At 42.4% G+C, this 277,144-nt stretch overlaps 4 protein-coding genes and 146 non-coding genes across 150 annotated transcripts; all 150 read left to right on the top strand.

Moving 5' to 3' along the window:
• The first annotated feature begins 26,869 nt into the window (after positions 1-26,869).
• On the top strand, positions 26,870-29,166 carry LOC115539460 (piggyBac transposable element-derived protein 4-like). Its single transcript, XM_030350428.1, has 2 exons — positions 26,870-27,045; positions 27,471-29,166. The coding sequence occupies exons 1-2, from the start codon at positions 26,957-26,959 to the stop codon at positions 28,432-28,434; spliced, it is 1,053 nt and encodes a 350-aa protein (XP_030206288.1). The 5' UTR covers positions 26,870-26,956; the 3' UTR covers positions 28,435-29,166.
• Positions 29,167-127,538: 98,372 nt separating this feature from the next.
• On the top strand, positions 127,539-127,620 carry trnas-cga (transfer RNA serine (anticodon CGA)). Its single transcript has one exon. It is a non-coding gene; the product is annotated as a tRNA-Ser (tRNA).
• Positions 127,621-128,443: 823 nt separating this feature from the next.
• trnas-cga (transfer RNA serine (anticodon CGA)) lies at positions 128,444-128,525 on the top strand. Its single transcript has one exon. It is a non-coding gene; the product is annotated as a tRNA-Ser (tRNA).
• Positions 128,526-129,175: 650 nt separating this feature from the next.
• On the top strand, positions 129,176-129,257 carry trnas-uga (transfer RNA serine (anticodon UGA)). The gene has a single exon. It is a non-coding gene; the product is annotated as a tRNA-Ser (tRNA).
• Positions 129,258-129,583: 326 nt separating this feature from the next.
• trnas-cga (transfer RNA serine (anticodon CGA)) lies at positions 129,584-129,665 on the top strand. The gene has a single exon. It is a non-coding gene; the product is annotated as a tRNA-Ser (tRNA).
• Positions 129,666-130,488: 823 nt separating this feature from the next.
• On the top strand, positions 130,489-130,570 carry trnas-cga (transfer RNA serine (anticodon CGA)). The gene has a single exon. It is a non-coding gene; the product is annotated as a tRNA-Ser (tRNA).
• A 650-nt stretch (positions 130,571-131,220) lies between these two features.
• Positions 131,221-131,302, top strand: trnas-cga (transfer RNA serine (anticodon CGA)). The gene has a single exon. It is a non-coding gene; the product is annotated as a tRNA-Ser (tRNA).
• Positions 131,303-131,628: 326 nt separating this feature from the next.
• Positions 131,629-131,710, top strand: trnas-cga (transfer RNA serine (anticodon CGA)). Its single transcript has one exon. It is a non-coding gene; the product is annotated as a tRNA-Ser (tRNA).
• A 624-nt stretch (positions 131,711-132,334) lies between these two features.
• On the top strand, positions 132,335-132,416 carry trnas-uga (transfer RNA serine (anticodon UGA)). Its single transcript has one exon. It is a non-coding gene; the product is annotated as a tRNA-Ser (tRNA).
• Positions 132,417-132,742: 326 nt separating this feature from the next.
• trnas-cga (transfer RNA serine (anticodon CGA)) lies at positions 132,743-132,824 on the top strand. The gene has a single exon. It is a non-coding gene; the product is annotated as a tRNA-Ser (tRNA).
• A 649-nt stretch (positions 132,825-133,473) lies between these two features.
• trnas-uga (transfer RNA serine (anticodon UGA)) lies at positions 133,474-133,555 on the top strand. Its single transcript has one exon. It is a non-coding gene; the product is annotated as a tRNA-Ser (tRNA).
• Positions 133,556-133,881: 326 nt separating this feature from the next.
• On the top strand, positions 133,882-133,963 carry trnas-cga (transfer RNA serine (anticodon CGA)). The gene has a single exon. It is a non-coding gene; the product is annotated as a tRNA-Ser (tRNA).
• An 823-nt stretch (positions 133,964-134,786) lies between these two features.
• On the top strand, positions 134,787-134,868 carry trnas-cga (transfer RNA serine (anticodon CGA)). The gene has a single exon. It is a non-coding gene; the product is annotated as a tRNA-Ser (tRNA).
• Positions 134,869-135,518: 650 nt separating this feature from the next.
• trnas-cga (transfer RNA serine (anticodon CGA)) lies at positions 135,519-135,600 on the top strand. Its single transcript has one exon. It is a non-coding gene; the product is annotated as a tRNA-Ser (tRNA).
• A 326-nt stretch (positions 135,601-135,926) lies between these two features.
• Positions 135,927-136,008, top strand: trnas-cga (transfer RNA serine (anticodon CGA)). The gene has a single exon. It is a non-coding gene; the product is annotated as a tRNA-Ser (tRNA).
• Positions 136,009-136,632: 624 nt separating this feature from the next.
• On the top strand, positions 136,633-136,714 carry trnas-uga (transfer RNA serine (anticodon UGA)). Its single transcript has one exon. It is a non-coding gene; the product is annotated as a tRNA-Ser (tRNA).
• Positions 136,715-137,040: 326 nt separating this feature from the next.
• trnas-cga (transfer RNA serine (anticodon CGA)) lies at positions 137,041-137,122 on the top strand. The gene has a single exon. It is a non-coding gene; the product is annotated as a tRNA-Ser (tRNA).
• An 823-nt stretch (positions 137,123-137,945) lies between these two features.
• Positions 137,946-138,027, top strand: trnas-cga (transfer RNA serine (anticodon CGA)). Its single transcript has one exon. It is a non-coding gene; the product is annotated as a tRNA-Ser (tRNA).
• Positions 138,028-138,677: 650 nt separating this feature from the next.
• On the top strand, positions 138,678-138,759 carry trnas-cga (transfer RNA serine (anticodon CGA)). The gene has a single exon. It is a non-coding gene; the product is annotated as a tRNA-Ser (tRNA).
• Positions 138,760-139,085: 326 nt separating this feature from the next.
• trnas-cga (transfer RNA serine (anticodon CGA)) lies at positions 139,086-139,167 on the top strand. Its single transcript has one exon. It is a non-coding gene; the product is annotated as a tRNA-Ser (tRNA).
• A 624-nt stretch (positions 139,168-139,791) lies between these two features.
• On the top strand, positions 139,792-139,873 carry trnas-uga (transfer RNA serine (anticodon UGA)). Its single transcript has one exon. It is a non-coding gene; the product is annotated as a tRNA-Ser (tRNA).
• Positions 139,874-140,199: 326 nt separating this feature from the next.
• trnas-cga (transfer RNA serine (anticodon CGA)) lies at positions 140,200-140,281 on the top strand. Its single transcript has one exon. It is a non-coding gene; the product is annotated as a tRNA-Ser (tRNA).
• Positions 140,282-141,104: 823 nt separating this feature from the next.
• On the top strand, positions 141,105-141,186 carry trnas-cga (transfer RNA serine (anticodon CGA)). The gene has a single exon. It is a non-coding gene; the product is annotated as a tRNA-Ser (tRNA).
• A 650-nt stretch (positions 141,187-141,836) lies between these two features.
• Positions 141,837-141,918, top strand: trnas-cga (transfer RNA serine (anticodon CGA)). Its single transcript has one exon. It is a non-coding gene; the product is annotated as a tRNA-Ser (tRNA).
• A 326-nt stretch (positions 141,919-142,244) lies between these two features.
• trnas-cga (transfer RNA serine (anticodon CGA)) lies at positions 142,245-142,326 on the top strand. Its single transcript has one exon. It is a non-coding gene; the product is annotated as a tRNA-Ser (tRNA).
• Positions 142,327-142,950: 624 nt separating this feature from the next.
• Positions 142,951-143,032, top strand: trnas-uga (transfer RNA serine (anticodon UGA)). The gene has a single exon. It is a non-coding gene; the product is annotated as a tRNA-Ser (tRNA).
• Positions 143,033-143,358: 326 nt separating this feature from the next.
• On the top strand, positions 143,359-143,440 carry trnas-cga (transfer RNA serine (anticodon CGA)). Its single transcript has one exon. It is a non-coding gene; the product is annotated as a tRNA-Ser (tRNA).
• Positions 143,441-144,263: 823 nt separating this feature from the next.
• Positions 144,264-144,345, top strand: trnas-cga (transfer RNA serine (anticodon CGA)). The gene has a single exon. It is a non-coding gene; the product is annotated as a tRNA-Ser (tRNA).
• Positions 144,346-144,995: 650 nt separating this feature from the next.
• On the top strand, positions 144,996-145,077 carry trnas-uga (transfer RNA serine (anticodon UGA)). The gene has a single exon. It is a non-coding gene; the product is annotated as a tRNA-Ser (tRNA).
• A 326-nt stretch (positions 145,078-145,403) lies between these two features.
• Positions 145,404-145,485, top strand: trnas-cga (transfer RNA serine (anticodon CGA)). Its single transcript has one exon. It is a non-coding gene; the product is annotated as a tRNA-Ser (tRNA).
• An 823-nt stretch (positions 145,486-146,308) lies between these two features.
• Positions 146,309-146,390, top strand: trnas-cga (transfer RNA serine (anticodon CGA)). The gene has a single exon. It is a non-coding gene; the product is annotated as a tRNA-Ser (tRNA).
• Positions 146,391-147,040: 650 nt separating this feature from the next.
• On the top strand, positions 147,041-147,122 carry trnas-uga (transfer RNA serine (anticodon UGA)). The gene has a single exon. It is a non-coding gene; the product is annotated as a tRNA-Ser (tRNA).
• Positions 147,123-147,489: 367 nt separating this feature from the next.
• On the top strand, positions 147,490-147,571 carry trnas-cga (transfer RNA serine (anticodon CGA)). Its single transcript has one exon. It is a non-coding gene; the product is annotated as a tRNA-Ser (tRNA).
• Positions 147,572-148,221: 650 nt separating this feature from the next.
• trnas-uga (transfer RNA serine (anticodon UGA)) lies at positions 148,222-148,303 on the top strand. Its single transcript has one exon. It is a non-coding gene; the product is annotated as a tRNA-Ser (tRNA).
• Positions 148,304-148,629: 326 nt separating this feature from the next.
• Positions 148,630-148,711, top strand: trnas-cga (transfer RNA serine (anticodon CGA)). The gene has a single exon. It is a non-coding gene; the product is annotated as a tRNA-Ser (tRNA).
• A 650-nt stretch (positions 148,712-149,361) lies between these two features.
• Positions 149,362-149,443, top strand: trnas-uga (transfer RNA serine (anticodon UGA)). Its single transcript has one exon. It is a non-coding gene; the product is annotated as a tRNA-Ser (tRNA).
• A 326-nt stretch (positions 149,444-149,769) lies between these two features.
• Positions 149,770-149,851, top strand: trnas-cga (transfer RNA serine (anticodon CGA)). The gene has a single exon. It is a non-coding gene; the product is annotated as a tRNA-Ser (tRNA).
• An 823-nt stretch (positions 149,852-150,674) lies between these two features.
• On the top strand, positions 150,675-150,756 carry trnas-cga (transfer RNA serine (anticodon CGA)). The gene has a single exon. It is a non-coding gene; the product is annotated as a tRNA-Ser (tRNA).
• A 650-nt stretch (positions 150,757-151,406) lies between these two features.
• Positions 151,407-151,488, top strand: trnas-uga (transfer RNA serine (anticodon UGA)). Its single transcript has one exon. It is a non-coding gene; the product is annotated as a tRNA-Ser (tRNA).
• A 326-nt stretch (positions 151,489-151,814) lies between these two features.
• Positions 151,815-151,896, top strand: trnas-cga (transfer RNA serine (anticodon CGA)). The gene has a single exon. It is a non-coding gene; the product is annotated as a tRNA-Ser (tRNA).
• A 624-nt stretch (positions 151,897-152,520) lies between these two features.
• trnas-uga (transfer RNA serine (anticodon UGA)) lies at positions 152,521-152,602 on the top strand. Its single transcript has one exon. It is a non-coding gene; the product is annotated as a tRNA-Ser (tRNA).
• A 326-nt stretch (positions 152,603-152,928) lies between these two features.
• trnas-cga (transfer RNA serine (anticodon CGA)) lies at positions 152,929-153,010 on the top strand. The gene has a single exon. It is a non-coding gene; the product is annotated as a tRNA-Ser (tRNA).
• Positions 153,011-153,833: 823 nt separating this feature from the next.
• trnas-cga (transfer RNA serine (anticodon CGA)) lies at positions 153,834-153,915 on the top strand. Its single transcript has one exon. It is a non-coding gene; the product is annotated as a tRNA-Ser (tRNA).
• Positions 153,916-154,565: 650 nt separating this feature from the next.
• Positions 154,566-154,647, top strand: trnas-uga (transfer RNA serine (anticodon UGA)). The gene has a single exon. It is a non-coding gene; the product is annotated as a tRNA-Ser (tRNA).
• A 367-nt stretch (positions 154,648-155,014) lies between these two features.
• Positions 155,015-155,096, top strand: trnas-cga (transfer RNA serine (anticodon CGA)). The gene has a single exon. It is a non-coding gene; the product is annotated as a tRNA-Ser (tRNA).
• A 650-nt stretch (positions 155,097-155,746) lies between these two features.
• On the top strand, positions 155,747-155,828 carry trnas-uga (transfer RNA serine (anticodon UGA)). Its single transcript has one exon. It is a non-coding gene; the product is annotated as a tRNA-Ser (tRNA).
• Positions 155,829-156,205: 377 nt separating this feature from the next.
• On the top strand, positions 156,206-156,287 carry trnas-cga (transfer RNA serine (anticodon CGA)). Its single transcript has one exon. It is a non-coding gene; the product is annotated as a tRNA-Ser (tRNA).
• A 650-nt stretch (positions 156,288-156,937) lies between these two features.
• On the top strand, positions 156,938-157,019 carry trnas-uga (transfer RNA serine (anticodon UGA)). The gene has a single exon. It is a non-coding gene; the product is annotated as a tRNA-Ser (tRNA).
• A 326-nt stretch (positions 157,020-157,345) lies between these two features.
• Positions 157,346-157,427, top strand: trnas-cga (transfer RNA serine (anticodon CGA)). Its single transcript has one exon. It is a non-coding gene; the product is annotated as a tRNA-Ser (tRNA).
• Positions 157,428-158,051: 624 nt separating this feature from the next.
• On the top strand, positions 158,052-158,133 carry trnas-uga (transfer RNA serine (anticodon UGA)). Its single transcript has one exon. It is a non-coding gene; the product is annotated as a tRNA-Ser (tRNA).
• Positions 158,134-158,459: 326 nt separating this feature from the next.
• trnas-cga (transfer RNA serine (anticodon CGA)) lies at positions 158,460-158,541 on the top strand. The gene has a single exon. It is a non-coding gene; the product is annotated as a tRNA-Ser (tRNA).
• An 819-nt stretch (positions 158,542-159,360) lies between these two features.
• On the top strand, positions 159,361-159,442 carry trnas-cga (transfer RNA serine (anticodon CGA)). Its single transcript has one exon. It is a non-coding gene; the product is annotated as a tRNA-Ser (tRNA).
• Positions 159,443-160,261: 819 nt separating this feature from the next.
• trnas-cga (transfer RNA serine (anticodon CGA)) lies at positions 160,262-160,343 on the top strand. The gene has a single exon. It is a non-coding gene; the product is annotated as a tRNA-Ser (tRNA).
• An 819-nt stretch (positions 160,344-161,162) lies between these two features.
• On the top strand, positions 161,163-161,244 carry trnas-cga (transfer RNA serine (anticodon CGA)). Its single transcript has one exon. It is a non-coding gene; the product is annotated as a tRNA-Ser (tRNA).
• A 3,281-nt stretch (positions 161,245-164,525) lies between these two features.
• Positions 164,526-166,630, top strand: LOC115545685 (uncharacterized). Its single transcript, XM_030359081.1, has 6 exons — positions 164,526-165,056; positions 165,164-165,377; positions 165,492-165,759; positions 165,876-165,968; positions 166,144-166,345; positions 166,574-166,630. The coding sequence occupies exons 1-6, from the start codon at positions 164,526-164,528 to the stop codon at positions 166,628-166,630; spliced, it is 1,365 nt and encodes a 454-aa protein (XP_030214941.1).
• Positions 166,631-172,768: 6,138 nt separating this feature from the next.
• Positions 172,769-172,850, top strand: trnas-cga (transfer RNA serine (anticodon CGA)). Its single transcript has one exon. It is a non-coding gene; the product is annotated as a tRNA-Ser (tRNA).
• A 650-nt stretch (positions 172,851-173,500) lies between these two features.
• On the top strand, positions 173,501-173,582 carry trnas-uga (transfer RNA serine (anticodon UGA)). Its single transcript has one exon. It is a non-coding gene; the product is annotated as a tRNA-Ser (tRNA).
• A 326-nt stretch (positions 173,583-173,908) lies between these two features.
• On the top strand, positions 173,909-173,990 carry trnas-cga (transfer RNA serine (anticodon CGA)). Its single transcript has one exon. It is a non-coding gene; the product is annotated as a tRNA-Ser (tRNA).
• A 650-nt stretch (positions 173,991-174,640) lies between these two features.
• On the top strand, positions 174,641-174,722 carry trnas-uga (transfer RNA serine (anticodon UGA)). Its single transcript has one exon. It is a non-coding gene; the product is annotated as a tRNA-Ser (tRNA).
• Positions 174,723-175,048: 326 nt separating this feature from the next.
• Positions 175,049-175,130, top strand: trnas-cga (transfer RNA serine (anticodon CGA)). The gene has a single exon. It is a non-coding gene; the product is annotated as a tRNA-Ser (tRNA).
• An 824-nt stretch (positions 175,131-175,954) lies between these two features.
• Positions 175,955-176,036, top strand: trnas-cga (transfer RNA serine (anticodon CGA)). The gene has a single exon. It is a non-coding gene; the product is annotated as a tRNA-Ser (tRNA).
• Positions 176,037-176,860: 824 nt separating this feature from the next.
• Positions 176,861-176,942, top strand: trnas-cga (transfer RNA serine (anticodon CGA)). Its single transcript has one exon. It is a non-coding gene; the product is annotated as a tRNA-Ser (tRNA).
• Positions 176,943-177,592: 650 nt separating this feature from the next.
• On the top strand, positions 177,593-177,674 carry trnas-uga (transfer RNA serine (anticodon UGA)). Its single transcript has one exon. It is a non-coding gene; the product is annotated as a tRNA-Ser (tRNA).
• Positions 177,675-178,051: 377 nt separating this feature from the next.
• trnas-cga (transfer RNA serine (anticodon CGA)) lies at positions 178,052-178,133 on the top strand. Its single transcript has one exon. It is a non-coding gene; the product is annotated as a tRNA-Ser (tRNA).
• Positions 178,134-178,783: 650 nt separating this feature from the next.
• trnas-uga (transfer RNA serine (anticodon UGA)) lies at positions 178,784-178,865 on the top strand. Its single transcript has one exon. It is a non-coding gene; the product is annotated as a tRNA-Ser (tRNA).
• A 326-nt stretch (positions 178,866-179,191) lies between these two features.
• On the top strand, positions 179,192-179,273 carry trnas-cga (transfer RNA serine (anticodon CGA)). The gene has a single exon. It is a non-coding gene; the product is annotated as a tRNA-Ser (tRNA).
• An 824-nt stretch (positions 179,274-180,097) lies between these two features.
• Positions 180,098-180,179, top strand: trnas-cga (transfer RNA serine (anticodon CGA)). The gene has a single exon. It is a non-coding gene; the product is annotated as a tRNA-Ser (tRNA).
• Positions 180,180-180,829: 650 nt separating this feature from the next.
• Positions 180,830-180,911, top strand: trnas-uga (transfer RNA serine (anticodon UGA)). The gene has a single exon. It is a non-coding gene; the product is annotated as a tRNA-Ser (tRNA).
• A 377-nt stretch (positions 180,912-181,288) lies between these two features.
• trnas-cga (transfer RNA serine (anticodon CGA)) lies at positions 181,289-181,370 on the top strand. Its single transcript has one exon. It is a non-coding gene; the product is annotated as a tRNA-Ser (tRNA).
• Positions 181,371-182,020: 650 nt separating this feature from the next.
• Positions 182,021-182,102, top strand: trnas-uga (transfer RNA serine (anticodon UGA)). Its single transcript has one exon. It is a non-coding gene; the product is annotated as a tRNA-Ser (tRNA).
• Positions 182,103-182,479: 377 nt separating this feature from the next.
• trnas-cga (transfer RNA serine (anticodon CGA)) lies at positions 182,480-182,561 on the top strand. Its single transcript has one exon. It is a non-coding gene; the product is annotated as a tRNA-Ser (tRNA).
• An 824-nt stretch (positions 182,562-183,385) lies between these two features.
• On the top strand, positions 183,386-183,467 carry trnas-cga (transfer RNA serine (anticodon CGA)). Its single transcript has one exon. It is a non-coding gene; the product is annotated as a tRNA-Ser (tRNA).
• Positions 183,468-184,117: 650 nt separating this feature from the next.
• On the top strand, positions 184,118-184,199 carry trnas-uga (transfer RNA serine (anticodon UGA)). The gene has a single exon. It is a non-coding gene; the product is annotated as a tRNA-Ser (tRNA).
• Positions 184,200-184,576: 377 nt separating this feature from the next.
• Positions 184,577-184,658, top strand: trnas-cga (transfer RNA serine (anticodon CGA)). The gene has a single exon. It is a non-coding gene; the product is annotated as a tRNA-Ser (tRNA).
• A 650-nt stretch (positions 184,659-185,308) lies between these two features.
• On the top strand, positions 185,309-185,390 carry trnas-uga (transfer RNA serine (anticodon UGA)). Its single transcript has one exon. It is a non-coding gene; the product is annotated as a tRNA-Ser (tRNA).
• Positions 185,391-185,767: 377 nt separating this feature from the next.
• Positions 185,768-185,849, top strand: trnas-cga (transfer RNA serine (anticodon CGA)). Its single transcript has one exon. It is a non-coding gene; the product is annotated as a tRNA-Ser (tRNA).
• A 650-nt stretch (positions 185,850-186,499) lies between these two features.
• trnas-uga (transfer RNA serine (anticodon UGA)) lies at positions 186,500-186,581 on the top strand. The gene has a single exon. It is a non-coding gene; the product is annotated as a tRNA-Ser (tRNA).
• Positions 186,582-186,907: 326 nt separating this feature from the next.
• Positions 186,908-186,989, top strand: trnas-cga (transfer RNA serine (anticodon CGA)). Its single transcript has one exon. It is a non-coding gene; the product is annotated as a tRNA-Ser (tRNA).
• Positions 186,990-187,813: 824 nt separating this feature from the next.
• On the top strand, positions 187,814-187,895 carry trnas-cga (transfer RNA serine (anticodon CGA)). Its single transcript has one exon. It is a non-coding gene; the product is annotated as a tRNA-Ser (tRNA).
• A 650-nt stretch (positions 187,896-188,545) lies between these two features.
• trnas-uga (transfer RNA serine (anticodon UGA)) lies at positions 188,546-188,627 on the top strand. Its single transcript has one exon. It is a non-coding gene; the product is annotated as a tRNA-Ser (tRNA).
• Positions 188,628-189,004: 377 nt separating this feature from the next.
• On the top strand, positions 189,005-189,086 carry trnas-cga (transfer RNA serine (anticodon CGA)). The gene has a single exon. It is a non-coding gene; the product is annotated as a tRNA-Ser (tRNA).
• A 650-nt stretch (positions 189,087-189,736) lies between these two features.
• On the top strand, positions 189,737-189,818 carry trnas-uga (transfer RNA serine (anticodon UGA)). Its single transcript has one exon. It is a non-coding gene; the product is annotated as a tRNA-Ser (tRNA).
• A 377-nt stretch (positions 189,819-190,195) lies between these two features.
• trnas-cga (transfer RNA serine (anticodon CGA)) lies at positions 190,196-190,277 on the top strand. The gene has a single exon. It is a non-coding gene; the product is annotated as a tRNA-Ser (tRNA).
• Positions 190,278-190,927: 650 nt separating this feature from the next.
• trnas-uga (transfer RNA serine (anticodon UGA)) lies at positions 190,928-191,009 on the top strand. The gene has a single exon. It is a non-coding gene; the product is annotated as a tRNA-Ser (tRNA).
• Positions 191,010-191,335: 326 nt separating this feature from the next.
• trnas-cga (transfer RNA serine (anticodon CGA)) lies at positions 191,336-191,417 on the top strand. Its single transcript has one exon. It is a non-coding gene; the product is annotated as a tRNA-Ser (tRNA).
• An 824-nt stretch (positions 191,418-192,241) lies between these two features.
• trnas-cga (transfer RNA serine (anticodon CGA)) lies at positions 192,242-192,323 on the top strand. The gene has a single exon. It is a non-coding gene; the product is annotated as a tRNA-Ser (tRNA).
• Positions 192,324-192,973: 650 nt separating this feature from the next.
• trnas-uga (transfer RNA serine (anticodon UGA)) lies at positions 192,974-193,055 on the top strand. The gene has a single exon. It is a non-coding gene; the product is annotated as a tRNA-Ser (tRNA).
• A 377-nt stretch (positions 193,056-193,432) lies between these two features.
• trnas-cga (transfer RNA serine (anticodon CGA)) lies at positions 193,433-193,514 on the top strand. Its single transcript has one exon. It is a non-coding gene; the product is annotated as a tRNA-Ser (tRNA).
• Positions 193,515-194,164: 650 nt separating this feature from the next.
• On the top strand, positions 194,165-194,246 carry trnas-uga (transfer RNA serine (anticodon UGA)). The gene has a single exon. It is a non-coding gene; the product is annotated as a tRNA-Ser (tRNA).
• A 377-nt stretch (positions 194,247-194,623) lies between these two features.
• trnas-cga (transfer RNA serine (anticodon CGA)) lies at positions 194,624-194,705 on the top strand. Its single transcript has one exon. It is a non-coding gene; the product is annotated as a tRNA-Ser (tRNA).
• Positions 194,706-195,355: 650 nt separating this feature from the next.
• Positions 195,356-195,437, top strand: trnas-uga (transfer RNA serine (anticodon UGA)). The gene has a single exon. It is a non-coding gene; the product is annotated as a tRNA-Ser (tRNA).
• A 377-nt stretch (positions 195,438-195,814) lies between these two features.
• trnas-cga (transfer RNA serine (anticodon CGA)) lies at positions 195,815-195,896 on the top strand. Its single transcript has one exon. It is a non-coding gene; the product is annotated as a tRNA-Ser (tRNA).
• A 650-nt stretch (positions 195,897-196,546) lies between these two features.
• On the top strand, positions 196,547-196,628 carry trnas-uga (transfer RNA serine (anticodon UGA)). Its single transcript has one exon. It is a non-coding gene; the product is annotated as a tRNA-Ser (tRNA).
• A 326-nt stretch (positions 196,629-196,954) lies between these two features.
• Positions 196,955-197,036, top strand: trnas-cga (transfer RNA serine (anticodon CGA)). Its single transcript has one exon. It is a non-coding gene; the product is annotated as a tRNA-Ser (tRNA).
• Positions 197,037-197,860: 824 nt separating this feature from the next.
• Positions 197,861-197,942, top strand: trnas-cga (transfer RNA serine (anticodon CGA)). The gene has a single exon. It is a non-coding gene; the product is annotated as a tRNA-Ser (tRNA).
• A 650-nt stretch (positions 197,943-198,592) lies between these two features.
• trnas-uga (transfer RNA serine (anticodon UGA)) lies at positions 198,593-198,674 on the top strand. The gene has a single exon. It is a non-coding gene; the product is annotated as a tRNA-Ser (tRNA).
• Positions 198,675-199,051: 377 nt separating this feature from the next.
• trnas-cga (transfer RNA serine (anticodon CGA)) lies at positions 199,052-199,133 on the top strand. Its single transcript has one exon. It is a non-coding gene; the product is annotated as a tRNA-Ser (tRNA).
• A 650-nt stretch (positions 199,134-199,783) lies between these two features.
• trnas-uga (transfer RNA serine (anticodon UGA)) lies at positions 199,784-199,865 on the top strand. The gene has a single exon. It is a non-coding gene; the product is annotated as a tRNA-Ser (tRNA).
• A 367-nt stretch (positions 199,866-200,232) lies between these two features.
• On the top strand, positions 200,233-200,314 carry trnas-cga (transfer RNA serine (anticodon CGA)). Its single transcript has one exon. It is a non-coding gene; the product is annotated as a tRNA-Ser (tRNA).
• A 651-nt stretch (positions 200,315-200,965) lies between these two features.
• trnas-uga (transfer RNA serine (anticodon UGA)) lies at positions 200,966-201,047 on the top strand. The gene has a single exon. It is a non-coding gene; the product is annotated as a tRNA-Ser (tRNA).
• Positions 201,048-201,414: 367 nt separating this feature from the next.
• Positions 201,415-201,496, top strand: trnas-cga (transfer RNA serine (anticodon CGA)). Its single transcript has one exon. It is a non-coding gene; the product is annotated as a tRNA-Ser (tRNA).
• Positions 201,497-202,147: 651 nt separating this feature from the next.
• trnas-uga (transfer RNA serine (anticodon UGA)) lies at positions 202,148-202,229 on the top strand. The gene has a single exon. It is a non-coding gene; the product is annotated as a tRNA-Ser (tRNA).
• Positions 202,230-202,606: 377 nt separating this feature from the next.
• On the top strand, positions 202,607-202,688 carry trnas-cga (transfer RNA serine (anticodon CGA)). The gene has a single exon. It is a non-coding gene; the product is annotated as a tRNA-Ser (tRNA).
• A 650-nt stretch (positions 202,689-203,338) lies between these two features.
• On the top strand, positions 203,339-203,420 carry trnas-uga (transfer RNA serine (anticodon UGA)). The gene has a single exon. It is a non-coding gene; the product is annotated as a tRNA-Ser (tRNA).
• Positions 203,421-203,746: 326 nt separating this feature from the next.
• trnas-cga (transfer RNA serine (anticodon CGA)) lies at positions 203,747-203,828 on the top strand. The gene has a single exon. It is a non-coding gene; the product is annotated as a tRNA-Ser (tRNA).
• A 650-nt stretch (positions 203,829-204,478) lies between these two features.
• On the top strand, positions 204,479-204,560 carry trnas-uga (transfer RNA serine (anticodon UGA)). The gene has a single exon. It is a non-coding gene; the product is annotated as a tRNA-Ser (tRNA).
• A 326-nt stretch (positions 204,561-204,886) lies between these two features.
• Positions 204,887-204,968, top strand: trnas-cga (transfer RNA serine (anticodon CGA)). Its single transcript has one exon. It is a non-coding gene; the product is annotated as a tRNA-Ser (tRNA).
• A 649-nt stretch (positions 204,969-205,617) lies between these two features.
• On the top strand, positions 205,618-205,699 carry trnas-uga (transfer RNA serine (anticodon UGA)). Its single transcript has one exon. It is a non-coding gene; the product is annotated as a tRNA-Ser (tRNA).
• A 326-nt stretch (positions 205,700-206,025) lies between these two features.
• On the top strand, positions 206,026-206,107 carry trnas-cga (transfer RNA serine (anticodon CGA)). Its single transcript has one exon. It is a non-coding gene; the product is annotated as a tRNA-Ser (tRNA).
• A 650-nt stretch (positions 206,108-206,757) lies between these two features.
• Positions 206,758-206,839, top strand: trnas-uga (transfer RNA serine (anticodon UGA)). The gene has a single exon. It is a non-coding gene; the product is annotated as a tRNA-Ser (tRNA).
• Positions 206,840-207,165: 326 nt separating this feature from the next.
• Positions 207,166-207,247, top strand: trnas-cga (transfer RNA serine (anticodon CGA)). Its single transcript has one exon. It is a non-coding gene; the product is annotated as a tRNA-Ser (tRNA).
• Positions 207,248-207,896: 649 nt separating this feature from the next.
• Positions 207,897-207,978, top strand: trnas-uga (transfer RNA serine (anticodon UGA)). The gene has a single exon. It is a non-coding gene; the product is annotated as a tRNA-Ser (tRNA).
• A 326-nt stretch (positions 207,979-208,304) lies between these two features.
• trnas-cga (transfer RNA serine (anticodon CGA)) lies at positions 208,305-208,386 on the top strand. Its single transcript has one exon. It is a non-coding gene; the product is annotated as a tRNA-Ser (tRNA).
• A 624-nt stretch (positions 208,387-209,010) lies between these two features.
• On the top strand, positions 209,011-209,092 carry trnas-uga (transfer RNA serine (anticodon UGA)). Its single transcript has one exon. It is a non-coding gene; the product is annotated as a tRNA-Ser (tRNA).
• Positions 209,093-209,418: 326 nt separating this feature from the next.
• trnas-cga (transfer RNA serine (anticodon CGA)) lies at positions 209,419-209,500 on the top strand. Its single transcript has one exon. It is a non-coding gene; the product is annotated as a tRNA-Ser (tRNA).
• Positions 209,501-210,124: 624 nt separating this feature from the next.
• trnas-uga (transfer RNA serine (anticodon UGA)) lies at positions 210,125-210,206 on the top strand. Its single transcript has one exon. It is a non-coding gene; the product is annotated as a tRNA-Ser (tRNA).
• A 333-nt stretch (positions 210,207-210,539) lies between these two features.
• Positions 210,540-210,621, top strand: trnas-cga (transfer RNA serine (anticodon CGA)). The gene has a single exon. It is a non-coding gene; the product is annotated as a tRNA-Ser (tRNA).
• A 12,784-nt stretch (positions 210,622-223,405) lies between these two features.
• trnas-uga (transfer RNA serine (anticodon UGA)) lies at positions 223,406-223,487 on the top strand. The gene has a single exon. It is a non-coding gene; the product is annotated as a tRNA-Ser (tRNA).
• Positions 223,488-223,820: 333 nt separating this feature from the next.
• trnas-cga (transfer RNA serine (anticodon CGA)) lies at positions 223,821-223,902 on the top strand. Its single transcript has one exon. It is a non-coding gene; the product is annotated as a tRNA-Ser (tRNA).
• Positions 223,903-224,552: 650 nt separating this feature from the next.
• trnas-uga (transfer RNA serine (anticodon UGA)) lies at positions 224,553-224,634 on the top strand. The gene has a single exon. It is a non-coding gene; the product is annotated as a tRNA-Ser (tRNA).
• Positions 224,635-224,967: 333 nt separating this feature from the next.
• On the top strand, positions 224,968-225,049 carry trnas-cga (transfer RNA serine (anticodon CGA)). Its single transcript has one exon. It is a non-coding gene; the product is annotated as a tRNA-Ser (tRNA).
• A 650-nt stretch (positions 225,050-225,699) lies between these two features.
• On the top strand, positions 225,700-225,781 carry trnas-uga (transfer RNA serine (anticodon UGA)). Its single transcript has one exon. It is a non-coding gene; the product is annotated as a tRNA-Ser (tRNA).
• A 333-nt stretch (positions 225,782-226,114) lies between these two features.
• On the top strand, positions 226,115-226,196 carry trnas-cga (transfer RNA serine (anticodon CGA)). The gene has a single exon. It is a non-coding gene; the product is annotated as a tRNA-Ser (tRNA).
• Positions 226,197-227,261: 1,065 nt separating this feature from the next.
• Positions 227,262-227,343, top strand: trnas-uga (transfer RNA serine (anticodon UGA)). Its single transcript has one exon. It is a non-coding gene; the product is annotated as a tRNA-Ser (tRNA).
• A 333-nt stretch (positions 227,344-227,676) lies between these two features.
• trnas-cga (transfer RNA serine (anticodon CGA)) lies at positions 227,677-227,758 on the top strand. The gene has a single exon. It is a non-coding gene; the product is annotated as a tRNA-Ser (tRNA).
• Positions 227,759-228,408: 650 nt separating this feature from the next.
• trnas-uga (transfer RNA serine (anticodon UGA)) lies at positions 228,409-228,490 on the top strand. The gene has a single exon. It is a non-coding gene; the product is annotated as a tRNA-Ser (tRNA).
• A 333-nt stretch (positions 228,491-228,823) lies between these two features.
• Positions 228,824-228,905, top strand: trnas-cga (transfer RNA serine (anticodon CGA)). The gene has a single exon. It is a non-coding gene; the product is annotated as a tRNA-Ser (tRNA).
• A 650-nt stretch (positions 228,906-229,555) lies between these two features.
• trnas-uga (transfer RNA serine (anticodon UGA)) lies at positions 229,556-229,637 on the top strand. Its single transcript has one exon. It is a non-coding gene; the product is annotated as a tRNA-Ser (tRNA).
• A 333-nt stretch (positions 229,638-229,970) lies between these two features.
• Positions 229,971-230,052, top strand: trnas-cga (transfer RNA serine (anticodon CGA)). The gene has a single exon. It is a non-coding gene; the product is annotated as a tRNA-Ser (tRNA).
• Positions 230,053-231,117: 1,065 nt separating this feature from the next.
• On the top strand, positions 231,118-231,199 carry trnas-uga (transfer RNA serine (anticodon UGA)). The gene has a single exon. It is a non-coding gene; the product is annotated as a tRNA-Ser (tRNA).
• A 333-nt stretch (positions 231,200-231,532) lies between these two features.
• trnas-cga (transfer RNA serine (anticodon CGA)) lies at positions 231,533-231,614 on the top strand. Its single transcript has one exon. It is a non-coding gene; the product is annotated as a tRNA-Ser (tRNA).
• A 650-nt stretch (positions 231,615-232,264) lies between these two features.
• trnas-uga (transfer RNA serine (anticodon UGA)) lies at positions 232,265-232,346 on the top strand. Its single transcript has one exon. It is a non-coding gene; the product is annotated as a tRNA-Ser (tRNA).
• Positions 232,347-232,679: 333 nt separating this feature from the next.
• On the top strand, positions 232,680-232,759 carry trnas-cga (transfer RNA serine (anticodon CGA)). Its single transcript has one exon. It is a non-coding gene; the product is annotated as a tRNA-Ser (tRNA).
• Positions 232,760-233,409: 650 nt separating this feature from the next.
• trnas-uga (transfer RNA serine (anticodon UGA)) lies at positions 233,410-233,491 on the top strand. The gene has a single exon. It is a non-coding gene; the product is annotated as a tRNA-Ser (tRNA).
• Positions 233,492-235,749: 2,258 nt separating this feature from the next.
• Positions 235,750-235,831, top strand: trnas-cga (transfer RNA serine (anticodon CGA)). Its single transcript has one exon. It is a non-coding gene; the product is annotated as a tRNA-Ser (tRNA).
• Positions 235,832-236,481: 650 nt separating this feature from the next.
• On the top strand, positions 236,482-236,563 carry trnas-uga (transfer RNA serine (anticodon UGA)). The gene has a single exon. It is a non-coding gene; the product is annotated as a tRNA-Ser (tRNA).
• A 333-nt stretch (positions 236,564-236,896) lies between these two features.
• Positions 236,897-236,978, top strand: trnas-cga (transfer RNA serine (anticodon CGA)). The gene has a single exon. It is a non-coding gene; the product is annotated as a tRNA-Ser (tRNA).
• A 650-nt stretch (positions 236,979-237,628) lies between these two features.
• On the top strand, positions 237,629-237,710 carry trnas-uga (transfer RNA serine (anticodon UGA)). The gene has a single exon. It is a non-coding gene; the product is annotated as a tRNA-Ser (tRNA).
• Positions 237,711-238,043: 333 nt separating this feature from the next.
• trnas-cga (transfer RNA serine (anticodon CGA)) lies at positions 238,044-238,125 on the top strand. The gene has a single exon. It is a non-coding gene; the product is annotated as a tRNA-Ser (tRNA).
• A 650-nt stretch (positions 238,126-238,775) lies between these two features.
• trnas-uga (transfer RNA serine (anticodon UGA)) lies at positions 238,776-238,857 on the top strand. Its single transcript has one exon. It is a non-coding gene; the product is annotated as a tRNA-Ser (tRNA).
• Positions 238,858-239,190: 333 nt separating this feature from the next.
• Positions 239,191-239,272, top strand: trnas-cga (transfer RNA serine (anticodon CGA)). Its single transcript has one exon. It is a non-coding gene; the product is annotated as a tRNA-Ser (tRNA).
• A 650-nt stretch (positions 239,273-239,922) lies between these two features.
• Positions 239,923-240,004, top strand: trnas-uga (transfer RNA serine (anticodon UGA)). Its single transcript has one exon. It is a non-coding gene; the product is annotated as a tRNA-Ser (tRNA).
• Positions 240,005-240,337: 333 nt separating this feature from the next.
• Positions 240,338-240,419, top strand: trnas-cga (transfer RNA serine (anticodon CGA)). The gene has a single exon. It is a non-coding gene; the product is annotated as a tRNA-Ser (tRNA).
• Positions 240,420-241,069: 650 nt separating this feature from the next.
• trnas-uga (transfer RNA serine (anticodon UGA)) lies at positions 241,070-241,151 on the top strand. Its single transcript has one exon. It is a non-coding gene; the product is annotated as a tRNA-Ser (tRNA).
• A 333-nt stretch (positions 241,152-241,484) lies between these two features.
• trnas-cga (transfer RNA serine (anticodon CGA)) lies at positions 241,485-241,566 on the top strand. The gene has a single exon. It is a non-coding gene; the product is annotated as a tRNA-Ser (tRNA).
• Positions 241,567-242,216: 650 nt separating this feature from the next.
• trnas-uga (transfer RNA serine (anticodon UGA)) lies at positions 242,217-242,298 on the top strand. Its single transcript has one exon. It is a non-coding gene; the product is annotated as a tRNA-Ser (tRNA).
• Positions 242,299-242,630: 332 nt separating this feature from the next.
• trnas-cga (transfer RNA serine (anticodon CGA)) lies at positions 242,631-242,712 on the top strand. Its single transcript has one exon. It is a non-coding gene; the product is annotated as a tRNA-Ser (tRNA).
• A 1,066-nt stretch (positions 242,713-243,778) lies between these two features.
• On the top strand, positions 243,779-243,860 carry trnas-cga (transfer RNA serine (anticodon CGA)). The gene has a single exon. It is a non-coding gene; the product is annotated as a tRNA-Ser (tRNA).
• Positions 243,861-250,270: 6,410 nt separating this feature from the next.
• Positions 250,271-252,127, top strand: LOC115545526 (uncharacterized). The gene is made up of 2 exons (XM_030358812.1): positions 250,271-251,359; positions 251,505-252,127. Exons 1-2 carry the CDS (start codon positions 251,191-251,193, stop codon positions 252,125-252,127), a joined length of 792 nt encoding a protein of 263 aa, XP_030214672.1. The 5' UTR covers positions 250,271-251,190.
• A 1,217-nt stretch (positions 252,128-253,344) lies between these two features.
• LOC115545514 (uncharacterized) lies at positions 253,345-254,721 on the top strand. Its single transcript, XM_030358785.1, has 4 exons — positions 253,345-253,451; positions 253,722-253,979; positions 254,104-254,387; positions 254,495-254,721. Exons 2-4 carry the CDS (start codon positions 253,729-253,731, stop codon positions 254,719-254,721), a joined length of 762 nt encoding a protein of 253 aa, XP_030214645.1. The 5' UTR covers positions 253,345-253,451; positions 253,722-253,728.
• The last annotated feature ends 22,423 nt before the right edge of the window (positions 254,722-277,144 follow it).

Here is a 277,144-nt window from a genome sequence, read left to right as displayed (position 1 = left end):
ATGACAGCTACCCCCCAAAGAGCGCAATCCGTGCAAGAAAAATTGAGGAGCTGAAATCGGGGTTGAAGGCCCAGCAATCACTTTTCACAAAACCCACTACGCAAAATAAGGCTGCTACTGAAGCATCCCTTCGCATTAGCCACCTGCTAGCAAAACACAAGAAACCTTTTACAGATGGAGATTTAATCAAAGAAGCGATGGCCATCACCGCAGAGACAGTTTTCAACAACTTCAAAAACAAAAACGACATTAGAACTGCACTTCGTGGTGTGCCGCTTGGCCCTGCGACAGTGACAAGGAGGGTCGAATCACTGTCAGAGGACGTGGATCGACAAGTATTGAAAGACTTGTCCCGCTGTGAATATTTTTCACTACAGTTCGATGAATCCCTTGATGTAATGAACACAGCCCAGCTTGTTGTATTCGTCAGAATGGCTTTCCAGGATTCTACAACCAATGAGGACTTCCTTACTCTTTTGCACTTAAAGGAGAGAACGAGAGGTGAGGATATGTACCAGGAGTTCAACAAGTATATTTAAGAAAACGGCATCCCCATCGATAAACTAGTTGCCATTACTACTGATGGGGCCCCGGCAATGCGAGGTGTGCAGGCGGGATTTATAGCGCTGTGCCGTAATGACCCCAAATTTCCCACATTCATGGATTATCACTGTGTTATCCATCAACAGGCCTTGGTTGGGAAAGTCTTGGACTTTTCTCATGTCATGACACTGGTGGTCAAACTGATAAACTCCATTAGAGCAAAAGCGCTTCAGCACCGCTTATTCAAGGCGTTATTGGATGAGCTCGATGCCGCATACGGAGACCTGCTTCTCCACGCTGAAGTCCGGTGGTTGAGTCGCAGCAAAGTGTTGCAGCGATTTGTTGACTTGCTGCCTGAGATAAAGACTTTTTTTGTCAACAAGGAACGAGGAGCACGAGGAACTGTCCGATGATAAGTGGCTACTGGATCTGGGGTTTTTAACAGACCTAACGGCAAAACTAAACACGCTCAACAACGAGCTGCAGGGAAAGGACAGACACCTGCCCCACATGATTAGCGCAGTGAATGGGTTCAAGGCCAAGCTGGGTGTTTGGACCACACACCTAAAGAACAAGAGGCTGACCCACTTCCCCAACCTGGAGAAAATGTCACACACAATCAAAAACAAGGATGTTTTTAACCCAGAGCAGTACTGTGCCCAGCTGGACAAAGTGACAACTGAGTTCAATCGGCGTTTTGTTGAGTTAGACGTCATGGACGTTATTGTTGCATTCCTCTCAAACCCATTTCTGCCCATTGATATAGACCAGGTAGCAGACAGATTCCAGCAGGTATTTGCTTTGCCAAGTGGAGTTGACATGGAGATGGTTGATTTGCAAAATGACATAGAGCTAAAAACCAGATCAAGGGACAGTGACTTTTGGGGACTGGTCAGCAAAGAGAAGTATGCTCTCCTCACTGCATGTGCACTAAGGGTGAGTGCCTACTTTGGATCAACTTATCTTTGTGAAATGGCGTTTTCACAAATGAAAATAATCAAATCCAAGTACAGGAGCCGCCTTACAGACCGACACCTCACTGACTGTCTCAGGCTGGCTGTCTGTAGCTATGAACCAGATTTCAAGGCACTCACTGACAGTATTCAGTCACAGCCATCACACTAATTTGAATAACATGACAGACCTAACGGCTGTCTTTTGCCTTTAGATGGCGTTGTGAGGTGATGCTGCAATGAAAAAAAAAAAAAAATTATTGATACACATTACAGTTCCATTTTCTAAAATGTGAATCATACATTTTTTAACTTACATTAGATTTTTTCCTCTTTGTTGTGTTGTGTTTGCTGTGTTATGTGTGTGTTGTTGCACAGTTGTACAATTTTATAAATGGGAAATAGGGCACATGGCTTTATTTTTTGTTTTCAGTTCGTTTTGATTGATTGCATTAAAAAAAAAAAAGCTGAGCAAAGAATTACATGTAATTCTTACAATTAGACTCAATAAAAGGCCTTTAATTGGAAATGCATTCTGTGCTGTCTGTTTTTTCTCAAGTCTTCAATAGGTAGATCTTGCCTTTCACACAGGTCGAGGTCAGAGATCTTGGGCTTAAAAAGGTTGATCACCACTGATCTACACCATATACTTCCTGATAAAGCTAAATGAGGGGTGGAGTGATGCAAAGCAGTCAGGAAATACTCACAGGAGTTCACATTTGAATTATTAGTATTTTTGTGCCAGATGTGTTTTTTGGTATTTACATAGAATGCTGTATTTTGAAACATTTCAGTTATTCAATTATATTATACAGTTTATAGTCTAGTGTACAGAAGAATATTATCTATATTATTTTATGAGAGTTTATGTAAGTTAAATATGAGGTCAGCGGAATTATATCTTATTGCTACTGGTAATGATTTATTTTTTACTTATGATGATTATTAAGGGGTACTTTTATTAATGATAGCCTATTGCTAATTTAACCTATATGTTTCTTATTGAATGTTTGCCACAGTGCTCACAATTGTTATTTGTTATCTGTTCTTCACGTCCAATATACAGTTTACAGTCCAGTTTACAGAAGATCATAATTTATTATTTTATGAGTAGGGGGCACTAGATGAGAGTTTAAGATGTCAGTGATGCATGATACATTATTCCTACTGGTAATGACTTTATTTTTTACTATGATTTGATATTTGGTGATATGGGGATGGGGTACTTTTAATGATGTTGCTTAATTGTACCTTATACTCCTTGAAAAATGTTTATCACAGTGCGCAGGGTTGTTATTTTTTGGACCAAAAGTTAAATAAAGTTGTTGAGCAAGAAGCCATTGACTGGAGTGGTATACATTTTGGAATTGTATGTTGTAATGAGGCCACTGTCACCGCCATCAGATTACTGTCACCACCGTCAGTTCTAAAGTCACCACCGTCAGAGGGAGTTTTATTTGTTTCAAAATGAATATGCTTACAAATGTTTCTTCACTGCTGTTGACTTATTCAAGTAGTCTCTTTTAAAAAAAATATATGTTAGTTAAATAAAAAAACATTACTTTTTCTGTTTAGACTTAAAGTAAACGCTGTGTGATGTTAGATCTTTTAAAGGAGTACAAGTGAAACTGTATAAAAAATTAACAAAAGTGAACATTCAACATTTAACGCCATATACGTGTACTAAGAATGCCAGATAATGATTTAAAAACTCAAAATAAATTTTAGACCAAATAAATAAGAAATTATTTGCCTTTTATTGTGTCTGACGGTGTAGACCAGGCCAAACTAGCTGCCCGTGGGCCAAATGCGGCCCCTCTTAATTTTTTTCTGGCCCGCAAGAAGTTGAATGCAAAAAATAAATAAAATAAAGGAGAAACATTGCATGCAAATCAGGTTTCTGTGTGTAGCCGGTGATGCTAGCCAGTATCAGTACCCCACAATCAGGAACTGGCATCACTTATTCTGACAATGTAAGGTGCAACCAATTCGTGTGAGTCTAGCTTTTCTCATATGAATGCCAACAGAACAAGGGCACATTGCTCCATGACCTATGAGAAGCTGCATGAGTGTCTCAGGATGAGCCAAACTAGGCAAACAAGGCAGTGCAATCTTTCTCACTGACTCACTGGCTCAAAATATCTCATATGTACAGTAGTTCTGCTTTTGTGATGATTCAAACAACATTGTTATTCCAAATACGTGTCCAAAATACGTGAGAACAAAATCTTTTATAATGATACGATTAAAAGTGAAGAAGGAAGGAATGCGTCCGACAAGTTTTTTCCATGTAGTAGTACTATATATACTTTAAGTAAGTTTTATTTATAGCAATTCATTCACGTAGTTTTACTCCGTGTGGCCCATGAACCCCCAGTGGTTTTCCTTTTCGGCCCACTTGTTAAGGAGGTTGAATAGCCCTGGGGGGTATACCACGAACCTCGCTGAACATACCCAGGCTTTCTTGGAAAAACCTGGCTCGACAGAGCCGCAACTCGCAATCAGAGTTAAATGGTACCACGAAGCTATATATATATATGTGTGGTCCCATGTTTGCTCCTACGAACATGGGGCCAAGTCAAAAATAAATATAAAAATATTATTCAATGTGGTAAATTGTAAGCATCCATTTGAATAATTTCCGGTGAATCTAGCCTATGATTTGGTTTTCCGACTATTGAGGTGATTTTTCTTAACAATTCTCACAGCTATAATATGAATTTGTAGAATAAAAAATGCCTAGGCCTAATTGTGTCACTGACATAGCGGTTATATAAGGGATAATGGACAACACGGCACTTGACTATAGGTTAATTTGAACGTGCGGGGCCACCTTCGAACTTGAAACACAGACACACTGCGCAACACTAGCCGCGTTTACATGGCACATCTGATCCGCATAGATTTCTATGCGGAATAGATCTGTTCCTAAAATGTGATCCCCTACTGTATACATGGCAGTAACAAAAGTGTCCGTTATGTCTCTCGCGCACACCTGACACATCTCTGGACCGGCGGCGACATAATGGACGTCTTATCACTATTTGGCATTGTGAATTTGATTTTAATGAAAGCACAGCAGGAGAGAGCTTTTCTCTGCCTGCTCCTTAAATTAAGAAGGAGGACAGCACAGCTACGTCCGATCTTTATATTTACCCCCACCTCCGCCGCAAACAAGAGGAATTTGAATGCGAGTCCACAGCCAAGACTGGTGGGAGAGAGTGGTCTCTCTAAGTTAAGAAGTATTTTAACGTTCAGCCTGCAAAAGTACTAGTAGTAGCCTACTCATTTACAGTTATCTCGGACGCACGCGGACACTATGATACGCGAACACGTCATTAATAAACTCCCATGTCCCGTCGCTTAGCAACAGGACACGCTTACCGGACTACTTACGAACAAAGACGTGAATCAGGCAATAAATCCACTTTCCTTGACAGCGGTCAAGTTCGGTGTGCATTAAAGTACCAACGGAGCTCAGTGGACCAATTGCGAACTACTGCAGCTGCTCTAAATTAAACCGGAATAAGTGTATACATGTCGATTAAAACAGACTACACCACCTCTTCTATTCGGAATGGAATGATATGCCGAACAGATAATTGTATTCCGAATGAGGCGTATATAAGGTTATAATAATATATATAATATCAGTCTGGCCTTGGTGGCCAAACTGACAGATCAAAGCACCCTGTCCAAGTACACCCAATATATCACTGAAATGGCCCTGTGGTTCAAAGAAAGCTCACTGCAGTTGAACATCAGCAAAACCAAAGAACTGTGTTGCCATCGGAGGAGGGCATCTAACACCCCACATCCACTTTCCTCACCTTTGACCCTGGAAGGACAAGTAGTTGAACAGGTGGTGAAGTTCAAATACCTTGGCACAGAGATCGACCAACGTCTGTCCTTTAGCCAGCATGCAGATGGGGTTTACAAGAAGGGAAAACAACGTATGTATCTCCTGAGGAAACTAGACACCTTCAATGTCAGTAAAGACATTTTGTCAACTGCCTACCAATCTCTGGTGGAATCCATCATCACTTGCAACATTACATCCTGGTACGGCTTCCTCACAAACGCAAGCAAAAGCAGACTTAATAGATTAACTAAGCAAGCAAGCAAGCTAATAGGAATACACCAGAAAGCGCTGGAGGATCTGTATATCCAGGCAGTGGGAAGGAAGACCAACTCCATCCTCTTAGATCCCTCCCACCCACTCCATCCTTGTTTTGATCTACTTCCTTCTGGCAGAAGATTCAGAATGCCTTTGGCCAGGAAAGCTATCTACAAAAAATCATTCATCCCCATAGCTATACACACACAGAACACTCATTCCTCAAAGAATTCACACAAATAACACACACACACACACACACACACACACACACACACACACACACACACACACACACACACACACACACACACACCTCCAAGCCTTCAGTCAAAAGACAATTTTCTAGTATGGCAACATACTAGACAATAAAGCTTTTTGAATCTTGAATCTTGAATATGATCATTTTCTATTCCGCATAGAAATCTATGCGGATCAGATGTGTCCATGGCTGCATCCGAATACTCGTACTTGCATACTATATAGTATGCATTTTGTAGTATGCGAAAAATCTAGCGCGTCCGAATACTGTAGTATGCATTCTGTAGTACGGAATTCATTTCCGAATGCATGCTACCGCCAAAGTGAACCACGGACCACACTACGCTATCCCACAATGCAACCGGAGTCTGGTAACAAACGAAGAAGAGATGGCTGACCCGACACCACCAACAGCGGCTTTTTATTTATGTGTGTGTGTGTGTGTGTTCAATAAAAAAGGAAAAATTAACTTCAATCGTCTTTTTCACGGAGTAACAAATAACTGTAAATGTATTATTATTATTCCAAAAAAATGACTTACCAAATGTCCACATATATACAACATAAACTGCCGGTAAGTCGCTCTACGAGATGACCGACGACGACGCCTTCTAGCAGAGATATCCATTTCAAGAGCCATTCGCGTAGAAAGAGACATTTTTTTATTTAATAGCAACGATAACAAGACGGAAAACAGGTAAATTTTGCCGCCATCAGGGGGGAGATACGTCATCTCCAAACATCCAGTGGAGTTTCGGCCGTGTTCGGAGGCGTTCTACGCATGTCTGTAGACCGTACTACACAGTCAAGTGTAGTATGGTCAAGTAGTAGACACTAGACAGAAATAGTATGTACTAGGTATTCGGATGCAGCCCATGTAAACGCGGCTAGTAAGTGCACGGCTTCTTTGTGTAGCATTGACTACATACGGTCCAACAAGGAAGATCAAATAACGAATACCCTCTGATGAGAATCTGTATCTCTCATAAAGAATATCGTCAGACAATGCCAAGGGATCGGTTCTGTCCCGAAAAACCCTCTGTCTCCGGAGAGACGCCTGTACGATAAGTGCGCCGAGGTCCACGGGAACACCCACAAATGGTGACGCCATTGTCGGAGGAGGGGCTAGGAAGCTGCGCACGGCGATTTAAGTAGCCGATCTCCGGCTAGACTAAGCCGAAAAGCTGCTCCCGACCAGGTTTGGTTGCGAGCATAAGTCACCATGGTGATACAGCGACGCTTAAAGAGATCGACTTTCGTGGTACAGCTAACCCAGGCTTTCAGCTCAACATACCTCGCTAACCCTCTAATCGAGCTTCGTAGTACAGGCCCCTGGGGGGTATACCACGAACCTCGCTGAACATACCCAGGCTTTCTTGGGAAAACCTGGCTCGACAGAGCCGCAACTCGCAATCAGAGTTAAATGGCACCACGAAGCTCACTTTAGATTCAATTAGTTGAACCAGGTTTTCCGCTTTAGGTTCAGTGCGCGTTCACTTGAAAGGGGCGTTTTTTGCGTCATTTTTCTCACCTTTACGATAGATCAAGCAGTCTATATGCGTATAAGTGAAAAGATTCTGCATATTGTCTATAAAATAACTATGCCAAATGCAGAATTGTTCGCCATTAATCCAAATAGAATGATGATGATTTAAAAATGCATAAGCAACGTCCATCCTGCCTTATTCTATAATTTAGGGAATTCACTTTAAATACACCCTATGTAAGAAATGTATCGCATTTTATCAACCGCTGAGAGGTAGCGGCTGTAGCGTAGCGGATTAGTAGACCCGAACGCCAGCGACCGGGGTTCAAATTCGCCGGTCTATCATCATGCATTTTACCCCCATAGATGTGGTGCCAGCACGTTGTCGTGGAAATATCAATCATAACTATAAATATACAATCACATACAAATTATATTAACCTTGTTTATATAATCATTATATTTGAAGGAACTGTATACATTCTCCCTGTAACTTAAGTTAATTCGTATTCAAGTTCCCACTGGAGCCAGTAAGTCTGGTTTTGTGACCAGGCCAACCGACTGACTTCTTTGTTGTGTAAACTCGTTTAGAGCCAAACCTGCAGACATGTCCAATACCCACCCATTGTATTACAAATTTACTTGGCCTAAGGTCACTCCCACTCCCTTCCCACAATGTTAATGTTCCCTATAAGAATCTTGTGAATCTATTGTCTCGTCGAATGTGTTCTCGGTAAACTTTGCTGCCAGTACTTTTCCCATGATCATGCCTTAAGATTAAATCAAATATTTCGCTGTCCGACGTGTCCGTGAGAGAACTTTCTCTTCATCAAATGGCGTTGTCGGCAGGATCCCAATATGAGATCATCAGACTGGTAAGTTATGTTTTTTTTAAATGACTATCTTGCCATTCTGACCCTCTGACGGGATCCGAAATTTGGAAAATAGATAAACACATGTGATTAGGATCTGACCCGGACTTTTGGAGGCGATTAGCACTAAAGCAACTATTCAGCTCACTTCTTAATGGGGACGAATGCAGGGGTGTTGGCGGAGGTTTATAACAACCTTGGACTGCAACGTTTTGAGATTCCTATGAGCAGATGTACAATACTATTGGTAACTCCTTTGTATTGACTCTACTCGCTAAAATACGACTCTTATTAAGGGTAATAATCCCTCCAGAAACTTCGTACATTAAAAAAAAGAAAGAGGGGATAAGTGGACATAGTTGCCTGCCTTTGGTATGATGAATGTAAACTAGTGGTTTATTTTATATAAGGATTAAGATAACGCCCTCGGGAAGATCGATCTAAAAGCATGAGGTTTCATTTAAATTCTTATTTAGGCAGAGGCTCTGTCATTTTTTTTTTGCTAAAATATCCAAGAATTAGGAATCCCTACGAATTGATAATCCGTACTACGTAGGCATCAATGATTGGCCAGTAGTAGACTGTTTGTTACTACGAATGGAAAGCTTGTGCCGTGCGAATCATTAGCAAGATTTCGCTCTGCAGATTAACTCTTGTTATGTGACGAATGCAGGAATGTTGGCGGAGAACGTTTTGATTACTCTCAGTAAGGGTAACAACCCTCCAAAGAACTACGTACATTACAAGAGTTACGTTGGTCGGTTAATGAACTGTGTATCCCAAGTAGAACCCATTCAATAAGTAGCCCAGTAATAAAACAGTTTGGGACCCCACATACGGCCAACCAGTGAATGTATTTGCTTGGACCTCAGATGAATGGGTAATGTACGTCCCTCGGAAATTATGCAATTCTGACCCAGGACCTTTGAACGTTTCTGTACTGACAGACCTTTCACTGGTATGATGAATAGATAAAGATCTATTTCAAATAGGGCTGATAATTGCACCCACGGGAAGAAGTTATTTAATTTTGACCCGGACCTTTGCACCGTTTCTGCACTGACAGAAACGGTTCAAAGGTATGATGAATGGACACTAGAGATCTATTTCAAATAGGGCTGATGATTGCCATAGACATCATATAGGTAGACGCCGCCTCCACTGCGTCAGCCCGTTGCCTAGGCGAAACGCGGCGCCGCCATATTGGTACGGGAGCTCTCTGAAGCCGGAGGTCTGTCAGACGCGTCAAAACAAGCGCAAGTTGCCAGGAGCTGCGGTTTATCTGGATAAAAATCACGATAACCTTTTACATTTCGCAACCAATTTCATGGAGTATTCAAGGGTTTATGCTCTACGTGAAGTGTGTGAAAAAGATTTGCCTCTACGTTACTTTGAATCTCGCTAGTTAAATCGCCAGTCATACATGTGCATGGGTCTATGATAAACGCTCCCTTTTCTTGCACAGCCCGTGCACTTTGAAAATACTGAGATCTATGAACTATCGAAATAGTGCTTCTTTAGTTACTACGTATTGACCATCATTAAGAGAAATATATTATATATATTATAAGAGAATATATATATATATTCTATAGCAGTAAAAATATACACATCTCAATATATACATACACATCTCAATAGTTGAACTGTAATATAAATAACAGCATATATATAATACAATATAATATAATGACTCAGTATAATGTGCAATGGAATAACATATATATGATATATATAATATGTGAAACAATATAATATATTTTAAGTATAGGTATATATTCATATTATATAATATATATATTTGTACATTTGTACAATTTGACATAATATACAATCATGCTCATAACATTTTCACATCTATGCAGTGCAATTGACACAATATATAATTTCACACAATATATTGTGGCGAGCAGCGCGGGAAGGACGAGACGGGAGCCCAGGTTTAAATGGCGGCGCAACTCTCGTGCCTCAATACACCGCACGACCCCGAGAGCTGCCTTTATTCAAACACGCACACATAACAGAAAACACGGCACACCTGACCGACGGACATACATCCAATTCCGGGTAATGGTTGCCGACAACACTACACACAATAAACACACAAACAATAGAGACCCCAAACCCGTTAACCCCACTGAACCTAATAACATAAACAACTTATCTAAAGACAATAAACCCCCTTTTCCCCAAACAACGTTATGAATACCCCATTACCCAGACTCCCCAGGGGTAGGAGTCGCCACAATATGATATTATATAATAATTTAATCTAGGCTAGAACCCTTTAAAAAGTATAGTCTTGCTGAGCTTTTTTCGACTGTTGCCAGTCTGTAATTGCAGCGTGCTCAGTTTTGCAATGTGGTGCAGCCTGATTTTGTGAAATACAGACACAACCAAGGACAACAGTGCAAAGTGGTGGTTTTCAATGCCAAATTGTGTGTCCTGAATGTGCTCCTTGAGGAGAAACACATCATCTGTCCAGATGTCAGCCCGGACAAACTGCTGGATCACAGACACACTGACAGCTTGCCCTGATGCACGCTGGCGAATGAACCGCTCTGCTGACCTGACCACCTTCACTGTCCCCTCTGAAGGAATCATCAGCCCTCCTTTGTTCTTCAGAGTCAGCAGGTGGTAGCTCTCGTCGAAAGATGCGCGTGCAGCATCTGTCACCAGGCTAGCACGGCACTCACCACAGGACAGCTTTCTCAAAACCTGCCGCACCACAAACCCTGCAATGTAGACCAGTGCGTTTTCCACTAGGCCACCAAAGCGGGTTGGCAAGTAGCTGTGGTCCCCAATCAACGCAGACACATTCACGAAGGGCACCTCAAGCTCTTCCGTTTCAGAGGGAGAGGACATCTCTACAGCCGACAGAGACACGGTCTCATCCTGTGGTGCCACATTCCCTGAAGTGCTCGGTGTGACACCACATCGGACCATGAGCCGGCGGAAGATGCCCTGGAACTGGCCTGCGGAGGGATTGTTGTTCCAGCCCCCTAAAAACCAAAAACACACAACACTTAATAGCGATATTTACTCTTTTCAGACGTCAAAGACTTTTTTGGAAAGACAATTTAATTAATTTAGAAACTTCTGAGATCCTTACCTGATGCCCTGATGGAGTTGAAAAGGAGCTCCAAATGATCCTGGCTGAACCGGTAGGTGCAGATATATTGCTGACTCTGAAGCAGCTCAGGACACATCAGCATTAGGGTGTCAATGTTGATGACAAACCCCATGACAGACAGGTACCTTAAAAAGAAAATATTTTGTCAGTTTGAAAGTTGTAGATGGACATTTCATGGACATTTCCACATTCACCTGTATGAACTGAAAAACCGCAGACAGCAAAAAGATCGGAACAATAGAACAGAGCATCATATGCATGCATAAGCAGAGCATGCACATATGGAAGAGTCACTATTTAAAATACCTCTTTGAACGATGAAGGGGAGTTCCATCCTTCATCACCAAACTGATTAAGTACTCCCGGCCTCTGGACAAGAGTTCCACACTCCTTGTCCAATTCAAAGATCCCAGGGGGGCTTTGAATCCTTTGGCACGGGGATTGCGGCTGTTCATAATGTCAAACAGCCTGTCAATCATCTAAAATAAATTGTTTAGGAAATAGAAAGGAAGAAGATGAAGATGAAGAAGATGGCCAGGACCCTTTGATAAGAAAACAATGTTTGAATCTAGTCTTACCTCAATGAATTCGGCTGTCGCTAGAGAGAGGGTGAAGCGTGGATACCCCAGGTCCCTCAGCGTTCGGAGCGCTACTGCCACAGAGCGACTCAGCGTCTGTGCAGCCAGGGACACCTTCATCTTCTGTGAGTCAAACTGAATGTGCTTTTCAGTGACCCTGTTGGCAGCATGCAGTCCATTCTTTGTTTGAATATCGTTCAAACAAACAACGTAGTCCCAGTTGATGAGGCCAGTTCTGCTACAGATTGGGCTGTACGCTTGCAGCATGTTTCTTGCCAGCTTCAACATGTGGCAAGCGTCCATCATGACAAACACCCTCTCGCCAGTCGCAGGATGGGGGAAAAATGTTTTCAAAGGCTCACAAGGGTTGGCCTTTAGCTGGCACCCCAGCTGGTTGCACATGCTTACGTTTGATGCATGCCCATCCATTGTGAGGGACATGACCCGGATGCCACGCTCATGCAGGGCCTCCAGCGCATGTACCAGCAGGACCTTCTGTGTGTCGGGCGTCAGAGACTTGGTCAGGTAGTAGGCAATTGGAGCCTTCCAATGGCCTTGTAGGCCAACCACCATAAAAACCAGAGCCTCAGTGGCAATATCTGTCTCGTTTAGGCCATCCCCCATGTCCACAAATCCGGTCATTTTCTGGGAATGTGGACTGTACTGGACATGTTTCCTGATGGCCATGCCATCCAGCATGAGCGCCACACGTCCATACTTCACTGGATCTTCCTCTCTTTTTCTTCTCAACATGTCCAGCATCATGGTGTTGAGTCCAGGCTTGGAATCCACAGAGATCATCCACCTTTATCAAATGAAAAAGTAGTTATTATTAAGTAGCAATAATACAATACAAATGTATTTGAACCAGTAATTTCCTATCAATAAAGTGCAATTAAATGTAATGGCAAATACCTTTGCAATGTATGTGGATGTGGTAGGTGGAGGTGGAGAGACTCTCTCAGGTAAGAGTAGGCTTTGGGCCCGTGCAGGTGGAGAGTGAGGGCAAACTCCCTCTGCTCTTTAGTGTACTCGTGGCCCTGTTTGGACAGGAGGCCTAATGGAAGATCTGAAATGCAGATAGCACAGAGTAATTAGTAAGTGACTGAAAGAGTATGAATGTCATTATGAAAACACCAATAGGCTAATGTGTTTATTTCCAGGCAAGGCCATATGAATGAAAAATGTAATCTTGTCATGGCTGTAGACCAAAGCCAACAATCATTGACTTAATAGCTCTAGCTTAAAGATGCACAAAAGCCAGGAACCATGACTGATTGCTCTAAACAGGTGCCCATAAACACCTGCCAACAAAGGTACCTGGCTATTGTGTGTCTTGAAGCTAGAGCTATCAGACTATGATTGTTGGCTTTTGTCTGTGCCAGATGCTATTCAAACTATGAATGGGGGCATATTACAGACGTCAGGTATTTGGAGTTTAAGTCTGATATATGAAATTCAGACAAGCCAAGCATTTGAACACATTATTGCAGTTGTATTTCTTTGGTTACAGCCCCAAGATATAATTGACATTCAAAGTTTAATTTCAATGTTACCTGAGTATAAGTCAAGCCTCTCGTGCAGCTCTTCATTTATGAGGTTCTTCCCCCTGAGGTCCTCCAGAAGACAACGCACTGTTTTCTTCGCCCTCCACTCTCGGGCCTTTGAGTTCCTCATCTCTTTCTCAAGACTCTCCACCCTAGCCAGGGCTTCACTGAGTCTAGTCTTGAGAAGAGTGGGAGATGGAGGCAATGCATAAGGGTGTTCCTAGTAAAAAAGGACAAAACAGTAGTGAGTAATGTTTATGATGCCATGATGCTCACTGCTGTTTTGGGGCATAGCTAGTGTTAATACTCACAAGGTAGGTAGGTGAAGGTTCAGTGACTTGTAATGATTGTAAAGAACAGTCAATTACAAGGCTCGCTTCAGCCTTCCTTGAGGCTTGTGTAGTCCTGGCTGGCACTTTCTAAAACCGAAGAACAAAATACTTGAACAGGTGTATCTCATTCTCAATCATTCCAAATGAACACACACACACACACACACACACACACACACACACACACACACACACACACACACACACACACACACACACACACACACACACACACACACACACACACACACAAAAACCATTTTCAACAAGTTTAGTGATGCACTTACTCTTTTGAGATGTGTTGGGAAACTGAACACAGATGGTTTAGTTCCATCCCTGAGCCTGACAATTTGGCCTGTCCGGTCAAAATCCTCCGGCCGAAAGTGCTGGCTACAGAGCATTGACCTCTCATTGGCAGAAAAGTCTTCCCTTTTCACAGCCACTTCCCACTGTCTCCTCAACTGCTTCTCTTTGGGAAACCTTAAAATTGCGAGAAAGGTTAGCTAGCCAGTCAGTCAGATTCATAATACAGATGTATCTTTAAAAAAGAAAAACATTTAAATAGAAATAACGTTTAAAACGTCAATTTCGGCCGGCGACTGACTGCACGTGCATCTCACAGGTGCATGTAGAGTATCGTGACATTTTTTCCGTAGTTTCATTCATTACGTGACACCTTCATATATTGTAGAACCATTACATATACAGTGGCATGTTTTGAGCCTTTTTTTGTTTTAATCTAGTCTCTTTTTTAAATACATCACAGAGAGAAATTAAGGCCAGTCGCTCAGCCGAAACGCAGCTTTCCGTCGCGACCATAAATGCTATATAATTACATTATACATACATTGTAATTACTCACAAGCAAGTAGTGGTAGATTATATATATATATATATATATATATATACTGTATATCCTATATTTCTTGACAATATTATCTCCTGTTGACGAACGATAGAATAAGGCTTTGCTCACCATGTCCATTTCACGTTAGACTAGCTATAGTCTGATTCTGGCGGCAACTTAGCTGTCTCAACAGCTCTTAGCTCTCAACATAACACATGATCTACGTGACATGACTGAATTTTACAATTACAAATAGAAACAATTGTTTAGTCTTACTTGTGAAAGGTAATTCCTTGCGATCTCGTTTGAATCGTCCTGACGGTAGTGCACCCCCAAGCGGCGCATGAAGTAGGCATCTTCACTCCGAAGACGAAATAACTCCCGTACCAAGATGGCGCCGACGATTTATGCCGCCCAAGGCCGAAGGGGGCGTCTACCTATATGATGTCTATGATGATTGCACCCACGGGAAAACCAAGTAGGATGAATTGAGTGGCCTCATGTTGTTTGAACCTGAATGAAATGTACATAAAATAGAAGAGCCTCCCAACCTAAAGACACCAACGACCGCGAAAAATTTGATTTAACCACTGTTCAACTTTTCTTGTCATGTTACTAAACTTATTTTATTTCAGAAAAGTGGACGAGTGGTAAAACTAAATATAATAGAGAAATAACGTCCGGCCTTTACGGACGCAAACAGTGCCAGCAGGTAGGTATGGCACTGAAACAACTGAGGGAATAGGCCCCCCTCGGTTGTGAAAAGAAAAAATATACAAAGAACATCGTTGTGTCTCATCCCAATTGTTATGTTATGTATTTTTCGCGCCGTATTTCTATCCTTTCTTTCCATGCTTTGCTTTCATGTTGTCTACAACCTCTTGTAGACCCTTCTTCTCTCCACAGCGCTGGAGAAGCAGTTTTACGCCGTCCCGAAATTCTAAATGTATTTGAATGCGATTGTAATAGATTTACTGCTGAGTTGTATTAATATGATCTGAGAGATTTTTTCAGATAAATAGCAATGTCCAAGGAACGAATGCCCGAAAAACGTAGCAGTTCAGGACACTGATCCAGAACCAGAGGACAATTCAACTCCACAGAAGTTTATTCTTCAAACAGGTTTGATTGACAAACCACGAGTGAGTACCCTGAAACTAACATAGAAATAAATAAATCGGGCTCCTTTGAGACATTGACTTTACTCTGATTTACATATTTGTACAAAATATATTAATTAGAGCTGTCAGTTAAACGCGTTATTAACGGCGTTAACGCAAACCAAATTTAACGGCGTTAATTTTTTTATCGCGCGATTAACGCAATTATTTTATAAAAAAAAAAAAAAAAAAAAAAAAAATTTTTTTCTTTGGCTCAAAACAAAGAAGCAGTAGCCTGACTGCTATGTTCAAATGACATTTGTTCAAAGCAGTCGTTTAATTGCACTATAGGCTCTTTTTTTGTATCGTCCTGTTTTGATCAGTGTATATGCCAATGTTGTTATCAATAAAAAATCATTTGCACAAGGCAAGCCGATGCACTTCACCATGTTGATAAGAGAATTAAAATGAGAAGAATTATGGGACAAAAAAATTGAGGGATATTTAGCATAGAAAAATAATTTGCGATTAATCGCGATTAATTAGAGTTAACTATGACATTAATGCGATTAATCACGATTAAATATTTTAATCGCTTGACAGCTCTAATATTAATATCATTCAGTTAGGTAACATTTCTTTGTTTCTTTATCAAACAGATCTGTGGTCACCATTTACGTTGAGTCCCACATGTTTTAAAATTATTAAATAACATTAACATAGCCTACTTTTAGCATTAAAGAATTCATGACGTAAAACTATAACCCAAGTGATTGTGTTTTGTTTCGTATATCCCTATCTGTTGTATCAGCTGTGTGTGTATTCCTTTATTCGTATTAATTTGTTTGTGTTTTCTTTCCAAAAGAACGTCTGACTCCCACAGTCATAAAGAGTAAAATGGGCGCCAATTCATAAAAACGGGACGCTAAGGTGACAATAACGGTATCTAAGCAAATTAAAAAACGAGCGGACGTGGTAAGAACTCGCTATGGTAAGAAAAAAAACGATCCTATAGTGCCACCACGATCCCCCGCAGATATAGTTTTGAGGGAAGAAGGCATATACTCGGTCTTTCCATTTACTTATGATGTGTACGAATGGACAGATGGCTGTTGGCCAATAGGTGGTTCTTTTGATTCTTGCAAACTACAAGAATTAAAAGAAACAATAACGTCTGGATCAGATCCGAAATGGGATTTTCATTACACACAGAATTGTTTAGATGCATGGATTCGCACTGCAAAACGTCACCCAATACCAAAACCAGTTAAACAAGAAGTAACTCCAGAAATCGCGTCTAACATTTTCAAAAAAACGATGCAAATCAACCCAGATTGGCCAGAAGTGTATAGAACAGCTCTGTTCAACATAACAGCAACTAGTAATGCAGAACATGTTGATAAATTAATGACTGAAATAGAGTTAACAGCCGCCGAAGTAGACGCTATTAAAACAGCGCAAAACAACAGAAAAGACAAAACCGTCCTCGCTACACTTTGTGTATGGAGCCAACGTCAACTCGTTATAGACCTAAACAGATTGCAGAAACTAGCGCGTAAAGTAGGACTTTCCGTTAACCAAGACTGTACAGGATTGTTTCCCAAACTGCCCACAGATAACGGACTAGACGACACCGAACTCGCCGCAATAGCAATCGCCACCCGAAAATCCATAGAATCGAATCAACTCTGTGCTTCAGGTACAGTGTCTAACGCTGCACCAACAATACCCATTACAACCTCTTCACAGCCGTGTCAAATTGAGCAATTTCCGAAAATAACAATAGGCGACACCGCGATATTGAAACCTTGGTCACCAAGTGAAGCGCAATCAACGGCCAAAGATGCTCCAGATCCCCTTCGCGCGCCAACACCTTTTTTACATTGGTTGAATCAAATGTGTACAATTTACAGTCCATTACCAGGAGACTGTTAATCATTCTAAAATTGGCATATGGTTCAAAATGGCAGTTAGTTCGAGAATTGTTTCATGTCCCTCAAAGAGCCGAATGGGGATCAGAAGAAAGGGGAAACAACATCTCCCTAGACATTTGGTTGGACACAGTCTGTGAAAGAGTGGTAAAAGCCGAAGCATCAAGTCAAGCTGACTTTTCCATTGTTACTCAGACCATACAGAAACCAGATGAAGCCCCCGTAGATTTTTCTCAACGTTTTAGACACATATGGGAGGAAAGCGCTGGAATAACAATGGACTCAAATATGATGTTTACTGTACAAACGTTTATAAACTGCCTTAACCCACAAACTCGCTCTCTTCTCATTCTAACTGATTTGCAATGGCAGGAAAAAACACTAACTCAACTAACCACCCAATTGGCTAATATGGAACGCTTAGGCATGTTTAAAGATAAAAAGAAAACTAACCAAAGTAACCATCAATCAGGAATGTTTGTACAGCACAACTACAAAGAACGGAACAAAAGACAGTTCCAAAAACAGACCCAGGAGTACGGAGAGCGTACTAATGAGAACGACCGAGACCAACACAACTTTAATTCGAAAGAAAGTCACGTTAAAGATTTTAATAAAACAGAAAACCATAACCACAGCGACTGGTATGGAAATGACACACGTGACGAACCCTCCAGATGTTTTTACTGCAAAAAGATAGGTCATCGGGAGAAATATTGCAGAAAGAAACACAGCGACGTGACCAAACCGTCGGCCCCGCCCACGGAACCAGTCTGCGCCCCCCACACCATGAAGAACCCACTACAACGCCCAGGTGAGTATAATCATTACTAGGACCCCTTGGAGAAGGAAACTACGATCCAGGCAACGCTTCTTCAACTGTCTTCCAGCCCCACCGAAAATCCAAAATGCTCCGTGCAGATGGCAAGGACCAATCCAGGTGTTACTGACCACGAGGACTGCAGTCAAACTCCAAGGAAAACCAGAATGGATCCATGCAAGCCGATGCCGACCAGCACCTCCGGAAGAGGAAAGCACCAACACCTCGGATGGACCAGCACCTCCGGAAGAGGAAAGCACCAACACCTCGGATGGACCAGCACCTCCGGAAGAGGAAAGCACCAACGCCTCGAATGGACCACCTTTACCCTGATCAACATAATACTCCTGATGAGCCCAGCAGACCAATGCAACGCAACCACCAATAACAACGACCGACTCCCGACCATAGCGGAACCCCAGCTAACCACATCATCACACAACCAGTTTGCAAGCCTACTTGCTGCAGCTCAAACCCACTTCAACACCACCAAGGTCTGTGGAATCAGACCCCACTCTGTATCATCAGGATTACCCTTGATGGCCGTAGCGCTATCCCCATGTGCTATGGCAGCCGCTTTCTACTCCTACTACAAATCAGGTTTGATTCCATTGAACACTTGGACAAACGATTGGAGTTGGATGAAAACAGAATGCCCTAACATCACACAGTATCCCCTAAGAACATACCCATGTGAAACGGTCATTTCAAAGCCCGGCTCCCTGATCAAGTGCACAAACTGCAAGAAACCCCTATCTGTAAAAATAGATGCAATAATGGGCCCCTTCCCATGGTGTGTCCAAACAACAGAAAAAGAAAACAATAATACCAGATACACTTCAATGGGAGATCTGGACCACCCCTACTGCTCAGAGCTGTATAACATGTTTAATTATACCATACCCATTCAACACAAACACAACGCATTAGAAATAAGAGGATCCCCAAGACTTTCCCAAGTTGCCCTGGTGTTCCTATTAACACAAAACTGTACACTGCCTGCACCTCTGGAAAAACTTGTCATTAGAAGGGTAAAACGATCTGACCCACTTCACACACACACACAAACATCATGGTCCCGCATCCTAGGAGCATTAATCCCCAACTATGGAGTCATGGCAGCCCTAGATCAAGTCCGCGATTTATCTGTATCCGTGGAATCCCTAGCGAATCTCACCACTAACTCTATAACTTTAATAAACACACAACTGTCATCTACAAGACTCATGGTGCTGCAAAACCGTGCTGCATTGGATTATTTGTTAGCTGCTGTTGGAGGAACATGTAAAGTAGTTGGTCCCGAATGTTGCACCGATATCACAGATGTTTCAGCTAACCTCACACAAATGCTAAATTACATGAAAACAACCATCGCTGAAATACATAGTCGTAACAATAATAATGACTCTTGGGACCCTTTAGCACTGTCATTAGGGTCATTTGGTTACACTATTTTACAATATGCATTATACGCCGCCGTTGCAGTAATCATTTTGTTAATAATAATCGCATGTATTAAAGCATTAATTTCAACCTGCTTTAAAACTGCTACAAATATGATGAATAGCATAACACCAGACCTCTCCACCAACATCCCCTTGACTACTCGCATTTCCTTCTCAGAATGGGCCCCTTACTCCAATGAAGAGTTACCAAATGGAAAATGAGTGACCCAACAAGCTAAACATAATTTTTACTATTGTTCATTTTTATGGCCTTATTAATGATTGACACATAGTTAATCTTAAGCTCTCTATTTACAAGCTTTACTAGTGTACATATTTATTTCTTTATTAATGAATTATTTTTACTAATTTCTTTGACTTTCATTTTATTACTTTATTAATGATTACTTTTACTTTTACTAATTTCTTTGAATTTGCAATTTTACTAATGTACATATTGATTACTTTATTAATGATTGATTTTTACTAGAGCTGTCAAGCGATTAAAATATTTAATCGTGATTAATCGCATTAATGTCATAGTTAACTCTAATTAATCGCGATTAATTGCAAATTCTTTTTCTATGCTAAATATCCCTTGATTTTTTTTGTCCCATAATTCTTCTCATTTTAATTCTCTTATCAACATGGTGAAGTGCATCGGCTTGCCTTGTGCAAATGATTTTTTATTGATAACAACATTGGCATATACACTGATCAAAACAGGACGATACAAAAAAAGAGCCTATAGTGCAATTAAACGACTGCTTTGAACAAATGTCATTTTAAACATAGCAGTCAGGCTACTGCTTCTTTGTTTTGAGCCAAAGAAATTTTTTTTTTTTTTTTTTCTGTATAAAATAATTGCGTTAATCGCGCGTTAAAAAAATAAACGCCGTTAAATTTGGTTTGCGTTAACGCCGTTAATAACGCGTTTAACTGACAGCTCTAATTTTTACTAATTTCTTTGAATTTTATTCCTATTATTCTGTGTTTTAACTTGTTTTACCATCACTTGTAATCCTGTGACATAATATATCACCTGTAATAAGTGTTGATCTAATGATCAAAAAGGGAGGAACTGTCGTGGAAATATCAATCATAACTATAAATATACAATCACATACAAATTATATTAACCTTGTTTATATAATTATTATATTTGAAGGAACTGTATACATTCTCCCTGTAACTTAAGTTGATTCGTATTCAAGTTCCCACTGGAGCCAGTAAGTCTGGTTTTGTGACCAGGCCAACCGACTGACTTCTTTGTTGTGTAAACTCGTTTAGAGCCAAACCTGCAGACATGTCCAATACCCACCCATTGTATTACAAATTTACTTGGCCTAAGGTCACTCCCACTCCCTTCCCACAATGTTAATGTTCCCTATAAGAATCTTGTGAATCTATTGTCTCGTCGAATGTGTTCTCGGTAAACTTTGCTGCCAGTACTTTTCCCATGATCATGCCTTAAGATTAAATCAAATATTTCGCTGTCCGACGTGTCCGTGAGAGAACTTTCTCTTCATCACACGTCCTTGAAAATATGGGTTCAAGTTCGAAATAAGCACAAAAATATAATTCCATAAGCTTTAGTGAATAAGTATTCCATATGCATGAGAATTGGGACTTTTTAAGCTTCACATAAATTCGCGTCACTTGGGAGTCGAACCCCCTGCGCAGAAATTCAAGACCGACGCGCTACCTCCACTCTAGCACTCTGTCACGGAGACACAATGCGCAACAGTAAGCATCACGATCAAAAGGACGATCAAATAACGAACACCCTCTGATGAGAATCTGTATCTCTCATGAAGAACCCCAATTTCGTTGTTTGCACAATGACAATAAGGTCTGAAATCTGAATATCGTCAGACAATGCCAAGGGATCGGTTCTGTCCCGTAAAACCCTCTGTCTCCGGAGAGACGCCTGTACGAGGCGTCTGTTTTTCTTTATTCCTAGTCTGTCTTACATAGTTTTGATAGGGCAATATGTAAAGCGTCTTAGAGTACCATATTAAGCGCTATATAAATTTCATTTATTATTATTATTACGAGAAGTGCGCCGAGGTCCACAGGAACACCCACAAATGGTGACGCCATTGTCAGAGGAGGGGCTAGGAAGCTGCGCACGCCGATTTAAGTAGCCGATCTCCGGCTAGACTAAGCCGAAAAACTGCTCCCGACCAGGTTTGGTTGCGAGCATAAGTCACCATGGTGATACAGCAACGCTAAAAGAGATCGACTTTCGTGGTTGAGCTCAACATACCTCGCTAACCCTCTAAGCGAGCTTCGTGGTACAGGCCCCTGGTGTAGACAAAAACAAAACAATAACTGGAAAACGCCCATTTTATGAAAAAAATACAAAATGGGGAGGTTGTACCGATACATTGCTGAACAGTCAAGACCTTGGTCTATAATGATGTACCTTCAGATTTTGTAATTTAACTAACTTTTTATTTTCAAAATCAAAACCTGTTTTATCCAAATTCCCAAAAATCAGTGAGCTGTTTTTCATGTCCTTATCTTTAGAAATGACGAAGACTGGGAAACCAGACTCCCGCTGGGCAGGTGTGATGACCCTGTATGCTCAGGGGAAATATAAATGTTCAACTGGCCAGAGACCGGGAGGCAGGAGATGGAGGGCGGTACTACATAGGATTAATGCTTGTCCCTTGACCCCCGTGTTCAGTCAAACTCCCCGCAAATTTTGGGGAAAAAGATCGACTGTAAGTGCAGATATCATGAGGTAGGTGATATTATACAACAATTGGGTTACATGACTTTAGACTTTTACTTTATTGTCCCCTGGGGGAAATTCTTTGTCACTCCATTGTACATTTGTGGGCCGCACGCCGACAGACAGTAACAGATGGACAGCATACACAACAAAAACAACATGCAGACAAAATATGTGAATAGTGTGGAACATGGGTGAGTTATCTCTGCATTTTATTTGAGGCTGCTATGGCTGCAGGTACCAGGCTTTTGCCATAGCGTTATATGGAATGTTTCATTTGTTTTTGATGGACAACAGACATGCCATGAGTTGTAATATTCCAGGACATTCCCAGTCTGACTTTTCAATACAATAATCTGGTGTTTTATTAGTTGACAGTAGAATTGTTGTATAAAAGGAATATATGCTTATATACTCGGCCTCCGGCCTTGTGGCTACGGCCAAACAACACCTGGTGGTATATCCATTACGAACACCACTCATGATATATTGCTTAAACATTTAATCTGCGATACAAATGTACTGGAAAAAGGTTGGATTTGATATGTCAGTGTTTAACAGTGTGAGTAAATAATTATTTGGATGCAGATTACTGTCAAGCTTAAGGGAAATGTACTGCAAATGTAAACCCAGTTTTGTTCTCCCCAGTCACCAGAGAAGGCTGGGACAGCATCAGCCAGTTCAGGTCAGCTGAGTGCCCCGGGGGCAAGTGCTGCAGCGGGAAGAGCTCCTGGTGATCCAGCCTGTGCAGCGGGAAAGGCTCCTGGTAGGGTTGCCACCTTGGATTTGGGAAAAAAAGGGACACTCGATCAAATGTTTGGGGCGGAGGGCTCGGCCATTATTACCAGTTCAGACTGACCAATGAACATACAATTCGGACAAAGGAGACGGAAACAAAGTCATCTTAATAAATGTATTAATTCAGGGGTCAGCAGGGTTGATGTACACCAACAGATAATTTCAGTCCAGCAGCCAGGTCAACACACAAGAACACAGAGAGAGAGACATCACATGAGACTTGATCACAATCTTTCAACATTGCTAGTATTACAACATTTATATTTTTGTATTTCTTGTTTATTTTGGTGTTGTGTGTGTGTTTGATTATACGTATGTGATTAGATTAGTATGTGTTTATGTTTAAACTAGACTCGGAATGTATTGTTAATATAACTGTATTTATGGTCTCCAGGAAGAATGTGCTGCTTTAAATGAATATCCAATAAAAAATAAATTAAATGCAGTGGAGGTGGAGGATGTGACAGTAGCATATTTGCATTGCAGATACTAGGTTAACTACCAAGTTATCTAGGCTATACTATGTTATAGGAATCCCTGTTGCCTCTCTTATTGTCCCTTTGTTTTCTTCTTGACAGAGAGTCAACACAGGTTGACTCTCTGACACAGATGCTCTTGACTGATTAAAAAATACAGATGAAAACATGATTGGACATTACAATATACTAGGTTGACAGTTGTAAGACTCCCTATTTCTTCGCTTACACATTTGTCATCCTGACGCTGATTTTCTCCCTGACAAAGATGAACTTGACCCTGCACTCACTCTGGACTCATGTGTCTGCTCCTGCCCCTTTCTACATTGAATACAAATTAAAAAAATACAGATGAAAACATGATTGAATGTCATTATATTATAATGCATTACAAACATTTTAACTTAATGAATTTGTGCAGCCACTCACCTATTTTTCCGTGTGTATTTGGCATCCCCTTTTGCTGCCTTCAGTAGTCCAATGCTGTCCCTCGATGAACGCTTTAAACTCCAAGCATGATAGTTTAAAGTTTAGTCTTACTTGAAGTTCTGCTTTGACCAACCCCACTGACATCCTGTTTCTTTTGTCTGACCAGACATCCTCCATGTCCAGAGCTAGTTTGTTGACCAATCCCTCAAGTGCATCCCATTCCATTGGACCGCTTAGACGCAGACAGCTCGTTTGAGATAAAACTGGATCATCAAAATCAAAGTTAGCCTCAAGGTACAGAATGGCCTTTTCAAAGAAGCAGTCAATCAGTGTTGCAAACTTTGATTGTTCTGTTGCACTCAGTTTTCGGGTTGCTTGCTTTGTTTTATGACCATAGAACCTGTCTGCACGGCGCAAGTTTAGTTGGCTGCGCAGTCGACTCATTACTTCCAGAATGTCAAGTAGAGTAGCACTCTCATTTTCCAACTTCAGAATGGCGCAGTGAAACTCTTGCATGATATTGTGAAGGAACAGCAGGACACACTCAAACACTGTCACCTCATCCTCATCGCTGCTGTCGGCGGCAGCATCAGCAGCACTTTTGCAAATAACCCTCCAAATAATGTCAGGACAGTCCTTCTTTCTGTTACGTATTTTAAGAACATAAGCTGCCTCCACATAGCCTCTAGGAAGCAGATTCAAACACACAAGCTGCATTACCCTCACATAGCCACTAGGAAGCAGGATCGAACACTTAAGCTGAAATAACTACTGTAGCCGCAGATGGCAGCACCTTTAGACAGGGGCGGAGCCATTACGTCACCCCGGCCACACCCACTACATAGGCCACGCCCACTTGACGGCCTCTAGCGGGTGATCCGAAGTGAAGACGACAGAGATCTTAGGTACAGCCGCGGAGAGACATGGGCTTTTGCCCGTGGCTCGAAGTAGCTCACGTTATTTCTCTCACACGTGTAAGACACGCTTCCTCTCCTTTTGCTCCATAGTATAAAGTAACAAATAAAGTAACTTAAAAAGATATCCGGATTCGACCACTTTCCTTGAAGAATGCTGCAATTCCCAATGACAAAAAGTAGCACTTCAAGGCAGGCCAACACTCCAAGATCCGCTGAATTGCAGGCAAAAGAGATAGCCAACGGGTTGGAACATGCCTAAGTATTTCTTTATACTGTACTGAAGTAAACTCGCAAAACTCCTTCAGAGAATCTGCTCTTTTGGCTGAGCATGAGAATTCGCTGTGGATTTTTAAGACAATAGCTTCAGCATCATAACCTGTAGCACTGAAAAATCTGTTTGCGTTTTTCAGGGTGTTGTGGATCAAGTGACATTTGCAATTTCCCTTCATGATGTGTGGATTGACTTCTTTCAATTTTTGGAAAACTGAGTTATGCTTGCCAAAATTCACAGATGCATTATCAGCTCCATATGCGCTAATCTGATTTACACGCAGAGCATTTTTTTCTGTGATATCCACAATTTGCTCATAGATAGCACACCTAGCTTCATGGGGGGCTTCATAAAATTCCAACAGCCCATATTGAACGCCCTGTTCTCTGTGGAAATACTATACAGTATATGGATACAGTTTTGCGTTGCCCGAGTTTGATGCGTCAGAACACACAGAAAAATATGGTGCCTTTTGCAGTTCTGTGGCTAAATGCTCCTGGCTGTAAGAAGCTAGGACATTCTGAACTAAAGAGTCACTTTTTGTTCTTCCACATGACATTTTTGTGGCAATAGAAGAATCATTAAAGATCTTCGCACTCACTTTATTGCCGCAATCCGTTGATAAGTAGCTGTGGCCGTGTTTCACTCCAAGGTAAACACTACAAAGCTCTGCCGCTGCAATCTTGTCTTCTTCTGGTGAGGCTTTTTTGGTCATAAAAGTTGCAATGGCTGCGTGTTTTTGTTTGTTTGATAGCACAACTTGATGTTTTTTTGTTTTTGCGTGGATTTCCAATGCGTTTTTCCCTTCATATTTTACTGAGATTTTCGCCGGACACAAAACGCACGTGGCTGAAAAATGGTCTCCCTGGGTCGGCCGTACCCATTCAAACTCAGAAAGTTTCGCCCAGTCAGGATTGTAACTTGTAAATCTTTTTTTTCTTACTGGTGGCTTGGATGTTTTATTTGCTCCATCTCCTTCAACATCAGTCTCTCCTCCCATTTCAAATGAAGACGCAGTGCTCGACTCCACCCACACTGAGTGACTTTCCTCCCCTTTGAGTCCGAATGTAGCGTCGACGACACGTAATCCAAAGAGACACGTCTCTTTGGATTACCGTAATGACGTCAGTTTTTGCACTATCGGAAAAAATTCAATGGTTTCTGAAAGCTGAGAGTTTGCACTAGTGCCAACATGGTGTCCTTACGGTAATTTCACTCCCGCCTCTCGCGGAAGCCCGCGAAGACGCCCCTTTGTTTCCAGCGAATACACGCACAGCGAGAGACACAGACAACAGAGCGGAGAAGTAGAGCTAATACAAACTGACTAAACAGCTGCATCTAGCGAAATATTTTGAACAAAATGACAACAGGAAGACCTTCCCGAGTTATTAGACCACCTTTGAGGTTCACAGACGACTTTGAGGAAGAAGAGACTTCTTGTGAAGAAAGGTAAAGTTAAAAAAAAGGTAAAGGTGCTATTTGGGGATATTTTTTGTGAGTGACTGATTTATCTCTAGTTCAAACTGTTACTAATGAATGAATATGGTATATAATATATGGTATACAATATGTAACACTCATGAAGGTAGTTTTCAGGCTACTGGGTTAGATAGATAGATAGTTTATAAACATATAAATATACTATCTAAGGTTTAGCTCTCACTCCAGTGTGTTGCTAATGGGGATCCCAATCAGATCAAATCAAACCGCATAGTTATGTATTAGGCATACGTTTGAATCAAACGTATGCCCAATACATAACTATGCGTATTCGTTGTTTGTTTGGTGATTTTTTTAGAATAGTGTAACATTACCAAGTCTTATTTATATTTATATGGTTGTACAGTGTATGATGCCTTGTTTTTATTTTACAGTGTGGTGGAGGAGGAGTCCCCCAGTGTCATTCAGGGACGTTCAGGGAGGAGCAATGGGGCTGGAGGTGATGCTGGCACTAGTAGAGACCGAAGCCGCTCACCACAGCACCAAGAAAGGTGGAAGACGGAGGCTGAGCCAGATTATGGAGTCCCTCAAAAGCTGAGATTCAACCCCCAACGCACCCCAGGTGTCCAACCCCCTCTAAGTATGGGAAACCCACCACCAGGTGAAATTTTCTCTCATTTTTTTGATGCTGCGGTTTTGCTTCTCCTGTGTCAAAACACCAATAAGTATGCCGCCAAAAACCTAGAGAAAGGGAGAAGGTTCCTCTGGAAAGAAATCCAGCCGGAGGAGATGACAAAATTCATTGGCATGTTGCTGTACATGTCAGTGCTGGACCTGCCTAAGATACGAGATTTCTGGAGAATCCAGAGTATATTTAGTGTCCCTTTCCCCGCCACCGCCATGACCCGAGACCGATTTAGGGCAGTGTTAGGGAATATTCACATGAGTGACCCAGCTCAAAGCGAAGAAAATGACGCCAAAAAAGGCACTGATGATTATGATCACCTCCACCGTGTCAGACCGCTTATGGAGATGATCCAGATCAACTGCAAGTCAATTTACCAACCAAGGCAGCACATTGCAGTTGATGAGAGGATGGTTGGGACCAAGGCCAGGCTTGGTATCAAGCAGTACATGAAGGCAAAGCCTACGAAGTGGGGCCTGAAGTTCTTCGTGCTTGCTGCAGCAAACGGCTACACTTTCGACTTCAAGCTCTACACAGGCAAGTCCAAGACGGCCACAGGGAAGGGGCTCTCCTTCGATCTTGTTGACGGACTGATGGATAGAGGATACCTGGGGTCAGGTTATATTGTGTACACCAACAACTTTTACACAAGTCCCCTCCTCTACCGACACCTGAGCCAGGAGGGATTCGGAGCTTGTGGGACATACAGGTAATGTGCAATCTGCTCCTAGTGATGGGTGATCATATGGATAAAATGGAAGTGAAGAGAATACATTTTGTTTCAATAGAATTATTCCTAACAAAGGACTACTTGTTCATCTGACCAACGTCAGGAAACTTTGCAACATCTACAGCAAGAGGTCAATTCCATGCAAATGTCAACCTCACCATGAAAAAATAAAGTAGCCACATTAATAACAAAACCTATTTAAAATGTATCATCAAGGTCTATATTTTGAAGTACAAAATACATCTGATCACAATATTCATGCAAATACATGTTTTTCTCACTACAATGAGGAGACGCAATACTGTAAACATTTATTTTTCAGTGAACAAAATTGTATGACTTTCTGAATGGGCAGTATGGCAACATAGAAAAATCACCTACGGATGTCTTCTAACCTGACTTTTCATCAGAAAGGGCTGTTGTGTCAATATGTAAATCAGTTATGTACTATGTGTCTTTCCATTGGCTGGTGGAACGTGCTGTTATGATGCCTGTTTATGGGACAACTCATGTAACGTCCATAACGTTTTTTAGGAAAAGTTGTCATAAAACATGCATTTTGAAAGCAATGTCAGCCAAACTTTCCAAGCAAAGCTAACTTTTATAAAGATGACATATTAGCAACAATTGTCATCCTGGTCTTATTTTTTGTATTATTTCCGAGCGTCACGGACGCTACCGTGACGGACGTCACTTTATAGAGTCGAACCCCAGTCGCATGTGTGCACGTTAATAACACTATCACATTAATGGTTACACCCCACTGTTAATAGGCTACTGCTCTTGTGGCTCGCTGTGTAGTGTAAGTTTAGCCTACTATCATCCTGAATGAGCAATTTGCAGGGATCGGCTGCCGACATGAGAAAAATGAACTGTATCACATGAATACTATCTCACGATAGTATTTCTCTTCTTGCTCGCTGTTTAAAAGGGCCCGCGAGTATCCGGTGCGGATAAAGCACTTTTGACAAGTAATATTTTGTAATACGAGTCAAATGCTCGTTATGAATGAAAATCCTGCAGCTGACCTGTCCACAATCTGCGCCAATCACACACACACACAGTGACAACCTCTCTATCAATTACTCACGTTTGACAGATCATGTTCCATCTCTCATCTCGACTCGCACATTCTGTACTCGCGCATTAGCCTACATTTGACAGCTGTTACAGCTGAGGTGATTTACGACCAGTCAGTTGCATCCAAAAAGGTGACGTATACTTTGTAGTCTACCATGTCTACTATGTAATGTAATCGATCAGTATTAGAGTAAATGAGACAGTCATTTAGTATGAGAAGCTGGGGTAGCCTACATTTTAAGTAATATAGCCTTGGCTGTAATTTTACTTTTCCCTGCTAACTTCTGGCTGGCTAACGTTAGCTAATGAAATGTTACCGTGTTAACTTTAGCTTGATATGAGTGAAAGATCAGGCACCATCAGCTAGTGTAGTAACTTTAACCATACTGTATAAGTGCTGAATCCTCTTGACTATTACCAATACAGGCTTGCCTGCTAGTTAGTTCATAGAGTAAAGATTAGTTCATAGAAAAGATCTCGATCTGCTGCGCTTAAAGCATCAACTGTCAATCAAAGTGCGTCTTTCTCCCTGCAGTGAATCCTCCTGACAGCTGCGCGTCTACACAGACTCAGTTTAACACAGACTTACTCAGAGACACTGAAAGGTAGGCAGGTAATTTAGTGCAGTTTCATATAGAAATAAAAGGAATATGAGCTGTCAGTGAAAGTGACCCACCCAGTTTGTAAATAAATATAATAATAATAATAACAATACATTTTATTTGTATTGCACTTTTCATTATACAAATCTCAAAGTGCTAAATATGAAAACAGTGCATACTAAACATAGCCTATTTTATTTAATTTCAGCATGGGCAAAACAGATGCAGAACGCCAGAGGGCATTCAGGGAGAGGAAAAAGTATGATGAAGCTTTTAAAGCAAAAGAGAAAGAGAGGAAAAGGAAGGAGAGAGAAAAGAAAAAGAACACTCAGTCAAATGAGGAGGCAGAAAGAGTTCGGGCGTTAGGAAGGGAGAGAGTAAGAAAATGGCGTCTTCTCAAAAGTAATGCTCAGGAAGTCAGTCAGTCTGTGCAGCCTTTTAAAGGCCCACTATGCAACTTCGGGAATATCTTCGCTGTTTTCTTGGTTTTGGCACGCACATTTCTCTACACAGCGCCGCCTACAGCTTCGTAGTAGATATTTCACAACACTGTCGTAACAACTCGTTGACGTCCCTTCCCCATGCACTTCTACGCGAGCCATGTGCATTTGTTTTCAAAGAAGCCGGCGAATGCGTGGAGCCATGTCCGAAGTAGATGTTCATAAAGTGTAGGCAAGGTTATACATTTTTAAAAGGGTGTATTTGCATTGCAATAAACATAAATCCATCCTTTTTTATAGTTCACGGGGAGAATTTATACCCTAGGTTATAATTGTTTTATCTTAGGTTGAACAGAGCAATCAGTGTAAGAGGTTTGGCCAACATGATAATCGAAATAAACAAGAACCTGGATTCGGGGATTCAGTCTGTATCTGGGGGACAGACGAACAGCAAAACACCCATGGAAACAAAGGTGTTTATATGGTTGCAAGCAAGCTAGAAACATACAGGGCTCACAACAAAACGGTCGAGAAAACAATTTTTACAGGGCTCACAACTAAATGGTTGAGCAAACACATTTGTACAGAGACTATCAGAATCAAGAATACCACGAAGACAAAGTTCACCCAAGGGTACTTTCAATTTCAAAAGCAACACGGCCGAGTCGGCGTCTGATTTGCAGTCTTCTTTTTCTTTCAGTTCACGCTATTCCTGAAAAGCTTGCCCAACGTTTACTCGTGTCTGGCCTCTCTGTCGGTCAGTCTCCCTTTTCTCTTCTGTTCCTCCGACATTGGGTTTCTCCGTCTCTTTTTAGTCGGCTGATCTATGATGAATATAACAATCCCTTAGTTACTTGTTTATATCGAGCCGGTTCCGTGTTTGGGGGTCTGTGCCGTAAAGCAATTCGTTACTGTAGTGACCCTTGCACAGAAGCATACGGCCGTCATCTTTCTTTATTCTGGGTGGAAATAGTAACATAGTTACGCCATTAAACGCGTTTATGGAAACATTTTTAGCGAGAAATGTGCATTTTACTTTCATAATGTTCGCTCGGTGAATGTGAAGGATGTTCGGTTTGATAGTTATGACGAAGAGTGAACGCTCCGTTCACTTGCATGGACAGAGTCTCTGGTTGCTAAGCAACCTCAACGTCTTGGCGGACTATTTCTCTCCTGATCAACACTACGAATGCTGGAAACACACCAGACACACCATGTGAAGTTATTTAACCCGATTATCGTTATTTATGAGTCCTTAGCCCAAGTGAAGGAGTTCAAGTACCTCGGGGTCTTGTTCGCGAGTGAGGGTACTATGGAGCGTGAGATTGGCCGGAGAATCAGAGCAGCGGGGGCGGTATTGCGTTCGCTTTACCGCACCGTTGTTACGAAAAGAGAGCTGAGCCGCAAGGCAAAGCTCTCGATCTACCGGTCGATCTTCGTTCCTATCCTCACCTATGGTCATGAGGGTTGGGTGATGACCGAAAGGACGAGATCGCGGGTAAAAGCGGCCGAGATGAGTTTTCTCAGAAGGGTGGCTGGCGTCGCGGGATAGGGTGAGAAGCTCAGTCATCCGTGAGGAACTCGGATTAGAGCCGCTGCTCCTTTACTTAGAAAGGAGTCAGCTGAGGTGGTTCGGGCATCTGGCAAGGATGCCCACTGGGCGCCTTCCTTTGGAGGTGTTTCAGGCACGTCCATTGGGGAGGAGACCTCGGGGAAGACCCAGGACTAGGTGGAGAGATTATATCTCAACACTGGCCTGGGAACGCCTCGGGATCCCCCCGTCAGAGCTGGTCAATGTGGCCCGGGAAAGGGAAGTCTGGAGCCCCCTGCTTGAGCTGCTCCCCCCGCGACCCGACCCGGGATAAACGGATGACGATGAGATGAGATGAGATCGTTATTTATATCCGAGATTATTTAATCCAACCCGATCTAAACTCTATCATGCACCCAAACACGGCGGCGTTTGGGTTTCCTACCTCGGACTCTAGCGCAGCCACAGGCGCGTTGAACCATTTTTGTGACACACAATGATCAAGCGTCAGGTTAGGCTCGTTAGTAACGCGGTTGGTGTGGCCGTACCATTAGTCGATTGATCCATGATGAATGCAACAATTGCCTCGCAACTGGCTGTTTATATCTAGCCGGTGCCATGTTTGGGTGTGTGTCTGTGCCGTAAAGCATTTTCGAAACTACAATCTGACTACATTTTCGAGGATACTTCCGCTGCGTCACATCCGGATTGTGTCGGTCCGAACAGATCAAGTTGCATATGCGCTTTTTCACTGGAGAGGCGACATGGGTAAATGACACACCCACCAATCGACCCAGAAATGGATGCAGAACCATCAGCATAACTCTCAACCTGCATACTTAATGTAATTTTGGCTAAAAAAGTTGCATAGTGGGCCTTTAAAACGAGGCAATCTTTTGGGAAGGCATTAAAACGCACAGTCAAGGCTCTGCCACACAGCCCATCAAAGAAGAAAGCAGTGATCGAAAATCTGGCCCTTTCAATTAACTTGTTGGTCAGGAAACCCACCCCAAAAAACACCAAAATCCAAGATGCAACTAAAGATAAAGTAAAGGAGTATTATTCCAGGGACGACATATCCAGACAGGCCCCAGGGATAAAGGATGCTGTGACCATAAGAGAGGGAGGAGTCAAACAGAGGGTCCAAAAACGGCACATGTCCATGTCCCTTATGGAGGCGTACCGTTGTTTTAAGGAGGACAATCCTAACGTGGTAATCGGCAAATCCAAGTTTGCTGAACTCCGGCCACCTCAAGTCTGTCTCTGTTCAGAGACTCCAAGGAATGTGTGTCTGTGTAGGTACCACGAGAACACCTCTCTGCTCCTGGAATGTGTGCGGTGCCATGTTCCTCGCAAAGTGTTCAAGAGCTCAACTGAATTTGTCAGCTCCGTGGTGTGCAGCAATGATGACCCACAGTGTATGCTGAATACCTGTGAGGAGTGCAGGAATGCCCAACTGTTCCAGAGCAGTATTGTGGACCACATACCAGATGAGGAGAAACAACTGAAGACCACCTGGTGTGCCTGGGAGACGGTCGGGGGAGTGCAGGCGAAGGTCCAGAAGGCTGGAATACTAGGAGATGTACTCCGTCTTCTCACGAGCAGTGCCCCACAATTTCTGAAGCACTGCTTCATAAAGCGAAAACAGAGTGCGGTGTTTGAGGAGAAAAAGAGAACAGCCCAAGCAGATGGAGACTCTGTGGTCCTACAGGTGGACTTTGCAGAAAATTACACTGCAGCATATCAAGATGAGATCCAGTTAGCCCACTGGAACCAAAAGCAGGTGACCATCTTCACCTCTGTTGCCTGGTCTGATGCGGATCCTTTGTCATATGTGGTGGTAAGTGACAGCCTGGACCATGATAAGAAGGCTGTGGCAACATTCCTGGTAAGGGCTGTTCAAAATATCTGCCAGAAACATCCCCACCTGAGGCAGATCCACATTTTTAGTGACGGCGCTGCCTCCCAGTTTAAAAATAAATATCTGTGGGCCTTTTTGTCATCAAGTTTCCAGGACATGTTCCCCAACCTCCAAGTTGAGTGGCACTTTTTTGCCACGAGCCATGGCAAGGGAGCAGTCGACGGTGTGGGGGGCACAGTGAAGCGGGCTGTCAGCACGGCTGTGCTCAGCCGACAGGAAACTGTCCACACTGCTGCCGATTTTGCCCGAGTCGCTGCACAGAGGTGCCCAAAGGTCACCATTGAAGAGGTGGCTCCTGAGGAGATTAAGACCTTCACAGACACACAGGAGCTGGAGGCCAAGTGGAAAGATGTGCCCACCCTTCATGGCACACAGGCAGTCCATCATGTTGAGGTTGTGTCATGGGGAGTGATAAAACACAGGATGTACTCAACTGCTGAGACATCATACCTGCATGTTCTCTCATCAACCACCAGAACCTCAGCTCTCTCCTCTACCCAAGGGTCCACTTCTGCCATTGAAGAGGCCAGACACCCACCGCCCACCACCCAAATCATCAAAACAGGGGATTGTCTACTCATCAATTTCAGAACAAACAGATCAAACAGGCAGTTTGTGGGATTGGTCACACAAAAAGATGACACAGGGGCCGAAATTCAGTTCCTACGAAAAAATGAGGTGTCTGGTTTGGTCTTCGCGCTCCCTGCAATAGAGGACAAGTCCTGGATTAGTTTTGATCAGATCGTTAAACATCTAAGTCCTCACATGGACAACAGAGGGAGATACCATTTCTCCGAACCAGTCCAGGCAGAGTGAATTGGTCTGATTAATGTTACAAATATTCAGTATGTTTGTTGTTTGTTCCATGAATTTTGATGTTACCATTTATAATATGATTGTATGTTTTCAATATGTCAATATGTCTGTGTAGTATGAATTCAATATGCTTTAGGCCTAGCTTTTTAGCTTGTAAAAAAAAAGAAATAAAAATCACCAAATGACACCAAACAATAAATCCCTGTGTGAGAGTGTGATAATGTGTGTGTATATATTTGTATGTGGTTGATAGTTATGTGTGTGATAGATGTGTGATTCTGCAGGAAAGAATGAAAAGATAGGCATACATTAGCCAATCACTTACCAGCAGCTCTCTACAAAACTTTCTTCACCAACTGAACAGTCCACAGTTCGCGGTTTCCAGCAGAGGGCTGCGTGCTCTCTGATTGGCTGGTTTGGAGGCAAGCAATATGCCTAAACTAAGCAATATAACTAAACTAGATTTGGCCCTCCAGACTGGTTTGACCCTTTAAATGGGCCACTGAAGTTAAACATGTGGGTAAAGCCCTATTTATGATTGTGGTTTTTGTCTATTTCAGACGTGTAACATCCATAACGCAAAAATGTAACATCCATAACGGCAATGTTTTGTGATTCTTTTTTTAACAGGAAAACATTTTTTTTCCTAAATGTGCTTTTTGGGTACCTCAAACCCTTCCCTACAAAATGATATCAAACATGTTAGTTTTTGAAAGATAAATTCACAGAGTTTTCATCATGTGTTCAGTGAGTCCGAAAAGCTTGTCCATTTCCGTAACATCCATAACACTGGGTATTTTGTCACTTCTCTCAAAAACCAAAGGGTCAAAACATTTCATATTGCAGGCTTATCTTTATCCCAATAAGTGTAACTAAAATATGTATATTCAATTTTCTAATTCAAATCAATGCCTTGTCAATGTTAAGCTTAGTTTTCGAAATTTCTCTCTGAATGTAACATCCATTACGCTGGAATTGCCCAAGATAAGCCTGGAGCCAGAGGAGGACACAAGACGCAAGTAGGCCTGTGTCTGCAGCCAGACAGGAACTGTTTCAGGCAGTACCATCAAGGCGTGGAATTGTAAATAGAATTAGCCAATAAATGTTTGTAAATACTAACCATAATATAATCAGTTTTTGTAAATTTATGAGACCAAGAATGAAATGTTTTGTTGTAAATAGTTCTATACTCTTCAACCTTTCAAATTAACTTGCACATTTTTTTATTTATGGCCTGTTATTGTAAATAGTGGAGAATTGGCCAAAAAACGAATGTATATAGTAACCATAGTATGACTTGTTTTTGTAAATTGAAGAGACCAAGAATCAAATATTTTATTGTAAATAGTTGTAAACTCTTCAACCTTTCAAATGAAATGGCAAAATCTGTTATTCATGTATGATTGCAGTGTTTTTTGCTCACTAAAACACTAAAATCCAGATCAGTTTTTGTGTTTTTCTTCATTTTGAACTGTGATTACACATTTATGACATGTAGTAAATTGTAAAAAACTGACAGATATTGAATGTTCCAGGTATTCTGAAAAAATGGGCAAAATAAACTACTCAAGTCATTTTCTTGCCTTTTTATAGTCAAAATAAGCAAAAAAGTCCAGGCGGACAATTTGAGGCCTAGGACTCAAATTGGGTTAATATGTTTATGTTTGAAATTGTGTTCCCGCTCTGTCTGAGGAGCGCAAGAATGGGGGCGTCACGGTCACATACGCATAGACGGGAAGAAAACGGGGACAATTTTAAGAGCCATAGAAGCACAGGAACCGTATTGGGCCCCGTCCACACGAAGCCGATTTCATGGCGAAACCGCAAAAGTCTTGTACGTCATCGCCCCACCTCTCGACCCTCTAGCCCAGGGATGGGCAACTGGCGGCATTCGCCAGTTGCCCATGCGGCCCGCATCCTCACTCAGTGCGGCCCGCATCCTCACTCAGTCAGGCCCGCACATAATAAAAAATAATAATAATAATAATAATTGATCGAGTTACACAAAACTCGGTCAAGAAAGATGAGAAGAATTCATAGAAATCGAAGGCAAACCCATGCGTCTAGTTTGCTTAGAAGCGATATCAGTCATTAAAGATATCCACTTAAGTCGCCACTACAACTACTGCAATAACTGCTTGTTGGGTTTGAGTTCATTGAGTTGTTGCACTTAATGTTGGGCCACTGTTTATCAGTTTTTTGACTTCATTGAATGATGATGTATGTGAGCCCTTTGCACTGATAAAAATACTGACCATTCATGTGGCTGTTTGAGCATGGAAAACATGAAATTAATGTATGTTGGTTCAATTAACATACCGTACATAGGTTATGATTCTGGATGATTTTTTAGGTAGTGGCCATCCCCAAAATGCACCAGAATACAGGAAATCATATCTACCAAATTCAAAATTGTGTAGCTTCTCTCAGCTCACGTTTAGTTGAAGTGTGCAGTCATGTGGCCCTCCGATGGTTATGATGAAAAATGTGGCCCTCTTTATCATGAAAGTTGCCCATCCCTGCTCTAGCCAATGACTGTTAAGCCCACGGAGTCTCACCCTGGAATGTGTACTACAGCGTTTCTACAGATCTACCTGGTTTCCCTTGACGGTTTCGCCCATTTCGGCTTCGTGTGGACGGGGCCTTACTACAGAACGAAAGTAATCAAATGAGGTGTTGGCATTTCCCCCCAAAAACGGGACAAATTGTGTCCCGGGAGGGATTTATTTTTTCCCGGGACAGCTGGTGAAAAAAGAGAACAATTAACTAGCTCCTGGTGAACCAGCCAGTGCAGCGGGAAGAGCTCCTGGTGAACCAGCCAGTGCAGCGGCAGAGGGGAGGGCTCCTGGTGAACCAGCCAGTGCAGCGGCAGCAGCGGAAAGAGCTCCTGGTGAACCAGCCAGTGCAGCGGGAAGAGCTCCTGGTGAACCAGCCAGTGCAGCGGCAGAGGGGAGGGCTCCTGGTGAACTAGCCAGTGCAGCGGCAGCAGCAGGAAGAGCTCCTGGTGAACCAGCCAGTGCAGCGGCAGCAGCGGGAAGCGCTCCTGGTGAACCAGCCAGTGCAGCGGCAGCAGTCGGAAGTGATCCTGGTGTACCAGCCAGTGCAGCGGCAGCAGCGGGAAGAGCTCCTGGTGAACCGGCCAGCACTAGTGCAGCAGCTGTAGGTCAGAAAAACCCAGCTCTCTACAGAACGAGTGAGGGGAAGACTGTCACGTGCTCGCTGTGTACTCGGGAGGTGATAGGTGAGGACTACACGCAGCACCTGTCAGACTACCACGTCCAGGAGCGATGTGAGCAGTGTGGCGCAACGGCCTGGGGACTCGTTGGATTGTCGGAGCACATAGAGAGTGCTCACCTTTTGAGCTGTCCAACAGAACAATACACTACAATACAGCAACACAGCAACCCACCAGTTGTTCCCGTCCCTGCTCCTGCCCCTCCCATAGCCTAAGAGACGTCACCGGCGGCACCACAACCACACACACTAACTCTGCGGCCTCCTCAAGTGAACTGGCTGAGTTTTCAGCAAGCAGTTCTTAAAAAGTTATAAATCAGGCTGACCGGGAGTGGATCGCACAGATCCTATACGACAGAACATGACAGCTAAAGCAAAAGCTCACACAGAACTGGTACCATCCTCCAAGCCCCACTAGATCCACCTCACCTCCAGATCCACCACACTATTTTAGGCAGCGGATGTTCTTGTTGGCTCTAATGAGGATGTGGGGCATCCCTCTTAAATGCACATTGTGTAACAGGAAGATAAACCACTATGGCATTGACACGAAAGTGAGAGAGATGATAGATGTGGACTCCAGATATTATCTGGTTATTGGAGACTACCCAAGGTTAAGTAAATGCATGATCCCTGTCTGCCTTGGAGTAGTGAGATCTTGCAGCAGCTGGATCTCCCACCGTAACAAGTATCCTGCTGTCCTAACAACACAGCAGGCACTGGAGAGAGTGGGTCACAAATGTTGCGACCACGCACGGTAGGGAACAGCTCCAGCTACTCACAACAGGTCTTGCAGGAGGTACACAGCGAGGAGTGGGCAAGGCGGACTATCGACTACCTCACTGATTGTGAGGTCCATAAAAAGGTGTTTCCTCACCAAGTCCAAACCTGTATACGAACAGCCACCCACCTTCAGTCATCTGCTCCTGGCTCAGTGGTTTGAAAACGTCCACATAAATGTGGTTCTTGGCCACCTGGATGAGTTGAAAGGTGTTATAACCTCAACTTATGGCAGAATCTTAAAGCTGGACTCCACCAAGTCCAAGTTAAATTTGTTTTCATTCTTGTTTAGTATGTCCAATGATTTGCTAATGTCTTCTGTAGATCAGTAAAAAGCTTGCATCTGGCATTGTTAACACGGCCACGTGGATGAGCAACATCGGCAATGAACTTAGCCAAGTTCTTAACTCAGTCCTGACCACTGGTGAGGGGGCTGGCCTTGATGACCTGTGCCAAGGCATTGTCCGGAGGTACAGGGATCTGAGTTCCCGTTGACCGGTAATTACCGGTCTTTGACCGGAAAAAAATGAGGAGGACCGAAAATTCCAAATGTCTCCGGTCAGAATGACCGATTGGAAATAAAGCCCAGTTCAGACCAAAGATTCACCGTGCAACGGCTTGCAACTTGCAACTCCTTGCGACGAGACGGGCTGCGACGTTCTAAAACTGGGCCGTTCACACTGGCTGCAACGCGCTGCGACGCTAGGTGGTTTCCATAGCAACTGTGGACGCTCTGGCGCAGCTGAGAGCCGTAACATCAGAAAAAAGCGCATTCAGTCACGAGGAGATTCAACCTTTTAAATTGAGCCGAAATACTTTTGAATGTGTTAATTTGAATTGTGTTTAAATATGCTACAGTGGTCATTTGTTTAGCCAATTCATGTAAAACAATGAGGGTTTTGATTGTAGCGTAGCCTGTGTGATAAAATAAATAAGTTGTTACATTTCGTGCACACGCTCAAATTGATCGCTATAGAATACCGTAGGTTTATGAACTAAACGGCGGCAATCTAGCAAAAGCCGTTGGCAAGCTTTGTTGCGGAGTAGGCTACCGGTATCTATTAAACATGGCGAATCAAAATATGATCACCCACTTCTTCAAACCAAGTAGCAGCAGCGAAGAAAATTGCAATTTTGTTATTACCTTCAATCTTGTCACATGTAAAAGTTGTCTGACGTCACACAAACACCTCCACCTGTGTCAGAAGAGGCGGCTGCTGTGCCCGTGGCTCCAGCAGAAAAGAGGAGGAAAACGCGGGCGTTCAGGCCGGACTGGAAAGAGAAGTTCCCCTGGGTGAGGCACGATATTGTAGAGGATGAGGAGAGGCTGTTTTGCGCTCAGTGCGAAAAATCAGGGAGGAAGAATGGCTTCACTCGGGGGTCCGCAAATATGCGATTCTCAAGTTTAACAGAGCACAGTCAGTGCAATGATCACATTTCGGCTGCCAACCTAAAACAGCTACAAATGGCCATGAAAGGCCAATGTGAGAAAGCCACCGACTCCTCCAAAAAAAAGTTGTGCTCGCAAATGAAAGTTGTGTTTCACATGGCCAAACACGACATCCCGGGTCATCAGTATGTGGGGATGACAGAACTTCTGAGAGCAGTTCAGGCCCCGGATTTCACCACATCTGAGGGGCTTTACCGGCACAGCGAATCCATCTGTGACATGGAAATGGCTCTCGAGGATGTGGTGTTGAAGGGATTGGATGAGAAAATACGAGCCAGTGATTACATCGGGATCATAATTGACGAGACCGTCAACATAACGGTTGACAAAAAGTTGATACTGTATGTAAAATTGCAAGTGGGTGGAAGAGTGGAGACGTGCTTTGTGGGAAACTACGACGTACACTCCGGGACGGCACAGTGTATTTTTGATAAAGTAGCGGAGATTCTCCGCGGCAGGAATGTGGAGCTGTCCCGCGTAATCGGACTGGGCTCGGATGGAGCCAGCGTAATGATGGGGAGGCATGCTGGAGTTGGCGCTCTCCTGAAAAAAGAGAGTGCGTTTTCCATCCAGGTGCACTGTGTTGCCCATCGTACTGCGCTGGCCGCGATAGATGCCGCTAAAGCTGTGGACCGAGTAGGAGCCTACAAGCGCACAATTTCCGCTGTGTACTCATTCTACAAACACTCAGCTAGCAGGACCAATCGCCTCCGTCAATTAACAGCAACTCTGAGCGAAGAGGACATGACGAGTCTGAAGCAGCCATGCGCGGTCCGCTGGCTGTCATTGCATAGGGCAGTGGAGAGTATTAAAAAGAACTGGCCTGCTTTGGTGATGGAGCTAAATGAAGAAGCTGTGGGAGGAAATGCCCAAGCCCAAGGCCTCCTGGGACAAATCCAGCCATACAGCTTCATCGCCTTGACGCACACACTGGCTGATGTTCTCCCCGTGATGACCAAACTGAATTTGGTTTTCCAGAAAGAGGATGTAAATCTGGCCACAATCCGACCAATGGTTCAAGCATCCGTCTCGGCCCTCACACATCTACGAGATGCACCCGGTCCAGAAGAACAGAGGTACCAAACGGATTTCCAAGAAGGCATGTACAAAGGCATTCAAGTGACCCATGCAGGCGACCGGTCCGTTCAAGCCTTCAAAAATGCCCGAACAAGATACATTCAACACCTGATCGATGCTTTACACGCCCGTTTCCCTGACGATTCCCTGGATCTGCTTAACTGCTTCGACGTCCTTCTTAATCCCTCCCGATACCCACAGACAGCTGGTAAGTAGGCCTATAGGCTAGCCTATTTGATTACGTATGATGTAAAACATATAGCCTAAGTTAAATAGAATATTATTTTTAAATGACCAATGCTCGCATATTCTGGTCAATAATAATAATAGGACCAATAGGCCTAGGCTACTACTAATAATACAGGCCTAACAATAGCCTAATAAGAGCCATAATGCAAATTATAAGGGCACTCGAGAGCTATTGGCCTCCGCTAAATTCTAGTCTGATACGCAAATGTTGTGAGTTTAATGGGTTCTTTAGGCCATGCTGTAACCGTCAAAATTGTGGTAAAAATCGTCCGTGTTGCCATAATAGGCTGCTGACAGACAATAATGAAAAGCGAGACAGTAGGCTAATGTAGGCCTAACAAAACTGATGTGTACAGTGTTACATGAACGTTGGAGACACAGAGGAATAACCAAGGAATAATTAGTTGTTTATTGGCTAAAAATAAAAAGCATAGACTGATTGTCCCTCCGTTCCCTCAGCACTTCGGGAGTATGCAGAACCAGCCATCCAAACCATGCTGGGTCATTTTGGCCAAGAAATTGCAAGCGAGGACGATTCGGCCACAGCCACCACATTCATCGATGCCGCAAGCGCGAAGCGAGATGCCATCCCAATGATGACAGCCCTCCGCAGTTACGGGGGCTTGCATTTTTCATCGGCCTGCGAGATGCTCATAAGAGATTACGCGGAAATCTTCCCAGAGTGGGTCAAACTGGCAAAGGTAGCCTGTGTTATCCCCGTCTCCAGTGTGCCAGCGGAGAGAGGCTTCTCCCTGCAGAACCGCATAAAGACTGCTCAGCGAAGCCGCCTTGGGGAAGGAAGAGTCACAAGGCTTATGCGCATTGCAAGCAGCAGAGACACACTAGATACATTTGACTTTAATTCAGCAGCGGCACGCTTCACAGCTGCCAAATATCGAAAGAAGTAAAATATATTTTTTATTTATTTTATGCTGCCTAGTTCAAGTCGCGGCCGGCAATTCACTGTTTCTTATCCACTTTAAAATACTCCCGTCTCTTGTTACACTGTAGCGTAATTATTTTCATTACAGTCTGCATTTTATAATGTTACGCGCCAGTTTGTTTTACTGTGGGTAGCCTACTTTGTATTGTTTTAGGCTATTATTATTTATGCCTTGCCTTGCATTATAGACCTAAATAATTTTTGTTCGTCTGCACTTTAAAATGCAATGTTTAATTGTTCTGTCACCTGCCAACCTTTTAATTAAAAACACCAGGCTATAAATCGACATGCCTTGATGATTTTATTCTTTATATAGCCTGCCTATCAATTTTTTTAAGTGCAATAAACACGGACATTATATCCGACCGATTTTTTTCCAATTTGACCGGTAAAATGAAACCTTCCCGGTCATATGACCGGCACCAATTTCTTCTAGCGGAAACACTGACAGGGATGCTGGTGAGCCAGAGCCAGATATGTGGACAGGGACTGCTGCAGTGAGTCAGGTGTGTTGCATTCAATTTGTGCTGTGATGTTTCTTATGAATTTGCTATGTTTGATAAACAGTTTCAGCAGGATATTAATGCAATTGGTAATGGGCTAACTGGAAACAATCTGAATCACATGTATTTATGGCGTGTTGTTTATTATAGGGGAGAGCCCAGTTCTCACTTGATTTCGTCCATGGACCTTCACAGTGAAACTGGATGTCTTTCACTTCATGAGGCGCTTCACCAATGGCCTGACCAATGAGCACCATCTACTATATGTAACATTCTTCTCAAAACTGTACAGCTGCATTTTCGAATGGGACTAATCAGACATTGAAAACTTGAACAGGCCAAGAGGGCAGAGCTGGTGGAAAAACACCCTGGTCACATTCCTACTCATAGCCAGGTGTTAGTGGGCATCACCTCCAGCGAACTGGCTAAGCACTGCCGCAGGAAAACTCGAGGGGTTGAGGAGACTCACGCCCTCATCCAACAACTGCTCGACTCCATGGGGGATCCACACGGACACCACAGGGTTATCGCTCATCAACAAAGAGAGCATGTCTCCTGTGTTGGAGGTGCAGCAGAAGCTCTTGCCCTTCATCCAAGATCCACCTGGTGTGCAGTTGTACATCAACACCGGATCAAGGTACCCAATTGTTGTATAATATCACCTACCTCATGATGTCTGCACACAAAATTTGCGGAGAATTAGGAACAAGCATTAATCCCTTGTATTACCGCCCTCCCGGTCTCTGGCCTGTTGAAAATGTATGTTTCCCCTGAGCATTCAGGGTCATCACACCTGCCCAGTGTGAGTCTGGTTTCCCAGTCTTCGTCATTTCTAAAGATAAGGACAATAAAACAGCTATTATTAGGTAACAGCTGTAAATATCCTGGCCTAGACTACTTCATCCCAGATCATTCAAGGAAAAAATTATAAATAAGAAATATTGAGATACCAGAAATAGTAGGATATGCATACCCCTGACATAATGCATATACAGCAGTGGCGGCTGGTAGTTTTTAAAGTGAGGGAGGAAGGACTGCGCGCTTGGTTGCCATTGGCCTGCTTGCACTGTTGGTGTATGGTGGCATAAGAATGTGAGACTCAAGTTGTTTCAGGGTGTTTTGGTGAACTACAAAATAGTAGGGCGGGATAGTTATGTGAATAAATTTGATACAAAGCCACCAGTGGCATCACTGTAATTTGAAAGCTGGTGGGCAGCAAGTCTTTGAAATGGACTACAAGGGCAGAAGGAAAGGATGCAAAGCCCATTAGTCAAATCAGGCCTACTATTGATTTGTAAAAGTAAATAAAAAAATCTGGCCTATTTTTGCCCTCAATGACTGAAGTTATTGGTTGTAATTTAGCTATGTTGAAGTAGGGGGCTTGAAGTAGATCACGGTATTTTCCTCTCACACGTGTTAGATACAATTCCCTCCGTAGTCTCCATTTACCATACCGAAACATGCCGACTTTATAACGAATAAAGTGAGTTAAAGTAAAGCAACCCGGGATTGGACAACTTTCTTCAAGAATATGCAACACAAACTAGTAAAAGAACGAGAACATTATTCAAGATTCAACCTGATCTATAGGCATGGTGCCTTGCAAGGAAAGTTGCATAGCAGCGCCAGAGTGAACTTGACACTAGTGGTGGCGTTTGGTTGCCCTATCAAGATTTTTCACATCAGAGAAACCATGAACAGCCCACATTGGAGATTTGCCATTACTCATTAGCAAACAGAGCCAGCAATACAGTTGATTGCTAGTAATGCTACCAGTAAGCCATGAGTACCTAGCAAACCATGTAGCACCCACAACACTGACGTTGCCATTACTTTTGGTGATCTCGATTTTGCGAAGTGCTCTACCTTTTTCTTTGGTCGCTAACTTAGCACTGTAACTCAATGAATGGAATGCTTTGTGTAATTAAACATGAACAATGTCCTCTGTTTCCAATGTTTCCATTGTACACTTTATTCGGAAATGTTAGAATCTCGTTATCCTTCAGATGATTTCACCTGCTTTGCGTCTCTTCGACTGAGCGGGAATGCAGGCAGAGCGGGTTTGTTTGTTATCGACAGCGTTGCCAGATTGGGTAAATTTCCCGCCCAATGATCATTTTCCCAGCCTAAAGAGGTTAAACGTAGCCCTATTGGGTGGGAAATCTGCCCAATCTGGCAACACTGCTCACCAGCCAGGGATCCTGCTGATTGGTTCATAGCGCAACGCGACTAGATTTTTGCGCGAATCAGACGCCTGTAATGTCACACCCACTCAGAGGAGGACTTTCCTCCTCTCTCCCATTGAAACCCATGTTATTCACCGGCCGCCAGTACTTTCTGGGAAATGAATGGGAGTCAACGGAGGCTGAGGGAGGACCTTCCTCCCTGAAGTAATTGTCAAAAGGCGATAGGGGGTGCTAATGTCCCTTTACCCAGGGAAACTAATATTATATATTCAAAGGCACTAAAGTAGTCATATTTAAGGGCATAATTCATTACAGTAGTCTGGGCAATCTACATTTTTTATTCTCAACAATTTTAAGGAGGATCTTCCTCCCTCTCCTCAATGGAGAAGCCTCCACTGATATACAGTATAGTACAAGCAGCGATTTCACAAATTTGTTAAATCATAGCCTATATACGGGATAGAGAACAGCTGCAATCCCTTCCATTAATACATCATAACATTGTTTGGGTGTTTTGATAGTGTTACGTATTTTAAGAACGTATGCTGCCCCCACATAGCCTCTAGGAAGCAGATTCAAACACACAAGCTGTATTACCCTCACATAGCCACTAGGAAGCAGGACCGAACATATAAGCCGTAAATACTGTACATAGCCACAAGGGGAGCAGGACCTTACTGAAGGCTGCTCCATCCACAGAAGGCAGCACCTTTAGATAGGTGAAGAAGCCGAGGCTAATACGTCACCACGCCCACTTCATATAGACCACGCCCACTTGACCCGATCAATCTCGACACTAGAGAGGTTGGAGGGGAGAATCTTCAGGCAGCTCAGACTCGAGGGTTAGAGTTTTGATCAGCTGGGAGTCGCTCCGCACGTGTTCGACACACTTCCCCTCCTTTTGCTCCGTAGTTACCATACCGAAATACTTTGACAAATAAAGTGAGTTAAAAGCGATCCGGATTGGACTACTTTCTTCGAAGAAATCTTTAATAGTATCAGACATTGTCAGTAACTATATAGGGCCGGCTAGGTCCTATAATTTTTTTTTTTATTAATCCCTTTGCTCCTCTTGGGTGCATAGCCCGGGCTAGGGCCTATATAGCGATGTTATAATAATAAAACACATACATAACCAGCACACCCACGGACTACTCGCATATACACACACACAAATACCACTTATAAAGACACTGCAAAACATGTCAACGAAAAAAGCTTTCGTAAATGGCTATACCTATACGTCAATAGTATTTGAGGAAGTTCAAAACACTGTAGTCGTCCAACAACAGTGAGCATTGCACGGCAACCAGAAGGTGTTGAATGGCAACCGTCACTAACCAATCCGGATACTGTCCGTTGACCCAGAGATTTCTTTGGCTCTTTTGCCCCACTGGTTAGGAGTGTTCGCTACTGTGTTAGGAACTGTTAAGGTACGGCCACACTGAACGCGTTATGCGCGTTAGAGGCGTAGAAAATCGGCATTTTTGCATAGGGAACCATTGGTTTAGGTGCGTAGATGTGTTACACGCGCTAAAGCAGCGCATTAGGTGTTCAAAAAGTTTTACGCACCTAAATAACGCACCTACACGCAGAGTTCAAAAAATTTAACTTTTTACGCTCCTACACATGACGCTTAGCCACGATAGCCTATCAGCGTTGAGCTTGACCCGATTTCACTGGCAGAGAGAGGGAAGACAGGCACTCCACAGCTCAGCAGCGCTCTGCAGCTGATATGGAGCGCCTGTAGTTGGTGTCCTGACGGGAGACCCTGGCACCAACCCGGGCTAGCAGGTCATCGAACATGGCCCCAGTCTACCGAAAATACCACTGGAACCGGCCGTCATCCAGGCGGAGTTCCTGGAGGAGGTGGTGAAACTCACCCAGCTGCGAGTGCCTACAGTGGATGTCATGCACCCAAACACCATCGTGTTTGGGTTTTCTAATCTCCTCGAACTCCCACAACAAATTCAGCGCAGCGTTGGTGGTGACCTCAGCCATGTTTGTGGGGCAAAAGAAAAGTAGCGGGGGAAAATAAGTTTTGGGCGGGCTCATCTAGCTGCGTAGGCGCGTTACACGTTCAGTGTGGCCGTACCTTTAGGAGTTGTTACGGTGCGGCCACACCAAACGCGTTACTCGCGTTGGATAACGCAAGTAACGCGCCTAACCTGACGCTTGATCATTGTGTGGTGGTTACTCGGTTCAACGCTTTCAACGCGCCAACGCAGCTAGATGAGTCCATGTCCATGCAAGTGAACGGAGAGTTCCCTCTTCGTCATAACTATCAAACCAAACATCCTTCACATTCACCGAGCGAACATTATGAAAGTAAAATGCACATTTCTCACTAAAAATGTTTCCATAAACGCATTTAATGGCGTAACTATGTTACTATTTCCACCCAGAATAAAGATAGTTGTCGGCCGTGGCTGCGCTGGAGTCCGATGTAGGAAACCCAAACGCCGCCGTGTTTGGGTGATAGAGCTTAGATCGGGTTTGATTAAATAATCTCTGATATAAATAACAATAATCGGGGCATGAAAATCACTCACCTTTCGGCGAAATTCACCGTTTTGAAACCAAAATAGGTGACCTCCGTGAATCGTGTAGATTCGATGAAAAAATATTTATGGGGTGTGGGGGGGTAGGTTCAGAGGTCGGCCAGTTTATAATCCTCCGTAAAGTGCTGTACTTATGCTGCGTTCGAGTATTCTCTGCGAACCGACTCAAGTACCCCTGACTGCAGCCCGCAGACGGAGCCCACATGGAGGGGGCGGGCACTCAGTCCACATGGAGGGGGGCCGGCCCTCCGCCCACATGGAGGGGCGGGCACTCAGTCCACATGGAGGGGGCGGGCACTCCGACCACTGACGATTGAGCAGATTTCTGCTGCTCTTGTTAATGCAAGAAACGGTAATACTATGTTAAGCTAGCGGGAGCCCATGCTGTTAATTAAACTATACAAACAGATGGTACGGGAGTATTGTGACTTGGTATCTTTCTTGCTGCGTACCATGGAACTATTATAAAGTTAAGCATAGCCTAAACGACTTGCAAATACATATTCTCTTGTTTATTTTTTTTTCGCTTAACTGTTCCACTCATGGACCTATTAAGGTTCCACTTAAGAGTTCACGTTACTACCGTTCGCCGTTGCTCAATGTTTAAATCACAGTGCCTTGTTCGTGACCTGTCTCAAATTCACTAAGTGAAATAGTGCCCCCTAGTGATCTTTTTTTTTTTTTACTCAGTATTAATAGCCCTACTATTGCCGTTTTCGCTTGAATTTTTGTATTTCTCTACTGATTGCTTTGACAATGCAACATTAAAAGTTACTAACAGCGACTTCACACAGAAGCTCTGGCTTAGGGCCGCCCTTGGGCCCCTGGGCATGTGCCCGGTGTGCCCGTGCGGTAATCCACCCTTGCCTGTAAACAATGCCACGTGTCCGAACTCCTGTACCCGTCTGTCTGTGAGTTACAGGCCCAGTAAGAGCCAAAATAAGATTTGGGGAACTATGAAGACTGGGACCCAAAGGTATGACCTTAACAGATGTAATGTGAGGAATAACGAAGTGACCACATCTAAGGGCAAAAAATTTACCTCAATAGACATAATGAAAAGCTACATGTGTGAAGCACATTAAGTTACACCAATCACAGGAGCACTAACAACTGTCTTTTTATTCAACAAAACAATTAAAAAATAACAACTACAAAAAATAGATTGTAAACTATTAACATAAAAGATAAATCAATAAAGAGTAGAACAAACAAAGTCAAACAACAAAGGGGGAACACACTGACGCCTTCCTCAGTGAGGTGGATGCCACTCTTGCTTCACACTCTGTCGCCCGACATCGCCGTCACCGCCGCCATAGCTGCCAAGCGCCGCCATTATGCTGCATCATCAGACTACATTGGAGTCGTGTGGCGCAGGCGTCACGGGGAGGGGGACGGGGAGGGGGAGAGGTGTTTGACTCAAAAGAGGCAAACACCTTCAGGTTTCTCCTGTCCATCATCTCCACACAGAACAGTTCATAGTCAGTATGTAATCTGAATGAGAATTGGAATGGTTTCCACGTTTCTTCCTCATCCCCGCCGTCATGGGATTTGCGCTCTGTTGATGCTGCCATCTGCTCCCAACCTTCCATCCCAATGACCTCTGGGAGAGAAACGCTGTCCTTGAAGGACTGTAACTGGCACCATGCTGCTGCCTGAATTGTGTCCTTCAGGACAACATAATCTTCCTTGAAGAAGAAAGAAAAATTATTTGTGTCTGTACTTGACACCCTACCCTCCCAAAACCACAAAATGGTATGCAAACAAAGGCTACTACTACTGATGAGTTTTCAGTGATAAAAAACACTATTCAACTAGTCATCAGACTATTTCATCTGGCTATACAAACAACCTCCAACATTACACACATATTATATACCAGGTTCCCAGGTTCCAGTTCCTGGTCTTCAGTTTTGTCTGGAAATAAAACAGATTGTTGTCTGTAATGTTGAGTAGGCCAATACAATGGAATAATAAAAGTAGGCCCTAGTATGCGCAATAGATCAGCCATGGAGTAGGCTATAACTTGTATATTGATGGAGATATGTGTACAACTTAATTTGGAAGTAGAAGCCTAATAGAATCAATCATATCTCACAAACACTCTGAATATGTGTAGGCCTACATGGATTCACCTGGATTAACAGTCTATACATGACCTGATCCTTCAGAGCTGGATGCTGTTGGAGCAACTCTAGCCCTTTTTGTGCAGAGATCTTTATCCTGAAATGTATTAGTGGTGGGAGGGTGGTAAGACTATAGTCTTTCACAATTGCTCTAAGACAACATCACACATTACAGTATATGACACGTACCTGTAGCTTTTTTTCCTCCCGTCTTCTCTTCCTGCTTCCTGAAAGCTCCTCTGCAGACCTTGGTGAGTAAACGGCATACATTACATACATACAAATATATAATAACAATAATAATATAAATAATAATCATAAAAAAATAAGAAAATGTACCTCTGTATTTAACCGAGGCATGGCATTTAATGTGATGGTCGATATCACATTTTGACCCTTTGTATCTGCAGAAGGGGCAGTGATGTAGACCGCTGCTGTCCAGCTGTATTTCAGGGCTCTCGCCATTCACAATTACACTGACGTGTCTCTAAAAGTCAAAGAAAACCAGTATAAACATAAAAGCAGTTTTCTACAAAAAAACATTGCAGCGTTTCGGTTTTCTATTTTTCGGCTGCTTTGTATAAGATGGCTTGTGCATATACACAATGTAATTAGACTAAAATAACATTGATATTCGATTTCTGTGGACGCTTATGAACATTTCAAGACCCAACATGAAGTATCAACTCATTGCTAAGGATATCCACAACTACGATAAAGTTAGAATGGACCAAGGGAGGAGGAGGGTGAGGGGGGCTATTTTGACCTAAGACACTAGGATATATTTGATCTATATTTACTAAACATATTTATTCCACCGAATGGTTGACATTGGTTGACAGATTCTAAGCTTTCAAACGGTGTATGACATGACTATATCACTCAACCTTATGATGCCGAAAATTGACCTAGCATGTTGGGGGAGAGACGCCGAGATCGTTTAATGGCCTGTGGCATGTGCCACCGCGACCACTGACATACCATGGCATATGCCGTTCTGGAACGGTAACTGCCGTTCTGAAACGGTAACTGCCGTCGCGACCACTGACATACCATGGCATATGCCGTTCTGGAACGGTAACTGCCGTTCTGAAACGGTAACTACCGTTCTGAAACGCTAACTACCGTTCTGAAACGGTAACTACCGTTCTGAAACGGTAATGCCATGGCATATGCCGTTCTGGAACGGTAACTGCCGTTCTGAAACGGTAACTACCGTTCTGAAACGGTAATGCCATGGCATATGCCTTTCTGGAACGGTAACTACCGTTCTGAAACGGTAACTGCCGTTCAGGTGGAACGGTAACTGCAGTTCCCAACAATGGTATGTGACACCAGCATAACTCCTCCGTATAATTTCAAGACAGGTATTGCCATAAATGTAAAGGTATATATATTTGGTATTTATTGACACAATATCACAACATAACGCCGTAAATAAAGGGATTTACACGTTTCTCTCGTCCGTATCGTTGTAAGGATATTTCCGATCTGTTTGTTGTTGCTTTTGTAATGACAGATGCTTTTGAAAACAGCCGGACTTGCTCCGGTGACGGTAGTTATAGCCTAGCCTTCTAGGTGGCCATAGAGCTATAGTCTATTGCTTTGTTCCAATATCCATACTATCCGCAGTCATTATACTTTATTTTAGTATGACTTATTTTTTATATAGTTTGAGTACGTAGTGCGTTGCCAGTTTCTACTGGCACCTACCGTTTTTCCGCTGGCATGCCACTCATGTAAAATGGTATTACCAGTTTCTACTGGCACCTACCGTTTTTCCGCTGGCATGCCACTCATGGAAAATGGTAATTACCAGTTTCTACTGGCACCTACCGTTTTTCCGCTGGCATGCCACTCATGGAAAATGGTATTACCAGTTTCTACTGGCACCTACCGTTTTTCCGCTGGCATGCCACTCATGGAAAATGGTAATTACCAGTTTCTACTGGCACCTACCGTTTTTCCGCTGGCATGCCACTCATGGAAAATGGTAATTACCAGTTTCTACTGGCACCTACCGTTTTTCCGCTGGCATGCCACTCATGGAAAATGGTATTACCAGTTTCTACTGGCACCTACCGTTTTTCCGCTGGCATGCCACTCATGGAAAATGGTAATTACCAGTTTCTACTGGCACCTACCGTTTTTCCGCTGACATGCCACTCATGGAAAATGGTAATTACCAGTTTCTACTGGCACCTACCGTTTGCCAGTAGATATTCCTTTCCTGTGGTATTTGCCCGTTCATACACACATACCACTCATGATTCACAGCTACACAATCATTCTTATAAAAACGGTAGGTGCCACTAACTGGTAATTACCATTTTCCATGAGTGGCATGCCAGCGGAAAAACGGTAGGTGCCAGTAGAAACTGGTAATTACCATTTTCCATGAGTGGCATGCCAGCGGAAAAAACGGTAGGTGCCAGTAGAAACTGGTAATACCATTTTACATGAGTGGCATGCCAGCGGAAAAACGGTAGGTGCCAGTAGAAACTGGTAATTACCATTTTCCATGAGTGGCATGCCAGCGGAAAAACGGTAGGTGCCAGTAGAAACTGGTAATACCATTTTACATGAGTGGCATGCCAGCGGAAAAACGGTAGGTGCCAGTAGGAAATGGAACTTCCGATTAACATAATTGGCTTGCCAGCGGAAAAACTTTTGGCCTGTATGCCATGATACCACTGGATCATGTCGATATAGAAAGGTTTATGACACTGGATCAGGGTTAAATGATAGGAACCTATAGGCCTACTTAAAATATTTGGTTAAACACCAATAAGAACAAATGCAAAACTTAATATTTGGCCTATTGAATAGTTATGAGCTGAAGCAGTCATACAGTAGGCTTTATTATAGGCTACGCTACTAGAACATCTTGATAAAACACGAGTGGAAAAATGGATGACTGTCTAGCCATAGCCTACAGTGCCACCCCTATAGGGACCTGGCTCTGGTGCACTAACCGGAAACTACGATCGCAACCGCAATAAACATCTCGCTTTGAACGGTGAACTCTTTACACATAGTAGTTATAAAGCTATTAAAACTACAAAATGACTCCATTAATGCAGGATACGTGGAAAATGCATGGACCTAGTAAAGAAAATGCGCCGACGTTGGCTCAGCCTGGCTCCGCCTCTTCAGCTACGTAGCTAAGATCGCTGCCGTGGAGCACGAAAGGTGTACATCAATCCACACTCATCGGTTTGACCGTTTTGAGTATACCATTCGGGTCCTTTCACTACACTTCCTTTCGCCCTGATCTTAATTGCAACGCACTACGTACTCAAACTATATAAAAAATAAGTCATACTAAAATAAAGTATAATGACTGCGGATAGTATGGATATTGGAACAAAGCAATAGACTATAGCTCTATGACCACCTAGAAGGCTAGGCTATAACTACCGTCACCGGCTGTTTTCAAAAGCATCTGTCATTACAAAAGCAACAACAAACAGATCGGAAATATCCTTACAACAGCACGGACGAGAGAAACGTGTAAATCCCTTTATTTACGGCGTTATGTTGTGATATTGTGTCAATAAATACCAAATATATATACCTTTACATTTATGGCAATACCTGTCTTGAAATTATACGGAGGAGTTATGCTGGTGTCACATACCATTGTTGGGAACTGCAGTTACCGTTCCACCTGAACGGCAGTTACCGTTTCAGAACGGTAGTTACCGTTCCAGAAAGGCATATGCCATGGCATACCGTTTCAGAACGGCAGTTACCGTTTCAGAACGGCAGTTACCGTTCCAGAACGGCATATGCCATGGTATGTCAGTGGTCGCGACGGCAGTTACCGTTTCAGAACGGCAGTTACCGTTCCAGAACGGCATATGCCATGGTATGTCAGTGGTCGCAACGGCAGTTACCGTTTCAGAACGGCAGTTACCGTTCCAGAACGGCATATGCCATGGTATGTCAGTGGTCGCGGTGGCACATGCCCCAGGCCAATAAACGATCTCGGCCCTACTGTGTTGGGGGGAACATGCTAGGTGTAACTAAAACTTAAAAGACGATTAAGTAGTTAACAAGACATAATACATAATTGCATGAATATTCCTAAATATAGGCATTTTGACAGTCTCACTTACTTGCATGTTTTAGGCATCACTAGCTCGGGCAGGCACACTCTAATTTCAGGTAATTTCAGGTACATTTCAGCTAATTTCAGGTCAGAAACGGGATCAGATGCTGCACATGCTGTTTGACCAGTCCTCAATGTGAACTGAGTGGCCGCCCCCTCGATGTGGACGGGCGTGGCGTCAGATCCGAGATCCGAGTCGGTTCGCAGAGAATACTCGAACGCAGCATGAGTATCCGCCCCCTCCATGTGGGCGGAGTGCCGGCCCCCTCCATGTGGACTGAGTGCCCGCCCCCTCCATGTGGGCGGAGGGCCGGCCCCCTCCATGTGGACTGAGTGCCCGCCCCCTCCATGTGGGCTCCGTCTGCGGGCTGCAGTCAGGGGCTTCTCAACCGACTGGGATCTCGGATCTGACGCCACGCCCACACACAGGAAAACATGGACGCCACCCGGAAAGCTGTTGTCACGGTAGCATTGGCAGAGGACCAGGCGCTCCAAAATAAGTAGGCTATAGGCCATAGTCAAGTAAAGTTTATTTATATAGCACATTTAAAACAACAGTAGTTGACCAAAGTGCTGTACACGAATACAATATATTTGTGTACATAGGCAGAGATACGGACGCAGTAAGGTATTGCAGTAATACGAGTGATTGAAATTACCATTTTAACTAGGGCTGCAACAACGAATCGATAAAATCGATAAAAATCGATTGCTAAATGTCGTTGTGTCGCGCGATTAATAAGTTACTCATAGGCGCAGCACTGTTTACAGCCAGCCGCCGACAGGTTGGTTCACGGTTCATGCACGCCCACAGCGAGCTTCAGTGTGAGCGACCACAGCTTGCATTTGTCATATCTTAAAACTGGACTGTAGGCGTACATAAAAGTGTTGTACCTTCACTGTCTTTAGGTTAAAAAAAAACTCCTTCAACTCAATATCCGTCTAGTAGTCCAACCGAAAATTCTGTCAGCTGCTGCTGCTGCAGACGTTGTGCAGACGGGCTCGGAGTCGGCACCGCGTGCATCAACAGTCATTCAAAGCAGCGGTAGTAATCACGCAACCAGACGGTGTAGAAAGTCCCGTCAGTTAAAAATAGTAATGCAGTTTTTAAATCCATGTTAAAATCGGCAGGATATAGAGATAGTTAGCTTAAAAAAAAAAACTAACCAATGGTCACAAACAGTGTCAAATGTGATGTGTTCAGGTCGGCTCAGAAATACGATTGATGCGTTCAAATGCAGCAGTAAAAAAAAAAAATTGAGATTTTGGTGAAGACTTGTTTTCCCAGTAATATAAAATAGATAGTAAAGATATAATTAATTATGACCTGTTTAATTTCCTATCTTGAACTATCATCATCTTATCAGCAATTAAAGCAATATTACAAGTTCTATTTCAAGGAGTCTCGAAAATGGTATCAATAGGTTTGACCGGTTAACCATGGACATCCCTTATATACATATAAAAGTATATCATACATTGTATGTTTCTTTTTTGTGTTATCCCAGTTATGTTTTTTTAATCTTTTTATTATTTAATATTACTTTTAATAGTTCCGGGACGTTGGAGCAATCACCTGGTGTTTTTACATTTCAGTCTGCACTGTGAATTTGAAGTTATGTTCAGTTTTTGAATAAAGATGCGGCAATTCAAATTTTATTTTAATTTTTTTTCAATCCGATTCATCGATTAATCGAAAAAATAATCGACAGATTAATCGATTATTAAAATAATCGTTAGTTGCAGCCCTAATTTTAACCACCAAAGTGGTCCAAGCACAATGAAAACAGTTCATACTTCAAGTCACAATGGGCGCAGCCATCTTGAATTCTGTCTCGGAATTTTCGCTCGGTCACCACTGAGTTCAACCGAGATGGCGAGTTCGCCGTCCGAGGAAAAGGGGCGTTTCGCTGGGCAACGTCCTCGGACCTCCGAGACGGATGGATATTAAAACGCAGCAATAGACATGGAGAGCCTGTCGGAGAACCTCTCCGTAGTTTACGTGCGCATCCAATATTTTTTAACTATCAGTCGACGCAAACGAGACGGTAAGGGCTGTGATTGGTCCTCTAACAAAATCCTTTCCGGAAACGCTACTCGGTTTGACTTTGGACCTTATTTACTTTGTACGTTGTTTACTTTGCAAAGGACCAATAAAATACCAAATAGGATTTTTAAAGCTTTGGAAGTTTATTTACAAAACTATTTACAAATATTTTGTTGTCAACATATAAGATCGATCGGGCGGAGAATTGCAATGCGTATCCGACATCCCGACGGAGAACTTTGAATGCGCGAGCAGGCGTCTCATTAGACCTCGGCATTCGAGGCTATAGCCCTGGATCTTTTGGGAATAGCCCCGGATCGCTGTGCCGTAAAAAAAAAATCATAATGCTGAAAGTAGCCCCGTAGAGTTTACTTCTTTGTGATTGAATTACCAGCAGCCACAGATGTAACATTGTAGCGAGTGAAAACCGCAAAATTCTGCCGTGTCCATGTATGGGCAGATTTAGAATAATTTGTTGCAAAATGTTGCAAATTCAATGTCGGTATTCTTTCTTCTCTATGCATAGCGCATCTCGTCGATATTGCTGTTTTGTGTTGCCAGCCTTTTAGTGAGATCAGAGAGTGTTGAGAAGGACAGTACCAAAATATCTTTGGTAAGATTGATATAAGAGAGACCCGCAGTGAATTCAACCCGGTCCACTTGACATCGGGTAGGTGCATGACAGTGGTACCGTAAAACGTCAATAGCCCGGGCTATTATTTGTTTTCTATCACTGAACTTTCGAACAAAACTCTTGCTCAGCAACGATGGGAAATAGCCTACTATCAAATGCATTATTTAAACCAGTATGAATATTACCTTAGGCCTACATGTTTACCAGGCAGTTGAATAACGCCTGCACACACACACAGTCACGCACGCACACGCAGAGTGGTAATCGGGAGAGTTGGGAGAATTCCCTGTGGCCCGTTAACGTTTTGGGGGGCGGGCGCCGGGTCAACGTCGCAACCAATTCGATTTTGTCTAGAGGGGAGTAACTGAGCGCCCCCTCCCGAAGTGGTACAGCCCAGGTCGGCCTTGAACTGCGTTTGGTCAGAAAGACGTAACAGCTAATGACAACATTGAACTCTCATGCAGGCTCGAACAGAATATTAAAAAAATTCTACCGGGGGAGGATACCCCGGACCCCCCTAGAGGGATAATATCCTTCTCACCTTTTTCACCCCTAACCCGTTTTCATGCCTGTGAATAACTTCACATGGCATGTCTGGTGTGTTTCCAGCATTCGTAGTGTTGATCAGCAGAGAAATAGTCCGCCAAGACGTTGAGGTTGCTTAGCATCCAGAGACTCTGTCCATGCAAGTGAACGGAGCGTTCCCTCTCCGTCATAACTATCAAACCAAACATCCTTCACATTCACCGAGCGAACATTATGAAAGTAAAATGCACATTTCTCGCTAAAAATGTTTCCATAAACGCATTTAATGGCGTATCTATGTTACTATTTCCACCCAGAATAAAGAAAGATGTCGGCGTATGCTTCTGTCCAAGCTCACTACTCTCTGCCAGTGACGTCGGGTCAAGCTCCACGCTGATTGGCTATCGCGGCTAAGCGCCACGCGTTGGAGCGTTGAAAGTTCACATTTCTGAACTCCGGGCGTTGGTGCGTTGGGCGCGTTACTGCGTTTACGTGCGTCTGACGCGCCTAACGCCCCTAAAGCGACGCTTCAACGCATGTAACGCGTCTCCGCGCCTATACCAATGGTTCCCTATGCAAAAATGCCGAGTTTAGACGCCCCTAACGCGAGTAACACGGTTGGTGTGGCCGTACCGTTAGGACTTTGTTAGGAACTGTTAGGAGTTGTTAAGAATTTGTTAGGAACTGTTGGGCAGTCCATTCGGTGACGGACAACACACAGCCATAAGTTTGAAGTCTCTCAATTGCTCAAACAGTAATGGCGCGTTTCCATCGGAGGGTGCGGTTCGGTTCGCAAAGGTGCGGCACGGATCGCGTTTCCACCGCCCAAAGTGGCCGTGACCTGGACTGAGCCGTACTCGTCTCGCAGTACTCCTCTGTTGGGGTACTGAGACGCCTGAAAGAGTGCCAGCAAATTCGAGCTACACTCGCCCTCCTTCGATTGGTCGACAGAATCGTAACTTCCGGGCGACATGGGGATAAAAACTAACAAACAGTATTATTCTGGACAATGGACATGTCGCCCAAAACTTTAACTTGGGCGAACAAGGAGGTGGAAATGTCTCTCTGCATTGTTGGGGAGGAAGACGTGTAGAGGGAGCTTGATGGAGCAGTTTTATTTGTTTTCATTTTATCTAGTTTAGTTTAGTTTATTTGTTTAGCACAAATGACAACATCTGGGCAAGGCGGGAGCGAAGCCTATGTAGGCTTGTACAGAGTTCCACGCCTATTGCCATTTCATGATACGCTTGACATGCAGGCTAAACAATAAAAATTGTATCCACTAAAAAGAAGCATTGAAAGGAAGGTTATAAGGATCCAAAGCAAAACGTATAAAAAATACAATTTATTTGTATATATTTTTCCTGAGGAAGAGATTCAGGTAGACGGTAGATGTTTCCTCAGTTTCTTTTTAAATGCAATGTATGGTAAAATAGATCTTAGCTGTGGGCTTAATTAACTCCATAGCTTCGGGCCTCTGAAGGAGATATTAAACTGGTGCCTAGATGTCCGCGTGCGTGGTAGGAGTAGTTCTACTGTTTCTCGAGAAATACTGTTTCTCGTATTGCATGTCTTATGTGGAATTAAAAATATTCTCGAGAGGGACTGGGAGATCAAGTTTTCTATGAATGAACTTATGGGCAAGCAAACATGTTTGATATGCATTCCCTTTATCAATAGGTAGTAAATTATATTGTTTAAAAAGGGGTGAAGATGGGGCATATCTACTTGAGTGAGATATCAACCTAAGAAATGTATTCTGTATGATTTGTATTTTTTCTGAGATAGGTAGGGTAAGTTGCCGCCCAGAAAATATTACAGTAATTGATACATGGAAACAAAAAACCATAGTACAAGGCTAGATGAGATGAGGAGTGAATTAAGTGCCAAACCTTCCTCAATATGCCCAGCAACTTGGGAGATCTTTTGGAGACTAGGTCAATATGGTTAGACCATTTTAGACCACTATCGATGATAACCTTGGAACCTGGTTTGTTGAACGAGTTCAATTTCAGCGCTGTTAATATAGATTTTAGCTTCCTCTTTAGGATAGTATTGCAAAAGATCATGAAGTTGCATTTTTTCACATTGAGAGTCAGCTTGTTCAGTTGAGACCATTTTTCTATAGTAGATAGTTCATCATTAACATTTTTCATCAGTGAGTTGAAATCTTCATGTGAGGCTAAGAGGTTGGTGTCATCCGCAAACAGTACTGGAAGGAGATTAGTGCAAGATACGGCCATGTCGTTAAGAATAATAAAGGACCCAGGATTGATCCCTGAGGAACACCATACAAAATCTTTGTTATTTTCGAAGAAAAACAATTCATGTACACATACTGAGATAATTCCGAAACCAATTCAAGGCTGAATTCTCCACTCCATATCTATTGAGTTTTGCAATGAGTATATCATGACTGACCATGTCAAAAGCTTTACTCAAATCCAGGAAGACTCCAAGAGCAAATTTCCTGTTATCGAGAGACGATGAAATATAATTCACAATCTGTTAAAGGGCATGCTCAGTGGAGTATTTTTTGCGGAAGCCATGTTGGTGTTTGTATTAGACCCCGAAGCCATTTGTTTTGAGAATAATGGCTGGCTGATGAAGTTATTGGCTGGCTAGCCGGCTCAGCCAAAACCTAAATGGCTGCTGCAGCCGCCAAATTTTTCATGGCTACAAACGGCTGAAGCTGCCACACTTCATGTCTATGTTACACTGATTTACTATATCTCAATATTTCCAAGCAATACATGGATTAAATTAATATATATCAGTGGCGGCTGGTAGTTTTTAAAGTGAGGGAGGAAGGACCGCGCGCTTGGTTGCCATTGGCCTTTGGTGTATGGTGGCATAAGAATGTGATTGATACAAAGCCACCAGTGGCATCACTGTAATTTGAAAGCTGGTGGGCAGCATGTCTTTGAAATGGACTACAAGGGCAGAAGGAAAGTATGGAAGCATATATGTAGCAAAATTCAAATGGCAATGCAATTTGCAATTTGCAATTCAATAAGTAATTACGTTATGCAATTGACAATGCATTATGCAATTTCATAATGTAATTTGTAAAAACGTTATTCAAAGTGTATTTTAATATGCAAAGTGACAATGCAATCCTCAATTAAATTTGCAAAGGTTATAACAATAAAAATAAAATAACATTTTGTCAAATTCTTTGAGTTCCTTTATTCAAATTGAAAAGCTATAGCGTCCCCGTGATTGCAATCCACTTCGCCACGCTCCGTGTGTTGCGATATTCAAATGACATTACAATCCGCAAAACGGAATCCAAAACGGAATCCAAAGCGGAATCCAAAACAGAATCCAAAACAGAATCCAAAGAGGAATCCAAAAAGTCAATATGCAAAGTGGCAAACGTATCAGCCAATCAGCGTCTGGGCGGGAACTACGTCACTTTCTATTGTCTCCAAGGGTATCTCCACGGTAATAATAATAATTTAATTTAAAGGGCGCCTTTCAAGACACCCAAGGTCACCTTACAGAGCATAAAGTTATCATAAATCGTTTACAACAAGACATTGTGGAAAAATAATAATAATAAATAAATAAATAAAACAAAAACAAGACAAAACAAACAATCAAGACAGTGATCAGTTAGACGTTGTGTGCGAGTTTGAACAGGTGAGTTGTGACTTGAAGGTTGTAATGGTGTCTGACTGTTTTATGTGTGGGGGGAGGGAGTTCCAGAGCCTGGGTGCTGAACAGCTGAATGACCGGGCACCCATTCGTGATGTGGGGATACATAGTAGTCCAGCAGAGGTTGAGGGGGAGGGAGTGTATTCTTGGAGGAGGTCGCAGAGGTAACTGGGGGCTAGGTTGTCGAGAGCTTTGTAGGTGAGGAGTGGGTGGAGACGGTGGGTCTCCCGACCCTATGTTTCGCACCCAGTGCCTGTAGCACTTGGGAAATCTTTGTGTTTACCACACTGGCGTCAAAACGTACCAGTGAGGATAAGTCGTCTATCCTATCTCCCAGAACACGCACTCTATCTACTGCATCTGTGTCTTCAACACGATTGTTCTCCACATCATCGGCCAAACTTCGGAGCGTATCAATAATCTCCATTGGTGACAATGGACCTGACACATACGAACTAGAAGCGAACAAGGAAATTACGAGCAAGTGACGTAGTTCCCGCCCAGACGCTGATTGGCTGATACGTTTGCCACTTTGCATATTGACTTTTTGGATTCTTCTTTGGATTCCTCTTTGGATTCCGTTTTGGATTCCGTTTTGCCAAATCTTTTGCAAAGCGTTCGTTTTGCGGATTAAAATGTCATTTGAATATCGCAACAAACGGAGCGTGGCGAAGCGGATTGCAATCACGGGGACGCTATAGCTTTTCAATTTGTATAAAGGAACTCAAAGAATTTGACAAAATGTTATTCTATTTGTATTGTTATAACGTTTGCACATTTAATTGAGGATTGCATTGCACTTTGCATGTTAAAATACACTTTGAATAACGTATTTACAAATTACATTATAAAATTGCATAATGAATTGTCAAATGCATAATGTGATTCCAAATTGCATTGCCATTTGAATTTTGCTACATACATGCTTCCATAGGAAAGGATGCAAAGCCCATTAGTCAAATCAGCTTACTCTTGATTTGTAAAAGTAAATAAAAAAATCTGGGCCTATTTTGCCTGCAATTTAGTTTATTTTCAGGTACAATTGTTTTAAGGAAAGACTGACCAAAAGTGATGCCAGTTAAAATGCATCATGCTCTGAATCATTCACCCTTTCCACACCATTTCCACAATATCAAACAGAACGTTCAGATTAGCAAACTAGTAAAAGAACGAGAACATTATTCTAGATTCAACCTGATCTATAGGCATGATGCCTAGCAAGGAAATTTGCATAGCAGCACCAACGTGAACTTGACACTAGTCGTGGCGTTTGGTTGCCCTATCAAGATTTTTCACATCAGGGAAACCATGAACAGCCCACGTTGGAGATTTGCCATTATTCAGTTGCAAACAGGGCCAGCAATACATTTGATTGCTAGTAATGCTACCAGTAAGCCATGAGTACCTAGCAAACCATGTAGCACCCACAACACGGACGTTGCCATTACTTTTGGTGATCTCTATTTTGCGAAGTGGTCTACCTTTTTCTTTGGTCGCTAACTTAGCACTGTACCGTGACCATAATAATAATAATGATGAAAATGTCAAAACTCTTTGGATTTCCACATCTGTCCTTCGTTAGTTCACACTACCCCAATCACAGGTCATTTTGTTCTTAATAAGAGAAGATTGCATGTCTTCCTGCAAGTTTTCATTAGTGTGTGTGTGTGTGTGTGTGTGTGTCAAAAGGCCATTGCTAGTTAAGAGTCACCATGAGTTAAAGGCAGAGAGCTGAGTGGGGTTCAGTAGTCCTTGAGTCAGACACTTGGCGCAGAAGGCTTTCCTCTTACAACTAAATGCTTGTTTGTTTGTTTCCTGTATTCCCGGGTCGGCAGGACCACGGTCCCAATATCCTGGAGGCTGGACTGGTCGCGGATCACGACGGTACTGGTCTATACTGGTCCCATAACCCACCCTCGGTGGTGGAGCGTGGGACACGCGAAAAGGGGAAGAAAAAGAAGTTCACAGGTTTGCAGGTTTGTGGCAGCTGGGTGTGCAGAACGCGCCTCCCCCCCCCACCCCCAAGGGGAGGGGGGGAGGAGAGAGGGAGGGATGAGGAGGAGGAGGTCACTCAGAATCTCTCTGGACCTCTGAGGCATCTGCTCGGCATATAGGACACGTCCTATATGAGAAACCAAGTTTAGATACCGGGTTTAGGGAACGCAAACCAATTTTAACGGCGTTAATTTTTTTAACGCGCGATTAACGCAAATTATTATTTTTTACAAAAGAAATATATATATATATATATATATATATTTCTACAAAATGCAATACAATGTAATAAAAAAAAAAAAGATTTTACTTTCACAAATTATGTATTTATTTGGTATCTGTATGCTACTAAACATTTTCAAGCAGCCTACAATGTGTTTAGGCTTGGCCTCCACAAGCCTAAACACATTGAAGGCTACTACAATAGGAAGTAGAAGAGATGACCTGTTTGGCAAGTGGATTTCAGAAATAGCTCAATTCCTACACGTCTATTAAACTATATCTCAATATTTACAATTTTTGTATAGTAACCGCACAGATCAAAACTTGAAACATACAATAAGACACAACTCTTTCAAGAATAGCAATTCCTACACGTCTAATAAACAAAACACCCCTTAAAATCTTCTTACCAAACAGGTCATCTCTTCTACTTCCTATTGTAGTAGCCTACAATGTGTTTAGGCATAGCCTCCACAGGCCTAAACACATTGTAGGCTACTACAATAGGAAGTAGAAGAGATGAACTGTTTGGCAAGAGGATTTCAGGGGTGTTTTGTTTAGCTCACAGTCAGGGCACTGCACTTCAAGGCACATCTAATAGAGGAATTGTATGTGGCTAACATGACGCAAAAACTTGGCAAGATGACATGGAAAGTCCCCTGACACACATACATAGAGGATATTCTAATGTGTAGTTCCCTAATGGTGAAATGTGCCCAAGTGCTATACCAGTGCAAGGACACCCTTTTCTATATTCTAAAAGCTCTTGTAGACACAACTCTTTCAAGAATAGCTCAATTCCTACACGTCTACTGAACAAAACACCCCTTAAAATCCACTTACCAAACAGGTAATCTCTTCTACTTCCTATTGTAGTAGCCTTCAATGTGTTTAGGCTTGGCCTCCACAAGCCTAAACACATTGTAGGCTACTACAATAGGAAGTAGAAGAGTACCCAAAGACGCTTTACAAAAACACAAAACAAAAAGGATACGAATGGACAGTAAAGTACATACATGCATGCATACAAATACTCCAAAACATCAATACAGAGGAAGATAGGAAAATAAGAAAGAGAGAGGGTGAAAAAAGATTTGTCAGGTGTTGTAAGGGATGTTGAAGAGATGGGTTTTGAGACGACTTTTGAAAGACGGCAGTGATCAGAGTTACGGATGGCCAGGGGGATGGAGTTCCAGAGGGTAGGGGCAGCAATGGCAAAGGCACTGTCCCCTATGGTGCGGTATTTGGTCCTGGTGATGGGGATGAGGGTGTTGGCAAATGGGGCGTTGGAGGAGATCCGTCAGGTATGAGGGGGCAAGGTTGTTTAGGGCTTTGTAGTTGGTGAGGAGGATCTTGAAATGTATGTTTATGTTCCCCGGGTCCTATGTTCCCCGCTCGGGGAACATCGGACCCTTTTTTTAAAAAAAGGTCCTATGTTCCCCGTTTTTCCCAAAAAGGGTCCTATGTTCCCCAGTAGCCATACATACCGGGGAGCATAGGACCCTTTTTGGGAAAAGCGGGGAACAAAGGACCCTTTTCCCAGAAAAGGGTCCTATGTTCCCCGCAATCTATCAATCTTTAAAAATATTTAAACTTTGACGCGACATCCGCGTGATAACAGCCAATCGGCGTTCAACAGCGTGGCCACTGAGTGACATGTGTAACGTAACAGCCAATCACCGTTCAACCGGCCAACTCAGTGCAGTGCAGTCCGGGGTGAACTGCAGCATGGAGGAGAAAGTGATTGTTGCCGCTTGCGACTCCCGGAGCTCTTTATATAATAGTATATAATATAATATAATTGTATAATAATATCACGGCCAAAAGCTCTGTGCGCCTCAGGATGGCCGTAGCGCGGGGAGCTCTCGTAGGAATTGGGCTTCTTGGGGTTTGTTTATTGGTTATCTCGGCCGGAATTTGGCAGTAATGGTGGAAAAAGTAACAGACCGGGGAACATATAACCCTTTTTTTGAAAAAGGGTCCTATGTTCCCCGGTCGCATACATATCGGGGAACATAGGACCCTTTTTGGGAAAAGCGGGGAACATAGGTCCCTTTTTTAAAAAAAGGGTCCTATGTTCCCCAGTCTCATACAAAGAGGGGAACATAGGACCCGGGGAACATAGGACAATTCAACTTTGTCGAATTGTTTCTCTGCTGATCAACGCTACGAATGATAACAGATACATTGGAAAAAGACACACTGTGTGAAGTTATTTTTTCGATTTGGCAAGTAGCCATTACTAATAATACCAATACTCTTTGGCTGGGATGATGAGGCATCAAGTCATTTTAGCCTGAATACATAGGTAAGAAGCACCAGAGCAGGTTGCTAGTACCATGGATAGTATCAGAACGATAACCTGTTGAACTAAATGGATGTGGCAGGCTACACCACGGGATGCATCTGCAGACCACTGCCACATAAATAAAGGTAAGAAGCGTAATTTATTGCTTAAGATTTGCTGGTGCTGTGGCGAGGTCTTTTGTGTTTTTTGCACTCAGAATAGCTGGAGTGATGGTTTTGGTGGTGATGTAGAGTTGAGTGTCGTCGGCATAGCAGTGAAAGTGAAGTCCATGGCGGCGGATGATGTGGCCAAGTGGGAGCATATAGAGGATGAAGAGGATGGGGCCAAGCACTGAGCCTTGGGGGACTCCGTGTGAGACAGGGGTGGTGGGGGATTTGTGGTTGTTTATGGCGATATAGTGAAATCTTTCTGACAGGTATGAGTTGAACCAGGAGAGGGCGGTGTCGGTGATGCCTAAGGATTTCAGGCGGCTGAGGAGGATGGAGTGGTTGACGGTGTCGAAGGCAGCACTGAGGTCCAGGAGGAGAAGAATGGTGAGGGAGCCGGAATCAGAGGAGAGTAGGAGATCGTTTGCGACTTTGATTAGTGCTGTTACAGTGCTGTGGTGGGTTCTAAAGCCGGATTGGAATGTTTCATATAGGTTATTGGAGAGGAGGTACTTCTTGAGTTGAGTTGCGATGGCTCTTTCCAGTAATTTTGAGATGAATGTGAGGTTGGAGATGGGTCTGAAATTGTTGGGGTCGTCAGAGTGAAGACCAGGTTTTTTAAGGAGAGGGGTGATGGCAGCAAGTTTAAGAGGTGGGGGGACAGTGCCAGAGGTAAGGGAGGAGTTGATGGTGTCAGTGATCAGTGGGGCGAGAGAGGTAAAACAGGCTTTGACGAGTTCAGAGGGCATGGGGTCCAGGGGGGAGGTGGATGATTTCATGGTGGAGAGTATTTTGGAGAGGTCTGCAGTGGTTATCAGTGAGAAGGTAGAGAGCCGGTGGTCTGAGGATGAAGGAGGTGTGGGTTCGGGGACCGGGGTGGAGGCAGAGGAGGTTGCAAGCTGGTTGTGGATGTTTTCTATTTTGGAGTTGAAAAATGAAATGAGGTTGTTGCATTTATGTTGAGTTTATTTATGTTGGAAAACAGGGTGCGTGGGTTGGAGGATCAAGAGTGAATGATGCCAGAGTAGTATACTGAACGGGCTTTGTTTAGTGCTGATTTGTAGAGGTTTGTGTGCTCTTTGTATGCGAGACCGGTTTTCTTGTAGAGTCGTTCTAGTTGTCACAGTTGTTTTTTTAATTTGTGAAGTTCCGGGCTGAACCAGGGAGCAGAGTGAGTGAAGGTGACAGTTTTGGTTTTGAGGGGGGCCAGTTTGTTGAGGGATGAAGACAGTGTGCTGTATTAGATGTTGACGAGGTCCATGGGGGTTGGATTTGCAGAAAAGGTGAGGCTGGAAAGAGTTTGATATGCAGGTGGAGAGAGAGACTGGGCAGATGGATTTAATGTTGCGGAAAGTGATTGTGCTGTCCTGTTTGAGTTGGGGGGAGGGAGTGTCAACGACAAGTGTGATGGCCAGCTGGTCAGATATGGAGAGGTCAGTGCTGGAGATATTGTGGATGTGGAGGCCAATGGAGCAAACCAGGTCTAAGATGTGTCCATGGTTGTGGGTGGGAAAGTTGATGTGTTGGGTGAAGCCGAGGCAGTTGATAAGGTCCAGAAAGTCCATGGCATATTTACAGTCCGGGGAGTCAATGTGTAGGTTGAAATCACCGAGAAGTAAAACAGATGGTGAGATTGAGGAGAGTGCGGTGATGAATTCAGAGAGTTCTGGTAGAAATGATGGATTGGGTGTGGGGGGGCGTTAGATGATTGCAATGATGAGAGGTTTTGGGCCGGGTAATTTAAAAGCCTGTCTGTCACCTTTCCTGTTTCTTCTAGTCATTGACTGGATTATGAAGACCATCACAACAGGAAGCAAGACCGGCATACAGTGGACCCTTTGGAAACAACTTGAAGACCTCGACTTCGCTGATGACCTGGCTAGTCTGTCCCATAATCACAAGCAGATGCAAGACAAGACTACAAAACTGGCAACAACATCCCTTGGAACAGGCCTCAGGATAAACAAGGAGAAGACTAAACTGATGAGGATTAACACCCCTACCACCAACCCTGTCAATATAGATGACAGACCCATTCAGGAAGTTGACTCCTTCACCTACCTTGGTAGCACCATAGACCATCAGGGGGGCACAGACAGCGATGTCTTGGCCAGGGTAGGCAAAGCCAGAGTAGCTTTCATTATCCTGAAGAACATCTGGGCCTCCAAAGAAATAGCAACATCAACTAAAGTGCGCATCTTCAACACTAATGTCAAAAGCATCCTTCTCTATGGTTCAGAGACGTGGAGAATGACGAAGAAGACGTTACAGATGATCCAGACCTTTATAAACACCTCTCTGAGACGCATCTTTAAAATCCGGTGGCCAGACAAAAACAACAACAAAGAGCTGTGGGAGAGAGGAAGCCAGGAGCCAGTAGCAGAACAGATCCTGAGATGAAAATGGGGATGGATAGGCCACACACCGAGAAAACCCGCAGATAGCATCACACGGCAGGCCCTGACCTGGAACCCCCAGGGGAAGCGGAAGAGAGGACGCCCCAGGAACACCTGGAGACGGGACACAGAGGCGGAGCTGAAGAGGCTTGGATCCAGCTGGGGGGAGGCGGAGAAGAGAGCCCAGAGCCGTGCTGAGTGGAGAGTCGTCGTCGATGGCCTATGCTCCAGGCCGGAGCAACGGGCATAAAGAGAGAAAGAAGAATTTAAAAGCCAGGTGTTCAAAAGATGGAGCAGCAGGGATGGTGAGAGGGCGAGGTTGGAGGTCTTGTTGGTAGATGGCAGCAATGCCCCCTCCTCTGATCTCAGAGCGTGGGTTGTCCAGGTAGGAAAATCTAGCAGAGGTGGTTTGGTTTAGTGAAAAATAATCCAGGGGTTTTTGCCATGTTTCATTAAGGCACAGGAGGTCAAGTTGTTGGTCGATGATGAATTCATTGAGAATGAGACTTATATTGTTGAGGGATCTTGTGTTGAAGAGGGCGATTTTTAGGTGCTTTTGTTTTGAAATTGATGGGGCGGAAGTAGGAATTGGACGGAGGTTGAAGGTGTTCACTCTGGTTGCGTTCTGATGACGTGTGTTGTTGTGATGACGCGGAGAGGAAGTGCGGGAGCCGGTGGGTGAGCTGTGGTCAGACCACAGCGCTGGGATGAAGTTTTTAGCGGTGGAACTGTACATAAACATGCGGCTGGACCCTCGACGAATGTAACGGGGACAGAGGAGAAGTCGAGAATTTTTTAGAGTCGTGATGAGTTCTAGGGATGTCCCGATCCGATATTGATGTCGGAAATCAGTCCGATATCAGCCAAAAAAGTGAATATCGGATTTTATCGGACTGAATCTAAAAACTCAGATATAAGCGCTCCGATATAAGCTGTCCATTTACCGCTCCAGGACTTCTATATTAGGTGACTCTGGTTTGATCACACTCCAACACAGTAGGTGTTAATGCCCCTTAATTAACGTTGGTGCCGGCCGTCGAAGAAGAGCGTCTCTGATCCAGCATGCACAGCCCACGTGATCACAACAACGACAACGTGTGTGCCTGCAGCAAGGTGTAGTGATGTCGGCTGTGTGGAAGTATTTTACCGTAAACTCGGACAAAGACGTTGCAGCTAAATGCAACATTTGTCAGGCGCAAGTGTCCCGTGGAGGGACAGAACCGGGAAGGTTCAATACAAGCAACCTCATCGCACATTTGAAAAAACACCACAAAAAAGAACATGAGGATTTTCGCGAGAGCAGCAAGGCGAAGCAACAAGCCTCTGGCTCGCTTCAGCAACCCACGCTGGCCGAAAGCTTTGCAAGACGTGACAAACTACCACGGGACAGCAAAAAGGCAATGGCCATAACAGAAAAGATGGCCCAGTTTATTGTGCTTGATGACCAGCCCCTGTCGGTGGTGAGTAATGTCGGGTTTAAACGCTTAATGGAGCACCTCGAACCTCGCTACATTATTCCTAGCCGCCACTACATTGTAGACAAAACTATACCCCGGATGCACAAAGAGGTTAAAAAGTGTATTGCCGCACACGTGGAGAAGGCAAATGCTATAAGCTTCACCACCGACATCTGGAGCTCAGACCATCGCCCGCTGTCTCTGTTGAGCCTGACTGCGCACTGGGTGGACACTGACTTCACACTGCAGACAGCAGTGTTACATACACGTGAATTCAGGGGATCGCACACAGCTGATGCAATCACGCACGCCATGGAGGAGATGCTGCATGACTGGAAGATTGAGAAAAATAAGGTCCATGTCGTTTTAAGAGACAATGCTGCTAACATGAAAAAGGCAATGAATCAGCTAGGTGTGTCAAGCTTAGGATGTTTTGCTCACACTCTTCATCTTGTAGTCCATGAAGGGGTCTTGTCACAGCGAGCTGTAAGTGATGCACTAGCCAACGGGAGAAAAATAGTGGGCCACTTCAAACATTCCCCCAAGGCTTATTCAAGCCTTGAAGACCTGCAAATAGAGCTGAATGTCACACCAAAACGTCTCCAACAGGATGTCCAGACACGATGGAGCAGTACAAAGTACATGATTGATAGCCTCATTCATCAAAAACGGCCACTGCATGCCTACTCATCTGAAGAAAACCACACCCTGCCAGCCATTCTAACAGCAAACCAGTGGGGGCTGTTAGAGAAGACCTCAAAGGTTCTGACCCCCTTTGAAGAGCTAACAACTCTAGTCAGTGCCGCCTCTGCTACCACAGCCGATGTCATCCCCTCTGTCCATGCACTGGTACGGTTTCTCAGTAAGGAGAGTGAAGATGATCATGGGATCCTAACTATGAAAGCCACCCTTCTGGATGCAGTCCAGTCGTTTCAGGCATGTGGAATCCGAGCCCCTCTACACCGTGGCAACACTGCTGGATCCATGTTATAAAGACAAGTAAGGGAATTTATGTTCAATTCTTACATTTATTTAGCCTAATCTGATGTATATGAGAAAAACTGTACTGTTTACAGTGAGTTGGTTGTAGCCTACGTGACTGTGTTGCGACTGCATAAAATAAGATTACAGGTTACAGATTAGAATCACTGTTTGGAGAGGTAGCACCGGGCCATAGGGGACAGTGCTGGGAAGGTATGGCTATAAGTCCAATGCTCCTTGGTCTCGTTTTCATTGCCAGAAAAGCGTCTATCTCTTGGTCAAGAAGAGTACTTGAAGAATGAGCTTCGGCATCTTCTTGTGCCTCTGCTAATAATCGCAGGCGCTTCGCACTTCCTCCCACATCTCCATCGTAGTCACCCTTCCACCAGGACGGCCACCAGAACCACCATCAGTAGTCATCTCATCTCCAACCCCAAACACTGTTGAACTGAATCTGAAAAGTGAAATATATGCATCAGGCAAATAGCTGTTAAAATCAAAAATAAGAAAAGGTAAGTGGTTAGCAAGTACACTGAAATATAAATGTCACCTGGAGTTCAGATTCTCATGAAGATTCTGCAGCAGTTCTCTGCTTTCATCCTTCGTCATAGTGATGTCTCTGACCGCTGGATCAAACACTGCGGCGGCTCTAACCAGATCTGACATGGGAATTTGTTTATCCATGGTGTATTATCATGACTGTGTTTCTTTCTGTGAGCGCAAATGTGTGGGGACTGGGTTTGAAAAGCTCTAAAATATACATGTTACATTATTTTATATATTTTATATTTATGCCAGGTACTTCACAAACCCGGAAAACCTGGGACATGCAAAAGCAGCGTTAAAGGCAGCGGTATGTAAAGTAGAAGAAGAGCTGAAGACCACGCCTCCACCTGATGTGACCGAGCCAGTGGACAAGACTCCATGGATGGCGGGTGCAAGCAGCAGCCTTGGCAGCATCTTTGACGAAATACTGGAGGAGAGCAGAACAGCAGCAGGTCCGTCTGACCAGATCACCACAGGGGCAATCTGTGAAATGGAGAGCTACTTCTGTGAGGCTCCGATTGAACGGAAGAGCAACTCTTTACACTACTGGAGCCTAAACCAAGCTCGACTCCCCACCATGGCAGCAACAGCAGCTAAATTCCTCTGTGCTCCCTGCACGAGTGTGGAGAGTGAAAGGCTCTTCAGCACAGCGTCAATTATCATTGAGGAGCACAGGAGCAGGCTGACAGCACAGCATGCTGAAATGCTTATCTTCTTAAAAAAAAATCTCCACATTATGCTCGGACTGCAGAGAGTGGAGAAGGAGGAGGAGGAGTAGTAAGGGTAGTCAGCACTGACTGATTATTATTTGTTTTATGTTCTTGTTATTAGAGTGATATGTTTATTGTGTTTACACTCTATTCTTCAGTGAAGACTAAGAGTAATTATTACATTGTTTTGGGCACAGTCAGTCAGTGAAACTGGAGCTGTGTGAACTCTTAACTTAGAGCAGTTGGACAGTGGACAATATTGTGTTGTTTTTGTTGTTTTTGTCCCTGCCCACAGTTGTTTCCAACATATGCTGACAGTAGAAAAATAACTGAAGTGAACTTGAATTGTTTGCACTTTAAAATTTAATTTATTCTATTCAATTGTATAATGATGTTGGTAACCAGTGGTTATTTTGCACTTTAAATATAACATTATGTTTTTATTGGATTTGTTGAGGTAATACTCTTATGTTGAAGGTTAAAATTTATGTAACCAATTGGTTAATAATAAATGGGTCAGTTTTTCCTATACCTACTGTTGCTGACTATTGTTTTCTGTTATATCACTACAACATCAGTAACAGTAACATCACTTTATCAAGCCTTTTCTAACATTCCACACAACAAAATAAGGAATAAATATATGCATGATTTGTGCCTATATCGTATCGTATTGATATCGGCCAATACTCAAGGCTACAATATCGGTATCGTATCGGAAGTGAAAAAGTTGTATCGGGACATCCCTAATGAATTCGGTGGAAGGAGGAATTTGGGAAATGAGCTGGCGGAGCTGCAAGGATGAGTAGCGAAGTGCCATGGCTGAGATTACCTGTTTGGTAAGTGGATTTTAATAGGCGATGTTGTATACAATAACTTGGAATTATCATGGATGAAGCTGATCATATTACATCTTGAAGGAGCAAGTGATGATCGTTTGCCATTGAGCAGAAGGCCAGTGGAGCTAAACATGCATTCCACCGGCACACTCCCTGGTGAAATGGAGAGGTAGCACCGGGCCATAGGGGACAGTGCTGGGAAGGTATGGCTATGAGTTCGCCAAAAGTCCAATGCTCCTTGGTCTCGTTTTCATTGCCAGAAAAGCGTCTATCTCTTGGTCAAGAAGAGTACTTGAAGAATGAGCTTCGGCATCTTCTTGTGCCTCTGCTAATAATTCCAGTCGCAGGCGCTTCGCGCTTCCTCCCACATCTCCATCGTAGTCACCCTTCCCACCAGGACGGCCACCAGAACCACCATCAGTAGTCATCTCATCTCCAACCCCAAACACTGTTGAACTGAATCTGAAAAGTGAAATATATGCATCAGGCAAATGGCTGTTAAAATCTAAAATAAGAAAAGGTAAGTGGTTAGCAAGTACACTGAAATATAAATGTCACCTGGAGTTCAGATTCTCATGAAGATTCTGCAGCAGTTCTCTGCTTTCATCCTTCGTCATAGTGATGTCTCTGACCGCTGGATCAAACACTGTGGCGGCTCTAACCAGATCTGACATGGGAATTTGTTTATCCATGTTTTTCAGTATTCGTTCTTTGACTTTCTTCATTAGTGGTGGATCCCTGGGAGCCGCTGCACAGATTCTCTTGATACGAGCCCTGATTAGTGGTATGGCACTCAGGTTTGGACTGACGTCACTTATAATGAGACTGAATTTTTCAAAGTCTTCCAAAAAGCTTACTAGGTTACCAAGTAGCCTGATTTCATCAGGTAGGAGGCATAACAAGGACCTTCCTATCCTCTTCAGGATTTCAGTGACTTTTGTCTCCAAACTGAGTAGGCTTCTGATCATGTTGAGGACACTGTTCCAACGTGTTGGCACTGTGGTCTTGTGGTTACTTTTTGTGTGTCTGTGGTTTTGATTTCTTAGTTCCCAGCTGCCAGTCTTCATCCTCGGCACTTATCTCATCAATTGGATCATTGGAATCTGCATCAATTTCATCCTGCAGGTTTTGAATCTTGGCATACATGTATGCCTCTTTCTGCTCCAACACAAATTCCTGTGCCTTGAAGTGCAGTGCGCTGACGATGTCTTTGCATTGGTAAATTAAGGCTTGGGCTTCAGGGATTTTGGTTAGAGTGTCTGTTATAAGTAAGTTGTGTGAACAGTGTGCGACGCATGTTACTCTCTCATGGCCCAGTAACCGGGACAACTTAATCATATTCGCTGCTCCATCTGGTGTGTCAAAGAGCAAAACATTTTTATCGTTGGGAAGAAATTCTTCAAGTTATTCCCTTACAAACACGGTAAAGTTTTCTGATGTGTGACTTTGTACAGGTTTGATACAAAGTGTAAAAAGAAGGAAATGCCAGTTTGCATCTACAGTGCAGATTCTCACACCAACATATGGATATCGATGGTGAGCATCAGTCCAGCCATCTAACATTATAGTACCACTGATAATGTCCGCCAGTTGTTCTTTGACCTTGGACTTTAAACCCATGTAGACATCAGCCAGGGCTGGTTGGCAAATTAAGATGAATATTTTTGTTGTTGAACGTTTGGAAACCTTCCTTTTCTATCAATTCAAATATGAGCAGGTCTTGACACAGCCACAACAAGAGATCACGATTGACATCAAACTGGGAAGTAGCTGGGCTTCCTTTAGGAACAGTTTGTATCCAGTTTGTACGTTTATTTGATTGTTCTTTGAATAATACTGTACTCTCCTTGTGTGCAGCTTTTGCATGAGCAAGGAAGTTTCCACTGGATGTGTTTTCTCCTAAGCTGTACACTTTTGATAACATCCCATGTTCTTTGGTAATTTCTGCCTCAAAGCAGAGTTTGCAGTAGAGTTTGTCATCAATGCGATTTTTGTTCACATACAGATCGCCCATATATGCCCAAAAATGTGGCGAAGGCTACGAGCAGCATTAACACTGTGAGGTCACCATGTCACACCAGAATCCTTCAGAAGGTATGTCCGTGGTGTGCTGATATTTTTGTTACGTCTGCATCCTAAAAGAGTACAAAAATATCCATGAAACACAATGACAAAATGGCATTCAAAGAACGGTTGCGCAAAACGCCTTAAGTGAATTTTTTTTATAATGGAAGTCATAATGGAAGGAGGGGAATTGTATCGTGCACGCTAGGGTGGAGCTTAAACTATAACATTTTTTTTTTTTGTTTTGTTTTAAGTCTTACCCCCCTAATCTGTGCGGCATAATAAAAAAAAACACTATGCAAAGTTTGAACAATAAATTCTTATGTTTAGGGGTAGCTCAAGTGCCTCAAAGATTACGAAATTTATAAAAATGCAACGAATTACACAACTTTTAGGAGTATCTCTACCAATTTATTTTAAACAACACTATTTATTTTGAACACAGCAATAGTGAATTCTTGTTCAGTTTCTGACAACTAATATCAGTCTAACAATGTCCAGCAAACTCTAGATTTATTGTTTTCATGGCAGCCCGGACAGAGTCTGTTTCCTGCTATCAGGATACAATCTGCAATGGTCCTCAACAACTTGCAGCAGGAATTGCAGCTGCGTTTCATCAGAGGTTAGTAATCCACTGTACTCCTGAATGAGTGCCACTCCACGTTCAGTTTGGTCATTGACAACATTAACATACTTGACTGCTTCTGTAGCCTGCTTGTAATCATCTCTGTCCTGCCACAAGTCTGGATCAACCGCGAGAAATCCATCTGGAAGTTCCATGATTCGGATCAGTTTCATTGACTTTGCTGTGACAAAGTCTTCAGAGTTCTTGTCATTGAATGAATCCAGATCAACAGTGATTGGCTTGGAATGATCGTGCTCTTGGTTTTCTTCATTCTGCATGGCACTAACCATCCGTCTCTTGGTTGACGAACTGACCCGACTGTCGAAGAAAGCCAAGCCAACAAATTCCTGTGACAAGTACCATAAGTGTTTGGAAAACTTGCGTGATGTTGACTTTGAAATGGCTGAATGCATTGATGAGTATTCAAGCAGTGACTTAAGTAGCAGCAGGTCACTGGAAGGAGCACCTGATGCCTGAGGAGCAGAGATCCAGGCATTCAGGTAAACACGTACTGCGAACACACACACATCACGGAACCCTCTCTCTTCTGCGGGAGTCAGTTTGAACTGAGCCTTGAACATCCGGATCTTGAGACTGTATAGAACTTTGGACATCCAACGGGCGTGGTGCATTGCACCAGATGACATGAATCGCACTCCTCGTACAGGAGCAGCACCGAGAAACACAATCACGAGTTCCAAGAATTCTTTATAGTCATCTCTTGGTAGACTCTGTTCAAGATGCTTGTTGGCGTAATCAATGGTGCTTTGCTTAATGTCTTCCACAAGACCTGCCACATGATCAGCTGCAATCCCTGGTTCATACTTTGCTGTGTCAATAAATCCCCAGTATTCCTGGAACCGTTTGAAGAGTGGAACCCCGGGAGAAGATGTGGCTCCCATACATACTTGGAACACTGCACCTATTATCAGTTCCATAATGTGGTGCCTACAAGACAGTGACAAGAGCTATTTCTTAAGCTTCTGCTCTAGAAGGACACAGGCACCAGCAATCCGACCAGTGTTTGAGCTGATGGTGTCAAAGCACATAGCTCGGATGCTGTGTGCTAAGCCCCAGTCTTGAATGGCTCCGAAGACAGCAGCAGCCTGAGCCTCGCCTGTTCCGGATGGAAGCTTGGCAACTGTATGTAGCTGAGCAATTCCTTTACCTGAAACCAATACTGGCAGACGATCAACCTTTTTTCCAATTAGATCCGGAATCAGTTTGCCATCCCAATGAACAACAAGGGGAAAGTTACCCTGAATCTTGGCCTTTATGTTTGCAGCCCTCTGGCCTCTGTGTGGTACTCTGTTTCGGCAAATTGAGTCTCTGTTTAGAGCAAGTTCATCAATGTTCTGCCCCAAGCTTTTGGCAGTTTGTGCTATGATAAAAGCAGCCTTGCGGCCTGACACTTTTGTGCGATCTAGAGCAACTGCGAGTTCTGGAGTAATGACAGTTTTTCGCCCCCTCTTTCTTTTTGGTGTATGCATGGTGATGTCCATCTCTTCCCCATATTCTGATAAGCAGGTTTCAGAATCAGATAAATTCAGCTCAGCGGTAGATGCTGTTGACTGTTTTATTTGTTCCATTTGATGACGCCTGGCAAGCATTTGCTCCTCTCTTTCGAACGCCCTTTTCTCCTTAGCAGCAAGCTTTTTATCTAATCCAGCCATCGACCCTCTTCTTCCTTTCTCTCGCTGGGCTAACAAGAAATCCTTGTCTTCTTGTAATACCGACGTCTTGGTCAGAGCATCAGCATGAGCGACATCAAAAAGATCTTCGAGCCTGGAAACAAAAGCTGACTCTCTCGCGAGTTGAGTTGGTGACGTTCGCGCTTTGTTCTTTTTCAGAAGTCGCCACACTAAAAAGTCAACTCAAGCTTAGTTTGGCAGTTTTGATGATCCCTCATTGGGATTCTAGCTTTGTGCCAAAACTTTGCTATTTCCATGATGGCAACAGCTGACGATTGTCTTATAGTCTCCTTTAGTTCGAGATGGTGATGTAGGAAGAATCCCAGAGCCATACGCAATGACGGCAACTTGCTGCCATTTAACTCGGTCACAGAGTCACCAAGGAGATACAGTTCGGTCTGATATCTTGAAACTCACTGATAGAGCTACTCCAAGGATTGGACAAACATCTGTGGTGGAGTAAAAAAAAAAAAAAAAAAGCAGCTTTTGGGTATCAGAAACTTCACGGCCATTGAGCTACCCCTAAATATTGTTCAATTGTGCTCATATTTTGCCAGATTTATTTTTTTATGTATAGGAAAAAAATGAGGTAAGAAGATCATATTTCAAAAGTTCATAAATAAGCTCCACCCTAGTTTTTTCGTTCAGCCTGGTTTCCGGTAGCGGTAAATCGCATCATGGAATGCACGCCATTGCACGGTTCTCAGCTGAGTCAGACAGACTCAGTGGAGTAAGTGCTACCGGAAACTCGACTGAACGAACGATTCGCGAACGTCACCTCTTGGCGAACTGAATCACGCGAACTGGGTCACGGAAACTAATCATTAAATCCACCACTAATACGGCCCCGGACCAGAGTCTGGCTGCAGACATCCACCCACACGCTCCAGACATCCACCCACACGCACTTCCGCTGCAGACATAAACATCCACCAGAACAAATCGGAAAATAAAATAAAAATCGGGCGTTACGTAATGTGTTTACATAAATGAACGGGCATTAAGTAATATGTTTACATAAATGAACGCAATAAATTACGTTATAAAATCGGATAAACGCTTCCGGTTTTGGACAGAAGACTTGACACTCACTGTCGACTTTAACCCTTTAACTGCCGCAACAAGAAGGCTGCTATGGAAAAAATATTTTTTTGCATTTTGTATTCCCTTGGGTTGATTATAATCAGTAAAAAATAATTCAACAGGACCCATATTTTTTTAAATATCAGCCCCTACCAAACGGTTGAGATGTCACTTAATGGTCGAAGTACCGGAACTCAGACAAATAGCTCCAAATAGTAGAAAAAGTCAAATATTTTACCATTGGATCCAGTTTTTTTTATATTGTCAGTATTGCAAAACACACAGGAGAAAAATTGCACCTCTAACATATCTCATCACACTTTCATTGTGTGGTGGTCCAACAGCACAATTATTTTTGGGGCGAAAAATGCACATTCCTAGTTGAATACTAAGCTGGTTTGCAATTAAACATTAGAGAACAATGCAAAAGCTGGGAAACATTGGAAAACACACATTACACTTTTGATATTCTTTATCTCAACACAACTGATCTCTGTGGTGGGGCAACAGCACCAATGCTCTTTGAGCATTAGATCCACTTTCCAATTGGAAAACAATGCAAAAACAGTTGTACAACACATTGCAAAAGACACACACACATTTCAACAACACAAAGCATCAGTGCAACAGCACCAATGCTTTTAGATCCACTTTACTTCTGGTGGTATGCTGCAAAGCATTCCTGGTTTGCAGACAAACACAGGAAAACATTGCATTTCTGACATTTCCATCTTGACACACCCTTCAGATAGAGGTTGCATCGCCCCCGCTTGTCACTGTGAAGTGGCCAATGTCCCATGTTGTCATAGCGCACATCTGGTTGGGGTTTTGGTCGTGAGGGTCGTGGGGTGTATTTTTGATTCTCTGGTGGGGGAGAGCTGAATGATGGTTGGCTAACTTTGGTTGCATACTTGTGGACTTTGATCAGACTGTGGGCGACTGCCAGGCGAAACCTTTTTAGACACAAGGGTTTCTCGTTCAGTAGGCCCTTTTGTAGACCAGCCAGGAATTGGCGATGCACAAGTCAAGGATTTATCCGAAGAGGGGAAAGTACCATCTCCTTGACTTGGCTGGGGTCTTGTACAGGTGCACAAGCATGTCGGACAGATCAATCCCTCCCATATGCTCATTGTAGGCAGGGATGAGTAACGGGCATGGGACAGCAATCTTTGCCTTAGACTCTTTGCTCCACCGTTTCACCGTTGAAACAGGCGTTGCTCAGAAGATTGACACATTTGTTGTCAAACCATTTGACTGCAACCACTCCGTCAGCAGACATGTAATCACATGCTCCACGCCCTCTCTTCATCAGCTCTTTGTCTGTCATCAAGGGAGCTCCACCAATACGGTTTGGTCGGACGGTGCCAATGCAATTGACACCCAGCAATGTGTGCAGGTCTCTGACCAAGTTAAAACTGGTGAAGTAGTTGTCACAGAAGACGACAGAAAGGCGTGGCTGTGCTATGGTCTTGCACAGCGTTGTCACTACTTTTGCTCCCAAAAGTAGCGTCTGCTCCTGCTCACTGAGGACAACATTGAAAAATGTGGATGCCCCTTGGTAAATCAGCAGGTCGTGGATGATGCCAGATGAACTGGCTCGGCAGAACATCTTGAAGCCCCATTTATCTGGCTTGTTTGCAATATATTGGCGAAGACTGCCAGCCCTTGTGCCTTTATATGCGACCATGACTTCATCCACACTGTGTTTGTAAGTGGATGGAATCAGAAGGCATTGCTCTCGAAGCATATCAAAGAGGGGACGGATTTTGGATTTTTTACTGGAAGGGTGTCTGTACAGCCTCAGGGGGTTCAAATCTTGAAACCGGAGCCTCAAATCCCTCAATGTCTTCATGCTTCCAGATGATCTCTTTTCCTTTGTTTGGACCTGAGGGCGAACTTGGGTCAGGGGTATCCCCCGTCTCCTCCAAGGAAACTGTTTTAGGGCGCTCTTTCCTTTTCTGCTTTTTTTGAGAGGCGGCTGTGTAGTGGAGCTGCTTGTTGAGGGAGCCTCTTCTTCCAGGGATTCAAAAAGACTGTCACCAGCAACTTCTGCTGGTGTGGGATGATAATCCGGATCCTCTATTAGGTCATCATTATCACTCAGATCAGCATCAGAATCTTCAGGATGTTCTGGTACAAGGGCCAGGAGAGTGCGTTGTCTTGCACCGTAGAAACTCTTAGCATCTATCTAGTATTTTAAAAACAATTAAAAAAATGAAATAACAAACCACATTATTCTTCAATGGTATTCATTAGTATACCAGAATCTTTCATTTGGTTAAATATTTAACATGTAAAAGAGTTTATTTTGCGGAATAATTTAACAACATTCTGTTCAGTAAGCTTTCTTATACTATAATATGTTGAAAAAATGTACCTACCTTTCAAATTTTAACCAAAAGCCGTCCACATGTTGGGAGTTATTTTCTCGTTTGGGATTTCCTGTTTTGAGTGAGACTTAAAAGGCGTACTATTGGAAAAAACAGTGACATCTAGTGGCGGTCTTTGGGATAACATACCTCAACCGAATGGTAGAGATGACTCAATCAGGTTGAATTAAACATTCCTATCAATAAGATATTGTGACGTTAAATGAGCTCCATTTAATATTTGATAGGACACAAACTCATACTTGTATTGTAAAGCTGAAGGGCATCAAAGATTGAGGCTAATAATTATTTTAAATACAGCAACTATGTATGAGTGGACAGGAATAGTTGGAACAATTCCTTTATAGCTTCACCTTTTCTGACATATTTATATTAGGTCTAGCTATGTTACATTCTGTTTTCTTAATATCATAAGGTTCGACTGTGCTAATGTTATTAGCACTTTTGCATTCCTAAATTCTTACTCTGAACCATCATTCATTTAATATCTGGCTCTAATTGTCTATAATATTGTCTTCCCTTGTGCTGCTGGACCACCTTATTTGCCCATTTTTAAATACGACAAACTCAAGTCTGTTTTAACATAGCTCTGTGTGTAACCAAAGTGAATTAGTAAAGTCATACAAAAAATCAATACATTGTAAACGTTTTAACACTTTATTCAGAACACTCAACAGATAATCGAACTCAGAACCTCAACAAACACACACACACACACACACACACACACACACACACACACACACACCACACACACACACACACACACACACACAAACACACACACACATTTTATGTACTTTATTTGATTCCACATTACAAGTTAATATCATTTTAGGAACCAAATGTGATGAATTATCCAACAACTATTTGACCAACAAACATCTTGTTATGGGAGTGCATCATTAAGGGTACAGGAAACATTTCCTTTTCCAGATGAACATGCTCCCTATAACAGTTGATATTGAGCAGTACTTAGCTAGCTGTCTGGCCCTTCTTTTACTTAGTCCACTGATGTTAAGTCCACTGACCACCAGCCTATGCACATGGCCTAGACTGCCAAAGACAAGAACAATGAGGACACATTTATAGCCACAGCTTTCAATGGCAGATGTTGGAGGATGGTATTTCAGTTTTTTTGTACAATAGGATTCCTCCCTGAACAGGTCAAAGACACAGGCTACTTCAAAGAGTCAGACTATTTTTTTCTCTTGTGATATGCAAATGATGTCTGGTGTGTTGGGAATTCCTGAAAAGCAGTTAGTGGATGTGTTAAACCAGTGGGACTTGACAGAGGTATGTTTATATAGTTGTTCCTGAGGAGCACAGGGGATCTGGGCAGCGATGAGGTCCACCAGTCTGTCATGTCTGGCAATATACAGTCCTTTGTAGGAAGGGCAACTGTTCATGATGTGGGCTACTGACTCCAGATGTTGTGGTGGGTCATGTAGCATGCATAAGGGGGAATGAATAGATGGAAACCAGAGGGAGAGATTGTATTTTGTGGGGAGAACCTGTAGGCGTGCCTTCACACAGAAGATGAGTATCTCATCACTGATGGTGGCATTATTGTAAATGGCATGTGATATGGAGTGATCTGCACAGGTGAGTTTGGCTAATTTTCCTTGAAGTTTAAGGCTGGAACAGTGCTCCATATTGTGGCCCCTTTGGATGGTAAGAAGGGTTTGCCTGGATGTTGATGGTAACAGGAGGTGGGTGATGTTATTGTGTTGCAGCCTGGCTTGCACTGCGATTGATGGGTCATCCACCACTGCATCGGTGACCTCTACTGGTTGGTGGTTGAAGGTCCATTTTAGCTCGGTGCCTGTCCTCCAGCACAAATCATTCAGGTCACGCCAGTCTGATGACACACCAAATCCCTGTGACTGGGTATCCAGCTTGCCACTGCTCTTTCTTCTGAAACCCAGGAAGTTATCCTCACCACTGCCTGCACAAGCCACTTTGCGTTTCTTAAAGTCCAGCAGTTATGATGCTCTTGCCAGGTGTCTTACACTGTTGTCATCACAGTTTAGCATATTGACTAGATGTGACTGCCTTGCTGCTGTGTACTCCCACATACAGTTTGGAATGCCAAGCCCACCGTCCTGTTTCTTCTGGAAAATAAAACATTGTGTAGAATGTGTGGAGGCCCAGCCATTTCCTTACAACTTGCACAGTTTTATTGTCCATTGTGCGCAGATCTTTTTGTGGGATATGAACATTCGCGAAAAGATGTTGTATTTTGGCGAAGGCTATATCTCTGATTAGGACTTTCAGAGTTGCTGGGAGAGGTGAAGTGTCAATCAGGTCCAGTCTGCTAATAAACTGCTGAACCAGATTGGTCACTTGTTGGCTCCAATCTCCCGCGATGTTGAATTTATGCCCTAAGTAGGTGTAGCTTTCTTGTCTGGCATACACTCTGAGTGGCTGGCCTAAGATGGTGAGGGAAGGAGGTTGGTCAGTCTTGGCTCTATACCAGCGGTTGCCTCCGCTCCTCCTCTCCCAAAGCACTGCACATTTACTCTGTCACACACACACACACACACACACACACACACACACACACACACACACAGCAATTTCAATGAGTGTCCACCGAGCGACCCAGGAACATGGCGTTGACTCGAAGATCCTCCTCAGCTGTCATGTGAAGGAAGACCTCCATGTCTTCCTGGAAATCAAAAGGTGAAGAGCAGGGGATACTTTTCTTCTTCATCATTTGAAAAACGTATCCTTTCCAGGAGCTCCTGCTGTTCTGTTGCGTCCATATTCTGAAACGCGGGCTCGACCACCTTCCCCCTGAGCAAACCTGCATTCTGACGCAGCCAGGCAACTCCAGCCACGATGTTGTCAAGTGGCCCCTGTTTAATGGAAAATGAAATACCACCAAGTTGGAATCATTTTATATTCAATTATATTATTTTTGCAACCAGTTAGTTACTTAAACTATGACTTGGAACTGTAAGGTTCTACACCCAGGACTGCAGACAAGCCCATCCAGATAATAACACATAAAATTAGGCAGAGGTGTCAAAAGTATTAACATTCATTACTCAAGTAGAAGTATAGATACTAGCGTTTAAAAATACTTCTGTAGAAGTTTAAGGCCCAATCTCAATCATTTGCTCAGTCTCAACCCTACATCTCAACCCTAACCCTCATTGCTCAATCTCATTGCTACCCCTTAACGGTCCCCTAACAAATGGGACAACCCTACCCTGTGACGTCATCATGGCCTCGCCGTGCCCCCTAGCAGATAACCAGACCCCTGGTAATGTTACAAGAGACAGACTGGCTGCCATTGTCTCGGGCAACGAGCAAGACCCATTGTAAAGATGTTTAACCTGAAATGGTATTTATATTTTGTAATTGGCATGTTTAAATAAAGTGTTAAAAAAATAATAATACTGTGGTATTAGCCAGACTGGCCACACTCACACTGGCAGATTTGAGCACGGTTAGGTGCTAAAACGGCCACGGCCACGGACAGATGGCCTAGTGTGAGTGCACCCTTAGATAATAATCGGTTAAGAACAAGAACACTTTAGAAGAAACACTTTATTTAAATAAGAAACACTGAACCACACATCTAAAAATACACACACACGCATCTAAAAATACACACACACGCACACCTAAAAATACACACACACACACAGACACACACACTCTCAGCTTTTGAGAGAATGGTGGAGAATCACATCTTCTCCACCATTCCGCCAACTTTGCCTCGCTCGCCCCCTGGCACTCTCCTCTTGGAAGGGGTGTCTGGGGTGGTGGAAGAGGTGCCTGGGGTGGAGGAGCATGAGGGAGAGGTGGGGGGGGGGCTGGTGGCAGTGGACTCAACGAAGTCCTGAAAGAAAACGAATAAGAAGGAAACAGAAATTATATGCCAGAACTGGTTGATATGGCCATATGTTATGTACAATATATAATAGCTATGTACACAATATAGTACTGCCAAAAAATACATTGATTAACCATGTAATATTACTAATATAATGTAATATATTAGCATAATAATACTTATAGAATATTACTAATATAATATGTATATTAGTATATATAATCACTTATAGAATATTAATAATTAATAACTAATAATATTACTAAAATGACTTTCTATATTAGATAAGAGTTTATTGTTTACTGTTTTTTGTTTACTTTTTATAGTTAGTTTATTGTTTATCTTATATTATATTATAATTATTGTTTACTTTTTACTTTTTATTTTACTTTTTATAGTTATCTTAGAGTGTATTGTATATAATTTAATATTGTGTTGTGTTTCTTTCTGTAAGCTACTGGACAATCAATTTCCTTGAGGGAGTCATCCCAAAAGGATCAATAAAGCCTAATCTAATCTAATCTAATATATTAGTATAGTAAAGCTTATTTTTAACGTGGAGTCACTAGAACATGGAAGATCTGGATATCATACGACATGATATCCAGCCCGGTCTGCAGCCCGGTCGATGGCCGGGATGCAGAGCCCGTGATCGGGCATGCATCCCGGCCGAGAACCGGGGTCGGGCGGCCTGCGAAAGTCGGCCGGGGAGTTTCGCGATCTTCCGCGAAAATCGGCCACAGACTTTCGCGATCTTCCGAGAGTCCTTGGCCGGGCTTCGAAGCCCGCGGCCGGGCTGCAGAGTATAATTAATAAAAATAATTTCTAGTTAATTACAGAGAAAATACTTACATTTGCGTTTTTCCAATCCTGTCGCATCTTTTCGTCCTCCATCTTGTCTAGGATATTTCTTGATTTTCCGTTTTCTCGCAAGGTATTGTGGGAGCAAGTCAGAACTGAATCGCTTTGAGGGTGCCCATCGAAAATCTCAATTTTGAGGGGATGTTAGCCCTCCCCCCTACCCCTTAAGCTACATTTAAACAGTATTGGGACATGACTCCACGGCGCGTGAGCGCGCAACAGCGAGGGCTAGGGTTGAGATTTTCTATGTAGCAAAGGAATGAGAATGGGCCTAAATATCAACTCAAGCTTTTTACTTAAGTAAAAGTACTGGTTTCAAAACTACTTAAAGTATTAAAGTAAAAGTAATGCAAGGGGAAACAAATACCAGTAAGGGCAAAAGCTTTGGCCGTGCCATAGGGGCCTATAGAATTACAATCATCTTTTCTGCCAAGTATGCTCACACATACAAGGAATTTGGTCTCTGCATTTATCCCATCCGTGAATTAGTGACACACACACAGAACACCTCTATAGCACACTGCCCCACTTCCCCCAAAAAAACATTTTTCTAAAGGCCATCCAATTACTATAATGTTAATGTTGAAAAAATTGGGATGCACCTGTTTCAGACACATTTATGCCCATTGAAAATGAACGCATATTAGTACAATGCAAATACATTAAAGAACCATATATGTGTACTACTGAGCATTAACATGTGTTTCATGGAGCGGAAGATATGATGACTATTTCCAATACTGTAAGTATTTGGAATGGTGCAAAAAGTCAAACTTCAGAGGCATGTTACCAAAAGCCTTTATTGGAAATGTAAATGTATGTATCCAAGCTTAGCTGCAGGAATTTAAAGGCCCACTATGCAACTTCGGGCATGTCTTCGCTGTTTTCTTGGTTTTGGCACGCACATTTCTCTACACAGCGCCCCCTAAAGCTTCGTAGTAGATATTTCACAACACTGTCGTAACAACTCGTTGACGTCCCTTCCCCATGCTCTTCTACGCGAGCCATGTGCATTTGTTTTCAAAGAAGCCGGCGAATGCGCGGAGCCATGTCCGAAATAGATGTTCATAAAGTGTAGGCAAGGTTATACATTTTTAAAATGGTGTATTTGCATTGCAATAAACATAAATCCATCATTTTTTATAGTTGACGGGGAGAATTTATACCCTAGGTTATAATTATTTTATCTTAGGTTGAACAGAACAATCAGTGTAAGAGGTTTGGCCAACATAATAATAGAAATAAACAAGAACCTGGATTCGGGGATTCAGTCTGTATCTGGGGGACGAGACAGACGAACAGCAAAACACCCATGGAAACAAAGGTGTTTATATGGTTGCAACCAAGCAAGCTAGAAACAAACAGGGCTCACAACAAAACGGTCGAGAAAACAATTTTTACAGGGCTCAAAAAAATGGTTGAGCAAACACATGTGTACAGAGACTATCAGAATCAAGAATATTACGCAGACAAAGTTCACCCAAGGGTACTTTCAATTTCAAAAGCAACACGGCCGAGTCGGCGTCTGATTTGCAGTCTTCTTTTTCTTTCAGTTCACGCGATTCCTGAAAAGCTTGCCCAACGTTTACTCGTGTCTGGCCTCTCTGTCGGTCTGTCTCCCTTTTCTCTTCTTCTGTTCCTCCGACATTGGGTTTCTCTGTCTCTTTTTAGTCGGCTGATCTATGATGAATATAACAATCCATTAGATACTTGTGTTTATATCGAGCCGGTTTCGTGTTTGTGGGTCTGTGCCGTAAAGCAATTCGTTACTGTAGTGACCATAGTAGTGACCCTTGCACAGAAGCATACGGCCGACATCTTTCTTTTTTCTGGGTGGAAATAGTAACATAGTTACGCCATTAAATGCGTTTATGGAAACATTTTTAGCGAGAAATGTGCATTTTACTTTCAGAATGTTCGCTCGGTGAATGTGAAGGATGTTTGGTTTGATAGTTATGACGAAGAGTGAACGCTCCGTTCACTTGCATGGACAGAGTCTCTGGCTGCTAAGCAACCTCAACGTCTTGGCGGACTATTTCTCTGCTGATCAACACTACGAATGCTGGAAACACACCAGACACACCATGTGAAGTTATTTAACCCGATTATCGTTATTTATGAGTCCTTAGCCCAAGTGAAGGAGTTCAAGTACCTCGGGGTCTTGTTCGCGAGTGAGGGTACTATGGAGCGTGAGATTGGCCGGAGAATCAGAGCAGCGGGGGCGGTATTGCGTTCGCTTTACCGCACCGTTGTTACGAAAAGAGAGCTGAGCCGCAAGGCAAAGCTCTCGATCTACCGGTCGATCTTCATTCCTATCCTCACCTATGGTCATGAGGGTTGGGTGATGACCGAAAGGACGAGATCGCGGGTAAAAGCGGCCGAGATGAGTTTTCTCAGAAGGGTGGCTGGCGTCTCGGGATAGGGTGAGAAGCTCAGTAATCCGTGAGGAACTCGGATTAGAGCCGCTGCTCCTTTACTTAGAAAGGAGTCAGCTGAGGTGGTTCGGGCATCTGGCAAGGATGCCTACTGGGCGCCTCCCTTTGGAGGTGTTTCAGGCACGTCCATTGGGGAGGAGACCTCGGGGAAGACCCAGGACTAGGTGGAGAGATTATATCTCAACACTGGCCTGGGAACGCCTCGGGATCCCCCCGTCAGAGCTGGTCAATGTGGCCCGGGAAAGGGAAGTCTGGAGCCCCCTGCTTGAGCTGCTCCCCCCGCGACCCGACCCCGGATAAACGGATGACGATGAGATGAGATCGTTATTTATATCCGACATTATTTAATCTAACCCGATCTAAACTCTATCATGCACCCAAACACGGCGGCGTTTGGGTTTCCTACCTCGGACAACAATTGCCTCGCAACTGGCTGTTTATATCTAGCCGGTGCCATGTTTGGGTGTGTGTCTGTGCCGTAAAGCATTTTCGAAACTACAATCTGACTACATTTTCGAGGATACTTCCGCTGCGTCACATCCGGATTGTGTCGGTCCGAACAGATCAAGTTGCATGTGCGCTTTTTCACTGGAGAGGCGACATGGGTAAATGACACACCCACCAATCAACCCAGAAATGGATGCAGAACCATCAGCATAACTCTCAACCTGCATACTTAATGTAATTTTGGCTAAAAAAGTTGCATAGTGGGCCTTTAAGATGTAACAAGTAAGAACTGAGTTGTTTTTGCATCCAACCATTTCAAAAAATTCTTCCAGGTACGGCCAGGGATGTAGAAGGGTTGGCTGGTCTTCTTGGCTACCAACCTCGTCACTGGTGCTTGGTTGGGACATTTCGCTCATCTACGTCTGCTATTTCGTAGCTGGAATGTGGCGCGATTTATGTTATGTCAGAGAATGAAGACGGGCTCTGGTCATGCTCAGGTGCCATGGATCGTCTATAAACCAATAGGGTGTTAGAATGATATATGTTTCTATTCTCATCCAACCAATCAAATTCACTTTATTCGATGGCGCAAATTATCTGGATAGGTTTTTTTGTTTTTGTGTTTTTTTGAACGCCGGCAGAATAAAAACAAGCCGAAATTAAATAGGAGTAACGAGGCAATTTTTAAAAAGTAAGGAGTAGAGAGTACAGATAAGTGCGTGAAAATGTAAGAAGTAGAAGTAAAAAAGTAGGCTGAAAAATAATTACTCCAGTAAAGTATAGATACCCGAAATTTCTACTTAAGTACGGCAACAAAGTATTTGTACTTCGTTACTTGACACCTCTGAAATTAGGCAACAACACCACTGGTGGGACACATAACTGGAGGGGGTAAGTCTGTCTACAGAGAGGAGGACCTGAAACTGTTGAACACTGAGTAAGTTGAACAGCAGAATCATTTTGTCCTCTTTAAATACTTAAAATAATGAAAGACCATCACACCTAGGAGGATGGCACATTCTTTACAAAAGATTATTGTCATGACTGAATGGTGGAAGGATCAGGGAAATTAAAGATTGTTGTAGGAGTAAATGAACAAAAAATAACAAACAAATACAACTTAACGTTAACAGCATTAAAAACTTACCTCATGAATGTCATCTCGCCTTCTCATCTTCAGTTTAAAAACTGGTGGCACCTCACCCCGAAGAAGAGCCTTAGATGCGTCGGTACAGTGGGCAAAGAGTTTGCCATTGCTCAAATATTAAGAATTAAAGGAAGAAAGAGAAATTAATACACTACAAATACAATAGCGACACTCATGTGTAACCATTTCTTAGTCAAACAAAGGTGAACATAATTTGGCCTTACCTTCCAAGGTCAAGATTTTCGATCAGCATGATACACCACCATTTTCTCAATGCCGGCATATCAGTCTAATAAAATAGAAAAAATATATATCAGCCTTAATATAAAATAACTTTTTAGATAGCTTTGAATAAGCAAGGGAACTTACAACAGTGAAGTCAAAGGGTGCATTCATCACTTTGTAAAGGGCATACTGTAAATAAAACAATAATTTTATGTTTTGGTTTATTTAGGTTGCCTAGTAACGGGGACGCTGGCGAGTCTAACGCTGCTCTGTCTGGCTTGTTTTTTTAAATTATTTTTAATATTTTTCATGAATGCATTGAACATTTTGTTCTTTTTTGTCTATAGTAGTTTACTAGTTTACTAGTTATATATAGTTGCTTTTCGCTGTTGTAAGTGCGTCAGTTTTCTTTATTTTTGCTTGTTTTGTTTTGTGCGTGGAGTCGTGCAGCTGTTTGACAGTTGGTGGATTATCCACCTCCGCTGTGCTGGCTCTGTGGCTTCACCATAATCGCCTGGATCTACCGCTGTCTTACGCCGCTGCCGACTTCACAACCTGTGGATTTTAACCTGTTCCTCTGGATTGCGCTATGTTTGACTCTCACGTCACGAGCGCATCTCTGCCGCTCCGTTACTCGTTAACGGAGATGTTACGTCTCCAGATCTCCTCAAGGACCCCCCCACCTCAGCTTACATCCCACCACGACATTCTCAAACGACCAAAATACATCCACCGAGGCTCCGGGCGGAATTTTCAGTACGCTCACAACAGCAACAAAAACATCTGCTCCTGCTGGTCCACTGGGTCCCGCCCCCCTCCTCGCACAGCCCGTACGGTCAGTCTTGTCAATCACAGTGTACTGTCTCCTCTGCTCAAAGCAACCTGCTACACTCCACTCATCTGTCTGAAACTCTGTCTGCTGAACACCAGATCCCTCAGTAATAAGGCCCTTTTGATAAATGACTTTATTGTTGACCAGAGCCTAGTGAGCCTCTGCCTCACTGAGACCTAATGACTTCTCCGATCTAAATGAGGCTGTCCCACCAGGTTTTTCTTTTATTAGTAAACCCTGGGTTAATGGGAGGGGGGGTGGCCTCGCTCTCCTCCACCGTGATAACATCAAAGTCACCACTGTCATAGTCCCCCATCAATCGTCCTTTGAATGTCTAGCTGTAAAACTCACAGGCCCCAAACCCACTATCATTGTCAACATTTACAGACCACTAAAACCCTCTGCCCCCACTGTTGTCCCCCACTGTCAACAGTGGGGGCAGATGTCCCCCACTGTTATCCTCCTTGGTGATTTCAATATCCACATTGACAACCCATCCTGTACTTTTGCTAATGACTTCACATCACTTCTGGACTGTCTTGGCATCACACAACATGTCAACCTCCCAACCCATAGCAAAGGTCACATTCTGGATTTAATCTGCTGCACTGACATCACTCCCACTAACCTTGATGTCATTGATTTCCCCATCTCTGACCACAAAGCTGTACTTTTTGACATTCATACCCAACTACACAAAACCAAGGAACAACGGACCATCTCCTTCAGAAACATCAATCATATCAACACCACAGACCTCTCCACCCTGATCAGCTCCTACCCCAACCCTCCCCCAGCTTCATCCCTGACTGACCTGGTGACTCACTGCAATAACTGCCTCTCCTCTTCCCTCACCACCCTGGCCCCCCTGAAAACCCGCTCAGTCTCATTCACCCACACTGCTCCCTGGTTCGCTCCTCATCTGCGCCAGCTCAAAGCCACTGGTCATCGACTGGAGCGACTCTACAATAAGACTCAACTCACTGTACACCGCCAAATGTATTCGGACCACCTCCATCACTACAAGAATGCCCTCACCACTGCCAAAACCTCATACTACTCCAACCTCATCAACACTGGTACAGGCGACAGCAGAGTCCTCTTCTCAACAGTCAGCCACTTACTTCAGCCTCCTAAAACCCTCCCTCCAGACATTTCCACCACCCAATGCACTGCGTTCCTGGACTTCTTCAGCTCTAAAATCAACACAATTCACCCCCTTTGATGACCCACCCTGGATGATCACCTCTGGCCAACCAATCAGCTCCCTCTCTGACTTCACCCCAGTAACAGAACAGACCGTTTCAGAACTCATCCGCAAAGCCAAAACCACCACCTGTCAGCTCGAGCCTCTTCCCACCTCCCTTGTCAAAGCATGTCTACCGTCCATCTCCTCCATGATCACCAACATAATTAACTCCTCCCTCACTACTGGTACTATAACCCCCACTCTCAAGCTGGCTGCCATCACTCCCATCCTGAAAAAACCTGGTGCTGACCCAACTGACCTTAACCATTACCGGCCCATCTCCAATCTCCCTTTCATCTCCAAAACACTTGAAAGGGTGGTTGCCGCACAACTACAGTCCCACCTTGTCACAAACAATCTCAACGAACCGTTCCAATCTGGCTTCCGTCCAAATCACAGCAATTAAACAGCCCTAGTCAAAATCACCAACGATCTCCTCCGTGCAGCCGACTCTGGATTACTCACCATTCTCATCCTCCTCGATCTCAGCGCAGCATTCGACACCATCTCCCACCCTCTGCTCCTGGACCGCCTGGCTGGCATTGGGATCACTGGTGCTGCACTCTCCTGGTTTACATCCTACCTCACCGGCCGTCGACAAGTTGTTCAACTAAGCAACCACAAGTCTGGGTGTTCAGGTGTCTCACTGGGTGTCCCCCAGGCGTCAGTCTTGGGTCCACTCCTGTTCACCACTTACCTCCTCCTGCTGGGCCCACTGCTACGCTGACAACACACAGGTCTACATCTCCACCAAACCCACCGCTGCCATCCCCCCACCTCCCTCATCACGTGCCTGGAAGACATCCGGAGCTGGTTGAGGAGGAACTTCCTGAAACTCAATGGAAACAAGACCGAGGCCCTGCTCATCGGCTCCAAATCCACCCTCACCAAATCACAACACACCCCAGCTCCACTCATAATCATCGATGGATTCCCAGTACCCTTCTCCTCCAAAGTCAAGAGCCTCGGCGCCTGGACAACACCCTCTCATTCGCACCCCATATTCACAACATCACCCGGACTGCATTCTTCCACCTCCGCAACATCGCCAGACTCCGCCCATCACTGACCCAATCCAGCACTGAAATCCTAGTTCACTCATTTTTCACATCACGCATAGACTACTGCAACGCCCTCCTCACCGGACTCCCCACCAAACTCATCAACAGACTGCAGATCATTCAGAACTCAGCCGCCCGGATCATCACCTGCACCAAATCATCTGACCACATCACCCCTGTCCTCATCCAACTTCACTGGCTCCCAGTACCATTGGCGTCAGTTTGGTTTGAAATGTGGTGGGGACAGAGACGCAATCTGGAATGCATTTTTAGAAGTGCTGGGGATGCACCTTATTTTTCTTTAGCGCAGGTCATGAAAGGTTCTGAAGACGGGATACCTGTGTAGCTTACTAATTAATAAGATTTTTACAAAAAAATTTTGTCTGACACGTTTTATGAAGAAAGCGTTTTCAAAAAGCTTTGGACATGATGACCCACAATGTTCTGCTCCATGATGCACTCAATGTTGACGTGACATGACATGAGCTATACCAAAATAAACAAAGAGGGGCTTATTACCTACTTGTTTAAGTTCAGAAGGGGCAAACATATACACACAGCACTACAAATGTCAAGATCGAAAAAGCTAAAAAGAATTATAGCTGAACGCTTTATATCACATCATGAGCTGGCTGTTCTCAATTCACAACACACATCCATCCAATCTACATGGCATTCTGACCAAAACCCATGCACCCCCCCCCCACACACACACACACACACACACAATCATTCCATAATTAAAGCAAAGCGAATGACCAAAAGTCACTTTGAGTCAACATGAGACTGACTCCACCGACTCCACTATCGTAATCTCCACTAGTCTATACCCAACACCGTAAGAACGCTAACACTGGATAATTTAAGTTAGGCTACTTGGAGGCTATGGCTAGTAGTACTATTTCAAGTTAAAACAGCTGACCACATGAGGGCAAAAAACACAAAAGATCTCGCCAAAGTACCAGCAAATCTTAAGCAATAAATATCGCATCTTACCTTTATTAACGTGCCAGTGGTCTGCAGATGTATCCCGCGGTGTAGCCTGCGTGCCTGCTGCCTAACCACATCCATTTAGTTCAACAGGTTTTCGCTCTGACACTGTCCATCCATGGTACTAGCGGTCTGGTGCTTTTTACCTATGTATTCAGGCTAAAATTAATTGACTGTCTGATGCCTCATCATTGCATACCAGCCATAGAGTATTGGTATTAATATCTCATTCATTGTCCAAGTCAGGCTGGCACCTCATACGAAAATAATCCACAACTACGATGCCGCAGAGGGGACATCTAGTCACGACTGAAAAAAGACAAGATAGCGATACAACCAGAGCCCGACATTCTCTGATCCTACCTAGTTAATTATACAGCAAAATGTCAAAAAGGAGTGGACAAGAAATCAGAGCTTTTTTTAAAGCCAAGCAATTGAAGCTGACATGCACAGTAAGTGTGCTAGTGTCTTATGAGCTCAGCTAAATTAATATTTATTCTAGAAATATATTGTAATTCTTGAGGTTTTTTTAGCTAGCTAGCCTCTACCAGCGCGACACACTGTTGGCTAGCATGCCTAGTGCTACTGGAGTGTTTTGCTCTATGTGCTTTGACGTTTAGCTTTCCTATTTAAATTAATTTAGAATTTACAACAGTACGAATGATTTATTTTATTTTCACTTCAATGACGTTTCGTTAGCAGTTTTCAGACTGCCCACTAGATGGTCGTAAATCCTCCATATTATTTGTACCAAGTAACAACCATGGTACCAGGCAACCCGCACACTCCAAACCAATATTTTGTCAAAAACCAATTACAATATTGATAACATATACCACAACCAACATACCGTCATAGTGGTCATATCATTACAATAAAGGTTACAAGACTTTTGTTTGCACACCACATATATCTCATAAAATAGAGGGCATAATCAATTGAGTTAACCCATTTTTTTTTTAAGGAACAGAGCTCAATGAAAGGCAGGAACTGGTAGATGTCAATGAAGAGGTGAGTTGGCAGAAACAAGTTCCTAAAAGGAGAAAACACTGCATTTTAAAATAAATAAATAAGTCTTTGTTTACATTTGATCAGGGAGAGGATCTAAGTCAATCAGAACTTAGTGAAGCTAATGTTGGCTATAGCCTCAACGTCAATGATAGAACTTAGAAACTATCAAGATAAATCGTTCGCTGCCCTCGGTCAAACTACGACAAAGGAGTTTGTACAGATTGTCATCATCATGAATAAATATAGATACGTTACCTCCTCCGGACCTCCTCTCCTCAAATGCATGAGGCTGCAACCGCAGCAGATTGTCCATGGAAGTGCGCAGCAAGCAGTCAGGTTCAGATTACACAGAGAAGGAGCCGCCCACCGTACCACCCAGCCCTCCCCCATTCGAGAACTACTCATCCAAATGTTATAATTGTTGCAAATTGTTGACGGCTGTGTGCCGTATCCAGATAGACTTTTTGTGGATTGGTTCGCATCTGTCTCGCGCTATTAACATTCATTTTTAAAAAACTGCATTCCATATTTTTTTGGTGGGGACAAAATGAGTCTTTACGAAAACTGGTGGGGACACGTCCCCGGCGTCCCTGGCGTAATCGACGCCTATGCCCAGTACACTACCGCATCCAATACAAAACCTTACTCCTCACCTACAAAGCTCTCCACAACCTAGCCCCCAGTTACCTCTGCGACCTCCTCCAAGAATACACTCCCTCCCGCTCCCTCCGTTCAACCTCTGCTGGACTACTATGTATCCCCACATCACGACTCATTACAATGGGTGCCCGGTCATTCAGCTGTTCAGCACCCAGGCTCTGGAACTCCCTCCCCCCACACATAAAACAGTCAGACACCATTACAACCTTCAAGTCACAACTCAAAACTCACCTGTTCAAACTCGCACACAACGTCTAACTGATCACTGTCTTAATTGTTTGTTTGTTTTGTCTTGTTTTTGTTTTGTTTTGTTTTTTTCCACAATGTCTGGTTTTTAAACGATTTATGATGACTTTATGCTCTGTACGGTGACCTTGGGTGCCTTGAAAGGCGCCTCTAAATTAAATGTATTATTATTATTATTATTTAGTCAGGAACAAGATCTTCATGCCGTCACACACACCATTTCAGCAGGCTTTTTATGGTACCATTATATAAACTCACTTAGTGGTTTCAATTCATTGTAAGTTTAGGAGTTCACAGTATGCAGACATTTCTTGTTCAATTCTAAGGTTAAGTTGATATCCAATATTCATGTTATATAATATAAGCAGCACCCTATTGACTGGGGGACATTGAACATTTAGAATCTGAGACAGGATAGTAGGCTATTACATAACAGTAATTCATTAACTTTTATCCGTTTTATTACATTTTTCATCTCTTTTACCCCTTTTAACTGAACTAAGTGTTATGATCTTAGTTATAAATAGATTGTATGAACTAAACAGGCAGATCGAATATTTAACGATCTTTTTTGTCTATTGAATGATATCACACTTCTCAGCCACCGCTGCGGAGATGAACAGCTGATAGGTGCAACTGTAGTTAAAGCGAAACAAGCTGCGGCAATTCAATTCGTGCTAATTATTTTATTACAACTTAACTCTGTTTTGGACTACAGATGAATGTCAAAAGTCCACATCTTAAAATCGTTTACACTCGCAACACATCTACAAATCTGTAAAATCGTTTAATAAGACCGACTATAGGTTACACAACGTTTACAAAAAACATTTGCCTATCTTGCAAAAATGACACCTAGCTAGCGTTTGCCACCGTCAGTGTGGATTAAAATAACAAATGCTTCATTTTGGTGTAACTTTCTGTTATTTGTTTGATGAAAAAATCTAACCTTAATGAAACTAATAGATCGGTAAAGAAATGCAAGTCTCGTGCATTTATAATTGTATCGCTGTTTTGAATAGTAACCTACCATAAACTCCAAGTGCAGCTGAGCCGAACGTGTCACATCTTCGTGCAGTGAGTCCCGTTGTTACACCAAATTCTGCGACCCACCGAAAAGTGTGACCCGAGGGGGCGCTGTTGCATAATGTGCAACTTGCGCTTGCATAATGTACAACTCGCGCTTGCGCAGTGCAAAACAACGTTTTTTTTGTGTGCAATTTCCGGTGTGCTGGTGGATGTTTCTGTCTGCAGTGGAAGTGCGTGTGGGTGGATGTCTGCCTGACCTTTAACAAAGGAGGACGTTTTTGTGGTCATTGACGTCCGGCTGGACCAATGAGGCGGGTGTTTGGACCCGCTGATCGGACTCGGACTGTGACTGGACGAGAGATGGCAGAGGGAAGTGACGTAGGAGGTAGTGAGTTAGGAGGAGAGATGGCCGTAGTTGGCGGAGGGAGTTTTGAATCTAGCGAGTGGGATGTAGTGGGGAAAAATAAACGTAAGAAGAGCAGGAATAATAAATCGGATGATAGTGACAATGATAGCGGCAGGAGAATAAGCGTTGTGGAAGGAAGGATAGAGGAGTTTAAGGTGGTTGTAAAACTTCTAGAGGAAGCTTCGTTCGCCGCATGGAACCCAATTAGGTTGACTAAGTCCATATTTAAAGAACTCGGGGAGGTAAGGAGTGCTAAAGTATTGAGGAATGGTACAATGTTAATTGTTTGTAAAGATGGTGAACAACAGACAAAAGCAGTCCGGATGAGTAAAGTCGATGGCAATAAAGTGCAATGTTCTCTGATGAGTAATAGAAGGTTGGTCCGGGGAGTTGTGACAGGGATTCCGGTAAGAGTATCGACTGATGAAGTGAGAGAAAATGTAAAAAATGTAAAAATAAGTGAGGTCAAACGTCTTATAGCAAATCGGGATGGGGATTAATCGGGATTAAAACGGATAGTCTCTCGGTTTTGATCATCTTTGATGAAGAAAGGCTTCCGGAAAAGGTCTTCATCAAAGCTGCAAACTTGTCGCTTTCTTGGTCAATTTGGTCATTCACGTGAATCGTGTAGAACCGGAGAGTTTTGTTTTGTTTTGGGGGGGGGGGTCCAGAATTGCGAAAAATTATTGGATCATTCTTATAATTGACATTTCTCTGGGCCAATCGGAATCTCAGCACTTGCTTCAGAATCTTTCTTATAATTGACATTTCTCTGGGCCAATCGGAATCTTGAAGCACACAGCGCCAACTGAGCTCGCCATTGGATGAGACGGTCGCCTGGCTACCGCGCATGCGCATCCGCATCCGCATGCATGCGGCCAAACAACGCAAGAGAGCTTGCGAAACACTCGTCCAGAGGGGTGTTCCACGAACGGAGGTTTAACAAACACTGAGTCAACGCTGAACTCTAGGTTGATTTACCCTGTGCCGACTAACCCAGAGTTTTCGGTTCCACAGCAGCGGTTATGCATTAGTTCAATCAACTCGGGGTTGGTTAACACAGGGTTGTGCGCGTCCACGCCAAACCTAAAAAGACGTGATATATGGATCATGGAAACCCTGATCGAAAAGTATAAAAAACTGGTAAGCTTTTCCCACCATCATATTGGTATAAATTTAAATAAGCCATTTATTTAAGCCAATCGTGAAAAGGCAGACTGGATCTGGCCCTCAAATTGTCTTGACCCCGGTGGAGGAGCTGTTAATAAACATAAATTCAGGGCGCCCTGGCATGGAGGGGGTACCTGGAGGTACCTACCTCCTCAGAGAGTCAGGGGCCATACCCCACTGGTTGAATGTAGTTTTTTTTGTGTTTTCTTGTATTTTCGATTTTTTTTGCCTTCGAAGTAACACATGCAAACCATGTGCTTGCCACAGCGCATACTATTCCAAATGTTTATTTTTTTGGTAACTGGGTAGAAAACCTAAAAGTGACAATTCATCAACTTCACAGATCAAGATGGATTAGTGAGTGTAACGATCAAACATTCTCCAGTGGATGCAAGTCCGTTAGGACTATTTTATACTTTGTGTTGTAAGTGCCTCTCGGCATAGTACTCAGACAATATTGCTCTTTATATGATAGGAGGCCGATACAAATCTTGGATGGGTCATCTGAAAGGACTGAGATGTGCTCAGCATCTCCAACATTATAGCCTAGATAAAAGTACCATTTGCAAAAAACGGAGGGCTACGCAAATAGTCTGGAATGAACTGAGGCCAGGTCCTCGATTGGTAGTGTTGGCTATGTAAGGCTATTTAAATATATTAAAGATTTGCGCAATAATCTATAGGCCTATCTCTCCACTCCAGCAAAAAGTCATTTGATATGCCAAGATGTCGAGCCGTGGTCTTCGCTCCCGGTGGATTGCACGCATAATTTGTGCTCCGATATCAGCAGTTCTCTCATCAAGAGGGCATGCCATTGTGAACACATGAAATCTGCGGTGAACGCGGGTTTAAATACCCAAAACCGGGTTATGTTTCAAACTTAACCTGCGCAAAACCTGCTCCGACCAGTGGGGTGTTCCACAAAGCCGGTTTTATCACATAACCGGGTAAGTTAACCCAGGGTTTTCGGTAACCCTAGATTTTCCGTTCCAAAAGGATCACGGTATGTTAGTTGCTATAGCAACATATGCTCTGAATCAAACCTGGTCGGACCAGGTTTTGCGCAGGTTAAGTTTGAAACATAACCCGGTTTTGGGTATTTCAACCGGCGTTCACCGCAGATTTCATGTGTTCACAATGGCATGCCCTTTTGATGAGAGAACTGCTGATATCAGAGCGCAAATTATACGTGCAATCCACCGGGAGCGATTGATAAGACCACGGCTCGACATCTTGGCATATTGGATGACTTTTTGCTGGAGTGGAGAGATATAGATTCTCGCGCAAATCTTTAATATATTTAAATAGCCTTACATAGCCAACACTACCAATCGAGGACCTGGCCTCAGTTCACTCCAGACTATTTGCGTAGCCCTCCGTTTTTTTCAAATGGTAGTTTTATCTAGGCTATAATGCTGGAGATGCTGAGCACATCACAGTCGTTTCAGATGACCCATCCAAGATTTGTATCGGCCTCCTATCATACAAAGAGCAATATTGTCTGAGTACTATGCCGAGAGGCATTTACAACATAAAGTATAAAATAGTCCTAAGGGACTTGCATCCACTGGAGAATGTTCGATCGTAGCCGGCGGCTTCATTACAAGCACTGATCCATCTTGATCTGTGAAGTTGATGAATTGTCACTTTTAGGTTTTCTACCCAGTTACCAAAAAAAGAAACATTTGGAATAGTATGCGCTGTGGCAAGCACACGGTTTGCATGTGTTACTTCGAAGGCAAAAAAAATCTAAAATACAAGAAAACACAAAAACCTACATTCAACCAGTGTGGGGTATGGCCCATGACTCTCTGAGGTGGTAGGTACCTCAAGGTACCCCCTCCATGCCAGGGCGCCCTGAATTTATGTTTATTAACAGCTCCTCCATCGGGGTCAAGACAATTTGAGGGCCAGATCCAGTCTGCCGACTGTCGGTCTTTTCACGATTGGCTTAAAAAAATGGCTTATTTAAATTTATACCAATACGATGGTGGGAAAAGCTTACCAGTTTGTATGTTTTTTATACTTCATTTTTATACTTGATCCTCTGACCGCTTGGAAGCAATCGGAGTACATATTGTTTTAGAAGAAAGGGGTTATGTGGTAGGATCTTTAAGAATGCTTAACTGGGATATTTATATATTCATGGCTCAAATATTAAGGATCATGCTTTTGACGTGTAACTAACGCATTTACGCGGTCAGCGATCCGCTGCCAGGCTTTGGTTCTCCGGGTTCCAGAGGTTTTAGCGTTCCCTTTTCTTGTGATAATGTCCTTCTCCTCGTCATAGCTCTCAAGGAGAACCTGGAGTTCCATTTCATTGAAATAAGCGGCCCGTTTCGCCATATCGATCAGGGTTTCCATGATCCATACATCACGTCTTTTTAAGTTTGGCGTGGACGCGCACAACCCTGTCTTAACCAATCCCGAGTTGATTGAACTAATGCATAACCGCTGCTGTGGAACCGAAAACTCTGGGTTGGTCGGCACAGGGTCAATCAACCTAGAGTTCAGCGTTAACTCAGTGTTTGTTAAACCTCCGTTCGTGGAACACCCCTCAGGTGTTTCTATAGCAACTAACATACCGTGATCCTTTTGGAACAGAAAACCTAGGGTTACAGCAAACCCTGGGTTAACTTACCCGGTTATGTGATAAAACCGGCTTTGTGGAACACCACACAGGCTTAGAGACAAAAAAAATAAATTGTGACAGTTGTAAATAAAATATTTTTTATAAGCCTCAAGGATGTTTTGACATTGATTTTTGATAAAGTATGCTGAGTTTGGTTAAGTCACGCTCAGACTACGGTCATTTGTATATTACAATAAAAAAAAAATCCCCCCGTGACACTGTCACCTTTTTTCCTCTGAGGAGTTTGCAGGTCTGCTTCATTGGCTACATGTGTTATGGTGTGAGACCGTATGTCCCTCCACCCCTAAGATGTTTCAAGTGTCAAAGATTTGGGCATGTGGGGGCGGTGTGCAAGGGTAAGCAAAGATGTGGCAGATGTGGTGGAGACCATGGCTGAATCCGAATACTCATACTGGACTGCTATATAGTATGCATTTTGTAGTACGCCACAAATATACCGCGTCCGAATGCTCAGTACGCACTGTGTAGTACGGAAAACGTTTCCAAACGCGTACTACCGCCACAGTAAACAACTGAGTTCACTACGCTATCCCACAATGCAACCGGAGTCTAGTAACGATCGAAGACGAGATGGCTGACCCGACACCACCAGAAAGACGTCGTAGAAAGCGGCGAAAAAAAGAGACATTGAAAAGAGTAAAATAGTAAAGTAAGTAATCAAGTAAAAAGAGACATTTTTAATTTAATAGCAACGATGACAAGACGGAAAACAGGTAACTTATCAAGGTAATTTTGCCGGCACATGAGGGGAGATTCGTCATCTCCAAACTTCCGGTGGAGTTTCGGCGATGTTCGGAAGCGTTCGGAGGCGTTCTACGCATAGTAGAGATGCGCGGATGGGCTATTATTTCATCCGCAACCGCATCACAAAACGCTTGATCCGCCCGCCATCCATCCGCAACAATTTTTTTGACCAATTTTCAAAACCGCACCCGCCCGCCATCCGCCTGTTGTTTTTAGGTATATGCGCTGCTGACGCGAGGCTAGAAAGTTCTTGCCTGTTCTTGAAAGGAGACTGATCCAATGCCGCAAAGATATTTAAAGGATAAAGTCCCTAGTATGAAAGCCTATTGGCTACATAGCCTATCCCCAGAATATTATCAGTGAAGTGACGTCTGTCTCCGATCGATGCACAGGGAGAAACTTTAAAATAGCCAAGCACATCGGCAAACCTGACCTTACCATAGGCTAGTAGGCCTACACTTTTTTATCATTGTAATAAAACGCAATTTGGTACACCATTTTAATATGGTAATATAGCCTACTGTGTTGTTTTTTTTTGCAAAATGAAAGATAGCCTTTTAAGGAAACGCCGACTCGAGCCTATTAATTCCGAAATTTCACCGCATTGAAGGCTATATAGGCTACTGTAACAAGCCAAACACTTGCCTGCTTGCCTTGCAAATCAAAGTTTTCCGACTATTTTTCTTACCTTCTTTCTTAGGTGTTGATGTTACTGAGCTAGAAGTTTAACTTGTTCTGCACATCTCGTGCTGCCAATGCCTGATGTCACTTCTGAGTCAAATCACTCCATCATCTCTTTGAAATTCCATATTCCACGAGTGGTAGGCTACAATGACTGGCTGTTTTAAAATATAACTTATACGAAACAAAATAACCCAGGCAGTTTCATCTACTGTCTCATAACTTGCAGGTTTGTGGAGACGCGACATGGGACGGATCGTCACTTAATTTAAACTTTTTTGCTTCCGTTAGTGTGTGAGTGTGTGTGTGTGTGTGTGTGTGTGTGTGTGTGTGTGTGTGTGTGTGTGTGTGTGTGTGTGTGTGTGTGATAGAGACAGAGAGGCCAATTTACTGCCTGATGAGAATTGGATTATTTCAAAATGTGCTTGGAAGTAGGTAACGACATTTAACAATGTGTATATATTTTTGAATTTCGTTGGTTAAAGCGCCAACCGCCCGAATTTAATTAAAATATTATTTTTTGTCACGTCACCCGCCCGATCCGCGGTTTAACCGCGGAGTCCGCGGTTGCAACCGCCAACCGCGCATCTCTAACGCATAGCTGTAGACCGTACTACACTGTCAAGTGTAGTACCGTCAAGTAGTAGACACTGAACAGAAATAGTATGTACTAAGTATTCGGATTCAGCCCATGAATATGGCAAGTGTGAGGAGGGGGCAAAGCTGAAGTGTTGCAATTGTGGAGGGGAACATAGTTCGGCGTACCGCGGTTGTGAAGTGAGCCAAAAATCAGAAGAGGTTCAGCGAGTCAGAGTTGCCCAGGGAATTGGCTATGCAGAGGCAGTTAAAAAGGTCTCAAGCAACATCATGGAGGCGACAAGGCAAATCGGAAATAAAATCACAGTTGTAGGGAAATGTAACAGTTGCGATAAGTTGAAGGAGGAAACTCTGATAGTGAATAAAAATGACTTTGTTCTGTTTATGGCAGAGATAATCAACTGCTCAGCACAGACACAAAGCCGAAATGAAAGAATTAAAATCATTGTCAAGTCAGCTGAAAAGTACCTTGATGTGAAAGGATTACAATGGGAAACTGTTAAAGGGGTTCTTGATGATGATATCCAACAATCTCAGTCATGGCCTGGATCCTCTTAATGGTGTTATTTGTACTTCAGTGGAATGCTAGAAGCTTAATAGCTAATAGCCAAGAATTCAAGAAGTACATAGACAATTTGGGAGATAAACCTAATGTAATGTGTATTCAAGAGACATGGTTAAAACCCCAGTTGGATTTTATTTTAAAGGGATATACTGCAGTAAGAAGAGATAGGGAACCTGGTAGAGGGGGAGGAGTTGCAACATTTATACAGATTGGAGTGAGGTACAAACTGATGTCTGCAAGTACAGACCATGAGGCAATTGTGATCAAGGTATGGACAGATAGAGGCCCTATAGACGTCATTAACTATTATAATCCATGTGGGAAATTAAATCAAGATATATTAGAGGTTGTTGGGGGGTCATCGCTTGATAGAGTGTTATGGTGTGGGGACTTTAATACACATAATTCACTTTGGGGAAGTAATGGCACAGATGCAAATGGCTCAGTCATTGAAGAATTTATAGATTATCACAATTTAGTCTGTATTAATTCTGGGGAAGGAACTCGCTATAATAGTAGTCAAAATACAGAATCACCTCTTGACCTTGTCCAGGGTATACGCGGGTATACAGCGTATACCCATGAGGGGATAAACGGTCTGTCTAGTTACTGGAGCAGATGAAATGAGACGGAGAGGTAATAAAGTCTGTCGGCACGAGGACCTTGGATTTATTAAGTAAAGTGGCAACGGTTATACAGAGTCATAAAGCGTGAGAGATCGAATATGTCTAAGTCCCTAATCAGCGCTGATCGTTCGTCCAGAGCTTCGCCTCCGTGGAAGGTCTGCTTCAGAAGAAGATCAAGAGTTCCAGAGTGATACAGTCTTATGCTGTATCCTCCTCTCGATGAGGTGTGTGCGTTTGAGGTGTATGTGGTTCTGTGTGTTTTTGCTTGACCTTGGCTCCCAGGCCCTGGTATATGCATGTGTCCTCCTAACGGGGGAGAGCTTCGAAGTGTCTCCTGTGTGATAAATTAATGTGGCTCTCCCGTTCTTGAGGATGACTGGTGCATTGTCTGAGTGTCTACCATTTGCCTGCTTGGGAAATGGGGCCTTGGCTCTGGCCTTGACCTGACTATATTATCATGTTTGTGTTATGTGTTTAAAGTTGACTATATTGTAATGTGACTGCCATGTGATGTGCTCATCAGGCTAGGGTAGGAGTTAGCTATATTTGTAATGTACATGTGATGTACTCAGCAGGTTATTTTTCCCAACATATCCCCCTCAAGTCGTCGCAAGACGACTTTTACTCATTAGGGGTACGAGGGATAGGACTCCAGCGCGGGACTACAATTAGAAATAACAGAAGGAAGGCAAAATGATCATAAAAACAAACGACCATGAGCATGGGACTAAAACAACTCGCTGGACCGGGTGTATGGGGAACCACGTGGGAGAAACGCTACCCATGCTTCAGACATGGGTATGCCACACACACCCCACCTAGGGGGTGGCATCCACCCCGGCCTTACATTGCGAGCAGACAATACCAACAATACTGGCAGCAGATGATACACAACAAAACCAACACCAAACCATAACAACAACAACAAAATGCAACAACCAAACTAACAGTAAACAATAACGATATAAACAAAAATGCAACAATCACACAAACACTACACAATAACAATCACAGGAAAGAAATGTAACCATGAAACATGTCCCTAAATAATAATAATAATATCAGAAAAGATATGAGGTACACAACGAATGGCAATTCCCCTCAACCCATCCCTAGATGACCACACACTAAGGATGTGAGGAGGAGTTAACTGGTCGTGTAACAATAAGCAATCACACGCATGGGGTATTCAGGGTAGGCCCGGGGCACGGGAACAACTAAGAAACCACAGAATAGTCCTGAGCGTCATCACGGGCAGGTGGACGCAAGGCGCCACCTGAGCATTAGACCCTTTTATTCAACTGCGCTCAGGACCTCATCTGATAAACGGGCAATCAAGGCCCCTGGAATCTCGCCCGTGTGTATCCCCGAGCTCCATCTAGTGGGACAGCGATATAAACAACAACATTTACGTTCCCGGCGTCGGTTGCGTAGACGCGGGCATAGATATGGGAGCGGCTAAAAACAGTGAAGCGTACAGAAGCGAATACAGCCAGGGGCGCCCTCAAGCCTTAAGGGAACGGGCCGCAGCCCCTGGTACCGGAACGCAGATCCCTGGTCCGGGCGACGTGGGTGCATCAGGTGGGAGGGGGGTGGTGCCGTTGGCGGGGACGGGAATGGGGCAGCCCACCTGGAGAGGTTACTAGCACGTCACAGGCGGGGGGGGGGAGGGGGGTGTGGTGGTGGGGTTTCAGCATACGGTGGTGGAAACAGGACGCCGGGGCCGTGCACCTGGAGAGGCCACTAGCACTCACGGGTAGATGTCCGGCTCGGCGGGGACGCAGTCGATGGCGGGGGTTGGGAGTGTGTAGGGGAGCTCGTACTCAAAGTCAAAGGTTGCAGGGTGAGGGAGGCCATACTCACAGTCAAAGTTTGCAGGCACTATCTGGTCGTCCAGGGGAAGCTGGTCTGGGAAATCCAGCAGGGGCATGAGGGGGGCTGCTTCGGAGTAGGGAGGGGGCTGTTGTTTCTCCTTTTCGAGGGCCGTGGTGATGAGGCGTGAGCAGAGGGTGCGGGCGCAGGGGATGCAGCAACACCCGCAGCAGACCACAATCCCGACAATGCAAGCCAGGGATGAAAGGACGGCCATGAGAAGGCCCTTCCACTTGCCGAACATGTCAGTCATCCATTTCTCCATGGGGTTGTCGACCCCAGAGTCCTCTGCCATCTGGACGGAAAGAGCTCGAAGGCCGGCCAGGGCCCTTGTCACTGACCCGTCAGGGGCCGTGTTGTTGGGAATGAAGGTGCAGCACTGAGCCCCAAACATCGAACAGACCCCCCCTTTCTCGGCTAACAACATGTCCAGGGCTAGACGGTTTTGATACGCCATTAGAGAGGTGGCGGCCAGTTGTGAGGCCATCCCTTCTACCGCGTCGCGAGTCAGGTTGGATAGGCGCTGGACGTTGTAGTGAATGTAATTAATGCGATCTACGTTTTTGTTGGGGGTGATTGGAATTATGGCAGAGATAAGGGGTATGTTCTCGAAACCCGCGGCTATCTGGTCTGCTAACTTAAACTGGTTTGGAATGCCCCGGGGAATGCCTATGCTATCCATGTACGTGGGGGTGTTCTTGGTTAGGTCAAAGTGGTCGGTCAGAGCGGTGTCGCGGCGGTGTCGAGAGGTAGTTTGGTTATCGGGCCCGGGCGAACCCCGGTTCAGCGTTGAGGCACAACCAGCCCAGCGCTCTGGTTCGTTGCTCGTCCGACATGGTGGGCGTGTTCGCCGCTTCTTCTTACAGCAGCCTGGTATGGGGGTGGTCGGGGTTGTGGACGCCCGTGCACTGAAGGCCGGGTGCGGGTGGTTTGTCTTCTTAGCTTTTTTAGTAACTGGGATAATTCTTCTAGCAGGGGGTGATCGAGAGTCGGGGTTGGATTGGTATTGATGCTGTCCAGTAGGGGGCGGTGTAGTTGGGGAAGGGCAGGGTTGTTGTTGTCCAGCAGGGGGCAGTGGAGTTGGGAAAGGGTAGGGTTGGAGTTGTCCAGCAGGGGGCGGTGTAGTTGGGGAAGGGCAGGGTTGGAGTGGTCCAGCAGGGGGCGGTGTAGTTGGGGAAGGGCAGGGTTGGAGTGGTCCAGCAGGGGGCGGTGTAGTTGGGGAAGGGTAGGGTTGGAGTGGTCCAGCAGGGGGCGGTGTAGTTGGGGAAGGGCAGGGTTGGAGTGGTCCAGCAGGGGGCGGTGTAGTTGGGGAACGGTAGGGTTGGAGTTGTCCAGCAGGGGGCGGTGTAGTTGGGGAATGGTAGGGTTGGAGTTGTCCAGCAGGGGGCGGTGTAGTTGGGGAAGGGTAGGGTTGGAGTGGTCCAGCAGGGGGCGGTGTAGTTGGGGAAGGGTAGGGTTGGAGTGGTCCAGCAGGGGGCGGTGTAGTTGGGGAAGGGTAGGTTTGGAGTGGTCCAGCAGGGGGCGGTGTAGTTGGGAAAGGGTAGGGTTGGAGTTGTCCAGCAGGGGGCGGTGTAGTTGGGGAAGGGTAGGGTTGGAGTGGTCCAGCAGGGGGCGGTGTAGTTGGGGAAGGGTAGGGTTGGAGTGGTCCAGTAGAGGGCGGTGTAGTTGGGGAAGGGTAGGGTTGGAGTTGTCCAGCAGGGGGCGGTGTAGTTGGGGAAGGGCAGGGTTGGAGTGGTCCAGCAGGGGGCGGTGTAGGTGGGGAAGGGTAGGGTTGGAGTTGTCCAGCAGGGGGCGGTGTAGTTGGGGAAGGGTAGGGTTGGAGTTGTCCAGCAGGGGGCGGTGTAGTTGGGGAAGGGCAGGGTTGGAGTGGTCCAGCAGGGGGCGGTGTAGTTGGGGAAGGGTAGGGTTGGAGTGGTCCAGCAGGGGGCGGTGTAGTTGGGGAAGGGTAGGGTTGGAGGGGTCCAGCAGGGGGCGGTGTAGTTGGGGAAGGGTAGGGTTGGAGTGGTCCAGCAGGGGGCGGTGTAGTTGGGGAAGGGCAGGGTTGGAGTGGTCCAGTAGAGGGCGGTGGGGGAGTTGTGGCTTGGGACTAAGTGAGAGAACTTTTTCAAAAAATGGCGGCCGTGATGCTATAACTCTGTGGGGCCTGTCTAACACAAGAGAGCGGATGAGAGACTAGGGGGTAACTCTTGTCACTCTTGGAGGAAGAGAACGAGAAAAAAGGAGGAAAAAACAGGGGGGGGGGGGGGGGGGGGGGGCAAAAAACAACAACAGGGCCTAGAGACGTTATTCAATACATCCAGATATTCCTCATAGCCTTAAGTCGTTATCCATCCTTATTGATTAATCTGCTTCAACAGACTAAACCGTCAACCAACGCGGCAAAGAGATATTGTTTAGTATCGTTAGTTTATCTATCGCGACAGGTCCAGCAGTAATTCAAAGAAACACAGTAAAAGAGATATTATTTATCATTGTCAATTTATCTATTTCCGCAGGTCAAGCCATAGACCAAAGCAATACGGCAGAGAGACATTATTCATTATTATCGATTTATCTATTCCTACCTTTACCCGTTTCAACGGGCAAAGATAGAGCGGACCACGCATACACACCCACTGATTCACTCACAGGTTCTCTCTTTCCCTCTATCAAGCTTTCTCTCATGCAAACGTACATTCACACTGACTTCACACACGGCTCCTCTCATTCTGTCTCTCGCAGACGCACACAGAAACAAATCAACGGACCTCTCATTCTGTCTCCCGCAGACGCACACACAGAAACATCACCTCTTGCGTACACGCGCACAGAGACGCACACAGTCTTTCTCACTCTGTCTCCTCTAAACGCACACACAAAAACATCGCCTCTTGCGTACCCGCGCACACTCAGAGTCGCTCACAGCCTTTCTCTCTCTCTCACGCGCATACACACACTGTCTCTCTGTTTCTCTCTTTCACCCGCACACACACACTGTCTCTCTGGTCGTGAAGGTGGGGGTGAGAGGTCTCTGCTATCCCTAGTCTGCGTCAGTTCAGGTGTCTGTCCGTCAGTCCCCGCATATGTAATGAATATATGGCCAAGAAATCGTTGTGCTTCTTCGGGCACCTCAGATTCACTTATCAAGGGCGGCGAGCCTTAGGCCTCGAGGGTGTTCTTTCACCACGCAACGAGCCTAGTTTATCTTATTGTCATTTACCTTTTTCCTCTGGGTGCCACTCATGCCCCAGGCATACCGTTTCCTCTGCAAAGGGACTCTAACCTTCTTACCACATAGAATTATTTAATACACCAACAAAGAAGGGGACTCTAACCCTCTTAAGACACCGGTGGGGACCCTAACCCTCTTTAAAACGCCGGTGGGGATAACAACCCTCTTTAAAACGCCGGTGGGGATCACAACCCTCTTTAAAACGCCGGTGGGGATAACAAACCCTCTTTAAAACGCCGGTGGGGATCCTAACCCTCTTTAAAACGCCGGTGGGGATAACAAACCCTCTTTAAAACACCGGTGGGGATCCTAACCCTCTTTAAAACGCCGGTGGGGATAACAAACCCTCTTTAAAACGCCGGTGGGGATCCTAACCCTCTTTAAAACGCCGGTGGGGATAACAAACCCTCTTTAAAACGCCGATGGGGATCCTAACCCCCTTTAAAACGCCGGTGGGGATAACAAACCCTCTTTAAAACGCCGGTGAATTTATTACACATCCATTACTTGGCCATCGGTAGTCTTGTATCACTATGCCCGATTCTTATAGGCCCTATGGTCTCGTGGGTATTCCTTCACCATGCAACGAGCCGATATTCGATGTGTCACGCGTTCAGGGTCAATCGGGTTTATGAGGAAATGCTGGGATGCAGTCCTATTCGTCCCCACGAGATATCCCGTAGCGAACCGCTCTCACAGTCTCACCTCCTAATGTGGTTCCTATATAACTATGCAGAGTTTGGATTTTATCAACAGGTTCTGCCTACCTTTTGTTGGGCGTGCACGAGGTGAGACTGCAGGAACCGGTCCGGTGCTCCGGGGGGTCCCGAGGTCGTGCCGCTCTCCGTCTCGCGTTTCCCAGTTGCGGTTCAATTCAGAAAAAAAAATATCATGTCGGGGTCACCAAATTGAGGGGAAAAACGGAGTCTAGTTACTGGACCAGATGAAATGAGACGGAGAGGTAATAAAGTCTGTCGGCACGAGGACCTTGGATTTATTAAGTAAAGTGGCAACGGTTATACAGAGTCATAAAGCGTGAGAGATCGAATATGTCTAAGTCCCTAATCAGCGCTGATGGTTCGTCCAGAGCTTCGCCTCCATGGAAGGTCTGCTTCAGAAGAAGATCAAGAGTTCCAGAGTGATACAGTCTTATGCTGTATACTCCTCTCGATGAGGTGTGTGCGTTTGAGGTGTGTGTGGTTCTGTGTGTTTTTGCTTGACCTTGGCTCCCAGGCCCTGGTATATGCATGTGTCCTCCTAACGGGGGAGAGCTTCGAAGTGTCTCCTGTGTGATAAATTAATGTGGCTCTCCCGTTCTTGAGGATGACTGGTGCATTGTCTGAGTGTCTACCATTTGCCTGCTTGGGAAATGGGGCCTTGGCTCTGGCCTTGACCTGACTATATTATCATGTTTGTGTTATGTGTTAAAAGTTGACTATATTGTAATGTGACTGCCATGTGATGTGCTCATCAGGCTAGGGTAGGAGTTAGCAATATTTGTAATGTACATGTGATGTACTCAGCAGGTTATTTTTCCCAACACCCACCTCTTTTTCAGTCATCATTGCGTATACCCACTTCTAAATCCCCCCAGATGCGCACCATTCAGTAGTATCTGCAAGCCAAATTGTCCACTTTTTTGCGTTCACACCAAACGCGAAGGGGCGACAAGATCCCATACAAGTGAACGTAGAGACGCGTATCGGGCGAATAATGTGTTTCTCGCGAGAGAAAACCGGCGACAAGTTTTGATTTGTCGCGCCACACTTTCGCCGTGCACAGGAGAGCGCGTTCACGAGGATTTGTGCAGCGACAAATTCGCTCGAGTTGAAATATTTAAACTTTGATGCGAATTTCGCGTGATGACAGCCAATCAGCGTTCAACAGCGTGGCCACTGAGTGACATATGTAACGTAACAGCCAATCAGCGTTCAACCGTCAAACTCAGTGCAATGCAGTCCGGGGTGAACTGCAGCATGGATGAGAAAGTGATTGTTGCCGTTTGCGACTACCGGAGCTCTATATATAATAGTATATAATATAATATAATTGTATATATAATATCACGGCCAAAAGCTCTGTGTGCCATGACCCACGCTACTCTGCCCCTTATTGGCTAATGTTCGCTGTTACTGATTCGATTGTTGAATAATTTGAATGATGATGTTCAATCATCATATGATATTTATATATATTGATATTATATATATATCTAACGAGATGATTGATGTGGAAGAGAATTGTGTTTTTTTTAATCTAAGGTGAATTATGAACAAGGATTCATTGTCAAATTCAGATCTGAAGTATTTTATTTAAATAAATGTTCAAAAAATTACTGAACACCATGTTCGCCTCATCTATATTTTACATTCATGCAGGCTGCCTGTGTGACCAGTAATACCTACAAACTGCTCCTGATCAAGTCAATTTTATAATAGTGGCCCACTCTGGCCCATGCTATGTGTTGCAAATCAGCTGTTCAAAGACACAGTTTACAAAATAAATTACTGACTTGCCAAGTGAGAGAACAGGTGTCATTCCAGGAATAAGGAATAGTTCACTCAAAATGCATAGTGGTCTGTCACCAGTCTGTGGGCCAGTATTGGTTTAGTAATTTCATAATCCTTCCTCCCTGAGATCAAGCAGCAGAAATTATGTGACAATGAGCAAATACTACTGAAGGATTTTTGGGTAAACTAAATAGATTAGTCTCACATGTCACTGTTTCTAAAACAGGGCGTTTTTCTGGGCTGCGTTAAAAAAAAGGGTGGTAACACTTTATATTAAGGTACACCTATTCACCATTAATTAGTTGCTTATTAGCATGCAAATTAGTAACATATTGGCTCTTAATTAGTCATTATTAAGTACTTATTAATGCCTTATTCTGCATGGCCTTATTATACAAGCAGTAAGCCATTAACTAAGAGTTTTCCCTCAATAACCTCAGAATTATTGCTTATTAGCAGTAAGTAAGGAAGTTGTTGCATATGAATTATGATCTTAATATGCTTTGCTTAGTATGGACTTTATAAGGTGGTAGTACCACAAGAATAGTTATTCTCCCTTAATAACACTTAATGAATATGGTCTGTTCTTACATAAAAAATACACAAAACTACAAGTGTTAATAGTGTCCAAATAACTCTAAATTAAGTCTTTGTTACTTAGAATATGTTCCCCATACTAAAGTGACATCTTGATCATTACTAATTCACTAGTAATTGAACACTTATTAACCAACACATGTTCCCTAATCTAAAGTTGCCTCCTTTTTACACTTAGTTAATATATTATAGCACATAACTACTGCAATGAACAAGCGATGGGTTACACCTTTGAAAAAAATGGATCTATCTATAGGTTCCCCCTCATTCAGTGGTAGAATAACAAAGACAGCACAAGTACAAATACCTCATTTATTAAACCACTGGTTCAGGTTTTCCCAAGGCTGACAACAAATACTGCCTGAAAATTCAAACACTGACAAGTATCAATGTTTATAAACATGTCATACAATATGGTATCAAATGTATAAGCAGGTCATACTGTATGATAATACAGGTACTCTATTGTTGAACATCTGTGTGATCCTTTAACCAAAATCTGCCTGCTTAAAAAAAACACAATATAAAATACTGCACAATATTAAGTACAAAAATACAATAAATTGCACAATCTAAAAAATATAAAACCTGCACAGCTCAACATGAACTTGCTCTTCATCAGCTAAACTACACTTGTCAAAGCTTAGAACAAATGTACTGAACTGTACAAACATTGCACTTTCACAGCCTAAACTTGCTCTATAATTACTGCATCAGGTTGATTTATTTCCCCTGTGCACTAACAAGGATATAACTAAATCTGCACAGGTTAATATTTCACGTTTCCAATACAATACAACCGATCTTTAACTGAACAAAGCAGATCACTTAAGTCTTTAATATTTCATCAACAAGGGGAGGAGTTGGCCTTTGGCCTTCATGTCCTCTATAATGCTCTTCTTCTCAGGGGTAATGTGGGTTGCACACCTCTTAGCAAAGGACTGCAGGGTCTCAGTTGCAGGATCATACTTCAGGGTCTTGAAGGTTTCAGGATCCACAATGCTGAGCTCTGCAATTGCAGCAGTCATCTTGATGGTTCCCCGGTCCACGCCATTGATTCTGAAGGCTTCAGTCATGGTGCGGACTTTGCTTAAGCTTTTCAAGACTTTTTTATATCTGCTGATAACCTCAGCTGGTCCTTTTGCTGAAAAATATATAAAACAAAAACAAAAGAACACGAGAAATGAGCACAAACAACGGCTTAAGGTCAGCTGAAATTGCTCAAACCGGTCACTTCTCTTTTGATAAAAGTATGAAGCATATTCTAGGAATGGGACAATCTGCTCATCTACTGATATGATTACATGCACAATATGTGGTTCAGAATTCAATACAAAAATGATACTCTAAGATCTGTTTAGTTGGTATGTCTTACGGTTCAGAATTATGTTTACTTCTGAGAGACAAATCTTTCTAGCAATACATTTGATGTTGAATAATAATTAGTGTGAATGCTGCAAAATAAAATGGAGCTTTATTCTTGATGAAAGCCACATTTTTTACTTTAGACATTTAATTTTTATTTATCATCAAATTCCTAGTATATTCAGACTGAAGATCTGTATTTTTGCCTCATAATTACTTCAGAACATATATTTTTAACAGCTCTTCCAATGCTTTTATCAATAATTACTTTTCATGACCACTTGTTGCTAACAGGGCAGGTGGTTCAAGTTATGCCATTCTTACCTCTCACATGAGCTTTTCCAAGCACAGCCACAGTTGCAGATGCAGGTGGCTGTGTCCAACGTTTCTTCCGTCTTTGGATGACAACATTACTGCCCGAGGACTCACTGATGTTTGGAGAAGATGGGGGAATGACGTCATCTTCATCCATGTTACCATCGTCATCCTCGTCGTCGTCCTCCAAAGTAAATACTTTTGGTTGAGCTTTGATCAAATAGGAGGATAGATGAGACAAAGATCAGATTGTTATGAAGACATATCACACCTTTCATCACAATTACATTACATTTTGCAGATACAAGTTGCTCCCAAATCACTGACATGATTTCTTCTTTCCCATGATTTGCTCACGCAAGAAATTGCGCTCTTGCTCAAGATCCTTTATTATTTTTTCTTGCCATTGGATCCTTGCTTCTAGGAACTCCACTTTGGAGATTGATCCTTAAAAACAAAAATGAGAGCAGGATACAAAAAATATTATGATTTGACAGTATTGAGTGAGTGAGTGAGAGAGAAAGAGAGAATGACATGCATGTAACAAAGGTAGTGGACCAGATATGGTGTGTGCGGCTGCCTCAACTTGATTTGTAAGCACATGTATACTGACAAAATCTGCCAACAACTTTAATCTCAGGCAGGAAAAATCCCTAGCAAAAAATGAAACTCTGCTAAGATACACTGCTAGAAAATGAGAAATCATTACCTGATCCAATGCTGCTTATGCTGCTGCGACTTGGAGCAGAGCTTCCTTCAACTTCAGGACCTACAGTATGGCATAGGTACAACAAAATCAACATATGAATAGAGGACTTTCAATGTTTAAACACATTTGGACAAGCTAATTATTTAGGTATTAAAGTTACTTGAAAGTTGACAAAGAAAAATTTACCATCCAAATCATTTTTGGTCACCTCTGTCATCGAGTCATTTTTAGGGACTTTTAGGGACATTTGCTTCTTGGCCTTAGGCTGTAAAAATATAAGTAAATTCATGTCACTATAACCGGCAGAATGTAACTTAAATAATCTACACAAGATTCAAAAGCTCTTCTTGTTCGAATGACTTCATAGTGCATAATTTATTTTTCATTACAAAATATGGTTCATACTAAAGCATTACATATGCACCTACATTCACATTTTATGTTAATGTTACAGTTTCTTTCCTACTATTCACCCAGCTCACGTGCACACTCACGCACTCAGCTAGCTTAACGTTACATTAGCTAATTAGCCTACACACTGCAGATAAATAGGAGGGTTTACTACTCTTTAACTATGTAAACGGCCCGAGGACGGGCGTTATGATGTGCTTACAAAACTCAGGGGGAGTTTCAATTAACAGGCTAGCGCTTAACTTACCATTTTTGTTACATGAATTTCCCTCTTCACTCTCCAAACTGTGAACGAAACGGCAAATACCCACCTTCTCCGAATCTTTGATGTGACTGGTGGCTCCCTTTGGATGATTGGATGAGGATGTCACATGACAGCATAGTAACAGTCAATGATTGGATGAGAGCAACATATCGGAGGAACACGGCTACGGATTGGTAGATTGTTATGTCAATTACTGTAATGGCACTTCGCGCCATTCTTTGATGCAGGACTGCGAGACTGTTTACGCATTTAGACATCAAAGAAGACGGGTGCGCGGGGCAATATTATGAGCTTTGAATCTAATATTATTCCATAGGTATAGGTTTAACAAATATGTTGTTGGGTTACGAGTTTTTGAGTCGAATACATTTTAGACGGTGCCCCAAGGAAAACTACAAGTTCACCAGATGGTTAATGAAAGAAGGCCTACTTCGAAAATGGATGAAATGCCCCTCTTGCTCTCATGTTATGAAGTTGAAACGGTCCTACGGCAAAAAGGAGGCAGCATGGTGAGTAGAATAACTAGACATGTGCCTTATTTATTAATTCTTTCTTTGTGTGTAAGCATAGGGGAGTGTGCAGCATGCAGCCATCCAATTATATCTGCTAGAATTCAGTGGCAAATCCTATATTTTACGACAATTTTTTTAATACAGAAGTTATGAGTGGTGTACACACAAAATATGCTAAGTCACATCTAGACAGTCACAATACAAATCACACACACAGCTGCAAATTTTAATTTTTAAGTAAGCTACTGTTTATTTGGTAGAGATAGGGGTGTTAATGTTTCCACAAAGTTCTATATGTGTACAAAATCTGAAATGAAAAATGCCTTTTTTACCAATTTTAGATCACATTCCTGGTCATATTGTTCACCTATTTAACAATACATGCCACCAATCAGCTTGACTTTAAACTTGTACATGCACAGGGATTAATTGATTGATATCACCCTTTTCATGCTGCGTGGCACGGAAGCACAAGTGGTGACAAGTAGAGTAGAATAGACACAGCTAAATTTACTCAAATGTCTAACCCAATTTAAGGTGTAACAGTTGTAGATATTACTTGTCAAGTAGGCCCAGAAATGGGACTGTTCTGTTGTGCTTTGAGATTGCATGGGGGGAGGGAATCACAAGGACTACTACCTTGTTCAATCCCAATCTTAGCTGTTTCAACACTCATACATAAACATCTATGTCCCCCTCTCCATCTTCATTTATGTTACATTTTTATTAAGTGAAATCAGCACAGTATCATAGGTTTTTATTTTGTTACATTAACCTTTGGATTTAATCATCAGGACATGCCGAGATTCCTGTCACAAAGGGAAAACGGTGTCGAGGTCCATCCGAAGTGGCTCAATGTTTGAGAATTCTCACATTCGACTGCATACGTGGATGCATTACATCTACAGGTGCGTGGTTTTACATTGTATAATAACAAAAGCCATCAAAGACAAACTCTTAACTCGGACCATAATGTTTTCTTTGAATGTTCTCACTATACTGTTGGTTGGGATGGGTCCTATAAGAGCCAATGCTTACGAGACATGAGTTTATACATTATATGGGAAGAATTCTGAACATTGGTCGAATTTATCAAGTATGTGTAATTGTATAAGTACTGGGTTGCGAAGAGTCCAATGTAGTACAAAGGTCTTGTGGATTTTTAGGTTTTAGGTGGTTCCCGGAAATAGTCTCAAAATAACTTAATTCATTGGCGAGAAAAAAACCCACACAAGTTCAAAAGAACTTAACTTTTCTAAACAGACACTTCACTGTGCTAATTTACTCAGTATCCATTTTTTCGGTTGTTTCTTAAAACTCTTCAAAGATACAGCAGATTTAATTTGTTTTGGGATTTTATTCCATTCCTCCCCTCATACAGGGAATGTTCTTCACCCTACTTTGCTTTTGAGATTTGTTGTTTCCGGTTAAATACACTCTTGTATTCAGGCTATGAGTATCTGCTGTGTCTGCAAATGGGACTGCAAATGAGAAATTATGGTTATAATTATGACAACTTAAGAAATTGGTTTTAACCCCCCACTTCTAAATTGTGTCATTGAAATATTTATCTTGTTGATCTATTACAGATTCGCCAAGGCCTTCGACTGAGACAAATGGACATGCTGCAGGAAGGAATTACTCGGAGTTCTGCAACTCTGAGTAAACTTGCAGACAAGCTGCGGAGAGTTTGCAAATCAGGAATGAAAAGAATGAGAAGAAGAGGCAAGCAGACTGTTGGACAAAGAGCAGAGATTGTTATGATAGATGAAAGCAAATTTGGCCATAAAAGAAAGGTATGAAAGTTACTTAAACACTGAGTATTACTTTGATGCCAAATACATGATTTTGTGTCTAAAAACATGTATTTGATGTTGGTTAAGTCTGAGCTAAACTCAGCTACTGAAAGTAGAGACAATACATACATTTAAAACCTGTTTTTGCCTGAGGTGCTTGGAGGTGTATCTGCTGTATCTCGAGAAGTAACTACTGCATTATGAAATAAGATACATTGTAGTTCATTGATGCAATAGAGGGGAATGTCAGTTTTAAGAAACCACATTATTCCTACACCCCAGAACAGTTCAATATTTGTAAACATGCACCACTACTCCAAAGCTAGAGAGAACTTTTGAATTTTTGACTTATGATTTATTCTCTCCCATTTCCCACCATTATTGCAGAATCATTGTATTGTGAGTGCCATTGTCCTCATTTTGAAATATTTGCTCTTGTGAATTTCAGTACAACAGAGGACGGGCAAGCAACAGGAGTTCCTGGGTGTTCGGAATGCTAGGGATTAAGAATGACAGGAGGAGACCCATTCTTAAGATTGTGCATCACCGTTCAGTCAGGCATCTCTTGCCTCTAATAAAGAAGCATGTTCGTCGTGGAAGCTCTGTCATTTCAGATGGGTGGAGGTCTTACCGCCGTCTTCAGGATGAAGGGTACAATCACCTGACTGTCAACCATCAAGATTTTTTTGTCGACCCTGTTACAGGTGCACATACACAAAACCTGGAGAGATTTTGGGGTATTTGCAAGTCAACTATCTGGAGACAAAGAGGGAACCGCACACAAAAACTGTTGAGGGATCACTTAGATGTAATTGAGTGGACTTATTGGCGTGGAAAACATCACAATAACGGAACACTTGGAATGCTTTTGCATGACATTAGGAAAAAATATCCAGTATGAAACCTGTCTGAAATGTAGATGCAGATATCAAGTTGATATTTATACTACCAGTCAAAAGTTTCGACACACTAAATGTACTGTTACCTCTGAGAAAAATACTATTATCATGGACATGAAGGCCAAAGGCCAACTCCTTCCCTTGTTAAAGTATTAAAATGCAAGTGAGCTTCTTTGTTCAGTTAAAATTCTGTTATATTGTATTGGAAAAGTGAAATATTTGTGCACAGGGGAAATAAATCAACCTGATGCAGTAATTATAGAGCAAGTTTAGGCTGTGAAAGTGCAATGTTTGTACAGTTCAGTACATTTGTTCTAAGCTTTGACAAGTGTAGTTTAGCTGATGAAGAGCAAGTTCATGTTGAGCTGTGCAGGTTTTATATTTTTTAGATTGTGCAATTTATTGTATTTTTGTACTTAATATTGTGCAGTATTTTATATTGTGTTTTTTTTAAGCAGGCAGATTTTGGTTAAAGGATCACACAGATGTTCAACAATAGAGTACCTGTATTATCATACAGTATGACCTGCTTATACATTTGATAACATATTGTATGACATGTTTATAAACATTGATACTTGTCAGTGTTTTCAGGCAGTATTTGTTGTCAGCCTTGGGAAAACCTGAACCAGTGGTTTAATAAATGAGGTATTTGTACTTGTGCTGTCTTTGTTATTCTACCACTGAATGAGAGGGAACCTATAGATAGATCCATTTTTTTCAGAGGTGTAACCCATCGCTTGTTCATTGCAGTAGTTATGTGCTATAATATATTAACTAAGTGTAAAAAGGAGGCAACTTTAGATTAGGGAACATGTGTTGGTTAATAAGTGTTCAATTACTAGTGAATTAGTAATGATCAAGATGTCACTTTAGTATGGGGAACATATTCTAAGTAACAAAGACTTAATTTAGAGTTATTTGGACACTATTAACACTTGAAGTTTTGTGTATTTTTTATGTAAGAACAGACCATATTCATTAAGTGTTATTAAGGGAGAATAACTATTCTTGTTGTACTACCACCTTATAAATTCCATACTAAGCAAAGCATATTAAGATCATAATTCATATGCAACAACTTCCTTACTTACTGCTAATAAGCAATAATTCTGAGGTTATTGAGGGAAAACTCTTAGTTAATGGCTTACTGCTTGTATAATAAGGCCATGCAGAATAAGGCATTAATAAGTACTTAATAATGACTAATTAAGAGCCAATATGTTACTAATTTGCATGCTAATAAGCAACTAATTAATGGTGAATAGGTGTACCTTAATATAAAGTGTTACCAAAAGGGCAAACATTTAGAGTATACCCAGTTCTCCAGGGACCACTACACCACTGATTAGCAGGTATAAGTACTTGGAAGGTGGTAAGGCATACTACAGTGGGGAGCGATCATTATCCTGTAAGGATTATAGTCGGTACCAGGGTTTGTTTTGATAAGGGAAAGAAAATTCCTAGATGGAAATTAGGTAGTGCTATTCGGGATTCTTTCCAAGAGATAAGTGCAAACAGATTTAAAGCTATTCGAGAGGATAACCAGGTGGATGTAAATATATTCAGCGATGAACTAGTTACCGCAATAATTCAGTCCGCTAAAGGAACTATTCCAGAAAGTGCAGGAGCTAGACGCACCAAGAATGTACCCTGGTGGAATAGTGAACGTAGTAAAGCGATAAAAGACAGAAATAAAGCATTTAGGCAACTTAAAAAATTCCATTCACAGGACGCGTTGATTCAATATAAAAGGGCCCTGGCTATAGTAAGGAGAACAATTAAAACTCAAAAGCGCACTTTTTGGAGGATATACAGCAATTCCATTGGAAGCGAAGTACAGTCATCAGATGTTTGGGGCATGATTTGGAGAATGGGGGGGATCAGAAGGAATTATGAGATTCCAGTTTTGAGTAATGGGGATACTAATGGTTGTTGGAAACGTAGAAAAGGCTGAACTCCTAGCTATAACGTTTAAGAAAGTCCATAGTTCAGAGAACCTTTCAGAGGAGGCCCGGCAGTGCAGAATCAGAACTGTAATGAAAAATCCAAGAATTGTGGAGCAGAAATGTCTGGAGATCCCTTAGACCTACACTTCAGTATGTTTGAGTTGAAGAAAGCAATTGTTAGGGCTCGTCAAACCACTCCTGGGAAAGATGGTGTTTGTTATGCTATGTTGGAACACATGACAGAGAACTCTTTTCCGTAGTGTTAAAATTGTTCAATAGGGTTTGGGATTCTGGCCAACTTCCATCAGTGTGGAAACAAGCAATTATAATTCCTGTTCCAAAACCAGGGAAAGACCCCTCAGATCCATCTAGTTATAGACCTATTGCATTAACATCGCATTTGTGCAAGATAATGGAGAGAATGTTCACAGAGAGGCTTACGTACTTCCTTGAAAGTAAAGTTCTTTTGTCTCCGTGTCAAAGTGGGTTCCGTAAGGGTCGGAATACTATGGATTCAGACCACCTACTACACAGCAACTCTATAGCTACCTTTCTGTAAGTACAAAGCTCACTCGTCTAAAAGCCCCTGTGAAACTGTTATGTGTCACGGGGGCTACTGTAGTAAATCCTTTTTGTATTTATTATATTTTATAACGTTATGTATAGCGCATCGGCAAATTAATTAAATGTTGTTATAAATCAGTTGTTTTCAAACTGTGGGGCGCGCCCCCCCTGGGGGGCGCCAGAGTTCTTCAGGGGGGGCGCGACGTGAGAAAAGAATAAACCCGAAAAAAAAACTGAAAGTCGATGATTCAAATCATCAGTCGTACTTCAACTGTAGAAGTAACATAACTAAATCAATTGTCAACCGTTTATCTTCGTGCAAACCATTTAACAAATCTACACACTTGTATCTTCAATAATATCTAAACAGAATTTCGATATCATTTAAAATTTCTTCAGAATCACAGTTTTAGTTTCATACCGCTTTGTTCTATTTCATGTAGGCTACGCCGTCTAGGCTTCGCCTTATGGGCTTGTCCCGTGCGCGCGCCCGCGCGCGCTGAAAATTCAAACTATGCACCTATCAGCGTGGGCACCGCCCACATTTCCCACGGTATCGTGTCTATATAACGCGGTGTATACCGTCGCTCATCCTCCCTTTTCTTTCAGCACTTGTGCTTATCAGCGAGAAATTGAGAACTACTATTAAGAAGATGAGAACTTCAACACGGATCTCCCAAGCCGGTGGCAGCGGCTCGGGCGAGGCCGCGGACAAACGGCCCTTTTCAGGGCCACCTGAGAGCGCTCCTAGAGCTAGGTCCTTTTCAGGACTCCTATGCGCCTCCTGTCCCGCCTCCCTGGCACCGGGTGACGGGCACTTGGCGTGCTTTTGGTGCCTCGGCGCCGACCACGCCGCGGCTGCTATGGCGGCCCCCGTCTCCTGTGTCGCCTGCCGGGAGCTGCCTGAAGAGGGGATCCTCTCCAGGCATCTCTTCTTTTCCCCTGCGGTGGAAATGGCTGACGCCATCGACCTATTCGGACCTGACGTCGACGATGGCATCATCGACGCCTCCCTGGACGACGTCTTCGGCGACTCGGCGTCCGGTTTTTCCCGCTCTCGGGTTACAACCGCCACCGTCATACAACACGAGGGTCCGCGCCGGATGACCGATCTCTTCCGGGAGATCATGGGTGAGGCGGCGGCCATCAAAGGGATTCCCATGCCGGCCCCGCCTCTCGCCCCCGTATCTGACGATATGCAGGGCGAGTGCTTTCGCACCCCATCTTTTTCCCGGCGGGTTACCCAGTGCCCCTTGTTCCCGCCTTTGCAGCACTTGTTTATTGCTGCCGGTGAGGACCCTTCGACCCTGAAGGCTCCGGTAAGATCCTACACGGATTTCACCAACGTGGAGGGGTGGGCCGATGCTCAGGCGAGGGGGATCCCTCGTCTGGAGCCTCCCCTGGCAGCGCTTCTCTGTCCGGGCGCCGGATGGCTCCTTAACGAAAAGCCGCTGCCCCCCGACCGCCTCCAGAAGCAGATTGTCGGCCTAACGGACAGGGTGTTCGTTTGTGCCTCTCAATCCGCGGCGGCGGTCAACAACATCGCCCTGCTCTCCTCTGCCATGGTCTCCTTGTCGGCTGACAGGGAGGCCTACGGCCCGGAGGAAGCCGCGAGATGGCTGGCGGTTTCCCGCTTTTCCAGCGCCATCCTCCAGTTATGCCAGCCGATAGCCGTTTCGGCCGGCCAGCATATGGCGTGGGCTACCATGATTCAAAGGGTCATATGGCTCTCCCACACTGCGGTGCCGGAACGAGAGCGGGCCAGCCTCGTCCAGGGTCCACTAGCGCCAGATGGCCTATTTGGTCCCAGGTTCTCCGAGGTGCTCGCGCACCAGCAGTCAGTCCGTGAGGATCGTTCCCGGTTCGGGACGATTCTCACGGGCTCCTCCCGCCAGCAGGCTGAGAGGAAGCGGGGTCTAGGCCGGTCCCAGCGTTCCATGGGGCCGCCTCCGACTCCAGCCCCGGTGCAGCAGCCGCAGCCGCCACGGACCGGGAAGTTCCGGACGCTTGCTCCTACTTTTTCTTTCCCTATTAAAGAAAAGAGTAAAGACCGTTCGGCCGAACGGCAGTACATGGTACCTAAAGAGCGATATTCCCCAGGCCACCTGCGCCCTACGCTTGTGGTGCGCTCCTCCATGTTGCCTCTTTCCCCCTCTCAGCCCGGTGGCTGTAGGGTGGCGGTCGGACGGCGTGTTCACATGGCCTCTGGTTCACCTGCTTCTAAGAAGCGGCGTCCCTTGGAGCCTCGTGGACGGATCAGAGACTCGTTGCACGGTCTCCTGGTTCCCCACATTATAGGTGAGGAGATGGGTCCGCGCGCTGTGGCTACAGCCTGCGGACAGCGCATGCGCACAGGTGCTGCGGCCGGACGGCTCGCTCCCTGTTCAGCGGGCACGAGCGCGACGTCTAGACAGCTCGTTGTTTTTACAACTGCTAGTTGTGGTACGTCTCCTACGCTCGCTGAGCCTCCTCCCTTTCGTGGGAAGCCCCCCTTGGTCCACACGCAGTGTGAAGGCGGTAGGGGCAGAGGAATACGGGTTATTCCTGGACGGTCTTCCTCAGCTGTCGGCTCGCCCTCTCTCCAACCGCTATGCGTGTTGGCAAGAGCGGTGCGTTCTGCCATCGTGGTTGGACACCACGTTGAGATGGGGCCATCCCATACAGTTCAAGCGTCGTCCCCCACCCTTTATGGGGTTGGTGGAGACCACGCTACGGGACCCGGCTGCGAGCACGGCTCTGGCAGCAGAGGTGGCACGTCTCTTGGTAAAGGGGGCCATCACTGTCGTTCCCCCCAACGAGTCTCACCTAGGTTTTTATTCCCGCTACTTCCTGGTTTCCAAGAAGTCAGGGGAAATGAGACCTATTCTGGATCTTCGCGTGTTCAACAGATTCGTTGCCACGAGGAAGTTCAGAATGCTCACGGTCGGAGCATTGTTCCGGTGTGTGAGAGAGGACGATTGGTTCACATCCCTGGATCTCAAGGATGCTTACTTCCACGTCCCTGTTCGGCAGGCGCACAGGAAGTTTCTCCGCTTTGCCTTTATGGGGATGGCGTACGAGTACCAGTGTCTGCCGTTCGGCTATTCCCTGGCGCCGCGCACCTTCTCGAAGTGTGTGGAGACGGCGTTGGAACCGCTCAGACGTCAGGGAAAGAGGATTCTCTTCTACCTAGACGATCTGCTTATTCTGAGCAACTCAGAAGAGACCGCGAGAAGGGACACCATGTTGGTGATAAACCATCTCTCCTTCCTGGGTTTTGCCATCAACTGGGAGAAGAGCTCCCCGCTCCCCAGCCGGCAGACAGTCTACTTGGGGCTCTGCCTAGACTCAGCCACCATGACTGCGATGCTTTCGCCTCCTCGGCGAGACGCCATCCTGTCGGCGCTCTCCCGTTTTCACGTTCGCAGAAACGTGACCGCACTGTCCACCATGCGCCTGTTGGGGCTGATGGCAGCTGCCCACCCCGTGGTCCCCCTGGGTCTGCTTTTTATGCGCAGACTCCAGCGGTGGTTTGCTCGCCAACGGTTGGACCCCAGGCGACACAAGCTCAGGGTGCTCCTCGTCCCCCGTTCGGTGTCGCCAGACCTGGAATATTGGAAAGGACCCTCCGCCCTTCTCAAGGGTGTTCCACTGGGCAGGGTGGCGTCCTACGTAGTGGTCTTCACGGACGCCTCGTTGACGGGTTGGGGAGGAACGTGCCTCTCTCACTCGGTCCGAGACGAGTGGCGCACGCCCCCTACAGCACACATAAATGTGTTGGAGCTCGACGCTGTGAGGAAAGTGCTGTTGCATTTCTTTCACCTGGTGCGCGGCCGCCACGTTCTGATCAGGACAGACAGCGTGTCGGCGGCGGCGTACATCAACAGACAGGGGGGAGTCCGCTCCCCTGCTCTCCACCGAAAGGCGGTCGAGCTCTGGCTTTGGGCTCATCAGTATCTCCGCAGTCTGAGAGCCCTGCATATCGCGGGCGCCCAGAACTTTGGGGCGGACCTCATGTCTCGAGGCGGTCCCCGCCGAGACGAGTGGCGGTTACATCCCGACATTGTCAGACTGATCTGGCAGAGGTTCGGGACAGCGCAGGTGGACCTCTTCGCGTCCCGGGAGAACACGCACTGCAGGTGGTGGTTCTCCCTCAGCCCTCGGGATCTTCCCCCGTTGGGGGTAGATGCGTTGGCACACACACCTTGGCCGCGGACTCTCTTGTATGCGTTTCCCCCGCTCCAGCTGATCCTTCCTCTTCTGGAACGGGTCAGACAGGAGAGACTGTCCCTGATATTAGTGGCCCCGGAGAACCGTGCAGCTCTGTGGTTTCCAGAGCTTGCCGCGCTCTCGCGGTCGGCGCCTTGGCCAGTACCATTCAGGCCGGATGCGCTTTCACAGGCCCACGGGACGGTGCACCACCCGCCCGATGTCTCGGGACGGCTGTTGGTTTGGCTCCTGAGAGGTTGATCCTGCAGGGCAAAGGTTTGCCTGAGACGGTTATCAACACTATTCAGAGTGCTCGTGCGCCTTCTACTTCTTCCCTCTATGCGGCGAAGTGGTGCGCCTTCTCTAATTGGTGTGAGACGAACCACGCTGTCCCATCTCAATGCGAGGTGGGAAGCGTGCTTTCGTTTCTGCAAAACTTATTGGAAAAAGGTTTGGCCTTCTCCACTATCAAGGTCTATGCGGCAGCCGTTTCGGCTGGCCATGCAGGCTGTGATGGTGGACCGATCTTCAGCCATCCACTGGTCAAGAGATTCTTGCGTGGGGCTAGACGGGTTAGGCCTGTTTCACGCGTGCTTACACCACGCTGGGATCTCCCCACCGTGTTGCGCGGATTGTCCAGGGATCCTTTCGAGCCTCTCTCCCAGGCCCCTTTGGATGCCCTGTCATTCAAGACGGCGCTCTTGTTGGCCTTGGTTTCTGCCAAGCGGGCCGGTGAGCTAACCGCTCTGTCTGTCAGCCCGAGTTGCTTGTTGCTAAACGAGGACAGCTCCTTCGCGTTGCTCAGACCTAATCCTGCGTTCCTCCCGAAGAACATTAATAGTTATTTTCGGTCGAGGGATATTGTGCTTAAGGCTTTTCACCCCCCGCCTCATTCTAGTGAGGCGGAGGCGGAGTTGCATCTCCTGTGCCCGGTTCGGGCGTTGGCTATGTACGTGAATCGCTCGGCAGCGTTCCGCTCCACACAACAGTTGTTTGTGTGTTATAGCGACGCTAGCAGGGGCCGCGCTCTCTCTAAGCAGCGGTTTTCTCGCTGGGTATGTGAGGGTGTTTGCCTAGCCTACTCTCGGCAGGGCTTGGCGCCACCGTTGGGCGTTAAAGCTCACTCCACACGGAGCGTGGCCGCTTCAACGGCTCTACTCAAGGGCGTTTCGGTGGAAGACATCTGCGCGGCTGCGTCTTGGTCTTCCCCCGGCCCCTTTGTCCGTTTTTACATGTTAGACATGTCCAGGGGCTCACTCGGCAACTCTGTGCTAGAGTCCGGGACCCCTTTTACGGCTTAAGAATATAGACATGTTCTTTAAAGCGGCGTGGTTGGATTTCCTCTCGCCGGCTGGCGAGTTGGTCTTGATTACCAGTCTCTTACTCTCCCACCTTTTTTCAAATGAAAAACAAGGCTAGGGGGTTTTCTATTGGCTCGCCAATTGTCTGGTGGTTTTGTTTACCAGTGAGGCACTCCCGCCGTTTTCTTCAAATAAGAAACGGCCGAGAGAGTCCCATTATTGAAGAGCCGAATTCGGTAGCTCCGCCCCCGGTGGTAGCGGACCTAATGGAAACCGTGTTGCTCTGGTTTTTCTTTTCCTTTTCATGGGTTCCATGAAGCACGGAATAGAGCCGGAGTCTTTACAGACTCACTTTTTTCTCCCTTGATCATTGCCTTGCTTGATCTAGGAGGAATTAGTTTTTATAAAGCTGTTGTGTTTTACACTTCCTTGGCTTTTTGAGTCTTAATGTGCTCTGGTGACTTAGGTCGTTTTGACTGGGGTCCAGCAGGAGTACATTGATCGGGCTCCGCTCGCAGCTTCACCTTAGCCCATAAGGCGAAGCCTAGACGGCGTAGCCTACATGAAATAGAACGATAGTTATGTTATTATAACTCTAGTTCTATGATTGTAGGCGTAGCCGTCTAGTTTCCCACCTGCTGTACCCTCCAAATGCTGAAAGAAAAGCGTGGAGGATGAGCGACGGTATACACCGCGTTATATAGACACGATACCGTGGGAAATGTGGGCGGTGCCCACGCTGATAGGTGCATAGTTTGAATTTTGAGCGCGCGCAAGCGCGCGCACGGGACAAGCCCATAAGGCGAAGCCTAGACGGCTATGCCTACAATCATAGAACTAGAGTTATAATAACATAACTATCGTTCTAATCCTGCTCACAGCGTTGTATGTTAATATTCTGTGATGAGTTTCTTGACATGACATCTGCCCAAACTAGGTGGGTAAGAAGATGTAGTCAAAATCCGATGCTGTTATCGCCGAATATGTTCTAATCTTGCTCACAGCTATTAACTCTAAATCAATCAAAAAATTGTCATTTATATAGGTCAAGGAAATAAAGGATGATAATGAATTTGTGGTTTCACGTTGATACACCTCTATGAAGATGTTTGAACTGATGTTTTATTCTGCGTTTAAGAACTTCTATATTTTCAACGCTTGTCCTCTGGGACCTTTTTTAAAATTTCCCATTGGATTTTAATTATTGCCGCTGTGATGGCCGAGAGGTTAAGGCGTTGGACTCGAAATCCAATGGGGTTTCCCCGCGCAGGTTCAAATCCTGCTCACAGCGAATCTATTCAATGGAACCATTCCGTCCTCATTTGATTATCTCAAAGGAGAAATTTAAAGTTGTGGATTCATTCCTTTACTTTTGAACCTCCGCTATGAAGATTGTTAAAACACTTATTATACTGGGTATTGAGGACCGTCTTTTTTCACTGCATGTAATTGGGAAACTTTGCCAATAAAATCCGGGTTTACTCCAAAAATATGAATCTGTTATGAAGCAGTGTTTAAGGCATTAGACTCGAAAACTCAGTGGGAATAGCGAAAGCTCAAATACTTCACATATACCTGTCTGCTGAGATTTTTGACTAGATCAACCAATCGACAAGCCCTAGCGATTCTTAAAGGCCAATCCAACTTGACCAACAGATGTTCCCTTTGTTTCATTCATAAAGGTCTTATGATGAGAGAGGGGTGATGAATTTACATCCAAAATCCAACGGTTTCGACCCTGGCCGGTTGAAATTCTACCAGGGGCATCTTATTAGAAACTAATCCGGTTATGGAAAATTTGTCTTGTAAATTTGACAAACAAAAATGAAGTTTGAAGCTGGAAACGGATGTTTCAATGTATAACAAGGGCCACTTTAATCTATCCCAGGTCCCTTGGGACTCTTTTTGAATAAAATGCCAAAAAATGACCAAAAATTGTTATTTATATAGGTCAAGGAAATAAAGGATGATAATGAATTTGTGGTTTCACGTTGATACACCTCTATGAAGATGTTTGAACTGATGTTTTATTCTGAGTTTAAGAACTTCTATATTTTCAACGCTTGTCATCAGGGTCTTTTTTTCAAATTTCCCATTGGTATACATGTATTGACGCTGTGATGGCCGAGAGGTTAAGGCGTTGGACTCGAAATCCAATGGGGTTTCCCCGCGCAGGTTTGATTCCTGCTCAAAGCGATTCTTTTCAATGGAACCATTCCGTCCTCATTTGATTATCTCAAAGGAGAAATTTAAAGTTGTGGATTCATTCCTTTCCATTTGAACCTCCGCTATGAAGATTGTTAAAACACTTGTTATACTGGGTATTGAGGACCGTCTTTGTTCACTGCATGTGATTGGGAAACTTTTGCCAATAAAATCTGGGTTCACACCAAAAATATGAATGTGTTATGAAGCAGTGTCTAAGGCATTAGACTCGAAAACTCAGTGGGAATAGCGAAAGCTCAAATACTTCACATATACCTGTCTGCTGAGATTTTTGACTAGATCAACCAATCGACAAGCCCGAGAAATTCTTAAAGGCCAATCCAAGTTGACCAACAGTTATTCCCTTTGTTTCATTCATAAAGGTCTTATGATGAGAGAGGGGTAATGAATTTACATCCAAAATCCAACGGTTTCGATCCGGGCCGGTTCAAATTCTACCAGGGGCATCTTATTAGAAACTAATCCGGTTATGGAAAATTTGTCTTGTAAATTTGACAAACAAAAATGAAGTTTGAAGCTGGAAACGGATGTTTCAATGCGTAACAAGGGCCACTTTAATCTATCCCAGGTCCCTTGGGACTCTTTTTGAATAAAATGCCATTTGGGTATGTGTCAATTGTGCTGTGATGGCCGAGTGGGTAAGGCGTTGGACTTGAAATCCAATGGGTGTTACCCGTGCAGGTTCTAATCTTGCTCACAGCGTTGTATGTTAATATTCTGTGTTGAGTTTCTTGAAATGACATCTGCCCAAACTAGGTGGGTAAGAAGATGTAGTCAAAATCTGATGCTGTTATCGCCGAATATGTTCTAATCTTGCTCACAGCTATTAACTCTAAATCAATCAAAAAATTGTCATTTATATAGGTCAAGGAAATAAAGGATGATAATGAATTTGTGGTTTCACGTTGATACACCTCTATGAAGATGTTTGAACTGATGTTTTATTCTGCGTTTAAGAACTTCTATATTTTCAACGCTTGTCCTCTGGGACCTTTTTTAAAATTTCCCATTGGATTTTATTTATTGCCGCTGTGATGGCCGAGAGGTTAAGGCGTTGGACTCGAAATCCAATGGGGTTTCCCCGCGCAGGTTCAAATCCTGCTCACAGCGAATCTATTCAATGGAATCATTCCGTCCTCATTTGATTATCTCAAAGGAGAAATTTAAAGTTGTGGATTCATTCCTTTACTTTTGAACCTCCGCTATGAAGATTGTTAAAACACTTATTATACTGGGTATTGAGGACCGTCTTTTTTCACTGCATGTAATTGGGAAACTTTGCCAATAAAATCCGGGTTTACTCCAAAAATATGAATCTGTTATGAAGCAGTGTTTAAGGCATTAGACTCGAAAACTCAGTGGGAATAGCGAAAGCTCAAATACTTCACATATACCTGTCTGCTGAGATTTTTGACTAGATCAACCAATCGACAAGCCCTAGCGATTCTTAAAGGCCAATCCAACTTGACCAACAGATGTTCCCTTTGTTTCATTCATAAAGGTCTTATGATGAGAGAGGGGTGATGAATTTACATCCAAAATCCAACGGTTTCGATCCTGGCCGGTTGAAATTCTACCAGGGGCATCTTATTAGAAACTAATCCGGTTATGGAAAATTTGTCTTGTAAATTTGACAAACAAAAATGAAGTTTGAAGCTGGAAACGGATGTTTCAATGTATAACAAGGGCCACTTTAATCTATCCCAGGTCCCTTGGGACTCTTTTTGAATAAAATGCCAAAAAATGACCAAAAATTGTTATTTATATAGGTCAAGGAAATAAAGGATGATAATGAATTTGTGGTTTCACGTTGATACACCTCTATGAAGATGTTTGAACTGATGTTTTATTCTGAGTTTAAGAACTTCTATATTTTCAACGCTTGTCATCAGGGTCTTTTTTTCAAATTTCCCATTGGTATACATGTATTGACGCTGTGATGGCCGAGAGGTTAAGGCGTTGGACTCGAAATCCAATGGGGTTTCCCCGCGCAGGTTCGATTCCTGCTCACAGCGATTCTTTTCAATGGAACCATTCCGTCCTCATTTGATTATCTCAAAGGAGAAATTTAAAGTTGTGGATTCATTCCTTTCCATTTGAACCTCCGCTATGAAGATTGTTAAAACACTTGTTATACTGGGTATTGAGGACCGTCTTTGTTCACTGCATGTGATTGGGAAACTTTTGCCAATAAAATCTGGGTTCACACCAAAAATATGAATGTGTTATGAAGCAGTGTCTAAGGCATTAGACTCGAAAACTCAGTGGGAATAGCGAAAGCTCAAATACTTCACATATACCTGCCTGCTGAGATTTTTGACTAGATCAACCAATCGACAAGCCCGAGAAATTCTTAAAGGCCAATCCAAGTTGACCAACAGTTATTCCCTTTGTTTCATTCATAAAGGTCTTATGATGAGAGAGGGGTAATGAATTTACATCCAAAATCCAACGGTTTCGATCCGGGCCGGTTCAAATTCTACCAGGGGCATCTTATTAGAAACTAATCCGGTTATGGAAAATTTGTCTTGTAAATTTGACAAACAAAAATGAAGTTTGAAGCTGGAAACGGATGTTTCAATGCGTAACAAGGGCCACTTTAATCTATCCCAGGTCCCTTGGGACTCTTTTTGAATAAAATGCCATTTGGGTACATGTCAATTATGCTGTGATGGCCGAGTGGGTAAGGCGTTGGACTCGAAATCCAATGGGTGTTACCCGTGCCGGTTCTAATCCTGCTCACAGCGTTGTATGTTAATATTCTGTGTTGAGTTTCTTGACATGACATCTGCCCAAACTAGGTGGGTAAGAAGATGTAGTCAAAATCCGATGCTGTTATCGCCGAATATGTTCTAATCTTGCTCACAGCTATTAACTCTAAATCAATCAAAAAATTGTCATTTATATAGGTCAAGGAAATAAAGGATGATAATGAATTTGTGGTTTCACGTTGATACACCTCTATGAAGATGGTTGAACTGATGTTTTATTCTGCGTTTAAGAACTTTTATATTTTCAACGCTTGTCCTCAGGGACCTTTTTTAAAATTTCCCATTGTGTACTATTTATTGCAGCTGTGATGGCCGAGAGGTTAAGGCGTTGGACTCGAAATCCAATGGGGTTTCCCCGCGCAGGTTCGAATCCTGATCACAGCGATTCTTTTCAATGGAACCATTCCGTCCTCATTTGATTATCTCAAAGGAGAAATTTAAAGTTGTGGATTCATTCCTTTCCATTTGAACCTCCGCTATGAAGATTGTTAAAACACTTGTTATACTGGGTATTGAGGACCGTCTTTGTTCACTGCATGTGATTGGGAAACTTTTGCCAATAAAATCTGGGTTCACACCAAAAATATGAATGCGTTATGAAGCAGTGTTTAAGGCATTAGACGCGAAAACTCTGTGTGAATAGCGAAAGCTCAAATACTTCACATATACCTGTCTGCTGAGATTTTTGACTAGATCAACCAATCGACAAGCCCGAGAAATACAGATATTCCCTTTGTTTCATTCATAAAGGTCTAATGATGAGAGAGGGGTAATGAATTTACATCCAAAATCCAACGGTTTCGATCCGGGCCAGTTCAAATTCTACCAGGGGCATCTTATTAGAAACTAATCCGGTTATGGAAAATTTGTCTTGTAAATTTGACAAACAAAAATGAAGTTTGAAGCTGGAAACGGATGTTTCAATGCGTAACAAGGGCCTCTTTAATCTATCCCAGGTCCCTTGGGACTCTTTTTGAATAAGATGCCATTTGGGTACGTGTCAAATGTGCTGTGTTGGCCGAGTGGGTAAGGCGTTGGACTTGAAATCTAATGGGTGTTACCCGCGCAGGTTCTAATCCTGCTCACAGCGTTGTATGTTAATATTCTGTGATGAGTTTCTTGACATGACATCTGCCCAAACTAGGTGGGTAAGAAGATGTAGTCAAAATCCGATGCTGTTATCACCGAATATGTTCTAATCTTGCTCACAGCTATTAACTCTAAATCAATCAAAAAATTGTCATTTATATAGGTCAAGGAAATAAAGGATGATAATGAATTTGTGGTTTCACGTTGATACACCTCTATGAAGATGTTTGAACTGATGTTTTATTCTGCGTTTAAGAACTTCTATATTTTCAACGCTTGTCCTCTGGGACCTTTTTTAAAATTTCCCATTGGATTTTATTTATTGCCGCTGTGATGGCCGAGAGGTTAAGGCGTTGGACTCGAAATCCAATGGGGTTTCCCCGCGCAGGTTCAAATCCTGCTCACAGCGAATCTATTCAATGGAATCATTCCGTCCTCATTTGATTATCTCAAAGGAGAAATTTAAAGTTGTGGATTCATTCCTTTACTTTTGAACCTCCGCTATGAAGATTGTTAAAACACTTATTATACTGGGTATTGAGGACCGTCTTTTTTCACTGCATGTAATTGGGAAACTTTGCCAATAAAATCCGGGTTTACTCCAAAAATATGAATCTGTTATGAAGCAGTGTTTAAGGCATTAGACTCGAAAACTCAGTGGGAATAGCGAAAGCTCAAATACTTCACATATACCTGTCTGCTGAGATTTTTGACTAGATCAACCAATCGACAAGCCCTAGCGATTCTTAAAGGCCAATCCAACTTGACCAACAGATGTTCCCTTTGTTTCATTCATAAAGGTCTTATGATGAGAGAGGGGTGATGAATTTACATCCAAAATCCAACGGTTTCGATCCTGGCCGGTTGAAATTCTACCAGGGGCATCTTATTAGAAACTAATCCGGTTATGGAAAATTTGTCTTGTAAATTTGACAAACAAAAATGAAGTTTGAAGCTGGAAACGGATGTTTCAATGTATAACAAGGGCCACTTTAATCTATCCCAGGTCCCTTGGGACTCTTTTTGAATAAAATGCCATTTGGGTATGTGTCAATTGTGCTGTGATGGCCGAGTGGGTAAGGCGTTGGACTTGAAATCCAATGGGTGTTACCCGTGCAGGTTCTAATCTTGCTCACAGCGTTGTATGTTAATATTCTGTGTTGAGTTTCTTGAAATGACATCTGCCCAAACTAGGTGGGTAAGAAGATGTAGTCAAAATCTGATGCTGTTATCGCCGAATATGTTCTAATCTTGCTCACAGCTATTAACTCTAAATCAATCAAAAAATTGTCATTTATATAGGTCAAGGAAATAAAGGATGATAATGAATTTGTGGTTTCACGTTGATACACCTCTATGAAGATGTTTGAACTGATGTTTTATTCTGCGTTTAAGAACTTCTATATTTTCAACGCTTGTCCTCTGGGACCTTTTTTAAAATTTCCCATTGGATTTTATTTATTGCCGCTGTGATGGCCGAGAGGTTAAGGCGTTGGACTCGAAATCCAATGGGGTTTCCCCGCGCAGGTTCAAATCCTGCTCACAGCGAATCTATTCAATGGAATCATTCCGTCCTCATTTGATTATCTCAAAGGAGAAATTTAAAGTTGTGGATTCATTCCTTTACTTTTGAACCTCCGCTATGAAGATTGTTAAAACACTTATTATACTGGGTATTGAGGACCGTCTTTTTTCACTGCATGTAATTGGGAAACTTTGCCAATAAAATCCGGGTTTACTCCAAAAATATGAATCTGTTATGAAGCAGTGTTTAAGGCATTAGACTCGAAAACTCAGTGGGAATAGCGAAAGCTCAAATACTTCACATATACCTGTCTGCTGAGATTTTTGACTAGATCAACCAATCGACAAGCCCTAGCGATTCTTAAAGGCCAATCCAACTTGACCAACAGATGTTCCCTTTGTTTCATTCATAAAGGTCTTATGATGAGAGAGGGGTGATGAATTTACATCCAAAATCCAACGGTTTCGATCCTGGCCGGTTGAAATTCTACCAGGGGCATCTTATTAGAAACTAATCCGGTTATGGAAAATTTGTCTTGTAAATTTGACAAACAAAAATGAAGTTTGAAGCTGGAAACGGATGTTTCAATGTATAACAAGGGCCACTTTAATCTATCCCAGGTCCCTTGGGACTCTTTTTGAATAAAATGCCAAAAAATGACCAAAAATTGTTATTTATATAGGTCAAGGAAATAAAGGATGATAATGAATTTGTGGTTTCACGTTGATACACCTCTATGAAGATGTTTGAACTGATGTTTTATTCTGAGTTTAAGAACTTCTATATTTTCAACGCTTGTCATCAGGGTCTTTTTTTCAAATTTCCCATTGGTATACATGTATTGACGCTGTGATGGCCGAGAGGTTAAGGCGTTGGACTCGAAATCCAATGGGGTTTCCCCGCGCAGGTTCGATTCCTGCTCACAGCGATTCTTTTCAATGGAACCATTCCGTCCTCATTTGATTATCTCAAAGGAGAAATTTAAAGTTGTGGATTCATTCCTTTCCATTTGAACCTCCGCTATGAAGATTGTTAAAACACTTGTTATACTGGGTATTGAGGACCGTCTTTGTTCACTGCATGTGATTGGGAAACTTTTGCCAATAAAATCTGGGTTCACACCAAAAATATGAATGTGTTATGAAGCAGTGTCTAAGGCATTAGACTCGAAAACTCAGTGGGAATAGCGAAAGCTCAAATACTTCACATATACCTGCCTGCTGAGATTTTTGACTAGATCAACCAATCGACAAGCCCGAGAAATTCTTAAAGGCCAATCCAAGTTGACCAACAGTTATTCCCTTTGTTTCATTCATAAAGGTCTTATGATGAGAGAGGGGTAATGAATTTACATCCAAAATCCAACGGTTTCGATCCGGGCCGGTTCAAATTCTACCAGGGGCATCTTATTAGAAACTAATCCGGTTATGGAAAATTTGTCTTGTAAATTTGACAAACAAAAATGAAGTTTGAAGCTGGAAACGGATGTTTCAATGCGTAACAAGGGCCACTTTAATCTATCCCAGGTCCCTTGGGACTCTTTTTGAATAAAATGCCATTTGGGTACATGTCAATTATGCTGTGATGGCCGAGTGGGTAAGGCGTTGGACTCGAAATCCAATGGGTGTTACCCGTGCCGGTTCTAATCCTGCTCACAGCGTTGTATGTTAATATTCTGTGTTGAGTTTCTTGACATGACATCTGCCCAAACTAGGTGGGTAAGAAGATGTAGTCAAAATCCGATGCTGTTATCGCCGAATATGTTCTAATCTTGCTCACAGCTATTAACTCTAAATCAATCAAAAAATTGTCATTTATATAGGTCAAGGAAATAAAGGATGATAATGAATTTGTGGTTTCACGTTGATACACCTCTATGAAGATGGTTGAACTGATGTTTTATTCTGCGTTTAAGAACTTTTATATTTTCAACGCTTGTCCTCAGGGACCTTTTTTAAAATTTCCCATTGTGTACTATTTATTGCAGCTGTGATGGCCGAGAGGTTAAGGCGTTGGACTCGAAATCCAATGGGGTTTCCCCGCGCAGGTTCGAATCCTGATCACAGCGATTCTTTTCAATGGAACCATTCCGTCCTCATTTGATTATCTCAAAGGAGAAATTTAAAGTTGTGGATTCATTCCTTTCCATTTGAACCTCCGCTATGAAGATTGTTAAAACACTTGTTATACTGGGTATTGAGGACCGTCTTTGTTCACTGCATGTGATTGGGAAACTTTTGCCAATAAAATCTGGGTTCACACCAAAAATATGAATGCGTTATGAAGCAGTGTTTAAGGCATTAGACGCGAAAACTCTGTGTGAATAGCGAAAGCTCAAATACTTCACATATACCTGTCTGCTGAGATTTTTGACTAGATCAACCAATCGACAAGCCCGAGAAATACAGATATTCCCTTTGTTTCATTCATAAAGGTCTAATGATGAGAGAGGGGTAATGAATTTACATCCAAAATCCAACGGTTTCGATCCGGGCCAGTTCAAATTCTACCAGGGGCATCTTATTAGAAACTAATCCGGTTATGGAAAATTTGTCTTGTAAATTTGACAAACAAAAATGAAGTTTGAAGCTGGAAACGGATGTTTCAATGCGTAACAAGGGCCTCTTTAATCTATCCCAGGTCCCTTGGGACTCTTTTTGAATAAGATGCCATTTGGGTACGTGTCAAATGTGCTGTGTTGGCCGAGTGGGTAAGGCGTTGGACTTGAAATCTAATGGGTGTTACCCGCGCAGGTTCTAATCCTGCTCACAGCGTTGTATGTTAATATTCTGTGATGAGTTTCTTGACATGACATCTGCCCAAACTAGGTGGGTAAGAAGATGTAGTCAAAATCCGATGCTGTTATCACCGAATATGTTCTAATCTTGCTCACAGCTATTAACTCTAAATCAATCAAAAAATTGTCATTTATATAGGTCAAGGAAATAAAGGATGATAATGAATTTGTGGTTTCACGTTGATACACCTCTATGAAGATGTTTGAACTGATGTTTTATTCTGCGTTTAAGAACTTCTATATTTTCAACGCTTGTCCTCTGGGACCTTTTTTAAAATTTCCCATTGGATTTTATTTATTGCCGCTGTGATGGCCGAGAGGTTAAGGCGTTGGACTCGAAATCCAATGGGGTTTCCCCGCGCAGGTTCAAATCCTGCTCACAGCGAATCTATTCAATGGAATCATTCCGTCCTCATTTGATTATCTCAAAGGAGAAATTTAAAGTTGTGGATTCATTCCTTTACTTTTGAACCTCCGCTATGAAGATTGTTAAAACACTTATTATACTGGGTATTGAGGACCGTCTTTTTTCACTGCATGTAATTGGGAAACTTTGCCAATAAAATCCGGGTTTACTCCAAAAATATGAATCTGTTATGAAGCAGTGTTTAAGGCATTAGACTCGAAAACTCAGTGGGAATAGCGAAAGCTCAAATACTTCACATATACCTGTCTGCTGAGATTTTTGACTAGATCAACCAATCGACAAGCCCTAGCGATTCTTAAAGGCCAATCCAACTTGACCAACAGATGTTCCCTTTGTTTCATTCATAAAGGTCTTATGATGAGAGAGGGGTGATGAATTTACATCCAAAATCCAACGGTTTCGATCCTGGCCGGTTGAAATTCTACCAGGGGCATCTTATTAGAAACTAATCCGGTTATGGAAAATTTGTCTTGTAAATTTGACAAACAAAAATGAAGTTTGAAGCTGGAAACGGATGTTTCAATGTATAACAAGGGCCACTTTAATCTATCCCAGGTCCCTTGGGACTCTTTTTGAATAAAATGCCAAAAAATGACCAAAAATTGTTATTTATATAGGTCAAGGAAATAAAGGATGATAATGAATTTGTGGTTTCACGTTGATACACCTCTATGAAGATGTTTGAACTGATGTTTTATTCTGAGTTTAAGAACTTCTATATTTTCAACGCTTGTCATCAGGGTCTTTTTTTCAAATTTCCCATTGGTATACATGTATTGACGCTGTGATGGCCGAGAGGTTAAGGCGTTGGACTCGAAATCCAATGGGGTTTCCCCGCGCAGGTTCGATTCCTGCTCACAGCGATTCTTTTCAATGGAACCATTCCGTCCTCATTTGATTATCTCAAAGGAGAAATTTAAAGTTGTGGATTCATTCCTTTCCATTTGAACCTCCGCTATGAAGATTGTTAAAACACTTGTTATACTGGGTATTGAGGACCGTCTTTGTTCACTGCATGTGATTGGGAAACTTTTGCCAATAAAATCTGGGTTCACACCAAAAATATGAATGTGTTATGAAGCAGTGTCTAAGGCATTAGACTCGAAAACTCAGTGGGAATAGCGAAAGCTCAAATACTTCACATATACCTGTCTGCTGAGATTTTTGACTAGATCAACCAATCGACAAGCCCGAGAAATTCTTAAAGGCCAATCCAAGTTGACCAACAGTTATTCCCTTTGTTTCATTCATAAAGGTCTTATGATGAGAGAGGGGTAATGAATTTACATCCAAAATCCAACGGTTTCGATCCGGGCCGGTTCAAATTCTACCAGGGGCATCTTATTAGAAACTAATCCGGTTATGGAAAATTTGTCTTGTAAATTTGACAAACAAAAATGAAGTTTGAAGCTGGAAACGGATGTTTCAATGCGTAACAAGGGCCACTTTAATCTATCCCAGGTCCCTTGGGACTCTTTTTGAATAAAATGCCATTTGGGTACATGTCAATTATGCTGTGATGGCCGAGTGGGTAAGGCGTTGGACTCGAAATCCAATGGGTGTTACCCGTGCCGGTTCTAATCCTGCTCACAGCGTTGTATGTTAATATTCTGTGTTGAGTTTCTTGACATGACATCTGCCCAAACTAGGTGGGTAAGAAGATGTAGTCAAAATCCGATGCTGTTATCGCCGAATATGTTCTAATCTTGCTCACAGCTATTAACTCTAAATCAATCAAAAAATTGTCATTTATATAGGTCAAGGAAATAAAGGATGATAATGAATTTGTGGTTTCACGTTGATACACCTCTATGAAGATGGTTGAACTGATGTTTTATTCTGCGTTTAAGAACTTTTATATTTTCAACGCTTGTCCTCAGGGACCTTTTTTAAAATTTCCCATTGTGTACTATTTATTGCAGCTGTGATGGCCGAGAGGTTAAGGCGTTGGACTCGAAGTCCAATGGGGTTTCTCCGCGCAGGTTCGAATCCTGATCACAGCGATTCTTTTCAATGGAACCATTCCGTCCTCATTTGATTATCTCAAAGGAGAAATTTAAAGTTGTGGATTCATTCCTTTCCATTTGAACCTCCGCTATGAAGATTGTTAAAACACTTGTTATACTGGGTATTGAGGACCGTCTTTGTTCACTGCATGTGATTGGGAAACTTTTGCCAATAAAATCTGGGTTCACACCAAAAATATGAATGCGTTATGAAGCAGTGTTTAAGGCATTAGACGCGAAAACTCTGTGTGAATAGCGAAAGCTCAAATACTTCACATATACCTGTCTGCTGAGATTTTTGACTAGATCAACCAATCGACAAGCCCGAGAAATACAGATATTCCCTTTGTTTCATTCATAAAGGTCTAATGATGAGAGAGGGGTAATGAATTTACATCCAAAATCCAACGGTTTCGATCCGGGCCAGTTCAAATTCTACCAGGGGCATCTTATTAGAAACTAATCCGGTTATGGAAAATTTGTCTTGTAAATTTGACAAACAAAAATGAAGTTTGAAGCTGGAAACGGATGTTTCAATGCGTAACAAGGGCCTCTTTAATCTATCCCAGGTCCCTTGGGACTCTTTTTGAATAAGATGCCATTTGGGTACGTGTCAAATGTGCTGTGTTGGCCGAGTGGGTAAGGCGTTGGACTTGAAATCTAATGGGTGTTACCCGCGCAGGTTCTAATCCTGCTCACAGCGTTGTATGTTAATATTCTGTGATGAGTTTCTTGACATGACATCTGCCCAAACTAGGTGGGTAAGAAGATGTAGTCAAAATCCGATGCTGTTATCACCGAATATGTTCTAATCTTGCTCACAGCTATTAACTCTAAATCAATCAAAAAATTGTCATTTATATAGGTCAAGGAAATAAAGGATGATAATGAATTTGTGGTTTCACGTTGATACACCTCTATGAAGATGTTTGAACTGATGTTTTATTCTGCGTTTAAGAACTTCTATATTTTCAACGCTTGTCCTCTGGGACCTTTTTTAAAATTTCCCATTGGATTTTATTTATTGCCGCTGTGATGGCCGAGAGGTTAAGGCGTTGGACTCGAAATCCAATGGGGTTTCCCCGCGCAGGTTCAAATCCTGCTCACAGCGAATCTATTCAATGGAATCATTCCGTCCTCATTTGATTATCTCAAAGGAGAAATTTAAAGTTGTGGATTCATTCCTTTACTTTTGAACCTCCGCTATGAAGATTGTTAAAACACTTATTATACTGGGTATTGAGGACCGTCTTTTTTCACTGCATGTAATTGGGAAACTTTGCCAATAAAATCCGGGTTTACTCCAAAAATATGAATCTGTTATGAAGCAGTGTTTAAGGCATTAGACTCGAAAACTCAGTGGGAATAGCGAAAGCTCAAATACTTCACATATACCTGTCTGCTGAGATTTTTGACTAGATCAACCAATCGACAAGCCCTAGCGATTCTTAAAGGCCAATCCAACTTGACCAACAGATGTTCCCTTTGTTTCATTCATAAAGGTCTTATGATGAGAGAGGGGTGATGAATTTACATCCAAAATCCAACGGTTTCGATCCTGGCCGGTTGAAATTCTACCAGGGGCATCTTATTAGAAACTAATCCGGTTATGGAAAATTTGTCTTGTAAATTTGACAAACAAAAATGAAGTTTGAAGCTGGAAACGGATGTTTCAATGTATAACAAGGGCCACTTTAATCTATCCCAGGTCCCTTGGGACTCTTTTTGAATAAAATGCCAAAAAATGACCAAAAATTGTTATTTATATAGGTCAAGGAAATAAAGGATGATAATGAATTTGTGGTTTCACGTTGATACACCTCTATGAAGATGTTTGAACTGATGTTTTATTCTGAGTTTAAGAACTTCTATATTTTCAACGCTTGTCATCAGGGTCTTTTTTTCAAATTTCCCATTGGTATACATGTATTGACGCTGTGATGGCCGAGAGGTTAAGGCGTTGGACTCGAAATCCAATGGGGTTTCCCCGCGCAGGTTCGATTCCTGCTCACAGCTATTCTTTTCAATGGAACCATTCCGTCCTCATTTGATTATCTCAAAGGAGAAATTTAAAGTTGTGGATTCATTCCTTTCCATTTGAACCTCCGCTATGAAGATTGTTAAAACACTTGTTATACTGGGTATTGAGGACCGTCTTTGTTCACTGCATGTGATTGGGAAACTTTTGCCAATAAAATCTGGGTTCACACCAAAAATATGAATGTGTTATGAAGCAGTGTCTAAGGCATTAGACTCGAAAACTCAGTGGGAATAGCGAAAGCTCAAATACTTCACATATACCTGTCTGCTGAGATTTTTGACTAGATCAACCAATCGACAAGCCCGAGAAATTCTTAAAGGCCAATCCAAGTTGACCAACAGTTATTCCCTTTGTTTCATTCATAAAGGTCTTATGATGAGAGAGGGGTAATGAATTTACATCCAAAATCCAACGGTTTCGATCCGGGCCGGTTCAAATTCTACCAGGGGCATCTTATTAGAAACTAATCCGGTTATGGAAAATTTGTCTTGTAAATTTGACAAACAAAAATGAAGTTTGAAGCTGGAAACGGATGTTTCAATGCGTAACAAGGGCCACTTTAATCTATCCCAGGTCCCTTGGGACTCTTTTTGAATAAAATGCCATTTGGGTACATGTCAATTATGCTGTGATGGCCGAGTGGGTAAGGCGTTGCACTCGAAATCCAATGGGTGTTACCCGTGCCGGTTCTAATCCTGCTCACAGCGTTGTATGTTAATATTCTGTGTTGAGTTTCTTGACATGACATCTGCCCAAACTAGGTGGGTAAGAAGATGTAGTCAAAATCCGATGCTGTTATCGCCGAATATGTTCTAATCTTGCTCACAGCTATTAACTCTAAATCAATCAAAAAATTGTCATTTATATAGGTCAAGGAAATAAAGGATGATAATGAATTTGTGGTTTCACGTTGATACACCTCTATGAAGATGGTTGAACTGATGTTTTATTCTGCGTTTAAGAACTTTTATATTTTCAACGCTTGTCCTCAGGGACCTTTTTTAAAATTTCCCATTGTGTACTATTTATTGCAGCTGTGATGGCCGAGAGGTTAAGGCGTTGGACTCGAAATCCAATTGGGTTTCCCCGCGCAGGTTCGAATCCTGATCACAGCGATTCTTTTCAATGGAACCATTCCGTCCTCATTTGATTATCTCAAAGGAGAAATTTAAAGTTGTGGATTCATTCCTTTCCATTTGAACCTCCGCTATGAAGATTGTTAAAACACTTGTTATACTGGGTATTGAGGACCGTCTTTGTTCACTGCATGTGATTGGGAAACTTTTGCCAATAAAATCTGGGTTCACACCAAAAATATGAATGCGTTATGAAGCAGTGTTTAAGGCATTAGACGCGAAAACTCTGTGTGAATAGCGAAAGCTCAAATACTTCACATATACCTGTCTGCTGAGATTTTTGACTAGATCAACCAATCGACAAGCCCGAGAAATACAGATATTCCCTTTGTTTCATTCATAAAGGTCTAATGATGAGAGAGGGGTAATGAATTTACATCCAAAATCCAACGGTTTCGATCCGGGCCAGTTCAAATTCTACCAGGGGCATCTTATTAGAAACTAATCCGGTTATGGAAAATTTGTCTTGTAAATTTGACAAACAAAAATGAAGTTTGAAGCTGGAAACGGATGTTTCAATGCGTAACAAGGGCCTCTTTAATCTATCCCAGGTCCCTTGGGACTCTTTTTGAATAAGATGCCATTTGGGTACGTGTCAAATGTGCTGTGTTGGCAGAGTGGGTAAGGCGTTGGACTTGAAATCTAATGGGTGTTACCCGCGCAGGTTCTAATCCTGCTCACAGCGTTGTATGTTAATATTCTGTGATGAGTTTCTTGACATGACATCTGCCCAAACTAGGTGGGTAAGAAGATGTAGTCAAAATCCGATGCTGTTATCACCGAATATGTTCTAATCTTGCTCACAGCTATTAACTCTAAATCAATCAAAAAATTGTCATTTATATAGGTCAAGGAAATAAAGGATGATAATGAATTTGTGGTTTCACGTTGATACACCTCTATGAAGATGTTTGAACTGATGTTTTATTCTGCGTTTAAGAACTTCTATATTTTCAACGCTTGTCCTCTGGGACCTTTTTTAAAATTTCCCATTGGATTTTATTTATTGCCGCTGTGATGGCCGAGAGGTTAAGGCGTTGGACTCGAAATCCAATGGGGTTTCCCCGCGCAGGTTCAAATCCTGCTCACAGCGAATCTATTCAATGGAATCATTCCGTCCTCATTTGATTATCTCAAAGGAGAAATTTAAAGTTGTGGATTCATTCCTTTACTTTTGAACCTCCGCTATGAAGATTGTTAAAACACTTATTATACTGGGTATTGAGGACCGTCTTTTTTCACTGCATGTAATTGGGAAACTTTGCCAATAAAATCCGGGTTTACTCCAAAAATATGAATCTGTTATGAAGCAGTGTTTAAGGCATTAGACTCGAAAACTCAGTGGGAATAGCGAAAGCTCAAATACTTCACATATACCTGTCTGCTGAGATTTTTGACTAGATCAACCAATCGACAAGCCCTAGCGATTCTTAAAGGCCAATCCAACTTGACCAACAGATGTTCCCTTTGTTTCATTCATAAAGGTCTTATGATGAGAGAGGGGTGATGAATTTACATCCAAAATCCAACGGTTTCGATCCTGGCCGGTTGAAATTCTACCAGGGGCATCTTATTAGAAACTAATCCGGTTATGGAAAATTTGTCTTGTAAATTTGACAAACAAAAATGAAGTTTGAAGCTGGAAACGGATGTTTCAATGTATAACAAGGGCCACTTTAATCTATCCCAGGTCCCTTGGGACTCTTTTTGAATAAAATGCCAAAAAATGACCAAAAATTGTTATTTATATAGGTCAAGGAAATAAAGGATGATAATGAATTTGTGGTTTCACGTTGATACACCTCTATGAAGATGTTTGAACTGATGTTTTATTCTGAGTTTAAGAACTTCTATATTTTCAACGCTTGTCATCAGGGTCTTTTTTTCAAATTTCCCATTGGTATACATGTATTGACGCTGTGATGGCCGAGAGGTTAAGGCGTTGGACTCGAAATCCAATGGGGTTTCCCCGCGCAGGTTCGATTCCTGCTCACAGCGATTCTTTTCAATGGAACCATTCCGTCCTCATTTGATTATCTCAAAGGAGAAATTTAAAGTTGTGGATTCATTCCTTTCCATTTGAACCTCCGCTATGAAGATTGTTAAAACACTTGTTATACTGGGTATTGAGGACCGTCTTTGTTCACTGCATGTGATTGGGAAACTTTTGCCAATAAAATCTGGGTTCACACCAAAAATATGAATGTGTTATGAAGCAGTGTCTAAGGCATTAGACTCGAAAACTCAGTGGGAATAGCGAAAGCTCAAATACTTCACATATACCTGTCTGCTGAGATTTTTGACTAGATCAACCAATCGACAAGCCCGAGAAATTCTTAAAGGCCAATCCAAGTTGACCAACAGTTATTCCCTTTGTTTCATTCATAAAGGTCTTATGATGAGAGAGGGGTAATGAATTTACATCCAAAATCCAACGGTTTCGATCCGGGCCGGTTCAAATTCTACCAGGGGCATCTTATTAGAAACTAATCCGGTTATGGAAAATTTGTCTTGTAAATTTGACAAACAAAAATGAAGTTTGAAGCTGGAAACGGATGTTTCAATGCGTAACAAGGGCCTCTTTAATCTATCCCAGGTCCCTTGGGACTCTTTTTGAATAAGATGCCATTTGGGTACGTGACAAATGTGCTGTGTTGGCCGAGTGGGTAAGGCGTTGGACTTGAAATCTAATGGGTGTTACCCGCGCAGGTTCTAATCCTGCTCACAGCGTTGTATGTTAATATTCTGTGATGAGTTTCTTGACATGACATCTGCCCAAACTAGGTGGGTAAGAAGATGTAGTCAAAATCCGATGCTGTTATCACCGAATATGTTCTAATCTTGCTCACAGCTATTAACTCTAAATCAATCAAAAAATTGTCATTTATATAGGTCAAGGAAATAAAGGATGATAATGAATTTGTGGTTTCACGTTGATACACCTCTATGAAGATGTTTGAACTGATGTTTTATTCTGCGTTTAAGAACTTCTATATTTTCAACGCTTGTCCTCTGGGACCTTTTTTAAAATTTCCCATTGGATTTTATTTATTGCCGCTGTGATGGCCGAGAGGTTAAGGCGTTGGACTCGAAATCCAATGGGGTTTCCCCGCGCAGGTTCAAATCCTGCTCACAGCGAATCTATTCAATGGAATCATTCCGTCCTCATTTGATTATCTCAAAGGAGAAATTTAAAGTTGTGGATTCATTCCTTTACTTTTGAACCTCCGCTATGAAGATTGTTAAAACACTTATTATACTGGGTATTGAGGACCGTCTTTTTTCACTGCATGTAATTGGGAAACTTTGCCAATAAAATCCGGGTTTACTCCAAAAATATGAATCTGTTATGAAGCAGTGTTTAAGGCATTAGACTCGAAAACTCAGTGGGAATAGCGAAAGCTCAAATACTTCACATATACCTGTCTGCTGAGATTTTTGACTAGATCAACCAATCGACAAGCCCTAGCGATTCTTAAAGGCCAATCCAACTTGACCAACAGATGTTCCCTTTGTTTCATTCATAAAGGTCTTATGATGAGAGAGGGGTGATGAATTTACATCCAAAATCCAACGGTTTCGATCCTGGCCGGTTGAAATTCTACCAGGGGCATCTTATTAGAAACTAATCCGGTTATGGAAAATTTGTCTTGTAAATTTGACAAACAAAAATGAAGTTTGAAGCTGGAAACGGATGTTTCAATGTATAACAAGGGCCACTTTAATCTATCCCAGGTCCCTTGGGACTCTTTTTGAATAAAATGCCAAAAAATGACCAAAAATTGTTATTTATATAGGTCAAGGAAATAAAGGATGATAATGAATTTGTGGTTTCACGTTGATACACCTCTATGAAGATGTTTGAACTGATGTTTTATTCTGAGTTTAAGAACTTCTATATTTTCAACGCTTGTCATCAGGGTCTTTTTTTCAAATTTCCCATTGGTATACATGTATTGACGCTGTGATGGCCGAGAGGTTAAGGCGTTGGACTCGAAATCCAATGGGGTTTCCCCGCACAGGTTCGATTCCTGCTCACAGCGATTCTTTTCAATGGAACCATTCCGTCCTCATTTGATTATCTCAAAGGAGAAATTTAAAGTTGTGGATTCATTCCTTTCCATTTGAACCTCCGCTATGAAGATTGTTAAAACACTTGTTATACTGGGTATTGAGGACCGTCTTTGTTCACTGCATGTGATTGGGAAACTTTTGCCAATAAAATCTGGGTTCACACCAAAAATATGAATGTGTTATGAAGCAGTGTCTAAGGCATTAGACTCGAAAACTCAGTGGGAATAGCGAAAGCTCAAATACTTCACATATACCTGTCTGCTGAGATTTTTGACTAGATCAACCAATCGACAAGCCCGAGAAATTCTTAAAGGCCAATCCAAGTTGACCAACAGTTATTCCCTTTGTTTCATTCATAAAGGTCTTATGATGAGAGAGGGGTAATGAATTTACATCCAAAATCCAACGGTTTCGATCCGGGCCGGTTCAAATTCTACCAGGGGCATCTTATTAGAAACTAATCCGGTTATGGAAAATTTGTCTTGTAAATTTGACAAACAAAAATGAAGATTGAAGCTGGAAACGGATGTTTCAATGCGTAACAAGGGCCACTTTAATCTATCCCAGGTCCCTTGGGACTCTTTTTGAATAAAATGCCATTTGGGTACTTGCCCATCGTGCTGTGATGGCCGAGTGGTTAAGGCGTTGGACTTGAAATCCAATGGGTGTTACCCGCGCAGGTTCAAATCCTGCTCACAGCGTTGTATGTTAATATTCCGTGTTGAGTTTCTTGACATCACATCTGGCCAAACTAGTCTTGTAAATTTGACAAACAAAAATGAAGTTTGAAGCTGGAAACGGATGTTTCAATGTATAACAAGGGCCACTTTAATCTATCCCAGGTCCCTTGGGACTCTTTTTGAATAAAATGCCAAAAAATGACCAAAAATTGTTATTTATATAGGTCAAGGAAATAAAGGATGATAATGAATTTGTGGTTTCACGTTGATACACCTCTATGAAGATGTTTGAACTGATGTTTTATTCTGAGTTTAAGAACTTCTATATTTTCAACGCTTGTCATCAGGGTCTTTTTTTCAAATTTCCCATTGGTATACATGTATTGACGCTGTGATGGCCGAGAGGTTAAGGCGTTGGACTCGAAATCCAATGGGGTTTCCCCGCGCAGGTTTGATTCCTGCTCACAGCGCTTCATTTCAATGGAACCATTCCGTCCTCATTTGATTATCTCAAAGGAGAAATTTAAAGTTGTGGATTCATTCCTTTCCATTTGAACCTCCGCTATGAAGATTGTTAAAACACTTGTTATACTGGGTATTGAGGACCGTCTTTGTTCACTGCATGTGATTGGGAAACTTTTGCCAATAAAATCTGGGTTCACACCAAAAATATGAATGTGTTATGAAGCAGTGTCTAAGGCATTAGACTCGAAAACTCAGTGGGAATAGCGAAAGCTCAAATACTTCACATATACCTGTCTGCTGAGATTTTTGACTAGATCAACCAATCGACAAGCCCGAGAAATTCTTAAAGGCCAATCCAAGTTGACCAACAGTTATTCCCTTTGTTTCATTCATAAAGGTCTTATGATGAGAGAGGGGTAATGAATTTACATCCAAAATCCAACGGTTTCGATCCGGGCCGGTTCAAATTCTACCAGGGGCATCTTATTAGAAACTAATCCGGTTATGGAAAATTTGTCTTGTAAATTTGACAAACAAAAATGAAGTTTGAAGCTGGAAACGGATGTTTCAATGCGTAACAAGGGCCACTTTAATCTATCCCAGGTCCCTTGGGACTCTTTTTGAATAAAATGCCATTTGGGTATGTGTCAATTGTGCTGTGATGGCCGAGTGGGTAAGGCGTTGGACTTGAAATCCAATGGGTGTTACCCGTGCAGGTTCTAATGCTGCTCACAGCGTTGTATGTTAATATTCTGTGTTGAGTTTCTTGAAATGACATCTGCCCAAACTAGGTGGGTAAGAAGATGTAGTCAAAATCCGATGCTGTTATCGCCGAATATGTTCTAATCTTGCTCACAGCTATTAACTCTAAATCAATCAAAAAATTGTCATTTATATAGGTCAAGGAAATAAAGGATGATAATGAATTTGTGGTTTCACGTTGATACACCTCTATGAAGATGTTTGAACTGATGTTTTATTCTGCGTTTAAGAACTTCTATATTTTCAACGCTTGTCCTCTGGGACCTTTTTTAAAATTTCCCATTGGATTTTATTTATTGCCGCTGTGATGGCCGAGAGGTTAAGGGGTTGGACTCGAAATCCAATGCGGTTTCCCCGCGCAGGTTCAAATCCTGCTCACAGCGAATCTATTCAATGGAACCATTCCGTCCTCATTTGATTATCTCAAAGGAGAAATTTAAAGTTGTGGATTCATTCCTTTCCATTCGAACCTCCGCTATGAAGATTGTTAAAACACTTGTTATACTGGGTATTGAGGCCCGTATTTGTTCACTGCATGTGATTGGGAAACTTTTGCCAATAAAATCTGGGTTCACACCAAAAATATGAATGTGTTATGAAGCAGTGTTTAAGGCATTAGACTCGAAAACTCAGTGGGAATAGCGAAAGCTCAAATACTTCACATATACCTGTCTGCTGAGATTTTTGACTAGATCAACCAATCGACAAGCCCGAGAAATTGTTAAAGGCCAATCCAAGTTGACCAACAGTTATTCCCTTTGTTTCATTCATAAAGGTCTTATGATGAGAGAGGGGTAATGAATTTACATCCAAAATCCAACGGTTTCGATCCGGGCCAGTTCAAATTCTACCAGGGGCATCTTATTAGAAACTAATCCGGCTATGGAAAATTTGTCTTGTAAATTTGACAAACAAAAATGAAGTTTGAAGCTGGAAACGGATGTTTCAATGCGTAACAAGGGCCTCTTTAATCTATCCCAGGTCCCTTGGGACTCTTTTTGAATAAGATGCCATTTGGGTACGTGTCAAATGTGCTGTGTTGGCCGAGTGGGTAAGGCGTTGGACTTGAAATCTAATGGGTGTTACCCGCGCAGGTTCTAATCCTGCTCACAGCGTTGTATGTTAATATTCTGTGGTGAGTTTCTTGACATGACATCTGCCCAAACTAGGTGGGTAAGAAGATGTAGTCAAAATCCGATGCTGTTATCGCCGAATATGTTCTAATCTTGCTCACAGCTATTAACTCTAAATCAATCAAAAAATTGTCATTTATATAGGTCAAGGAAATAAAGGATGATAATGAATTTGTGGTTTCACGTTGATACACCTCTATGAAGATGTTTGAACTGATGTTTTATTCTGCGTTTAAGAACTTCTATATTTTCAACGATTGTCCTCTGGGACCTTTTTTAAAATTTCCCATTGGATTTTATTTATTGCCGCTGTGATGGCCGAGAGGTTAAGGCGTTGGACTCGAAATCCAATGGGGTTTCCCCGCGCAGGTTCAAATCCTGCTCACAGCGAATCTATTCAATGGAACCATTCCGTCCTCATTTGATTATCTCAAAGGAGAAATTTAAAGTTGTGGATTCATTCCTTTACTTTTGAACCTCCGCTATGAAGATTGTTGAAACACTTATTATACTGGGTATTGAGGACCGTCTTTTTTCACTGCATGTAATTGGGAAACTTTGCCAATAAAATCCGGGTTTACTCCAAAAATATGAATCTGTTATGAAGCAGTTTTTAAGGCACTAGACTCGAAAACTCAGTGGGAATAGCGAAAGCTCAAATACTTCACATACACCTGTCTGCTGAGATTTTTGACTAGATCAACCAATCGACAAGCCCTAGCGATTCTTAAAGGCCAATCCAACTTGACCAACAGATGTTCCCTTTGTTTCATTCATAAAGGTCTTATGATGAGAGAGGGGTGATGAATTTACATCCAAAATCCAACGGTTTCGATCCTGGCCGGTTGAAATTCTACCAGGGGCATCTTATTAGAAACTAATCCGGTTATGGAAAATTTGTCTTGTAAATTTGACAAACAAAAATGAAGTTTGAAGCTGGAAACGGATGTTTCAATGTATAACAAGGGCCACTTTAATCTATCCCAGGTCCCTTGGGACTCTTTTTGAATAAAATGCCAAAAAATGACCAAAAATTGTTATTTATATAGGTCAAGGAAATAAAGGATGATAATGAATTTGTGGTTTCACGTTGATACACCTCTATGAAGATGTTTGAACTGATGTTTTATTCTGAGTTTAAGAACTTCTATATTTTCAACGCTTGTCATCAGGGTCTTTTTTTCAAATTTCCCATTGGTATACATGTATTGACGCTGTGATGGCCGAGAGGTTAAGGCGTTGGACTCGAAATCCAATGGGGTTTCCCCGCGCAGGTTCGATTCCTGCTCACAGCGATTCTTTTCAATGGAACCATTCCGTCCTCATTTGATTATCTCAAAGGAGAAATTTAAAGTTGTGGATTCATTCCTTTCCATTTGAACCTCCGCTATGAAGATTGTTAAAACACTTGTTATACTGGGTATTGAGGACCGTCTTTGTTCACTGCATGTGATTGGGAAACTTTTGCCAATAAAATCTGGGTTCACACCAAAAATATGAATGTGTTATGAAGCAGTGTCTAAGGCATTAGACTCGAAAACTCAGTGGGAATAGCGAAAGCTCAAATACTTCACATATACCTGTCTGCTGAGATTTTTGACTAGATCAACCAATCGACAAACCCGAGAAATTCTTAAAGGCCAATCCAAGTTGACCAACAGTTATTCCCTTTGTTTCATTCATAAAGGTCTTATGATGAGAGAGGGGTAATGAATTTACATCCAAAATCCAACGGTTTCGATCCGGGCCGGTTCAAATTCTACCAGGGGCATCTTATTAGAAACTAATCCGGTTATGGAAAATTTGTCTTGTAAATTTGACAAACAAAAATGAAGTTTGAAGCTGGAAACGGATGTTTCAATGCGTAACAAGGGCCACTTTAATCTATCCCAGGTCCCTTGGGACTCTTTTTGAATAAAATGCCATTTGGGTACATGTCAATTATGCTGTGATGGCCGAGTGGGTAAGGCGTTGGACTTGAAATCCAATGGGTGTTACCCGTGCAGGTTCTAATCCTGCTCACAGCGTTGTATGTTAATATTCTGTGTTGAGTTTCTTGACATGACATCTGGCCAAACTAGGTGGGTAAGAAGATGTAGTCAAAATCCGATGCTGTTATCGCCGAATATGTTCTTATCTTGCTCACAGCTATTAACTCTAAATCAATCAAAAAATTGTCATTTATATAGGTCAAGGAAATAAAGGATGATAATGAATTTGTGGTTTCACGTTGATACACCTCTATGAAGATGGTTGAACTGATGTTTTATTCTGCGTTTAAGAACTTTTATATTTTCAACGCTTGTCCTCAGGGACCTTTTTTAAAATTTCCCATTGTGTACTATTTATTGCAGCTGTGATGGCCGAGAGGTTAAGGCGTTGGACTCGAAATCCAATGGGGTTTCCCCGCGCAGGTTCGAATCCTGATCACAGCGATTCTTTTCAATGGAACCATTCCGTCCTCATTTGATTATCTCAAAGGAGAAATTTAAAGTTGTGGATTCATTCCTTTCCATTTGAACCTCCGCTATGAAGATTGTTAAAACACTTGTTATACTGGGTATTGAGGACCGTCTTTGTTCACTGCATGTGATTGGGAAACTTTTGCCAATAAAATCTGGGTTCACACCAAAAATATGAATGCGTTATGAAGCAGTGTTTAAGGCATTAGACGCGAAAACTCTGTGTGAATAGCGAAAGCTCAAATACTTCACATATACCTGTCTGCTGAGATTTTTGACCAGATCAACCAATCGACAAGCCCGAGAAATACAGATATTCCCTTTGTTTCATTCATAAAGGTCTAATGATGAGAGAGGGGTAATGAATTTACATCCAAAATCCAACGGTTTCGATCCGGGCCAGTTCAAATTCTACCAGGGGCATCTTATTAGAAACTAATCCGGTTATGGAAAATTTGTCTTGTAAATTTGACAAACAAAAATGAAGTTTGAAGCTGGAAACGGATGTTTCAATGCGTAACAAGGGCCTCTTTAATCTATCCCAGGTCCCTTGGGACTCTTTTTGAATAAGATGCCATTTGGGTACGTGTCAAATGTGCTGTGTTGGCCGAGTGGGTAAGGCGTTGGACTTGAAATCTAATGGGTGTTACCCGCGCAGGTTCTAATCCTGCTCACAGCGTTGTATGTTAATATTCTGTGATGAGTTTCTTGACATGACATCTGCCCAAACTAGGTGGGTAAGAAGATGTAGTCAAAATCCGATGCTGTTATCACCGAATATGTTCTAATCTTGCTCACAGCTATTAACTCTAAATCAATCAAAAAATTGTCATTTATATAGGTCAAGGAAATAAAGGATGATAATGAATTTGTGGTTTCACGTTGATACACCTCTATGAAGATGTTTGAACTGATGTTTTATTCTGCGTTTAAGAACTTCTATATTTTCAACGCTTGTCCTCTGGGACCTTTTTTAAAATTTCCCATTGGATTTTATTTATTGTCGCTGTGATGGCCGAGAGGTTAAGGCGTTGGACTCGAAATCCAATGGGGTTTCCCCGCGCAGGTTCAAATCCTGCTCACAGCGAATCTATTCAATGGAATCATTTCGTCCTCATTTGATTATCTCAAAGGAGAAATTTAAAGTTGTGGATTCATTCCTTTACTTTTGAACCTCCGCTATGAAGATTGTTAAAACACTTATTATACTGGGTATTGAGGACCGTCTTTTTTCACTGCATGTAATTGGGAAACTTTGCCAATAAAATCCGGGTTTACTCCAAAAATATGAATCTGTTATGAAGCAGTGTTTAAGGCATTAGACTCGAAAACTCAGTGGGAATAGCGAAAGCTCAAATACTTCACATATACCTGTCTGCTGAGATTTTTGACTAGATCAACCAATCGACAAGCCCTAGCGATTCTTAAAGGCCAATCCAACTTGACCAACAGATGTTCCCTTTGTTTCATTCATAAAGGTCTTATGATGAGAGAGGGGTGATGAATTTACATCCAAAATCCAACGGTTTCGATCCTGGCCGGTTGAAATTCTACCAGGGGCATCTTATTAGAAACTAATCCGGTTATGGAAAATTTGTCTTGTAAATTTGACAAACAAAAATGAAGTTTGAAGCTGGAAACGGATGTTTCAATGTATAACAAGGGCCACTTTAATCTATCCCAGGTCCCTTGGGACTCTTTTTGAATAAAATGCCAAAAAATGACCAAAAATTGTTATTTATATAGGTCAAGGAAATAAAGGATGATAATGAATTTGTGGTTTCACGTTGATACACCTCTATGAAGATGTTTGAACTGATGTTTTATTCTGAGTTTAAGAACTTCTATATTTTCAACGCTTGTCATCAGGGTCTTTTTTTCAAATTTCCCATTGGTATACATGTATTGACGCTGTGATGGCCGAGAGGTTAAGGCGTTGGACTCGAAATCCAATGGGGTTTCCCCGCGCAGGTTCGATTCCTGCTCACAGCGATTCTTTTCAATGGAACCATTCCGTCCTCATTTGATTATCTCAAAGGAGAAATTTAAAGTTGTGGATTCATTCCTTTCCATTTGAACCTCCGCTATGAAGATTGTTAAAACACTTGTTATACTGGGTATTGAGGACCGTCTTTGTTCACTGCATGTGATTGGGAAACTTTTGCCAATAAAATCTGGGTTCACACCAAAAATATGAATGTGTTATGAAGCAGTGTCTAAGGCATTAGACTCGAAAACTCAGTGGGAATAGCGAAAGCTCAAATACTTCACATATACCTGTCTGCTGAGATTTTTGACTAGATCAACCAATCGACAAGCCCGAGAAATTCTTAAAGGCCAATCCAAGTTGACCAACAGTTATTCCCTTTGTTTCATTCATAAAGGTCTTATGATGAGAGAGGGGTAATGAATTTACATCCAAAATCCAACGGTTTCGATCCGGGCCGGTTCAAATTCTACCAGGGGCATCTTATTAGAAACTAATCCGGTTATGGAAAATTTGTCTTGTAAATTTGACAAACAAAAATGAAGATTGAAGCTGGAAACGGATGTTTCAATGCGTAACAAGGGCCACTTTAATCTATCCCAGGTCCCTTGGGACTCTTTTTGAATAAAATGCCATTTGGGTACTTGCCCATCGTGCTGTGATGGCCGAGTGGTTAAGGCGTTGGACTTGAAATCCAATGGGTGTTACCCGCGCAGGTTCAAATCCTGCTCACAGCGTTGTATGTTAATATTCCGTGTTGAGTTTCTTGACATGACATCTGGCCAAACTAGTCTTGTAAATTTGACAAACAAAAATGAAGTTTGAAGCTGGAAACGGATGTTTCAATGTATAACAAGGGCCACTTTAATCTATCCCAGGTCCCTTGGGACTCTTTTTGAATAAAATGCCAAAAAATGACCAAAAATTGTTATTTATATAGGTCAAGGAAATAAAGGATGATAATGAATTTGTGGTTTCACGTTGATACACCTCTATGAAGATGTTTGAACTGATGTTTTATTCTGAGTTTAAGAACTTCTATATTTTCAACGCTTGTCATGAGGGTCTTTTTTTCAAATTTCCCATTGGTATATATGTATTGACGCTGTGATGGCCGAGAGGTTAAGGCGTTGGACTCGAAATCCAATGGGGTTTCCCCGCGCAGGTTCGATTCCTGCTCACAGCGATTCTTTTCAATGGAACCATTCCGTCCTCATTTGATTATCTCAAAGGAGAAATTTAAAGTTGTGGATTCATTCCTTTCCATTTGAACCTCCGCTATGAAGATTGTTAAAACACTTGTTATACTGGGTATTGAGGACCGTCTTTGTTCACTGCATGTGATTGGGAAACTTTTGCCAATAAAATCTGGGTTCACACCAAAAATATGAATGTGTTATGAAGCAGTGTCTAAGGCATTAGACTCGAAAACTCAGTGGGAATAGCGAAAGCTCAAATACTTCACATATACCTGTCTGCTGAGATTTTTGACTAGATCAACCAATCGACAAACCCGAGAAATTCTTAAAGGCCAATCCAAGTTGACCAACAGTTATTCCCTTTGTTTCATTCATAAAGGTCTTATGATGAGAGAGGGGTAATGAATTTACATCCAAAATCCAACGGTTTCGATCCGGGCCGGTTCAAATTCTACCAGGGGCATCTTATTAGAAACTAATCCGGTTATGGAAAATTTGTCTTGTAAATTTGACAAACAAAAATGAAGTTTGAAGCTGGAAACGGATGTTTCAATGCGTAACAAGGGCCACTTTAATCTATCCCAGGTCCCTTGGGACTCTTTTTGAATAAAATGCCATTTGGGTACTTGCCCATCGTGCTGTGATGGCCGAGTGGTTAAGGCGTTGGACTTGAAATCCAATGGGTGTTACCCGCGCAGGTTCAAATCCTGCTCACAGCGTTGTATGTTAATATTCCGTGTTGAGTTTCTTGACATGACATCTGGCCAAACTAGTCTTGTAAATTTGACAAACAAAAATGAAGTTTGAAGCTGGAAACGGATGTTTCAATGTATAACAAGGGCCACTTTAATCTATCCCAGGTCCCTTGGGACTCTTTTTGAATAAAATGCCAAAAAATGCCAAAAAATGACCAAAAATTGTTATTTATATAGGTCAAGGAAATAAAGGATGATAATGAATTTGTGGTTTCACGTTGATACACCTCTATGAAGATGTTTGAACTGATGTTTTATTCTGAGTTTAAGAACTTCTATATTTTCAACGCTTGTCATCAGGGTCTTTTTTTCAAATTTCCCATTGGTATATATGTATTGACGCTGTGATGGCCGAGAGGTTAAGGCGTTGGACTCGAAATCCAATGGGGTTTCCCCGCGCAGGTTCGATTCCTGCTCACAGCGATTCTTTTCAATGGAACCATTCCGTCCTCATTTGATTATCTCAAAGGAGAAATTTAAAGTTGTGGATTCATTCCTTTCCATTTGAACCTCCGCTATGAAGATTGTTAAAACACTTGTTATACTGGGTATTGAGGACCGTCTTTGTTCACTGCATGTGATTGGGAAACTTTTGCCAATAAAATCTGGGTTCACACCAAAAATATGAATGTGTTATGAAGCAGTGTCTAAGGCATTAGACTCGAAAACTCAGTGGGAATAGCGAAAGCTCAAATACTTCACATATACCTGTCTGCTGAGATTTTTGACTAGATCAACCAATCGACAAGCCCGAGAAATTCTTAAAGGCCAATCCAAGTTGACCAACAGTTATTCCCTTTGTTTCATTCATAAAGGTCTTATGATGAGAGAGGGGTAATGAATTTACATCCAAAATCCAACGGTTTCGATCCGGGCCGGTTCAAATTCTACCAGGGGCATCTTATTAGAAACTAATCCGGTCATGGAAAATTTGTCTTGTAAATTTGACAAACAAAAATGAAGTTTGAAGCTGGAAACGGATGTTTCAATGCGTAACAAGGGCCACTTTAATCTATCCCAGGTCCCTTGGGACTCTTTTTGAATAAAATGCCATTTGGGTACTTGTCAATTATGCTGTGCTGGCCGAGTGGGTAAGGCGTTGGACTTGAAATCCAATGGGTGTTACCCGTGCAGGTTCTAATCCTGCTCACAGCGTTGTATGTTAATATTCTGTGTTGAGTTTCTTGACATGACATCTGCCCAAACTAGGTGGGTAAGAAGATGTAGTCAAAATCCGATGCTGTTATCGCCGAATATGTTCTAATCTTGCTCACAGCTATTAACTCTAAATCAATCAAAAAATTGTCATTTATATAGGTCAAGGAAATAAAGGATGATAATGAATTTGTGGTTTCACGTTGATACACCTCTATGAAGATGGTTGAACTGATGTTTTATTCTGCGTTTAAGAACTTTTATATTTTCAACGCTTGTCCTCAGGGACCTTTTTTAAAATTTCCCATTGTGTACTATTTATTGCAGCTGTGATGGCCGAGAGGTTAAGGCGTTGGACTCGAAATCCAATGGGGTTTCCCCGCGCAGGTTCGAATCCTGATCACAGCGATTCTTTTCAATGGAACCATTCCGTCCTCATTTGATTATCTCAAAGGAGAAATTTAAAGTTGTGGATTCATTCCTTTCCATTTGAACCTCCGCTATGAAGATTGTTAAAACACTTGTTGTACTGGGTATTGAGGACCGTCTTTGTTCACTGCATGTGATTGGGAAACTTTTGCCAATAAAATCTGGGTTCACACCAAAAATATGAATGCGTTATGAAGCAGTGTTTAAGGCATTAGACGCGAAAACTCTGTGTGAATAGCGAAAGCTCAAATACTTCACATATACCTGTCTGCTGAGATTTTTGACTAGATCAACCAATCGACAAGCCCGAGAAATACAGATATTCCCTTTGTTTCATTCATAAAGGTCTAATGATGAGAGAGGGGTAATGAATTTACATCCAAAATCCAACGGTTTCGATCCGGGCCAGTTCAAATTCTACCAGGGGCATCTTATTAGAAACTAATCCGGTTATGGAAAATTTGTCTTGTAAATTTGACAAACAAAAATGAAGTTTGAAGCTGGAAACGGATGTTTCAATGCGTAACAAGGGCCACTTTAATCTATCCCAGGTCCCTTGGGACTCTTTTTGAATAAGATGCCATTTGGGTATGTGTCAATTGTGCTGTGATGGCCGAGTGGGTAAGGCGTTGGACTTGAAATCCAATGGGTGTTACCCGTGCAGGTTCTAATGCTGCTCACAGCGTTGTATGTTAATATTCTGTGTTGAGTTTCTTGAAATGACATCTGCCCAAACTAGGTGGGTAAGAAGATGTAGTCAAAATCCGATGCTGTTATCGCCGAATATGTTCTAATCTTGCTCACAGCTATTAACTCTAAATCAATCAAAAAATTGTCATTTATATAGGTCAAGGAAATAAAGGATGATAATGAATTTGTGGTTTCACGTTGATACACCTCTATGAAGATGTTTGAACTGATGTTTTATTCTGCGTTTAAGAACTTCTATATTTTCAACGCTTGTCCTCTGGGACCTTTTTTAAAATTTCCCATTGGATTTTATTTATTGCTGCTGTGATGGCCGAGAGGTTAAGGCGTTGGACTCGAAATCCAATGGGGTTTCCCCGCGCAGGTTCAAATCCTGCTCACAGCGAATTCAATGGAACCATTCCGTCCTCATTTGATTATCTCAAAGGAGAAATTTAAAGTTGTGGATTCATTCCTTTACTTTTGAACCTCCGCTATGAAGATTGTTAAAACACTTATTATACTGGGTATTGAGGACCGTCTTTTTTCACTGCATGTAATTGGGAAACTTTGCCAATAAAATCCGGGTTTACTCCAAAAATATGAATCTGTTATGAAGCAGTGTTTAAGGCATTAGACTCGAAAACTCAGTGGGAATAGCGAAAGCTCAAATACTTCACATATACCTGTCTGCTGAGATTTTTGACTAGATCAACCAATCGACAAGCCCTAGCGATTCTTAAAGGCCAATCCAACTTGACCAACAGATGTTCCCTTTGTTTCATTCATAAAGGTCTTATGATGAGAGAGGGGTGATGAATTTACATCCAAAATCCAACGGTTTCGATCCTGGCCGGTTGAAATTCTACCAGGGGCATCTTATTAGAAACTAATCCGGTTATGGAAAATTTGTCTTGTAAATTTGACAAACAAAAATGAAGTTTGAAGCTGGAAACGGATGTTTCAATGTATAACAAGGGCCACTTTAATCTATCCCAGGTCCCTTGGGACTCTTTTTGAATAAAATGCCAAAAAATGACCAAAAATTGTTATTTATATAGGTCAAGGAAATAAAGGATGATAATGAATTTGTGGTTTCACGTTGATACACCTCTATGAAGATGTTTGAACTGATGTTTTATTCTGAGTTTAAGAACTTCTATATTTTCGACGCTTGTCATCAGGGTCTTTTTTTCAAATTTCCCATTGGTATACATGTATTGACGCTGTGATGGCCGAGAGGTTAAGGCGTTGGACTCGAAATCCAATGGGGTTTCCCCGCGCAGGTTCAAATCCTGCTCACAGCGAATTCAATGGAACCATTCCGTCCTCATTTGATTATCTCAAAGGAGAAATTTAAAGTTGTGGATTCATTCCTTTACTTTTGAACCTCCGCTATGAAGATTGTTAAAACACTTATTATACTGGGTATTGAGGACCGTCTTTTTTCACTGCATGTAATTGGGAAACTTTGCCAATAAAATCCGGGTTTACTCCAAAAATATGAATCTGTTATGAAGCAGTGTTTAAGGCATTAGACTCGAAAACTCAGTGGGAATAGCGAAAGCTCAAATACTTCACATATACCTGTCTGCTGAGATTTTTGACTAGATCAACCAATCGACAAGCCCTAGCGATTCTTAAAGGCCAATCCAACTTGACCAACAGATGTTCCCTTTGTTTCATTCATAAAGGTCTTATGATGAGAGAGGGGTGATGAATTTACATCCAAAATCCAACGGTTTCGATCCTGGCCGGTTGAAATTCTACCAGGGGCATCTTATTAGAAACTAATCCGGTTATGGAAAATTTGTCTTGTAAATTTGACAAACAAAAATGAAGTTTGAAGCTGGAAACGGATGTTTCAATGTATAACAAGGGCCACTTTAATCTATCCCAGGTCCCTTGGGACTCTTTTTGAATAAAATGCCAAAAAATGACCAAAAATTGTTATTTATATAGGTCAAGGAAATAAAGGATGATAATGAATTTGTGGTTTCACGTTGATACACCTCTATGAAGATGTTTGAACTGATGTTTTATTCTGAGTTTAAGAACTTCTATATTTTCGACGCTTGTCATCAGGGTCTTTTTTTCAAATTTCCCATTGGTATACATGTATTGACGCTGTGATGGCCGAGAGGTTAAGGCGTTGGACTCGAAATCCAATGGGGTTTCCCCGCGCAGGTTCAAATCCTGCTCACAGCGAATTCAATGGAACCATTCCGTCCTCATTTGATTATCTCAAAGGAGAAATTTAAAGTTGTGGATTCATTCCTTTACTTTTGAACCTCCGCTATGAAGATTGTTAAAACACTTATTATACTGGGTATTGAGGACCGTCTTTTTTCACTGCATGTAATTGGGAAACTTTGCCAATAAAATCCGGGTTTACTCCAAAAATATGAATCTGTTATGAAGCAGTGTTTAAGGCATTAGACTCGAAAACTCAGTGGGAATAGCGAAAGCTCAAATACTTCACATATACCTGTCTGCTGAGATTTTTGACTAGATCAACCAATCGACAAGCCCTAGCGATTCTTAAAGGCCAATCCAACTTGACCAACAGATGTTCCCTTTGTTTCATTCATAAAGGTCTTATGATGAGAGAGGGGTGATGAATTTACATCCAAAATCCAACGGTTTCGATCCTGGCCGGTTGAAATTCTACCAGGGGCATCTTATTAGAAACTAATCCGGTTATGGAAAATTTGTCTTGTAAATTTGACAAACAAAAATGAAGTTTGAAGCTGGAAACGGATGTTTCAATGTATAACAAGGGCCACTTTAATCTATCCCAGGTCCCTTGGGACTCTTTTTGAATAAAATGCCAAAAAATGACCAAAAATTGTTATTTATATAGGTCAAGGAAATAAAGGATGATAATGAATTTGTGGTTTCACGTTGATACACCTCTATGAAGATGTTTGAACTGATGTTTTATTCTGAGTTTAAGAACTTCTATATTTTCGACGCTTGTCATCAGGGTCTTTTTTTCAAATTTCCCATTGGTATACATGTATTGACGCTGTGATGGCCGAGAGGTTAAGGCGTTGGACTCGAAATCCAATGGGGTTTCCCCGCGCAGGTTCGATTCCTGCTCACAGCGATTCTTTTCAATGGAACCATTCCGTCCTCATTTGATTATCTCAAAGGAGAAATTTAAAGTTGTGGATTCATTCCTTTCCATTTGAACCTCCGCTATGAAGATTGTTAAAACACTTGTTATACTGGGTATTGAGGACCGTCTTTGTTCACTGCATGTGATTGGGAAACTTTTGCCAATAAAATCTGGGTTCACACCAAAAATATGAATGTGTTATGAAGCAGTGTCTAAGGCATTAGACTCGAAAACTCAGTGGGAATAGCGAAAGCTCAAATACTTCACATATACCTGTCTGCTGAGATTTTTGACTAGATCAACCAATCGACAAGCCCGAGAAATTCTTAAAGGCCAATCCAAGTTGACCAACAGTTATTCCCTTTGTTTCATTCATAAAGGTCTTATGATGAGAGAGGGGTAATGAATTTACATCCAAAATCCAACGGTTTCGATCCGGGCCGGTTCAAATTCTACCAGGGGCATCTTATTAGAAACTAATCCGGTTATGGAAAATTTGTCTTGTAAATTTGACAAACAAAAATGAAGTTTGAAGCTGGAAACGGATGTTTCAATGCGTAACAAGGGCCACTTTAATCTATCCCAGGTCCCTTGGGACTCTTTTTGAATAAAATGCCATTTGGGTACTTGCCCATCGTGCTGTGATGGCCGTACCTGTCAGTTTCTGGACTGTCTCCGAGGTCCTAACACATTACAAAAGGTCCGAACAATTCCGAACGAGGTCCGAACACATTCCGAACGAGGTCCGAACACATTCCGAACGAGATCAAAGAGTTTCAAACGAGGTCCGAACGAGGTCCGAACAAGGTCCGAACACTGTCCGAACACTGATTCCGAATTGTGTCACGTGACCGAGGAGGCGTGGTTATCGCTTTAGAGTCGCAGCAGAGCTATAGAGAGATATATGTACAACTCTGAAGTCGCAGCCATTCTTTTCCACCGCATCACTACAGACTCGGGAAAAAGGTTTGGAAACTTGATTAATACTTGCATTTGCGATTGCATTTCTCGTCCCGGCAGCATGATATTCAACTTTGTATTTCAACTTTCTTGTTACCTGGCCACTTGGCCGCCACTTTTCTAACGGAGCTTCTGACTGCTGTGCATACTTAAACTGTGTGGCTACGGCCAGCAGTGTGGGGATATTGGCGATATGAAAGAATCAGAAGACCAATAATAACTTATTTATTTGCCGTTTAATGATGTCTTGTGATGTGAAATAATTGTGCCAGGGTTCGTCCCCTCCGGTAATGGACCCTCGTTATATGTTGGGGCAGAGTGCAGATGTGTCCAGACATGCTTATGACATGCTTGTGCCAAGTTTAATTATTAACAATAATAAAACAGTACTGCAAAACATACCTACTACGGCCAGCAGTGTGGGGATATTGGCGATATGATAGAATCAGAAGACCAATAATAACTTATTTATTTGCCGTTTAATGATGTCTTGTGATGTGAAATAATTGTGCCAGGGTTCGTCCCCTCCGGTAATGGAGCCTCGTTATATGTTGGGGCAGAGTGCAGATGTGTCCAGACATGATTATGACATGCTTGTGCCAAGTTTAATTATTAACAATAATAAAACAGTACTGCAAAACATACCTACCTACCTACATAAATACACACACACACACACACACACACACACACACACACACACACACACACACACACACACACACACACACACACACACACACACACACACACACATTATAATAATTTCCTCCACTCTGTCTGTCTGTACACACACATAGCCTAGCTCGACATTAACCTGTTTTATATTTAATGTTCGCAGATGACTAAGACAGGAAAGCCAGACAGCTACTGGAGGGACCTCTGTATAAAATATGCCCAGGGCCTTTACCGCTTCTCGACTGGCAAACGGCCAGGGGCCAAGAAATGGAAAAAGGCCTTGGAGAACATCGATGCTTGCCCCCTGCAGAGCCATAGTGGTAGTAAGGATCTGTTCGGGAGAAGCCTTCAGTGCTCCTGTGGCTTCCACAAGGTATGTGAAATTATTTTCCCCCTGTGGGTTCCACAAGGTAAGTGAGTTATTTACTAATTGATTGTTTACAGGTTTGCTTGTTTCTTCCTCTGGTGGGCTTCAGTGATTTTGCAGTAATGCCTGATGTATTTTAACAACTGGAGAAAACTAGTAGTGTAGGATTCTTAGATGTATGTACCATGGCCTCTCTTTGTGAACCCCCCCCCAGCCAGCAGATCTGTCATCAGGAGCTGGGTCCAGTGAGGCAGGAGTAGTTGAGACGGAGGCAGGGCGAGTCCGAGTCGGCTCAGAGGCAGGAAGAGGAGACACGGATGCAGGGGGAGCCCGGTCCCACACAGAGGCAGAGGCAGGGAGAGGAGACAAGGAGGCAGGGAGAAGAGACACAGAGACAAGGAGAGGAGTCACGGATGCAGGGGGAGCCCAGTCCCACACAGAGGCAGAGGCAGGGAGAGGAGACAAGGAGGCAGGGAGAAGAGACACAGAGACAAGGAGAGGAGTCACGGATGCAGGGGGAGCCCAGTCCCACACCGAGGCAGAGGCAGGGAGAGGAGACAAGGAGGCAGGGAGAAGAGACACAGAGACAAGGAGAGGAGTCACGGATGCAGGGGGAGCCCGGTCCCACAAAGAGGCAGAGGCAGAGAGAGGAGACAAGGAGGCAGGGCCATCAGTGGCAGGACAGGAATTGCAGTGCTACGGGTGCAACCAGCTTGTGGAGGCAGCACATTTTTCAGAGCACCTGTCTGACCACCATACTGAGGAGACGTGTGACACCTGTGGGGCCAAGGTGGAGGGTACTGTTGGTCTTTTGAACCATATTCAACAGGTTCACTATGCAGGATTCGTTATGCCATCGATGCAAAAGCCAACAGTCCTAACATCGAAGCCAACGCCATCACCACCGAAGCCCACACTACTACCACCGAGGCCAACTCCATCTCTGCTCCCTCCTTCAAATAGCTGTGCCGCGCCATACCACACTGCAACTCCACCTAAACCAACTCCAGTAGTTTGGAAAGGTTTTCTTCCCGATCAGTTTCGGAAAGTCATCCAACCGGCAGATCAGGTGTGGATTGCCAAGTGTCTATATGAGCCTACAGGTCAGCTCAAGCAGAAATTTGAAGCCTGCTGGTTTCACCCCCCACTGGAGCCCAAACCCTCTCGTCCTGAGCCTGGGTGGTACCACCGGCAGAGGCTGTTCATCTGGGCACCCATGAGGATGTGGGGGATTTCCTTAAAATGCCCAAAATGTTCCGGGAAAATGCACAGCTCCGGCATATACAGAAAGGTCAGGGAGGTGATCGATGTGGATAGCCGCTATTACCTAGTGGGAGGGGACTATCCACGTTGCAGCAAGTGTTTGAACCCTTCCCTCTTAGTCTGCCCATGGAGCCAGGATATTCTGTCCCAGTTGGATGTGGCACACAGGAGCCTGTTCCCCGCTGTCCTCACCACCCAGCTGGCTCTTGACAGGAAAGCAGTGACTTTCCTCAAGCCAAGGACCAGTGGAAACAGTTCCTCCTACGTCCAGTCTGCGATGGAAGAAGCGCACAGTGAGGAGTGGGCACGGCAGACCATCCGCTACCTCTCGGACTGTGAGCGGCACAAGAAGATGGCTACCTTCATCCCCTCTGCAGCTGTCTATCTTCCTCCACCAACCTTCAGGCCCCTTCCACTTGCTCAATGGTTTGAGACGGTCCACTCCAACGACATTCTCAGCCATCTGGATGAGATGAAGGGAGTGATCACTTCAACCTATGGTAGAATTCTGAAAATGGATTCAACAAAGAAGGTTAGCTTAAAAACTATATAAAATATAACATGTATAATTACAAAACAGGAAATTGGAAGGAAGAAGGAAAAGAAGGAAACTTCTTAGTGCTTGTGTTTGTTTTACAGATCACCAAGAAGCTGGCTGGCGGGATCGGGGACAGTGCGGCATGGATGTCCAATATCGGAAACGAGTTAGGCCAGGTCCTGAACTCTGTTCTGACGTCGGGTGAAGGTGCAGGGTTGGAAGAGTTGTGCCAAGGCGTCGTCACTCGGTACAAGAATGCAGGCCAAGCTGAACCTGAGGCCATCTATGTCGACCGAGACTGCTGCAGCCAGTCAGGTGGGTGAAAATCACACACACTCACACACACAAACGCAATTGGGAATTTGCTTAATCATGGTGTAACCACACACAGGGTTAGGTTGGTCTATGTAATTATGCTGTTTTTTACAGGCGTGTCTTCAGTGGCTAAGCTGTTTTACCCATGGCAAACTACAGTGCGCTTGGACAGCTTCCACTTCATGAGGCGCTTTAACTGCGGCCTCACAACAGAACACCACCCTCTGTATGGTATTTTCTGTGCCAAGCTTTCCTCCTGCATTTTTGCATGGGACCAGGAGGATGTGCAACGCCTGAAGGAGGCCAAGAGAGAAGAGTGGAGGAGCAGCCACAGCGGGCATACTCCCACTGAGGAGCAGCTCAGGATCCCGAACACCACAGGGTCAGTGAGTGTGTCTGCCTCAGACTGGCCAAGGAGTTCGAGCAGTCCCGCAACAGGCCGAAGGACACGAGGGGGAAAACCCTGCCCATCCCTCAGTCAATTGTGAGCGTCTACAGCCACATTAGACAGCTGCTGGAGGACAGCAGGGTTATCGTGGTCCAGACGGCGCTGGCTCTGGTGCCGGTGAACAACACCACGGTCTCTGCATGGTATGTGTTGTTTCATTTACCTTCCCCATACAGCCAAGACAGTATGTAAATATTTAACCTCAAGAAAAACCTTCACCTGCATGCTTGTTAGAAAACATGTAATACACAGTATGTAATAACCTTTGGGAGGGAGGATAGGCTTACACACATAAAATAATGAATGTTTGTCTTGTAGGCTGCTTAGGAGGGACAAGAGGAAGGACAGGAACATGCTGCTGCAGGGCAATGTTCTCCCTCAACAGCTATACCTGGCCAAGGAGCCTCTCCCTTCATCAAACACTCTCCCGGCTGCCCCTGTGCAACATGCACATGAGATGACATTTGACGAGCCCGAAAACCGTGAGGGGGAAGCTTTCCCCCGCCAGCGCACTCTAACGGCAAACAAGCCTAATGTCATCTCTCCGCCACCTCCACCTCCTCAGTTCCATCCACAATTTGGGCCAGCTCCTCCTTTTTCATATGCTCCCCCATTTCCCCACTTTCCATTTCCCCATGCTCCTCCTTATCCGTATGCTCCCCCCTATCCGCACATTCCATTCACCCATGCCCCTCCTATGCCGCATGCTCCCCCATTTCCATCTGCACATGATCCTCCTTTACCTCAGGCTCCTCCATGTCAAGCTCCTCCAGAGTGCCTTCCAGGCATGCTGATGACCGACTGAGGTCAGTCGGTCATCAGCATGATGGTGTCATCAGCAGATGACACCATCATGCTGATGGTGTCATCCGGCTCATCCTCCTCGTCAAGTACCTGCGAGGGGACCTCAGGGACCTGATTTGGAGCCAGCAGGTCACCTCTGTTGGTCTGGGCCAATAAATACTCCACTGCTATGCGCTCGCCTGTAACCAGTAAAAACACAAAGATGAAGAAAGGACATACATACACACATCCATCTCTTACATGAATAGCACAATCTTCGCGCAACAGAAATGCATGTCCTCTGAATAGGGGGGGTGCCTAAGAAAAAGAGGAGGAGGGGATGTAATACTCTGGTCAATCAGTGTTGCTCTGAGATCTCTCTTACTAGTAGGTTTCCCGGGTGGAGTGAACTCTGGCACCAGAGTGGAACCAAGAACGCGCTGTCTTAAGTTGCTGAGGTGGGACATCAAGCGGACATCAAAGCTTCTGAGGGTTGAGGCCCCCTCCACATCTACTGCCTCCTTGGCCCGGCCCATGTTCCACCTCGATACTCCCTCCAGCATGTACATCTGTGTGTGAACAGCATTGCACCGCCAGCCTAAGGAACAATAAATACTATGTTTAGTCAACCATTATTGTAAAGTGAATACACATGAATACCCGACAGTGGTCATTTTGTTATTTTGAATAATTACAACACATTCTCTGTCCTAACAGAAAAGAACATTAAAAAAAGAAATGTACCTGGAATAAAAGCGCACTGGTGTTTGTGAAAACTCTCCCCCTACCACACCTTAGGACGTCCAGCTCTTTGCCGCCCTTCTGGAGTGTCCCCACCTTCGTGTACAGTGCCACACCTGCAGGGTCTTGGAGGCACTCCAGGTGCTTCTGCTGCACTTCCCAGACATGGCGCATGCTGTCATGGCTCACCAGACGCAGCCCTGTGGTGTCCGTCAGCTCCCACACTGATTCCAGCAGCCCTGAGATCATGCCCCGCGTCTCCTCCACTCCACGGGTCCTCCTCCTGCAGTGCCTCTTCAGTTCGCCTGGACTGATGGTGGCCATGAGCTGCTCCTCAGTGGGAGTATGCCCGCTGTGGCTGCTCCTCCACTCTTCTCTCTTGGCCTCCTTCAGGCGTTGCACATCCTCCTGGTCCCATGCAAAAATGCAGGAGGAAAGCTTGGCACAGAAAATACCATACAGAGGGTGGTGTTCTGTTGTGAGGCCGCAGTTAAAGCGCCTCATGAAGTGGAAGCTGTCCAAGCGCACTGTAGTTTGCCATGGGTAAAACAGCTTAGCCACTGAAGACACGCCTGTAAAAAACAGCATAATTACATAGACCAACCTAACCCTGTGTGTGGTTACACCATGATTAAGCAAATTCCCAATTGCGTTTGTGTGTGTGAGTGTGTGTGATTTTCACCCACCTGACTGGCTGCAGCAGTCTCGGTCGACATAGATGGCCTCAGGTTCAGCTTGGCCTGCATTCTTGTACCGAGTGACGACGCCTTGGCACAACTCTTCCAACCCTGCACCTTCACCCGACGTCAGAACAGAGTTCAGGACCTGGCCTAACTCGTTTCCGATATTGGACATCCATGCCGCACTGTCCCCGATCCCGCCAGCCAGCTTCTTGGTGATCTGTAAAACAAACACAAGCACTAAGAAGTTTCCTTCTTTTCCTTCTTCCTTCCAATTTCCTGTTTTGTAATTATACATGTTATATTTTATATAGTTTTTAAGCTAACCTTCTTTGTTGAATCCATTTTCAGAATTCTACCATAGGTTGAAGTGATCACTCCCTTCATCTCATCCAGATGGCTGAGAATGTCGTTGGAGTGGACCGTCTCAAACCATTGAGCAAGTGGAAGGGGCCTGAAGGTTGGTGGAGGAAGATAGACAGCTGCAGAGGGGATGAAGGTAGCCATCTTCTTGTGCCGCTCACAGTCCGAGAGGTAGCGGATGGTCTGCCGTGCCCACTCCTCACTGTGCGCTTCTTCCATCGCAGACTGGACGTAGGAGGAACTGTTTCCACTGGTCCTTGGCTTGAGGAAAGTCACTGCTTTCCTGTCAAGAGCCAGCTGGGTGGTGAGGACAGCGGGGAACAGGCTCCTGTGTGCCACATCCAACTGGGACAGAATATCCTGGCTCCATGGGCAGACTAAGAGGGAAGGGTTCAAACACTTGCTGCAACGTGGATAGTCCCCTCCCACTAGGTAATAGCGGCTATCCACATCGATCACCTCCCTGACCTTTCTGTATATGCCGGAGCTGTGCATTTTCCCGGAACATTTTGGGCATTTTAAGGAAATCCCCCACATCCTCATGGGTGCCCAGATGAACAGCCTCTGCCGGTGGTACCACCCAGGCTCAGGACGAGAGGGTTTGGGCTCCAGTGGGGGGTGAAACCAGCAGGCTTCAAATTTCTGCTTGAGCTGACCTGTAGGCTCATATAGACACTTGGCAATCCACACCTGATCTGCCGGTTGGATGACTTTCCGAAACTGATCGGGAAGAAAACCTTTCCAAACTACTGGAGTTGGTTTAGGTGGAGTTGCAGTGTGGTATGGCGCGGCACAGCTATTTGAAGGAGGGAGCAGAGATGGAGTTGGCCTCGGTGGTAGTAGTGTGGGCTTCGGTGGTGATGGCGTTGGCTTCGATGTTAGGACTGTTGGCTTTTGCATCGATGGCATAACGAATCCTGCATAGTGAACCTGTTGAATATGGTTCAAAAGACCAACAGTACCCTCCACCTTGGCCCCACAGGTGTCACACGTCTCCTCAGTATGGTGGTCAGACAGGTGCTCTGAAAAATGTGCTGCCTCCACAAGCTGGTTGCACCCGTAGCACTGCAATTCCTGTCCTGCCACTGATGGCCCTGCCTCCTTGTCTCCTCTCTCTGCCTCTGCCTCTTTGTGGGACCGGGCTCCCCCTGCATCCGTGACTCCTCTCCTTGTCTCTGTGTCTCTTCTCCCTGCCTCCTTGTCTCCTCTCCCTGCCTCTGCCTCGGTGTGGGACTGGGCTCCCCCTGCATCCGTGACTCCTCTCCTTGTCTCTGTGTCTCTTCTCCCTGCCTCCTTGTCTCCTCTCCCTGCCTCTGCCTCTGTGTGGGACTGGGCTCCCCCTGCATCCGTGACTCCTCTCCTTGTCTCTGTGTCTCTTCTCCCTGCCTCCTTGTCTCCTCTCCCTGCCTCTGCCTCTGTGTGGGACCGGGCTCCCCCTGCATCCGTGTCTCCTCTTCCTGCCTCTGAGCCGACTCGGACTCGCCCTGCCTCCGTCTCAACTACTCCTGCCTCACTGGACCCAGCTCCTGATGACAGATCTGCTGGCTGGGGGGGGGTTCACAAAGAGAGGCCATGGTACATACATCTAAGAATCCTACACTACTAGTTTTCTCCAGTTGTTAAAATACATCAGGCATTACTGCAAAATCACTGAAGCCCACCAGAGGAAGAAACAAGCAAACCTGTAAACAATCAATTAGTAAATAACTCACTTACCTTGTGGAACCCACAGGGGGAAAATAATTTCACATACCTTGTGGAAGCCACAGGAGCACTGAAGGCTTCTCCCGAACAGATCCTTACTACCACTATGGCTCTGCAGGGGGCAAGCATCGATGTTCTCCAAGGCCTTTTTCCATTTCTTGGCCCCTGGCCGTTTGCCAGTCGAGAAGCGGTAAAGGCCCTGGGCATATTTTATACAGAGGTCCCTCCAGTAGCTGTCTGGCTTTCCTGTCTTAGTCATCTGCGAACATTAAATATAAAACAGGTTAATGTCGAGCTAGGCTATGTGTGTGTACAGACAGACAGAGTGGAGGAAATTATTATAATGTGTGTGTGTGTGTGTGTGTGTGTGTGTGTGTGTGTGTGTGTGTGTGTGTGTGTGTGTGTGTGTGTGTGTGTGTGTGTGTGTGTGTGTGTGTGTGTGTGTGTGTGTATTTATGTAGGTAGGTAGGTATGTTTTGCAGTACTGTTTTATTATTGTTAATAATTAAACTTGGCACAAGCATGTCATAATCATGTCTGGACACATCTGCACTCTGCCCCAACATATAACGAGGCTCCATTACCGGAGCTATACCTGGCCAAGGAGCCTCTCCCTTCATCAAACACTCTCCCGGCTGCCCCTGTGCAACATGCACATGAGATGACATTTGACGAGCCCGAAAACCGTGAGGGGGAAGCTTTCCCCCGCCAGCGCACTCTAACGGCAAACAAGCCTAATGTCATCTCTCCGCCACCTCCACCTCCTCAGTTCCATCCACAATTTGGGCCAGCTCCTCCTTTTTCATATGCTCCCCCATTTCCCCACTTTCCATTTCCCCATGCTCCTCCTTATCCGTATGCTCCCCCCTATCCGCACATTCCATTCACCCATGCCCCTCCTATGCCGCATGCTCCCCCATTTCCATCTGCACATGATCCTCCTTTACCTCAGGCTCCTCCATGTCAAGCTCCTCCAGAGTGCCTTCCAGGTGCCCAGCCAAGGCAACGTACCTGGAGGCTGAACAAAGCTGCCCATGAGGATGAGGATCTAATGGCAAGGGGGGAACCGCCACGGAAGAGGCTGACGAAGGAGAAGTACCACTACACCTGCAAGAAGTGTGGCCAGGACAAAAACAAAAAAACCGGACACACCCAGCTGAAGGGGCGGTGGTACTGTCCAGAGTCAGGACAGACCCTGGATGACTGGAGGAAGAGTGTAGGCCTTTAGTCACCATTACTTGTCTCTCTCTCTGTTGTTTGTCGGTCTGTCTCTGTGTTGTTCGTGTCTGTCTCCCTGTGTGATCCCGACCAAGGCCTCGTAAGCCAGGCCGGTAAGTATTCTTTTTTTTGGATACGCCCACACCTGGTCCACTAGTTGGGTGTTAACCTGGTGTGTGTGTGTGTGTGTGTGTGTGTGTGTGTGTGTGTGTGTGTGTGTGTGTGTGTGTGTGTGTGTGTGTGTGTGTGTGTGTGTGTGTGTGTATTCTGTGTATTCTGTGTATTCTGTTACAATAAAGTTCAATCATTTTATTTGAGCCTTCGCGTTTTTATTTAATTTCCTCTTGAATAACAGGACAGTGACAGTGTCATCCATTGAATGTGATTGTGAAAACCAAAGCCAGAATCATTTACATTTACATTGATTCACAAAACCCAACATCTTTACTGCTCAATTTGAAATTTGTTTTATTCACTTGTGCTGCACAGATGTAGTCTCTCAAATAATTGAGGTTACCATAAAAAAGGAGGAGAAACATGATGGGGGGTGTTATTCACAGTTATAGACTGTTAATACTGTTGTAACTTTAAATGTAGCATATGATATTTTGGGTTAATTGAATATTGTATTATATTCATTTCATCATATTAAATGCATTCATGTGCATTATTGCATAATAACAGTGTTATGACTTTGGTGATTTGTATGGAAAATTGAGTTTGTGTGTTAAAAATGACTGCGCTACCCAAATTGCATTGCATGTATACTTCCGGAATGCGCTACGAGACGAGAGAGCAAGCGGAGATGCAAGTGATATTGCCACAGCATCGGTACGATTCCCGCAAGAGACATGAAAATTAAAGTGATGATAAACCTTGCAATGAGTGCAGAACTGTGTGTAAACATTGTTGAGAAGATAAGAGAGTAGATAAAAAAAATATATAGTGTACGTTCTCCTCCTTTTTTCCTCCTTTTCTTTCTCTCTTTCCCCCCCTCTTTCCCCTCTCTTTTTCCCTTTCCCCCCCGCCGGGCAGACCCTTTTGCCCCATTTTTGGCCGAGTGGGTAAGGCGTTGGACTTGAAATCCAATGGGTGTTACCCGTGCAGGTTCTAATCCTGCTCACAGCGTTGTATGTTAATATTCTGTGTTGAGTTTCTTGACATGACATCTGCCCAAACTAGGTGGGTAAGAAGATGTAGTCAAAATCCGATGCTGTAATCGCCGAATATGTTCTAATCTTGCTCACAGCTATTAACTCTAAATCAATCAAAAAATTGTCATTTATATAGGTCAAGGAAATAAAGGATGATAATGAATTTGTGGTTTCACGTTGATACACCTCTATGAAGATGTTTGAACTGATGTTTTATTCTGCGTTTAAGAACTTCTATATTTTCAACGCTTGTCCTCTGGGACCTTTTTTAAAATTTCCCATTGGATTTTATTTATTGCCGCTGTGATGGCCGAGAGGTTAAGGGGTTGGACTCGAAATCCAATGCGGTTTCCCCGCGCAGGTTCAAATCCTGCTCACAGCGAATCTATTCAATGGAACCATTCCGTCCTCATTTGATTATCTCAAAGGAGAAATTTAAAGTTGTGGATTCATTCCTTTCCATTTGAACCTCCGCTATGAAGATTGTTAAAACACTTGTTATACTGGGTATTGAGGACCGTATTTGTTCACTGCATGTGATTGGGAAACTTTTGCCAATAAAATCTGGGTTCACACCAAAAATATGAATGTGTTATGAAGCAGTGTTTAAGGCATTAGACTCGAAAACTCAGTGGGAATAGCGAAAGCTCAAATACTTCACATATACCTGTCTGCTGAGATTTTTGACTAGATCAACCAATCGACAAGCCCGAGAAATTCTTAAAGGCCAATCCAAGTTGACCAACAGTTATTCCCTTTGTTTCATTCATAAAGGTCTTATGATGAGAGAGGGGTAATGAATTTACATCCAAAATCCAACGGTTTCGATCCGGGCCGGTTCAAATTCTACCAGGGGCATCTTATTAGAAACTAATCCGGTTATGGAAAATTTGTCTTGTAAATTTGACAAACAAAAATGAAGTTTGAGGCTGGAAACGGATGTTTCAATGCCTAACAAGGGCCACTTTAATCTATCCCAGGTCCCTTGGGACTCTTTTTGAATAAAATGCCATTTGGGTACTCGCCCATTGTGCTGTGATGGCCGAGTGGTTAAGGCGTTGGACTTGAAATCCAATGGGTGTTACCCGCGAAGGTTCAAATCCTGCTCACAGCGTTGTATGTTAATATTCCGTGTTGAGTTTCTTGACATGAAATCTGGCCAAACTAGGTGGGTAAGAAGATGTAGTCAAAATCCGATGCTGTTATCGCCGAATATGTTCTAATCTTGCTCACAGCTATTAACTCTAAATCAATCAAAAAATTGTCATTTATATAGGTCAAGGAAATAAAGGATGATAATGAATTTGTGGTTTCACGTTGATACACCTCTATGGAGATGTTTGAACTGATGTTTTATTCTGCGTTTAAGAACTTCTATATTTTCAACGCTTGTCCTCTGGGACCTTTTTTAAAATTTCCCATTGGATTTTATTTATTGCTGCTGTGATCGCCGAGAGGTTAAGGCGTTGGACTCGAAATCCAATGGGGTTTCCCCGCGCAGGTTCAAATCCTGCTCACAGCGAATCTATTCAATGGAACCATTCCGTCCTCATTTGATTATCTCAAAGGAGAAATTTAAAGTTGTGGATTCATTCCTTTCCATTTGAACCTCCGCTATGAAGATTGTTAAAACACTTATTATACTGGGTATTGAGGACCGTATTTGTTCACTGCATGTGATTGGGAAACTTTTGCCAATAAAATCTGGGTTCACACCAAAAATATGAATGTGTTATGAAGCAGTGTTTAAGGCATTAGACTCGAAAACTCAGTGGGAATAGCGAAAGCTCAAATACTTCACATATACCTGTCTGCTGAGATTTTTGACTAGATCAACCAATCGACAAGCCCGAGAAATTCTTAAAGGCCAATCCAAGTTGACCAACAGTTATTCCCTTTGTTTCATTCATAAAGGTCTTATGATGAGAGAGGGGTAATGAATTTACATCCAAAATCCAACGGTTTCGATCCGGGCCGGTTCAAATTCTACCAGGGGCATCTTATTAGAAACTAATCCGGTTATGGAAAATTTGTCTTGTAAATTTGACAAACAAAAATGAAGTTTGAAGCTGGAAACGGATGTTTCAATGCGTAACAAGGGCCACTTTAATCTATCCCAGGTCCCTTGGGACTCTTTTTGAATAAAATGCCATTTGGGTACTTGCCCATTGTGCTGTGATGGCCGAGTGGTTAAGGCGTTGGACTTGAAATCCAATGGGTGTTACCCGCGCAGGTTCAAATCCTGCTCACAGCGTTGTATGTTAATATTCCGTGTTGAGTTTCTTGACATGACATCTGGCCAAACTAGGTGGGTAAGAAGATGTAGTCAAAATCCGATGCTGGTATCGCCGAATATGTTCTAATCTTGCTCACAGCTATTAACTCTAAATCAATCAAAAAATTGTCATTTATACAGGTCAAGGAAATAAAGGATGATAATGAATTTGTGGTTTCACGTTGATACACCTCTATGGAGATGTTTGAACTGATGTTTTATTCTGCGTTTAAGAACTTCTATATTTTCAACGGTTGTCCTCTGGGACCTTTTTTAAAATTTCCCATTGGATTTTATTTATTGCTGCTGTGATCGCCGAGAGGTTAAGGCGTTGGACTCGAAATCCAATGGGGTTTCCCCGCGCAGGTTCAAATCCTGCTCACAGCGAATCTATTCAATGGAACCATTCCGTCCTCATTTGATTATCTCAAAGGAGAAATTTAAAGTTGTGTATTCATTCCTTTCCATTTGAACCTCCGCTATGAAGATTGTTAAAACACTTGTTATACTGGGTATTGAGGACCGTCTTTGTTCACTGCATGTGATTGGGAAACTTTTGCCAATAAAATCTGGGTTCACACCAAAAATATGAATGTGTTATGAAGCAGTGTTTAAGGCATTAGACTCGAAAACTCAGTGGGAATAGCGAAAGCTCAAATACTTCACATATACCTGTCTGCTGAGATTTTTGACTAGATCAACCAATCGACAAGCCCGAGAAATTCTTAAAGGCCAATCCAACTTGACCAACAGATATTCCCTTTGTTTCATTCATAAAGGTCTTATGATGAGAGAGGGGTAATGAATTTACATCCAAAATCCAACGGTTTCGATCCTGGCCGGTTGAAATTCTACCAGGGGCATCTTATTAGAAACTAATCCGGTTATGGAAAATTTGTCTTGTAAATTTGACAAACAAAAATGAAGTTTGAAGCTGGAAACGGATGTTTCAATGTATAACAAGGGCCACTTTAATCTATCCCAGGTCCCTTGGGACTCTTTTTGAATAAAATGCCAAAAAATGACCAAAAATTGTTATTTATATAGGTCAAGGAAATAAAGGATGATAATGAATTTGTGGTTTCACGTTGATACACCTCTATGAAGATGTTTGAACTGATGTTTTATTCTGAGTTTAAGAACTTCTATATTTTCAACGCTTGTCATCAGGGTCTTTTTTTCAAATTTCACATTGGTATACATGTATTGACGCTGTGATGGCCGAGAGGTTAAGGCGTTGGACTCGAAATCCAATGGGGTTTCCCCGCGCAGGTTCGATTCCTGCTCACAGCGATTCTTTTCAATGGAACCATTCCGTCCTCATTTGATTATCTCAAAGGAGAAATTTAAAGTTGTGGATTCATTCCTTTCCATTTGAACCTCCGCTATGAAGATTGTTAAAACACTTGTTATACTGGGTATTGAGGACCGTCTTTGTTCACTGCATGTGATTGGGAAACTTTTGCCAATAAAATCTGGGTTCACACCAAAAATATGAATGTGTTATGAAGCAGTGTCTAAGGCATTAGACTCGAAAACTCAGTGGGAATAGCGAAAGCTCAAATACTTCACATATACCTGTCTGCTGAGATTTTTGACTAGATCAACCAATCGACAAGCCCGAGAAATTCTTAAAGGCCAATCCAAGTTGACCAACAGTTATTCCCTTTGTTTCATTCATAAAGGTCTTATGATGAGAGAGGGGTAATGAATTTACATCCAAAATCCAACGGTTTCGATCCGGGCCGGTTCAAATTCTACCAGGGGCATCTTATTAGAAACTAATCCGGTTATGGAAAATTTGTCTTGTAAATTTGACAAACAAAAATGAAGTTTGAAGCTGGAAACGGATGTTTCAATGCGTAACAAGGGCCACTTTAATCTATCCCAGGTCCCTTGGGACTCTTTTTGAATAAAATGCCAAAAAATGACCAAAAATTGTTATTTATATAGGTCAAGGAAATAAAGGATGATAATGAATTTGTGGTTTCACGTTGATACACCTCTATGAAGATGTTTGAACTGATGTTTTATTCTGAGTTTAAGAACTTCTATATTTTCAACGCTTGTCATCAGGGTCTTTTTTTCAAATTTCACATTGGTATACATGTATTGACGCTGTGATGGCCGAGAGGTTAAGGCGTTGGACTCGAAATCCAATGGGGTTTCCCCGCGCAGGTTCGATTCCTGCTCACAGCGATTCTTTTCAATGGAACCATTCCGTCCTCATTTGATTATCTCAAAGGAGAAATTTAAAGTTGTGGATTCATTCCTTTCCATTTGAACCTCCGCTATGAAGATTGTTAAAACACTTGTTATACTGGGTATTGAGGACCGTCTTTGTTCACTGCATGTGATTGGGAAACTTTTGCCAATAAAATCTGGGTTCACACCAAAAATATGAATGTGTTATGAAGCAGTGTCTAAGGCATTAGACTCGAAAACTCAGTGGGAATAGCGAAAGCTCAAATACTTCACATATACCTGTCTGCTGAGATTTTTGACTAGATCAACCAATCGACAAGCCCGAGAAATTCTTAAAGGCCAATCCAAGTTGACCAACAGTTATTCCCTTTGTTTCATTCATAAAGGTCTTATGATGAGAGAGGGGTAATGAATTTACATCCAAAATCCAACGGTTTCGATCCGGGCCGGTTCAAATTCTACCAGGGGCATCTTATTAGAAACTAATCCGGTTATGGAAAATTTGTCTTGTAAATTTGACAAACAAAAATGAAGTTTGAAGCTGGAAACGGATGTTTCAATGCGTAACAAGGGCCACTTTAATCTATCCCAGGTCCCTTGGGACTCTTTTTGAATAAAATGCCATTTGGGTACTTGCCCATCGTGCTGTGATGGCCGAGTGGTTAAGGCGTTGGACTTGAAATCCAATGGGTGTTACCCGCGCAGGTTCAAATCCTGCTCACAGCGTTGTATGTTAATATTCCGTGTTGAGTTTCTTGACATGACATCTGGCCAATCTAGTCTTGTAAATTTGACAAACAAAAATGAAGTTTGAAGCTGGAAACGGATGTTTCAATGTATAACAAGGGCCACTTTAATCTATCCCAGGTCCCTTGGGACTCTTTTTGAATAAAATGCCAAAAAATGCCAAAAAATGACCAAAAATTGTTATTTATATAGGTCAAGGAAATAAAGGATGATAATGAATTTGTGGTTTCACGTTGATACACCTCTATGAAGATGTTTGAACTGATGTTTTATTCTGAGTTTAAGAACTTCTATATTTTCAACGCTTGTCATCAGGGTCTTTTTTTCAAATTTCCCATTGGTATACATGTATTGACGCTGTGATGGCCGAGAGGTTAAGGCGTTGGACTCGAAATCCAATGGGGTTTCCCCGCGCAGGTTCGATTCCTGCTCACAGCGATTCTTTTCAATGGAACCATTCCGTCCTCATTTGATTATCTCAAAGGAGAAATTTAAAGTTGTGGATTCATTCCTTTCCATTTGAACCTCCGCTATGAAGATTGTTAAAACACTTGTTATACTGGGTATTGAGGACCGTCTTTGTTCACTGCATGTGATTGGGAAACTTTTGCCAATAAAATCTGGGTTCACACCAAAAATATGAATGTGTTATGAAGCAGTGTCTAAGGCATTAGACTCGAAAACTCAGTGGGAATAGCGAAAGCTCAAATACTTCACATATACCTGTCTGCTGAGATTTTTGACTAGATCAACCAATCGACAAGCCCGAGAAATTCTTAAAGGCCAATCCAAGTTGACCAACAGTTATTCCCTTTGTTTCATTCATAAAGGTCTTATGATGAGAGAGGGGTAATGAATTTACATCCAAAATCCAACGGTTTCGATCCGGGCCGGTTCAAATTCTACCAGGGGCATCTTATTAGAAACTAATCCGGTTATGGAAAATTTGTCTTGTAAATTTGACAAACAAAAATGAAGTTTGAAGCTGGAAACGGATGTTTCAATGCGTAACAAGGGCCACTTTAATCTATCCCAGGTCCCTTGGGACTCTTTTTGAATAAAATGCCATTTGGGTACGTGTCAATTGTGCTGTGATGGCCGAGTGGGTAAGGCGTTGGACTTGAAATCCAATGGGTGTTACCCGTGCAGGTTCTAATCCTGCTCACAGCGTTGTATGTTAATATTCTGTGTTGAGTTTCTTGACATGACATCTGCCCAAACTAGGTGGGTAAGAAGATGTAGTCAAAATCCGATGCTGTAATCGCCGAATATGTTCTAATCTTGCTCACAGCTATTAACTCTAAATCAATCAAAAAATTGTCATTTATATAGGTCAAGGAAATAAAGGATGATAATGAATTTGTGGTTTCACGTTGATACACCTCTATGAAGATGTTTGAACTGATGTTTTATTCTGCGTTTAAGAACTTCTATATTTTCAACGCTTGTCCTCTGGGACCTTTTTTAAAATTTCCCATTGGATTTTATTTATTGCCGCTGTGATGGCCGAGAGGTTAAGGGGTTGGACTCGAAATCCAATGCGGTTTCCCCGCGCAGGTTCAAATCCTGCTCACAGCGAATCTATTCAATGGAACCATTCTGTCCTCATTTGATTATCTCAAAGGAGAAATTTAAAGTTGTGGATTCATTCCTTTCCATTTGAACCTCCGCTATGAAGATTGTTAAAACACTTGTTATACTGGGTATTGAGGACCGTATTTGTTCACTGCATGTGATTGGGAAACTTTTGCCAATAAAATCTGGGTTCACACCAAAAATATGAATGTGTTATGAAGCAGTGTTTAAGGCATTAGACTCGAAAACTCAGTGGGAATAGCGAAAGCTCAAATACTTCACATATACCTGTCTGCTGAGATTTTTGACTAGATCAACCAATCGACAAGCCCGAGAAATTCTTAAAGGCCAATCCAAGTTGACCAACAGTTATTCCCTTTGTTTCATTCATAAAGGTCTTATGATGAGAGAGGGGTAATGAATTTACATCCAAAATCCAACGGTTTCGATCCGGGCCGGTTCAAATTCTACCAGGGGCATCTTATTAGAAACTAATCCGGTTATGGAAAATTTGTCTTGTAAATTTGACAAACAAAAATGAAGTTTGAAGCTGGAAACGGATGTTTCAATGTATAACAAGGGCCACTTTAATCTATCCCAGGTCCCTTGGGACTCTTTTTGAATAAAATGCCAAAAAATGACCAAAAATTGTTATTTATATAGGTCAAGGAAATAAAGGATGATAATGAATTTGTGGTTTCACGTTGATACACCTCTATGAAGATGTTTGAACTGATGTTTTATTCTGAGTTTAAGAACTTCTATATTTTCAACGCTTGTCATCAGGGTCTTTTTTTCAAATTTCCCATTGGTATACATGTATTGACGCTGTGATGGCCGAGAGGTTAAGGCGTTGGACTCGAAATCCAATGGGGTTTCCCCGCGCAGGTTCGATTCCTGCTCACAGCGATTCTTTTCAATGGAACCATTCCGTCCTCATTTGATTATCTCAAAGGAGAAATTTAAAGTTGTGGATTCATTCCTTTCCATTTGAACCTCCGCTATGAAGATTGTTAAAACACTTGTTATACTGGGTATTGAGGACCGTCTTTGTTCACTGCATGTGATTGGGAAACTTTTGCCAATAAAATCTGGGTTCACACCAAAAATATGAATGTGTTATGAAGCAGTGTCTAAGGCATTAGACTCGAAAACTCAGTGGGAATAGCGAAAGCTCAAATACTTCACATATACCTGTCTGCTGAGATTTTTGACTAGATCAACCAATCGACAAGCCCGAGAAATTCTTAAAGGCCAATCCAAGTTGACCAACAGTTATTCCCTTTGTTTCATTCATAAAGGTCTTATGATGAGAGAGGGGTAATGAATTTACATCCAAAATCCAACGGTTTCGATCCGGGCCGGTTCAAATTCTACCAGGGGCATCTTATTAGAAACTAATCCGGTTATGGAAAATTTGTCTTGTAAATTTGACAAACAAAAATGAAGTTTGAAGCTGGAAACGGATGTTTCAATGCGTAACAAGGGCCACTTTAATCTATCCCAGGTCCCTTGGGACTCTTTTTGAATAAAATGCCATTTGGGTACTTGCCCATCGTGCTGTGATGGCCGAGTGGTTAAGGCGTTGGACTTGAAATCCAATGGGTGTTACCCGCGCAGGTTCAAATCCTGCTCACAGCGTTGTACGTTAATATTCCGTGTTGAGTTTCTTGACATGACATCTGGCCAAACTAGTCTTGTAAATTTGACAAACAAAAATGAAGTTTGAAGCTGGAAACGGATGTTTCAATGTATAACAAGGGCCACTTTAATCTATCCCAGGTCCCTTGGGACTCTTTTTGAATAAAATGCCAAAAAATGACAAAAAATGACCAAAAATTGTTATTTATATAGGTCAAGGAAATAAAGGATGATAATGAATTTGTGGTTTCACGTTGATACACCTCTATGAAGATGTTTGAACTGATGTTTTATTCTGAGTTTAAGAACTTCTATATTTTCAACGCTTGTCATCAGGGTCTTTTTTTCAAATTTCCCATTGGTATACATGTATTGACGCTGTGATGGCCGAGAGATTAAGGCGTTGGACTCGAAATCCAATGGGGTTTCCCCGCGCAGGTTCGATTCCTGCTCACAGCGATTCTTTTCAATGGAACCATTCCGTCCTCATTTGATTATCTCAAAGGAGAAATTTAAAGTTGTGGATTCATTCCTTTCCATTTGAACCTCCGCTATGAAGATTGTTAAAACACTTGTTATACTGGGTATTGAGGACCGTCTTTGTTCACTGCATGTGATTGGGAAACTTTTGCCAATAAAATCTGGGTTCACACCAAAAATATGAATGTGTTATGAAGCAGTGTCTAAGGCATTAGACTCGAAAACTCAGTGGGAATAGCGAAAGCTCAAATACTTCACATATACCTGTCTGCTGAGATTTTTGACTAGATCAACCAATCGACAAGCCCGAGAAATTCTTAAAGGCCAATCCAAGTTGACCAACAGTTATTCCCTTTGTTTCATTCATAAAGGTCTTATGATGAGAGAGGGGTAATGAATTTACATCCAAAATCCAACGGTTTCGATCCGGGCCGGTTCAAATTCTACCAGGGGCATCTTATTAGAAACTAATCCGGTTATGGAAAATTTGTCTTGTAAATTTGACAAACAAAAATGAAGTTTGAAGCTGGAAACAGATGTTTCAATGCGTAACAAGGGCCACTTTAATCTATCCCAGGTCCCTTGGGACTCTTTTTGAATAAAATGCCATTTGGGTACTTACCCATCGTGCTGTGATGGCCGAGTGGTTAAGGCGTTGGACTTGAAATCCAATGGGTGTTACCCGCGCAGGTTCAAATCCTGCTCACAGCGTAGTATGTTAATATTCCGTGTTGAGTTTCTTGACATGACATCTGGCCAAACTAGTCTTGTAAATTTGACAAACAAAAATGAAGTTTGAAGCTGGAAACGGATGTTTCAATGTATAACAAGGGCCACTTTAATCTATCCCAGGTCCCTTGGGACTCTTTTTGAATAAAATGCCAAAAAATGCCAAAAAATGACCAAAAATTGTTATTTATATAGGTCAAGGAAATAAAGGATGATAATGAATTTGTGGTTTCACGTTGATACACCTCTATGAAGATGTTTGAACTGATGTTTTATTCTGAGTTTAAGAACTTCTATATTTTCAACGCTTGTCATCAGGGTCTTTTTTTCAAATTTCCCATTGGTATACATGTATTGACGCTGTGATGGCCGAGAGGTTAAGGCGTTGGACTCGAAATCCAATGGGGTTTCCCCGCGCAGGTTCAAATCCTGCTCACAGCGAATCTATTCAATGGAACCATTCCGTCCTCATTTGATTATCTCAAAGGAGAAATTTAAAGTTGTGTATTCATTCCTTTCCATTTGAACCTCCGCTATGAAGATTGTTAAAACACTTGTTATACTGGGTATTGAGGACCGTCTTTGTTCACTGCATGTGATTGGGAAACTTTTGCCAATAAAATCTGGGTTCACACCAAAAATATGAATGTGTTATGAAGCAGTGTTTAAGGCATTAGACTCGAAAACTCAGTGGGAATAGCGAAAGCTCAAATACTTCACATATACCTGTCTGCTGAGATTTTTGACTAGATCAACCAATCGACAAGCCCGAGAAATTCTTAAAGGCCAATCCAACTTGACCAACAGATATTCCCTTTGTTTCATTCATAAAGGTCTTATGATGAGAGAGGGGTAATGAATTTACATCCAAAATCCAACGGTTTCGATCCTGGCCGGTTGAAATTCTACCAGGGGCATCTTATTAGAAACTAATCCGGTTATGGAAAATTTGTCTTGTAAATTTGACAAACAAAAATGAAGTTTGAAGCTGGAAACGGATGTTTCAATGTATAACAAGGGCCACTTTAATCTATCCCAGGTCCCTTGGGACTCTTTTTGAATAAAATGCCAAAAAATGACCAAAAATTGTTATTTATATAGGTCAAGGAAATAAAGGATGATAATGAATTTGTGGTTTCACGTTGATACACCTCTATGAAGATGTTTGAACTGATGTTTTATTCTGAGTTTAAGAACTTCTATATTTTCAACGCTTGTCATCAGGGTCTTTTTTTCAAATTTCCCATTGGTATACATGTATTGACGCTGTGATGGCCGAGAGGTTAAGGCGTTGGACTCGAAATCCAATGGGGTTTCCCCGCGCAGGTTCGATTCCTGCTCACAGCGATTCTTTTCAATGGAACCATTCCGTCCTCATTTGATTATCTCAAAGGAGAAATTTAAAGTTGTGGATTCATTCCTTTCCATTTGAACCTCCGCTATGAAGATTGTTAAAACACTTGTTATACTGGGTATTGAGGACCGTCTTTGTTCACTGCATGTGATTGGGAAACTTTTGCCAATAAAATCTGGGTTCACACCAAAAATATGAATGTGTTATGAAGCAGTGTCTAAGGCATTAGACTCGAAAACTCAGTGGGAATAGCGAAAGCTCAAATACTTCACATATACCTGTCTGCTGAGATTTTTGACTAGATCAACCAATCGACAAGCCCGAGAAATTCTTCAAGGCCAATCCAAGTTGACCAACAGTTATTCCCTTTGTTTCATTCATAAAGGTCTTATGATGAGAGAGGGGTAATGAATTTACATCCAAAATCCAACGGTTTCGATCCGGGCCGGTTCAAATTCTACCAGGGGCATCTTATTAGAAACTAATCCGGTTATGGAAAATTTGTCTTGTAAATTTGACAAACAAAAATGAAGTTTGAAGCTGGAAACGGATGTTTCAATGCGTAACAAGGGCCACTTTAATCTATCCCAGGTCCCTTGGGACTCTTTTTGAATAAAATGCCATTTGGGTACTTGCACATCGTGCTGTGATGGCCGAGTGGTTAAGGCGTTGGACTTGAAATCCAATGGGTGTTACCCGCGCAGGTTCAAATCCTGCTCACAGCGTTGTATGTTAATATTCCGTGTTGAGTTTCTTGACATGACATCTGGCCAAACTAGTCTTGTAAATTTGACAAACAAAAATGAAGTTTGAAGCTGGAAACGGATGTTTCAATGTATAACAAGGGCCACTTTAATCTATCCCAGGTCCCTTGGGACTCTTTTTGAATAAAATGCCAAAAAATGACAAAAAATGACCAAAAATTGTTATTTATATAGGTCAAGGAAATAAAGGATGATAATGAATTTGTGGTTTCACGTTGATACACCTCTATGAAGATGTTTGAACTGATGTTTTATTCTGAGTTTAAGAACTTCTATATTTTCAACGCTTGTCATCAGGGTCTTTTTTTCAAATTTCCCATTGGTATACATGTATTGACGCTGTGATGGCCGAGAGGTTAAGGCGTTGGACTCGAAATCCAATGGGGTTTCCCCGCGCAGGTTCGATTCCTGCTCACAGCGATTCTTTTCAATGGAACCATTCCGTCCTCATTTGATTATCTCAAAGGAGAAATTTAAAGTTGTGGATTCATTCCTTTCCATTTGAACCTCCGCTATGAAGATTGTTAAAACACTTGTTATACTGGGTATTGAGGACCGTCTTTGTTCACTGCATGTGATTGGGAAACTTTTGCCAATAAAATCTGGGTTCACACCAAAAATATGAATGTGTTATGAAGCAGTGTCTAAGGCATTAGACTCGAAAACTCAGTGGGAATAGCGAAAGCTCAAATACTTCACATATACCTGTCTGCTGAGATTTTTGACTAGATCAACCAATCGACAAGCCCGAGAAATTCTTAAAGGCCAATCCAAGTTGACCAACAGTTATTCCCTTTGTTTCATTCATAAAGGTCTTATGATGAGAGAGGGGTAATGAATTTACATCCAAAATCCAACGGTTTCGATCCGGGCCGGTTCAAATTCTACCAGGGGCATCTTATTAGAAACTAATCCGGTTATGGAAAATTTGTCTTGTAAATTTGACAAACAAAAATGAAGTTTGAAGCTGGAAACGGATGTTTCAATGCGTAACAAGGGCCACTTTAATCTATCCCAGGTCCCTTGGGACTCTTTTTGAATAAAATGCCATTTGGGTACTTACCCATCGTGCTGTGATGGCCGAGTGGTTAAGGCGTTGGACTTGAAATCCAATGGGTGTTACCCGCGCAGGTTCAAATCCTGCTCACAGCGTTGTATGTTAATATTCCGTGTTGAGTTTCTTGACATGACATCTGGCCAAACTAGTCTTGTAAATTTGACAAACAAAAATGAAGTTTGAAGCTGGAAACGGATGTTTCAATGTATAACAAGGGCCACTTTAATCTATCCCAGGTCCCTTGGGACTCTTTTTGAATAAAATGCCAAAAAATGACAAAAAATGACCAAAAATTGTTATTTATATAGGTCAAGGAAATAAAGGATGATAATGAATTTGTGGTTTCACGTTGATACACCTCTATGAAGATGTTTGAACTGATGTTTTATTCTGAGTTTAAGAACTTCTATATTTTCAACGCTTGTCATCAGGGTCTTTTTTTCAAATTTCCCATTGGTATACATGTATTGACGCTGTGATGGCCGAGAGGTTAAGGCGTTGGACTCGAAATCCAATGGGGTTTCCCCGCGCAGGTTCGATTCCTGCTCACAGCGATTCTTTTCAATGGAACCATTCCGTCCTCATTTGATTATCTCAAAGGAGAAATTTAAAGTTGTGGATTCATTCCTTTCCATTTGAACCTCCGCTATGAAGATTGTTAAAACACTTGTTATACTGGGTATTGAGGACCGTCTTTGTTCACTGCATGTGATTGGGAAACTTTTGCCAATAAAATCTGGGTTCACACCAAAAATATGAATGTGTTATGAAGCAGTGTCTAAGGCATTAGACTCGAAAACTCAGTGGGAATAGCGAAAGCTCAAATACTTCACATATACCTGTCTGCTGAGATTTTTGACTAGATCAACCAATCGACAAGCCCGAGAAATTCTTAAAGGCCAATCCAAGTTGACCAACAGTTATTCCCTTTGTTTCATTCATAAAGGTCTTATGATGAGAGAGGGGTAATGAATTTACATCCAAAATCCAACGGTTTCGATCCGGGCCGGTTCAAATTCTACCAGGGGCATCTTATTAGAAACTAATCCGGTTATGGAAAATTTGTCTTGTAAATTTGACAAACAAAAATGAAGTTTGAAGCTGGAAACGGATGTTTCAATGCGTAACAAGGGCCACTTTAATCTATCCCAGGTCCCTTGGGACTCTTTTTGAATAAAATGCCATTTGGGTACGTGTCAATTGTGCTGTGATGGCCGAGTGGGTAAGGCGTTGGACTTGAAATCCAATGGGTGTTACCCGTGCAGGTTCTTATCCTGCTCACAGCGTTGTATGTTAATATTCTGTGTTGAGTTTCTTGACATGACATCTGCCCAAACTAGGTGGGTAAGAAGATGTAGTCAAAATCCGATGCTGTAATCGCCGAATATGTTCTAATCTTGCTCACAGCTATTAACTCTAAATCAATCAAAAAATTGTCATTTATATAGGTCAAGGAAATAAAGGATGATAATGAATTTGTGGTTTCACGTTGATACACCTCTATGAAGATGTTTGAACTGATGTTTTATTCTGCGTTTAAGAACTTCTATATTTTCAACGCTTGTCCTCTGGGACCTTTTTTAAAATTTCCCATTGGATTTTATTTATTGCCGCTGTGATGGCCGAGAGGTTAAGGGGTTGGACTCGAAATCCAATGCGGTTTCCCCGCGCAGGTTCAAATCCTGCTCACAGCGAATCTATTCAATGGAACCATTCTGTCCTCATTTGATTATCTCAAAGGAGAAATTTAAAGTTGTGGATTCATTCCTTTCCATTTGAACCTCCGCTATGAAGATTGTTAAAACACTTGTTATACTGGGTATTGAGGACCGTATTTGTTCACTGCATGTGATTGGGAAACTTTTGCCAATAAAATCTGGGTTCACACCAAAAATATGAATGTGTTATGAAGCAGTGTTTAAGGCATTAGACTCGAAAACTCAGTGGGAATAGCGAAAGCTCAAATACTTCACATATACCTGTCTGCTGAGATTTTTGACTAGATCAACCAATCGACAAGCCCGAGAAATTCTTAAAGGCCAATCCAAGTTGACCAACAGTTATTCCCTTTGTTTCATTCATAAAGGTCTTATGATGAGAGAGGGGTAATGAATTTACATCCAAAATCCAACGGTTTCGATCCGGGCCGGTTCAAATTCTACCAGGGGCATCTTATTAGAAACTAATCCGGTTATGGAAAATTTGTCTTGTAAATTTGACAAACAAAAATGAAGTTTGAAGCTGGAAACGGATGTTTCAATGTATAACAAGGGCCACTTTAATCTATCCCAGGTCCCTTGGGACTCTTTTTGAATAAAATGCCAAAAAATGACCAAAAATTGTTATTTATATAGGTCAAGGAAATAAAGGATGATAATGAATTTGTGGTTTCACGTTGATACACCTCTATGAAGATGTTTGAACTGATGTTTTATTCTGAGTTTAAGAACTTCTATATTTTCAACGCTTGTCATCAGGGTCTTTTTTTCAAATTTCCCATTGGTATACATGTATTGACGCTGTGATGGCCGAGAGGTTAAGGCGTTGGACTCGAAATCCAATGGGGTTTCCCCGCGCAGGTTCGATTCCTGCTCACAGCGATTCTTTTCAATGGAACCATTCCGTCCTCATTTGATTATCTCAAAGGAGAAATTTAAAGTTGTGGATTCATTCCTTTCCATTTGAACCTCCGCTATGAAGATTGTTAAAACACTTGTTATACTGGGTATTGAGGACCGTCTTTGTTCACTGCATGTGATTGGGAAACTTTTGCCAATAAAATCTGGGTTCACACCAAAAATATGAATGTGTTATGAAGCAGTGTCTAAGGCATTAGACTCGAAAACTCAGTGGGAATAGCGAAAGCTCAAATACTTCACATATACCTGTCTGCTGAGATTTTTGACTAGATCAACCAATCGACAAGCCCGAGAAATTCTTAAAGGCCAATCCAAGTTGACCAACAGTTATTCCCTTTGTTTCATTCATAAAGGTCTTATGATGAGAGAGGGGTAATGAATTTACATCCAAAATCCAACGGTTTCGATCCGGGCCGGTTCAAATTCTACCAGGGGCATCTTATTAGAAACTAATCCGGTTATGGAAAATTTGTCTTGTAAATTTGACAAACAAAAATGAAGTTTGAAGCTGGAAACGGATGTTTCAATGCGTAACAAGGGCCACTTTAATCTATCCCAGGTCCCTTGGGACTCTTTTTGAATAAAATGCCATTTGGGTACTTGCCCATCGTGCTGTGATGGCCGAGTGGTTAAGGCGTTGGACTTGAAATCCAATGGGTGTTACCCGCGCAGGTTCAAATCCTGCTCACAGCGTTGTACGTTAATATTCCGTGTTGAGTTTCTTGACATGACATCTGGCCAAACTAGTCTTGTAAATTTGACAAACAAAAATGAAGTTTGAAGCTGGAAACGGATGTTTCAATGTATAACAAGGGCCACTTTAATCTATCCCAGGTCCCTTGGGACTCTTTTTGAATAAAATGCCAAAAAATGACAAAAAATGACCAAAAATTGTTATTTATATAGGTCAAGGAAATAAAGGATGATAATGAATTTGTGGTTTCACGTTGATACACCTCTATGAAGATGTTTGAACTGATGTTTTATTCTGAGTTTAAGAACTTCTATATTTTCAACGCTTGTCATCAGGGTCTTTTTTTCAAATTTCCCATTGGTATACATGTATTGACGCTGTGATGGCCGAGAGGTTAAGGCGTTGGACTCGAAATCCAATGGGGTTTCCCCGCGCAGGTTCGATTCCTGCTCACAGCGATTCTTTTCAATGGAACCATTCCGTCCTCATTTGATTATCTCAAAGGAGAAATTTAAAGTTGTGGATTCATTCCTTTCCATTTGAACCTCCGCTATGAAGATTGTTAAAACACTTGTTATACTGGGTATTGAGGACCGTCTTTGTTCACTGCATGTGATTGGGAAACTTTTGCCAATAAAATCTGGGTTCACACCAAAAATATGAATGTGTTATGAAGCAGTGTCTAAGGCATTAGACTCGAAAACTCAGTGGGAATAGCGAAAGCTCAAATACTTCACATATACCTGTCTGCTGAGATTTTTGACTAGATCAACCAATCGACAAGCCCGAGAAATTCTTAAAGGCCAATCCAAGTTGACCAACAGTTATTCCCTTTGTTTCATTCATAAAGGTCTTATGATGAGAGAGGGGTAATGAATTTACATCCAAAATCCAACGGTTTCGATCCGGGCCGGTTCAAATTCTACCAGGGGCATCTTATTAGAAACTAATCCGGTTATGGAAAATTTGTCTTGTAAATTTGACAAACAAAAATGAAGTTTGAAGCTGGAAACGGATGTTTCAATGCGTAACAAGGGCCACTTTAATCTATCCCAGGTCCCTTGGGACTCTTTTTGAATAAAATGCCATTTGGGTACTTACCCATCGTGCTGTGATGGCCGAGTGGTTAAGGCGTTGGACTTGAAATCCAATGGGTGTTACCCGCGCAGGTTCAAATCCTGCTCACAGCGTAGTATGTTAATATTCCGTGTTGAGTTTCTTGACATGACATCTGGCCAAACTAGTCTTGTAAATTTGACAAACAAAAATGAAGTTTGAAGCTGGAAACGGATGTTTCAATGTATAACAAGGGCCACTTTAATCTATCCCAGGTCCCTTGGGACTCTTTTTGAATAAAATGCCAAAAAATGCCAAAAAATGACCAAAAATTGTTATTTATATAGGTCAAGGAAATAAAGGATGATAATGAATTTGTGGTTTCACGTTGATACACCTCTATGAAGATGTTTGAACTGATGTTTTATTCTGAGTTTAAGAACTTCTATATTTTCAACGCTTGTCATCAGGGTCTTTTTTTCAAATTTCCCATTGGTATACATGTATTGACGCTGTGATGGCCGAGAGGTTAAGGCGTTGGACTCGAAATCCAATGGGGTTTCCCCGCGCAGGTTCGATTCCTGCTCACAGCGATTCTTTTCAATGGAACCATTCCGTCCTCATTTGATTATCTCAAAGGAGAAATTTAAAGTTGTGGATTCATTCCTTTCCATTTGAACCTCCTCTATGAAGATTGTTAAAACACTTGTTATACTGGGTATTGAGGACCGTCTTTGTTCACTGCATGTGATTGGGAAACTTTTGCCAATAAAATCTGGGTTCACACCAAAAATATGAATGTGTTATGAAGCAGTGTCTAAGGCATTAGACTCGAAAACTCAGTGGGAATAGCGAAAGCTCAAATACTTCACATATACCTGTCTGCTGAGATTTTTGACTAGATCAACCAATCGACAAGCCCGAGAAATTCTTAAAGGCCAATCCAAGTTGACCAACAGTTATTCCCTTTGTTTCATTCATAAAGGTCTTATGATGAGAGAGGGGTAATGAATTTACATCCAAAATCCAACGGTTTCGATCCGGGCCGGTTCAAATTCTACCAGGGGCATCTTATTAGAAACTAATCCGGTTATGGAAAATTTGTCTTGTAAATTTGACAAACAAAAATGAAGTTTGAAGCTGGAAACGGATGTTTCAATGCGTAACAAGGGCCACTTTAATCTATCCCAGGTCCCTTGGGACTCTTTTTGAATAAAATGCCATTTGGGTTCTTCCCCATTGTGCTGTGATGGCCGAGTGGTTAAGGCGTTGGACTTGAAATCCAATGGGTGTTACCCGCGCAGGTTCAAATCCTGCTCACAGCGTTGTATGTTAATATTCCGTGTTGAGTTTCTTGACATGACATCTGGCCAAACTAGGTGGGTAAGAAGATGTAGTCAAAATCCGATGCTGTTATCGCCGAATATGTTCTAATCTTGCTCACAGCTATTAACTCTAAATCAATCAAAAAATTGTCATTTATATAGGTCAAGGAAATAAAGGATGATAATGAATTTGTGGTTTCACGTTGATACACCTCTATGGAGATGTTTGAACTGATGTTTTATTCTGCGTTTAAGAACTTCTATATTTTCAACGCTTGTCCTCTGGGACCTTTTTTAAAATTTCCCATTGGATTTTATTTATTGCTGCTGTGATCGCCGAGAGGTTAAGGCGTTGGACTCGAAATGCAATGGGGTTTCCCCGCGCAGGTTCAAATCCTGCTCACAGCGAATCTATTCAATGGAACCATTCCGTCCTCATTTGATTATCTCAAAGGAGAAATTTAAAGTTGTGTATTCATTCCTTTCCATTTGAACCTCCGCTATGAAGATTGTTAAAACACTTGTTATACTGGGTATTGAGGACCGTCTTTGTTCACTGCATGTGATTGGGAAACTTTTGCCAATAAAATCTGGGTTCACACCAAAAATATGAATGTGTTATGAAGCAGTGTTTAAGGCATTAGACTCGAAAACTCAGTGGGAATAGCGAAAGCTCAAATACTTCACATATACCTGTCTGCTGAGATTTTTGACTAGATCAACCAATCGACAAGCCCGAGAAATTCTTAAAGGCCAATCCAACTTGACCAACAGATATTCCCTTTGTTTCATTCATAAAGGTCTTATGATGAGAGAGGGGTAATGAATTTACATCCAAAATCCAACGGTTTCGATCCTGGCCGGTTGAAATTCTACCAGGGGCATCTTATTAGAAACTAATCCGGTTATGGAAAATTTGTCTTGTAAATTTGACAAACAAAAATGAAGTTTGAAGCTGGAAACGGATGTTTCAATGTATAACAAGGGCCACTTTAATCTATCCCAGGTCCCTTGGGACTCTTTTTGAATAAAATGCCAAAAAATGACCAAAAATTGTTATTTATATAGGTCAAGGAAATAAAGGATGATAATGAATTTGTGGTTTCACGTTGATACACCTCTATGAAGATGTTTGAACTGATGTTTTATTCTGAGTTTAAGAACTTCTATATTTTCAACGCTTGTCATCAGGGTCTTTTTTTCAAATTTCCCATTGGTATACATGTATTGACGCTGTGATGGCCGAGAGGTTAAGGCGTTGGACTCGAAATCCAATGGGGTTTCCCCGCGCAGGTTCGATTCCTGCTCACAGCGATTCTTTTCAATGGAACCATTCCGTCCTCATTTGATTATCTCAAAGGAGAAATTTAAAGTTGTGGATTCATTCCTTTCCATTTGAACCTCCGCTATGAAGATTGTTAAAACACTTGTTATACTGGGTATTGAGGACCGTCTTTGTTCACTGCATGTGATTGGGAAACTTTTGCCAATAAAATCTGGGTTCACACCAAAAATATGAATGTGTTATGAAGCAGTGTCTAAGGCATTAGACTCGAAAACTCAGTGGGAATAGCGAAAGCTCAAATACTTCACATATACCTGTCTGCTGAGATTTTTGACTAGATCAACCAATCGACAAGCCCGAGAAATTCTTAAAGGCCAATCCAAGTTGACCAACAGTTATTCCCTTTGTTTCATTCATAAAGGTCTTATGATGAGAGAGGGGTAATGAATTTACATCCAAAATCCAACGGTTTCGATCCGGGCCGGTTCAAATTCTACCAGGGGCATCTTATTAGAAACTAATCCGGTTATGGAAAATTTGTCTTGTAAATTTGACAAACAAAAATGAAGTTTGAAGCTGGAAACGGATGTTTCAATGCGTAACAAGGGCCACTTTAATCTATCCCAGGTCCCTTGGGACTCTTTTTGAATAAAATGCCATTTGGGTACTTGCACATCGTGCTGTGATGGCCGAGTGGTTAAGGCGTTGGACTTGAAATCCAATGGGTGTTACCCGCGCAGGTTCAAATCCTGCTCACAGCGTTGTATGTTAATATTCCGTGTTGAGTTTCTTGACATGACATCTGGCCAAACTAGTCTTGTAAATTTGACAAACAAAAATGAAGTTTGAAGCTGGAAACGGATGTTTCAATGTATAACAAGGGCCACTTTAATCTATCCCAGGTCCCTTGGGACTCTTTTTGAATAAAATGCCAAAAAATGACAAAAAATGACCAAAAATTGTTATTTATATAGGTCAAGGAAATAAAGGATGATAATGAATTTGTGGTTTCACGTTGATACACCTCTATGAAGATGTTTGAACTGATGTTTTATTCTGAGTTTAAGAACTTCTATATTTTCAACGCTTGTCATCAGGGTCTTTTTTTCAAATTTCCCATTGGTATACATGTATTGACGCTGTGATGGCCGAGAGGTTAAGGCGTTGGACTCGAAATCCAATGGGGTTTCCCCGCGCAGGTTCGATTCCTGCTCACAGCGATTCTTTTCAATGGAACCATTCCGTCCTCATTTGATTATCTCAAAGGAGAAATTTAAAGTTGTGGATTCATTCCTTTCCATTTGAACCTCCGCTATGAAGATTGTTAAAACACTTGTTATACTGGGTATTGAGGACCGTCTTTGTTCACTGCATGTGATTGGGAAACTTTTGCCAATAAAATCTGGGTTCACACCAAAAATATGAATGTGTTATGAAGCAGTGTCTAAGGCATTAGACTCGAAAACTCAGTGGGAATAGCGAAAGCTCAAATACTTCACATATACCTGTCTGCTGAGATTTTTGACTAGATCAACCAATCGACAAGCCCGAGAAATTCTTAAAGGCCAATCCAAGTTGACCAACAGTTATTCCCTTTGTTTCATTCATAAAGGTCTTATGATGAGAGAGGGGTAATGAATTTACATCCAAAATCCAACGGTTTCGATCCGGGCCGGTTCAAATTCTACCAGGGGCATCTTATTAGAAACTAATCCGGTTATGGAAAATTTGTCTTGTAAATTTGACAAACAAAAATGAAGTTTGAAGCTGGAAACGGATGTTTCAATGCGTAACAAGGGCCACTTTAATCTATCCCAGGTCCCTTGGGACTCTTTTTGAATAAAATGCCATTTGGGTACTTACCCATCGTGCTGTGATGGCCGAGTGGTTAAGGCGTTGGACTTGAAATCCAATGGGTGTTACCCGCGCAGGTTCAAATCCTGCTCACAGCGTTGTATGTTAATATTCCGTGTTGAGTTTCTTGACATGACATCTGGCCAAACTAGTCTTGTAAATTTGACAAACAAAAATGAAGTTTGAAGCTGGAAACGGATGTTTCAATGTATAACAAGGGCCACTTTAATCTATCCCAGGTCCCTTGGGACTCTTTTTGAATAAAATGCCAAAAAATGACAAAAAATGACCAAAAATTGTTATTTATATAGGTCAAGGAAATAAAGGATGATAATGAATTTGTGGTTTCACGTTGATACACCTCTATGAAGATGTTTGAACTGATGTTTTATTCTGAGTTTAAGAACTTCTATATTTTCAACGCTTGTCATCAGGGTCTTTTTTTCAAATTTCCCATTGGTATACATGTATTGACGCTGTGATGGCCGAGAGGTTAAGGCGTTGGACTCGAAATCCAATGGGGTTTCCCCGCGCAGGTTCGATTCCTGCTCACAGCGATTCTTTTCAATGGAACCATTCCGTCCTCATTTGATTATCTCAAAGGAGAAATTTAAAGTTGTGGATTCATTCCTTTCCATTTGAACCTCCGCTATGAAGATTGTTAAAACACTTGTTATACTGGGTATTGAGGACCGTCTTTGTTCACTGCATGTGATTGGGAAACTTTTGCCAATAAAATCTGGGTTCACACCAAAAATATGAATGTGTTATGAAGCAGTGTCTAAGGCATTAGACTCGAAAACTCAGTGGGAATAGCGAAAGCTCAAATACTTCACATATACCTGTCTGCTGAGATTTTTGACTAGATCAACCAATCGACAAGCCCGAGAAATTCTTAAAGGCCAATCCAAGTTGACCAACAGTTATTCCCTTTGTTTCATTCATAAAGGTCTTATGATGAGAGAGGGGTAATGAATTTACATCCAAAATCCAACGGTTTAGATCCGGGCCGGTTCAAATTCTACCAGGGGCATCTTATTAGAAACTAATCCGGTTATGGAAAATTTGTCTTGTAAATTTGACAAACAAAAATGAAGTTTGAAGCTGGAAACGGATGTTTCAATGCGTAACAAGGGCCACTTTAATCTATCCCAGGTCCCTTGGGACTCTTTTTGAATAAAATGCCATTTGGGTACTTACCCATCGTGCTGTGATGGCCGAGTGGTTAAGGCGTTGGACTTGAAATCCAATGGGTGTTACCCGCGCAGGTTCAAATCCTGCTCACAGCGTTGTATGTTAATATTCCGTGTTGAGTTTCTTGACATGACATCTGGCCAAACTAGTCTTGTAAATTTGACAAACAAAAATGAAGTTTGAAGCTGGAAACGGATGTTTCAATGTATAACAAGGGCCACTTTAATCTATCCCAGGTCCCTTGGGACTCTTTTTGAATAAAATGCCAAAAAATGACAAAAAATGACCAAAAATTGTTATTTATATAGGTCAAGGAAATAAAGGATGATAATGAATTTGTGGTTTCACGTTGATACACCTCTATGAAGATGTTTGAACTGATGTTTTATTCTGAGTTTAAGAACTTCTATATTTTCAACGCTTGTCATCAGGGTCTTTTTTTCAAATTTCCCATTGGTATACATGTATTGACGCTGTGATGGCCGAGAGGTTAAGGCGTTGGACTCGAAATCCAATGGGGTTTCCCCGCGCAGGTTCGATTCCTGCTCACAGCGATTCTTTTCAATGGAACCATTCCGTCCTCATTTGATTATCTCAAAGGAGAAATTTAAAGTTGTGGATTCATTCCTTTCCATTTGAACCTCCGCTATGAAGATTGTTAAAACACTTGTTATACTGGGTATTGAGGACCGTCTTTGTTCACTGCATGTGATTGGGAAACTTTTGCCAATAAAATCTGGGTTCACACCAAAAATATGAATGTGTTATGAAGCAGTGTCTAAGGCATTAGACTCGAAAACTCAGTGGGAATAGCGAAAGCTCAAATACTTCACATATACCTGTCTGCTGAGATTTTTGACTAGATCAACCAATCGACAAGCCCGAGAAATTCTTAAAGGCCAATCCAAGTTGACCAACAGTTATTCCCTTTGTTTCATTCATAAAGGTCTTATGATGAGAGAGGGGTAATGAATTTACATCCAAAATCCAACGGTTTCGATCCGGGCCGGTTCAAATTCTACCAGGGGCATCTTATTAGAAACTAATCCGGTTATGGAAAATTTGTCTTGTAAATTTGACAAACAAAAATGAAGTTTGAAGCTGGAAACGGATGTTTCAATGCGTAACAAGGGCCACTTTAATCTATCCCAGGTCCCTTGGGACTCTTTTTGAATAAAATGCCATTTGGGTACTTCCCCATTGTGCTGTGATGGCCGAGTGGTTAAGGCGTTGGACTTGAAATCCAATGGGTGTTACCCGCGCAGGTTCAAATCCTGCTCACAGCGTGGTATGTTAATATTCCGTGTTGAGTTTCTTGACATGACATCTGGCCAAACTAGGTGGGTAAGAAGATGTAGTCAAAATCCGATGCTGTTATCGCCGAATATGTTCTAATCTTGCTCACAGCTATTAACTCTAAATCAATCAAAAAATTGTCATTTATATAGGTCAAGGAAATAAAGGATGATAATGAATTTGTGGTTTCACGTTGATACACCTCTATGGAGATGTTTGAACTGATGTTTTATTCTGCGTTTAAGAACTTCTATATTTCCAACGCTTGTCCTCTGGGACCTTTTTTAAAATTTCCCATTGGATTTTATTTATTGCTGCTGTGATCGCCGAGAGGTTAAGGCGTTGGACTCGAAATCCAATGGGGTTTCCCCGCGCAGGTTCAAATCCTGCTCACAGCGAATCTATTCAATGGAACCATTCCGTCCTCATTTGATTATCTCAAAGGAGAAATTTAAAGTTGTGTATTCATTCCTTTCCATTTGAACCTCCGCTATGAAGATTGTTAAAACACTTGTTATACTGGGTATTGAGGACCGTCTTTGTTCACTGCATGTGATTGGGAAACTTTTGCCAATAAAATCTGGGTTCACACCAAAAATATGAATGTGTTATGAAGCAGTGTTTAAGGCATTAGACTCGAAAACTCAGTGGGAATAGCGAAAGCTCAAATACTTCACATATACCTGTCTGCTGAGATTTTTGACTAGATCAACCAATCGACAAGCCCGAGAAATTCTTAAAGGCCAATCCAACTTGACCAACAGATATTCCCTTTGTTTCATTCATAAAGGTCTTATGATGAGAGAGGGGTAATGAATTTACATCCAAAATCCAACGGTTTCGATCCTGGCCGGTTGAAATTCTACCAGGGGCATCTTATTAGAAACTAATCCGGTTATGGAAAATTTGTCTTGTAAATTTGACAAACAAAAATGAAGTTTGAAGCTGGAAACGGATGTTTCAATGTATAACAAGGGCCACTTTAATCTATCCCAGGTCCCTTGGGACTCTTTTTGAATAAAATGCCAAAAAATGACCAAAAATTGTTATTTATATAGGTCAAGGAAATAAAGGATGATAATGAATTTGTGGTTTCACGTTGATACACCTCTATGAAGATGTTTGAACTGATGTTTTATTCTGAGTTTAAGAACTTCTATATTTTCAACGCTTGTCATCAGGGTCTTTTTTTCAAATTTCACATTGGTATACATGTATTGACGCTGTGATGGCCGAGAGGTTAAGGCGTTGGACTCGAAATCCAATGGGGTTTCCCCGCGCAGGTTCGATTCCTGCTCACAGCGATTCTTTTCAATGGAACCATTCCGTCCTCATTTGATTATCTCAAAGGAGAAATTTAAAGTTGTGGATTCATTCCTTTCCATTTGAACCTCCGCTATGAAGATTGTTTAAACACTTGTTATACTGGGTATTGAGGACCGTCTTTGTTCACTGCATGTGATTGGGAAACTTTTGCCAATAAAATCTGGGTTCACACCAAAAATATGAATGTGTTATGAAGCAGTGTCTAAGGCATTAGACTCGAAAACTCAGTGGGAATAGCGAAAGCTCAAATACTTCACATATACCTGTCTGCTGAGATTTTTGACTAGATCAACCAATCGACAAGCCCGAGAAATTCTTAAAGGCCAATCCAAGTTGACCAACAGTTATTCCCTTTGTTTCATTCATAAAGGTCTTATGATGAGAGAGGGGTAATGAATTTACATCCAAAATCCAACGGTTTCGATCCGGGCCGGTTCAAATTCTACCAGGGGCATCTTATTAGAAACTAATCCGGTTATGGAAAATTTGTCTTGTAAATTTGACAAACAAAAATGAAGTTTGAAGCTGGAAACGGATGTTTCAATGCGTAACAAGGGCCACTTTAATCTATCCCAGGTCCCTTGGGACTCTTTTTGAATAAAATGCCATTTGGGTACTTGCACATCGTGCTGTGATGGACGAGTGGTTAAGGCGTTGGACTTGAAATCCAATGGGTGTTACCCGCGCAGGTTCAAATCCTGCTCACAGCGTTGTATGTTAATATTCCGTGTTGAGTTTCTTGACATGACAACTGGCCAAACTAGTCTTGTAAATTTGACAAACAAAAATGAAGTTTGAAGCTGGAAACGGATGTTTCAATGTATAACAAGGGCCACTTTAATCTATCCCAGGTCCCTTGGGACTCTTTTTGAATAAAATGCCAAAAAATGACAAAAAATGACCAAAAATTGTTATTTATATAGGTCAAGGAAATAAAGGATGATAATGAATTTGTGGTTTCACGTTGATACACCTCTATGAAGATGTTTGAACTGATGTTTTATTCTGAGTTTAAGAACTTCTATATTTTCAACGCTTGTCATCAGGGTCTTTTTTTCAAATTTCCCATTGGTATAGATGTATTGACGCTGTGATGGCCGAGAGGTTAAGGCGTTGGACTCGAAATCCAATGGGGTTTCCCCGCGCAGGTTCGATTCCTGCTCACAGCGATTCTTTTCAATGGAACCATTCCGTCCTCATTTGATTATCTCAAAGGAGAAATTTAAAGTTGTGGATTCATTCCTTTCCATTTGAACCTCCGCTATGAAGATTGTTAAAACACTTGTTATACTGGGTATTGAGGACCGTCTTTGTTCACTGCATGTGATTGGGAAACTTTTGCCAATAAAATCTGGGTTCACACCAAAAATATGAATGTGTTATGAAGCAGTGTCTAAGGCATTAGACTCGAAAACTCAGTGGGAATAGCGAAAGCTCAAATACTTCACATATACCTGTCTGCTGAGATTTTTGACTAGATCAACCAATCGACAAGCCCGAGAAATTCTTAAAGGCCAATCCAAGTTGACCAACAGTTATTCCCTTTGTTTCATTCATAAAGGTCTTATGATGAGAGAGGGGTAATGAATTTACATCCAAAATCCAACGGTTTCGATCCGGGCCGGTTCAAATTCTACCAGGGGCATCTTATTAGAAACTAATCCGGTTATGGAAAATTTGTCTTGTAAATTTGACAAACAAAAATGAAGTTTGAAGCTGGAAACGGATGTTTCAATGCGTAACAAGGGCCACTTTAATCTATCCCAGGTCCCTTGGGACTCTTTTTGAATAAAATGCCATTTGGGTACTTCCCCATTGTGCTGTGATGGCCGAGTGGTTAAGGCGTTGGACTTGAAATCCAATGGGTGTTACCCGCGCAGGTTCAAATCCTGCTCACAGCGTTGTATGTTAATATTCCGTGTTGAGTTTCTTGACATGACATCTGGCCAAACTAGTCTTGTAAATTTGACAAACAAAAATGAAGTTTGAAGCTGGAAACGGATGTTTCAATGTATAACAAGGGCCACTTTAATCTATCCCAGGTCCCTTGGGACTCTTTTTGAATAAAATGCCAAAAAATGACCAAAAATTGTTATTTATATAGGTCAAGGAAATAAAGGATGATAATGAATTTGTGGTTTCACGTTGATACACCTCTATGAAGATGTTTGAACTGATGTTTTATTCTGAGTTTAAGAACTTCTATATTTTCAACGCTTGTCATCAGGGTCTTTTTTTCAAATTTCCCATTGGTATACATGTATTGACGCTGTGATGGCCGAGAGGTTAAGGCGTTGGACTCGAAATCCAATGGGGTTTCCCCGCGCAGGTTCGATTCCTGCTCACAGCGATTCTTTTCAATGGAACCATTCCGTCCTCATTTGATTATCTCAAAGGAGAAATTTAAAGTTGTGGATTCATTCCTTTCCATTTGAACCTCCGCTATGAAGATTGTTAAAACACTTGTTATACTGGGTATTGAGGACCGTCTTTGTTCACTGCATGTGATTGGGAAACTTTTGCCAATAAAATCTGGGTTCACACCAAAAATATGAATGTGTTATGAAGCAGTGTCTAAGGCATTAGACTCGAAAACTCAGTGGGAATAGCGAAAGCTCAAATACTTCACATATACCTGTCTGCTGAGATTTTTGACTAGATCAACCAATCGACAAGCCCGAGAAATTCTTAAAAGGCCAATCCAAGTTGACCAACAGTTATTCCTTTTGTTTCATTCATAAAGGTCTTATGATGAGAGAGGGGTAATGAATTTACATCCAAAATCCAACGGTTTCGATCCGGGCCGGTTCAAATTCTACCAGGGGCATCTTATTAGAAACTAATCCGGTTATGGAAAATTTGTCTTGTAAATTTGACAAACAAAAATGAAGTTTGAAGCTGGAAACGGATGTTTCAATGCGTAACAAGGGCCACTTTAATCTATCCCAGGTCCCTTGGGACTCTTTTTGAATAAAATGCCATTTGGGTACTTGCCCATCGTGCTGTGATGGCCGAGTGGTTAAGGCGTTGGACTTGAAATCCAATGGGTGTTACCCGCGCAGGTTCAAATCCTGCTCACAGCCTTGTATGTTAATATTCCGTGTTGAGTTTCTTGACATGACATCTGGCCAAACTAGTCTTGTAAATTTGACAAACAAAAATGAAGTTTGAAGCTGGAAACGGATGTTTCAATGTATAACAAGGGCCACTTTAATCTATCCCAGGTCCCTTGGGACTCTTTTTGAATAAAATGCCAAAAAATGACCAAAAATTGTTATTTATATAGGTCAAGGAAATAAAGGATGATAATGAATTTGTGGTTTCACGTTGATACACCTCTATGAAGATGTTTGAACTGATGTTTTATTCTGAGTTTAAGAACTTCTATATTTTCAACGCTTGTCATCAGGGTCTTTTTTTCAAATTTCCCATTGGTATACATGTATTGACGCTGTGATGGCCGAGAGGTTAAGGCGTTGGACTCGAAATCCAATGGGGTTTCCCCGCGAAGGTTCGATTCCTGCTCACAGCGATTCATTTCAATGGAACCATTCCGTCCTCATTTGATTATCTCAAAGGAGAAATTTAAAGTTGTGGATTCATTCCTTTCCATTTGAACCTCCGCTATGAAGATTGTTAAAACACTTGTTATACTGGGTATTGAGGACCGTCTTTGTTCACTGCATGTGATTGGGAAACTTTTGCCAATAAAATCTGGGTTCACACCAAAAATATGAATGTGTTATGAAGCAGTGTCTAAGGCATTAGACTCGAAAACTCAGTGGGAATAGCGAAAGCTCAAATACTTCACATATACCTGTCTGCTGAGATTTTTGACTAGATCAACCAATCGACAAGCCCGAGAAATTCTTAAAAGGCCAATCCAAGTTGACCAACAGTTATTCCTTTTGTTTCATTCATAAAGGTCTTATGATGAGAGAGGGGTAATGAATTTACATCCAAAATCCAACGGTTTCGATCCGGGCCGGTTCAAATTCTACCAGGGGCATCTTATTAGAAACTAATCCGGTTATGGAAAATTTGTCTTGTAAATTTGACAAACAAAAATGAAGTTTGAAGCTGGAAACGGATGTTTCAATGCGTAACAAGGGCCACTTTAATCTATCCCAGGTCCCTTGGGACTCTTTTTGAATAAAATGCCATTTGGGTACTTGCCCATCGTGCTGTGATGGCCGAGTGGTTAAGGCGTTGGACTTGAAATCCAATGGGTGTTACCCGCGCAGGTTCAAATCCTGCTCACAGCCTTGTATGTTAATATTCCGTGTTGAGTTTCTTGACATGACATCTGGCCAAACTAGTCTTGTAAATTTGACAAACAAAAATGAAGTTTGAAGCTGGAAATGGATGTTTCAATGTATAACAAGGGCCACTTTAATCTATCCCAGGTCCCTTGGGACTCTTTTTGAATAAAATGCCAAAAAATGCCAAAAAATGACCAAAAATTGTTATTCATATAGGTCAAGGAAATAAAGGATGATAATGAATTTGTGGTTTCACGTTGATACACCTCTATGAAGATGTTTGAACTGATGTTTTATTCTGAGTTTAAGAACTTCTATATTTTCAACGCTTGTCATCAGGGTCTTTTTTTCAAATTTCCCATTGGTATACATGTATTGACGCTGTGATGGCCGAGAGGTTAAGGCGTTGGACTCGAAATCCAATGGGGTTTCCCCGCGCAGGTTCGATTCCTGCTCACAGCGATTCTTTTCAATGGAACCATTCCGTCCTCATTTGATTATCTCAAAGGAGAAATTTAAAGTTGTGGATTCATTCCTTTCCATTTGAACCTCCGCTATGAAGATTGTTAAAACACTTGTTATACTGGGTATTGAGGACCGTCTTTGTTCGCTGCATGTGATTGGGAAACTTTTGCCAAAAAAATCTGGGTTCACACCAAAAATATGAATGTGTTATGAAGCAGTGTCTAAGGCATTAGACTCGAAAACTCAGTGGGAATAGCGAAAGCTCAAATACTTCACATATACCTGTCTGCTGAGATTTTTGACTAGATCAACCAATCGACAAGCCCGAGAAATTCTTAAAGGCCAATCCAAGTTGACCAACAGTTATTCCCTTTGTTTCATTCATAAAGGTCTTATGATGAGAGAGGGGTAATGAATTTACATCCAAAATCCAACGGTTTCGATCCGGGCCGGTTCAAATTCTACCAGGGGCATCTTATTAGAAACTAATCCGGTTATGGAAAATTTGTCTTGTAAATTTGACAAACAAAAATGAAGTTTGAAGCTGGAAACGGATGTTTCAATGCGTAACAAGGGCCACTTTAATCTATCCCAGGTCCCTTGGGACTCTTTTTGAATAAAATGCCATTTGGGTACGTGTCAATTGTGCTGTGATGGTCGAGTGGGTAAGGCGTTGGACTTGAAATCCAATGGGTGTTACCCGTGCAGGTTCTAATCCTGCTCACAGCGTTGTATGTTAATATTCAGTGTTGAGTTTCTTGACATGACATCTGCCCAAACTAGGTGGGTAAGAAGATGTAGTCAAAATCCGATGCTGTTATCGCCGAATATGTTCTAATCTTGCTCACAGCTATTAACTCTAAATCAATCAAAAAATTGTCATTTATATAGGTCAAGGAAATAAAGGATGATAATGAATTTGTGGTTTCACGTTGATACACCTCTATGAAGATGTTTGAACTGATGTTTTATTCTGCGTTTAAGAACTTCTATATTTTCAACGCTTGTCCTCTGGGACCTTTTTTAAAATTTCCCATTGGATTTTATTTATTGCCGCTGTGATGGCCGAGAGGTTAAGGGGTTGGACTCGAAATCCAATGCGGTTTCCCCGCGCAGGTTCAAATCCTGCTCACAGCGAATCTATTCAATGGAACCATTCCGTCCTCATTTGATTATCTCAAAGGAGAAATTTAAAGTTGTGGATTCATTCCTTTCCATTTGAACCTCCGCTATGAAGATTGTTAAAACACTTGTTATACTGGGTATTGAGGACCGTATTTGTTCACTGCATGTGATTGGGAAACTTTTGCCAATAAAATCTGGGTTCACACCAAAAATATGAATGTGTTATGAAGCAGTGTTTAAGGCATTAGACTCGAAAACTCAGTGGGAATAGCGAAAGCTCAAATACTTCACATATACCTGTCTGCTGAGATTTTTGACTAGATCAACCAATCGACAAGCCCGAGAAATTCTTAAAGGCCAATCCAAGTTGACCAACAGTTATTCCCTTTGTTTCATTCATAAAGGTCTTATGATGAGAGAGGGGTAATGAATTTACATCCAAAATCCAACGGTTTCGATCCGGGCCGGTTCAAATTCTACCAGGGGCATCTTATTAGAAACTAATCCGGTTATGGAAAATTTGTCTTGTAAATTTGACAAACAAAAATGAAGTTTGAAGCTGGAAACGGATGTTTCAATGCGTAACAAGGGCCACTTTAATCTATCCCAGGTCCCTTGGGACTCTTTTTGAATAAAATGCCATTTGGGTACGTGCCCATTGTGCTGTGATGGCCGAGTGGTTAAGGCGTTGGACTTGAAATCCAATGGGTGTTACCCGCGCAGGTTCAAATCCTGCTCACAGCGTTGTATGTTAATATTCCGTGTTGAGTTTCTTGACATGACATCTGCCCAAACTAGGTGGGTAAGAAGATGTAGTCAAAATCCGATGCTGTTATCGCCGATTATGTTCTAATCTTGCTCACAGCTATTAACTCTAAATCAATCAAAAAATTGTCATTTATATAGGTCAAGGAAATAAAGGATGATAATGAATTTGTGGTTTCCCGTTGATACACCTCTATGAAGATGTTTGAACTGATGTTTTATTCTGCGTTTAAGAACTTCTATATTTTCAACGCTTGTCCTCTGGGACCTTTTTTAAAATTTCCCATTGGATTTTATTTATTGCCGCTGTGATGGCCGAGAGTTTAAGGTGTTGGACTCGAAATCCAATGGGGTTTCCCCGCGCAGGTTCAAATCCTGCTCACAGCGAATCTATTCAATGGAACCATTCCGTCCTCATTTGATTATCTCAAAGGAGAAATTTAAAGTTGTGGATTCATTCCTTTACTTCTGAACCTCCGCTATGAAGATTGTTAAAACACTTATTATACTGGGTATTGAGGACCGTCTTTTTTCACTGCATGTAATTGGGAAACTTTGCCAATAAAATCCGGGTTTACTCCAAAAATATGAATCTGTTATGAAGCAGTGTTTAAGGCATTAGACTCGAAAACTCAGTGGGAATAGCGAAAGCTCAAATACTTCACATATACCTGTCGGCTGAGATTTTTGACTAGATCAACCAATCGACAAGCCCTAGCGATTCTTAAAGGCCAATCCAACTTGACCAACAGATGTTCCCTTTGTTTCATTCATAAAGGTCTTATGATGAGAGAGGGGTGATGAATTTACATCCAAAATCCAACGGTTTCGATCCGGGCCGGTTCAAATTCTACCAGGGGCATCTTATTAGAAACTAATCCGGTTATGGAAAATTTGTCTTGTAAATTTGACAAACAAAAATGAAGTTTGAAGCTGGAAACGGATGTTTCAATGCGTAACAAGGGCCACTTTAATCTATCCCAGGTCCCTTGGGACTCTTTTTGAATAAAATGCCATTTGGGTACTTGCCCATTGTGCTGTGATGGCCGAGTGGTTAAGGCGTTGGACTTGAAATCCAATGGGTGTTACCCGCGCAGGTTCAAATCCTGCTCACAGCGTTGTATGTTAATATTCCGTGTTGAGTTTTTTGACATGACATCTGGCCAAACTAGGTGGGTAAGAAGATGTAGTCAAAATCCGATGCTGTTATCGCCGAATATGTTCTAATCTTGCTCACAGCTATTAACTCTAAATCAATCAAAAAATTGTCATTTATATAGGTCAAGGAAATAAAGGATGATAATGAATTTGTGGTTTCACGTTGATACACCTCTATGGAGATGTTTGAACTGATGTTTTATTCTGCGTTTAAGAACTTCTATATTTTCAACGCTTGTCCTCAGGGACCTTTTTTAAAATTTCCCATTGTATACTTTTTATTGCAGCTGTGATGGCCGAGAGGTTAAGGCGTTGGACTCGAAATCCAATGGGGTTTCCCCGCGCAGGTTCGAATCCTGCTCACAGCGATTCTTTTCAATGGAACCATTCCGTCCTCATTTGATTATCTCAAAGGAGAAATTTAAAGTTGTGGATTCATTCCTTTCCATTTGAACCTCCGCTATGAAGATTGTTAAAACACTTGTTAGACTGGGTATTGAGGACCGTCTTTGTTCACTGCATGTGATTGGGAAACTTTTGCCAATAAAATCTGGGTTCACACCAAAAATATGAATGCGTTATGAAGCAGTGTTTAAGGCATTAGACGCGAAAACTCAGTGTGAATAGCGAAAGCTCAAATACTTCACATATACCTGTCTGCTGAGATTTTTGACTAGATCAACCAATCGACAAGCCCGAGAAATTCTTAAAGGCCAATCCAACTTGACCAACAGATATTCCCTTTGTTTCATTCATAAAGGTCTTATGATGAGAGAGGGGTAATGAATTTACATCCAAAATCCAACGGTTTCGATCCGGGCCGGTTCAAATTCTACCAGGGGCATCTTATTAGAAACTAATCCGGTTATGGAAAATTTGTCTTGTAAATTTGACAAACAAAAATGAAGTTTGAAGCTGGAAACGGATGTTTCAATGCGTAACAAGGGCCACTTTAATCTATCCCAGGTCCCTTGGGACTCTTTTTGAATAAAATGCCATTTGGGTACGTGCCCATTGTGCTGTGATGGCCGAGTGGTTAAGGCGTTGGACTTGAAATCCAATGGGTGTTACCCGCGCAGGTTCAAATCCTGCTCACAGCGTTGTATGTTAATATTCCGTGTTGAGTTTCTTGACATGACATCTGCCCAAACTAGGTGGGTAAGAAGATGTAGTCAAAATCCGATGCTGTTATCGCCGATTATGTTCTAATCTTGCTCACAGCTATTAACTCTAAATCAATCAAAAAATTGTCATTTATATAGGTCAAGGAAATAAAGGATGATAATGAATTTGTGGTTTCCCGTTGATACACCTCTATGAAGATGTTTGAACTGATGTTTTATTCTGCGTTTAAGAACTTCTATATTTTCAACGCTTGTCCTCTGGGACCTTTTTTAAAGTTTCCCATTGGATTTTATTTATTGCCGCTGTGATGGCCGAGAGTTTAAGGCGTTGGACTCGAAATCCAATGGGGTTTCCCCGCGCAGGTTCAAATCCTGCTCACAGCGAATCTATTCAATGGAACCATTCCGTCCTCATTTGATTATCTCAAAGGAGAAATTTAAAGTTGTGGATTCATTCCTTTACTTCTGAACCTCCGCTATGAAGATTGTTAAAACACTTATTATACTGGGTATTGAGGACCGTCTTTTTTCACTGCATGTAATTGGGAAACTTTGCCAATAAAATCCGGGTTTACTCCAAAAATATGAATCTGTTATGAAGCAGTGTTTAAGGCATTAGACTCGAAAACTCAGTGGGAATAGCGAAAGCTCAAATACTTCACATATACCTGTCGGCTGAGATTTTTGACTAGATCAACCAATCGACAAGCCCTAGCGATTCTTAAAGGCCAATCCAACTTGACCAACAGATGTTCCCTTTGTTTCATTCATAAAGGTCTTATGATGAGAGAGGGGTGATGAATTTACATCCAAAATCCAACGGTTTCGATCCGGGCCGGTTCAAATTCTACCAGGGGCATCTTATTAGAAACTAATCCGGTTATGGAAAATTTGTCTTGTAAATTTGACAAACAAAAATGAAGTTTGAAGCTGGAAACGGATGTTTCAATGCGTAACAAGGGCCACTTTAATCTATCCCAGGTCCCTTGGGACTCTTTTTGAATAAAATGCCATTTGGGTACTTGCCCATTGTGCTGTGATGGCCGAGTGGTTAAGGCGTTGGACTTGAAATCCAATGGGTGTTACCCGCGCAGGTTCAAATCCTGCTCACAGCGTTGTATGTTAATATTCCGTGTTGAGTTTTTTGACATGACATCTGGCCAAACTAGGTGGGTAAGAAGATGTAGTCAAAATCCGATGCTGTTATCGCCGAATATGTTCTAATCTTGCTCACAGCTATTAACTCTAAATCAATCAAAAAATTGTCATTTATATAGGTCAAGGAAATAAAGGATGATAATGAATTTGTGGTTTCACGTTGATACACCTCTATGGAGATGTTTGAACTGATGTTTTATTCTGCGTTTAAGAACTTCTATATTTTCAACGCTTGTCCTCAGGGACCTTTTTTAAAATTTCCCATTGTATACTATTTATTGCAGCTGTGATGGCCGAGAGGTTAAGGCGTTGGACTCGAAATCCAATGGGGTTTCCCCGCGCAGGTTCGAATCCTGCTCACAGCGATTATTTTCAATGGAACCATTCCGTCCTCATTTGATTATCTCAAAGGAGAAATTTAAAGTTGTGGATTCATTCCTTTCCATTTGAACCTCCGCTATGAAGATTGTTAAAACACTTGTTAGACTGGGTATTGAGGACCGTCTTTGTTCACTGCATGTGATTGGGAAACTTTTGCCAATAAAATCTGGGTTCACACCAAAAATATGAATGCGTTATGAAGCAGTGTTTAAGGCATTAGACGCGAAAACTCAGTGTGAATAGCGAAAGCTCAAATACTTCACATATACCTGTCTGCTGAGATTTTTGACTAGATCAACCAATCGACAAGCCCGAGAAATACAAATATTCCCTTTGTTTCATTCATAAAGGTCTAATGATGAGAGAGGGGTAATGAATTTACATCCAAAATCCAACGGTTTCGATCCGGGCCAGTTCAAATTCTACCAGGGGCATCTTATTAGAAACTAATCCGGTTATGGAAAATTTGTCTTGTAAATTTGACAAACAAAAATGAAGTTTGAAGCTGGAAACGGATGTTTCAATGCGTAACAAGGGCCTCTTTAATCTATCCCAGGTCCCTTGGGACTCTTTTTGAATAAAATGCCATTTGGGTACGTGTCAAATGTGCTGTGTTGGCCGAGTGGGTAAGGCGTTGGACTTGAAATCCAATGGGTGTTACCCGTGCAGGTTCTAATCCTGCTCACAGCGTTGTATGTTAATATTCTGTGATGTGTTTCTTGACATGACATCTGCCCAAACTAGGTGGGCAAGAAGATGTAGTCAAAATCCGATGCTGTTATCGCCGAATATGTTCTAATCTTGCTCACAGCTATTAACTCTAAATCAATCAAAAAATTGTCATTTATATAGGTCAAGGAAATAAAGGATGATAATGAATTTGTGGTTTCACGTTGATACACCTCTATGGAGATGTTTGAACTGATGTTTTATTCTGCGTTTAAGAACTTCTATATTTTCAACGCTTGTCCTCAGGGACCTTTTTTAAAATTTCCCATTGTATACTATTTATTGCAGCTGTGATGGCCGAGAGGTTAAGGCGTTGGACTCGAAATCCAATGGGGTTTCCCCGCGCAGGTTCGAATCCTGCTCACAGCGATTCTTTTCAATGGAACCATTCCGTCCTCATTTGATTATCTCAAAGGAGAAATTTAAAGTTGTGGATTCATTCCTTTCCATTTGAACCTCCGCTATGAAGATTGTTAAAACACTTGTTATACTGGGTATTGAGGAACCTCTTTGTTCACTGCATGTGATTGGGAAACTTTTGCCAATAAAATCTGGGTTCACACCAAAAATATGAATGCGTTATGAAGCAGTGTTTAAGGCATTAGACGCGAAAACTCAGTGTGAATAGCGAAAGCTCAAATACTTCACATATACCTGTCTGCTGAGATTTTTGACTAGATCAACCAATCGACAAGCCCGAGAAATACAAATATTCCCTTTGTTTCATTCATAAAGGTCTAATGATGAGAGAGGGGTAATGAATTTACATCCAAAATCCAACGGTTTCGATCCGGGCCGGTTCAAATTCTACCAGGGGCATCTTATTAGAAACTAATCCGGTTATGGAAAATTTGTCTTGTAAATTTGACAAACAAAATTGAAGTTTGAAGCTGGAAACGGATGTTTCAATGCGTAACAAGGGCCACTTTAATCTATCCCAGGTCCCTTGGGACTCTTTTTGAATAAAATGCCATTTGGGTACGTGCCCAATGTGCTGTGATGGCTGAGTGGTTAAGGCGTTGGACTTGAAATCCAATGGGTATTACACGCGCAAGTTCAAATCCTGCTCACAGCGTTGTATGTTAATTTTCCGTGTTGAGTTTTGAGTTTCTTGACATGACATCTGCCCAAACTAGGTGGGTAAGAAGATGTAGTCAAAATCCGATGCTGTTATCGCCGAATATGTTCTAATCATGCTCACAGCTATTAACTCTAAATCAATCAAAAAATTGTCATTTATATAGGTCAAGGAAATAAAGGATGATAATGAATTTGTGGTTTCACGTTGATACACCTCTATGAAGATGTTTGAACTGATGTTTTATTCTGCGTTTAAGAACTTCTATATTTTCAACGCTTGTCATCAGGGACTTTTTTTGAAATTTCCCATTGGTTTACATGTATTGACGCTGTGGTGGCCGAGAGGTTAAGGCGTTGGACTCGAAATCCAATGGGGTTTCCCCGCGCAGGTTCGAATCCTGCTCACAGCGATTCTTTTCAATGGAACCATTCCGTCCTCATTTGATTATCTCAAAGGAGAAATTTAAAGTTGTGGATTCATTCCTTTCCATTTGAACCTCCGCCATGAAGATTGTTAAAACACTTGTTATACTGGGTATTGAGGACCGTCTTTGTTCACTGCATGTGATTGGGAAACTTTTGCCAATAAAATCTGGGTTCACACCAAAAATATGAATGTGTTATGAAGCAGTGTTTAAGGCATTAGACTCGAAAACTCAGTGGGAATAGCGAAAGCTCAAATACTTCACATAAACCTGTCTGCTGAGGGGCTTCCGGTTTGGCGATGATGCGATAGGCAGCAGTAAAGTAGAGCTCCCGGTCAAAATTAGTAAAAAACTGTGTAAAACTCCTCAAATTATCTGAATAGGACATGGATAAGAATACAAGGGGTCAAGAGAAAGACAAAAGGCTTAATATGCCAAAACCCGAATCACAAAGTAAGAAAAAGATGACGACGATGTCAAAGGAAACCAACGAGGGCCTCGTGCTAACAGCCAGCGCTGACAATGACGAGCAACCTAGCTGGGTGGCTGCGTTTCAAACAAGCATGCAGACCACCCTGGCTTGTATGCAAGTTAAAATTGACGCTGGCAGGCAAAATATGGAAACCAAACTGGACAAGATAAGTAAGCAAATGGATGATGCTCTGAAAGGAGTTCGAGACGAGATGGCAAGATTGAGAGAAGAAATGGGTCAAATCTGAACGGAGACGACGCGGAGCCTGGAGAGCTGCAGGGAGGAAACGAGCGGCAGAATCGCACGTGTTGAGGTGGATATTCGTGATCAACGGAAAGACATGGGATTGGTAGAGGAACGTGTGGGAGAGACAGAAGAATGGAACACCGAGGCTCAGGACGTTATCACGACTCTGATTGAACAACAGTCCAAACTTCAGGAAAAACTGACTGACCTCGAAGGACGATCCAGAAGAAACAACATCCGTGTTTGGGGTGTGAAAGAAGGGCTTGAGGGGGCCTCGACCAAAAAATACATTGACGAGCTAATTCACAAGGAGCTAGATGTACCTGTTGGTGAGGAGCTTCAGATCCAAAGAGCACACAGGGCTCCAGCCCCCAGACCAGCTGAAAACAAACCAGCCAGAGCAATCATTGTGAACTTTCTGAGCTTTGATGACAAAGAGAGCATCCTCAAGACGGCGTGGAAGAAGAACGTGCAGGTGTCCGGGCAACGAGTCACATTCGATCATGATTATTCTGCGGAGATTGCAGCCAAGCGTCGGGACTACGCTGGTCTTAAAAGGATTCTCAAGGAAAAAGGTCTCCGGTTCCAATCACCCATGGCCACGCTGAGGATCCACTGGGGCGACGGAACCAAGATCTACAACAACCCACAGGAGGCTGCCAGGGCGATGCGACAGAAAGGATTGGAGGTACCAGTTCGGAGAGAGGAAAGACCTACGCTGCTGCAGAGAGCCGAGGCAATACGCAAGTGGACCAGGGTCGGGAGACGAGAGCGCGGAGATCCCCCCAGTACGCGAACAACGAGGGACCCGAACTGAGGATAATCAATGAGTGACGGGATGGGAGCGAGTCCTATTGCTTACCATCCCCGACTTGAGGCTTCTATGGGTGAGTAGGAAATTGACTATAAATCGCAAGTGCACATTCTATTTTGTAGGATAACATATATAAAGGACACCAAGCGATTAACACAAAGGTAAATTGACCTACGACCGAGTGCAAGGACTGCGGTCACGCCAGCCGCACTTTGGAAAAGCCCCGTCAAGCCAGCCGCCGCTTAATATCAGTTGCGCATATATTACTGCACTTACGGTACAGTGCCCGACTAGGCCAAAATGGATGGGAAAGCAGTTTTTTATACCCGGTGCAACGGTTAAACATGGGGGATATTATAGGTTTGCTGATTTTTTTTTCACAGGATTCTTAATTGTTCACAGTGATCCTGACTATCACTATAGAACATATCAAAACATTTTACTGTAGGGTTTTATAATAAATTAAATTCAAAATCCTTCCCAGTATCAAAGTGCATACTGGAGAATGGATTATTTCCTGCTTTTCAAAAATGTATTACAATTATTCCTTAACAGGTTTGCTGATATTTTCAATGGATTGTTGTTCACAGTAATCCTGACTATCCTTATAGAACATATAAAAAAATCTTACTCTATGGTTTTATAGTACATTATATTCAAAATCCCTTCCAGTATCAAAGTGCATACTGGAGAATGGATAACAATCCTGCTTTTCAAAAATGTATTAAAATTATTCCTTAAAAGGTTTGCTGATATTTTCAATGGATTCTTGTTCACAGTGATCGTGACTATCACTTTATAATATATGAAAACATTTTACTGTATGGTTTTATAATAAATTCAATTCAAAGTCCCTCCCCCTCTCAAAGTGCATTCTGGCGAATGGATAATTTCCTCAATTTCAAAAATTTATTAAAATTATTCCTTAAGAGGTTTGCTGATATTTTCAATGGATTCTTGTTCACAGTGATCCTGACTATCACTGTATAACATATCAAAACATTTTACAGTATGGTTTTATAATAAATTAAATTCAAAGTCCCTCCGACTCTCAAAGTGCATACTTGCGAATGTATAATTTCCTCAATTTCAAAAAAATATTTAAATTATTCCTTAAGAGGTTTGCTGATATTTTCAATGTATTCTTGTTCACAGTGATCCTGAATATCACCGTATAACATATCAAAACATTTTACTGTATGGTTTTATAATAAATACAATTCAAAGTCCCTCCGACTCTCAAAGTGCATACTGGCGAATGGATAATTTCCTCAATTTCAAAAAAATATTTAAATTATTCCTTAGGAGGTTTGCTGATATTTTCAATGTATTCTTGTTCACAGTGATCCTGAATATCACCGTATAACATATCAAAACATTTTACTGTATGGTTTTATAATAAATTCAATTCAAAGTCCCTCCCACTCTCAAAGTGCATACTGGCGAATGGATAATTTCCTCAATTTCAAAAAAATATTTAAATTATTCCTTAAGAGGTTTGCTGATATTTTCAATGTATTCTTGTTCACAGTGATCCTGACTATCACCGTATAACATATCAAAACATTTTACTGTATGGTTTAATAATTAATTCAATTCAAAGTCCCTCCCACTCTCAAAGTGCATACTGGCGAATGGATAATTTCCTCAATTTCAAAAATGTATTTAAATTATTCCTTATGAGGTTTGCTGATATTTTCAATGGATTCTTGTTCACAGTGATCCTGACTATCACTGTATAACATATCAAAACATTTTACAGTATGGTTTTATAATAAATTCAATTCAAAGTCCCTCCCACTCTCAAAGTGCATACTGGCGAATGGATAATTTCCTCAATTTCAAAAAAATATTTAAATTATTCCTTAAGAGGTTTGCTGATATTTTCAATGTATTCTTGTTCACAGTGATCCTGAATATCACCGTATAACATATCAAAACATTTTACTGTATGGTTTTATAATAAATACAATTCAAAGTCCCTCCGACTCTCAAAGTGCATACTGGCGAATGGATAATTTCCTCAATTTCAAAAAAATATTTAAGTTATTCCTTAGGAGGTTTGCTGATATTTTCAATGTATTCTTGTTCACAGTGATCCTGAATATCACCGTATAACATATCAAAACATTTTACTGTATGGTTTTATAATAAATACAATTCAAAGTCCCTCCGACTCTCAAAGTGCATACTGGCGAATGGATAATTTCCTCAATTTCAAAAAAATATTTAAGTTATTCCTTAAGAGGTTTGCTGATATTTTCAATGTATTCTTGTTCACAGTGATCCTGAATATCACCGTATAACATATCAAAACATTTTACTGTATGGTTTTATAATAAATTCAATTCAAAGTCCCTCCCACTCTCAAAGTGCATACTGGCGAATGGATAATTTCCTCAATTTCAAAAAAATATTTAAATTATTCCTTAAGAGGTTTGCTGATATTTTCAATGTATTCTTGTTCACAGTGATCCTGACTATCACCGTATAACATATCAAAACATTTTACTGTATGGTTTAATAATTAATTCAATTCAAAGTCCCTCCCACTCTCAAAGTGCATACTGGCGAATGGATAATTTCCTCAATTTCAAAAATGTATTTAAATTATTCCTTAAGAGGTTTGCTGATATTTTCAATGGATTCTTGTTCACAGTGATCCTGACTATCACTGTATAACATATCAAAACATTTTACACTATGGTTTTATAATAAATTAAATTCAAAGTCCCTCCCACTCTCAAAGTGCATACTGGCGAATGGATAATTTCCTCAATTTCAAAAAAATATTTAAATTATTCCTTAAGAGGTTTGCTGATATTTTCAATGTATTCTTGTTCACAGTGATCCTGAATATCACCGTATAACATATCAAAACATTTTACAGTATGGTTTAATAATTAATTCAATTCAAAGTCCCTCCCACTCTCAAAGTGCATACTGGCGAATGGATAATTTCCTCAATTTCAAAAATGTATTTAAATTATTCCTTAAGAGGTTTGCTGATATTTTCAATGGATTCTTGTTCACAGTGATCCTGACTATCACTCTATAACATATCAAAACATTTTACAGTATGGTTTTATAATAAATTCAATTCAAAGTCCCTCCGACTCTCAAAGTGCATACTGGCGAATGTATAATTTCCTCAATTTCAAAAAAATATTTAAATTATTCCTTAAGAGGTTTGCTGATATTTCCAATGTATTCTTGTTCACAGTGATCCTGAATATCACCGTATAACATATCAAAACATTTTACAGTATGGTTTAATAATTAATTCAATTCAAAGTCCCTCCCACTCTCAAAGTGCATACTGGCGAATGGATAATTTCCTCAATTTCAAAAATGTATTTAAATTATTCCTTAAGAGGTTTGCTGATATTTTCAATGGATTCTTGTTCACAGTGATCCTGACTATCACTCTATAACATATCAAAACATTTTACAGTATGGTTTTATAATAAATTCAATTCAAAGTCCCTCCGACTCTCAAAGTGCATACTGGCGAATGTATAATTTCCTCAATTTCAAAAAAATATTTAAATTATTCCTTAAGAGGTTTGCTGATATTTTCAATGTATTCTTGTTCACAGTGATCCTGAATATCACCGTATAACATATCAAAACATTTTACTGTATGGTTTTATAATAAATACAATTCAAAGTCCCTCCGACTCTCAAAGTGCATACTGGCGAATGGATAATTTCCTCAATTTCAAAAATGTATTTAAGTTATTCCTTAAGAGGTTTGCTGATATTTTCAATGGATTCTTGTTCACAGTGATCCTGACTATCACTGTATAACATATCAAAACATTTTACAGTATGGTTTTATAATAAATTCAATTCAAAGTCCCTCCGACTCTCAAAGTGCATACTGGCGAATGGATAATTTCCTCAATTTCAAAAAAATATTTAAATTATTCCTTACGAGGTTTGCTGATATTTTCAATGTATTCTTGTTCACAGTGATCCTGAATATCACCGTATAACATATCAAAACATTTTACTGTATGGTTTTATAATAAATTCAATTCAAAGTCCCTCTGACTCTCAAAGTGCATACTGGCGAATGGATAATTTCCTCAATTTCAGAAAAATATTTAAATTATTCCTTAAGAGGTTTGCTGATATTTTCAATGTATTCTTGTTCACAGTGATCCTGAATATCACCGTATAACATATCAAAACATTTTACTGTATGGTTTTATAATAAATTCAATTCAAATCGCCGTATGCACTTTGAGAGTGGGAGGGATTTTGATTATAATTTACTATAAAGCCATACAGTAAAATGTTTTGATATGTTCTATAGTGATAGTCAGGATATCTGTTAACAAGAATCCATTGTAAATATCAGCAAACCTCTTAAGGAATAATTTAAATACATTTTTGAAATTGTGGAAATTATCCATTCGCCAGTATGCACTTTGAGAGTGGGAGGGACTTTGAATTGAATTTATTATAAAACCATACAGTAAAATGTTTTGATATGTTATACGGTGATAGTCAGGATCACTGTGAACAAGAATCAATTGAAAATATCAGCAAACCTCTTAAGGAATCATTTTAAAAAAAAATTGAAATTGAGGAAATTATCCATTCGCCAGTATGCACTTTGAGAGTGGGAGGGACTTTGAATTGAATTTATTATAAAACCATACAGTAAAATGTTTTGATATGTTCCATATTGATAGTCAAGATATTTCTGAAAAAGAATCCATTGAAAATATCAGCAAACCTCTTAAGGACTAATTTTAATACATTTTTGAAATTGAGGAAATGATCCATTCGCCAGTATGCACTTTGAGAGTGGGAGGGATTTTGAATATGATTTACTATAAAACCATACAGTAGAATGTCTTGATATTTCCCATAATGATAGTCAGGATCACTCTGAACGAGAATCCATTGGAAATATTAGCAAACCTCTTAAGGAATAACTTAAATACATTTTTGAAATTTAGGAAATTATCCATTCGCCAGTATGCACTTTGAGAATGGGAGGGATTTTGAAGATAATTTACTATAAAACCATACAGTAAAATGTCTTGATATGTTTTACAGTGATAGTCAGGATCACTCTATAGAGGAATCCATTGAAAATATTAGCAAACCTATTACGGAATAATTGTAGTACAGTTTTGAAATTGAGGAAATTATCCAATCGCCGTATGCACTTTGAGAGTGGGAGGGATTTTGATTATAATTTACTATAAAGCCATACAGTAAAATGTTTTGATATGTTCTATAGTGATAGTCAGGATATCTGTTAACAAGAATCCATTGTAAATATCAGCAAACCTCTTAAGGAATAATTTAAATACATTTTTGAAATTGTGGAAATTATCCATTCGCCAGTATGCACTTTGAGAGTGGGAGGGACTTTGAATTGAATTTATTATAAAACCATACAGTAAAATGTTTTGATATGTTATACAGTGATAGTCAGGATCACTGTGAACAAGAATCAATTGAAAATATCAGCAAACCTCTTAAGGAATAATTTTAAAAAAAAATTGAAATTGAGGAAATTATCCATTCGCCAGTATGCACTTTGAGAGTGGGAGGGACTTTGAATTGAATTTATTATAAAACCATACAGTAAAATGTTTTGATATGTTCCATATTGATAGTCAAGATATTTCTGAACAAGAATCCATTGAAAATATCAGCAAACCTCTTAAGGACTAATTTTAATACATTTTTGAAATTGAGGAAATGATCCATTCGCCAGTATGCACTTTGAGAGTGGGAGGGATTTTGAATATGATTTACTATAAAACCATACCGTAGAATGTCTTGATATTTCCCATAATGATAGTCAGGATCACTCTGAACGAGAATCCATTGGAAATATTAGCAAACCTCTTAAGGAATAACTTAAATACATTTTTGAAATTTAGGAAATTATCCATTCGCCAGTATGCACTTTGAGAATGGGAGGGATTTTGAAGATAATTTACTATAAAACCATACACTAAAATGTCTTGATATGTTTTACAGTGATAGTCAGGATCACTCTATACAGGAATCCATTGAAAATATTAGCAAACCTATTACGGAATAATTGTAGTACAGTTTTGAAATTGAGGAAATTATCCAATCGCCGTATGCACTTTGAGAGTGGGAGGGATTTTGATTATAATTTACTATAAAGCCATACAGTAAAATGTTTTGATATGTTCTATAGTGATAGTCAGGATCACTGTGAACAAGAAACCATTGAAAACATCAGCAAACCTATAATTTCCCTCATGTTTAACCGTTGCACGGGGTATAAAAAACTGCTTTCCCATCCATTTTGGCCTAGTCGGGCACCGTACCGTAAGTGCAGTAATAGATGCGCAACAGATATTAAGCGGCGGCTGGCTTGACGGGGCTTTTCCAAAGTGCGGCTGGCGTGACCGCAGTGTGCAAGGGATATCTTCTTATAGATGACCTCAATGTTATTTGATCTGGCTTTGTTGGCCATAATGTTCAGACTATTTGATAAATTTGACTCCGAAACAAGTTTTGACCGGGAGTTACGGAGTTTAATAATGTTGGACAATCTTAGTGAGCTTGGGAGACCCATAGCATTGGACGTCTTCGCCACTAGGGGGGGCCCATCCACTAGGGATGGATTTACCCCCTGCCCTCCAACAGGGAGAAGAGGAATAGTTTACCGATCCTCGTTTAACTTGGGAGACCGAACCATGTTCTTTTGCTTTTGGTTTGGTTTTTGTTTGTTGAGTTTAGCGGTTGCTGCTGATTTATTATTTGTGACTCTTGACATGTGGGGAGCTGATGAAGGACACTCTGAGAAACTGTACAATGGATAGGGGTTTGCAAATGGTGTCTTTGAATGTTAATGGAATGAACAACCCAGTCAAAAGAGCCAAGGTGTTAGCAAAATTTAGGAAGGAGGGGACCGTGGTCATATTTCTGCAAGAAACTCACCTGTCGTCCCAAGAGCATGACAAATTAAAACGGTTTGGATATGATAATACATTCTACAGCTCATTCAAACAGACCAATAGGAGAGGAGTGGCCACCCTAATCAAGAATTCTGTGAAATTTGACTTAACTAAGGAGATAAGTGATAAGGAGGGGAGGTATGTGATGGTTAAAGGGAAGATGGAAGGGCAAATGGTCACGTTACTCAATATCTATGCACCACCGGATAGTGATAGAAAATTCTTTAAGACTATATTTGATATCATAGCGGAGGAATCAGAAGGTACTCTTATCTGCGCAGGGGACTTCAATGTGACACTCGATCACAAATTAGACACCACTAGTACCAACAGGAGCAGGGCACGTATCAGTAGGTACGTAAACCTACAACTGTCAGAACTAGGAATTGTGGATGTGTGGAGAGATATGCATTTACTAGACAGGGATTACACTCATTACTCGCACAGATATTCGACCTACTCCAGGATTGATTACTTTTTTATGACGACAGGGGACCGACACAGGGTGGAGGACTGCAGAATAGGGGTAACGGACCTATCCGATCATAGTGCTATATACCTGACGGTGGACTTGAACAGCAGGAGGAGAAAGACTGAGTGGAGAATGAATGTAGGACTATTAAACAATAAGGATTTGGTAGAAGGGATAAGGCGAGATATAACTAGATACAGAGAGGAGAATGATAATGGGGAAGTGGACCCGACTATTTTGTGGGATGCACTAAAGTCAGTAATAAGAGGGAAGTTAATAGCACAAACATCTCTCCTCAAACGAACCAGACTGGAGCTCTATCAAAACTTAATCGGACAACTTAAAAAACTGGAAAAACATCACCAAGAACTGAAAACCATCGAGACGCTAAAGAGGGTTAAGGAAGTCAGAGGAAAGATCGATCAGATACTATTGACAGAAGTAGAGAAGAAGGCCAGATTTGTGAAGCAGTCTTATTATGAGGGAGGGCCGAAGGCAAGTAAATTATTAGCCAGAAGAATAAAGATGCAACAAAAGTTAAACACTGTACACAAAATTAGGGATCCCACGACTGATGAGCTAGTAAGAGAACCAGAGGACATAGAGAGGGTGTTTGTCGATTACTATAAAGCGTTATACACACAACCCACAGCAGCAGAGCCAGATAGGATGAAGGATTTTTTAGAAGGACTGGAACTGCCATCAATAGGAAGAATACGGAATGACCTCCTGACCTCAGCTATAACAGAAGAGGAATTAGAGGAAGCAATAGGTAGAATGAAAAATGGCAAGACAGCAGGTAGCGATGGATTTCCATCAGAGTTCTATAAGGTATTCAGACAGGAGCTGAACCCAATATTGATGGCATCATTAAGGTATACGATGAAGGAGGGCAAAATTCCCCCCTCTTGGAAAGAAGCTAACATTACCACGATCCTAAAAGAAGGGAAGGACAAAGACCTATGCAGTAGTTTCAGACCAATATCCATACTTAATGTAGATTATAAAATATACACCTCAATACTGTCAAAGAGGTTTGGGACATTCATGCCCGATGTGGTCGATGAGGGTCAGACTGGATTTATAAGAGGAAGGCAAGCACAGGACAACATAAGGAAGGCTATTCACATTGTGGATGAGACGCAGAGGAGCGGAGAGAGTGCGGTCCTGGTGAGTTTAGATGCTGAAAAGGCCTTTGACTGTGTAAACTGGACATACCTTTTCATCGTGTTAGAAAAGTTAGGATTCAATGATAGTTCAGTTAAATGCATCAAAGCATTGTACCAGGAACCGACCGCAAGAGTGAGGGTGAATGGGAGTCTATCGGATAGGTTTATATTAGGTCGATCGACTCGACAGGGCTGCTGCTTATCACCCACTCTCTTCGCTATCTTCATGGAGCCCTTGGCCCAAGCAATTAGACAACACCAAGACATCAGGGGAGTAGAGATAAGAGGGTCAGAGCATAAATTGGGTCTATTTGCGGACGACCTGCTGGTATACATAACGCAACCAGACGTAAGTTTTCCGGCTTTGATGGGCTTACTACAGGAATATGGATACTATTCAGGGTATAAAATTAATGTGACGAAGACACAGATCTTGACGTTAAATTACTCACCTCCGAAAAGGCTCAAAGAAAGTTTCAAAATCATATGGGACTCAGACGAAATGAAATACCTGGGGGTATACATCACAAAAGGAATAGACAAATTATACAACGCAAATTATTTACGCACCAACCAAGAAATAAACAAGGATCTGAGGAGGTGGTCACTTATCAACCTAGATTTTAGCTCAAGGATAGAAGTGGTCAAAATGAACATGCTGCCAAGACTGCTGTATCTATTCCAGTCTCTACCTATACAGATACCACAAAATCAATTCAGGGAGTGGGATAAATTGATATCTCGTTTTATTTGGGGAGGGAAAAGACCAAGGGTTAGATTTACAACTATGCAGTTGCCCAAAGAGAGGGGGGGATTGGCAGTGCCCAATCTCGAGGACTATTATTATGCAGCGCAGCTCAGGGCGGTGATATGTTGGTGCGATTCACATTATGAAGCCAGTTGGAGGTTCATAGAAACGGGAGGGCTAACAGGGAGGGAGGGCCTTCAGATCCAGACAATGTTAGGGGATAGGGAACGTTTTAGGACACAGGGGAAATTATTGGATACAATCACTAGATTCACTTTAGACATCTGGAACACTGTAATTAAGAGGCATAAACTGGAAAAGGAAACCAAGGTTCTTAGATGGCTGGCTCATGACAGTAGGTTTCAACCAGGGAAAGATGATTGGAATTTTAAGAGATGGGAGGTTAGGGGTATCACGGCAATATGTACTATAATGGATAAAGGGGTGATACAAACTTTCCAGTGTCTTAAGGACAAGTTTGATTTGGGGGGCAGAGACTATTATAGATATATACAGGTGAAAGATTATTATGATAAGGAAATAAAAATAGACAAATCTGTAGGACGGAACTCGCTGATTCAATTGGTGATTAATGCATACGAAGGGAGGAAAGTGAGGGCCATTTCAGCTTTATACCAAGCACTGCATGAAAACAGGGGAAACTCAACAAATTATATCAAGGATAAGTGGGATAGAGAATTGGAGATAGAGATGACCGAGGAGGAATGGGAAAATGTATGTAGGATTCAGCACTCGGCCACGGCTTCGAGGTTGTGGAGGGAGTTTGGTTGGAAGAATGTCATCCGGTTCTTCATAACACCAAAAGTGAAGGGGATGTATACACCAGAACATAATGACTGCTGGAGACAGTGTGGCCAGGTTGGGGCTGACCATACGCACATATTTTGGAAATGCCCCAAGTTGAAGGTGTACTGGGAAGAAATATGGGGGATATTGAAGAAGATCCTGGGTTATGGAGTGCCTATGACTGGATTGGTGCTGTATTTGGGGAATCTGACGGAGATGAACGTACAAGCTGGAGATCTTTATTTGGTCAAAATCTTGCTTGTCGCTAGTCGGAAAGCTATAACTAGAGCATGGTACAAGGTTGAGCCACCTACAAAAGAACAGTGGTTGAGTGTAGTAGAGGAAATATATGATATGGAAAGGTTCACGTTTATACTGAGGGTGCAAGGGGGGAAACTTGACTCGAGATGGGTGAAATGGATTGAGTATAAGAGAGAGGAACAAATGTAACGTTTATAGGACACCGCACGACCATGAAGCCTGCAAGAGATGTTATGTAAATAAGGAGTAGCTCACATGTCACACTGTCATTTTTTCATTTTTTTTTTTTATTTTTTTTTTTTTTATTTTCTATTATTATTTTATTTTTTATTTATATTATTATTTCTGTTTAGTTATTCCGTTTTCTGTTTTATTCAATGGAACTGTGATTATCTGTAATTTGCAAAAATGCCAATAAAAATTTAAGTAAAAAAAAAAAAAAAAAAAAACCTGTCTGCTGAGATTTTTGACTAGATCAACCAATCGACAAGCCCGAGAAATTCTTAAAGGCCAATCCAACATGACCAACAGTTATTCCCTTTGTTTCATTCATAAAGGTCTTCTGATGAGAGAGGGGTAATGAATTTACATCCAAAATCCAACGGTTTCGATCCGGGCCGGTTCAAATTCTACCAGGGGCATCTTATTAGAAACTAATCCGGTTATGGAAAATTTGTCTTGTAAATTTGACAAACAAAAATGAAGTTTGAAGCTGGAAACGGATGTTTCAATGTGTAACAAGGGCCACTTTAATCTATCCCAGGTCCCTTGGGACTCTTTTTGAATAAAATGCCATTTGGGTACGTGGCAGATGTGCTGTGATGGCCGAGTGGTTAAGGCGTTGGACTTGAAATCCAATGGGTATTACCCGCGCAGGTTCGAATCCTGCTCACAGCGTTGTATGTTAATATTCCGTGTTGAGTTTTGAGTTTCTTGACATGACATCTGCCCAAACTAGGTGGGTAAGAAGATGTAGTCAAAATCCGATGCTGTTATCGCCGAATATGTTCTAATCTTGCTCACAGCTATTAACTCTAAATCAATCAAAAAATTGTCATTTATATAGGTCAAGGAAATAAAGGATGATAATGAATTTGTGGTTTCACGTTGATACACCTCTATGAAGATGTTTGAACTGATGTTTTATTCTGCGTTTAAGAACTTCTATATTTTCAACGCTTGTCCTCTGGGACCTTTTTTAAAATTTCCCATTGGATTATATTTATTGCCGCTGTGATGGCCGAGAGGTTAAGGCGTTGGACTCGAAATCCAATGGGGTTTCCCCGCGCAGGTTCAAATCCTGCTCACAGCGAATCTATTCAATGGAACCATTCCGTCCTCATTTCATTATCTCAAAGGAGAAATTTAAAGTTGTGGATTCATTCCTTTCCATTTGAACCTCCGCTATGAAGATTGTTAAAACACTTGTTATAGTGGGTATTGAGGACCGTCTTTGTTCACTGCATGTGATTGGGAAACTTTTGCCAATAAAATCTGGGTTCACCCCAAAAATATGAATGTGTTATGAAGCAGTGTTTAAGGCATTAGACTCGAAAACTCAGTGGGAATAGCGAAAGCTCAAATACTTCACATATACCTGTCTGCTGAGATTTTTGACTAGATCAACCAATCGACAAGCCCGAGAAATTCTTAAAGGCCAATCCAACTTGACCAACAGTTATTCCCTTTGTTTCATTCATAAAGGTCTTATGATGAGAGAGGGGTAATGAATTTACATCCAAAATCCAACGGTTTCGATCCGGGCCGGTTCAAATTCTACCAGGGGCATCTTATTAGAAACTAATCCGGTTATGGAAAATTTGTCTTGTAAATTTGACAAACAAAATTGAAGTTTGAAGCTGGAAACGGATGTTTCAATGCGTAACAAGGGCCACTTTAATCTATCCCAGGTCCCTTGGGACTCTTTTTGAATAAAATGCCATTTGGGTACGTGCCCAATGTGCTGTGATGGCCGAGTGGTTAAGGCGTTGGACTTGAAATCCAATGGGTGTTACCCGCGCAAGTTCAAATCCTGCTCACAGCGTTGTATGTTAATTTTCCGTGTTGAGTTTTGAGTTTCTTGACATGACATCTGCCCAAACTAGGTGGGTAAGAAGATGTAGTCAAAATCCGATGCTGTTATCGCCGAATATGTTCTAATCATGCTCACAGCTATTAACTCTAAATCAATCAAAAAATTGTCATTTATATAGGTCAAGGAAATAAAGGATGATAATGAATTTGTGGTTTCACGTTGATACACCTCTATGAAGATGTTTGAACTGATGTTTTATTCTGCGTTTAAGAACTTATATATTTTCAACGCTTGTCATGAGGGACTTTTTTTCAAATTTCCCATTGGTTTACATGTATTGATGCTGTGGTGGCCGAGAGGTTAAGGTGTTGGACTCGAAATCCAATGGGGTTTCCCCGCGCCGGTTCGAATCCTGCTCACAGCGATTCTTTTCAATGGAACCATTCCGTCCTCATTTGATTATCTCAAAGGAGAAATTTAAAGTTGTGGATTCATTCCTTTCCATTTGAACCTCCGCCATGAAGATTGTTAAAACACTTGTTATACTGGGTATTGAGGACCGTCTTTGTTCACTGCATGTGATTGGGAAACTTTTGCCAATAAAATCTGGGTTCACACCAAAAATATGAATGTGTTATGAAGCAGTGTTTAAGGCATTAGACTCGAAAACTCAGTGGGAATAGCGAAAGCTCAAATACTTCACATAAACCTGTCTGCTGAGATTTTTGACTAGATCAACCAATCGACAAGCCCGAGAAATTCTTAAAGGCCAATCCAACATGACCAACAGTTATTCCCTTTGTTTCATTCATAAAGGTCTTCTGATGAGAGAGGGGTAATGAATTTACATCCAAAATCCAACGGTTTCGATCCGGGCCGGTTCAAATTCTACCAGGGGCATCTTATTAGAAACTAATCCGGTTATGGAAAATTTGTCTTGTAAATTTGACAAACAAAAATGAAGTTTGAAGCTGGAAACGGATGTTTCAATGTGTAACAAGGGCCACTTTAATCTATCCCAGGTCCCTTGGGACTCTTTTTGAATAAAATGCCATTTGGGTACGTGGCAGATGTGCTGTGATGGCCGAGTGGTTAAGGCGTTGGACTTGAAATCCAATGGGTATTACCCGCGCAGGTTCAAATCCTGCTCACAGCGTTGTATGTTAATATTCCGTGTTGAGTTTTGAGTTTCTTGACATGACATCTGCCCAAACTAGGTGGGTAAGAAGATGTAGTCAAAATCCGATGCTGTTATCGCCGAATATGTTCTAATCTTGCTCACAGCTATTAACTCTAAATCAATCAAAAAATTGTCATTTATATAGGTCAAGGAAATAAAGGATGATAATGAATTTGTGGTTTCACGTTGATACACCTCTATGAAGATGTTTGAACTGATGTTTTATTCTGCGTTTAAGAACTTCTATATTTTCAACGCTTGTCCTCTGGGACCTTTTTTAAAATTTCCCATTGGATTTTATTTATTGCCGCTGTGATGGCCGAGAGGTTAAGGCGATGGACTCGAAATCCAATGGGGTTTCCCCGCGCAGGTTCAAATCCTGCTCACAGCGAATCTATTCAATGGAACCATTCCGTCCTCATTTGATTATCTCAAAGGAGAAATTTAAAGTTGTGGATTCATTCCTTTCCATTTGAACCTCCGCTATGAAGATTGTTAAAACACTTGTTATAGTGGGTATTGAGGACCGTCTTTGTTCACTGCATGTGATTGGGAAACTTTTGCCAATAAAATCTGGGTTCACCCCAAAAATATGAATGTGTTATGAAGCAGTGTTTAAGGCATTAGACTCGAAAACTCAGTGGGAATAGCGAAAGCTCAAATACTTCACATATACCTGTCTGCTGAGATTTTTGACTAGATCAACCAATCGACAAGCCCGAGAAATTCTTAAAGGCCAATCCAACTTGACCAACAGTTATTCCCTTTGTTTCATTCATAAAGGTCTTATGATGAGAGAGGGGTAATGAATTTACATCCAAAATCCAACGGTTTCGATCCGGGCCGGTTCAAATTCTACCAGGGGCATCTTATTAGAAACTAATCCGGTTATGGAAAATTTGTCTTGTAAATTTGACAAACAAAAATGAAGTTTGAAGCTGGAAACGGATGTTTCAATGTGTAACAAGGGCCACTTTAATCTATCCCAGGTCCCTTGGGACTCTTTTTGAATAAAATGCCATTTGGGTACGTGTCAAGTGTGCTGTGATGGCCGTGTGGTTAAGGAGTTGGACTTGAAATACTGTGGGTATTGCCCGAGCAGGTTCAAATCCTGCTCACAGCGTTGTATGTTAATATTCCGTGCTGAGTTTTGAGTTTCTTGACATAACATCTGCCCAAACTAGGTGGGTAAGAAGATGTAGTCAAAATCCGATGCTGTTATCGCCGAATATGTTCTAATCTTGCTGACAGCTATTAACTCTAAATCAATCAAAAAATTGTCATTTATATAGGTCAAGGAAATAAAGGATGATAATGAATTTGTGGTTTCACGTTGATACACCTCTATGAAGATGTTTGAACTGATGTTTTATTCTGCGTTTAAGAACTTCTATATTTTCAACGCTTGTCCTCTGGGACCTTTTTTAAAATTTCCCATTGGATTTTATTTATTGCCGCTGTGATGGCCGAGTGGTTAAGGCGTTGGACTTGAAATCCAATGGGTATTACCCGCGCAGGTTCAAATCCTGCTCACAGCGTTGTATGTTAATATTCCGTGTTGAGTTTTGAGTTTCTTGACATGACATCTGCCCAAACTAGGTGGGTAAGAAGATGTAGTCAAAATCCGATGCTGTTATCGCCGAATATGTTCTAATCTTGCTGACAGCTATTAACTCTAAATCAATCAAAAAATTGTCATTTATATAGGTCAAGGAAATAAAGGATGATAATGAATTTGTGGTTTCACGTTGATACACCTCTATGAAGATGTTTGAACTGATGTTTTATTCTGCGTTTAAGAACTTCTATATTTTCAACGCTTGTCCTCTGGGACCTTTTTTAAAATTTCCCATTGGATTTTATTTATTGACGCTGTGATGGCCGAGAGGTTAAGGCGATGGACTCGAAATCCAATGGGGTTTCCCCGCGCAGGTTCAAATCCTGCTCACAGCGAATCTATTCAATGGAACCATTCCGTCCTCATTTGATTATCTCAAAGGAGAAATTTAAAGTTGTGGATTCATTCCTTTCCATTTGAACCTCCGCTATGAAGATTGTTAAAACACTTGTTATACTGGGTATTGAGGACCGTCTTTGTTCACTGCATGTGATTGGGAAACTTTTGCCAATAAAATCTGGGTTCACACCAAAAATATGAATGTGTTATGAAGCAGTGTCTAAGGCATTAGACTCGAAAACTCAGTGGGAATAGCGAAAGCTCAAATACTTCACATATACCTGTCTGCTGAGATTTTTGACTAGATCAACCAATCGACAAGCCCGAGAAATTCTTAAAGGCCAATCCAACTTGACCAACAGTTATTCCCTTTGTTTCATTCATAAAGGTCTTATGATGAGAGAGGGGTAATGAATTTACATCCAAAATCCAACGGTTTCGATCCGGGCCGGTTCAAATTCTACCAGGGGCATCTTATTAGAAACTAATCCGGTTATGGAAAATTTGTCTTGTAAATTTGACAAACAAAATTGAAGTTTGAAGCTGGAAACGGATGTTTCAATGCGTAACAAGGGCCACTTTAATCTATCCCAGGTCCCTTGGGACTCTTTTTGAATAAAATGCCATTTGGGTACGTGCCCAATGTGCTGTGATGGCCGAGTGGTTAAGGCGTTGGACTTGAAATCCAATGGGTGTTACCCGCGCAAGTTCAAATCCTGCTCACAGCGTTGTATGTTAATTTTCCGTGTTGAGTTTTGAGTTTCTTGACATGACATCTGCCCAAACTAGGTGGGTAAGAAGATGTAGTCAAAATCCGATGCTGTTATCGCCGAATATGTTCTAATCATGCTCACAGCTATTAACTCTAAATCAATCAAAAAATTGTCATTTATATAGGTCAAGGAAATAAAGGATGATAATGAATTTGTGGTTTCACGTTGATACACCTCTATGAAGATGTTTGAACTGATGTTTTATTCTGCGTTTAAGAACTTATATATTTTCAACGCTTGTCATGAGGGACTTTTTTTCAAATTTCCCATTGGTTTACATGTATTGATGCTGTGGTGGCCGAGAGGTTAAGGCGTTGGACTCGAAATCCAATGGGGTTTCCCCGCGCCGGTTCGAATCCTGCTCACAGCGATTCTTTTCAATGGAACCATTCCGTCCTCATTTGATTATCTCAAAGGAGAAATTTAAAGTTGTGGATTCATTCCTTTCCATTTGAACCTCCGCCATGAAGATTGTTAAAACACTTGTTATACTGGGTATTGAGGACCGTCTTTGTTCACTGCATGTGATTGGGAAACTTTTGCCAATAAAATCTGGGTTCACACCAAAAATATGAATGTGTTATGAAGCAGTGTTTAAGGCATTAGACTCGAAAACTCAGTGGGAATAGCGAAAGCTCAAATACTTCACATAAACCTGTCTGCTGAGATTTTTGACTAGATCAACCAATCGACAAGCCCGAGAAATTCTTAAAGGCCAATCCAACATGACCAACAGTTATTCCCTTTGTTTCATTCATAAAGGTCTTCTGATGAGAGAGGGGTAATGAATTTACATCCAAAATCCAACGGTTTCGATCCGGGCCGGTTCAAATTCTACCAGGGGCATCTTATTAGAAACTAATCCGGTTATGGAAAATTTGTCTTGTAAATTTGACAAACAAAAATGAAGTTTGAAGCTGGAAACGGATGTTTCAATGTGTAACAAGGGCCACTTTAATCTATCCCAGGTCCCTTGGGACTCTTTTTGAATAAAATGCCATTTGGGTACGTGGCAGATGTGCTGTGATGGCCGAGTGGTTAAGGCGTTGGACTTGAAATCCAATGGGTATTACCCGCGCAGGTTCAAATCCTGCTCACAGCGTTGTATGTTAATATTCCGTGTTGAGTTTTGAGTTTCTTGACATGACATCTGCCCAAACTAGGTGGGTAAGAAGATGTAGTCAAAATCCGATGCTGTTATCGCCGAATATGTTCTAATCTTGCTCACAGCTATTAACTCTAAATCAATCAAAAAATTGTCATTTATATAGGTCAAGGAAATAAAGGATGATAATGAATTTGTGGTTTCACGTTGATACACCTCTATGAAGATGTTTGAACTGATGTTTTATTCTGCGTTTAAGAACTTCTATATTTTCAACGCTTGTCCTCTGGGACCTTTTTTAAAATTTCCCATTGGATTTTATTTATTGCCGCTGTGATGGCCGAGAGGTTAAGGCGATGGACTCGAAATCCAATGGGGTTTCCCCGCGCAGGTTCAAATCCTGCTCACAGCGAATCTATTCAATGGAACCATTCCGTCCTCATTTGATTATCTCAAAGGAGAAATTTAAAGTTGTGGATTCATTCCTTTCCATTTGAACCTCCGCTATGAAGATTGTTAAAACACTTGTTATAGTGGGTATTGAGGACCGTCTTTGTTCACTGCATGTGATTGGGAAACTTTTGCCAATAAAATCTGGGTTCACCCCAAAAATATGAATGTGTTATGAAGCAGTGTTTAAGGCATTAGACTCGAAAACTCAGTGGGAATAGCGAAAGCTCAAATACTTCACATATACCTGTCTGCTGAGATTTTTGACTAGATCAACCAATCGACAAGCCCGAGAAATTCTTAAAGGCCAATCCAACTTGACCAACAGTTATTCCCTTTGTTTCATTCATAAAGGTCTTATGATGAGAGAGGGGTAATGAATTTACATCCAAAATCCAACGGTTTCGATCCGGGCCGGTTCAAATTCTACCAGGGGCATCTTATTAGAAACTAATCCGGTTATGGAAAATTTGTCTTGTAAATTTGACAAACAAAAATGAAGTTTGAAGCTGGAAACGGATGTTTCAATGTGTAACAAGGGCCACTTTAATCTATCCCAGGTCCCTTGGGACTCTTTTTGAATAAAATGCCATTTGGGTACGTGTCAAGTGTGCTGTGATGGCCGTGTGGTTAAGGAGTTGGACTTGAAATACTGTGGGTATTGCCCGAGCAGGTTCAAATCCTGCTCACAGCGTTGTATGTTAATATTCCGTGCTGAGTTTTGAGTTTCTTGACATAACATCTGCCCAAACTAGGTGGGTAAGAAGATGTAGTCAAAATCCGATGCTGTTATCGCCGAATATGTTCTAATCTTGCTGACAGCTATTAACTCTAAATCAATCAAAAAATTGTCATTTATATAGGTCAAGGAAATAAAGGATGATAATGAATTTGTGGTTTCACGTTGATACACCTCTATGAAGATGTTTGAACTGATGTTTTATTCTGCGTTTAAGAACTTCTATATTTTCAACGCTTGTCCTCTGGGACCTTTTTTAAAATTTCCCATTGGATTTTATTTATTGCCGCTGTGATGGCCGAGTGGTTAAGGCGTTGGACTTGAAATCCAATGGGTATTACCCGCGCAGGTTCAAATCCTGCTCACAGCGTTGTATGTTAATATTCCGTGTTGAGTTTTGAGTTTCTTGACATGACATCTGCCCAAACTAGGTGGGTAAGAAGATGTAGTCAAAATCCGATGCTGTTATCGCCGAATATGTTCTAATCTTGCTGACAGCTATTAACTCTAAATCAATCAAAAAATTGTCATTTATATAGGTCAAGGAAATAAAGGATGATAATGAATTTGTGGTTTCACGTTGATACACCTCTATGAAGATGTTTGAACTGATGTTTTATTCTGCGTTTAAGAACTTCTATATTTTCAACGCTTGTCCTCTGGGACCTTTTTTAAAATTTCCCATTGGATTTTATTTATTGACGCTGTGATGGCCGAGAGGTTAAGGCGATGGACTCGAAATCCAATGGGGTTTCCCCGCGCAGGTTCAAATCCTGCTCACAGCGAATCTATTCAATGGAACCATTCCGTCCTCATTTGATTATCTCAAAGGAGAAATTTAAAGTTGTGGATTCATTCCTTTCCATTTGAACCTCCGCTATGAAGATTGTTAAAACACTTGTTATACTGGGTATTGAGGACCGTCTTTGTTCACTGCATGTGATTGGGAAACTTTTGCCAATAAAATCTGGGTTCACACCAAAAATATGAATGTGTTATGAAGCAGTGTCTAAGGCATTAGACTCGAAAACTCAGTGGGAATAGCGAAAGCTCAAATACTTCACATATACCTGTCTGCTGAGATTTTTGACTAGATCAACCAATCGACAAGCCCGAGAAATTCTTAAAGGCCAATCCAACTTGACCAACAGTTATTCCCTTTGTTTCATTCATAAAGGTCTTATGATGAGAGAGGGGTAATGAATTTACATCCAAAATCCAACGGTTTCGATCCGGGCCGGTTCAAATTCTACCAGGGGCATCTTATTAGAAACTAATCCGGTTATGGAAAATTTGTCTTGTAAATTTGACAAACAAAAATGAAGTTTGAAGCTGGAAACGGATGTTTCAATGTGTAACAAGGGCCACTTTAATCTATTCCAGGTCCCTTGGGACTCTTTTTGAATAAAATGCCATTTGGGTACGCGCCCCATGTGCTGTGATGGCCGAGTGGTTAAGGCGTTGGACTTGAAATCCAATGGGTGTTACCCGCGCAAGTTCAAATCCTGCTCACAGCGTTGTATGTTAATTTTCCGTGTTGAGTTTTGAGTTTCTTGACATGACATCTGCCCAAACTAGGTGGGTAAGAAGATGTAGTCAAAATCCGATGCTGTTATCGCCGAATATGTTCTAATCATGCTCACAGCTATTAACTCTAAATCAATCAAAAAATTGTCATTTATATAGGTCAAGGAAATAAAGGATGATAATGAATTTGTGGTTTCACGTTGATATACCTCTATGAAGATGTTTGAACTGATGTTTTATTCTGCGTTTAAGAACTTCTATATTTTCAACGCTTGTCATCAGGGACTTTTTTTCAAATTTCCCATTGATTTACATGTATTGACGCTGTGGTGGCCGAGAGGTTAAGGCGTTGGACTCGAAATCCAATGGGGTTTCCGCGCAGGTTCAAATCATGCTCACAGCGTTTCTTTTCAATGGAACCATTCCGTCCTCATTTGATTATCTCAAAGGAGAAATTTAAAGTTGTGGATTCATTCCTTTCCATTTGAACCTCCGCCATGAAGATTGTTAAAACACTTGTTATACTGGGTATTGAGGACCGTCTTTGTTCACTGCATGTGATTGGGAAACTTTTGCCAATAAAATCTGGGTTCACACCAAAAATATGAATGTGTTATGAAGCAGTGTTTAAGGCATTAGACTCGAAAACTCAGTGGGAATAGCGAAAGCTCAAATACTTCACATAAACCTGTCTGCTGAGATTTTTGACTAGATCAACCAATCGACAAGCCCGAGAAATTCTTAAAGGCCAATCCAACATGACCAACAGTTATTCCCTTTGTTTCATTCATAAAGGTCTTCTGATGAGAGAGGGGTAATGAATTTACATCCAAAATCCAACGGTTTCGATCCGGGCCGGTTCAAATTCTACCAGGGGCATCTTATTAGAAACTAATCCGGTTGTGGAAAATTTGTCTTGTAAATTTGACAAACAAAAATGAAGTTTGAAGCTGGAAACGGATGTTTCAATGTGTAACAAGGGCCACTTTAATCTATCCCAGGTCCCTTGGGACTCTTTTTGAATAAAATGCCATTTGGGTACGTGTCAATTGTGCTGTGATGGCCGTGTGGTTAAGGCGTTGGACTTGAAATACAGTGGGTATTCCCCGAGCAGGTTCAAATCCTGCTCACAGCGTTGTATGTTAATTTTCCGTGCTGAGTTTTGAGTTTCTTGACATGACATCTGCCCAAACTAGGTGGGTAAGAAGATGTAGTCAAAATCCGATGCTGTTATCGCCGAAAATGTTCTAATCATGCTCACAGCTATTAACTCTAAATCAATCAAAAAAATGTCATTTATATAGGTCAAGGAAATAAAGGATGATAATGAATTTGTGGTTTCACGTTGATACACCTCTATGAAGATGTTTGAACTGATGTTTTATTCTGAGTTTAAAGGAGCATTTCACCGGTGGAGGCGTGAATATGTATTGCAATTGGGTCCTATATGTAGTCGAATAATAAAATAAAATTCTACTTTGGTGCAGTCTTGACCGAGAAAAGGCAGAAAGTGACTTTTTGGCGCTTGTGGATTGAAGACAACAACTCCCACCATGCACAGCTTCGCTGGCGGCCACTCCCGCTGATCATCTCCGCCTATCGGACACCTCCTTGTTCCATCTACTAATGGAACAAATCAGCGTGGAGCTTGAACCGACGTCACTAGAGTAGTGACGCTTGCACAGAAGCATACGGCCGACATCTTCCTTTATTCTGGGTGGAAATAGTAACATAGTTACGCAATTAAATGCGTTTATGTAAACATTTTTAGCGAGAAATGTGCATTTTAATTTCATAATGTTCGCTCGTTGAATGTGAAGGATGTTTGATTTGATAGTTATGACGAAGAGGGAACGCTCCATTCACTTGCATGGACAGCGTCTCTGGTTGCTAAGCAACCTCAACGTCTTGGCGGACTATCTGCTGATCAACACTACGAATGCTGGAAACACACCAGACACACCATGTGAAGTTATTTAACCCGATTATTGTTATTTATATCCGACATTATTTAATCTAACCCGATCTAAACTCTATCATGCACCCAAACACGGCGGCATTTGGGTTTCCTACCTCGGACTCCTAAATCCAGCGCAGCCACAGGCGCGTTGGCGCGTTGAACCATTTTTGTGACACACAATGATCAAGCTTCAAGTTAAGCACGTTACACGCGTTTGGTGTGGCCGTAGCCCGTGTCCACCAAAAGCGTCTTTTTATGCGGTTTCACCCAAAAAATCGGCTTCGTGTGGACGGGGCCAAGAAGGCGAACACACGTCACCAAGACGGGGAGACAGCGCCAGGCGACTTACGCCACTATCTGCCAATGGATCGTGGATGCCTGGGCTGATATAACAGTCTCAACTGTGGTCTAAGCTTTCACGAAGGCAGGAATAATCACTGAACTGCCAGGCAACAGCAGCGACACTGACTCGGATAATGACGAGAGGGATCCGGGCATGTTGGATGCCGTACTCGCCCAACTGTTTAATTCGGACACACAAGAATTCGAGGGATTCGTAGACGGGGAATGAACTGAAAAAGTGAGCTTATTGTTGAGAGATATTGATATTGATGAGATATTGTTAATATGCACATTAACGTTTGAACATCGTTACCATGGGAGTGACCGGAGTTGTCAGAACGCTTAATAAAGTTTGACTTTATCTGACTGTTTTGTTGACATTCCCTTTAGCACAGCTCGGTCTGGTCGATGCATAACGCAACCCCAGTCAAACGTTTGACTGCAGTATCTTCTATTCTATGCGCCCTATAATCCGGTGCGCCCTATACATGAAAACAGTTCTAAAATAGGCCATTCATTGAAGGTGCGCTTGATAATCCGGTGTGCCGTATAGTGCGGAAAATACGGCAGCCCTCGTCTATTTCTTTCGAAATGGTGAACTTTTGCATGGAGCCATCTTCTATGTCAGATCGAGTACCCTCCGCCAATGTAGGCCTACTTCAGTTTTATCAACAGCCTCTGTTATCTTAGCTTCAGACGCTGTGGATGTTAGTTTCTGCTGGTGAAGTCCCACCCACTGGCACTGCTCTAATAGGTCTGTAGCGTCAGTGGGTCCCACCCCCTAGAGGGGGGTGGGACTAGTGGTTGTAGTCGTACGAGAATCATCCCCTCTTACACTTCCTATTTTCTTGTACGCAAAAATCGTCATATTGCGTCATAAAAAACAGGAAGTGTTGGAGATCGATACGGATCTCTCCAGTCTCTCCAGAAAATAAGGAAATGATGCTAGACCATTCAAAAATATGCGGGGGGTTCTAAAAATACAAAGCTTATGTGAAATGGGTGAAGTTGCCCTTTAAGAACTTCTATATTTTCAACGCTTGTCATCAGGGACTTTTTTTCAAATTTCCCATTGGTTTACGTGTATTGACGCTGTGATGGCCGAGAGGTTAAGGCGTTGGACTCGAAATCCAATGGGGTTTCCCCGCGCAGGTTCGATTCCTGCTCACAGCGATTCTTTTCAATGGAACCATTCCGTCCTCATTTGATTATCTCAAAGGAGAAATTTAAAGTTGTGGATTCATTCCTTTTCATTTGAACCTCCGCTATGAAGATTATTAAAACACTTGTTTTACTGGGTATTGAGGACCGTCTTTGTTCACTGCATGTGATTGGGAAACTTTTGCCAATAAAATCTGGGTTCACACCAAAAATATGAATGTGTTATGAAGCAGTGTTTAAGGCATTAGACTCGAAAACTCAGTGGGAATAGCGAAAGCTCAAATACTTCACATATACCTGTCTGCTGAGATTTTTGACTAGATCAACCAATCGACGAGCCCGAGAAATTCTTAAAGGCCAATCCAACTTGACCAACAGATATTCCCTTTATTTCATTCATAAAGGTCTTATGATGAGAGAGGGGTAATGAATTTACATCCAAAATCCAACGGTTTCGATCCGGGCCGGTTCAAATTCTACCAGGGGCATCTTATTAGAAACTAATCCGGTTATGGAAAATTTGTCTTGTAAATTTGACAAACAAAATTGAAGTTTGAAGCTGGAAACGGATGTTTCAATGCGTAACAAGGGCCACTTTAATCTATCCCAGGTCCCTTGGGACTCTTTTTGAATAAAATGCCATTTGGGTACGTGCCCAATGTGCTGTGATGGCCGAGTGGTTAAGGCGTTGGACTTGAAATCCAATGGGTGTTACCCGCGCAAGTTCAAATCCTGCTCACAGTGTTGTATGTTAATATTCCGTGCTGAGTTTTGAGTTTCTTGACATGACATCTGCCCAAACTAGGTGGGTAAGAAGATGTAGTCAAAATCCGATGCTGTTATCGCCGAAAATGTTCTAATCATGCTCACAGCTATTAACTCTAAATCAATCAAAAAAATGTCATTTATATAGGTCAAGGAAATAAAGGTTGATAATGAATTTGTGGTTTCACGTTGATACACCTCTATGAAGATGTTTGAACTGATGTTTTATTCTGAGTTTAAGAACTTCTATATTTTCAACGCTTGTCATCAGGGACTTTTTTTCAAATTTCCCATTGGTTTACATGTATTGACGCTGTGATGGCCGAGAGGTTAAGGCGTTGGACTCGAAATCCAATGGGGTATCCCCGCGCAGGTTCGATTCCTGCTCACAGCGATTCATTTCAATGGAACCATTCCGTCCTCATTTGATTATCTCAAAGGAGAAATTTAAAGTTGTGGATTCATTCCTTTTCATTTGAACCTCCGCTATGAAGATTATTAAAACACTTGTTATACTGGGTATTGAGGACCGTCTTTGTTCACTGCATGTGATTGGGAAACTTTTGCCAATAAAATCTGGGTTCACACCAAAGATATGAATGTGTTATGAAGCAGTGTCTAAGGCATTAGACTCGAAAACTCAGTGGGAATAGCGAAAGCTCAAATACTTCACATATACCTGTCTGCTGAGATTTTTGACTAGATCAACCAATCGACAAGCCCGAGAAATTCTTAAAGGCCAATCCAAGTTGACCAACAGTTATTCCCTTTGTTTCATTCATAAAGGTCTTATGATGAGAGAGGGGTAATGAATTTACATCCAAAATCCAACGGTTTCGATCCGGGCCGGTTCAAATTCTACCAGGGGCATCTTATTAGAAACTAATCCGGTTATGGAAAATTTGTCTTGTAAATTTGACAAACAAAAATGAAGTTTGAAGCTGGAAACGGATGTTTCAATGCGTAACAAGGGCCACTTTAATCTATCCCAGGTCCCTTGGGACTCTTTTTGAATAAAATGCCATTTGGGTACGTGTCAAATGTGCTGTGATGGCCGAGTGGTTAAGGCGTTGGACTTGAAATCCAATGGGTATTACTCGCGCAGGGTCAAATCCTGCTCATAGCGTTGTATGTTAATATTCCGTGTTGAGTTTTGAGTTTCTTGACATGACATCTGCCCAAACTAGGTGGGTAAGAAGATGTAGTCAAAATCCGATGCTGTTATCGCCGAATATGTTCTAATCTTGCTCACAGCTATTAACTCTAAATCAATCAAAAAATTGTCATTTATATAGGTCAAGGAAATAAAGGATGATAATGAATTTGTGGTTTCACGTTGATACACCTCTATGAAGATGTTTGAACTGATATTTTATTCTGCGTTTAAGAACTTCTATATTTTCAACGCTTGTCCTCTGGGACCTTTTTTAAAATTTCCCATTGGATTTTATTTATTGCCGCTGTGATGGCCGAGAGGTTAAGGGGTTGGACTCGAAATCCAATGGGGTTTCCCCGCGCAGGTTCAAATCCTGCTCACAGCGAATCTATTCAATGGAACCATTCCGTCCTCATTTGATTATCTCAAAGGAGAAATTTAAAGTTGTGGATTCATTCCTTTCCATTTGAACCTCCGCTATGAAGATTGTTAAAACACTTGTTATACTGGGTATTGAGGACCGTCTTTGTTCACTGCATGTGATTGGGAAACTTTTGCCAATAAAATCTGGGTTCACACCAAAAATATGAATGTGTTATGAAGCAGTGTCTAAGGCATTAGACTCGAAAACTCAGTGGGAATAGCGAAAGCTCAAATACTTCACATATACCTGTCTGCTGAGATTTTTGACTAGATCAACCAATCGACAAGCCCGAGAAATTCTTAAAGGCCAATCCAACTTGACCAACAGTTATTCCCTTTGTTTCATTCACAAAGGTCTTATGATGAGAGAGGGGTAATGAATTTACATCCAAAATCCAACGGTTTCGATCCGGGCCGGTTCAAATTCTACCAGGGGCATCTTATTAGAAACTAATCCGGTTATGGAAAATTTGTCTTGTAAATTTGACAAACAAAATTGAAGTTTGAAGCTGGAAACGGATGTTTCAATGCGTAACAAGGGCCACTTTAATCTATCCCAGGTCCCTTGGGACTCTTTTTGAATAAAATGCCATTTGGGTACGTGCCCAATGTGCTGTGATGGCCGAGTGGTTAAGGCGTTGGACTTGAAATTCAATGGGTGTTACCCGCGCAAGTTCAAATCCTGCTCACAGCGTTGTATGTTAATTTTCCGTGTTGAGTTTTGAGTTTCTTGACATGACATCTGCCCAAACTAGGTGGGTAAGAAGATGTAGTCAAAATCCGATGCTGTTATCGCCGAAAATGTTCTAATCATGCTCACAGCTATTAACTCTAAATCAATCAAAAAAATGTCATTTATATAGGTCAAGGAAATAAAGGATGATAATGAATTTGTGGTTTCACGTTGATACACCTCTATGAAGATGTTTGAACTGATGTTTTATTCTGAGTTTAAGAACTTCTATATTTTCAACGCTTGTCATCAGGGACTTTTTTTCAAATTTCCCATTGGTTTACATGTATTGACGCTGTGATGGCCGAGAGGTTAAGGCGTTGGACTCGAAATCCAATGGGGTTTCCCCGCGCAGGTTCGATTCCTGCTCACAGAGATTCTTTTCAATGGAACCATTCCGTCCTCATTTGATTATCTCAAAGGAGAAATTTAAAGTTGTGGATTCATTCCTTTCCATTTGAACCTCCGCTATGAAGATTATTAAAACACTTGTTATACTGGGTATTGAGGACCGTCTTTGTTCACTGCATGTGATTGGGAAACTTTTGCCAATAAAATCTGGGTTCACACCAAAAATATGAATGTGTTATGAAGCAGTGTTTAAGGCATTAGACTCGAAAACTCAGTGGGAATAGCGAAAGCTCAAATACTTCACATATACCTGTCTGCTGAGATTTTTGACTAGATCAACCAATCGACAAGCCCGAGAAATTCTTAAAGGCCAATCCAACTTGACCAACAGATATTCCCTTTGTTTCATTCATAAAGGTCTTATGATGAGAGAGGGGTAATGAATTTACATCCAAAATCCAACGGTTTCGATCCGGGCCGGTTCAAATTCTACCAGGGGCATCTTATCAGAAACTAATCCGGTTATGGAAAATTTGTCTTGTAAATTTGACAAACAAAAATGAAGTTTGAAGCTGGAAACGGATGTTTCAATGTGTAACAAGGGCCACTTTAATCTATCCCAGGTCCCTTGGGACTCTTTTTGAATAAAATGCCATTTGGGTACGTGTCAAATGAGCTGTGATGGCCGTGTGGTTAAGGCGTTGGACTTGAAATACAATGGGAATTGCCCGAGCAGGTTCAAATCCTGCTCACAGAGTTGTATGTTAGTATTCCGTGCTGAGTTTTGAGCTTCTTGACATGACATCTGCCCAAACTAGGTGGGTAAGAAGATGTAGTCAAAATCCGATGCTGTTATCGCCGAAAATGTTCTAATCATGCTCACAGCTATTAACTCTGAATCAATCAAAAAATTGTCATTTATATAGGTCAAGGAAATAAAGGATGATAATGAATTTGTGGTTTCACGTTGATACACCTCTATGAAGATGTTTGAACTGATGTTTTATTCTGCGATTAAGAACTTCTATATTTTCAACGCTTGTCATCAGGGACTTTTTTTCAAATTTCCCATTGGTTTACATGTATTGACGCTGTGATGGCCGAGAGGTTAAGGCGTTGGACTCGAAATACAATGGGGTTTCCCCGCGCAGGTTCGAATCCTGCTCACAGAGATTCTTTTCAATGGAACCATTCCGTCCTCATTTGATTATCTCAAAGGAGAAATTTAAAGTTGTGGATTCATTCCTTTCCATTTGAACCTCCGCTATGAAGATTGTTAAAACACTTGTTATACTGGGTATTGAGGACCGTCTTTGTTCACTGCATGTGATTGGGAAACTTTTGCCAATAAAATCTGGGTTCACACCAAAGATATGAATGTGTTATGAAGCAGTGTCTAAGGCATTAGACTCGAAAACTCAGTGGGAATAGCGAAAGCTCAAATACTTCACATATACCTGTCTGCTGAGATTTTTGACTAGATCAACCAATCGACAAGCCCGAGAAATTCTTAAAGGCCAATCCAAGTTGACCAACAGTTATTCCCTTTGTTTCATTCATAAAGGTCTTATGATGAGAGAGGGGTAATGAATTTACATCCAAAATCCAACGGTTTCGATCCGGGCCGGTTCAAATTCTACCAGGGGCATCTTATTAGAAACTAATCCGGTTATGGAAAATTTGTCTTGTAAATTTGACAAACAAAAATGAAGTTTGAAGCTGGAAACGGATGTTTCAATGCGTAACAAGGGCCACTTTAATCTATCCCAGGTCCCTTGGGACTCTTTTTGAATAAAATGCCATTTGGGTACGTGTCAAATGTGCTGTGATGGCCGAGTGGTTAAGGCGTTGGACTTGAAATCCAATGGGTATTACTCGCGCAGGTTCAAATCCTGCTCATAGCGTTGTATGTTAATATTCCGTGTTGAGTTTTGAGTTTCTTGACATGACATCTGCCCAAACTAGGTGGGTAAGAAGATGTAGTCAAAATCCGATGCTGTTATCGCCGAATATGTTCTAATCTTGCTCACAGCTATTAACTCTAAATCAATCAAAAAATTGTCATTTATATAGGTCAAGGAAATAAAGGATGATAATGAATTTGTGGTTTCACGTTGATACACCTCTATGAAGATGTTTGAACTGATATTTTATTCTGCGTTTAAGAACTTCTATATTTTCAACGCTTGTCCTCTGGGACCTTTTTTAAAATTTCCCATTGGATTTTATTTATTGCCGCTGTGATGGCCGAGAGGTTAAGGGGTTGGACTCGAAATCCAATGGGGTTTCCCCGCGCAGGTTCAAATCCTGCTCACAGCGAATCTATTCAATGGAACCATTCCGTCCTCATTTGATTATCTCAAAGGAGAAATTTAAAGTTGTGGATTCATTCCTTTCCATTTGAACCTCCGCTATGAAGATTGTTAAAACACTTGTTATACTGGGTATTGAGGACCGTCTTTGTTCACTGCATGTGATTGGGAAACTTTTGCCAATAAAATCTGGGTTCACACCAAAAATATGAATGTGTTATGAAGCAGTGTCTAAGGCATTAGACTCGAAAACTCAGTGGGAATAGCGAAAGCTCAAATACTTCACATATACCTGTCTGCTGAGATTTTTGACTAGATCAACCAATCGACAAGCCCGAGAAATTCTTAAAGGCCAATCCAAGTTGACCAGCAGTTATTCCCTTTGTTTCATTCATAAAGGTCTTATGATGAGAGAGGGGTAATGAATTTACATCCAAAATCCAACGGTTTCGATCCGGGCCGGTTCAAATTCTACCAGGGGCATCTTATTAGAAACTAATCCGGTTATGGAAAATTTGTCTTGTAAATTTGACAAACAAAAATGAAGTTTGAAGCTGGAAACGGATGTTTCAATGCGTAACAAGGGCCACTTTAATCTATCCCAGGTCCCTTGGGACTCTTTTTGAATAAAATGCCATTTGGGTACGTGTCAAATGAGCTGTGATGGCCGTGTGGTTAAGGCGTTGGACTTGAAATACAATGGGTATTGCCCGAGCAGGTTCAAATCCTGCTCACAGCGTTGTATGTTAATATTCCGTGCTGAGTTTTAAGTTTCTTGACATGACATCTGCCCAAACTAGGTGGGTAAGAAGACGAGTCAAAATCCGATGCTGTTATCGCCGAAAATGTTCTATTCTTGCTTACAGCTATTAACTCTAAATCAATCAAAAAATTGTCATTTATATAGGTCAAGGAAATAAAGGATGATAATGAATTTGTGGTTTCACGTTGATACACCTCTATGAAGATGTTTGAACTGATGTTTTATTCTGCGTTTAAGAACTTCTATATTTTCAACGCTTGTCATCTGGGACTTTTTTTCAAATTGCCCATTGGTGAACATGAATTGACGCTGTGATGGCTGAGAGGTTAAGGCGTTAGACTCGAAATCCAATGGGGTTTTCCCGCGTAGGTTCAAATCCTGCATATAGCGAATTATTTAAATGGAACCAATCCGTCCTCATTTGATTATCTCAAAGGAGAAATTTAAAGTTGTGGATTCATTCCTTTACATTTGAACCTCCGCTATGAAGATTGTTAAAACACTTGTTATACTGGGTATTGAGGACCGTCTTTTGTCACTGCATGTAATTGGGAACTTTGCCAATAAAATCCGGGTTTACTCCAAAAATATGAATGTGTTATGAAGCAGTGTTTAAGGCATTAGACTCGAAAACTCAGTGGGAATAGCGAAAGCTCAAATACTTCATATATACCTGTCTGCTGAGATTTTTAACTAGATCAACCAATCGACAAGCCCTAGCGATTCTTAAAGGCCAATCCAACTTGACCAACAGATGTTCCCTTTGTTTCATTCATAAAGGTCTTATGATGAGAGAGGGGTGGTGAATTTACATCCAAAATCCAACGGTTTCGATCCGGGCCGGTTCAAATTCTACCAGGGGCATCTTATTAGAAACTAATCCGGTTATGGAAAATTTGTCTCGTAAATTTGCCAAACAAAAATGAAGTTTGAAGCTGGAAACGGATGTTTCAATGTGTGACAAGGGCCACTTTAATCTATCCCAGTTCCCTTGGGACTCTTTTTTTGAATAAAATGCCATTTGGGTACTTATCAAATGTGCTGTGGTGGTCAAGTGGTTAAGGTGTTGGACTTGAAATCCAATGGATGTTACCCGTGCCGGTTCAAATGCTGCTCACAGCGTTGTATGTTAATATTCCGTGATGAGTTTTGAGTTTCTTGACATGACATCTGCCCAAACTTGGTGGGTAAGAAGATGTAGTCAAAATCCCATGCTGTTATCGCCGAAAATGTTCTAATCTTGCTCACAGCTATTAACTCTAAATCAATCAAAAAAATTGTCATTTATATAGGTCAAGGAAATAAAGGATGATAATGAATTTGTGGTTTCACGTTGATACACCTCTATGAAGATGTTTGAACTGATGTTTTATTCTGCGTTTAACAACTTCTATATTTTCAACGCTTGTCCTCTGGGACCTTTTTTAAAATTTCCCATTGGATTTTATTTATTGCCGCTGTGATGGCCGAGAGGTTATGGCGTTGGACTCGAAATCCAATGGGGTTTCCCCACGCAGGTTCAAATCCTGCTCACAGCGAACTACATCAATGGAACCATTCCGTCCTCATTTGATTATCTCAAAGGAGAAATTTAAAGTTGTGGATTCATTCCTTTGCTTTTGAACCTCCGCTATGAAGATTGTTAAAACACTTGTTATACTGGGTATTGAGGACCGTCTTTGTTCACTGCATGTGATTGGGAAACTTTTGCCAATAAAATTTGGGTTTACACCAAAAATATGAATGTGTTATGAAGCAGTGTTTAAGGCATTAGACTCGAAAACTCAGTGGGAATAGCGAAAGCTCAAATACTTCACATATACCTGTCTGCTGAGATTTTTGACTAGATCAACCAATCGACAAGCCCGAGCAATTCTTAAAGGCCAATCCAACTTGACCAACAGATATTACCTTTGTTTCATTCATAAAGGTCTTATGATGAGAGAGGGGTAATGAATTTACATCCAAAATCCAACGGTTTCGATCCGGGCCGGTTCAAATTCTACCAGGGGCATCTTATTAGAAACTTATCCGGTTATGGAAATTTTTTATCATGTTTGCTTACGTCTTGTAAATTTCACAAACAAAACTGATGTTTGAAGCTGGAAACAGATGTTTCAATGAGTCACAAGGGCCACTTTAATCTATCCCAGGTCCCTTGGGACTCTGTTTGAATAAATCGTACCTGTCACTGAATGGACTGCCTAACAGTTCCTAACAAAGTCCTAACAAGTCCTAACAGTTCCTAACAAAGTCCTAACAAGTCCTAACAAAGTCCTAACAAGTCCTAAAAGTTCCTAACAAAGTCCTAACAGTTCCTAACAAAGTCCTAACAAGTCCTAACAAAGTCCTAACAAGTCCTAACAAAGTCCTAACAAGTCCTAACACAGGCTCCAAACCAGTGGGGCAAAAGAGCCAATCAGATCCCGAGAAATCTCTGGGTCGACGGACGTGACAGGTCCCATTCACCACCTTCGGACGACTACAGTGTTATCTTTCTCAGAAACCTTTGACGCTAATTTATCAGGTATACTTTTAGCGATTTACAGGAAGCTTGATGAAAAAGCCATCATAAGTAAGTATACATGCTCTAAAGTGTCTTTATTAGTGGTGTTTGTGTGATATGCGAGTAGTCCGTACGCGTTACAAATGCTTTAAAAATGTTTCCCAAACAATGCTAATCGAAGCAATCTCTGCTGTTATCTATCCCGTATATATGCTATGATTAAACAGGGAAATCGGGAAATCGCTGCTTTTACTATACTGTGGTACATGCGTTATGTCAGGGGTATGCATATCCTACTATTTCTGAAATCTTGATCGGACTATAAACCGTGCCTTTTTTCCCCATTTTTCGAATCTGCGGTTTATATAACGGTGCGGCTAATCTATGGATTTTTACAGCTAACGTCCACTCGGAAAATTAGTATTCGAAGTTTAAATCAGTAAGCCTACACATCATTCCATTTAGCTGCTGCGGTTTATGCTCCGGTGCGCCTTATAGTGCGGAAAATACGCTATATAGTTTTACTTACAAGGTACACATCTTGCTACTGGAAACATTGGACCCGAAGCTTGTATGTGTTTTAATTATGTGTTTATTATAATTGATAATGCCTCATTTGCATTCCGTCTTAAATGTTTTATATTGTTTTATATGTGTGTGTGTGTGTGTGTGTGTGTGTGTGTGTGTGTGTGTGTGTGTGTGTGTGTGTGTGTGTGTGTGTGTGTGTGTGTGTGTGTGTGTGTATTTATATGCGTATATATATGTGTATGTATATGTAGTGTGCTGTCTATGTGGACCTTCCTGTGTCTTGAATAAAGTTATAATAATAATAATACTTGAATGATCCGTGATGAAGTAGTCTAAGCCAGGATATTTACAGCTTTTGCCTAATAACAGCTGTTTTTCATGTCCTTATCTTTAGAAATGACGAAGACTGGGAAACCAGACTCACACTGGGCAGGTGTGATGACCCTGTATGCTCAGGGGAAATATAAATTTTCCACAGGCCAGAGACCGGGAGGCAGGAGATGGAGGGCGGTAATACAGCGTATTAATGCTTGTCCCTTGACCCCCGTGTTCAATCAAACTCCCCGCAAATATGATATTTTTGGGAAAAAGATCAACTGTGAGTGCGGATATCATGAGGTAGGTGGTATTATACAACAATTGAGTTATATGGAATGTTTCATTTGTTTCAGATTTGACAACAGACATCCCATGAATTGTAATATCCCAGGACATTCCCAGTCTGACTTTTCAATACAATAATCTGGTGTTTTAAGGTTAATTAGTTGACAGTAGAATTGTTGTATAAAAGGAATTGATGCTTATGTACTCGGCCTCCGGCCTTGTGTCTACGGCCAAACAACACCCGGTGGTATATCCATTACAAACACCACTCATGCTATATTGCTTAAACATTTTTATCTGTGATACAAATGTACTGGAAAAAGGTTGTATTTGATGTCAGTGTCTAACAGTGTGAGTACATAATTATTTGGATGCAGACTACTGTCTGGCTTAAGGGAAATGTACTGTAAATGTAAACCCAGTTTTGTTCTCCCCAGCCACCAGAGAAGGCTGGCGCAGCATCAGCCAGTTCAGGTCAGCTGAGTGCCCCGGTGGCAAGTGCTGCAGCGGGAAGAGCTCCTGAGGAACCAGCCAGTGCAGCGGCAGAGGGGAGGGCTCCTGGTGAACTGGCCAGCACAAGTGCAGCAGCTGTAGCTCAGGAAAACCCAGCTCTCCGCAGGATTGTCACGTGCTCGCTGTGTTCTAAGGAGGTGATGGGTGAGGACCTCTCCGGGAACCGTCACCTTATCGTGGTGGAGAGGTTTGCGTGTCCCTGTGAACCTGAGAGCTGTGTTGTCTGGAGCCTTGTGCTCCTGGTAGGGTCTCTCATGGCAGAGTGGTCTCAGGTGAGGGGCCAGACTAAGAATGGTTCAAAAAACTCCAATGAATAACGGTAAAAGAGGAGATGTGACCCGGCCCGGAGGAAGCCCTGGGCCCCCGTCTGGAGCCAGGCCCAGACGGGGGGCTCGATGGCGAGCGCCTGGTGGCCGGGTTTGCCACGGAGCCCGGTCGGGCACAGCCCGAACAAACTACGTGGCACCCCCCCTCTCTTCATCCCATGGGCCCACCACCTGTGGGAAGACCCGTTGGGGTCGGGTGCGCAGGCACATGGGTGGCAGCGAAGGTCAGGGGTCTCGACGGACCAGACCCGGGCGGCAGAAGCTGGCTCTGGGGACGTGGAACGTCACCTCGCTGTGGGGAAAGGAACCGGAGCTTGTGAGGGAGGTGGAGCGCTACCAGTTAGATCTGGTGGGGCTTACCTCCACGCACAGTCTCAGCTCTGGTACCGTACTCCTGGATAAGGGTTGGACTCTATTCTTCTCCGGAGTTGCCGAGGGCGTGAGGCGCCGGGCGGGTGTGGGGATACTCATAAATCCCCGGCTGAGCGCCGCGGTGTTGGAGTTTACCCCGGTAGACGAGAGGGTCGCCTCCCTGCGCCTAAGGGTTGTAGGGGGGAAAACTCTGACTGTTGTTTGTGCGTATGCACCAAACAGCAGCTCAGAGTACTCGGCCTTCTTGGAGACCCTGAATGGAGTTCTGTATGGGGCTCCAGTAGGGGACTCCGTAGTTCTGCTGGGAGACTTCAATGCCCACGTGGGCAACGATGGAGACACCTGGAGAAGCGTGGTGGGGAGGAACGGCCTCCCTGATCTAAACCCGAGCGGTCGTTTGTTATTGGACTTCTGTGCTAGTCATGGATTATCCATAACAAACACCATGTTCGAACATAAGGGTGCTCATAAGTGTACCTGGTACCAGAGTACCCTAGGCCGAAGATCGATGATCGATTTCGTGATCGTGTCATCTGATCTGAGGCCGCATGTTTTGGACACTCGGGTAAAGAGAGGGGCGGAACTGTCAACCGACCACCATCTGGTTGTGAGTTAGATCAGGGAATGGGGGAAATTTCCGGATAGACCTGGTAAGCCCAAACGAGTAGTGCGGGTGAACTGGGAACGTCTGGAGGAGGCCCCCGTCCTAGGTATCTTCAACTCACACCTCCGGCGGAGCTTTTCTGGCATTCCTGTGGAGGTTGGGGGCATTGAGCCGGAGTGGGCGGTGTTCAAAGCCTCCATTGCTGAAGCTGCGGTGGCTAGCTGTGGCCTCAGGGTCTTAGGCTCCTCAAGGGGCGGTAACCCTCGGACACCGTGGTGGACACCGGTGGTCAGGGAAGCCGTCCGACTGAAGAAGGAGGCCTTCCGGGATATGATATCCTGGAGGACTCCTGACTCGGTTGCAAGGTACCGACAGGCTCGAAGGGCTGCAGCGGCTGCCGTGTCGGAGGCTAAGCAGCGGGTGTGGGAGAAGTTCGGAGAGGCCATGGAGAAGGACTTTCGGTCGGCACCAAAGTGTTTCTGGAAGACTATCCGGCACCTCAGGAGGGGGAAACGGGGAACCATCCAAGCTGTGTACAGTAAGGATGGGACTCTGTTGACCTCAACTGAGGAGGTCGTCGGACGTTGGAAGGAACACTTTGAGGAACTTCTGAATCCGAATAACACGCCCTCTATGTTGGAGGCAGAGCTCGAGGTTGATGGTGTTTCGTCGTCAATTTCCCTGGTGGAGGTCACTGAGGTAGTCAAACATCTCCGCAGTGGCAAAGCCCCAGGGATTGATGAGATCCAGCCAGAAATGCTAAAGGCTCTGGGTGTTGAGGGGCTGTCATGGTTGACACGCCTATTCAACATCGCGTGGGAGTCGGGTACAGTGCCAAAGGAGTGGCAAACCGGGGTGGTGGTTCCCCTTTTCAAAAAGGGGGACCAGAGAGTGTGTGCCAATTACCGGGGTATCACACTTCTCAGCCTCCCTGGTAAAGTCTACTCCAAGGTGCTGGAAAGGAGGGTTCGGCCGATCGTCGAACCTCAGATTGAAGAGGAACAATGCGGTTTTCGCCCCGGACGTGGAACTACGGACCAGCTCTTCACTCTCGCAAGGATCCTGGAGGGGGCCTGGGAGTATGCCCATCCGGTCTACATGTGTTTTGTGGATCTGGAGAAGGCGTATGACCGGGTCCCCCGGGAGAAACTGTGGGAGGTGCTGCGGGAGTATGGGGTAAGGGGGTCTATCCTCAGGGCCATCCAATCTTTGTACTCCCAAAGCGAGAGCTGTGTTCGTGTTCTCGGCAGCCAGTCAGTTTCGTTCTCAGTGGGTGCTGGTCTCCGCCAGGGCTGCGCCTTGTCACCAATCCTGTTTGTGATATACATGGACAGGATATCGAGGCGTAGTCGTGGTGGGGAGGGGTTGCAGTTCGGTGGTCTGAGGATCTCATCACTGCTTTTTGCAGATGATGTGGTCCTCATTGGATCATCGGCCTGTGACCTTCAGCACTCACTGGATCGGCTGGCGGCCGAGTGTGAAGCGGCTGGGATGAGGATCAGCACCGCTAAATCTGAGGCCATGACCCTTAGCAGGAAACCGGTGGATTGCTTACTCCGGGTAGGAAATGAGTCCTTAGCCCAAGTGAAGGAGTTCAAGTACCTCGGGGTCTTGTTCGCGAGTGAGGGTACTATGGAGCGTGAGATTGGCCGGAGAATCGGCGCAGCGGGGGCGGTATTGCGTTCGCTTTACCGCACCGTTGTAACGAAAAGAGAGCTGAGCCGCAAGGCAAAGCTCTCGATCTACCGGTCGATCTTCGTTCCTATCCTCACCTATGGTCATGAGGGCTGGGTGATGACCGAAAGGACAAGATCGCGGGTACAAGCGGCCGAGATGAGTTTTCTCAGAAGGGTGGCTGGCGTCTCCCTTAGGGATAGGGTGAGAAGCTCAGCCATCCGTGAGGAACTCGGATTAGAGCCGCTGCTCCTTTAATTAGAAAGGAGTCAGTTGAGGTGGTTCGGGCATCTGGTAAGGATGCCCACTGGGCGCCTTCCTTGGGAGGTGTTTCAGGCACGTCCAGTGGGGAGGAGACCTCGGGGAAGACCCAGGACTAGGTGGAGAGATTATATCTCAACACTGGCCTGGGAACGCCTCGGGATCCCCCCGTCAGAGCTGGTCAATGTGGCCCGGGAAAGGGAAGTCTGGGGCCCCCTGCTTGAGCTGCTCCCCCCGCGACCCGACCCCGGATAAGCGGATGACGATGAGGATGAGGATGAGGGTGAGGACTACACGCAGCACCTGTCAGACTACCACGTCCAGGAGCGATGTGAGCAGTGTGGCGCAACGGCCTGGGGACTCATTGGATTGTCGGAGCACATTGAGAGTGCTCACCTTTTGAGCTGTCCAACAGAACCAATAGATGTTCCGGCTCCAACAGAACTATACAAAACACTGGCGCCACAGCAACACAGCAACCCACCAGTTGTTCCCGTCCCTGCTCCTGTCCCTCCCATAGCCCAAGAGACGTCACCGGCGGCACCACAACAACAAACACTAACTCTGCGGCCTCCTCAAGTTAACTGGCTGAGTTTTCTGCCGAAGCAGTTCTTAAAAGTCATAAATCAGGCTGACCGGGAGTGGATCGCACAGATCCTATATGACCGAACAGGACAGCTAAAACAAAAGCACACTCAGAACTGGTACCATCCTCCAAGCCCCACTAGATCCACCTCACCTCCAGATCCACTGCACTACTTTAGGCAGCGGATGTTCCTGTGGGCTCCAATGAGGATGTGGAGCATCCCTCTTAAATGCACGTCGTGTAAAAGGAAGATGCACCACTCTGGCATTTACACCAAAGTGAGAGAGGTGATAGATGTGGACTCCAGGTATTATCTGATAGGTGGAGACTACCCAAGGTGCAGCAAATGCATGATCCCTGTCTGCCCTTGGAGTAGTGAGATCTTGCAGCAGCTGGATCCCTCCCACCGTAACAAGTTTCCTGCTGTCCTAACGACACAGCAGGCACTGGACAGGAAGTGTGTCACAATGTTGCGACCACGCACGGTAGGGAACAGCTCCAGCTACTCGCAACAGGTCTTGCAGGAGGTGCACAGCGAGGAGTGGGCGAGGCGTACTATCGACTACCTCACTGATTGTGAGGTCCATAAAATTTCGTGCGTCCTCACCCAGTCCGAACCTGTATATCAACAGCCACCCACCTTCAGTCGTCTGCCCCTGGCTCAGTGGTTTGAAACCGTCCACACGAATGAGGTTCTTGGCCACCTGGAGGAGTTGAAAGGTGTTATAACATCAACTTATGGCAGAATCCTAAAGCTGGACTCCACCAAGAAGGTAAAAGTTAACTGATGTAAATTTGTTCTCATTCGTGTTTATTAGTATGTCCAATGATTTGCTAATTTCTTCTGTAGATCACTAAAAAGCTGGCAGGTGGCATTGAGAACACGGCCACGTGGATGAGCAACATCGGCAATGAACTTGGCCAAGTTCTCAACTCAGTGCTGACCACTGGTGAGGGGGCTGGCCTTGATGACCTGTGCCAAGGCGTTGTCCGGAGGTACAGGGATGCTGGTGAGCCAGAGCCAGATGCCATATATGTGGACAGGGACTGCTGCAGTGAGTCAGGTGTGTTGCCATCAATTTGTGGTGGGATATTTCTTATGAATTTGTTGTTCGATGAATAGTTTTAGCAGTATATTAATGAAATTGGTAATGTGTTCACTGGAAACAATCTGAATTACATGTATTTATGGCGTGTTGTTTATTATAGGGGAGAGCCCAGTTCTCACTTGGTTTCGTCCATGGACCTTCACAGTGAGACTGGATGTGTTTCATTTCATGAGGCGTTTTACCAATGGCCTGACCACTGAGCACCATCCACTATATGGCACATTCTGCTCAAAACTTTCCAGCTGCATTTTCAAATGGGACAAAGCAGACATTGAAAAGTTGCAGCAGGCCAAGAGGGCAGAGCTGGTGAAAAAACACCCGGGTCACAATCCTACCCACAGCCAGGTGTTAGCGAGCATCACCACCAGCGAACTCGCTAAGCACTGCCGCAGGAAAACGCGAGGGGTTGAGGAGACTCGCGCCCTCATCCAACAACTGTTGGACTCCATGTGGGACCTCACAGACACCACAGGGTTATCGCTCATCAACCAGGAGAGCATGTCTCGTGTGTGGGAGGTGCAGCAGAAGCACTTGCCCTGCATCCAAGATCCAACTGGTGTACAGTTGTACATCAACACCGGATCAAAGTTGGAGAAGGGGGATAAAGCACTTGACGTCCTGAGATGTGCCAGAGGGTCATCCTCTCTCGAGAGCTTTCATAAGCATCAATGCTGTTTCATCCCAGGCAAGTTGAAACACTTAACATTTAAAATCCTTTGTTAATGTATTAAGATGTGATCAAGCTGTGTCTTAAGTATTAAAATCTGCATTTATTATTACACTAATGTCCATGTTGCAATGTATTTTGAATGTTATATCTCCCTTGTGAGTCGCTTTGGATAAAAGCGTCTGCTGAATGACTAAGGCCCAATCCCATTTCTACCCCTTACCCTTACCCTTGTTTTGAAGGGGTAAGGGGGAGGGGGAAGGGGTAAGGGGTAGAAATGGGATTGGGCCTTAATGTAAATGCAAGTTGTTTTAACATTCTTTTTTTTCGTTTTCATTAATACCTTTTTCTTGCCAGGGTGGAGATGTAATGCTCTGCACACGCAAATGTACATGCTGGAGGGGTTGTCCAGATGGAACATCAATCGGGCCCAGCAGGCTCTGAATATGAGTGTCACGTCACAAACTCGGATTTATGATGTTCGTCTGATGTCCAGTGTGAACGCCCTCAGCAACAGAGTCCTGGGAAGTGCACTTCTTCAAGGGTTTACACCCCCGGGTAAACCTACCGGTAAGATTCTCATGGCAACAAAAGAACAGATGCTGAACAATATTCTATTAGTGCCAAACTGCCAGATCATGATGGTTACACTCACTCTTTCTACTTCAATCTTATTTTTCCTGGTGACTACTTATGGCAGGTGAGCTTATTGCGGTGGAGTATTTGCTGGCCCAGTCCAACAGAGGAGATCTGCTGAGTGCGCCTGACGCAATTGGCGCCAACCTGCCAGAGGGGCCGGAGGAAGTTCAGGAGTATGAGTTTCCTGATGAGACAATACCTCAGGCCACTGATATTCTTTTCCCGTCTTCTTCTCCGGTAATGATGTGATAGCCCTTTGATAATCTATCAGAACATCCTCCTCATCGTTACCCGCTTATCCGGGGTCGGGTCGCGACCTATCTATCAGAACATTTTCACTGTAAATCTAATTTGATAATGGTAATTCCTTTGTGTTACATGGGCACAACAAAGTTCACCTCACTGTACTCTCATTCACTTCTTTCAAATAATTCCCTTTAGGAACCTACGGCTGAAAGTGAAGGTGCATCTCGGAGTCCTGTCAGCTCCCCATTTGAGGACAGTGGGCCTATCACTTCAACTCCGGTAAAGTAGCTAATGTCTGACCATTAGAAATGCTTATTCCTTCAGTGTTTCTCTTAATTTAGCTATACAAACTGTTTTTGTTTTCATTTCATATGACAGGATAGTCGGTGTGATCCCAGAGGCAACTCTAAAAAATAAGAAGACGACCTTGCCAGGGCCATGGAGAGCTTCTCGGAAACGCAGTGGCTCTGCTCCAGGCCAACAAGCAGCCGAGAGGTACCTGCAAACAATCAGCTTCAAGTATATGTGTGTAGCTGTGTGTTCATGTGTAATTAACTGCATACACATACACTTTAATGCTGTGTGTCTGTATACATTTAATATACTTGTAATAATATGTGTGTAAAAGTGTGTTTGTACATTTGTATGTAACATAAAGGGGTATATATATATTTATATATATACACACACCCACAAAACAAACACACACATTGTGTGTTTACAGTACACACACAATGTTGGTTATCTCATCTAGTCTTTTCGCAGATTGTTCATGGTTCATGGCCAGGCTGCCCATAGACCCGATTACACCAGGGTCTCTGAGTGTGTTGCACTGAAGCTTTTCAAGGAGTTCAAGGAAGGCAGAAATAGACCAAAAGACCCTAAGGGGAGGACATTTCCAATTCCTCAGGCTATTATCATGACGTATGGTCATATTAAACAATTAATTGAGGATTGCCAACAAATCCTGCAAAGCACCAACCTGGTACTGGTGACCATAAATAATACAACAGTCTCTTCTTGGTGAGTTCATTTTTACTGCTTCATATATTCCCTTCAAAAGGACTTATAAATTCATAGGCACATGCATTCAAAACGTATAATGACTAAAAAACAATGTGAAAAACTCTGATCCCCCCACAAATAGGCTGCAGGATCGGCAGAAGAGGGCCGACCGCGATTCTCTGCTTCAAGGGGTGGAGCTTCCTCAGCAGGTCCACGTGGCCGAGGAATCCCTCCTGGAGGCCCTGGACCTACCATCTGAGCCTGTTCCACATGGGCATGCAGATCTGGAGTTCGAGGAACCTGACAACCGTGAGGGTGAGGCGGTGATTCGGCGACGCCGACGCAAAACTCAGGTTTCCAGCGAAGACGCTGGAGGAGATGATGCTTGGACTGTTCCTTTCCCCTCTTCATCTGACCTAGCCTATTGTGAGCAGCGTCAACACCCAGCTCCTGTGTCTCAATCACAGAGCTGGTACCCATACCAACCACCATCAGCTCCAGCGTCTCAATCTCGTGGCTGGTCCCCATACCAGCTGCCTCCAACACCGGAGTCTCAGTATCAGGCCTGGGCCTCTTACCAACGGCCTCCAGCCTCTCACTCTCAGGGCTGGTCGGGGCCCTCATATCAGACGCCGCCACCACCACCAGCAGCCCACTTTCAGAGCTGGTCCTCAAACCTGCCGCCTCCAGCAGCTCACTCTCAGGGCTCTTACCAGCTGCCACCAGTGCCAGATTCTCCACCTCAAGACGGACCTTCTAACCAGCCAGATCCAGCGTCTCACAATCGCTACCGGGAATGGAGGTTACAAAAGGCAGCCTTTGAGGATCAGGAGCGAGCGATGAGGGGTGAGCCCCCGAAGAAGCGTCAAAGTAAGGAAAGCTACCACTACAAATGCAAAATGTGTGGTAAGGCGAAAAGCAAACTTACTGGCCACACACAGCTACGGGGGAAATGGTACTGTCCAGCATCTGGAAAGACCATTGAAGAGTGGAAAAGCTCCTTGTAAAAATGTAAGCAATGTGTACATTTGTTTTTAAGATATTTCTATTGGTGTTAAATCGTTTGTTTTAAGTGTTAAATCATTTGTACAAAAAAGTTCAAACAGTTGCAAGTTCACAACATTTGTATAGATTGTTAAATTCCGCAACTCTAATAAAACAACAAAAAAAACAACTCTTGTAGCTTCAGACGACTGCTCTACGCTGAGTCCCTCTTCCATTTTTCTAACACCGAGACTTTAAACACTTTTTCAAAAATTCTCTCTTGCCCATATTTAGTCTCGACCACATTTCGGGAAAAATTAAAAAGTATTTTAGCGATTGATAAGCTGATGGGGTGGCCGAGTGGTTAAGGTGATGGACTGCTAATCCATTGTGCTCTGCACGCGTGGGTTTGAATCCCATCCTCATCGTTTGCACAATTCTTACATAAGTACATCGTGTTCAATTTCATGGAAAAAAATACGATGAATCAAGGACGTCTTGCACTATTTCCCTTTCATTTCAATTAATTGTAACCTAGAGCCCAACCTTTACTGCCAAAAAATACAGACACTGATCTTGAAAGTTCTCATTCGCTAAAGCAAGAGTCTTGTTCATTCTCTATGGTCTGAACCACGGTTAAATATTTCAGTTCCACCAAAATGTAGTATTTCAGTTCCGCCAAAATGTAGTCTAGAGCACAGTATTTACCGAAAAGAAAACACAGATTTCTAAAGTCCTGAATCCCTATGGCATTGGATAAAGCATACCAATGCATTGGCTGGCAATCGAACCCGGGTCAACTGCTTGGAAGGCAGCTATGCTCACCACTATACCACCAATGCCACAATGACAAAAATTATGCTCGGAAATCATCAAACCTAAACTCAAATCTCGGTGGAACTGTTCAATTTGTAATTTTCACTTATATTTAGTTTAAAGAACGGTTGCACAGTCTACTGCAACAGTCTATGATGAAATGGTTCCATGGTGTAATGGTTGGAACTCTGGTCTCTGAATCCAGCGATCCGAGTTCAAGTCTCGGTGGAACCTATTAGAGCAGTGTGGCTTTAGACGACTGTTCTACGCTGTGTCCCTCTTCCATTTTTCTAACACCGAGACTTTAAACACTTTTTCAAAAATTCTCTCTTGCCCATATTTAGTCTCGACCACATTTCGGAAAAAAAAAGAAGTATTTTAGCGGTTGGTAAGTTGATGGGGTGGCCGAGTGGTTAGGGTGATGGACTGCTAATCCATTGTGCTCTGCACGCGTAGGTTCGAATCCCATCCTCACTGTTTGCACCATTCTTACATAAGTACATCGTGTTCAATTTCATGGAAAAAAATACGATGAATCAAGGACGTCTTGCACTATTTTCCTTTCATTTCAATTAATTTTAACCTAGAGCACAACCTTTACTGCCAAAAAATACAGACACTGATCTTGAAAGTTCTCATTCGCTAAAGCAAGAGTCTTGTTCATTCTGTATGGTCTGAACCACGGTTAAATATTTCAGTTCCGCCAAAATGTAGTATTTCAGTTCCGCCAAAATGTAGTCTAGAGCACAATATTTACCGAAAAGAAAACACAGATTTCTAAAGTCCTGAATCCCTGTAGCATTCGAAATAGTATTCCAATTCATTGGCCGGGAATCGAACCCGGGTCAACTGCTTGGAAGGCAGCTATGCTCACCACTATACCACCAATGCCACAAAATATACTCAGAAATCATCGAACCCAAACTCAAATCTCGGTGGAACTGTTCAATTTGTCATTTTCACTTATATTTAGTTTAAAGAAAGTCTACTGAAACAGGCTATGATGAACTGGTTCCATGGTGTAATGGTTAGTACTCTGGACTCTGAATCCAGCGATCCGAGTTCAAGTCTCGGTGGAACCTACTAGAGCAGCGTAGCTTCAGACGACGACTCTACGCTGTGTCCCTCTTCCATTTTTCCAACACCTAGGGCCCTATTTTAACGGTCTGAAACGCAAGTGGGAAGCGCAAAGCGCAAGTAGCTTTGTGGGCGGTTCTACGACGCTATCGCTATTTTACAGGCGGATAAATGAAGCTTGCGCCACGGCGCAAGTGTCAAAAGGGTTGGTCTGAAGCAGCCTAATTACCCGTAGGTGTGGTTTGGGCGTAACGTGCAACAAACCAATGAGAGTGCCAGCTCCCATCCCCTTTAAGAGCCATGAGTGCATTTGAATCGGACGAGTTGATATTTTGAAAGCGCGTCTCCAGTCTCTGATGAGACAGATGCACATGAATTTCAAACTGCAAATGGCTTAGTTTATTGCCAAATAATATGGCCTAATTCACACATGGAATAAGGGGGTTTCTTCCACAACTTCAGAAATACTGAGTCCTCAAATAAATTTCGGCAAAGAAAACGTATGATAGGCTATAACATAAGATATGCGGTAACTGTGGTTCTATTTAATGATATACGCAATACATTATAAACATTGTTTCTTATCAGTATTGTATGCTATCCTAATATGCATGCGTCCCCGCGGTAATAGACATTGCCATTGATTGTATTATGCGTTACGTGTTTAGTTTGCCCAAGTGAAGGAGTTCAAGTAGCCTACCTCGGGGTCTTGTTCGCGAGTGAGGGAACTATGGAGCGTGAGATTGGCCGGAGAATCGGAGCAGCGGGGGCGGTATTGCGTTCGCTTTACCGCACCGTTGTAACAAAAAGAGAGCTGAGCCGCAAGGCAAAGCTCTCGATCTACCGGTCGATCTTCGTTCCTATCCTCACCTATGGTCATGAGGGTTGGGTGATGACCGAAAGGACGAGATCGCGGGTACAAGCGGCCGAGATGAGTTTTCTCAGAAGGGTGGCTGGCGTCTCCCTTAGGGATAGGGTTAGAAGCTCAGCCATCCGTGAGGAACTCGGATTAGAGCCGCTGCTCCTTTACTTCGAAAGGAGTCAGCTGAGGTGGTTCGGGCATCTGGTAACGATGCCCACTGGGCGCCTTCCTTGGGAGGTGTTTCAGGCACGTCCAGTGGGGAGGAGACCTCGGGGAAGACCCAGGACTAGGTGGAGAGATTATATCTCAACACTGGCCTGGGAACGCCTCGGGATCCCCCCGTCAGAGCTGGTCAATGTGGCCCGGGAAAGGGAAGTCTGGGGCCCCCTGCTTGAGCTGCTCCCCCCGCGACCCGACCCCGGATAAGCGAATGAAGATGAGATGATGATGAGAGTGTGTGGAACTAAAGTTTGCGTGTGTTTAAACAGAGCACACACGCGCGCCCGCATTCATTCATTCTTTTTAACACTTACTCGCGGTAAAACATTGTTTTTCACGATCAAATAGGCCTACTCATCAATCCTAAAAGTTATGGGCATGTAGGCCTACACAATGTCTGTGTCAAGAAAATGTGTTTGCTGTACGGTGTTTGCAGATGCATTGATTTAAAAGTACAACTTATTACCGCTGCATCAGCTGTTCTTTCCCAAATAATTTACCAAGAATGTGCGGCTAGGTAGATGAGAGAAGCAAAGTGTATGCGCGAGGTGCACAAGCAATCCGTATGCATTGCATGCGCATGTATGCATGCGCCCTTAAAATAGCATCTGAACAACGCGCCACTGACTTTAAACCAGGTATTTCCTGGTCAGTAGCGCAATGGTATTCAGAGACGGCAAAATACCGTTTGCGCCAGAACACGCCTCCTCCTTCCGCCGAACCGCCCCTTGGGGCGCATGATCAATCCCTAATTTACCGGCGAGTGGCGCTGGTGGGAAAAGAACGCTCTGCGCCAGTTGTAAACTAGCCACGACACATGCGCCAGTGACTAAGTCACTTGCGCCGGATGCAAGATAGGGCCCCTAGACTTTAAACACTTTTTCAATAATTCTCTCTTACCCATATTTAGTCTCGACCACATTTCGGAAAAAAATATTTTCATGGAAGGTAAGCTGATGGGGTGGCCGTACCTGTCAGTTTCTGGACTGTCTCCGAGGTCCTAACACATTACAAAAGGTCCGAACAATTCCGAACGAGGTCCGAACAAGGTCCGAACACTGATTCCAAACACGTCACTGATTTGACGTGTTTGGCGTCATTCGAAATGACGCCAAACGCACTTCGGGTGTCTTCCCTGGCATAAATCGTTATGTTATCGTTATAACATCGGGTATGTGTAAATGCTACCCCGATAAATTGACCCGATCATACATTTTTAGCCCGATGTCACCCGAATCACCCCGACTTCCACATCGGTGGTCCATCGGCCATTAGCGGCCATTAGCGGGATGGTGTAAACGGGGCATTAGGCTGGCGGTGCAATGCTGTTCATACATACAGCTGTTCATACATACATACATACAGATGTACATGCTGGAGGGAGTATCGAGGTGGAACATGGGCCGGGCCAAGGAGGCAGTAAATGTGGAGGGGGTCCCTCGCAGGAGGAGGATGAGCCGGATGACACCATCAGCATGACTGACATTCTGTGCCAGTCAGCTGTGATAGGGGCTGGTGATCCTCCAGGTGCTGTGGTGGGTGACGCTGAACCCGGACCCCTCGTCACACAGGTCAATAACACTTTCTATAACACCTTACTCAAAAACACAAAATTTGACCGAAGTAAATGTGGTTACAGGTCTTGAAAATCCCCTTGCAGGTGCATGTCTCTGAAGTCCCCTCGCAGGTGCTTGAGGCGGAGGAGGAGCCAGATGACACCATCAGCATGACTGATCACACAAGTGATCCTCCAGGTGCTGTGGAGGGTGACGATGAACCCGGACCCCTCGTCACACAGGTCAATAACACTTTCTGTAACGCCTTACTCAAAAACACAATATTTAACTGACGTAAATGTGGTTACATTTTAATAAGATAAATTAATGTAAAATCAGCATTGCTCACATATTAAAAACAAGAGTGTACATTTATTTGCTTGGTTTTTGTTTTTCTCACTTATCAATTTTCAGACCAGCCAATGTGACTCAAGGGGCGTTGTGGGATGGGATGCGGTTGATAACCTTGCAGGCTACCTAGTTGGCTTGAATCGCACCATCACTGCCTTGTCATTGAAGGAGGAGGCGGACATAGTCCAGCTATATACAGCTCTCCATGACATGGACAAGAAGCATTCAAGGTACAAAATAGTAATTATTTTGTACACCAGAATTAAACATACATTCCATGGAATGAATGAAGAATATGGATGTCTCTTTCACCGTTTAGCTACACCCAGAAGGCTAGAAAGAAAGGACAGGCATCAGGAGGACCATGGAGAGCACCGAGGAGGCCGAGTGGCTCTGCTCCTGGACAGCAGGCGGCAGAGAGGTGCTTGACCAAAATTTGCAATAATTTTGGTTCAATACAAATCATTGATTAAGAGACAGCACATGTCACTGTGAAAAGTATTTATTAAGTGTTAACTTAATAAATAAAGTTAAATACTTTATTGCAATCCCTATTGACATTGTTACTTGGTTCTTCACGACTTTACATCCTTGTTCACAGTCCAGATCATATCATACTTCTTTCCCACAGACTATACATGACTCACGGCCAAGCAGCCCAGGATCCAGAACACGACTGGGTCAGTGAGTGTGTCTGCCTCAGACTGGCCAAGGAGTTCGAGCAGTCCCGCAACAGGCCCAAGGACACGAGGGGGAAAACCCTGCCCATCCCTCAGTCAATTGTGAGCATTTACAGCCACATTAGACAGCTGCTGGAGGACAGCAGGGTTATCGTGGTCCAGACGGCGCTGGCTCTGGAACAACACCACGATCTCTGCATGGTATGTGTTATTTCATTTACCTTCCCCATACAGCCAAGACAGTATGTAAATATTTAACCTTAAAGTGGAAAGGAAGCAATCAAATAAAACATGTCTATAGCACTAGTTAAATATTTAAATATACCATAAATACAAATAAAGTCGGAAATATGTCCCGTTATTCAGAATGAAGCACAAACACGTTGCATTAATTACAATGTTTTCAGCCTGTGCGCCGCCATCTCTGTTTTCAGAATACGATGACGTCACGAGAATGGTTGGTATTAACATTCTATGTTGTTTACATAGCGGCTCATAGCCTCACAGGTAGCTTACTGCCTCAACAAAATGGATATGGACGAATGGGATAGACCCACCAATGAGGGCAGGCATCCAATTGCCTATGCTTTTGAGCCAGTAAGAGAAGTCAGAGTTTTAGTGCCCCCAACAGAGCCTGACTATGGAGGAGAAATAGATGAAGGAGAGAGAGATGTATCTGAGCGCACAGGAAACAATCGGTGGTGCTTGTGTGGGGTTTGTGTCTCTATGTCCACTGACATGGAGAGTGTCTGCTGCCATGAAATGAACCTGTAGTAATGCAGTGTAAGATATGTATGTATATTGCACATTATATATTATTACATTATTATATTTTTTATATATATATATATATAATAATTATTATAATATAATAAGATAAGAAAAGTAAAGTACATGGGTGCAGCAGCTGGGCTCCACGCTGCCTTACAGTTCGTTAATTTCATGATACAAGTAATTGTTGTGCCGTTTGGGTGTGCACGTGAATATGCGAAAATAGTGCAACCGACGGTGTTTGCAAATGGATTATTTCCGATAACAATGGATTATTTTGGCGATGGATTAGAAATTATCAAGAGCATGGAGCGAGCTAGTCTGCAAACAAGACAATCTTCAAACAGTGAGTGTACTTGTACTAATTTATCTGTTTCTCTAGTAGTAGAAGCTAAGTGTACCTCTCGTTCCTCTGCCTGGCAAGCACGTTTCTGCGCTCTTTCGCTGCGCATAAAGGCCTATTTAGGGTCGTTTTAGACGCAGAGACGTAAGCACGTAATTTACACAAGGGACTTGTTTTAGACAAGTTTTGATTTACGGTTCCCGTAAGGTTCCTTAAGGATTGCGCGTGTTGCAAGGGGATTCTCCGCCAGAACAGTAGGGGGAGCAACGAACGAATCTGTGGGCGTGGAAGTGGAAATCACTGGCTTGTTTATATTTATAATCATAGCCGCGGAAACGTATTCTCAGCAGGGGGTGCTGGAAAAAAAACCTCAGCCTGGACTAGACTCGCAACTCGCAACATTGATAAAAAAGATATAAAGATATATTCACATCCAGCTGCTCACAGAACAAGTTTAGCGCGCCACCGCTCCCCTCACACTTTTTCATATAACTTCTTTTCAGCACTAGGTCATATGAGCATTAAATAAATGCTGCGTCTCTAAATGCCTTGGACAGCAGCGACGATGACCCGCTTTGCCACGGGCCGAAACAGTGCGGAGCGACCACAGCCAGAGCGAACACAGCGGGGCAGAGGAGTGTCAGGAATAGTCTTTTGTGTACACATCAGTACGGCCTATTTGCACTACTGTTTAGTGGCAATGCAGTGTTTTATTCTATGCCTTTTAATTTTCGTATATTATTTCAATGAATACAATTTATTTATTTATAAAAACAAGATCTGGTCTTCAAATCTTTTTTCCAAACATAGGTCGGGTTTGTGTTTATATTCGGACCAATACGGTACAGCGGGCGCTCACATGACGTTAAGCATTTCCTGGTGCATAATGTGACGCTTCAGAACCTAAAATCCCGTTTCTCCCCGTTGACACAACACCTAACCGGCGTTTTCAGAAATCTCCACTTTGGCCGGAGTTTTTAGAAATAATCGTTTTCTGTGATAAGACAGGGCCTCAGACAGGGGGTGCGGCAGCACCCCCAGCACCCCTACTTCCCGCGGTACTGTTTATAATTATCATAATTCGTTCTTGTGTTTTCTTCTTCTCCTGTATAGAATTTCTCAAAATCTATACAGTAAAATCACATAGTTCCTTGTGTACAAGTAGTCGGTACACCAGTTAGTATGGTCATATCAGTCAGTGCCTGAATTTATGTGAAATTCGGTCTTTAGCTCACTTCAAAGTGCTGACATAATGCAATTTTTCAAAGGCGAGAATATGCATTTGTACGTTTTTCACCTAATGTTCTAGGTAATTGTCTGCTACTGACTTCTCTTTGCGGACCTACATTTCAACAGTAATGGCAACATAGATGAAGCTCGAACCATTGAGGAGGCACGCTACGCTGTTTGCTATTCGCGGTTTCAGAAAGGTGGCTGGGTAGTCCGCCCCATCAAGGAGAAACCATCTTACGGTTAGTCGTTTCACTTAGTTTCTCAATATCTTTTATGTCAATCTATCTTTTTTTATGCAAGTCAATCATGTTCCTGATTGTGTTCTTAACATTTCTCTCCTCAAGGATATGCAACAAATCTTATGGTCTCTCTGGTAGAGGAATACTCTAGATCACCACAGGCCCTACAAGAAAGCAGTGCTGTCTTGTCTTGTGCTGCCCCGCCCCCCCTCACCACTTCCCTCCAGAAGGTTGCCAAGGATGAGGCAGTCAGGCTCCATCTCGCACGACACTCGCGTTTTAACGTGTAATTAAACATACGTGAAAGAAATTGGGAGAAAACGGGTATCGGTACTCTTTAGTTTGTTTATTAGTTACAATGGAACTGAGTTGATGGTATAGTGTATGATGACAACATCAGTGAATGAGATGATGAGAATATATTTTGGGACTGTTTATTATGCTACCTTTCTTCTTTTTTAACGACTCCAGTGTGTGAGTGCATTGAATTTCCCGTGCAATGACAAATAAATCGAATCTAATCTAATACATTTTACCAGTACAGTTTTTCACTATGAATTTAGTCATTGTCTTCCAAACGGGGCAATTGGAAACCTTTACATGCTCGTCTTTCTCTTGCAAACTTCCTCCTTTTTGCTGCAACAACACATGAAGGTATGGCTTTAGAGGTAGGATCTTCCTCCCTCTCCTCAATGGAGAAGCCTCCACTGCCGTAACCCTATAAACACAGCGGTGAGCCCCGTGCGTATATGCTGCACCATGGCACCAGTACCGCGGGAAGTAGGGGTGTTGGGGATGCTGTAGCACCCCCTGTCTGAGGCCCTGTCTTATCACTGAAAACGATCATTTCTAAAAACTCCGGCCCAAGTGGAGATTTCTGAAAACGCCGGTTATGTGTTGTCGTGTCAACGGGGAGAAACGGGATTTTGGGTTCTGAAGAGTCACATTATGCACCAGGAAATGCTTAACGTCATGTGAGCGCCCGCTGTACCGAATTGGTCCGAATATAAACACAAACCCCATTGTAAGACGACCTTTAGGCCTATTTGAAAAAAAGATTTGAGGACCAGATCTTGTTTTTATAAATAAATAAATTGCATTCATTGAAATAATATACGAAAATAAAAAGGCATAGAATAAAACACTGCATTGCCACTAAGTAGTGGCAATCGGCCTTACTGATGTGTACACCAAAGACTATTCCTGACACTCCTCTGCCCCGCTGTGTTCGCTCTGGCTGTGGTCGCTCCGCACTGTTTCGGCCCCTGGCAAAGCGAGTCATCCTCGCTGCTGTCCAAGGCATTTTGAGACGCAGCATTTATTTAATGCTCATATGACCTAGTGCTGAAAAAAAGTTAGATGAAAGGGTGAGGGGAGCGGTGGTGCGCTAAACTTGTTCTGTGAGCATCTGGATGTGAACCATGGTGTGAACACAACGATCGATGTTCAACTGTGCGCGCATGCACTAGTGTAATTGAGCTGCGCTGCTTATATCTTTTTTTATCAATGTAGCGAGTTGCGAGTCTAGTGCAGGCTTTTTTTCCAGCACCCCCTGCTGAGAATACGTTCCCGCGGCTATGCATGGAACTGCAGGCACTGCTGGAGGACCATGCAAATGGCAGGATTTGGAGGGAGAGGGTATTCAGGGACCATATCGATTTATTGGTACATAAAAAACGAAAAAACGGCTTGTTTTCTGGTTTCTGCTAGTGTCAATTATTCCCAGAAAACAGAGTAGCCTAATAAAACGTACCCTGCTCATTTATGTAGCCTACACGTTCATTCACAGGGGTCTTGAACTTGAAACATGGGCTCCTACCAGGAAAGGCAACCAACAGCAATCATGAGTAATTTTGTTTATTTTTTTCAACTCCCAATTTTTTTACATTGGTATGCTAGACATCCTAAACAATTAAAAATTAATAAAGATATTAATTTATGGATGTCCATTTAAATTAATCAATAATCCCAAGAGGCCGCTTATTGGTCATGGGAGTTGTTTGATGCGATGCGAATTTGGTTTGAAATTTAAACTGTCCGATATAAAACCAACGCTGATCAATGTTTACCAACATTACCAACGGATTGTGCATGGAGCCTCAACGCCACGGTTCGCTGAAAGCTCAAGAATGCCACCTAAAGGGTAAGAATACAATATCATATTTGAGCTTGTATGGTTTTGTCTATGCTTTACTTGAAAGTGCTAACATCGTGCAATTTGCAACAGCTAAAATATGCAATATGCATATTTTTATGTAGCCTAGATGTAGTGTAAAATCTGTACCCGCACTCACTCACTCTATGAAATGTGTATCGATGTAAATCTGTGCAATTGGATTTTGAAAAATAAAATCCATTGAAATATAAGCACTGAATATGTAGGCCTATGCATTGAAATCTGTATTTTGTGCCTCTGAATATAACTCTTTCCAATTTCCAATTTATCATTTTCGCCTTTATTTTTCAATGTTAAAAAATTCAAAATCAAATATTCAACGTTAAAAAACGTTTTTGCCGTGACGAGATAGGGGCCTACGCCTCGTGGCCCACTGCCTCCATCCTTTGACTGATCTCCATTGACTTTGAATGGGGACGGAGGCAGTGGGCACGAGGCGGTAAAAAAATGTCGAGCATTCAGTTACAATTAGTTGGGAGAGATAGCAACCGCTCCACAGGGCCTGCACTGAATCCAATGGCTTGTGTGGATAATTTGGTAAAATAGTATTTCAGAATCGGGTTGAACAATAAAGAGATCCTCGCTGTTTTAGTGCAGAGCCACAGTGTGGTGTTTAGTGTAAGGACGCTGAAACAGTGTTGCCAATTTAGCGATTTTGTCGCTATATTTAGCTACTTTCAGACCCCTTTGGCGACTTTTTTTTAAAACGGCGACAAGCGACAAATCGAGGTCCTTTTTCAGCTGTTATTGGTGACTTTTGGCGACTTTTTGAGGTGAAAGCACTATCGCTATTACCTCTTCACAACGAGCACCGGGTGCCTGCGCGGCCCCTCCCCGTCTCAAAGCACTTACAGGCAGCCCACTCCTCGTGCAGCAGTCCCTCCCAGCTGCTCTGTTAGCAGGAGCTAACAGGAGACGTTCACGCCTCGGCATCCGGGCTGCAATTTATGCTAATTAGCTCCTCCTCTGGATTTCTAGCTTTGAACTTTTTTCACCCAATCATATGCATGGCTAAACACAGAGACACACTATACACTAAACCATCACCATAAACAAGTAGGCCTGTAGTGTAGAGTAGGTAAGTTTGAGCAAACTTTGCAATAGGGAAGATTTGCGAAAGAAGATCTCTGGAATAGACTGATGTTGTCTGTGTGTTTAGCCACGCATATGATTGGGTGAAAAATGTTCAAAGCTATTGGCTTAGAAATTCAGAGGAGGAGCTAATTAGCATAGAACTGGAACGCGTTCTGAACTTTCCTGAACGTTCTGGAACGCGCGCCGAAGTGCCTTCAGAACAAGTGCTGAGATGCGTGCCGAGTGGCTTTCATATGGCAAGCCATCCCCGCCAGAAAGCGGCATCATTTAGACGCGTATCACCTTCATTACGCCGTAAAATACGCCGTAAAATGTAGAAAAACGCGTCATGCGCAAAAAAGAGCCGCTTTTTACGCCGCAATTAAGCCTTTCAAGAGCGCGCGTAAAATACGGCGTTCCTCTAGTATGCTAATAATCTCCACCCTTCTTTTCTCTCAGCCAATGCATTTGAAGTGTTTGCGCCCAATCGTCGCTGACCAAGACAAGCAGACCAAATCAGTTCAGCACAGATCTGCTTTGAGAATTTCTCTTCTCATTTGGCGTTAGTTGTAGCGTCATTTAGATATATATATTAGTAAATGCATTTGTAACTGTGTGGTTCCCGTTTGCCATTTGATAGAGACGCTTGACCTGTAGGCAGCAGGTTGTCGGATCGAATCCATTTATTACCATATTTCTGCTTTTGTCAGATTGTCACGCTTTTATGATCGCAATGCTTTTTCGTCGGCAAGCCAGACCCCCTGTGTTATAAGTTCCAAAGACAGTGCCGTTTTAGTCAGCCAGCCAGATCATCTTGGTTCTTAACTTATCCACGCTTTATAAGTTAATTATATTTAAATTATTATAGCCATCGAGCCTTTATTTTCGTGGAGTTATCGTTACATCCTCTCGTTCAATCGATATAAATACAGAGTGGAAAGGAGTGAGAGGGATCCACAGTTACAAAAGTGTCAAACAAGCTTTCCTCTAAATCACCATTTCCCTAGGCCTATATGTTTTCATGCCGACAAATGGTTGAAATAAAGTAACGTTGTGACCCGGCGTATATTAGACTTGTTAAATGCAGAAATGCTTGCTGGCAGTGTCTATTCAGTTTCAACACTCCAATTCCAAAATTATGTTTTCATGTCGTCAAATGCTCGAAATAGAGTCAGGTTGTGACTCGACATCTACTTGACTTATACACCTCGACGCAGGTCGAGGAAATGTTTGCTGGTTGGCGTGCCACTGCTTGGATAGGGAAAAACCTACCTTTGCCATACGACTACTACATTGCTGTTACAACTGACTCGTTAGCCCCTAACCCCTAAGAAGTTAGAAAGCATTTATATTAAGATTTAATTATTAACTATAGTGATATGTCAATTAAATATGATTTGTGTTAAAAGTCGGTACATTAATGAAGTGAAATAGCACCATAGAACACCATCTAGAGTTCTAAATTAAAGCACATTACTTTAACTTCTGCCACATTGCACTCTCTCCCTACAAGCTTTAAACTTGGTGTGACTCATTCCCATAGCAACCCAGTCTCACCAATATGCGTACAGATCGCACGGTTTGACACTTTCAAAATGCGTGCAGTAGGCTACATACGCCAAATGACCATTTCGCGTGCATATGATACGCAAAACCCAGCATTAACTACTGTGGAGGGCGGATACGTCCATTTCGCGTGCATATGATACGCAAAACCCAGCATTAACTGAATGGGAAATGCAATATTTTAGGACAGATTCACCATTAAACGTGTTTCTAATGACATTTCTAGCGAGAAATGTACTTTTTCCTTGAATAATCTTCAGTCAGTGAATGTGTATGATCTTTATTAATCTTTATTATCTGAATGGGAAATGCTATATTTTAGGACCGATTCACCGTTAAACGTGTTTCTAATAACATTTCTAGCGAGAAATATACTTTTTACTTGGATAATCTTCAGTCAGTGATTGTGTCTGATCTTTAGTTTTATAGTTATTAGGAAGATTGTATCGGCTCGCTCGCATGTTTCAACCGGTTTCAACGACAGTTGTTAGGGACGCTGCTTTCGCTAAACTAGCAGCTCACGTGTTTCCTGCGTTTGTGTTATTAAACCGTTACTTTATGTAACTTTTAATGATATCATCTTGTTAGAAACACGTATATCTGAGAGCCAACCCGGTCGCCAAAAGCATACGTTGACAGTGTACGTTTTCGTGAACACTGGATTACGTCGCATTTCAACATAAAATAGCGTGTTATACACACACACACACACACACACACACACACACACACACACACACACACACACACACACTGCATTTCGCTGCTAAATAAATAAATAAACAAATACTAAGGCAGAATAAAGAATAAATTCATTCATTATCATTCAACTTCAACATGTGTTATTACAGTATAGTGGTGGAGGGGATGACGTATGTTGGCCAACCCGGAAGTGAGCGTCGCCCTGGGTTCCCTTGACAAAAAGCCAACGGGTTTTTCCATTTGATTTTGGATTATTGCAGAAAAATTAGCATCTTTGAAGCACCTCCTCAAAAACTGAAAATAAATAAAAATAACTGTGCTCCAAAAGAAAGAAATGTAAACCAATGCATTCCGAATGGGAGTGTTTCTCCGATTTTTCCATGCTACACAGAACGAAATGTAAACCCATGCAAATAAAGACTTCATGGTCCTAATCATTTAAATATCATTAATCTCCTGAGGTTGGTATTCTATTTTTTTCAACGGGGCTGCATCCAGTCACTTGACCGTCATGGTTGCTATGGTGGTTGCTATCGACCAGCCCCTCTAATCCTTACATGGCTCTAAAAACCACGCGGCAAATGAGCTGCCGTAAATTGTGTTGTTTTTGTCGTAAACTAGGGTCCGATGGTTAAAAAATAGACAGATATTCCAAGGTATCCTTAAAAGGCAGCTTGGATGTTTTTATTTTCTGCAGTTTAGACTTCTTCTATAACCTATTTTTGAAAGCAAAACACCAAGCTCATTGATTTAACGAGGCAGGGTTATTTGAAACAATTTATCAAATAAATATTTATGAGAGGTCATTCCTTCTCCTGAGTTTTCTTCCTATTTATGTCTAGTGTACAACCCTACTGTCCACAAGCATCACCCCCCCCTCCCCATATGGATTTGGAGAATTGTTGCCACGTCCCAGTGGTGGAGGTATCATATATATGAAAGAGGGCATTCAATTATACTATAATGTCTGATCAATTAGGAGGCCGAAGCCCTAAAGGAAGTGATGCAATAGGTGACTGGGTCGACAACATTTAAGTAAGCTTTACTTTGAGGTCTCTTATATATCAAAGGGGGTCTCAAAGGACGCATACGCTTCAACCTGTGGCTCCAGCCCTACAGGAAATGACTCAGCAAGTGCTCCATCTCGTTGCACCTGCACCCAGCGGCTCGCTTGCAAGATTTTGGCCTGAAGTTATTCCCAGACCTACACCGTAGCCATCCAACCTGCATATCTGAGAATCAGGCCTCTCTTTAATAATGACAAAAATGTATGAGAGAAATACACATTAACTTTTGTCTCATAAGCGGCGTGGTGCCGGCTCCTTTTGACCTTTTGACCCCAGACTTCTGGGGGAATAGCTGAATCAATTCATTAGTCAATCAGAAGCATGTGAATATCTTCCCGGTGGCGTAAGAGAGCGAACAAGGTGTCCTTCAACATCTACGCTTCCAGGCGATTGCAACGGTGCCACACATGAGCATATTCGAACATGTTTAATGGTAGTAATTAGCTGTCGAAATTGGAGGCCTTAATCAATAATGAGCAGCTATTGATTTGCTTCCCGATAGAAATTTGTGACAAATGACATGTTATTTAGCATCTACACGTTGAGCTGAGTCCAATGACACCAAGCATGACACTCTAGAAAATGGTAACATGTATTTTACATGATACACCTAGGTCTAGGACATGATCTCGGTGTAGCAAGAGGGCGAGCTTGATCTCATTGGACTCAGCTTAAAGTGTAGATGCTAAATAACATGTAATTTGTCAGAAATCTCCATCGGGAAGCAAATCTATAGCTGGTCATTATTGATAAAGGCCTCCAAAATCGACAGCTAATTACTACCCCGAAACATATTCAAATATGATCATGTGTGGCACTGTTGCAATCGCCTCGAAACGTAGATGTCAAAGGACACCTTGTTTGCCCCGTTACGCAACCGGGAACATATTTTCATACTTCTAATGGATTGATTCATATTTTAAGGTTCTCGGAGTGAGACTTTAAGCGGCTGCAGCAGAAGTGTTGAGACGAAAGATGATATCAAGACATTTATAGAATATTCCCATTCACATTATGATTCTTCGTCATAACATCCGACCAAACATCCTTTACAGTCACCGAGCGAGGATTATGAAAGTCCAGGCCCCCCCTTCCTGCACTCGGGGTCCGACCGGGCCAAGTTTCGGTGCTGGGGTCCCAGTTAGGCCTTAGAATAAGGTATTCAAATTTCAGGGCGGTAGGACCTTCCTATCTCAAAAACGTTTTTTCCACCACATTCTGAACCATTAGGTCTTGCAGGTAACACTTCTGAGGGGCTCAGTCCAAATGACAGTCCATTTGGGAAAACTTTTTTTCTCTAAGGGCTAGAACTCCAAATCTCGGATATGTCGTTCTCGGGGCCCCGGGAAATGTGTGTAAACATTTTAGCATCCCTGGCTATCTGGAAAAGGCCGGAAAAGGGGCATGACCTCCAACAGTACAGTAAATGTACATAAGACAGAGGTTAGTTTCTAGTCCCCATTTTTTGTGGGATGGAGGTGTACATTTGTGGCTTAAGGTGTGTAGACACAGCTGGCCTGTGGCCACGTTTGAAGTCTGGGGTCAAAAGGTCAAAAGGAGCCGGCACCACGCCGCTTATGAGATAACAAAAAGTTAATGTGTATTTATCTAATAACTTTTTGTCATTATTAAAGAGAAGCCTGATTCTCAGATATGCGTGTTGGATGGCTAGGGTGTAGGTCTGGGAAGAACTTCAGGGCAAAATCTTGCAAGCGAGCCGCTGGGTGCAGGTGCAACGAGATGGAGCACTTGCTGAGTCATTTCCTGTAGGGCTGGAGCCACAGGTGCACAGGTGTATGTGTCCTTTGCGAGCCCCTTTGATGGATAAGAGACCCCAAGGTACATCTTACTTAAATGTTAATAATAAATAATAATAAATAAAATTGATATAGCGCTTAATATGGTACTCTAAGACGCTTTACATATTGCCCTATCAAAACTATGTAAGACAGACTAGGAATAAAAGAAAAACAGAGGTTAAACATGAAGAATAAGGTGGTAGTTAGGTGGGGAAGGCTAGTGTGAATAGGTGTGTTTTGAGGGCAGATTTGAAAGAAGAGAGGGTTGGAGAGACTTTGATGTGGGAGGGGAGTGAATTCCAAAGGGTGGGGGCAGCAACTGAGAAGGCCCGATCACCCCAAGTCCGTCACTCAGTCCGTGGAACTTTTAGCAGGTTGGCAGAGATGGACCTGAGGAATCGGGAGGGGGCGTGGTGATGGAGGAGGTCGGCAAGGTAGGGGGGGGCTAGGCTGTTGAGGGCCTTGTAGGTGATGAGTAAGATTTTGTAGTTGATTCTGTGTTTAATTGGAAGCCAATGGAGTTCACGGAGGACAGGTGTGATGTGTTCTCTGGAGCGGGTACCAGTGAGGAGGCGTGCAGCTGAGTTCTGGACATATTGAAGTTTTTTGAGGACTTTGTTGGTGCTGCCGTAGAGAAGACCATTACAGTAGTCAAGCCTGGATGAAATGAAAGCGTGGATGAGTGTCACAGCTGCGGTAGTTGACAGGTTGGGGCGGAGGCGGGCGATGTTTCGGAGGTGGAAAAAGGCAGTTTTGGTAATATGGTTAACATGGGGGAGGAAGGAGAGAGTGGGGTCCAGGATAACTCCAAGGTTACGGATATTGGTGGAGGGGGTGATGGTGGAGCCGTCAATGTTAAGGGTGAAGTTCAGAGTGGATTGAGTGAGGGTGTCATGCTGCTGGCCTTGCCCCTCCTCATGCTGCTGGTCTTGCCAACTAGAACATAAAAAAATAAATCTCTACCTAAAGAGAACCAGTTTTCAAAGTGAATATCAGCTTGGAAACATAACATAGTAGGCCTATACCAAAACCTCTATCAATCAGTACCCCTATCTATGGGAATGAGTCACACCAAGTTTAAAGCTTGTAGGGAGAGAGTGCAATGTGGCAGAAGTTAAAGTAATGTGCTTTAATTTAGAACTCTAGATGGTGGTCTATGGTGCTATTTCACTTCATTAATGTACCGAGTTTTAACACAAATCATATTTAATTGACATATCACTATAGTTAATAATTAAATCTTAATATAAATGCTTTCTAACTTCTTAGGGGTTAGGGGCTAACGAGTCAGTTGTAACAGCAATGTAGTAGTCGTATGGCAAAGGTAGGTTTTTCCCTATCCAAGCAGTGGCACGCCAACCAGCAAACATTTCCTCAACCTGCGTCGAGGTGTATAAGTCAAGTAGATGTCGAGTCACAACCTGACTCTATTTCGAGCATTTGACGACATGAAAACATAATTTTGGAATTGGAGTGTTGAAACTGAATAGACACTGCCAGCAAGCATTTCTGCATTTAACAAGTCTAATATACGCCGGGTCACAACGTTACTTTATTTCAACCATTTGTCGGCCTGAAAACATATAGGCCTAGGGAAATGGTGATTTAGAGGACAGCTTGTTTGACACTTTTGTAACTGTGGCTCCCTCTCACTCCTTTCCACTTTGTATTTATATCGATTGAACGAGAGGATGTAACGATAACTCCACGAAAATAAAGGCTCGATGGCTATAATAATTTAAATATAATTAACTTATAAAGCGTGTTACAAGACACCAAGATGATCTGGCTGGCTGACTAAAACGGCACTGTCTTTGGAACTTATAACACAGGAGGTCTGGCTTGCCGACGAAAAAGCATTGCGATCATAAAAGCGTGACCATCTGACAAAAGCAGAAATATGGTAATAAATGGATTCGATCCGACAACCTCCTTCCTACAGGTCAACCGTTTCTATCAATTGAGCCACGGGAACCACACAGTTACAATTGCATTTACTAATATATATATCTAAATGACGCTACAACTAACGCCAAATGAGAGGAGAAATTCTCAAAGCAGATCTGTGCTGAACTGATTTGGTCTGCTTGTCTTGCTCAGCGATTGGGCGCAAACACTTAAAATGCATTGGCTGAGAGAAAAGAAGGGCGGAGATTATTAGCATACTAGAGGAACGCCGTATTTTACGCGCGTTTTGATGTTCAAAACGCGCGTATTTTACGAGCGCTCTTGAAAGGCTTAATTGCGGCGTAAAAAGCGGCGCTTTTTTGCGCATGACGGCGTAAAGTACGCCGTTTTTCTACATTTTCGGCGTAATGAAGGTGATACGCGTCTAAATGATGCCGCTTTCTGGCGGGGATGGCTTGCCATACTTTCATGCATGGTCATTACAATACATTGAATTTTGCAGGTGACTTTGGTACGACGGAGTATTAGGGCAACACAGAAACAGACGTGACGCGGTCTCACTCACGTGCAAGCCCCCACCCTCCTGTTCTTCCAAGGCCCTCCCCCAGCTGACCTAATGATTCGCCCCCACACTGATTGACAAGAAGAGGCCATTGCAATACATGCACATAGAACAACTGGCATAACGGACAACGAAATACAATGCAACATATAACACACAAACTATTTAAATGTCCCAGGGTTGCTACAGTATGGAATTATGGGCTTCCATACTGCAGGCGTAACGTAGACGGCGTAGCCTACATGAGCTCTGATATTTTATAAAACGGGTGGCTTAAATTCAGCGATCTGATTGGTTCCTAACTGTTGTATAAGATTCAGGATTCAAAGTGTTTATTGTCATTTGCACAAAAGAAACATGTGGGCGTTTACATAACTGCTATGACGTCCAATAATTTTTTGAAAGTTTGCAGAGATTCTTAGGTATCTAATAAATCTCTGTCTAATCAATAGGCCTAGATCATTCACGGCTTCTTCCGTGGTCATTACAATATTATGAATCGACTGCGTCGGGTTCTCCGACGTCTCTCCCTCTTCCACAAATAATAATAAAAAAAAAATTTACTCAATTATATAAAGTGATATTTTTCTTATATTCTTGCTATAAGGTCTGCTGGAATGTTAGAAAGTGTTCAGTATTAAATAAATCTTTTTAAATTGCTATATTTATTCTAGATATTATTGATGATGACGATGATGATGATAATGATAATGATAATGATGATGATGATGATGATGAACACAAGGGGCCCCCAGCGGTGTATTTGGTGCTCACACTGACAGTAAAACTGGTGCACAAAGCAGGAGTCAAAGTTATGCATCTTTTTCTTTTTCTTTTTCTTTTAACTAGTCTTTCACTTCTCCACCTTTGGAAAGGTAAGTTTTAATACAGTTCCACATCCAGACATAATGATGAAATAAATGTCTTATAGTAGACAGTATTGCAATTTAATATAGGTGAAATGTTTCAAATTTAAGATAACAAATGCTATTCATTTCTATTCCAGTCTAGGAAAACGACCAAAACAGCCACATTTATAGTAAAGGCCATTGACCAGCTTATGCACTCCGCTGAGTATGCCCAGAGTGAGGAATTTTGGGCAGCGGCGTGCATGCACCTGGGAATTCCACTATCCAGAGGAAATAAAACGCGACTGAAGCATGCATACGAAATGCATAAAAAGGTATAGTTTAATGGAAAACTTTAATTGGATCTTAGATAGTAATAAAGACATAAAATTGTATATCTTCAACCTAAATATTTAGGAGTAACGCAGCAATGCTGTGTAGACAGCTACCCTCTCTCCCATATCAGTCTAGCATTAAAAAATTACATTGATTATGTTTTGACGTGTCATGACCTGATGACGTGTCAGCATTCCTACATAACATTGCTGCAAATGTTTTCTATCACTTATTTTATTTGCAGTGCATACAGTACTGTCCATCAACAATTGCTCACTGATGACCCAGCAGTGTATACAAATATGGCTGTTTCCCTGTGCCCCTTCTGCTCCATGTGACCCCTTGGGGTCTTTGACAGAAAGAAATCAGTTTGCTCAAACATTCACTCGTTCTGTTTGATCAAGAGGCCCTTGGCTACCAGACAAACACAGGCAAATGGGAGTCATGGAGATTACTGTAACCAATTATCATTTCAGAACAAGATATGATTTTTTTTTATGCTGTTATTCTTATGTACATCAGCCCCAGATGACCAAACCTGAGGTGATGACCACACCTGAGGTGACCACCTCCGGCCACACCAGCCCCTCTGATGGCTCTGCAGGGTCTCCTGCACCCTCCGGCCACACCAGCCCCTCTGATGGCTCTGCAGGGTCTCCTGCACCCTCCGGCCACACCAGCCCCTCTGATGGCTCTGCAGGGTCTCCTGCACCCTCCGGCCACACCAGCCCCTCTGATGGCTCTGCAGGGTCTCCTGCACCCTCCGGCCACACCAGCCCCTCTGATGGCTCTGCAGGGTCTCCTGCACCCTCCGGCCACACCAGCCCCTCTGATGGCTCTGCAGGGTCTCCTGCACCCTCCGGCCACACCAGCCCCTCTGATGGCTCTGCAGGGTCTCCTGCACCCTCCGGCCACACCAGCCCCTCTGATGGCTCTGCAGGGTCTCCTGCACCCTCCGGCCACACCAGCCCCTCTGATGGCTCTTCAGGGTCTAGTTTCAAGTTTCAAGTTTATTTATTATCTCCTGCACCCTCCGGCCACACCAGCCCCTCTGATGGCTCTGCAGGGTCTCCTGCACCCTCCGGCAACACCAGCCCTTCTGATGGCTCTGCAGGGTCTCCTGCACCCTCCGGCCACACCAGCCCTTCTGATGGCTCTGCAGCGTCTCCTGCACCCTCGCCTCACTCCTGCAACACCACTTGCGCATTGTCACCAGCATCAGGCATGCAAACTGGCTCGGGGTGAAAAAGGTGAGAATGATGCGTGAGCTGAGAAAAACACAGACCCACTATAGGGTTCCAGGTTTATACTCCGGGGAGTTTTCTTTTACATTTTTTAATATATTAGGGTTAGTCACAAGCTAAAAAAAATTACAGGACTGCGCACAATTACGAACAAAGCATTAATTTATTATGTGCAAGGGCAGCCCCAATAGGTACATAACTTATTACAAAATTAAGAAAGAATATTGAGAAGAATAAAAAGAGGCGGGAGGACAGGGCAATAGGAGTATGCCATTATTTATTTTTCTTCTTGGCCTGGACCAGTGTCTCAAGGGCCCGCTTTCTTCACTCGGCTATATCGACTAGTATGTATCAACACAACTGGTGACCCGCTGAAAAATTCTCTTTTGGCGCGTTTCCACTGGAGGGTGCGTTCGGTTCAGTTCGCAAAGTTGCGGCACGGTTCGCGTTTCCACCGCCAAAAGTGGGCGTGACATGGGGATAAAAACAAACTGCGAGGTATTATTCTGGACAATGGACGTGTCGCGTAAAACGTTAGCTTGGGCGAACAAGGAGGTGGAGCATGGACCTATTAAAGCATGCAATTGTGATGTAGAACAAAATAGAAAGAAAACAAAGTGCTTGCATGATATTGAAGCCTACAGCGATCGTTACTTAACTTGTGTGGTGGTGCCTTATCATTTGTTTACCCTCACGTTGCCATGGCAACGCGATTGCACTCTCATTGGCTGAATCGATGAGAACGTTTTAAATAATATAAGGTCGCGGGG

Source organism: Gadus morhua, chromosome 1 (assembly GCF_902167405.1).
Source record: "Gadus morhua chromosome 1, gadMor3.0, whole genome shotgun sequence".
Taxonomy (NCBI): Eukaryota; Metazoa; Chordata; class Actinopteri; order Gadiformes; family Gadidae; genus Gadus; species Gadus morhua.
This window is presented reverse-complemented; position numbering and strand designations above follow the sequence as displayed.

Excerpts from the sequence above, each read along its gene's own strand:
- LOC115539460 (XM_030350428.1), top strand. The coding sequence starts at position 26,957 with ATGACAACAGGAAGACCTTCCCGAGTTATTAGACCACCTTTGAGGTTC. Across the intron at positions 27,046-27,470 it reads GAGACTTCTTGTGAAGAAAG|TGTGGTGGAGGAGGAGTCCC; the intron begins GTAAAGTTAAAA and ends TTTATTTTACAG.
- LOC115545685 (XM_030359081.1), top strand. The coding sequence starts at position 164,526 with ATGCACAGCTCCGGCATATACAGAAAGGTCAGGGAGGTGATCGATGTG. Across the intron at positions 165,969-166,143 it reads AACACCACGGTCTCTGCATG|GCTGCTTAGGAGGGACAAGA; the intron begins GTATGTGTTGTT and ends TTTGTCTTGTAG. Across the intron at positions 166,346-166,573 it reads CCCGCCAGCGCACTCTAACG|GCTCCTCCATGTCAAGCTCC; the intron begins GCAAACAAGCCT and ends CCTTTACCTCAG.
- LOC115545526 (XM_030358812.1), top strand. The coding sequence starts at position 251,191 with ATGAGCAACATCGGCAATGAACTTGGCCAAGTTCTCAACTCAGTGCTG. Across the intron at positions 251,360-251,504 it reads GGACTGCTGCAGTGAGTCAG|GGGAGAGCCCAGTTCTCACT; the intron begins GTGTGTTGCCAT and ends TGTTTATTATAG.
- LOC115545514 (XM_030358785.1), top strand. The coding sequence starts at position 253,729 with ATGGTTCATGGCCAGGCTGCCCATAGACCCGATTACACCAGGGTCTCT. Across the intron at positions 253,980-254,103 it reads AATACAACAGTCTCTTCTTG|GCTGCAGGATCGGCAGAAGA; the intron begins GTGAGTTCATTT and ends CCCCACAAATAG. Across the intron at positions 254,388-254,494 it reads TTCATCTGACCTAGCCTATT|CTGCCTCCAACACCGGAGTC; the intron begins GTGAGCAGCGTC and ends TCCCCATACCAG.